The 288,358-nt window shown below is 36.5% G+C and overlaps 2 pseudogenes; both read left to right on the plus strand.

Moving 5' to 3' along the window:
• The first annotated feature begins 33,993 nt into the window (after positions 1 to 33,993).
• LOC132491002 (calcium-binding mitochondrial carrier protein SCaMC-2-like) lies at positions 33,994 to 35,499 on the plus strand (annotated as a pseudogene).
• A 116,242-nt stretch (positions 35,500 to 151,741) lies between these two features.
• Positions 151,742 to 153,819, plus strand: LOC132490445 (large ribosomal subunit protein eL18-like; annotated as a pseudogene).
• The last annotated feature ends 134,539 nt before the right edge of the window (positions 153,820 to 288,358 follow it).

Genomic DNA, 288,358 nt, shown 5'->3' on the forward strand with positions numbered 1-288,358 from the left:
ATGGAAATGTTGTTCAGACTAGATTTAACCCATTTTCAACTAATACTATTTTGTGCTTACTCTCAGCATTGTACAATCAGATTTTCATGGAGGTGAATAAACTTATTCAATAAACTTCTCTCAAAAGTTTATAATCTAATAAGGGAAGAGAATATATAAACAAATATATGTAATAGAAAGAGAAGAAATTGAGCGCAACAGACATGAAAACAAAGTTCAATGAAAGAGAAAAAAAGAGAAGCAATGAATTTTGATGAGGAAAATCTAGGAACTTCAAGCAGATGAGGTAGCCAGGTTCAGACTCCTAGAGTTGATTTTTGAGACTATCTAGATAGATGACCTATAACTTGACAAACAATATTTTTTATATTCTACCACTGTGCTCAAGACACATCTGGAAATTATAATTTTTAAGATTTTGAATTTATACATAATCCATAATATATAGCACATTTCCTGCAGGGGTGTTGCTTTTGCATTATCTTTCTTTGGTTAAATTTTATATTTCATAATGCATCATCAGTTTTGATATTTTAGCATGAGCACAGATAAGTAGATAGAATAAATATTTCCTCCAACATAACTTGGCAAAATAAATAATTTTAACATAGTATTATTTGGAGAAATGAAGCAGAGTGTACATTATTCCCAAAGCAGTGAAAATAAAACCTCTGTGTACTTCTGTGTTCTCAGAAGGTATTAAGGATATCAAGGCTATCTTTAAGGACATGTATAACTAACTGCTGATGAATACAGTTCAGAAGCTCTAAAGATTTTAGTATACTCAGCAATAATATTCTCAGTCACAAAAACTGGAGAATTTTTATTGGTGAGGAATGTTAAAATGTTAAAAATGTGACCTCAATATGGTGCCATTTTTCACCTTTAAAATTACATTCCGAAGAGTGACAGTTTTCAGAAGTTACCTCTACCCCACTGTCAAAGGTCAAATTTTCTTAGAATAAGTAACATATTCCAGTAGATAAATCTGAGTTTACAAAACACATAAATTAGGAGGTGATCTTTTACACTGTAAATGATTCACTGCAGGGTTCCTTTAAAACCTTACTGGTGATTTTAAGTAATTGTTTATAATTCATTAACTACTTCATAGAAAGACTAAAGGAAATGGAGAGGCTTAATGCTAAAAAATTCTGAAGATAAACCAGAAATAAAAAAACAAAATATTCTTGGAATTGGAAGGGACCTAACGAATAAGGAAAAAACATTTTATTTTTGGAGATAAGATGCTAAGAGAAGGTAGAATTGCCCTATGTTATCTAGCTAGTTATCTGAATGAGCAAAGCAAAAACTCAGCCTTTCCAGCCCACAGTCTAAAAGTCCATCTATTACACCAAAACCAGACAGATATTGTTCATTTTGCAAATATGTTATCACCAAGAGACTTTTTTGTAAGATATCTATTTCAGAGTATAAAATTTATTTCACTTACTTTCAATCATAAATAAAAAATTGTCAATTTTGTTACTTGTTTTATCAGATCAAAATCTATAGAAAGGAAGTTGTCAGAAAGTATTTATAAATGTGAATTGCCAGTTTAGCATTAAAACATCTCTTCCAAAATAAAATAAAATAAAATTAGCTGGGATACTAAGAGTTAGCCCAAAGGATCCAATAGACCATTCTCTAACTGACCCTCTATGTTGCAGGTTGGATTCTCCAGGAAACAAACCTGAGATTGACTTAGTATTTAGGATATTTTAGGGAGTACTCTTGGAATCAACACTAGTGGAAGAAGGAGGAGGAATCAAGATCAGGCTGAGAAGAAATTCAGTTTATAATATGAGCAGGCTAAGAACCTCAACCAAGCACACAAGAAGCTTTGGGATTAAAATAGCCCATCAGAGTTGTCTCGAGTTGGGTCAAAATAGTGGAATTATCTTTGCCCCATCAGTCACTGAATGTGGGCCACCCTGGAAACTTCTATGCCTTGAGCAGAGTTCACCATCACTGAAGGATCCTTTAAGGAGCAATTGGTACAACATACTGTTCATCAGAAGAACTAAGGCAGTGCATCTCCATATCCATCACAGTCTCCAATTCAGAATTTTATGTATAATCTTTGAACATAGTTAAAACTAGATTGAAATATTTTTCTCATTATCAGCAATGTGACGTTTTACAATTCATCTAAGCACTCTTTTTTCATCTTTTCATTTCATCTTTTTTCATTTTTTCATCTTGTTTCATCTTTTTTAAAAATTAATTAATTTTATTTTTATTTATTTTTGGCTGTGTTGGGTCTTCATTGCTGTGTGCGGCCTTTCTCTAGTTGCAGCGAGCGGGGGCTACTCTTCATTGCAGTGCGCAGGCTTCTCATTGAGATGGCTTCTCTTGTTGCAGAGCACAGGCTCTAGCCGTGCGGGCTTCAGTAGTTGTGGCTTGCAGGATCTAGAGCGCAAGTTCAATAGTTATGACACGGGCTTAGTTGCTCCACAGCATGTGAGATCTTCCTGGACCAGGGCTCAAACCCGTGTCCCCTGCATTAGCAGGAGGATTCTTAACCGCTGCGCCACCAGGGAAACCCAGTTTCTTCATCTTTAAGCCAAGGTCAATAGTACTTACTTCATAGAATTACTTAAGTATGAATGTTTGGTTCATAAAAATGTTTAATTAATAATACCTATTAGTGATGTGATCTAATAATTATTCTTTTAGTGGATGAGATTCTGTTTTTCTTGCTTTGTATCTGACAAATAACAATTTCTTCCTAGCACTCATCTCTTGGAAAAAAATGGTAAAGACTCAAGTGACATAGAGTGGCTTTGATCAGCATTATAAAAATGATCCTAAGATCTTCAAATTACAAGACAGACATGTAAGATCTTAATAATATTAATAGGTATTTTATGTATAGATTAGAACTCATAGTATTTAATATGTAAAACTGACAAATGACATTTTCTCATTTAATATCCCCCAATGACTTTATATGGTAGGTATCCTTATTATACCCATTTTACAAATGAGAAAAATCAATTTTTGTTACATTAAATGATTTGCCAATATCAGTTTGAGTCTCAAATCTGATAAAATCTACTTCCTGGGTAAGGCAGCTGGACTCAGAGAATCTCTGAATGGATGTATGTTTTTTAAATGATCAAATTAAACATTCAAAAGCCAATGGCTTTATTTAAAGAAAATACTCTACTGTTTGTTTTATATCGATTTTGTTTCCTCTTATCTAAATTTAAGGTCTATTTAAGTTGAAAATCACACATAGTCAAAATATTTATAGTAGATAATTAAAATCTCAGATTTTAAAGTGCACCTGTCCTAGGACTGAATTTTATTTCTGCTGACCATACATGTAAATCCATATATTGCATTTATTAATTACACACTTGTGTTGATATTCACATAATTCATTTCTGAATAACCAGTTAAACTCTTTCTAAGGATATTATTATCTTCCATTCAGTATAATTCTATGGACTTTGTCTATTTTATTTACCATTATATCTTATATACTTGGAAAAGTGGCTGGAACATAGTAGATATTCAATAACTTAAGAATCATTTTTCACTTGTTTAAGTGTGTCTCCATACCTCTGCAACTAGACTTTCCATTCTCTAAAGGCTATTGTCATGTTTTATTGCTCTGGCACCTAGGCCAATGTCTTAAATACTCTAATAAATGTTCAGTAATACTTAGTTTTTGATAGAGAACTCTGAAGAGCTATGTTATAGTACATTCTAATACCAAGAATGTCTATTTAAATACAACCTTTCATAAAAGATCATTATTCACTAGAATAGCTGATGGCCCATAAACACACATCTCTGTAGATGCATGATGAGAGCTAGTCAGGAATATTGATCAATAGATTTAGACAAGACTCCTCATTGAATGATAGAAAATAGAGTATGGAAACACCATTTTGAAACCCTAATTCACATAAGATAGAAGTACAAAAGTCACATAAATGTAAGTCAAGTAAACATTCAACTTTATGTATTTTCAAGTTTGTACTGTTTCAGATTTTCAAATATGCATTGGCTTTGATTTGAGTATACACCAATTGACTCTTTACATTTCTTTCTGGTAGCCTTTAGACAGACAGCTCTCTTGTTCTTGCTCTAATTGCTGCTTTATTTATTTGGAGAGACTGGGTTAGACTAATAAAAATATATATCTTTTATTTTATGAACATGTAAATAATATATTACTCTATAGAATCTGAGTGAAGACAAAAAACATGGGAAACTACAGCAAACAATAGACGTTCAATATTATTTTTCAATGAAAATGCAGTTTCTCTTCAAACTACACTTCTTTAAATAAAGAACCAAAAAACAGTTAAATAAATAAAGGGGCTAAGCTTCATCACCACCTTTTTTTTTCAGTGTTACTCATCTTCTGATATAGAGGTAGACATAGAGGGAAATCATAATGGAATTTTTAAACTAGTATGTTTTTCTTAAATAAAATAAAATTACCAAAGGCTGTAACCCTATTTTAAAATAGCACTATGTATAGATACTCATATTTAGTAATTTGTTGTTTAAAATAAACCAAATAGCATTATTTCATTCTTTTTTATGGCTGAGCAGCAACATGAATGAACCTAGAGACTGTCATACTGAGTGAAGTAATTCAGACAGGGAAGGACATATATTGCATGATACCGCTTATATGTGGAATCTAAAAAAATGGAAAAAATGAACTTATTTACAAAACAGAAATAGAGTCACAGATGTAAAAAACAAACTTATGGTTACCAGGGGAGAAGGAGGGAGGGATAAATTGGGAGATTGGGATTGACATATACACACTACTGTATATAAAATAGATAACTAATAAGGACCCACTGTATAGCACAGAAAACTCTACTCAGTACTACATAATGACCTGTATGGAAAAGAATCTAAAAAAGAGTAGATATATGTATACGTATAACTGATTCACTTTGCTGTACAGCAGAAGATAACACAACATTGTAAATCAACTATGCTTCAATAAAAATTTTAAAATAAATAAATAAAATAAACCAAATAATTAAGTAAAATACTAAAATATGGAGACCAAATGGTAAGCAAATAAAAATCAGTAAAGTCCATGTTATTAAAAGTGATGCATGATGAGATACCTTTATTACTTACTAGGTCTCAACATAGCAGAGGTTGGCAAACTTAAACTTGAGTGGTAAGTGAAGAACTTTGTAAAATATACAATTTTAGGTAGTAGCTGAATAAAAGAAGAGATACATTTTGGTGAGTTGTGAGGAAACAGTGTCTGCTAGAGAAGTGAAATTCAAAGAGCCTTTGAAATAGGCATGCAATGAATAAATGAAGGCAATGCAGAGCAAATATTCTTGAGTGTGGTAGAATTTCTATGTAAGAAATAAAAAAGAAATAAGTGAGGAATATCAAGATCATGGTCTTGTTTTGCACTGTAGTCTCGACACTGCAGCAATACCTCAAATCTGTTGTAAGGAATTTGCATCTATATTTTTATATATCATAGAGTGACATTTTGGGAAAATTTATAATTTTTTCCTAAATAAGAGTGGCATAGGAGTAGAAAATAATAGTAGATACCACTTATTGAGCTTTATTTTATGTAACCTTCACCATAATCTTATGATCTCCATTTAACAGATAAGGAACATGAGGGGCATAATAATTAACAAAATCCTCACAGTCTGAGAATGGAAGAGCTAGAATTCTACACCAGGTACAACACCACAATCAGCATCCTGATGACTTTGTATTTCAGGTCAAGTTATGTTCATTGAAAATTCCAGTGGCACCCATGATATTAACTAAGTTCCCCCTTCATGTCCAATATCAATAGTGCAAAGTAATGTCACAATTTTATAAAGTCAACATCTCACTATGAAAATGTATAAATAAAATATTTAATAATAAATATATCAGTTATAAGTATCACCTAGCTACTCTCTTCAGCAAACAAAAGGAGGGCAGAATGTCAGATGAATATTTGGGAAGAAATATTTATTAAATCAACTTTGAATCTAGAGATTCGAAGTTAAGTGGGGAATACAGTCCCACAATTACAACTGAAGCCATACTCAACAGTTTTTAAAGCCTCCCATTTCCTGAGTTACACAACAGAAACCAATTCTACTTATGTAAAAATGTCATTTTTTGTGAGTCTATTGCAGATCATAGATAGGAAAAAAGGGCATCGATATATAACCTAGTCTCATCAAAGTTCCTTGATTTGGAGCTGTGTACTTGACTAAAACTAGATTACGACTTCTACTTCAGTCAAGAGAAAATAAAAGAGAACAGGTTCACGCTCCCACTTGAAACATCTAAAATACACAGACAAGATATATGAAAAAATAAAGGACAATCGAGACACTAGGCAACAGGCAGCAAGGACAACAATTCCTTAGAGACAAAACAATGAGGTGAGTCCTATCATTGCATCAGCTTACTGCCTGTTGAGAGATCCCATGAAGGTATAGGAAACTCAGATAGAACCAGGAAGTCTCTCTGAATTGAAGAGAGAGTTGAGAGTCTGGGGAAGCCAAGAAATCATCTGCCTACAGTACACCCCCCCCACTAGGGCTAGGTATTTCACTTTGCTGCCTCATAATCTCCACTGTGATTACAAATACCAATCTTTAACCCATTATGTGTTTTTGTGTAAATCCCAGGAGACAATGTTATAACTTCTGGAGGTGGGAAAAGCAATTATTTCCACTTTGTTTCCACTCTACTCCAAACTTTCTGGCCTCCACATAAGAAGAATATATGATTTCTGGGCAGCCAAAATAGCAAGTGTCCCCTAAAAGCACAAAATAAATATAACAAGCACTATTGAGTGCTTCCTATGTGGAAGCACTAAGTGTTTTACATAGATGACCTCATTAAAAACCTTCAACAATATCATGAGATAGGTATTATTATTATATTCAGTTTTACAGAGGATAAACAAAAGATTTAAACAAGTCAGACAAGTGGGGAATTCAGGATCTGAATAGGTATAGATCCTTAAATCTACATTTGTATAGATCCCAAGTACATTTGCATCCCTAGGAAAACAATTAATAAATGGAAAAACAGTTTTCTTACCAATAATTTTAATTCTTGCAGCACTTGACCCAAAGGCTTAGACACTATATCAACATAAATTGTTGCACAAATATGTATTAAATTCATAATGTATAACAATCTAAGAAAGAATTCAGAAAGAATAATTTATTATTATTTTTAAAAATCTTCCCCTTCAATTAATGTTTAATGAAACCTGCTGGCCTTCCAAACTCAGAACTGATAAAACCTAAGGAACAGGTTTAAAAGCATGAAATTACCTATATTCTCCTTCTCAGGTCAAATGGAATTTCAGCCTGAGGAAAAGATGTAATTCTGAGTAGCTTTGGAATGTGACTGTGAGCACTTAAACCAACTCCTGAGTATCACTAGCATTACAGAGAAAGAAAAACATGCAGCTGGTAGAGATACAATACAAGGGCTACGTGACAAAGTGGCTGTGTGACAGATGAATAGCAAGAGCCACCTAGTCCTAGTGTGACGATCAGAAGGGATATTGTGGTACAGACCAAACTCCTGCAGGTTAATGAAAGGGACAGAAAAACCTGGAGGGGAAAAGGTAGCAAAACTGACAAAAAGGTTGATTGATAAAAAGTAGAGAAATACTGAGGGGGCACCATATCCCTCTAGGAGGCCACACAAAAAATGACAAGTAGACACTTGATCACAGTCTATAACTTCAAGTTAAAAATATAAATGAAGTAAGGGAGTTATCCACAATCTCTGATTATAGTAGGGAAAAGATCAGTGCCCAAGAGCTAAAGAAAAGATACTTTGAACTTACATTTGGGGGAAAAAAAGATTTTTTTAATACTTTGAACAATTGGACAATAGGTTTAACTCCTAAAGGAAGTCCATGAATTGATCTTCCTACAGACACCTTATGAAAGGTCATAGACGACATCAGCCAAATTCAAGAACTAAGTTGCTATCAGAGTGGTAGGAGTGGTTAAGATCATCTTTTTTCAAATAAAGATTCTATGATTTTTAAAAAAGAATTCCAAATATTTACTTTGCTTGATCAAACACAGTAACTCCTTTGGTACCTTTTTTTTTTTTTAAGTATAGTTGCTTTACAATGTTGTGTTCGTTTCTGCTGTACAGCAAAGTGAGTCAGCTATACGTATACATATATCCTCTTTTTTTTTGGATTTCCTTCCCATTTAGGTCACCACAGAGCATTGAGTAGAGTTCCCTGTGCTAGGCAGTAGGTTCTCATTAGCTATCTATTTTATACAGAGTAGTGTATATATGTCAATACCAATCTCCCAATTCATCCCACACCCCTTCCCCCCTTGGTGTCCATATGTTTGTTCTCTACGTCTGTGTCTCTATTTCTGCATGGCAAATAAGTTCATCTGTATCATTTTCCTAGATTCCACATATAAGCTATTTTATACAATATTTGTTTTTTTCTTTCTGACTTACTTCACTCTATATAACAGTCTCTAGGTCCATCAACGTCTCTGCAAATGGCACAATTTCATTCCTTTCTGTGGCTGAGTAATATTCCACTGTTTATATGTACCACATCTTCTCTATCCATTCTTCTGTTGATGGACATTTAGTTTGCCTTTTGAAGAGCACTAGGTCACAATGCATGTTCGGCTTTAAATTAGTGTGAATATGTGATCATGCATTGGGTATTAAATACATATCTATAGGATTCTACAAAATGGATTGTCTTTAGTGAAGACAGTCTATAGATTCAGTAAGCATGTATTTGGTTGATCATAGCTGTTTTGAATACATGCTAATCAGCCACATCAATGTCATGATATGACTGGACTAATATACTCCCACCTACTCACTATTTATTCTTTTTTGAAATATTTAGTTCATTCTGTACTTTCCTGGACACAAAAAACTCTTCTGAATACTACTTGTCAACACAGTTGCTGGCAATTTTATTTAAATTCTATATGCATGGAAGATTACAAATATTTTACCTAGAAATGGGTGAACTGGAAGTGTCTTTTATTTGTTTTGTCATCCTCAAACTAAATGTATGCATATGAAGCTTGGTTATATGAAAAAGTCTTCAAATTCATTCTTATTTCTTTGACAGGGGACTTGGCTTTCAGGGAACTTATATAATTCCAATGTGTGTTATTTATCAGAAACCTGCTAATTTTAACTTGTTTTTTTAAAACTAAATAAAACCAAAACCACCTCCTTCCTTTCTCATAAGCTGTAGCTTTTGAACGTTCTTTCTTGTTTTGTCTACCTAGTAAGTGCCTACTTAACTTTGTTTACCTAGTATAGGCTGTACACAATAATAACTAATAATAATACGTGCTTTTTATGTGAAAAGACATACATTCAAATTAATCTTAAAAATAGTCATGAGTTATATGAAAATGTATATTATTTTCCTGATTTTACAACTGAAGAATTTGAGGCTAAGTGTTTTTAATTTGCCCAAGATCCTATAGTTTTTTGAATAACAGGGTCAGAACTTGAATCCAGGTTTGTCTCATGTCAACGTTCATGTTTTTAAATACTCTCTTATATTGTTTCATTTGCTGTCATAGGTACTTATAATCCCTATAACAAGAAATATATTTGACTAAACATCCATCTCCTTCCATTAAGGCAGTTAACTCCTTGTGAAATCAGGGACTATTTCTTATTAATTGCCATATCACAGGATAATATTTGACACATAGTAAACAATAAACAATCAATAAACAAATGGCCATTAAAGACCTGAAATAGAACATTCCTTTTCCTTCCATTAGATTATGAGTAAAACTTTACTTCCTTGTGACTATGATGTGCCCTGTCCTTTTAGAAAGTCTCTTGGCTCTGTTTTTAACTGTTTTACTCTCTCTTTTATTTATTTATTTATTTTTTATTAGTTTCTGCTTTATAACAAAGTGAATCAGTCATGCATATACATCTGTTCCCATATCCCTTCCCTCTTGCGTCTCCCTCCCTCCCACCCTCCCTATCCCACCCCTCCAGGCGGTCACAAAGCACCGAGCTGATCTCCCTGTGCTATGCGGCTGCTTCCCACTATCTATCTACCTTACGTTTGGTAGTGTATATATGTTCATGCCTCTCTCTTGCTTTCTCACAGCTTACCCTTCCCCCTCCCCATATCCTCAAGTCCATTCTCAATTAGGTCTGTGTCTTTATTCCTGTTTTACCCCTAGGTTCATGACTTTTTTTTCTTAAATTCCATATATATGTGTTAGCATACGGTATTTGTCTTTCTCTTTCTGACTTACTTCACTCTGTATGACAGACTCTAGGTTTATCCACCTCATTACAAATAGCTCAGTTTCGTTTCTTTTTATGGCTGAGTAATATTCCATTGTATATATGTGCCAAATCTTCTTTGTCCATTCATCCGATGATGGACACTTAGGTTGTTTCCATCTCTGGGCTATTGTGAATAGAGCTGCAATGAACATTTTGGTACATGTCTCTTTTTGAATTATGGTTTTCTCAAGGTATATGCCTAGTAGTGGGATTGCTGGGTCATATGGTAGTTCTATTTGTAGTTTTTTAAGGAACCTCCATACTGTTCTCCATAGAGGCTGCACCAATTCACATTCCCACCAGCAGTGCAAGAGTGTTCCCTTTTCTCCACACCCTCTCCAGCATTTATTGTTTCTAGATTTTTTGATGATGGCCATTCTGACTGGTGTGAGATGATATCTCATTGTAGTTTTGATTTGCACTTCTCTAATGATTAATGATGTTGAGCATTCTTTCATGTGTTTGCTGGCAGTCTGTATATCTTCTTTGGAGAAATGTCTATTTAGATCTTCTGCCCATTTGTAGATTGGGTTGTTTGTTTTTTTGCTATTGAGCTGCATGAGCTGCTTATAAATTTTGGAGATTAATCCTTTGTCATTTGCTTCATTTGCAAATATTTTCTCCCATTCTGAGGGTTGTCTTTTGGTCTTGTTTATGGTTTCCTTTGCTGTGCAAAAGCTTTGAAGTTTCATTAGGTCCCATTTGTTTATCTTTGTTTTTATTTCCATTTCTCTAGGAGGTGGGTCCAAAAGTTTTACTCCCTCTTGAACCTTGATCTGATGATCCTTTATGTCTGGCCAGAAGACTGGATAATAGCATAATGGTTCTGGAGGGCTAAAGTTATGCTTTCAAGCCCTAATTCCTTAGGACCTGATGAAACTGGGATGATTTCTAAACTGTACTGAGTAAAAACTTCCTAATATTAAAAATTAAGTTGCAGATGTTACCATTTTGCAGGTGTTAGTGTGACAACTAAATAAGATAGTCTACAAACAGTGCAAACAGTAGGCATTTAATAAATACTAATTCTCAACTTGCTATCTATCCTGACATATCCTATTACCATGAAAACCTTAACCAGATTCATGAGAAAGTCTAATATAGCAAACCTCTGGGAATATGTATTAGTACATGGTACTACCATATACCAAGTCTAGTCTGGATCTTCACCAAATTAGATTTTGGTCTATTAACAATAAAGGATGTTAGATCTCTGCTCTCAACTGGTTCCAAGTCTAGTGGGGAAGAGACATATTGTAAATAGATTATTATAAGACTGTGTTCTGTGCTACAATAATGGTGTGAATAGAGTGTTACAGTAACACAGAGAAAGGAACTATTAACTGTCCAAGGACAAAGTGACCTCAGATAGGCTAATTTAGAGGAACAATTAATAAAACACCCATAATTTTCCAAAGTACAGGTAATAACTCTTGTGAGCTCATTAGACAAAGAAAATATTAAAAGCCCAAAATTCCCCATAAGCTAGAATATAACTAACTTTCACTGTAGCACAAAGGCTCAGAAGCACAAGAGCAATTGTCTTCAGTATTAATGTAGTATTAATTTTATAATGTAATTTAGAGGCAAACAGTCCTCAGGTACACAAGCCAAAACTCATGAAAAAGATTATTGAACTTGCAGGATGAAAGGCCAACATTGCTGATGTAAAACACCCAATCCCTCATCAGAGAACAATGACTTTGACTAAACACATTGAGAATGCATTCTATGAGTCTTACTTTCATGAAATGTCTCACATTTTGGCTTGGTGCCACCATTGATTTTCATAGGAAATCTTGTGTAAAACAAGTAAAAGTAAGTATCTTCAAAGAGGGAAAGGGAAGGGTTTTCTTATGAACAAGAGGCCAAATTTCAAACATCTTAATAGCACAAGCAAGTGGTATGAGAACGTCGCTAGAATTCATAGTGTGTTTACATAGATTTACCTCAACTCTCCCTGGGTTTACCTTTTGTACATTTAAAGAGCATTGCATGAAATCAAATAAGGGTCTAAAAGATATTGAAAAAAATTATATTTTTCTTCCAAATTTTAAATTATAGAAAGATAATTGGGAAAAAAAACAATACATGTCTTAGTATCCTTCATTTCTTATCTCATTTGGAAAATAAGGTCTGTTTTCTCATCTGGAAAATAAGGTCTTTTGTCACCATTTTCATTCTAAAATTTATTTCTATTTATAGAAAATTGAGGCTTTTAATGTCACCAGTCACATTGTATGCTTTTAAAGAACTACAGTGGCAACTTCTACATTACAGATTAAGTGAACCATGATGGTAGGACTTCTTTTATAATTCTTGCAGTGGTTTGAGCTTTATCCACAAATTGGGTAATACATTTCTATTGAGTTGACGTAGATAATTTTTTTAAAAATGCAAGGATGAATCTGTATGTTACACTTGCTAGCTAGGTTACTAAGTTGATTCATCAACTGTTATATTATTAATAGCTACTAATTATTGAATGCTTACTATGTGCTAGGTATTGCTCATCCATACACACACACACACACACACACACACACACACACACACATATATATATATATATAATTTCATTTCTTCTCACAACAACCTTATTAGGTAGCTATTATAACTGTCTACATTATAAGATGATGAAACTAAGACTTAGAGAATGAATATGACTTACCCAAGGACACAGAACTAATACATGTTCAAGGCAGGATTTGTACCCAAGCCTTTTTGATTCTACACCTCAAATCCCTGCTTTTAGTCATGGCCTCCCAGTGTAGCCCTAATAGAAAACTTTCTTTCTTTATAGCTCTGTATTGTTTGGATGTTGCCCTAATAGCTTATTACATCTATGGACAGAAAAAATAATGGATAGTTCCAGCTTTAAGCCCTTTAAATTTGTGATAATACATGTCTAATAACTCCATGTAGGTAGACATTCAGTCTGGTTTTACCACCATAGAATCCACCAGTAGTAACAAGCACCTGGCACATAGCAAACTCCATAATTGGCACATAATATACACATTTGCCAAACCATGGGATTTTAATGCATTAACAAAAACAAAAAAGAAAAGTATGAGAAAAATTACACATTCTCTAGTCATGGTATTCATGTAAATGGACAAACAAGCATGAGTTTCTAAGCATAAACCAAATTCAATAACCCAGCAATAAAATCCAACCAAACTTGTCTCTTGAGGATGAGTGCTTCACTGACTAGTGACCAATACTGGCCTTCTGATCAAGCATATTAATTGCACACTCCATATCTACTGATGACTTAGATGTCTATGTTTCCCTAAATGAGTAGTTTTATTTTTTAAATAAAGACAATGGAATTAAAAAAATAATAATAATAATTCTCATGTAGAATACATGAATAAAAATGGCAGCAATACACCCAAAGTTCTTGGTTCTTAATGCTAATCTCTACCCTCCCTTAAACTCCATACTCTACCATGGTGATGTAGAACCTACTAGAAGCCTGAATTTGACTTTAAAAACCACTCTTCCTTAAATATTGAAATAGAGATAAGACCTCTTTCCACACAATGCTCATACAACTCGTGATTGGTTTTTATAAAGAATACAAAATTGTTATCAAAGAAACTTGCTTTGTTCTCAGATGTCCACAAGTTAGTTTATTCCCTCCAACAAAGTCCATACACCCAAATTGTCTGTTTTACATATTAGAGCTAGAAAATGTTCCCCATGAACTTTTATCTGATAGGAATTCTGGCCCTCTGGTACTGTGAGACACCCCTTTCTCCCCAGGATGCTAAGGGAGGAGGTGGTGTTTGTATGATATTCCCAGACCTGCCTGCCCAGGATTGAAGTGGCTTATTAAAAATTCCTTACTGACTTGTATTAATATAAATTAGTAGGTAGAGAACATAATCCAGCACAAAGTACAAAATTTTATTCAAATAACTGTATTAGCATAATTATCCTTTTTGAGGAAAATAAATGTACATTATTATACTTAATATGCCACAAATTATGGAAGCAAAAATTTCACTTACAAGGTTCTGCAGTTCTCAAATAATTAGCCATATTGTGCCCTGGAAACTAAAATTAAATACATAAATTAAACCAGTAGTAGAGACAAAAGCATTGTAAAAGGGGTCTGGATATAGTACAGTATGTCATACCTGAGGCCCAGCCTTAAAGAGTCACTCTAGGCTTGGTCAGACAAGAACCAAATCAGATTTCCTGAAGATCTGAGCATGTGACTGAAGTGATCACTTGGAAAGTCTACCTCTGATGAAATATTATTTATGAAATATGTCTCTTTTGCCTACTTTCTGAACATTATTCAGTCCTTAATCTCTGGAATAATCAGAGTGTGAATTCAGGAGCCAGGTGTTACATAAATTGAAAGTTATAGTTAATAGCCCCTCCAATTTATACAAATGAAATTTTCTGCTCTTAGTTCTCTGAAGACACATACATGGAGACATAACAAGGACATCCCCTATTCCTCTTACTGGAACTAGTCTTGGGTTGAATTTATAATATTTATATTGGCTACATTTAATGATAATTGCTCCCCAGTTCACAAGCTGAGGGACTACTTTTTCTACTAGCTAATGATACTTAGTTGCATGGAAAGATCAGTCTGACACTTAGCTTAAAAGCAAAAAGCATAAAACAAAACTTGAAATCCTTGTAACTTTTTAATCCCCTCCATGTATAGCTATTATTTCCTATAAAATGGGAAAACAAAATACCACTACAAACTAGGTTCTTCCTGTTTGTGTCCCAGGCAGAAAATGAGACTCATCTTAAACATAAATTGTTCTCTCTCCAAAAGATAAAGTTGATGATGGGGTGGTGGTTATCTCACTAGTAATGCTGGTACCACAGCCACATCCAGTATTCCTCATTTATACCTGAAAACCCAACCCATGGGTGCTCTTTTCAACCATATGCTCTTTTAATATAAAATCTACATTCTTGGGCTTCCCTGGTGGCACAGTGGTTGAGAGTCCGCCTGCCGATGCAGGGGACACAGGTTCGTGCCCCAGTCTGGGAAGATCCCACGTGCCACGGAGTGGCTGGACCCGTGAGCCATGGCCGCTGAACCTGTGCGTCTGGAGCCTGTGCTCCACAACGGGAGAGGCTACAACAGTGAGAGGCCCGCGTACCAAAAAAAAAAAAAAAAAAATCTACATTCTTAGAGCATAAGAGATTTTAGGCTACTTACCATCAAATAGATCATCTTTTACCATAGATTAATGTAAAACCCACAGGAATAGGCAGAAAGCGTGAAGATCTTTGTATGCCATTTTAATTACCACCAAAGAACATCCTTCACTGAGGAGTCAAACACAACAAAATGGTTTTCCATGGTCAGTTAACATCAATTAGCCTTTGTCATTGGCTAGTGCTAGCACAATGAGCACTAGGTTGCAGGTATGGAAGCTATATATGGGCCCAACATTGTGAACTCACACTCACCAAGTCTGAGCTACATACCATTACTGCTTAATGTTCAATCTGACAGCAACAGAGACCATTGATGAGTCGTTGATACACCACTATCCCTCAAAATAACCCAACTAAAGCCAATTCATAGTAAGTTGGCTTTCTCAGACACCTTCAATACTGGAAGGGTCAGAGATTTCTTTTTACTAGAATCAATATATATTCTGCATATGGATTTGCCTAACCAGCTCACAGAACCACTGTATGAGACCTTTCAGAGTATTTGATCCAACAACATGGGATCCCACACAATATAACATTGCATCAATAATAGAGACACTTTACAGCAAAGGAGGTTTGGAAGTTGGTATATGATCATGGTGTCCACTCCTTCTATCATGTATTGTAACACCCAAAGCTACTGGCCTATTAAGCTAGGGAACAGAATCTAAAGGCACAGCTGGGGTATAAGCTTGAAGATGATATATTGTAAGGATGGGTACTATACTCCAGGATGTAGTATGTACTCTTAAATCAATGATCCTTTTTATGGTGTGGTATCCCCAATAGATAAGGGACAGAGAACAAAGTGTGGAATCAGAAATGGTCCCACCTACCATCACTCTCAGTGACTCTTTGCACTTCCATCCTACAGTTCTAGGTTTTGTGAGTTTAGAGGTCTTGATATCCAGAAGAATGGTTTCACCATGAAAACATAATAATAGTTTCAACAAATTTCAAGCTATGACTATCACCTGAGCACTTTAGGCTCTGTGCTGAGATACCAGCATGCAAGAAAAGAAGTTGCTACATGGCAAGTGTAATTGACCCTGTCCATCAGGAGAAGGAAGGGCTGTGGATACACAATGGGTGATGGGAAGGGTATATTTTATAGCTAAGTGATCCATCTAAGTGTCTTTTTTATTTCTTTGCCCCACTTAAATGATATGTGGACAAACACAATAGCCATAATCTGAGAAGAAAACAGTGACCAGGGGCTAAAATCTCTCAAGGACTATGGTCTGAATAATCAAACCATGAATGAGGGAAATTTAGGATGGAGAGTAAATAAATCATGAAATATGAATATCAACTTTAGTCTCATACTACCTGCAGCTGCAGAGGCTTTAATTTATGCCACTAACAATCCTCTTCCCAGGAAAAGAGGCCCACCAGAATTCTGAAGGAGCTGCTCCCAGAAATAATACAAAAGAGATAGTTCCAAATAGTGCAAGGAGTAGACTATAGTACATGTCGTGGTACTGTTCAGATTCCCCAACCTCCTCTGGATTGAAGCATTCATTCCCCTGAAGTGTTGGAAGTGAGTGATTGATGCAGGATTATAAAATCCCAGGCTCCTTTCCCTAATTTGGGACAATTCTAAAGGTCATTCTACTCCAGAAGTACATGTGGGTTCAGGTGAGGCTTTTGTTGTGATTGCATCAAAGTCCAACTTCTTCCTCTGATCAATCCTGCCTCCTTTAGTGTCCCTCAAGAGTTGATCCAGAAAAAAAAAAATTCCTGTGCACAAATATCCATCTCACAGTCTGCTTTCCAGGGAATGGGAAATGACATTGTGGGAAACTAATACCAAAATCTGTATTAGTTTCCTAGGGTTGTTGTAACAATGTGCTGCAAACTGAGTGACTTAAAACAACAGAAATTTAATCTCTTACAGTTCTTCTAGAGGTTATAAGTCCCAAATCAAGAGGTCTGTAGGGTCGGTCACTATTGAAAATTCTAAGGGAGAATCTGTCCCATACTTCTCTCCTAACCTCTGGTGGTTGTTGGCAATTCTTGACATCCCTCGGCTTGAACATACATTACTCTAACCTCTGCCTTCATGTTCACATGGAACTCTCTTTTCTGTGTTTTTGTGTTTAAATTTCCCCCTTCTTATAAGGATGCCAGTCTTTGGATTAAGGCATACCTAATCCAGTATAATCTCATTTTAATCCCATTGTATCTATGAAGACCCCATCTCCAAATAAGGTCACATCCTGAAGTTCCAAATAGGCATGAATTGGAGGTGGGAGAGAGCACACTATTCAACCTAGTATACTGCAACAGAATAAAGGAGAAAAATTGTATGATAATCCCAGTCAATGCAGAAAAATTATTTAATAAATTCAACATTCATTAATGAAAAGAAAAAAGGTTCTTAGCTAACTAGAAATAGAAGTGAACTACTTTGATCCGATAAATGACATCTATATAAAACTTATGGCAAACATCATATTCAATAATGACATATTGCATACTTTTTCTCTAAAATAGGGAATGAGACAAAAATATTAACTTATTATTAGCATTGTTTAATAAGAAGAAGTTTAAATTCCCTTTACTAACCTCACTGTTCTACAGAAAATTATGAGCAATCTACAAAATACTAGTAGAATTAATGAGTGAATATAGTAAATGAAAATTAAAACAAAGGGAGATCCATCCACTAGAATGGAAAAATAAATAAGACTGACAATAGCAAATTTTGAAGATAAACAGTGAAAAATTATACAATCACTTTGAAATATTGTTTGGCATTTTCTTATAAAGTTAAACATAAACCTACCTTATGACACAGGAATTCCACTATTTACCAAACAGAAACTAAAAATATATCCATAAAAAGACTTATACAAGAATATTTATAGCAGCTCTATTTATAATCTACAGCAGCGGTCCCCAACCTTTTTGGTACCAGGGACCGGTTTCGTGGAGGACAATTTTTCCACAGATCAGGTCTGGGGGGGGGATGGTTTTGGGATGATTCAAGCACATTACATTTATTGTGCACTTTATTTCTATTATTATTACATTGTAACATGTAAAGAAATAATTATACAGCTCACTATAATGCAGAATCAGTGGGAGCCCTGAACTTGTTTTCCTGCAACTAGATGATCCCATGTGAGGGTGATGGGAGACAGTGACACCCGAGGTGTGTTGCTTATGTCCAGTTTGCTCCATAATCTCGTTTTGGTTGCTGTCACTGAAGAAAACCCTGCTTCACAAAGATAGGATGTTGGAAACAGAAGCAGGCTTTTCAGTGCTTTTGTGACAATCTCAGGAAACTCTGCCTTGACTTTAATCCAGAACATATGGAGATTTGAAGTTGTCTCAAACATACTTTTAAGGCCACCGTCATTTGTGATCTCAAGCAGTTGATCCTCTTCTAGCATGGATAAAGTCGATTCAACTGGCTTATTCACAAATGGATTGTGGATCCATTCCTTCCTAGTTCAAGGGTCTTTTGCGGTTGGGAAGTAATGCTCAAACTCTTTTGAAAGCTGAGATAGGTGATCATGCACCAGCCGGGAGAAAGAAGGCCCTGGCTCAGTCTCTTTCAAAATTTCTGCTAATGTTTGAAACATGTCAAAAATCCCAATGTTCACTTGTCACCCCATAATTCCAGTATGGCTTTGAATGCAGCCGCTTTATCTGCTGACTTGAACACAGCTGTCATTCTTCCCTGAAATGACAGATTGAGTTTGTTGAGCAGGTTGAATATGTCACACAAGTAGGCAAGTTTTACTACCCATCTGTGACACTGAAATGTGCTGCCAGTGGAGACTGTTTTTCTAAAAGAAATCTCTGGAGCACTCTCATTAACTCAAGAACCCTAGCCAGAAATCTACCTTTAGAAAGTTATCTCACTTCTGTGTATAAGAGAAGATCTGGGTGCTCTGTGTCCATCCCCTCACAGAGCTGTGTGAACGGACGTGAGTTAAGGGCATGTACTTTAATGTGGTTGATAATTTTAATCACATCCTGCAAAACGTTGTTAAAGTTCAGGTGACATTTTTCGGCTAGCCAGCATTTCTCTATGGACGACACAATGCATAGACTCACATTCAGAAGTGACCTCTTTTACCCAAGTAGTGAAACCATAAAGTCATCCAGTCATGGCAGCCACCCCATCCATGCATATACCAACACTAAATGACCAATTCAGTTTTCCTGATAAGTAGTCATTCAAAGACTTGAATAGTTCTGCAGCTATGGTATTGGTTGGCAACAAAAGTACACATAACATATCCTCATGCACATCCTCCTGAAAAATATATCACACGAAAACAAGCATTGTTGCCTTTTTGTCAACATCAGTAGACTTGTCAACTTGGATTGTGTACCACAGTGACTCATTAATCCTCTCTAACAATTGTGCCTCAATATCCTCTGCTATTTCATCAATTCATCTACTTATGGTGCTAGCTGAAAGAGGAACATGTGCCACCTTTTGAACTGCAGCCTCTCCTAAAAGTTCACAACAAATTTCCTCAGAAGCAGGCAGGATCAACTCTTCACCAGTAGACAAGGACTTCTTAGATTTAGCAATGCAATTAGCCACTAAGAATTATGCTCTCAGCACAGACACATTTGAAAAAGTGGTGGCCTTCGATAATTGCTTCTGTTTTTCATGTTCACATTTTTTTCTTTTGAAAAACTCCAAAGGCATGTCTTTTAATGCAGGGTGCTTGGTCTCCATGTGGCGAAGAAGTTTTGAAGGTTTCATGGCTTCATTGGATAGCCGGTTGCCACATATTATACAAAGTGGGCTTGGAGAATGTGAATCACCTGTTGCAATGAACCAGTAATTTAAGTAGCACTCTTGGTATTTTCTTTTAAATGCAGCTTTCTTTTTGTTGGCAGTCTTAGAGTCTTCTGCTGTCTCATCATTGGGTCTTTCCCCCTTTTCAAAGAAGCTCTCCAGTGACGTTTGTTTTTTACTCATTTTGGCTAGAGTTAGCTTGTGGGCTTACCAAAACTGTGACTGAGACAAGTGCGCAGTGCAGGAAAGAGGTGCAGGTGGAAGTGGCAAATAAAATAATGGGCTGGCCACGCACGGACTAAAATAAGTGTCAGATACTGACTTAAAGCCTGTCACCAGATGCAGCTGTACAACGGAAGTACATCAACTCACTTGCCACTATAAAGCCTGCCACCAGATGCAGTTTAATTGTCACTTGCCACTCACTGATAGGGTTTTGATATGAGTCTGCAGGCAGTTAATTTATTACGGTCTCTGTGCAGTCAAACCTCTCTGCTGATGATAATCTGTGTTTGCAGCCGCTCCCCAGAACTAGCATCACCGCTTCAGCTCCACCTCAGATCATCAGGCATTAGATTCTCATAAGGAGCGTGCAACCTAGGTCCCTCGCATGCGCAGTTCACAGTAGGGTTCGCGATCCTATGAGAATCTAATGCCGCCACTGATCTGACAGGAGGGGGAGCTCAGGTGGTAAAGCGAGCGACGGGGAGGGCTGTAAATACAGATGAAGTTTTACTGACTCGTCCGCTGCTCACCCCCTGCTGTGTGGCCCGGTTCCTAACAGGCCACTGACTGGTACCAGTTGACCAGGGGGTGGGGACCCAGATCTACAGTAATCAAGACTGTGTGAAATTAGTGTAAGCATAGACAAATAATTCAATAAATAGTCAATTGATTATCTAAAAGATAAATTCATTCAATGAGGAAAGACTTCTCAACAAATAGTGTTGAAACAACTTGATAAATATATTCATAATAGCTTGTACCTGAAAACAACTCAAATTCCTACCAAAAGAAGACAGATAAATAGTCATATACATTGGAATCCTACTTATCAATTAAAAAAAAAGAATGTGGCTTCCCTGGTGGCGCAGCGGTTGAGAGTCCCCCTGCCGACACAGGGGACATGGGTTCGTGCCACAGTCCGGGAAGATCCCACATGCCGCAGAGTGGCTGTGCCTGTGAGCTATGGCCGCTGAGCCTGTGCGTCCAAAGCCTATGCTCCGAAACGGGAGAGGCCACAACAGTGAGAGGCCCGTGTACCGCACACACACACACAAAAAGAATGAATTGTTGTTACATCTAAGAGCATGAATGATTCTTTTTTTTTTTTTTTTGCTATATGTGGGCCTCTCACTGTTGTGGCCTCTCCCGTTGAGGAGCACAGGCTCCAGACGCGCAGGCTCAGCGGCCATGGCTCACGGGCCCAACCACTCCACGGCATGTGGGATCTTCCCAGACCGGGGCATGAACCAGTGTCCCCTGCATCGGCAGGCGGACTCTCAATCACTGCGCCACCAGGGAAGCCCCATGAATGATTCTTAAAAAATTATTTTGAGTAAAAGAATCCATGAACAAAAGAGAAAATATTTTATGACATTATTTATATGAAATACAAAAATAGACAAAACTAACCTATCATGTTAGAAATGAGAATAGTTGCCTACAAGGGTGTAAGGGTGAGGATTGACAGAAAAGGCACAAAAGTAAAATCCCTGGACTCATGGAAATGATCTATGTCTCAGTTAAGATGTTGGTTACATGGATATATGTCTGTCAAAACTCTGATTGTCCATTTAAGATCTTTGCATTTTACTGTATGTAGATATTCTTTCTTAGTGAAATGAAAAAATAAATAAATAAAATTATTTGAACTCTGGGAAGTGAATTATAATAATAGAAAATCTTCAGATTATACCAAAGTTGTCATTAAGTGAAAGAGAGGCATCTCAAATAGAAATAAGTAGATGTGAGGATTTTAACAAATAATCTGAGAATAAATCATTGGAAAATGATTTGAATTTCTTGCTGACTTGACATTAAAACTTATTTCAATGAAGGTAACATAATATGCCCTAACAAGGGCATCAGTGACACTGATAGCAGAGTGGTTTATGAATGTCGTGAATTCAGGAAGTATTTAAGATTAGCCATTGCACAAAAGAAACTTTAAGTTCCCTGTTCACACTTGATAAACTCAGAGAGGCTTTCTCAAACTTGACACCAATCCTGAAATACAGCATGACATTATCAGTAATGAATTATGAAGCAGAAAGAAACTTTTCTAAACTATCAATAATAAAGAACGATTTCATATCAGCCTTGCTAGAGTAAAGATTTTATTATATTTCTATTCTCCACAGAAGATGATATTACAAAATATTTATCATATGAAAAAGCAATCAAAGAGTATGCTGCCAGCAATGTAGTAAAAATGATTATAAATGTCTGTCAGAAATTTCATTAATGAATATATTAAGATATTATTCTGGGTTTTGTGATCACTGTGGTATATTTTAGCATTTTATAATTTGTAACTTGTTATGATTTCTCATTCTAAATACTCCCTTTACCTTCCCACCCAAATTTATAGTCATAATTTTGTAATCTTTTTTCTCAAGGAGGACAAGCAAAATGATATGAGATTCAATCTTCATGAAACCTGGATCTGGCCCTCCTTCAATTCCTTTCAAGGGTCATATCTTACAGGTGGTAACAATGTCCCATCTTTACATTCCTAGGATACTGCACCACCCTTGTGTTTTTCCCACCCTCAGCCTCATCCCTATAGGCTACTCTTCTCTACTACTTCCCTATTGCATTAATAGGTTAATTCCATTTGAAACACTTGAACTTAAAGTTCAAATAAGGACTTATGGTTTCATGATCAGCTCTTTTTCTTCCAAACACATAATCCATATTTTATCTTCTTAACAATTTGTCAATCGACTCTAATGTTCTTTATATTATTGTCTCTAAATCTCCGTAAAAAGGACTTTTTTTTGATAGGGAAAGAAATAAGATTATAACACAGAATAGATATCACCAGCTAATCCCTAATTGATTTAATACACTTATGGCTGAATAAATATTGTAATACAAATAACAACAATAAGATTTTATAACATTCAACTCCAAAGAGAGAAGGGGAAATATCCAAAGATCTATTCCAATTTCTTTTCTCCTTTTTCTTCTGGACCTTACAAAATTCACAATGGCCAGAAAATAGTTAAGATTTACAAGATGATATCTTTGCCAGTGGGTGAATAGAAGATTTAATCACTGTTGCCCTGACTTAGCTGGCAAAACAGTTCAAACATGAAGAATTAGATTATTATGCAGTTATTTTAAATTATGTTTACATTAAAAATTATGACAGAAAAATATTCAAAATAAATTTAAAAGATGGTTACAAAATGGGGTGTACCATATAATACTAGTGTTTATTTTTAAAACATTCTGTATATGTATGTAAAAGTCTAGAAGGAAATAGAAGAAAATGTTAACAGTGAAAGACATCTCTGGGTGGTATGACTGCTGAGTTTCTTTCTTTAAGTTCGACCATAGTTACCATGCTTCTATGACTATATGTTTCATTTTATAGTAAAGAAGTTTTAAAAATAAAGTTTCTATAGAAGGCTTAATGACATGAGAATTATTCACAATACAATAGAGAAGAAATAAGCTAAAAATATTTTATATACACTATGATTCCAGGATACAAGATATGTGTGTGTATACATAAGTACATGTATATACAAATGCATTTTATTTAAATTTTTAAAAATATATACAAACCAGATCTATGTCATATTTACTGGGAAAAGATCAGAAGGCAGTATAACATATAGTTAATAGGGGTTCTTTCAAGGATTTGAGTATATGAGTGATTTTCACTTTCTCTTTTATACTTTTTATGTTCAAATTTTTCTGCAATTAATATATACTGCTTTTTAAATGAAGGAGCAAGAACAAGACAGAGGGCAAGAAAACGTTCAGAAAACAGTTTCTCTTTTGCTTTATAACAATAACTGCTCCTAGTAATACTGCATAAAGCCAAACATTTCTTACCTCAAATCTGGGATGAATATCCTCACCACATTCAGAGAGTGGAAAAGAACAAACCTCAAGCATAAAGATTTTTCAGCCCAAATATGGGTATGAACACTGGAGAAAAATTAGGGGAGTACAAGGAAGAGAAAAATGCAGCAGAACAAAGCAAATGACCAAACAGATAAGCAAAGATATTTGTAAAGATCTGTAATTAGGTCAGCAAGCTCAGGAGTGATTATAGTTTGACTTTGAGACATTGTTGAGGGTGCCTGCAGGACTCCAATACATACACAATCTGAACAAAGACATTGCAAGAAGCCATTATCAACACAGCCAATAAGATCAAGAAAAATCGAAGCACACACACACACACACACACACACACAGGGCCAAGTCATGAATGCAGCCCCTGAAGCATGGATGGGCTGGAACACAGATCTGACAAATGATTACCAACTATTTAAAGGGGCAAAGCGGTGGGAAGGTGAGGGTGGTGTCAGGTATTCCTGGTAAATTAAACTCACACAGAGAACATTTAGTAATAACAATACCCATTCTTAAATAAAGAAGTTAACTCTTTCAGTTATGTTTGACTTCTAATTTCCCCTGCATTGTGCTTTTAGTGAACAAATATCTTCATTCAAATTTGATAAATATCAATACAATGTGGTACGGTTTGCCAAAGAAATACTTACCCTGACAGATTTTAAGAACCTTCATTAACAAACCAGTGTCCAAGTAAAAGTCAATTCTGCCCGATTAAATTTGACATCAGCTCAACCTACCCTGTGTGTAGAGAAATTGGGGTAGAGGTGGTTTTGTGTATATATATATAAACCACTATCAGTTGAAAATTACAGCATCCTAAAAACAAAACCAAAAAACTGAGGTGAGTCTGATTGTCAATGTCCTCTGAATAGTACTCTTTTTTTTTTTTTTTTTTTTTTTTTTTTTGCGGTACGCGGGCCTCACTGTTGTGGCCTCTCCCGTTGCGGAGCACAGGCTCCGGACGTGCAGGCTCAGCGGCCATGGCTCAGGGGCCTAGCCACTCCACGGCATGTGGGATCTTCCCGGACCGGGGCACGAACCTGTGTCCCCTGCATCGGCAGGTTGACTCTCAACCACTGCACCACCAGGGAAGCCCTGAATAGTACCTCTTAACATTTACTAATCTCTTTGTAGTTTGCATGTTATTGGTATAGAAGTATTCATTTCATCTAACTGGTTTGAATTGAGTAGGTTAGGTATTATGGAATGACCAAAAGTTACAAGAAAAGTTTTCAGCTGCATTTCATCCCTAAGTTAGGATGGCTCTCTAGTACCAGACCCCAGGGACAAATCACACATCCCCTCTCAGGGGAAGCTCCCATCAGCAGTGCTGAAGTACATGTAAGAGTTGAGGCTAGGCACCAGTCCATGGGAAACCTATAAACTGAACCAAAATCACCAGTGAACTTTCAGAGGGTAATAACTTCTGTTCACTTCTACCTTACCTATGTTTAAACCAGTGATTCACCTCTGAAAAGCCATTTTTAAAAATCACGATACCTTTTAACCATCCACAAAACAAGAGCCTAATCTCTTTTAAAATCTACTGTTTATACTAATAGATATGATTATTTCAAGTAAGTATGGAAGACCTAATTCCAGGGGGAAAATGATATGTATATGGTTTGAGTGCAAGGGCTTTTTGTTTTTTTTCAAAACAGATTACCTCATGTAGCATAATCTCTGTCTTCAAATTGAGGAGATGGAAGAAATGAGATGAGATTAGAAAGAGATATGTAATCAGTATGGTAGATAATATTTACTACAAGGATATAGTCAAGAGGCAGGCAGGTGTTAAAATGAGCCATTGTCAGGCTTCCCTGGTGGCGCAGTGGTTGAGAGTCCACCTGCCGATGCAGGGCACACGGGTTCGTGCCCCGGTCTGGGAGGGTCCCACATGTCGTGGAGCTGCTGGGCCCGTGAGCCATGGCCGCTGAGCCTGCGCGTCCGGAGCCTGTGCTCCGCAATGGGAGAGGCCACAAAAGTGAGAGGCCCGCGTACTACAAAAAAAAAAAAAAAAGCCATTGTCTAGAACAGTAAGTTACTTAAACACCTTTGTGAGTTTTAGAAGGAGAAACACCAACTTTATTCTGTTTTCAAAGGTGAGATATCAACTACTTTGGAAACTAAAAATTCTAACTTCAGGTCCTTGGAACTTAAACTTAGAAGTCTGATATAAAAAAAAGAAATAACTCTCTTACAAAATATGCATTTGTGTATTTGAATATGCAAATGATTGGTAATTAATAATTTATTGGAAGTGGTCTAAAAATCATTGCTTTATTCTATATATTGATCTAAAAATCATTGTTTTATCTTATGCATGAATTAAGTCCTGGAAAAAGGAGGAAAAAAGTCTCAATATTTAATATTGTTGTAAAATTTTACAAATTGCCATCCAAGGAGTACAAGCAAATAATGATAATTCTACCATTAATATAGTGGCTAATATTTTTCTAATTTTACTAACACCATACCTAGGTATTTTTCAAGACAGGTATTATTTTCAAGACACGTATTATTTTCAAGACACGTATTATTTTCTTAATTTTATAAACCATAACCAATAAACCTACAGTAAGAAAGAGTCAGAATTGCATCATGAGGTTTCTTTTTTCCTTTCTCTCTTTCTTTTTTTATTATTGTCAAACCCAGCAAACAGCCTCATACAGGGTGTAAATAATCCACAAATACCATTCCAGGTTTTTTTTTTAATTCCCTTTACCTGATTCAAATAAAAGAGATCAAACATGAAAGAAGATCTCTCATAGGCTCCTGTATACCTTCACACTGTTCTTTCAGGTGATCATGAACTATTGCCTTAACACTCCATTCATTTATTATTCGATTCCATCTGTCCATTCACTCATTCATTCAATTCAGTAGGGAAATCGCCATAGTCAGGGCATTTATAGTTCTTGTCCTCACAGAGTTTATAACTTAATGGAGGATATTGAGGAATGAAAAGCTGGTGCAGCACAATAAGCCCTGTGATAAGAGAATTTGAGACTTGAGCAGTATGAAAGGCTTCCCAGAGGAAACAGACTTGAAGAGGAGTGCATTTAGTCTTGGCAGAAAAAAAAGAAAAAGAGTCCTGCCCCTTGTGCCCCACTCTCGAGCATAACTTAGCTCAGTCAGTAGTATCCCAAAACTCTACTGCCCTCTACCCGTTCATTTGGTGGTCCTAATCAATAGACAATCAATAGACCATTTGATAATCTTATTACTGTAACTGAATGGTCCTCTAGAGAGCATACAAATTTACACAGAGAAAATGTTTTAACATCAGAATCTCCAAAATGTAAAAATCAGATGAAAATGTGAGTGCTCTGGGGCTTCCAGCCTATTCATATTTGCTTATTCACCCTCATTTTACCAGAAGTAGGATAGAGTTACATAATACTCTTCTTTGTAAAGTTGCTCATCCTGATATAGATATTATACTAATACTATTCTCTAGATAAGGATGTGCACAGGGTGAAGAATAATAAAGGCATAAAGTCAGGATGGATTTTAATTCCTGGTCCTTGAGAATTCCATTAAGCTATATGATTTCCCACAACCATGATTCTACCAATCAATTACACTAATAGTGTAAAGGGAACAACCGAACCACAACATTAAAGTGACAAATAAGTGTTTCTGTTTAAGAGAATGAAATGAACTTTAAAAACAGAAACTATTATATATGAAAGTATGTGTTTCATAGAGATTTTTGTGGTATTTTCTAAACATGAAAGTATTAAATTTATCCTCAAATAATAACATAGGGGGTACTTAATAAATCCATATTAGAAAAAGATGGATAAATGGAAAGATAAATAATGTATTTATTTATTTAACATCTATTGGATACTATATTCCTAGTACTATTTCAGATATGAGTCAGTCCTCTAAGGTGTCTGCTCTCGAGAAAATGAGCTCTGTGGACCTGGGAGAGGAATGAGGGGGCCAGTATGTCTGGAATATGCTGGGAAAAATAATACAGGATGAGCTTGGAAACATAGGCAGGTACCAAGTAGTGCGTGATCTTATAAAGCCAAGGTACTCATTTTAAGAGCTAAATACTAAAATAATATAATTTATGATTTTAAAAAATCACTCAGCTTATTGTCAGGTTTACAGTGAGAAAGTGTAGAAATGAGACTAGTAAAGCATCTTGCTGGTAGGAGGTATCAGTAGCTCAGGTTACAGTGGTATCTGAGCAGACAAAAAGAGTATAGATTCCAACTAGGCTTATATGTTTGAAAATGGTACTAGCTGATGGACAACGTGTGAAAGTCAAAGGGAAGATAAATCAAGGGGTTGAGTAACTGATTAGATGATATCATTTACTGAGCTCAAAAAGACAGAGCACAGCATACTTGGGGAAAATCAAGGGTTCCATTTTGGCCATATTAACTTTGAAATGCCTGTTAGACATTTGAGATGAGGCCATTGGATATATAATCTGGAGATGCAAACTGGAGAATATATATATATATGTGTGTGTGTGTGTGTGTGTGTGTGTGTGTGTGTGTGTATAGTGAGAGAGAGAGAGAGAGAGAATAGACAAGATTAGAGAGACATGTAGCATGTAGTTTTGGATGCCTTCCAACATTTAAAGTTTTGGTAGAGAAGGAGTCAGCAGAAAACTGTTAAATAGCCAACAAGGTGGATGAATAGTGAGGTGGGAGAGAAGTCACAGAAACCAAGAATTCCAAGAAGGAAGGAGTCATCAGCTATGCTGAATGCTGCTGAAAAGTCAAGTATGATGGGGACTAGATAAGTGAGCACTGAATTTGACATTAAGGGATCATTTGGTAATTTAATAAGCAAATTCAGTGGTGTACAGACAGTAGCAGGAGTGGCGTGGGAGGATGAGTGAATTTGAAGTGAAGACAGGGAGGTAGTGAGTGTGCACAACTATTGAGAATTTTTGCTGCCAAAGAGAGCAGAGAAATGAAAAGGTAGCTAAAAGCAGGGTGGTGGGATTAAGAGATTTTCCTGTTTTGTATGTGATGTTATATGTACATGTTAAAGTTACCAGTGCATATTTATATGAATCGTACACGAGAGGTGGAAAACGTGAAGATTTCATGATTCAGATGAGAGGATAAATCCAAGTGGGAAGTCCCTGATAAGAACAAGAGTAAAGGGTGCAGGATGCAAAGGGATAAATTGCAGGACTATCTCCTTGATAGAATAGAAGCAGGGACTCCTTGTCCCTTGTAAAAAGTAGAAAAAAGAGAGTATGGTACGCATACAGAGTATGGACACCTCCTCTAACTGTTTTCAAATCCAATGAGTTCTCAGGTGAAGGGTGAGGTGAAGCAGAGATATCTTGAGTGAGCAGGGTTTGATGCATATATTGCAGTGGCCAAGTGCAAAATGAAAATGCAAGGACCTTTGTTGCAAAAGCAGGAAAAAAAGCACTAAAAGTACTCGATATAATCTTTTCCTTTCTTCTGCTGTCTTTCTCTTAACTTGCCATTATGTATTTTCTTTGTCATATAATGCCACTGTAAGTAAAGAAAAATTAAAATATTAAATTACTAGCACTTAATTTAAGCATTTCTTTTTATATTGTACAATGCCAGTTTTAACTGGAAATATAAAGGCACTAACTCATTTAAAGAATTACTGAAATTATACAATTTGTATTCCAGAGTTAATCCCTGGAGGGTGCCTCAAAATGACTAGAAAAGACAATGAAAACTAGATTCAGGAAGGTTGGAAGGCAGAAAAGATGCCCTGCCAGGCATGGAGTCAGCAGCGGGGAGTGCTCCCTTGGGAACTGGTATACACATGGGACCAGTTCAAACACTTATTTGTGCCTAGGGGTCCCTGCTTGTGGCTCAGGACATAGGTGCTGGGCAACTTTTCCTGCCTGCTGCTAGACTGATGTATTGCAACCTGAAGGGGCGGGGGTGGGGAAGGGGTGGTGGTGATCTGGAAAAGTCGAGCCGGGCACCACCTCTTCCCATAGGCCTGCCGCCCCAACCATGGTGAACAGGCAGTATCCAGGGTCTTTAAACCCCTGTGCATGCATGGATGCATCCTCAGTACTCAGGATGCACTGGATCAAGGGTGGGCTAGGGGCTTTCTCCCACCCATACCTAGTCTGAGCCTGCCCACCCCCTGGATGCATGTGTAACTGTCAGCCTAGGGTGAGATGGCTGCCACCACAACCCATCCAAGGCCTTTGTGTGGGGGAGAAGGACAACAGCAAACAAAGGCCTCTCCCAACTAACACAACCTAGTCACTGCCCCAGGGAGAGAGTAACATCCTTCCTGGATGGGGAGGCTGGGCAAGGGTATGGGGTGTCAGGGAGAGTAGATGGCATAGAACCCATTCCCAGGAGGCAAGGAGGTAGCAAGAGACAGGATTATGCATAAACCAAGACTCCAAGGGCCTGCCAACTGCTCCATTGTCTGATAGGACATCATTTACCAAACATAAGATCTAAGATAACATTATTAAGAGTTTCAAGACAATAATGAGAAGCAATCACAGGCCATTAAGCCAGAGTTCTGTGTGTGGTTTCTGAGCATGGGGCTTTGTGTGTTTGCACTGGTTGTGTATCCATGAAGATGATCCTGTGTGGAAGGACTTGAAAGAGATCATTGGCTAGGTGCAGGTATGTTGGCTTTGTAAAGCCAAATCCATTAGCACAGCGTAATTGGGAGACATTTCTCCGTGAATTTTGCATGTTTCTGCATATCTTGCAAGCAGAGGCACTGATTGCCTTTAATTCAAGACCGTTTTTTCAAGGATGTCTGGATAGTGAACAGCCTTGAAAGACAGAGATATTGTATTTATCCAAAGCAAAGTGGAAGCAGGTTTTTGCCCATTATGAAAGATCCAGACTACCGAATCTCAGGATTCCCCTCCTGAAAGCAGCTCATGATGTGTGCAGCTGTTATCTAGCCTTCCTCGTGTCTACCTGTGGGACCTGGATCTTAGAGAACTGCCCCTACCCCTACTCCAAAATGCTGACACTCTGGCTACCAGTCAGGCCATCATTCATCTCTGACCCAGGAATTGCATATCTTTTAACAGCATCCATTAATATGTGGTAGACTAACTTGTTAGCTTGCAAGTAAGGTAAAAATTCTGCTTCTTTTCTTTTTTTAAATTTATTTATTTTAGGCTGCATTGGGTCTCCGTTGCTGTGTGCAGTCTCTCTCTAGTTGTGGCGAGTGGGGGCTACTCTTCGCTGTGGTGTGTGAGCTTCTCACTGTGGTGGCTTCTCCTGTTGTGGAGCACAGGCTCTAGGCACATGGGCTTCAGTAGTTGTGGCACACAGGCTCAGTAGTTGTGGCTCATGGGCTCTAGAGCGCAGGCTCAGTAGTTGTGGCACACGGGCTTAGTTGCTCCATGGCATGTGGGATCTTCCTGGACCAGGGATCGAACCTGTGTCCCCTGCATTGGCAGGTGGATTCTTAACCACTGTGCCACCAGGGAAGCCCCAAAATTCTATTTCTTGATATTTTTCCTTTAGTTATGTCCTCTCTGATAAAGACTTTCCAAGAATAACTGAATTTGCAAAACACACTCTAAAATCCAGGGCATTGTCATTCCCCTGTTAGCAGATATAGTAAATGGAAGCATCCTGTCTGGAAAAAATAAAGCTTCTGGCTACTAAAACCGTGATTCACAAAGTGTGTTTCATTGGATCATAATCAGTGATACATACATACACATAAAGTCGCCTATATGATATAAATTCAAAGTAATGTTTTACTACAGAAGTTCTAAGATTAATGAAGTGTGCAAATTTTTTCTTCATACGTCAGTAACAATTGAGCATTATTCTCAATAGAAGTGTATGTATTCACATGTAAATTGAATAATTCACTGTTGTGATAATGTTATGTACATTATAAAACACACAAAAATAAAATGAAATAGAAATATTATAAAAATAAATATTAAAAAAATGTTCTCAAGTTTCCTTCCTACCTCCTATTGAATTATCTTGTGCACCCTATGATATTGATGTACCCCATTTGGAGACTGGTGTTTTAATGTGTTTGATATACATTACAAATCAGCAAAAGAAGATGTATTATGTGCAGAGTTTCTCCAACATTTGTAACCATGGAAGTTTCCCCCTATACTCCAGGAATCTTTTAAGATGAGTGTTTCTTAAAAGGTGCCTTAAAAATATTGATCTGTTTTCCAAAGGTTGCAAACTGGTGACCTAGAGCACTCTCTTTATTTCAATTGAGTTTATATGACTTTATTAGCAATGTAGCTAGTCTCCAGCTTACCTACTCATAGTACTTCTGTTTGCATTAGAAATCTCCTTTACTAGTTCATCTATCTAACATGTAAAGTTCTTTTAGTTTTTTACCACCACTTGTACTGGTTTTAAACATCACATGAAGTTCAGTGGGAAGCTTCACAGTCTTTGAGGAGCATAATTTCTTCAGAGTGAACAGATAATTTTGGCCAGGGAGAGTAGGTGATAGCTTGCTTGAGTTGGACCTACACCAAATTGTTGTGCAGGGTAAAAGAACAGTTAATGCCCCTCCCCACTACTGTTTTAGGATTTTTTTGTGCCCCAAACAGCATATTTATGATTTTAACATTACAGCTTTAGCCTATGGCCGAGCTTGAGGAAGACAGTTGCTGGCTGATACAATATTTAAAGAATAAGAGACATTAGTTTGTCATTTCTCTTTTGTCACCAACCCCATCAGCAAGAGACAAATTTTTCACACAAATTAAAAATGTTAAGTTTACTTCAGAGTTATCTTAGTGGATTTCAAATCAGCTTAGAAAAGAAAAGAAAATTTAAATATTTCTCAAATTCTTACAATGAGGGTAAATTAAACATTTCAGAGTATAATCACTGAATCATATTAATCCAGTGAAATTTGCATTGCTTCTGTGATCCAGTGAACGAAAGGCAAGAAGAAAGAAATTACACAAACATCAGGGTTAGTGCCTTCTTTTACTTGAAACGTTTTCAAATGTTAGCAAGAAAAGGGAAACATTTTGCAAGGTTCTGTGCCAACTGGAATTGTACTGACATTCATTGAATTCCCACAGGGAAAGAGTGGATGAGACAGTAATTGATTTCTTCCAAGGGGATCCATCACCCATGACTCTCACTGTTCTTCTACATCATTAGTCAGACAAAAGAAAGTTTCCTAATGGGGTTTTAGATTCTCTTGAATCAAAAAAAAAAAAAAAACAACAAAAAGCATTTCCAGATGTTTTAAGTATTAACTTTCAAAATTGTATATGATACATCATGTTTTTGTTATTCTCAACTAACTGATAAAGAGAGTCATTTAGCATGAACTTTAATTAAAAAGTGGAACTAATATTGGACAGAATCAAAAGAGAAAGTCTAATGAATAAGGTATCTAGAATGAAGTTTTTGCCATAGGTACAGCACAGTTATGGAGTGGTCAAAATAGTGTGATTTAATTACCCTACATAGGGGAATGTATTGGAGACAGATGAAAGATAAGACATTTAAATGACTGAGCACCCGGAAGCTGTCCATCCCGCCGGCTTGCCGGCACCTGGAGTCCGCGCTACTGGACTGAGGACACCTGCGTGTCTTCCGCGCTCTCCCCGCCGGCCCGTCACCCCTGCCTCGCGCACGATGGTGAGCAGTGTGTTGTGCCGCTGCGTGGCATCCCCGCCGCCGGACGCTGCAGGCACCACCTAGCCGTCCGCCTCATCGCCGGTGTCCGTGGACCCTTGCGGCGGCGCCGTCTGCGGGGGCTCGGACCACCGGCTGCGCCTTTGGAGCCTTTTCCAGACTCTCAAGTCAACCGCGAAGGCCGCCTGTGTGTCAACGACCTGGCCGTGGGACTTCGGCTCCTGGGACTGCACCGCACAGAGGGCGAGCTCCGGAAAATTGTACAAGCTGGCGACAAAGACCTCAATGGGCAGCTAGACTTTGAAGAGTTTGCCCATTATTTCCAAGATCACGAGAAGAAACTGAGGCTGGTATTCAGGAGTTTGGACAAGAAGAATGTTGGACGGATCGACGCGCAGGAGATCATGCAGTCCCTGCGGGACCTGGGAGTCAAGATATCTGAACAGCAGGCAGAAAAAATCCTCAAGAGCGTGGACAAGAGTGGTACAAGGAACTTGACTGGAACGAGTGGCGAGACTATCGTGTCCTACATCCCGTGGAAAACATCCCTGAGATCATTCTGTACTGGAAGCATTCCACGATCTTTGATATGGGTAAGAATCTGACGGTCCCCGATGAGTTCACAGTGGAGGAGAGGCAGACAGGGATGTGGTGGAGACACCTGGTGGCTGGCGGTGAGGCGGGGGCCGTATTGAGAACCTGCACGGCCCCGCTGGACAGACTCAAGGTGCTCATGCAGGTCCACGCCTCCCGCAGGAACAACATGTGCGTCATGGGTGGCTTCACCCAGATGATTCGAGCAGGAGGGGGCCAAATCACTCTGGCGCAGCAACGGCATCAATGTCCTCAAAATTGCCCCCGAGTCGGCCCTCAAGTTCATGGCCTATGACGCAGATCAAGCCTCTCATTGGGAGTGACCAAGAGACTCTGAAGATTCGCGAGAGGCTTGTGGCAGGGTCCTTGGCAGGGGTCATCGCCCAGAGCAGCAGCTACCTGATGGGGGTCTTGAAGACCCACATGGCCCTGCATAAGACAGGCCAGTACTTGGGCATGCTGGACTGTGCCAGGAAGATCCTAGCCAGAGAGGGCATGGCCGCCTTCTACAAAGGCTATGTTCCCAACATGCTGGGGATCATCCCCTATGCTGGGATAGACCTGGCCGTCTACGACATGCTCAAGAATGCCTGGCTGCAGAGCTATGCAGTGAACAGCGCACACCCCAGTGTGTTTGTGCTCCTGGCCTGTGGCACCGTGTCCAGCGCCTGTGGACAGCTGGCCAGCTACCCACTGGCTCTAGTCAGGACCCGGATGCAGGCCCAAGCCTCCATTGAGGGCTCTCCAGAGGTGACCATGTGCAGCCTCTTCAAACAGATCCTGCGGACCGAGGGGGCCTTTGACCTGTACTGGGGGCTGGCCCCCAACTTCAGGAAGGTGATTCCGGCCGTGAGCATCAACTACATGGTGTACGAGAACCTGAAGATCACCCTAGGCGTGCAGTCGCAGTGACGGGAGGGAGGCCAGCCTGCCCGTGGACTCGCTGATCCTGGGCCTGCAGCCCCGGGGTGTGTAGCCATCTCATTCTGTGAATGTGCCAACACTGAGCTGACTTAAGCCAAGCTGTGAAAACCCTATAGGATGCACCTTCAAGGGTTGGGGGCAGAGCCAGCAGGCCCACAGTGTTTGTCCTGCTGACGCTGGCTGACCCTCGTGTCCGTCCCAGGGAAGATGGTGTTCCTCAGGGTCTAGGGCTCAGCAGAACACAGGCTCGCACGTGTGGGGACAGGACGTTTCCTGCGGTGCCTGCCAAATAGCTGGGCTGGAAGCTGGCTTAGTTCTTCCATCACGACCTCGCAGCCAGACCATTGGTGCAGGGCGCTTTCGGGCCCACCTTGCTTCCTTCCTTGCTGCTGTTTTAAATGGTAGGAGGAGGGCCTGCAGCCCACTCCCCACACTGCTCCTCTCTGCTCAGTCCATGGGGAAGGGTAATTCTACCCTACCTAAGCCTGACTTCCCAACTGGCAGTGCAGCCACTGGCAGGGAAGAGGGAGGAGTCTGGCTTCTGAGCTGCCCTGCAGATGGGCACCTGGATCCCCATGTGCATGACGAGGGCAAGGCTGCCTGGCGTCCTGGCACGTCGCTTCATGGGTCCTGGGACCCAGGGGGCCTCTGCTGCCTGCTGCTGGGGGCTCTTGGGGCTCTGAGCTGGCCCTGGCCTCTGTCAGGACTGGCACCAGCCCAGAACTAACTCCCTCTCCCTCCCCGCTGGCATGAGGGCAGTGGGCACTGTGTTGAAGCAAGACGGGCAGTTTCTGCCCTGAGTCTGCAAGCCTGGTGAGAGAAGGAAAAGGTGTTCAAGGCCTTAATTATGTATTGTTGGAAAAGACAAGCTGGACAAAGGTACAAGTTCTGTTCTTCCAGAGGGAAGACAAAGAGAGCCAATGGCTTGGCTGACTGCATTAAAGTCTCTTTCTGACACACTGGGGATTCGTGTCCAATCCCAACTGGGGCAAAGTGGGACTGGCCTCACATTCCACTGATGCAACGTATCACACTGCTTGGAGCCTATTTATTTTGTATTTATTTGAACAGAATTATGTCCTAACTATTTTTATAGATTTGTTTAATTAATAGCCTGTCATTTTCAAGTTCATTTTTTATTCATATTTATGTTCCTGGTTGACTGCACCTTCCCAACACCTGTGAGGTGGGGTGGGAAGAGGAAGGAGGGGGCCATGGGAGTGACCCTTCTTGATACTGCATCATGTCTGTCCAAAGAAATTCCTCTCGGAACTGGTGACAGAAGAAAGGCAAGAAGGCAGAAGGACCCTGATCATGGAGAGACAGTCCTTTGGCGGGTCAGGGCAGGACCAGCACCTAGGAGGCCTTAGGATCTGAGCGTTTGATCAGGGGCCAGGAAGAGTGGGGGAAATCTCAACCCTGCTGAAGATAGAAGTCCAAATCATTTCTTGGACTGGGAGGGATTTCTTTATCCACCCTTTTTGAAGGGCAAGGAAGTGAGGTGCCTATCACTGTGAGTTTGGGGTGGGGGCCAGAGGAGAGGGAGGCCGTCTCCCCACCTGCACCTGTGAAGTGGGCTCCCTCTGTCCTGGCCCCGCCTCCACCCCTGCTCAATAACGCTGGCGTGGAACAGCACAGTCACACTTCCATTCACTGGAACGGCCTGATGAGAACAATTTAAATAGGATGCAAAGATCAATGCAAGATTTATTGTTATATGTAAATAGAGTTATAACAGGAATTGGTGACAAAGCAAATTAAGAAAGAATTGGCAGTTGTCATTTAAAACAGCCTTCTAATAAAGTTGTTTCAGAGATGAAAGAAATAAAGGATTGAGCAGTAAACAGGGTAAGGTAGACATAGAAATTGTCCAACATAAGTGTTTTTAGTTCATATCCAGATTTCTCTCTTAAACCTTCAAGACTTTAAGAGGGCCTGTTTGGTACTCCCTAAATTACTGTAGCACTTAAACTGGAAAACTATAGTAAACCACTGAAAGGAATTAGAGCCAGAGATGATGATAAGCATGCAGTCTCATATTCAACCAAAAAAATCAATGAACTTGCATTAGGTTTTAAATGGTTCCTGTTTATACCCAGTAGAACATCCGAAAGGAGAGTGCAAAATCTTATCATCTTACCAGCGTGCATTCTCTCTGCTGTTTTCTCTCCCTCTCTCTCTCTCCATATATATATATATATTTGTTTCTTTTATATTATGTCTCAGTGGGAGCAAGATACAATCCTCTTTGAAGTTGCCATCACAGTGTATTTTTGTGGGCTTCTACTTACATGGCCTAGGATGAAGAATCATATACGGTAGAGCCACTTGTCTATAACAAAGTACAAAGGCAGGGGGTAGAAGCAAGATATCAGTTGAATAGTAGGACTTTCATTTCAAGATCTATTTCTTGAAGTATAGAACACTGGCTCTCTCTTTTTTTGCTCATGCTGCTAAGATGGTAACTAAATTAATAATTTGATTGCAAGGTATGAAGTTTATTAATAAGGAGCGTGGGAGAGGCAAATAAGAATGAGATTACAGAGCAGTGCTGATAGTAGTTAGTATCAAGCATTAAAGCCACTCCCTCTGCACAATTAAATTCAGTACTGAACATTTGGAAACAATAGAAACTAATAAAAAATTGGCTGGGCCTTCCCAAAGTGAGGGAAATGCAAAGCTATGTAGATACTTTCAAAGCTACATAAATACTTGGAAGTGATGATAGCAGAAGTTAGGGCAATGGGCTCATGATTAAACTGGCATGAAGAATCTCCAGCTGGAATAATGCAATTCCAAAAAAGCAATGTTAGTAGCACTGACTGGTCATCCAAGGACTGATCTATTCTGGTTCAAATACTGAACACCCTGATTTGAGTTTCTAACTTTGTTCCTCAAAGAGGTGTCAAAATTATTGTAACAATGTTGATTTTCTTCTTTTCCCTACCCTGTAGCCACAAGCATAAGTTCCATCCACAGTATAAGAATGTATGTTTACAATTATAATTCCTGAGTTTGGGAACATTGTTCCTATGTTTCCTTACTTAAGAGAGTATCTGAGTAACCCAAACTCTGATCACTATCCATACCGACTGTCCATGTTAACTCAGGCAATCCTAACTTTATTTCATCTCAGCATAGCTATTTTCTGCTGATGAATTAAATAGGAAAATGTTGTTTCAGGTTGTGTTTTAAGGTTGTGCCCTAGAGAGAAATTCAAGAATCATTTTAGTCAACAGAGCTGCATTTCCTAGCCTACATTTGATTGAATGTGTTCTGTCCACAAAGTGCTTTGGAGCAAAGATGGTAGGTGATATATAATAACTAAATAGACAGAACTATATTGGGGCATTTAGGGTGGGAAACAGAAGAAACATGCCCATTTATAGATGTTGCCATCAGGCTGTTCGAAGGGAAACTGGTACAAAACGTGTTGTCAATAAGAGCAGATTCAATAAATCATTGTTATTAATATAAGCCAAAATCAATCACTTGGGGAAATATCATTTTTAAATGTTTATTTGATCATCAGGTTTCGTACCCAAAGTAGCCATATTTATTAATTTCTTTTCTCCACATCAGTTTTTATCCCATTTTAGACTTCTACATTAATAATATGTAGAAGCACACATTACTACACATTAATATGTAGAAGTACACACTACCTCCTTCCAACAAATTTAAATTGCTGATAATCTCTAAAAATGCCAGGAATAGAACTATCCTGTTGATACCCATCAGCCCAGAATTAGTGGAAATAATATTATTATTTTAAGTCACTAAGTTTTGGGGGTGATTTTTATGTTGCAACATATATCTAAAAACTTAACATAGAAATAAATAAAACATTTTGAAATTTGTTCAGATTTTTTCAAATGTTTCACATTGATAAAATGTGATCTCCAAAATTAATATTACAGCTCAGTCTCTCACGATATATGGATGGAAAAAATCATACACACACACACAATGCCCACACATACACTCACACACACACTATATTATTAAACAGAACTAACTCAAACATTAAAAGAATAATAAATACTACAAATAAGAGTGGTTCATCCTAGCAAAGCAAGTGCAATGCTAGGAGTATGATGGAGATCTGAATAATGAGGCATTCTCACATATAATCAGAGGGGGAATAAACTGAAACAGCCTTTGGGAAGGCAATATATCAATATCGAAATTTAACATACATATGCTTTTTTATCTAGTAATTCCATTATTAGGTACTTATCTGATGGGAAGGCTGAAATAAAACTATGGCCTAGGACTTCCCTGGTGGCACAGTGGTTAAGAATCCACCTGCCAGTGCGAGGGACACGGGTTCAATCCCTGGTCCAGGAAGATCCCACATGCCGTGAAGCAACAAAGCCTGTGTGTCACAACTACGGAGCCTGCGCTCTGGAGCCCACGAGCCACACTACTGAAGCCCATGTGCCACAACTACTGAAGCCCGTGTGCCCAGAGCCCATGCTCCACAACAAGAGAAACCACCGCAATGAAAAATCCATGCACCACAACGAAGAGTAGCCCCCGCTCACCGCAACTAGAGAAAGCCTGCGCACAGCAATGAAGACCCAACGCAGCCAAAAATAAATAAATATGGCCTAATATATACAAGATAGATTATTGATTGTGGCATTGTGTGTAAGAGTTAAAAACTGAAAAATAAAATCTAAATATCCATAAATAAGAAAATGATTGATTTATTTTTAAAATCCTTATTAGGCAGAAGTTTACAATAAATTAAATAAGTGCTTAATATATCTAAGATGGATGAACTGAGGGAAAAACGTATGTTATAAAATGATATAGAATACAGTGAGTTGTTGATACCATCTGTATAAAAGGTGTATATGCCTTTTCTTGAAATTGCATACAAAATTTTAAGAAAGAAACACAAGAAAACATTAAAGATATTACAGTAATTAATTTGGTTAGTGGGATGGGGAAAGAGGAGAGAGAAGAGAAAAGTTTACTATTTATATTAAACATTTCTATTTGTCTTTAATTGTTATATTCATGAATAGATAGATAGATAGATAGATAGTTAGACAGACATTCCATGTTTATGCATTGATCTCAGCACTTTCTGATGTATTTACTTATTTTCTTCAAGTACCTCCTGTCACCATTTTTGTTAGGTAGGCAAGGGTTTTTCACAGTATCTCTCTTTTAATAAAATTTAACAGATTTTATTAAATTTCTTTATCTATTAAAAGAGAGACAATACAAATGTGTACTTTTTTTATGTTTTTTTGCAGTACGTGGGCCTCTCACTGTTGTGGCCTCTCCCATTGCAGAGCACAGGCTCCAGACGCACAGGGCCAGTGGCCATGGCTCACGGGCCCAGCCGCTCCGCGGCATGTGGGATCTTCCCGGACCGGGGCACGAACCCGTGTCCCCTGCATTGGCAGGCGGACTCTCAACCACTGCGCCACCAGGGAAGCCCCAAATGTGTACTTTTGAAACAATTATTTCACTTCTAGAAATATACTTTAAGACAATGTTTTGTAAACTATAATTTTATTAATTAGTGGGTGGGGAAAGCAATTTATCAAGTAAAAATCAACATTTCATGTAGAATAGAATAGAATAGAATAGAATAGAATAGAATAGAACCAAACAAGAAAATACAAAGTTCATGAGATGTAGAAAGGTTGAGAACTGTGTTGGAAAACGTTTGATGTATACGAGCATATGTTTGCACATGCATGGATTGTGATGATTACTCACAACTTAAGGTTTTACCTTTAAATAATGAACCAGCAGCCAGCCACAAGCATGCTGCTACTTTGCCATAGATTGTGATTATTGGCTGAGTAGACTGTACTATCCTGTGCCCTGTTTGCTTTATGTATTTCAGTGCTATGTTACTTGGTGCTAAGTGAGAACTTAAAACTCTAACAACAAGAAAAAGCTTAATAACTTACCAAAGCATAATTTTTGGAGCCCTTTACAGAGTTGAAGCTACAAGGAAACTTTATAACCTATATTTCAAAAGTAAAATGCCCCTTTGAGAAGTAAAGCACATGGCTTCATTTTGTGTAGTACAAGATAGGAAGAGAGGAAGAAGGTAGTCTCCATAAAAGCAAGTAAGAAGGAAACAACTGAAATTTAACAAATTAATAATGACTCACTGTGAGCTAGTTTAACAGTTTAGAATACTTGTCAGCCTCACATGTAAGGGGAATTTTCATCCATTCTCCAGGTCTTTTTCACAGGCCTCCATGGGGTCCTCACAGAAAATTAGTGACAAAGCAGAAGACCTGTGAATGCCATCTGGGTGGTGTGGACATCAAGGGTTGGAGTAGGTTTGAGAGTTGAGTAGCAACACATAGAGGCACCGTTCGTGCTTCAGGACTCTCATAAGTATGAGATGGTGATTAGCGGCCACTGTAGGACAGACACAGAATCTGCCCTTGTCTTGGAACCTTCTCTCATATGAGATAAGTCTGCTGTTAGGGAAGCTGCAGAAGACCTCCTATTCACCAAGACTTGCCATGACACTTGGCAAGATCAACTACCACTGGGTTAGGCCTGTACTAACAGGCCAAAGCCATCTGCCAGTGGGAGAGAGGCAGGATACCTAAACATGCTCAGGAGCCTGCACTGATACAAGCAGAATTCATTGCAATGGGGGAGGAGAGAAGGGTTCAGGAAACATTTTTAAGGAGGGAGAATTGGTTGTTTGCCTCTAGGGGAGGAGCAGAAATACTGAGAAAGTCTCACCATTACACTTTACTTGAAATGTTATAATAATATTTGAAAGTAGACTCTTATGAATCCAAGATCTATATTATAAAAGTGTAGAGGTTCCTTAAAAAACTAAAAATAGAGTTACCATATGATCCAGCAATCCCACTCCTGAGCATATACCTGGAAAAGATGAAAACTCTAATTCAAAAAGATACATGCACCCCAATGTTCATGGCAGCACTATTTACAATAGCCAAGACATGGAAGCAACCAAAATGTCCATCAACAGATTAATGGATGTAGAAGATGTGGTATATATATACACAATGGAATATTATTCATCCATAAAAAAGAATGAAATAATGCCATTTGCAGCAACATGGATGGACCTAGAGATTATCATACTAAATAAGTCAGACAGAGAAAGACAAATCATATGATGCCACTTATATACGGAATCTAAAAGAAAGTGATACAAATGAACTTCTTTACAAAACAGAAATAGACTCAGAGACATAGAAAACAAACGTATGGTTACCAAAGGGGAAAGCTGGGGGGGGATAAATTAAAAGGTTGGGATTAACATATATACATCACTATGTATAAAATAGATGAACAACATGGACATACTGTATAGCTCAGGGAACTATATTCAATATCTTTTAATAACCTATAAGGGAAAAGAATCTGAAAAAGAATATATATAATTGAATCACTTTGCTCTATACCTAAAACGTTGTAAATCAACTCTACTTCAATTTAAAAATAAATAATTTTTAAAAAACTATTTAAAAAAAAAGGTCTTTATTGTAAACACTAGAGCATACTTTCTCAACCTTGGCACTATTGACATTTTGAGCCAGATAATTTTTTGAGCCAGATACTGCCCTTGCATTACAGTATGTTTAGTAGGATTCCTGACCTCTGCTGTCTAGATGCCAGTAGCATGTGCCAGTTGTGACAGCCAAAAAGGTCTCCAGTATTGTCAAATAGTCACAGATGTAGAGACCCACTCGCCTAGATCAATTAGATAGATAGAAGGATAGATAGATAGATAGATAGATAGATGATAGATAGATAGATAGATAGATAGATAGATAGAGTTTAACCATAAGCTAATAAAGAAGATAAAATTGAATCATAAAAATAGTCAATTTTTAAAGAGGCAGAAAAGAGAAAAAAGGAACATAGATGGGTCAAAGAGAAAATAAATAACAATATAGTATTATTTAATGATTTAAGCACTCCCAAATAAAAGTTAAGAATTGTATTCCCATTCAATCTCAAAGCAACTCTCCAAAGTTGGCATTCTGGGTATCTCACATGTCAGTGAAGGTGTGGTGATACCTAACCCTCATCCCTGAACTCCTTGTTTTCCCCTCTGTATAGGTCCCCACCTAGAGTAATGACCTCACATTTTTAAATAGATCACTTAACTCTTCACCAAAAATTCAGGGCTTAGTACCATCCATCAAAAAAAAAAGGTAATTTTTTGTTTTGCTAATAGGTGTTTTATTTATTCCAGGTTCACTTCTTAAGAAGAATTTTGACATTACATCATCTGCTTTTCCCATAGGATCCATACAGAGCTTAATGAGGACAGGGAACTTAGTCTGTTTTGTTCAATAATCATGTTCAAGTATTTAGAATAGTGCCTGGGACAGTGCCTGGAACATAGAACTCAAGGAAAAATATTTGTTGAATGAATGATTGAAATTATACAGTAATAGGTATTTAATTTCCCCTTGAATTTTATATGCCACTTCCTTATAAAGAAAACACTTCACCTCTCATTTTATGGTTTTTGTTATAATTTTTATCCCCATTACAGATAAAATAAAGATTAACTTATTGACGTATATTTTTGAGTAGAAATTATTACCCAAAACATAGTTACCATTGCCTAGAAAGAATGTACTTTTAAAAAAATTCAGAATACAATATTCCAGCCCTCTAAGAAACTAAAACTTATTTATGGGATACAAAAAACTGAATATATCTAGAGAATATCTACAATTTATCAGTCAGTAGAGAACAATCTGCTATAAAAATGAAAGATGTGATGTGAGTGTTATAGAGAGCAAATCCAGGGAGAATTCCTAGAAAGTTATTTTTTGAATAAAATGTTGAGTAAGGTGTTGGAACATGGGTTATCAGCTCAGAAAACAAAGGGTATTCTCTAAAGATTAAAAAGCTGACACTAGGGCCTCCCTGGTGGCGCAAGTGGTTGAGAGTCCGCCTGCCGATGCAGGGGATACGGGTTCGTGCCCCGGTCTGGGAGGATCCCATATGCCGCGGAGCGGCTGGGCCCGAGAGCCATGGCCGCTGGGCCTGCGCGTCCGGAGCCTGCGCGTCCGGAGCCTGTGCTCCGCAACGGGGGAGGCCACAACAGTGAGAGGCCCGCATACCGCAAAAAAAAAAAAAAAAAAAAAAAAAGCTGACACTAAACCTAAGACAACTTAAGCAAATTTTGTTAGAGTGGAGGAAAATATTAGGAATGAAAAACAAAAAGAAAATATGGAGGCATAAGAAAAATTATAGAAATTCAATGCTAAGGTGAGAATATGAGGGAGTTTGCCAATAAATTCAAATACATGGAATAAGAATTTAGAATTGAATTAACAATATCTTCTAAATTGTTTAGTAAATGTCATTAAGATTCTTCTTAAATATATAGCTTTGGGGCGCAGTAAATCAATTCATTTATACATCCTTCTACACCAAACAATGATGAATATATATAAAAAGTGAAATCCTAAAAGAAAAACACGCCTTAAAACTATCTTAACTCTCTCTGTAAGCAAGAAATGTAACAAAAGTATGCATTACTGAGTCGAAATGAACCGTGTATAGGCATGCTAGGCTCCAGTTCAGAAAAATACAGTGGCAGATGGGAATTCAGCTCCTGCAGGGTCACAGGGGTTAAAGTCCTGAATACAGGACAGGAAATCAGATGTCAGTGTTTAACAGCTCAAGATCTGAAGGAAATCTGCTTGGGTTCAACTCCACCACTAACTAACTAGCTATGACCCTGGGTAAAATGGGGAAGTTAATAACTATCCCATAGGAGTTGCATGAGGATAAATTGAGCTGACACATGTAGGTCACTCAGAAAAGTACCTGGACATCCAGGTACTAGAATCCACCCCTTCTCATTCATTTAAAGATACAGCTCCAGCATTACTCCACTCCCTTTACTTTGAGTTTGTGCTTTCTGCTTTCTGCTGGATCATTCCTAACAGCATACAAACATGTTGACCTCACTATCCCTCCAATCTGCTCTCCCATTTCTTTCTCCCCTTTGCAGCAAAACTCTTTGAAAGCGTTGCCATATTAAGGTCTCCAGTTCATCTCCTTTTATTATCTTTTAAGCCCACTTCGAGCACTTTTTCACCTCCATCGCCACAGTGAAATTGCATGTTAAGGTCACTAATGACTTCCTCATGGCTACATCTTAAAGTAAATTCTCAGTCCCAGTCTTATCTGACCAATGCAACATTTCATACAGCTGATGTTTCCTAATCCTGATAATCTTCCACCCCTTGGCTTCCAAGGCTTTAACCTCTTTTGCTTTTTGCTTCATGGGTTACTCCTTTTCTTTATCCTTTTTAGGTTCTCCTTTGTCTCCCAGATTACTTAATGTTGTAGTGAGGATGCAGGACTCACTTCTAGGCTGTCTTCTCTTCTGTATCATGCTCACTCCTTTGATGATCTCATCTAGTCTGTGGCTTTAAATTCTATCTGTAAGCTGAAAACTCCCTAATTTATATATTTTATCCAGATCTCATTCCCATTTCTAATTCTTAAATCCAGTTGCTTACTAGACAACTCCACTTTAAAATCTAAAAGAACTTAAACCCAGCAGAACAAAAATTGAACTCCTAATCTCCCCAGCTCCACGCCAGAGACTTACTCTATTGTAGACTTTACCATTACAGTTGATGTCAATTCCAATTTTTCAGCTACTCAAGCAAAAACAAAAAAACAAAAAAACAACAACAAAAAAACGTGGGGGAGGGAGAGAAAGAGAGAGAAGAAAACTACTTTGGTTCATTCTTTTCTAACAAAGCAATAAAATCCATCAGCAAATTCTGTTAGCTATTCCTTCAAAATACATCTGAAATATGACTACTTCCAACCATATTCACTGCTACCAACCTAATATGAATCACTTTTTTTGGCTACTCTAAAGCTTCCCTACTACTCCTGCCTTTACACTCTTATAATCTCTTCTCAACACAGCAGCAAGAATGCTTCTTTTAATGCTCACAGCAAATTATCTTATTTCTCACCACGCTTTTTTCCATCTCACTTAGAGAAAAATTAAGTTCTTACAATGTCCTGCAATGCCCTCAAAATCTACCCCACTTCTTCCCTGTAGAGCCTAAAATCCTACTGCATTTCTCCTGAAAGCAAAATGGGCCATCTTACTAATCCTCACATGTTCTAGGCACACTCCTGCCTAAGAGTGGTTCCCTGAATATGCTTCTCCCGACTCTCCACTGAACTACCTACCTCATCTGCTTCAAGTGTTTGCTCAGATCTCAAATTCTTAATGAGGCCTATCCTACCACTTTATTTAATACTGCCACTTGCAGTGGAATTAAAACTTTATAATTTATTATATATCCCTGTACCCCTGTCACATAGAAATTCATCATAAATTGAGCAAAAAGTGAGCCACTGGTAAAATTAGAATGATAAATTAGAAAAACTAAACCTTCAGTACATAGGATGCATTAAAGCAGGGTGATGAGACATAAGTGAACTAGGTGAGAGGTTCTTGGAAAATCACAGTAAAGTACTGAATTAGTGTGGAAATGGTGAAGCAACTGTCAGAGCAGAAATGCAATAGATATTGGGGAAGTAGATATGGCAACTGATTGGATGTTTTCAAAATACAGATATTAAAATTTTGGATAAATATGGAAAGGAAGTAGTCATTAGCTATTCATTTAACCTTGACATCTAATAATTCATCCTAACTAGTATGATTTTACTAGAAATGTATGCATATATACATGGAATTATTTTGTCAGTGCTCTATAATATTGACTACTTGAAATTCTCAAAATGCTTTCTTCCCTCAATAGAGATATTCTTCTGGTATTCTTCCTAGCTTTGGTTTCCCAGTGTCCTGTGCTAGATTTTCTTTCCCAGGTGACCCAAAAATTAGGGTACCTAAGATTCACTCCTAGACATTCTTATCTGATCACGCTATCCATTTTTCCTTAACAAACTAATTTAATAAGTTAATAACCTATAGATCTGTATCTGAAGCTCATTTCCCTCTACTCTATTCCAGAGCTATATGTACAAACTCTAAACTATTACCACGACATGCATAACTAAAAGGCCCTTCAAACACAACATGATCAGAACTAAACTTATCTTCTCAAAAATAATTTTTAAAAAAATCTCACAACTACAAAATCTGATCCCATGTCAGTGTTTTCTACATTAGTAATTAACACCACTATCTGCCACCTTATACAAACAATAAATCTAGGAGTCCTCACAGAATCTCCCTTTTCCCACACTTGCCATCTAATCAATCACCAAGTCCTTTCAATTCTACCTGCCAATTATTTCTCAAAATATTCCACTCCTCTCCTTTCCCATTCCCTCGTATTAGTCTGAGTCACCATCATGTCTCCTAATGTCTTCACTTCTCCTAGCCCAATCTTCTTTTTACATTGTATCCAGAAAGATATTTTGAAATTAAAATTGGATCAGTTACTCACATTTTAAAAATCTTTCAATGTCTCCCTATGAATAAAGACCAAAACCATTCTATCCTCATATACATGATTCTGCATTTATAAATCCTGTGTTTCTCCGTTATCTTTATATATATATGTTATATATAAATCCACATTTTTATTAAAATGCAATATATATGTTGTATTTATAGTAACAGTAGCATATATCATATGTTACTCTTTCTATAAATACAAGTTTGTTTTTATTTCAGTTTCTTGAAATTACTCCTCTCCCCACCCCTCTCATCCTAAGGGTTTTATCCATAATGTTTTCTCTGCCTGCAAATATTCTACATTTTTGCCTGAGGAGCTGTAAATGGGCTCTCATACTAGGTTCACCCTATTGTTTTAAGTTTCTATTTTATCCTTTACTTCAACTTTTTAAGCACATTACACTTCCAATTTCTAGTTCAATGTTTGTCTTTTCCATTAAACTGTAAGATCAGTCACCATTTGTTCACCTTTATATACCCAAGGCTCAACCCAGCACTTGGAGAATAGTAGCCTCAATGTTACTTACTTACTTAATTACTTACTGACTAGTTAATTAATAAATTAATACTGTGTTTGGTTTTTAAACATTTAACTTATATACATTTCTGCACATCTGCTAATGTTAATAAGTAATAAAAATACTAGTTTAACATTGCTTTTGATTTTATGTTTGTTTCCATATAGTTTGAGTCATTGATGTAAAAGAGAAATAAGTTATGGGTAACTTTATACTCAAGAATTTCCCTGCTGTTTAAGCAAGTCCATGGCATAGAAAGAGCACCTACTTCATTATTTCTTAAGACCATGATAAAGCAGTATTTACACCATTTTGAATCAGGAAAACTGAGTTACAAAGAGGTTGCTTAACCAACAAGATCTCTAGGTTAGACATTGGCAAATAGTAGGCTGTAAGTCAGGATGAATACAAAAGGGTTTGAATAATACATATCAAAACATTGTAGCCTCAAGTATCACTAAACAGGAAGGCTGAGAAGAACATTTTTCAAGGACCACTAATAATCCTATCATATACTTGTGTGGTTTAGAGGATTAGAGCAATTCAGTGATTCACCACACCCACCACTAATCTTTCATTTCCAATGCTATTTATTCTGATGTAGAATATTAATTAAATCAGTTCTATACAGATATAGTCTCTTGAAGTGCTAAAGCGAACATCTGAAGTAGTCTCACTGAGACTGATATTAATATCAGGTTCATCTACAAAATCCCCTGAGTACCTGAAGAATACATATTTTAGGTTATGAAAAATACTGGGTTCTGACACTTCAATTTATTCAAGTATTTTGTTTCATTTCCATAATGTTTTTATGTGCTGTTTTTTCATTTTTAAAAATGGGAGTGAGTTGAAATTAATTTCTTGGTTGCATGAACCTTAATGATTACAAAAATCTCATATGGTTTATTTAACACATTCTATTTAAAGAGATGCTTATAAGAAAAACTGACTGTAATATGATTTTATGTATGAATCCCCCTTTAGTGGAAAAGGAGTTTCCTGAACTTTTGGTCAACTGTAATAAAGCTTTATATTTTTCTATTAACCATACCCTAGATGTTATTGACTTTCAATTTTCTTTCAATGCTCAGTCATAGAGACCACATCGCATTTCAGGACATCCATTTTCTACTAAGTTCTCCACTCCACTTCTGAGACCCTTAAAATTTCTGAGACTAATAAAGCATGCACATATGCTCCTCAGATCCCTCCTTCTCATCACTTTCATTTTGGACCACAGATGCCCCCAAACCTGCTACTCAAAAGTGGCTTCCTAAGTAAAGCTCCTGTCACTAACACAATGCAAGCATTGTTAACAAGCTGCTTTTTTCATTCCTCAAAGCATACCCTGGATCAAGCCATAATATTTTTTAAATATTCACTAAAGGGATAAGAAAAGTAAGCTGAGAGAATAGCTTATGTCCCAGCCTAGTTCTCAGCAAACTGACACAAGGAAAGCCAACTCAGACTCCACCAAAGTTTAGTGTCACAGTACAGCTCTGCTTCCATCCTGGAACAAAAAGAAATTCTGCTCCAATCCAAGACTTCAACATTTCTTACTCCAGAATATAACTCTTCTCAGGAGAGGGAGTTTTTCATTATTTTATAGGGAAATTCCCATTTCCACCTATAAAATAGGATGTGGGAATCAAGATAATCATATGTATCTGGTTTTTAAAATATTACATAACATTCCATGTGGGATACTAATAATGCAGCACAAGTTGGACTGTGACAGCCTCAATCTGGCTCACAGCTTTTCTTCTATTATGGGATGAAGACACTATCAGATTTACATATCTTTCCTGGAGTGATCTGTTCTTCCAATAACTGTAAGTAAATGTTTGGATGTAAAAGAACACTACCTCCCAAGGACAAATAATACTTTTCAGTCATGGGATAGCATATATCCAGGTTCAAGGAAAAAAAGTTCATTTCTCTATCTCAGCAGGGATACAGTTTTGCATAAGATAAACCTAACTTCTATCATTAAACAGAATACATTTGGTTGGAAGCAGCTGCATTTTGATTATTTCTCTCCTCAAGGTTACACTATAAGAGGAGTGTAGCTATTTGCTTTATATATGCATGAGTAAAAGAGCAAACCAGAGTAACAAGTTCCCTATTCAATGTAAAGAAATATAAAGTCCAGTTTCTAGCCCCAATCACTGGAACTTCCAGCAAAACCAAAAGTGGCAGTTTTAGGGGCTTCCCTGGTGGCGCAGTGGTTGAGAGTCCGCCTGCCAATGCAGGGGACACGGGTTCATGCCCCGATCCCGGAAGATCCCACATGCCGCGGAGTGGCTGGGCCCGCGAGCCATGGCCGCGGAGCCTGTGTGTCCGGAGCCTGTGCTCCGCAACGGGAGAGGCCACAGCAGTGAGAGGACCGCGTACAGCAAAAAAAAAAAAAAAAAAAAGTGGCAGTTTTAAACTTTCAGCATTCTAAAATTCAGTCTTCATTATAAAATCTCACACAGACACACACACACACACACACACACACAAAATCCAAAAAAACCAATAGTCAGTGACTCTATTTGCTTTTCCCCTGAGGAAAGCTGACATACTGTGTATTTCCTCTAACTTCTATTACTTATCTTCCTGGCCACTGCTAATTAAGCTTTCTCCTTTTAAATCTTGTAAATCATTAAGCAATTCATATTCACCACGTTGGAAAATCATCTCTATTGTTTCCCGGTATTGCTTTTAATCACACATTACTGTCAACCTCCAACTCAACTGTATACTTGAAGGGTACAGCTGTGGAGTGGGGACAGATTTGTGTCTTTCAAACTACTTTGAACTGTTTCTCTGCACTCAATAGGTGGTCAATAAATATTGATCCTAATCTATTAATATATTCAGAATAATACAGTCTCCACTGTCTTTTATTAACCCCATTGTGCCATCTACAAGTTATCTTCATTTTAGTACCACTGAATATTAAATACACTATCTCAGTTAATGCTGTGACACATCTCCTAAGTCATAAATGACCCTAAGTTTTAATAACTCCCTCTTTTATTGTCTCAGTGAATTATCCAACAATTTGTTTAAAGTTTTTCCTGAGAAAAGCCTGTGTAACTTTATTCCTCTGTATTTCCCTTAGCTTGGGACTCACCTGGAATATTCTAAGGACTGCTAGTAATTCCCTATACCTCCAGTCAATTAACATGACTGTTCATCATTTCTACTAATCCCATCAACAAACTGCTAAACATGAAATTGATTTTGTCACACTTTGGCTTGAAATATTCCAATATTTTCCTATTATAACCTTTGTTTGGCATCAAAGCTCTTCACAATATGGTCCCATTCTTTATCTCCAGTCTTATATCCACCAAATTATATTACACACACTGCATCCTGCCACACTGAAATTTCCACTTCCTCTTGGATACAGCATTTATTTTGCACATGTATATGTTTTGGCATAAACAAAAGCATGTCAGCACATTTTATCTCTGTAAAATCTTATTAGTCCTTCAAAACACAGGTTAAATATATTACCTTCACTGTAAATTCATCCATGTCTCTTCCAAGTAGAATTATTAACAGCAAGTTAAATTGTATCTCCATAGCACTTTATTCATATCACTAATATAGTACTCATGATGTTTATTGTTTACTATTTGCTTATATGTTTTTTCTCCTTGTTCTTTAATGAAAATGACATATTTATATCCCACAGACTTAGTTCCATTTCTGGAAACTTATTGGTCTATGGCAAGAAAAAAGCATATAATTCCAAGTCATAAAGATATAAGTTGAAATTTCAACTCTGCTGATGGATTCAAATTTAAGATACAACATTGACCAGCAATAAAGAATAATTTAACCTCCTTGTAAATGCAATTTTCTATAATGTAGAGTTGTAACTCTCTGACAAGGATTCTAAAATAACTATGGTTAATTTTTTTTAATCTAGTGGGATAAACAAAAGACAACATGCATTCACAGATGGAGAATTTCAACAGAGAGTAGAAACTATATGAAAGAGTCAAGTGCAAATGCTGATTTTTTTAAAAAAAGATACCCAGAAAAAGAATTCATTTGGCAAGTTCATAAGTAAATTCAAAACAGTTAATGAAGGAAATAGTGAACTGAGAGACAGATCAATAGAAATTATCCAAACTGAAACACAAAGAGGAAAAAGAAGGAGAAATAAGGACAAAGAGTTTATCTAGGGACTGTGGAAATTTTCATATGGTCTACCATATGTGTAATTTGAGTTTCAGAAGGAGAAGAATGGAGCAGAGGAAATATCTGAAGTGATAATCGTAAAGAATTTTCCAAAATAATGAAAGGCATAAATGACATATTGGAGAACCTTACTCAGGGTAATCTCCCTCTCTCTCTCTCTCTCTCTCTCTCTCTCTCTCACACACACACACACACACACACACACACACACCACACCACACACAGCATGCAAAAGTCTTAAAGGCAAGTAGAGAGGGGAGGAAATGCACATTACATACAGAGGACCAAAGACTTGTAAAACAGCAAACTTCTTGCCAGGAGCTATGTAAGTTACAAGACATTTGAGTGACACCTCCAAAGTACTGCCTACAATAAATTCATTTTAAATATGAAAATATAAATACATGAAAAATAAGGTGATAAAAATTAAAATATTGAAAAATATACTGTGCAATCAATGAAAGAAAGCAAAGGGGCTATATTAATGTCAAACAAAATTGACTTAGAACAAGGAAGAGGAAGAACATTATGTAACAATCATTCACTAAGAAGATATAACAATCTTATATATAAGTGAATGAATCAAATAAGAGAGCTTCGAAATGCATAAAGTAAAACAGATAGAACTGAAATAAGAAAAAGAGAAATCAACAGTCATAATTAGACAGCAATAGCTCTCTTCCACTAATTGATAGAATAAATAAACTGAAAATCAGTAAGGACCTAGAAGACTTAACACCATAAGTAGGAAAATTTACAAAAGAGGTACAATAAATAAATCAACAGTGGGGATAAAATGGAATAACCAAAAACACTCACTAGAAAAGAACAGAGAAAAAATTACAAAGAATAGGTAGATAGATGGGGAATGAATAAAAAAATGTTATACTTAAATACAACTAAATCAATAATTTCACTAATTGTATAAATGCTCAAGGTAAAAAACAAAACAAACAAACAAAAACAGAGTTTATCAGATTAGATTACCCTAATACTGAAACCAAACAAAGATATTATAAAGAAAGAAAACTACAGACCAATATCTTTTATAAGCAGAGACACAAAATCCTTAACAAAACAGCAAATTAAATCTAGCAACATATAAAATATCAAGGCCAGATTGGATTTATCACAGAAGTGCAAGTTTGAATCAACATTAAATATTAAACTAAACATTCACCATGTCAATAGACTGAGAGAAAAAATTATAGGATGACCTTAAAAAATACAGAAAAAGTATTTGACAAAAGTTAACATCTATGTATGTTTAAAACTCTCAGCAAACTGAAAATAGGAGACTAAATGTTTTTCCCTTAGTTAACTTGGTACAAAGTGAAGCTATTCATTGTCATTATTCCTATTTATCATTGTATTGGAAATCCTAGCCAGTCCAACAGACAAGAAAAGGAAATAAGTGGTATAGAGATTGAAAAGGAAGAAAGAAATAAACAGTGTATGTAAAGATACATGTTTTTCTGTATAGAACATTTCAAAGTCTCTAGAGAAAAAAAAGCTACTAGAATCAAGAAGTGAAGTCAACTGTATCCTTAAACTAGCAATGAAAAAACTGAAATTAATATCATTATTACTGTCTGAAATAACACTATATGAAATGCTTAGAAATGTCTATCAAATTATTTGAAATATATGTATACTGAAAAACATTGATGAGATAAATCAAAGAATTGAAATAAATGAAGAGATATACCATGTTCATGGATATGAAAAGTCAATATTGTTAACAGGACTTTTGTCCCCAGATAGATCTAGAGAGTAAATATAATCCCAGTAGAAATTTCAGAAGTCTGTTTTATTTGTGTTCTATTTTTTTTTCTTTAATAAACAAGATGATTCTAAAATTTATATAGAAAAATAAATGACCTAACATGGAAAAACACTTTGGAAAACTCAGAACTAAATTGAAGGACTCATATCTCCTAATTTAAAGCATACTATATTTCTGGGGGGAGGGAAACATTACTTTTATTTTTTAATTAACTTTTATTGGAGTATAGTTGATTTACAATGTTGTATTATTTTCTGCTGTACAGCAAAGTGAATCAGTTATACATATACATATATCCACTCTTTTTTAGATTCTTTTCCCATACAGGTTATTACAGAGTATTGAGTAGGGTTCCCTGTGCATTACAGTAGGTTTTTATCTATTTATATATAGGAGTGTGCATATGTCAATCTCAATCTCCCAATTTTTCCCTCCCCCAATTTCCCCCTTGGTAACCATAAGTTTGTTTTCTACATCTGTGACTCTATTTCTGTTTTGTAAATAAGTTCATGTGTACCATTTTTTTAGATTCCATGTATAAGCGATATCATGTGATATTTGTCCTTTTCTGCCTGACTTACTTCACTCAGTATAGCAATCTCTAGGTCCATCCATGTCACTGCAAATGGCATTATTTCATTCCTTTTTATGGCTGAGTAATATTCCATTGTCATTGTACATATGTACCACATCTTCTTTATCCATTAATCCATCAATGGACATCTAGGTTGCTTCCATGTTCTGGCTATTGTAAATAGTACTGCAACGAACACTGGGGTGCATGTATCTTTTTGAATTATGGTTTCCTCTGGATGTATGCCAGGAGTGGGATTGCTAGATCATATGGTAGCTCTATTTTTAGTTGTTTAAGGAACCTCCATATTGTTCTCCATAGTGGCTGTAACATTCACATACCCACCAACAGGAATGGGTTCTCTTTTCCCCACACCCTCTCCAGCATTTATTTTTTGTAGATTTTTTGGTGATGGCCATTCTGATCAGTGTGCAGTGATACTGCAATGTAGTTTTGATTTGTATTTCTCTAATAGTGATGTTGAGCATCTTTCCATGTGCCTCTTGGCCATCTGTATGTCTTCTTTGGAGAAATGTCAATTTAGATCTTTCACCCATTTTTTGAGTGGCTTGTTTATTTTTTTGATATTGAGCTGCACAAGATCTTTGTATATTTTGGAGATTAATCCTCTGTCCATTGCTTTGTTTGCAAATGTTTTCTCCCATTCTGTGTGTTGTCTTTTCATTTTGTTTATGGTTTCATTTGTTGTGCAAAAGCTTTTAAGTTTAATTAGGTCCCATTTGTTTATCTTTGTTTTTATTTTCATTACTCTAGGATGTGGGTCAAAAAAGATCTTGTTGTGATTTGTGTCAGAGCTTTCTGTCTATGTTTCCCTCTAAGGGTTTTATGGTATCTGGTCTTACATTTAGGCCTTTAATCCATTTTGAATTTATTTTTTGTGTATGGTGTTAGTGAATATTCTAATTTCATTCTTTTATATGTGCTGTCTAGTTTTTGCAGCACCACTTATTGAAGAGACTGTCTTTTCTTCATTGTATATTCTTTTCTCCTTTTTCATAGTTTAGATGACCATAGGTGTATGGGTTTATCGCTGGACTTTCTAGTTTGTTCCATTGATCTATATTTCTGGTTTTGTCCCAGTATCATACTGTTTTGATTATTGTAGCTTTGTAGTATAGTCTGAAGTCAGGGAGCCTGATTACTTCAGCTTCGTTTTTCTTTCTCAAGATTGTTTTGGCTATTTCTGGTCTTTTGTGTCTCCATACACACTGTAAAATATTTTGTTCTAATTCTGTGAAAAATGCTGTTGGTAATTTGATAGGGATTGCATCAAATCTTTAGATTACTTGTGTAGTATAGTCATTTTGACAGTTTGATTCTTTCAATCCAAGAACATGAAAAATAAATAAATAAAGCATACTATAGAGCTAAAGAAATCAATAAGTGTAGTATTGACAAATGAACATCTATAAAAGTCAATAAAATAGTATAAGGAGTCAAGAAATAGAGGCACATATAAGAGAAAAATTGATTTCCAACAAAGATACAAAGATAATTCAGTGCAGGAAGTTAGTAATTTCAACAATAATGCATGAAATACTGAACATCCATATGCTAACTAAACTAACCTTTATTTTCTAGCTTGTGAAATATACAAAAATTAACTTGAAATGGATCATTGATCTAAATGTAAAATTTAAAATTAACAAGCTTCTCCAAAAAAAAAAAAACACACAGAAAAAAACATTTATGATCTTATGTTAGGCAAAATTTTCTTATGTATGATACCAAAATAAGATCTTTTATTGACTGAATGTTTATGTCCTCCCAAAGTTTATATGTTGAAATCCTATTCCCCAGTGCGATAATATCAGGAAATTGGGCTTTTGGAAGGCAGAGCCCTCAAGAATGGAATAAGTACCATTATAAAAGAGGTAGACTTCACTTGTTCTGCCATGGGAGGACACAGTGAGAAGATGGCCATCTATGAACCAGGAAGTAGGCTCTCACCTGACACGGAATCTGCCAGCACTTTGATTTTAGACTTCTCATCCTCTAGAACTGTGAGAAATGAACACTGTTTAGGTTTTTAAGTCTATGGAGGCTAGAGGTCTAAGATCAAGGTTCCAGCAAATTCAGTTTCTGGTGAGAGTCTATTTCCTGGCTTGCAGATGGCTGCCTGCTACCTATGTCCTTATATGCCCTTTCGTCAGTGCATATTTATTGTTAGGGTTGGGGATTGGAGAACGGTGGAGAAAAAGAGAAAGAGATTAATCTCTTCTTATAAGAACACTAATCCTATTGGACCAGGGCCCCACCCTTATGACCTCCTTTAACATTAGTCCTTGCTTAAAGGCTTTATCTCCAAATACAACCACACTGAGGGTTAAGGCTTCAACACACAAATTTTAGGGGAAAACAAACATTCAGTTCATAACATCCCACCCTAGGTGCCCCACAAATTCATGTTCTTCTTGAAAATATATTAATTCCATCATAACATCCCTAATGTCTTAACTCATTTCACCATCAGCTCTAAAGATTAAAGTCCATAGTCTCATCTAAATCAGATATGGATGAAAAGAGAGGTACAATTCATCCTGAGTCAAAATTACACTCTAGTTGTAAACCTGTAAATTCAGACAAGCTATGTGCTTCCAAACTACAGTGTGGTTAGACAGGCATAAGATAGACATTTAAATTCCAGAAGAAATAAATCAGAAGAAGAAGGGGTAGTGGTTTCCAAGCAAGTTCAAACCTAGCAAGTCAAATTCCATTGGATCTTAAGGCTTGAGAATAATCCTTTTTGGTTTGATGCTCTGCCCTCCAGGGGCACTGGAGTAACAGTGTCATCCCCACCACTCCTTTGGTTCACTAGAGCATCCCCACCCCCGTGGCTCTCTATGGTAAACCCACTCATGCAGCCCTCTGTGATAGCTTCCCAGTCAGCTGAAACAGAGGTGGGGCTCCACCTTCTGGAACCAAAGAGGAATCAACCTTACTTCCTGTATCTGTGATGAGAGTGGCAGCCCTAATGATCTATGAATTAACTTTGGGGTCATTATTCGCTTGTCTTGAAGGATAAAGTGTATTTGCAGCTGAATAAATACTTCCACTGACCTGTCCTGAAGAATCCAAAAAGTCTGACAGCTGACAGACTTTATTTTATTTCCTTTTCTCTTTTCCCTTTAGTTCAAACTGACAGTGTCTCTGTTGATATAATCCCATCTCCATTCCTGACTTTGGTTGAGATAGCTGATTAAATCTATGAGTCACACTCATGACTTCCTAATCAATAGCTATTCAGTCAGATTCTTAGTCTTCTATTCAGAACATCCTATCTCATTTTTTTTGTAATGTGGATAGGCTGAGAATATCCCAAAATTTCAAGTTCTGGTTTGTTTGTTTTTTTAAAAAATTCTTTCAAGTTATTTCTCTCTTCTCACATTTCATCACATTTTACAAAAGTATTAAGGAGAAACAAAGCCACTTCTTCAACACATTGCTTAGAAATCTCAGCTAAATATTCAATTTCACTGTATGCAATTTCTATCTTTCCAAAACACTAGAACACAATTCAGCCAAGTTCCTTGCCACTTTTTCACAAAGAATGCCTTTCCTCCAGTTTTCAATAATATGTTTCCATTTCTCGCTGAGACCTCACCAGAATAGCCTTTTAATATTTCTACCCATATTTCTACCAAAATTCTGCTGATGATGATATAAGTATTCTCTAAGACAATAAAGGTTTTCTCTGTAGCTCACCTGTTTCCTTTTTAATCTCTCAAAGAATCAACTTTAACATCCATATTTCTACCAGCATTCCTTTCAAGGCAATCTTGGCTATTTCTACCACCTTCAAACTTTTCCAGTCTCTACCCATCACCCAGTTCCAAAGCAACTTCCATATTTTTAGATATTTGTCAAAGCAATACTCTTTCAGCAACTTTTTTCACAATCACCAATATCTGGAAAATATCCAAATGTTCTTGTTCTTCAACAGGTGGACGAATGAAAAAATTGTATCCAAGGATGGAATCAAGATAGTAGAGTAGGAAGATCCTGAGCTCACTATTCCCATGGACAAACCCAAAATACAACTACATATAGAAAAAGTCTGTCTGAGAAAAACCCAAAGACTAGCAGAACAGCTTTTCCACAATTAAGAATATAAATTAAAAAACAGGGCGTCCCTGGTGGGGCAGTGGTTGAGAGTCCGCCTGCTGATGCAGGGGACATGGGTTTGTGCCCCAGTCCGGGAGGATCTCGCCTGCCGCGGAGCAGCTGGGCCCATGAGCCATGGCCACTGGACCTGTGCATCCGGAGCCTGTGCTCCACAGTGGGAGAGGCCATAGCAGTGAGAGGCCCGCGTACTGCAAAAAAAAAAAAAAAAAAAAAAAAAAAGACATAGGGTGACTGCATGGATAAAAATACAAGACCCACCTATAGGTAACCTACAAGAGATTCATTTCAGCTCTAAAGACAGACAGACTGAAAGTGAAAAGATAGAAAAAGATATTCCATGAAATTGAAAGGAAAGCTGAGGTACTAATACTCATATCAAACAAAGTATATTTAAAAGTATATTTATATTTAAAGTATATAAATATATTTATTTATATTTATAATTTATTTATATTTAAAGTATATAAAAAACTCTATAAAAATAGACAAAGGGGCTTCCCTCGTGGCGCAGCGGTTGAGAGTCTGCCTGCTGATGCAGGGGACACGGGTTCGTGCCCCGGTCCGGGAGGATCCCACGTGCCGTGGAGCGGCTGGACCCGTGAGCCATGGCTGCTGAGTCTGTGTGTCCAGAGCCTGTGCTCTGCAACGGAAGAGGCCACAACGGTGAGAGGCCCATGTACCACAAAAATAAATAAATAAATAAATAAATAGACAAAGAAGGGCATTATAAAATGGCAAAGGGATCCTCCAAGAAAAGGATATAACTCCTAATTATTTATACACCCAACATAGGAGCACCTAGATATATAAAGCAAATATTAGCAGACATAAAGGGAGAAACTGACATTAATACAATAATATCAGGGGACTTTAATATGCCACTTACATCAATGGATAGATCACCCAAACAGAAAATCAATAAGGAAACTTTGCCCTCAAATAACACATTACAGCAGATTAAATTAATAGATATGTACAGAACATTCCTTCCAAAAACTACAAACACACATTCTTTTCAAGTGCACAAGGAACATTCTCTAGGATAGAGCACATGCTAGGCCACAAAACAAATATAAATAAACTTAAGACTGAAATCATATCAAGCATTTTTGTGGGACCACAGTGATGTGAAACCAGAAATCTTTTAGAGGAAGAAAACTGGAAAAAACACAAATACATGGAAATTAAACAACATGGGTCAATGAAGAAATCAAAGAGGAAATCAAAAAATACCTTGAAACAAATGAAATGGAAACATTACTTTCCAAAATCTATGGGACACAGCAAAAGCAGTTCTACACAGGAAGTTCATAGCGATACAGGCCAACTTCAAGAAACAAACAAACAAGAAAAAAACCCTCAAAGAATCTAACTTTACAACTAAAGGAACTAGAAAAATAGAAACAAAGCACAAAGTTAGGAGAAAGAAGGAAATCATAAAGATCAGAGTGGAAATAAATGAAATAGACACTAAAAAAGAAAAATAGAAAAGATCAATGAAACTAAGAGCTGGTTCTTTGAAAAGATAAACAAAATTCATAAACCTTTATCCAGACTCATCAAGAAAAAAATTAAGAGCTCAAAAAAATAGAATCAGATATGAGAGAGAAGTTACAACCTAAACCACAGAAATACACATAATCATAAGAGACTATTACAAATAATTTTATGCCAACAAATTGGACAACCCAGATGAAGTGGATAAATTCATAAAAATATACAGTCTTCCAAGAGTGAATTAGGAAGAAACAGAAAACCTGAACAGACCAATTACTAGTAATGAATATGATTCAGTAATCAAAAAACTTCCCTCCCAAAAAAGTCCAGGACTATACAGATTCACAGGGGAATTCTACCAAACATTTAAAGAAGAGGTAATACCTATCCTTCTCAAAATATTCCAAAAAATTAAAGAGGAAGAAATGCTTCCAAACTCATTCTATGAGGCCAGCAATACCCTAATATGAATATCAGACAGACCGTGAAACAAGAAAGTTACAAGCCAATAATTTCTAATGAAGAGAGATGCAAAAATTCTCCATAAATTATTAACAAACTGAATTCAATAATATTTTAAAGGGATCATACACCATGACCAAGTGAGATTTATTCCAGGGATGCAAGAATTGTTCAGTATCTGCAAATCAAGTGATGTGATACACCACATTAACAAAATGGAGGATAAAAATCATCATAAAGTTCCTTGTCTCCTCAAGCCAGGGCAGCAAAGGCAAAAATAAACAAATGGGACTACATCAAACTAAAAAGCCTGTGCACATCAAAGGAAATGATCGACAAAATAAACAGGTAACCTACTAAATGGGAGAATATATTTGCAAATGACACGTCCAATAAGAAGTTAATATCTAAAATATATAAAGAACTCATATAATTCAATGTCAAAAAAAATCCAGTTAAAAAATGTGAAGACCTGATAGACATTTTTCCAAAGAAGACATACCAATGCCCAACAGGCACATGAACAGATGCTCAACATCATTCATCATTAGAGAAATGTAAATCAAAATCACAGTGAGATATCTCCTTGCACCTGTCAGAATGGTTATTATGAAAAAGACAAAAGATAATGCATGTTGGTGAATCCTTGTGCACTGTTGAAAGATTTACTGGGAATGTAAATTGGTAGAGCCACTATGGAAAACAATATGGAGGTTCCTCAAAAAATTAAAAATAGAACTATCATACGATCCAGCAATTCCACTCCTGGGTTATTTACCTAAAGAAAAGACAAATTTGGAAAGATATATGCACTCCAATGTTCACTGCAGCATTATTTACAATAGCCAAGATATGGAAGCAACCTGTCTAATAGATGAATGGATAAAGAACATGTGCTGTATATATGTATTTGTGATATACATGCATACATATATATATATGTATATATAGTTGTGATATACACACAGGAATATTACTCAGCCATAAAAAAATCAAATCTTGCCATTTGGGACAAGATGAATAGACCTAGAATATATTGTTCTAAGTAAAATAAGTCAGACTGAAAATATAAATATGGTATGATTTTAATTAGACATGGAACTAAAAAAACCAAAACAAATGAACAAACATAACAAAACAGAAGCAAACTCTTAGATACAGAGAACAAATTACTGGTTGTCAGAGGGATTGGGGGTGGGGGGATTGGTGAAATAGGTGAAGAGGATTAAGAGGTATAAACTTCCAGTTTTAAAATCAGTCAGTCACAGAGATGTAAAGTACAGCATAGAAATATAGTCAATAATATTGTAATACTTCCTATGGTGACAGAGGGCAACTAGACTTATAGTGATGATCATTTTGTAATATATATAAATGTGAAATCACTACATTGTACCCCTGAAACTGATGTAATATTGTAAGTCAACTATACTTCAATAAAAAATTATATCCATATGATTGAATACTACTCAACAATAAATAAGAACAAACTACTGAAACCTGCAACAACAGAGATGAATCTCAAATTATACTAAATGACATAAGCTAGTCTCAAATAGCTAGATACAGTATGATTCCTTTTCTATGACATTCTGGGGACAGAAAACAGATTCCTCAATTGTCAGGTGCTTGAAGTAGGGAGATGAGTTTGACTACAAAGAGACAGATAGCAATGTTTTGGGTGAGGAAACTATTCAATATCTTGATTTCAGTGGTGATTATATCACTATAAACATTTTTCAAAATTCTACTGTGTATAAATAATACTAAAGGGGAAAGAAAAGAGGATGAAGATAGGAGGAGAAAAGGGAAGAGGAGGAAGGGGAGGAGGGCTACAGAACTGTGTGAGCCTGGTTCCAAGATTATTTCCAAGTGATCTATGTCCCTGGTATTTTACCCTGTGCAGACCACTCCAATGAATTGGGGCTTACCATGTATGAACCAATAAAATATAGTAGAGGATATTACTTAGTTGCAAGATTTTTGAGGCCAAGTCGTAAAAGACCTTGCTTTCTAGGAACAGTCATTCAGAGAGCCCTGAACTGCAATGTAAGAAGTTTAATTATCTTGAAATTACCATGGTGGACAAAATACACAGGGAAATATATACTTTAGAAATTCAAACTAGAAAAGGAGAGAGGGCTGCCTGCTCGGCCACATCGTAGGTATTGTAGTCATCCTGGAAATTGTAGACCAGAGACCATTTGTCCTGCTGAAGCCTGAAAAATTGAAGATTTATGAGAAAAAGAAATGGTTGTTGTTTTAAGACACTAAGTTTTGGCATGATTTTTTATGAAATAATAGATAAATGGAAGAGAAAATTTTAAACTAAAATAATAATCATTAAAGGGGTGTAAGCAATCAGGATAAATGCTAATACCTCAGAAGCAAAGAAAATTTTATAGAACAGAATTAGCAAGAAGATAATTCCTCCCATTTGGGGAAATTTTCCCCCCACCTTTCTTTTTCTAAAACTCCTTGAAACACCTGTCAATGAGGATCACGAGATTTTAAAAAAAAAATTGCTTAAATTTAACCTTAATGGAATCAAGCCTACTTACATTCAAAGGGAGATCAACCAACAGTTTAGATATGGTATTCCTGAATTCTGATATATACATTATGATTCACAATACAAACACTCTTAAACATCATGCCAAATCCAGTCTTGAAGTCTATGAAATATAGTTAAGCATTTGTATTATAAACTGCGGGATAATCTGCAAATGGACGATATATTTGTAATCATCCTATTTTGCCCAACGAAGTTAAACCCATTTCTTTGCTGGGCCCAACTGTCAGGATTTGGTTATGAAAATACGATAGTCATTGAACAATTTTTAAAAACGGCTTTTAAGGAAAATGTAAAAACCTCTTAGAGAAGGTCTGTATATCTTTAGTCTTACTTTTTTTTTACATGGTGCACATACAAAATTAATTCTATCTGCAAAATAATAGGAATTTTTCTGGATGATAAATAGCAACATACAGAGGAGCACAGATAAAATTTGAGGGACAATAGATGCCAGCATTGAGATTTCTGATAATAGAGGCTAAGCTGACTTACTGTGGGCACTGCTAGGCCTAACTATTGGGGCCACACCAGAGTGTGAACTTATACAGCCAAATGACATTCCATAGTAGAATGTCAAGTCAAGATGGCCCCAGGTAGAACACTGAATCAGATATTAATATATTGAAAGTAACATCTTGACAATTTAGAAAACAAAATGACTTTAGTTCAAATAAAGACTGATTCTCTTCCACCTTAAATAAAACATCACATTCTTCCCTAATTTTCCAATCCATTTTATCTTACCATCTTTCCCCTTTAGCCATCATTTTGTGTTAGAATGCACTTTCTCAAATTTCTACATCTTCTTCAGCATAAAACCTTTAACAGTGAGTTAGAATAGAGATTCATAATAAATTTACTGCACTGACACTTACTAACCTCCTGGTAATTGCTGTCCCCTTAAGAAGACAAAAGTCTAACTCAGAATGTAAAAGAATAATTACAATAAGTTGCGGTATATGCAACAGAAGGCTGTACAAGGCACAGATGTAGCATCAATGCATAACTAATTCTTCCAGGCTCCGCAGGCTTGCTGGACATATCAGATGGACATTTATTAGACATTTATATGAGTTTGCCAAGAGGACAAGTGGTGAGCAGAATGTTCCAAGCAGAGGGGAATAGCAGGTGCAAAGCCAGGAGGCTAAAAACTGCATGATGCTTGGTATTTGATAAATCATAAATATGATTAGGGGAGTAGCAGGAGATAAGAAAGGGACCAGATCAAAAAGGGCCTTGTATTTTGTAGCAAGGCAAGAGGGAGAGACTGAAGTTCTTTAACTGGAAGAAAAATGTGATTAAATAAATATTTTTTAAAGATCACATTAGCAATGAAGTGAAGGATGGCTACAATGGAGGATATTTAAAAATGAAGAGACTATGTAGGTCACAATTTGTCTCATCATAAGATTGAAAAAAAGCCTGAAAGGTGGCAATAAAAGTGGCAAAGGCATAGAGGGGAGAGGCTAGTTTTGAGAATATTTAGAAAGAGTACAGTTTGATAACTAATTAGATGTAGACATTGTGCTCAGCTAGGATTCTGGAATAACTCTTAGATTTTACCTAAGGTAGTGAATAACTAGTGAGTCATCATCCAATACGGGTATAGAGAAGGAACACATTTGGGTGGAAATGTGAGTTGAACTTCTGAAGTTCTGAGGTTAAAATGACCATAGAAAATACAGGTAGAAATGAAGATAGGCAAAGAGTAGTTGGGATTCCCTCTAGCATTTGGGACTCCTACCTAACCAATGACATTTTCAGATTTCATTATCTATTAAGGCATATTTTCTATGAGCAGGTGCATGAAAATATCATAGGTTAAGAGCACAGACTCTGAAGCCAAACTGTCAGGATTCCTATACTTGCTCTGTTACTTTGGGGTGGCATGAACTCCAGCAATTGCTTAAGCTTTCTAGGCCTCAGTTTCTTAAACTGTAAAATGGAGATAATAATGATATTGTTTTCATAGGGATATTATGAGAATTCAATGAGATATTAGCACTGCACTAGTGCACTATGTGCCTGGCACACAGTGAGGACACTGTGGTTGCTAAATAAGATAAATAAGGCAAAGAGAAACCATTCATTTCAATATGATATTATTTTGATCTGGTATAGAGACATACCATGACTAAATTTTATATTGATTGCATACCATAAAGACAAAAAAGGTTTTTTTGTTTCTGTTTTTTTAAGTATTTTCTTAAGAGTTGATAAAGCATTGAATTATGTGCTTCTGAAAAACAAGGAACAGGGCTTAACATTTATTCATTTGTTTTTCTGTTGACTGTAGTGTGGTTTACAGGAGACACAAATCTCATTAAGGCTGTTCTGATTTGAAATTTAGCATTTAAACAGCTTACTATTTTTCACAGAGGTCTTCAAATATGAAAAATAATTTTTTCATAATTTAAACTTGGTCTAATTTAACATTGAGGCAGAGGAAAAGAATACCCTTGTTTTAGGCCAATAATATTCTGATGGGAAGAATATAATTTTTAATTCAGTGGAAAGGTACCAGAGTTTTTCCAGAAAAAAAAAAAAAAAAGAATGTTTCACAGTCTTACTCTATTGTATAACCCAGAAGAATGGTTCATGAACTTTTTTTTCTGTCAAGATGCCTTTTCATCATCTTATTAAAGTTCAGTGATTCCTTTCAGCATCCCTCTGAACTCCCACACTGCTCAGTCTTACCACCTCATTAACTAACTTCTGCACCTTGCCCACTAGTCTGTGGTTTTTGCCTTTTGCTGTTCTGTCTCCCAACGCCTTCAGGAGTTAAACATCTTACTCCTCTACAGACACTGCATAAGCAGGAAAATTATGAGAAAAATTCCCTTTTGGAACAACGTCACTGTACATACTACAGTTATAAAGATGACTCTGAACATAGGTCAGAATTACAAAATTGGAACTGATTTTGTCTGAATTAATGGCACTTTGTGGGAGAAGAATCATGGAACTGGTGAACTTTTCACCTCAACTCATTTCTAGAATATTATCTGAGTTTAGCTAGGAGTGATTAGGTTAGAGGAATCATTCTCTTGGTACTGGAGGTAAGGAGAAGCAGAGATCAGCAAATAAGGAGGAAAATTAGTCTTTTGGATACAGTCTCAACTGTTTAGTAATTTCACCTTTACATAAAATTCATTTTCTTAAATAACTTCATGTTTTCTTATGGAATAAGAAACTTGGCACTACAATCTTGACTAATTCTCAATGCAAGATAAAACAATGGATACAATGAACAAAATGTCAGTTCCAAACCTTCCTATTTTAAAATAATACAGCAGTGACATCCTTGCTAGATACTGGCTACAAAGAAAGCCCCAATGTTAAAGAATAGACAGGGTGATTAAAACCTCCATTCTCATATCATAACTTTAAAATAGAATTGTTGCTTATATTAAGAAAGACATTTGTTTCCATTATAAAAATTTAGCAGGCTTTTGGAGAATAATTTTCTTGGCCCAGGTCTCTTTTTTTTTTTTTTTTTTTTTTTTTCCTTTTGTGGTATGTGGGCCTCTCACTGTTGTGGCCTCTCCCATTGCGGAGCACAGGCTCCGGATGCGCAGGCCCAGCGGCCATGGCTCACGGGCCCAGCCGCTCCGCGGCATATGGGATCCTCCCAGACCGGGGCACGAACCCGTATCCCCTGCATCGGCAGGCGGACTCTTAACCACTGCGCCACCGGGGAGGCCCCCAGGTCTCTTTTAAAAAGCTATCCAAAGGAATATGAAATTATGCCATCATTTTATACATTTCCCCATAGCAAGCACAGCATTCAAAATAATTTCATTTGTTCAGACTGTGAGTACTCTAAAGGGACTTAGACCTTTACTGCAGTCACAGCACCTGCAGTATTTATTCTGGGGCTCAGCACACACCTGTGAGCCTTCATCCATCCACGTCAGAAAGACTGCTTAAAACCAGGGCAGGGGCCTCCCTGGTGGCGCAGTGGTTAAGAGTCCGCCTGCCGATGCAGGGGATACGGGTTCGTGCCCCGGTCTGGGAGGATCCCATATGCCGCGGAGCGGCTGGGCCCGTGAGCCATGGCCGCTGGGCCTGCGCATCCGGAGCCTGTGCTCCGCAACGGGAGAGGCCACAACAGTGAGAGGCCCACATACCGCAAAAAGAAAAAAAAAAAAAAAAAAAAAAAACAGGGCAGAGAGATTATCAACCTCATCATGGGATTTGCTGTCATATTTCCACTGCACACACGATTGAGATCCGCCCACACATTTAGGTTCTTATCTTCTAGTCCCAATACATTCGTCACCTTTTCCTTCATAATTGCTTAAGTCCCGAACTCTGTCCTTACACACTGTTGCAGCTTCAGCTCTCCCTCTGTCCTAGACTGCCTGACAAGGACCTCAGCCTTCACACTTAACATCATGGATTCTACCTGTGGTTGTTTAGTTTGAAAATTTGGCAAGTACATTTATTTTTCTTTAATTATTTGCCCTCGGAAATATGCTTGATGATAGTAATTTGAAAAGTTCTTTTATATACACTGTTTAATTTGAAAATCATAACCATCCAGTGTGATAGAATGTCAGCCTTTGTCACAGCCCTTGCATTTATCTTTCTCTTCCTGGCTTCCAGGGCTGAATACATTTCTGGTCCCCACTTACAGATCAAGACTTAGTTTACTTCCTGAGCCAACCAGCAGTGGTGGGAAGTAAAAGTCCATTTTAATGGAGGTTGTAATTAAGTTACGTATATTAGACTCAGTGATTCAGTCAAGATATCTGGGTTTCCTGGTGTTGCAAGACTCGTTCGTACATTGACGGAGCTTTTAGTCAAAGAAGAACCCAACATACCCTTGTCCTTACAAAGCTGCAGCCAAGAGTTGGCCCTGTTCACAAGTGTGTGCACATCATGGGGTTCCCCTCTATAATTTCTTTCTGTTTACTTGGTGCTCTACTTTATGACCCCGGAATCAGGGTCCTGCCTTACACCCCAGATGTTGATAGATCACTCACCTCCTGTCAGATCACCTCCCAAGAAGCCAGCTTCTTTTCACTGTGTGTCCCCTCATGTGGTCCCCGACTAAATCCCTGAAGAACATAGATTGACTTTTTGAAGCTAACGGATCCCTCCTGAATTCCCAGCTGTAGCTATGACTGAAATTCCTTGCCAACTTTACACCAGCCACCCCCAACAAGTGCACCTAGACTATTGCAATAACGATGATGTAATAATAATAAACAATTCTTGAAGTTTTTATGTTTGCCAGGCACTATTTTAAGCTGTTTATATGTAGTAATTATTCAATCTTCAAAATAACTCTATGAGATAGAAAATGTTATTCTCTTCATTTTATAGATGAGGAAATTGAGGCACAGATGAGCTTAATCAAGTAGTCAGGAAATCGTGAGCTAGATTTTAACCCCAAAGTTGTTTTGCTTCTAGAATCCATGCTCCTAACCATGATTCAGTAAATTCTGCATGGGCATGGACTTTGGATGTTGCAACTTGAATCACCAGGTTTCCTTTGCAGGGGAGGTTACTATCACCTCAGCACCATCCTATGTCCAAGTCCCAGCTTTAGCACTCTCCTGCTTTGGTAGACTATTTTCAAATATGATCATAATAATATCTTCCATATTATATACCTTCTGCAACAAGACTTCACCACTCCTCTTATCCAGTGGTGGTGCTGACTTTTTCTCCCCTTGAATGTGGGCTGGCCTTGTGACTTGCTTTGCCTATAAAACATGGTGGAAGGGACCCTGTAGGACTTCCAACATTATCCTTTAGAAGCTTCGTAGCATCTATTCTTGCATTCTTAATATCCTCCCTATTGGAACACTGCTTGAGATCAGGAGGCAGTGAGAATGCCCAATGTAGCTCCATGGAAAGGCCCTATGGAGGAAAACAGTCTCCCTGGCTAACAGCCCAGCTGAGCCCTGCCCCTAGTCAATCCCAGAGCTAGAGGCAACATGAATGATCTACGTCAGATCAGCAATAAACTCACTCAGTCAACCCACACAATCATGAAAAATAAATTGTATTGTTAGAGGACAGTAAGTTTTGGGCTGATTTGTTATGCAGAAATAAATAACTGAAACATATTCCCTGTCCTGGGGTGCCTGAATTCCAACATATCTCATACCTGAATTGCCTGAAATAGCACAGGCATGAATTTTAGAAAAGATGAAACTGAAGCTCAGAGGGTTCTAGGTTATATTTGTGAGATACAAAGCCTAGACTTCAACCCTAGCCTTCTAGATTTTAAGTGCCATAGATTCTTAAACCCACTGACTTCCCTATAACAATATACCATCTTTACCACTCCATCCTTAAAAACAACAGGAAACCACATTCTAGTAGCCATGAAACATCTTTAACCAGCTTATGTTTAGGCCTTTGAATTTTACCTGATATGTTTCCCAGACATAGTCCCTCCTGGAATGCCCAGTGAGATGACTGATACCCCTAATCTTATAATTCTTCTCTAAGAGCTAAAGTGAATGCTTTTTGCTGAAAAACAGGAAAATGCTTCTCCCATGGACAACCACTGGTAAAGTAAGAGATTAATACAACATTTTTCACTTTTACATTCTCCTAAGTCCTCACTTTATTCAAAAGAACAAGTGAAGGGCCTCCCTGGTGGCGCAAGTGGTTGAGAGTCCGCCTGCCGATGCAGGGGATACGGGTTCGTGCCCCGGTCTGGGAGGATCCCATATGCCGCGGAGCGGCTGGGCCCGTGAGCCATGGCCGCTGAGCCTGCGCGTCCGGAGCCTGCGCGTCCGGAGCCTGTGCTCCACGACGGGGGAGGCCACAACAGTGAGAGGCCCGCATACCGCAAAAAAAAAAAAAAAAAAAAAAGAACAAGTGAAACTATTTAGCACCAATTCATGAAAAGTTAAGACTTACTAATTGATTATTATTGCCTTTGTAGAAATCCTATTTTATCACTTGTTCACAGATATCAGAGTCCTTCAAATGTCTTTGAGAGGTCACAGAAAAATAAAAGTTTAGTCTTTCGCATAGAATTTTAAGTCAACTTCTGAGAAGAATTTTGTGTTCTGGCCATTCAAGAGTTGTTGGTTTGGAATAGTCAAAATCCTGTGAGGAATGGGTTCTAATTAATTAAGCATCATAAGATAAATAACACTGGTAAAACTAGAAGACTCACTATGTAACCATGCAAACCTGAAAGGAATAATTATATTTTATTGAGTGCTTTTGGTGGGAGTTTGGATTCTGTGCTACAAGATTACATTCTAAAATATTTTGATTTTCTAAGAAAACAATTTGGAAGAAAGTAATATTAGATTGTCCTCATTATTTTTCTAAATTAACTTTCTTCTTTCTGTCGCAATTAAAAAACTTTATTACAATTGACAGCAGTCACTTGTCCTATATATTCTTTTTTCATGTGATTCTTTTGTAAATGAGATTCATTAAAATAAAGCTAAATGTGATATAGGTTTTCTAACTTTGCAGTAAGTTTCATATTTTTTTTTAAATAATAAAAATTTAGTGTAGGCCAGGTCACACAATGACATTTTTTATTGAGAAAATGTTGGAATCATACATATATCATTCTCTCCTCATGTTCCAACAAAAACAAATTTAGGAAAAATAGATGTACCCTATACTCCTAAGTCTTAAGTAAGATTAAGATTATTCTTCTGTCCAGGATATATTCTTGGAAGCAACAGTATAAGGGAAGCATGAAGAATTCTCTGCTATAAAGAAACACCATATGTGTTATTTCCCTATTTGAACAATAATATATTGCCATGGTTCCTTCTCCCTTATTGACTTATAATAGAAAAGCCATCTCAGCAAATGACTTTAAATATTATCAGAAAATTTTTAAATTGCATGCTCAACTACAAACATAGTGATGGAATTGCCATAAATGACTCATACATTTTAAGCCATGTAAATTAAAGCTAATAAAGATAAAAATGTACCTTTCACACAGACATCTCTGATGTAACTATGGATAAATTACTTTATCTATTTGTAGCTCAGTTCTCAAACTTAAGTTTTCTTCTCCAGGGTGCTTGCTTATAAAGTACTGTACACTCATGCATACTTGCTATGTGCAATAATAATGATTCCTCTGTAGATGATAATGAAAGTAACAGGTGTTCTCCATGTATACAGGCTGAAAATAAAAATAAAAATTGTAATTGTGAAAGGGCTGTGTAAACTGTAGAGAGCTCTGAGAACACTTTAATTATTTAATTTAGTTAGGACAAAGTAATAGCAGCATCAGTCAGACAGTCAAGCATTTATCAGTAATTTAAAGGCAAAGACAGCTGTTGGTCAGTTCTGTACATCTCATCACCCTTTCTGACTGAAGTACCACAGTTAAAAGTAGAGTCTAATTTTAACAAATCGGGAAGCAGATGATTTTTCTTTCTGCACCTTCAGCTTTTCAGGACTACTTTGCCCTCCAACCTCCACTTTCTGATACCCATGCCATGTCCTGTTCCTACAGGATTGAATTTCTACTGGCTTTCCACCATGGGATTAACCGATATTGCCTAAGGTTTTCTAAGATAACTTGCAATTTAATAGCTGCACTTTTGAAAACTAAAAACTTTTCACACCAAAGGAGTGAATCTGGAACTTCAAGGACAAGGTGTTGGGACTTATATTAGTACAATGATTTCTACCTGCAACTCCGTCAACTCCTAAAACATAGTTCAGACCCCGCTCTGCTTTCTCTTGAGGTCAGCTCTGACAAGTCTTCCGTAATGCCTCTTCCTACTGATCACATTTCTCACAGGAGAAGCAGTTCTCCTTTTTTATTACTAAAAGGAGAAGCAATTAAAAATTTTAGCAAGCTCACATACAACTTTTAAAAATAAATATGGATAAATTATACCAACATGCTAAGTAATGAAAAGCTGAGCAACTCTGTCAAAGTTCTATCACCCTGAAAAAGTATGCACTTAACTTGAAGTTTCTTTCTATCAGTATGGCATTTCTTACCTGTCATGTGGCAATTAATTTCCTATTAAACAAAACCTGTGTGGGCAGAAGGCAAAATGTGATGACTCTGGGTGAAAGTTAATGATTAAGGAGTCAAATAAGGCTTAACTTCAAAAAGGTCTTTGAGGTTCATATCAGATCACATCCAATATGAACAAGAGCAGATGGCACGTCAGCAGCAGACAGGGCACCAGCACTGTGGGATTAGCTTGGCAAGTCTGTAAGTGTTCAGAAATGGGAATTAAAAACTTCCAGGTTGGCAGATAACACTTTAAATGTCATACAACTTCATCCTGGCTAAACATGACAGATGATGTTTCAATTCCCCTTGGATTTTGCCTTGCATTATCATTGCAAGAAATGTGGAAACAATCAAGGTATCCTACCTTTCAATATCAGCTTGATCTAGAGCTGGAAGAAATATAAAAATGACTTGGAGCCAAAATATCCATAAAGAGAAATTTGACAGCCCTCTTTGGGCTTACCCTTTGGAAGTTACTCTTTGCATACTCTCTACATGCATCTCTCAGCCGTGAACATAAACCCTGGAATGTGTGCGTAGGAATGAGAAGGAACCTGTGCGGGTCAAATGAAAACCAGACAAAGATCAAAATGAAAACCAGACTATGAGCCTAAGTGACAGAGGAACTCTGTCTTCCTAGTCTCTTTTCATTTTACTTTCATGGTCTCTTTGGAAAGTATCAGTGCATCTGCTGCTGCCAGAAATTTGTTGTGTGATAAAAGATGGAAGTAGCCAAGGAGGAGGAAAGTATCTGGGAATAACTGCCAGACAGTCAAATGCAAATGTTGAGAATCAGGTGGAAACTAGTCACTCAGATTACTTTTTTAAATGTTTTGCAAACTAGGCCCAAAGCTTAATGTGAGAGGAGGAAAAGGTAAGGAAGAAATAAATAAATAAAGATAAATAGAATTAATTAACCAAAAAAGGAAAAATAAAACAGGGATTAATGTGACAACCCCTCGGTCATATTAAAAAGCCCACATAGCTCTGTTACTTTTCAAAACCTGAGCTGCTATTCTACTCCATTGCCCAAGTATAAAACCGCTAGTGTTGTGAGCAGCGACACATTAGATGTAGCCACTTAAAAGAGAGAACTTCACAGCACAGAGGGTCTCTCAGAAGACAGAGATATTCAAAAGGAAAGTTATTGTAGCGATTTTCCTTGAAATAAAACGTGGCATCATTATTTGATGTTCTCATTCATTTCTAGGCTGTGCTCAGCATTTCTGTGGCAAAGAAAAAAAAGAAAAAAGACCCATGTTCAGGAAAGAGGGTTGCTTTCAGTAATGGAAGCTCGATATTTAGAGGGCAATCCCACCACTGTTTTGTGCATAGGAAACTAAGTATAAGGCTTGATACACTCCTTTAAAACTGCATTCAAAGGTTTCAACTTTGAGCTTCAAGGTGGTGAAAGAATCCCCTGAAACAGAATGCTGAATGCACATGTAACTTTTGGGGAGAAAGAGGGTCCACTGCCTTATATCAGAATACAAAGGGATCTATGATCCCAAAAAATTTAAGAGCTACTAAGCCAGAAAATCTATGAAGTTCTCCCTAATTCTATGATTGTGAATTTTAAACTCTTTATGTCAAAATAAAATAAGTTGACATTTTCTGCAAAGTATGATTAGAAATTATAATAGTACAAAAATGAATGTTACTTTTTTAGTATTTACAATAAGCTGGGCAGTTGGCTTTCTAAACACTATCTCATTTAATATGCAAAACAGGCCAATGAAGTAGACATTTTTATTGTCATTTACAATAGGAAATAGAGACTCAGGAAAGATAGATGATTTGCCAAAGATCAAACAACTGGGAAGTATAAGAACCTGTCATAAAACCTACCCAAGTCTGACTCCAAAGATGGTGCTTTCATGATTACACTTTACAACATTTCATAAAGACATGATCATGTAGCCTCTTTCAAGAAACAAACAAAAATGAGAATTTTCCTTGAAGGTCCAGAGCCATACATGGGATGTAGAATAGGGAAAGGGAAAAAACTCATTTTTGCCTGCCAGTGTTTTAATTCATGTATAGTAGGATGAAAATAAGTATCAAATGGTAAAAGAAAGAAAGAAGAAAACACAGAACAGTATATGTGGATTTGGTGTATGGGCTAGACAGCCAGAGCCAACACAAGATCATCATGTGTTTGGGGAACCAGCTCACAGACAACATCAACAGTGCATTCTCCAAGCTTCCCAGGATCCCATCTTTCCTCTAAAATGCAATGGAGGTACATGCTTATTCTACCTTAGGGACAACACTGCTACTGATCTTTGGGAGACTGCAGAGTCAAAGGGGGTGACCTCTGCAGGACCAGCTTTATTAGTGTGAGACCTGAGACCATGCTCAGAAGGATTCTGCAATTTTAACACTCTGTTGTGCCATCTTGAAAAATTTAATAATTTTTGGAAAAGGGGCTCTACATTTTTACTTTACAATGTGCACTGAAAATTCTGTACCAGTCTTGGGTCTTGGTTTGAAGTTCATGTATTAACTTTTTTCTTTTTTTGCTTCATTTAAATTGAATTATTGTTTTATTTACATTACATATTCCAGCTTAGTGATGGGGGTAGCGATAGAGAGTAAGAAGAGGGACCCTTAGCTGTCCATACGGTACCATTCACTCTCCAGCCATCCATACTGCTCACTACAACCCATTTCATCCCTTTAATCCAATGCATGCTAAAGGTGAGAAAATGCCTTAATCTTCTTCAAACTGATACTTCCATTTTTACAGAAAATTGATTCACTTCAGTGATGATGATTCAAGCCATGAAAAAAAAGATTCAACTAAGCTGTTTCCCTTCTGGTCCTGAAGACTGCCTGTCACACACAGAAACACAATCTGATGAGAGAGGTTTCATGCTTGATAGGTTATCTTCTGCAGGTAGCCAAGGCCTACTAATTGTATCTGAACATGTCAAAGCTGCTTAATCCTCCTACTTGTGTTTCACAGTCCCTGAAGTGCTGAAATAAAACACTATATGCCCAATTAAACATCTATTTCCTGGATATTTTTAATTTAGGGGGCATTGGAAACTTTATTCTAATTCAGTTTTTCTTAAACTTTCCAATACAACAACCACTTCAGTAAACGAAACAAAGTCTACATTTTCTTGCATACACCACCTAAATAGTCATGGAGCATTTATTCTCACAACACTTGTAATTTAATTTAACTACAGATTAAAATATATTTAACTCATTTTTGCTGGAAAATACACATTAAGGAAATCTATTTTTATTTGTATTTTTGTACATGCCATCTGACAATCTTAAGAATCTTAAGAGAAATTCACAGAACCCTCATAGACAACGACTAATTAAACATTTTTCATATATGATATCTGGATGGAAAGAATACATTTTGAATGCCTTGAAAGTTGTGGAGAGTAATAAAACATTAATTACTCTTCTAAGAGTAATGATTTTTATTTCCTTTCCCAGAAAAATGCATTTGTAAGAAAGGTCACATTAGACACTGAACAGCTTATTTAAAGTCATGTAATTATTTTGTATGTTGTAACATAAGCTCTGCGTTGAACAATAAAAAGGATGAAGCTGGAGACCTTCAAGATGGCAGAGGAGTAAGACGTGGAGATCAACTTCCTCCCCACAAATACATCAGAAATACATCTACATGTGGAACAACAACAGAACACCTATTGAACACTGGCAGAAGACCTCAGACTTCCCAAAAGAGCTCTGTGGCTGACAGGGTCTTGGTGCTCTGGCCGGGTGTCAAGCCTGTGCCTCTGAGGTGGGAGAGCCGAGTTCAGGACATTGGTCCACCAGAGACCTCCCAGCTCCACATAATATCAAACGGCGAAACCTGTCCCAGAGAGCTCTATCTCAATACTAAGACCCAACTCCACTCAACAACCAGCAAGCTACAGTGCTGGACACCCTATGCCAAACAATTAGTGAGACAGGAGCACAACACCACCCATTAGCAGAGAGGCTGGCTAAAATAAAAATAAGGCCACAGAAATCCCAAAACACACCACCAGATGCGGTCCTTCACACAAGAAAGATAAGACCCAGCCCCACCCACCACAACACAGGCACCAGTCCCCTATACAAGGAAGCCTACACAAGCCACTGAACCAACCTTAGCCACTGGGGGCAGACACCAAAAACAACAGGAACTAGAAACATGCATCCTGTGAAAAGGACACCCCAAACACAGTAAGTTAAGCAAAATGAGAAGACAGAGAAACACACAGAAGATGAAGGAGCAAGGTAAAAACTCACTAGACCAAAAAAATGAAGAGGAAACAGGCAGTCTACCTGAAAAAGAATTCAGTAAAGATATCCAAAATCTTGGGAATAGAATGGAGAAAATACAAGAAAGATTTACCAAGGAACTAGAAGAACTAAAGAGCAAAAAAACAATGATGAACAATAAAATAAATGAAATTAAAAATCCTCTAGAAGGAATCAATAGCAGAATAACTGAGGCAGAAGAATGCATAAGTGACCTGGAAGATAAAATTGTGGAAATAACTACTGTAGAGCAGAATAAAGAAAAAAGAATTAAAAGAATTGAGGACAGTCTCAGTGACCTCTGGGAAACATTAAATGCACCAACATTCAAATTATAGGGGTCCAAGAAGAAGAAGAGAAAAAGAAAGGGACTGAGAAAATATTTGAAGAAATTATAATTGAAAATTTCCCTAATATGGTAAACGAAATAGTCAATCAACTACAGGAAGGGCAGAGAGTCCCATACAGGATAAATCTAGGGAGAAACAAGCCAAGACACATATTAATCAAACAATCAAAAATTAAATACATGGCTTCCCTGGTGGTGCAGTGGTTAAGAGGTTGCCTGCCGATGCAGGGGACACAGGTTCATGCCCCGGTCCAAGAAGATCCCACATGCCGTGGAGCGGCTAGGCCCGTGAGCCATGGCCGCTGAGCCTGTGCATCCGGAGCCTGTGCTCCACAACGGGAGAGGTCACAACAGTGAGAGGCCTGCATACCGCAAGAAAAAAAATATTAAATACAAAAAAAATATTAAAAGCAGTAAGGGAAAAACAACAAATAACATACAAGGGAATCACCATAAGTTTAACAGCTGATCATTCAACAGAAACTCTGCAAGCCAAAAGGGAGTAGCAAGACATATTTAAAGTGATGAAAGGGAAAAACCTACAACCAAGATTACTCTAACCAGCAAGGATCTCATTCAGATTCGATGGAGAAATTAAAAACTTCACAGACAAGGAGAAGCTAAGAGAATTCAGCGACACCAAACCAGCTTGAAAACAAATGCTAAAGGAACTTTTCTAGGCATGAAACACAAGAGAAGTTAAAGACCTACAAAAACAAACCCAAAATATTTAAGAAAATGGTAATATGAACATATATATAAATAATTACCTTAAATGTAAATGGATTAAATGCTCCAACCAAAAGACATAGACTGGCTGAATGGATACAAAAACAAGACCCATATATATGCTGTCTACAAGAGACCCACTTCAGACCTAGGGACACATACAGATTGAAAGTGAGGGGATGGAAAAAGATATTTCATGCAAATGCAAATTAAAAGAAAGATGGAGTAGCAATTATCTTATCAGACAGAATAAACTTTAAAATAAAGACTATTACAACAGATAAAGAAGGACACCACATAATGATCAAGGGTTCAATCCAAGAAGAAGACATAACAATTGTAAATATTTATGCACCCAACATAGGAGCACCTCAGTATATAAGGCAAATGCTAACAGCCATAAAAGGGGAAATTGACAGTAACACAACAATAGTAGAGGACTTTAACACCCCACTTTCACGAATGGACAGATCATCAAAATGAAAATAAATAAGGAAACATAAGCTTTAAATAATACATTAAACAACATGGACTTAATTGATATTTATAGGACATTCCATCAAAAAACAACAGAATACTCTTTCTTCTCAAGTATTCATGGAACATTCTCCAGGATAGATCATATCTTGGGTCACAAATCAAGCCCTGGAAAATTTAAGAAAGCTGAAATCATACGAAGTATCTTTTCTGACAACAATGCTATGAGACTTGATATAAATTAAAGGAAAAATATCTGTAAAACACAAACACATGGAGGCTAAACAATATACTATTTAATAACCAAGAGATCAGTGAAGAAATCAAAGAGGAATTCAAAAAATACCTAGAAACAAATGACAAAGAAAACACGATGACCCAAAACCTATGGGATGCAGCAAAAGCAGTTCTAAAAGGGAAATTTATAGCAATACAGTCCTATCTCAAGAAACAAGAAACATCTCAAATAAACAACCTAAACTTACACTGAAAGCCATTAGAGAAAGAAGAACAAAAAACCTTCAAAATTAGTAGAATGAAAGAAATCATAAATATCAGATCTGAAATAAATGAAAAAGAAATGAAGGAAACGATAGCAAAGATCAGTAAAACTAAAAGCTTGTTCTTTGTGAAGATAAACAAAATTGATAAACCATTAGCCAGACTCATCAAGAAAAAAAGGAAGAAAACTCAAGTCAACAGAATTAGAAATGACAAAGAAGAAGTGACAACTGACACTGCAGAAATACAAAGGATCATAAGAGATTACTACAAGCAAATACATGCTAATAAAATTGACAAACTGGAAGAAATGGACAAATTCTTAGAAAGGCACAACCTTCAAAGACTGAACCAGGAAGAAATAGAAAATATAAACAGACCAATCACAAGCACTGAAATTGAGACTGTAATTAAAAATCTTCCAACAAACAAAAGCCCAGGACCAGATGGCTTCACAGGTGAATTCTATCAAACAATTAGAGAAGAGCTAACACCTGTCCTTCTCAAACTCTTCCAAAATATAACAGAGGGAGGAACACTCCCAAACTCATTCTATGAGGCCACCATCACCCTAATACCAAAACCAAAGATGTCACAAAGAAAGAAAACTACAGGTCAATATCACTGATGAACATAGATGCAAAAATCCTCAACAAAATACTAGCAAAGAGAATCCAACAGCACATTAAAAGGATCATACACCATGATCAACTGGGGTTTATCCCAGGAATGCAAGGATTCTTCAATATACATATGTATAATATGTATATTGATATAATATATCAATCAGTGTGATAAACCATATTAACAAATTGAAGGAGAAAAACCATATGATCATTTCAATAGATGCAGAAAAAGCTTTCAACAAAATTCAACACCAATTTATGATAAAAACCCTCCACATAGTAGGCATAGAGGGAAGTTTCCTCAACATAATAAAGGCCATATATGACAAACCCACAACCAACATCATTCTCAATGGTGAAAAACTGAAACCATTTCATCTGAGATCAGGAACAAGACAAGGTTGTCCATTCTCACCACTACTATTCAACATAGTTTTGGAAGTTTTAGCCACAGCGATAAGAGAAGAAAAAGAAATAAAAAGAATCCAATTCGGAAAAGAAAAAGTAAAGCTGTCACTCTTTGCAGATGACATGATACTATCCATAGAGAATCCTAAAGAGGTTACCAGAAAACTACTAGAGCTAATCAATGAATTTGGTAAAGTAGCAGGATACAAAATTAATGCACAGAAATATCTTGCATTCCTATACACTAATGATGAAAATCTGAAAGAGAAATTAAGGAAACACTCCCATTTACCATTGTAACAAAAAGCATAAAATACCTAGGAATAAACCTACCTAAGGAGACAAAAGACCTGCATGCAGAAAACTATAAGACACTGTGAAAGAAATTAAAGATGATACAAAGAGATGGAGAGATATACCATGTTCTTGGATTGGAAGAATCAACATTGTGAAAATGACTGTACTACCCAAAGCAGTCTACATATTAAATGCAATCCCTATCAAACTACCACTGGCATTTTTCACAGAACTAGAACAAAAATTTCACAATTTGTATGGAAACACAAAAGACCCCGAATAACCAAAGCAATCTTGAGAAAGAAAAACAGAGCTGGAAGAATCAGGCTCCAGGACTTCAGACTGCACTACAAAGTTATAGTAATCAGACAGTATGGTACTGGCACAAAAACAGAAATATACATCAGTGGGATAGGATAGAAAGCCCAGAGATAAACTCATGCACATATGGTCACCTTATTTTTGATAAAGGAGGCAAGAAAATACATTGGAGAAAAGACAGTGTCTTCAATAAGTGGTGCTGGGAAAACTGGACAGCTACATGTAAAAGAATGAAATTAGATCACTCCCTAACACCATACAGAAAAATAAACTCAAAATGGTTTAAAGACCTAAATGTAAGGCCATACACTATAAAACTCTTAGAGGAAAACATAGGCACAACACTCTATGACATAAATCACAGCAAGATCCTTTTGGACCCACCTCCTAGAGAAATGGAAATAAAAACAAAAACTAACAAATGGGACCTAATGAAATTTGAAAGCTTTTACACAGCAAAGAAACCATCAACAAGACAAAAAGACAACCCTCAGAATAGGAGAAAATATTTGCAAATGAAGCAACTGACAAAGGATTAACATCCAAAATTCACAAGCAGCTCATGGAGCTCAATATCAAAAAAACAAACAACCCAAACCAAAAATGGGCAGAAGACCTAAATAGACATTTCTCCAAAGAAGATATACAGATAGCCAACAAACACATGAAACAATGTTCAACATCACTAATCATTAGAGAAATGCAAATCAAAATTACAGTGAGGTATCACCTCACACTGATCAGAATGGGCATCATCAGAAAACCTACAAATTCTGGAGAAGGTGTGGAGAAAAGGGAACCCTCTTGCACTGTTGGTAGGAATGTAAATTGATACAGCGACTATGGATAACAGTATGGAGGTTCCTTAAAAAACTAAAAATAGAACTACCATATGACCCACCAATCCCACTGCTGGGCATTTACCCTGAGAAAACCATAATTCAAAAAAGTCATGTATTACAATGTTCACTGCAGCTCTATTTACAATAGCCCGGACATGCAATCTAAATGTCCATCGACAGATGAATGGATAAAGAAGATGTGGCACATATATAAATGGAATATTACTCAGCCATAAAAAGAAATGAAATTGAGTTATTTGTAGTCAGGTGGATGGACATAGAGACTGTCATACAGAGTGAAGTAAGTCAGAAAGAGAAAATTAAATACCGTAAGCTAACACATATATATGGAATCTACAAAAAAAAAAATGCTCCTGATGAACCTAGGGGCAGGTTGGGAATAAAGACATGGACGTAGAGAATGGACTTGAGGACATGGGGAGGGCGCAGGGTAAGCTGGGACGAAGTGAGTGAGTGGCATGGGCTTATATATACTACCCAAAGTAAAATAGATAGCTAGTGGGAAGCAGCCACATAGAACAGGGAGATCATCTCGGTGCTTTGTGTCCACTCAGAGGGGTGTGATAGGGAGGTTGGTAGGGAGACACAAAAGGGAGGAGATATGGGGGTATATGTATATGTGTAGCTGATTCACTTTGTTATAAAGCAGAAACTAACACAGCATTGTAAAGCAATTATACTCCAATAAAGATGTTTTTTAAAAAAGCAAAAAAGGATGAAGTTTCCTATTGTTTGAGAGTTGTGGTAAGGTCTCCTTGTGATGAAGATTCTGTCCCACAGGTTATGTACCATACCCATAACACTATCACAAGGAACACAACTTCTATAGCTCAGAAGTCCAGAAATGACTTACCTGAATCCCCAACACAGATTCTCACAAGGCTGCAATCCAGTGAGACTGAGCTGCATTCTCATCTGAGGGCTCAACTAGGAAAAAATATGTTTCAAAGCTTGCTCAGTCTCTCCTTGCTTGCTTTTATCTGTGTACAAACACTGAATCTATTATTGTCTACTAGGAGAAGTAACACATTAAGGAATATGTTGAATTAGTTTAAGCTTTTCAATAGGTAGGTAAGTGCAAAGCCCAGGAGTAGGGAGTGGCATAGGGATGAAACAAAGTTTATTGTTAGTTTGATATACTAGACTATTTTTCTAAGGGGAATGGACACAAGGAAAATGTTTAAGAGGGTCCCAGAGTATAAAGAGAATGGCATAATGCCCCTAAATACTGACGAGAGATATATAGATATATTATCAAGGTATGTGCTAAGGGAGGAGGTCAGGAGCAGAAAGGGGAAGTACTTTGCCATTATTCCCTCTTCATAGTTTTTTAAAATTTTTTTAGTGAGTCACTCCAGGCTGAGATATTAACATAAATTCATCATAAGGAACACATGTGACATCTGTCAAGATAGGTGCGGTATATTTGCTGGTTGCTCTGGGTTGAGTCTAGGAGACGAGACAGGGTCAGAAGATCTGTTATTGCCTCCGAAGAACCTTTCTTTACTAGACATGTCATGGTAATGGTTCCTATATAAGCAGAACATGTATGGACCAAGATCTTCATGTCTATAATCTCTTTTAGTCCTCAAAGAGCTGTGTGGATATTACCATCTGTGGCAGACACACTCAAAAGTGACACCCAATGAGTCATGCACTTGCATAATCCCCTTCCACTAAGTACAGCTGAAATCTATGACTGGCTTCTCACCAATAAAATGCAGCAAAAGTGATGGCTGTCACTCTCTTGATTAGGTTACGTTAGATGTCACTTCTATAATTATGTTATATACGATTCTGTTTCAGTAGAATAGACCTAGAGTATTCCTTGCTTACTTGATGAAGGAAACAGCCATGTTGAGGAGGTCCCTGTGGTAAGAACTCATGGGCAGCCCCTAGGAACTACAGGACCTGAGGACAGTTAACAGCCAATAGTCAATAGAAATCCATAGTCTTCATTCAAACAACCTGAAGAAAATCAATTCTGCTACCAACCCCAGTGAGCTTAGAATCATATCTGTCCCCAGTCAGCCTCTAGATGAGAATGCAGCCCAGCCAGCACTTTAATTTCAGACTTGTATGACCCTGAGCAAGGGACCCTGCTAAGTTGGGCCCAGACTCCTGATTTACAGAAATTGTGAGATCATAAACGGGTGCTTTTGTAAGTCACTAAGTTGTGATATTTTTTATGCATTAATAAAAAGATAATACAACATACTATTTTGTAATGGGACTTAAATATCAGATAAGTTATGAATCCTCATCCATCTAGAAACAGGGATCAAATCTACATCTGTCCAGTATCCAAGTCTGTGTTTCAATTCTTATCTACACAAACATCGGCAGTAAACACTTGCACTTTTCCCTGAAACCCCAATTTCAGTTTCCTACATCTATATTACTTTTTCTCCAGCTTCTCAAATTTCAGTTGTACTTTACAAGACGTTACCCTCCACCTCTACTCTCCATAACTGTCTGTTGAGCCCAGGCCTGGGATTAAGCTTTGGGTGCTTTTGGTTTGGCTAAAATCTGAAACTGTTACAGATGGTTTTTTATGGCTTACCCTTTGTTCTTAGAACAATCACAGAATATAAATTTGAAAGATTATTAACAAAGATGCAAAATGTACCATAACTATTTATAAAGTTTTTGTCCTGTTCAAAGCTAGAGTTTCTTTCAAGTTTTAGACAGAATTAATGCCTTTTACTGTTATATTTTTCCACTTTTAAGGAAAGAACTGACTTTTTTTTACTTTTAATTTTATATTAGAGTATAGTTAATTAACAATGTTGTGTTAGTTTCAGTTGTACAGTAAAGTGATTTAGTTATACATATACATGTGTCTATTCTTTTTCAAATTCTTTTCCCATTTAGGTTGTTACATAATATCGAGCAGAGTTACTTGTGCTATACAGTAGGTCCTTGTTGGTTATCCATTTTAAATATAGCAGTGTGTACATGTCAATCACTAACTCCCAATCTATCCCTTCCCCCCACCCTTCTCCCCCTGGTAACCATAAGTTCAAGGAACTGAATATTTGACAAAATATATTGTACATTGTTATTGACTTAATGTTTGGTGCTCCCCATAAGTCATATGTTGAAGCCCCACATCCAGTGTAGCTGTATTTGTAGATGGTGCCTCTAAGTAATTAAGGTCGAATGAGATCATGAATAGGGCTCTGATTTAATAGGATTAGTGTCCATATAAGAAGAGACACAAGGGAACTCACTCAATCTCTCCTTGCATGTGCAAGAAGGAAAGGCCATGTGAGGACATAATGAGAAGGTGGCTGTCTGCAAGCCATAAAGAGAGTCTTCACAAGAAACCAAACCCTACTGCTATCTTGCTCTTGGACTTTCTAGCCTCTAGAACTGTGAGAAAATAAATTTTCATGTTTAAGACACCCAGTTTGTGGTATTTTGTTATGGCAGCCTGAGAAGACTAATACATATACCTTTCATGAAAAAAAAAACTTCAGAATTAGGGTACAAGAAATTATTTCTGCTTCAACATTAAGGCAGATATAGTTAAAGTTTATCATGTCAAACTAACAGAAAATCTTCTGTAAAATAAAGTTCCCATAGCACTACGCCATTTATTCTAATTTAATAAATCTTGGGTGAGATTCAGGTATCTATATGTTAAGAAATATGAAGACCAAAGTATACTGGGTGATTCATTGCTGAGATGCTTGAATCATACATTAAGAAGTATTACTCTAAGTATTCTGAGAACACTAAGAATATCTAAGGATATATCTCTAATGGACTGTGATAATGAAATAGGGAAATGCTCCATGTAATTCAAATGCATACTTATTTTTCAGGATGAAAAAAGATATTTATTTAGAGCTAATAACTTTCTGAATATATGTATATATAGGCATCTATGTTCAAATTTAATAACTGAAATTCGTTCTCATACAATAAAACAAAAATGTTGTTTAAATTAATTTTTCTATTCCATTTGCCATATTTATTTTTATTCCCACATAAAATACACATGAGAATATTATTTTTCATGATTATCTTACAAAGTTAATATACATTTAGCATTACAGAAAAGAATCCCAGATCTAGGAAACTGAATAAGAAACAGATGTTGGGAAATTAGTGAGATATAAAATGCAGCCTACCTTCATTTCTATTATAAAGAGACCCACATCAGGACCCCTGTTGTGGCTATATGCTCTTAACAGAAGTTTCATTTGGATTTTTTTCCAGTAATGAAACACAAGTCAAGAAGTTTGCAAACTGCTGATACTCTTACAAAGACTATAGATTCTTTTATGCAAGTGTTATTTTGAAAATACCTGCCCCATTCGAAAGATTGCTTCAGGGCACCAAATCAATAGAAAATTTTCAAGCCCTGCTGCCCCTATCACACCCCTTCTGGTGCCCAGCATGATACTCTGTAAGCAAATACATGAGCTATTTGCTAAAGAAGTGCTCCTTTTAAAAATTTATTATTTACTAAATCTGGGGGTTTCTCAGAACATTACCTACACATGCCTTTCAAATCTTCAGCCTGTAGATTCTTATCTGAGATGACAACTATGGGTATATTAAGAAAGACCTACTTTACTAAGACTCCACTGAGTTGATCCTTGTTCTGAAAGAGGTAGCTACCTGATCAAAATGAAACCACAGGTCATAATTTTTATGCATTAATTTCCAACTGGGGTTAAGAACCATACTATCCTGGGGTCTTGATTTTCTAAAAGAAATTTCTAGTTTAAGGCATTTAATGATATAATCAGTCAGGAACCCAGGCAAGGTGAAAGAATACAGCAGACATACCAAACATTAAAGACTTATTTCCCCACATTCCGAAAAAAAATTGTTTTTAAAAATAGTTTTTAAAAATGCAGGCCTAGACAAAATTAAGTTGAGGATTAAAACAGTTAACATTCTCTTACTATTCTGTATATTTCTTTACAACGTCAGGAACTAGTTTTTTCCTTTACCTTTTTTTTTTGATGTATTTTTCCTCCTCTCTTTTAATTGTGATTGGTACTTTTCTTAGATTGCAGACTTTTATGATTTAAATGTAGTTCTGGCTTTCTTTCTTTCTTTTCTTTTTTTAATCAGTTTGAACTCCCCTTTTTTCCACTGGTCCAATCTCCTATACACAACCACCCCTACACATTTTACTACTGTTCTACTATGCTACATCAATACTCCAATGTCAATTCGATAGATCAGTTAACAAAAGTCACCTACTCACCTTCTGTAAAAATAATGTCCTCTCAAATTTGCATGCTGCTTATTTTAAATATAATTTTTATTAACTTACTTGTGAATTTAAGAAATTTCTCCCCGCAATAAGAATGACAATAAAACGATAAAGAAGAACAAACAAACTGGGCCCTAACTGTGAGAAACTGATTTAGATGTTCTCTCTATAGTCCATAATGTGTGGTTAATGCTTCTAAATAACTATATATCATCTCTCCAGAGCTATAGCTCCACATCATTTTTCTCAAAAACTTGTTTGATGAAACAATATTTTCACAATATGCTAATTGGTATTAAGGAAAGAAATAAATGTGAGAACTATTGTTACAGTGAAACAAAATTTATCAGATTTATATATTTTAAAATTTACCTTGGAATAGGTAAGACATATAGAAATATGCAGTGTTTCAATGTCAGTGCTTCAAAATTATGTCATGCCTATACAAGGACTATGCTATTATTCTGTTCCTCTGCACATTTTAGGTATATGTGCTAACTGAGTAAGCACAACTGATATACTTTTTGTAAGACATTGTAGATCACTGAATACACTAATATATTTTCTAATTTCCAGTGGGAGGAAGAGAATGCAGCCAAATATATTTGCCAACAAACTCCCCCCCCCCATTCTCCCATGTGTTGCCCTTACCCCCTTCCCCCTAGAAAGCTTTCTTAGAAAAAAACTCTTTTGTACACAGCTAAGAAAATCTACTCTAGACTGAACATTCAGAGTGTGATATGCCAAAGAAAACACCATAAGCACAAGGCAGCACAGTGGAATTTCGGAGTCAAACAGAATTGGTTTTGAATTCATTTCTCAATTATACAACTTACTTGCTGAATTACCTGAGGATGTTTTTTAAAGCTCTCAAAGAGATTTAACTTCCAAATCTATGAAATGGAGGAGACAATGATATGCATCTCGTTGAGTTGACACAACTTTCATAAGGTAACTTGTGTAAAAAAATCCTTGCACATAATCATGGCATTCATAGAACACCTACTAAGTGCTGTAGTCAGCTTAGAGCATATTAGTAAGCATAACAGTAAGTCAGAAAATTAGATTACAGGTTATTGGTTGTGAAATTTTGCTGGATTTCAGCAAATGCTCACTTCTTTATAGTAAATTTGTGATCATTTTTAATCAAGGTTTTTTTTTTTTCTGAGTTTCATGCTCCTTTAAAACAGAGGTCACATTTCATTTATCTTTTCATGTACTTGAAAACTAGTAGCTAATCAATTCTGGTAAAATTAATTGAAAAATGTTATGTCACCATGTCAAAATGTCATCAAATTTTCAGAAAAGAACAATTGTCACAAACGATCACTAACTGTAAGTCCCTGAAAGTGTCACCATTTACAAATCAACAAGCATGGTTTTCACATGATCGATGATGTTTGTGTATTCAGTGTCTACAAACCATATCTAAGTGAACTACCGACAGGAGGGTAAAATGATGCCCAGGAAGACAGTGAAAAATAGAATTTAAGTGCTTATAGAGAGAAATTTGAATATTACAGTCTATTTTTCAACTCTGAGGGCTAGGCATTCTCAGAGGCTTCAGATTAAGGTTCAAAGATTTCAGTACACTGGGACCTAAGATTACAGGGTGATAACATGAATTCCATACAAAGAGATAGAGCTGGCAACAGAACTTGTAATTTGTGCAGTCGTTCAAGGGTCCTGCATTTGGTTCAATGTTCTGTTCTTACTGTATTAAAATTCATAATTTTAACCTTAAACTTGTGCTGTAAGTCAAGTCCGATGGGACCATGGAGCATGCACGTGAGCAGAGGAGATACACTAAGTGTAAACTCAGGCTCAGGTCAGAGAGTCTGGTGGGCAGCATGCACACCAAGCAGGTGACCTGGCCACATGGTGCTCCTGTCTCGGCCAGTCCATGGCACCACAGAGCTCCAAGGGAGCCGCTTGGACTGGGTCCTGGATCCAGACTGGTGGCAACAATAGCAGCAATGGTGGCTGAAGCAGCAACAGTGGCAGCAGTGATGGAACACCAGCTTTTCCATGCATTCCCACAGCCCGTCCCTGCCACATCTTCACAAATCACAAATATTAACTTTCTAGCCTAGGTCCTGAGACAAGAACTGCCAGTGCTCATGCTGTAAACTTTGTCAGTAAATTGTAACAATTTACAACTGTACACATGAACATTGCAATAAAGCATATCAGAAAACTATTAGAATTCTTCAAAGGGTTTAGACTCAGGCTGTGAAAACTGCTATAACATTGCAAAGCAAATATCCATAGGCATAGAAATTGTATTTAAAGATTGTCACATTTGATGAAAAAGAACACTATTTTCATGTGAAGCTTCAAATGAGCCAATTATTTACAAGGAAGACAATTTTAAATTAATTTTTCTTATAATTGAAGACAGTAATAGAAAGCATAAACAGGCATTTTGAATTGTAAACAAAGCATGAAGTTGCTTTTGTTTTTTTGGGTAACTTCCACAGGTTACAGGAAATGTCAAAGATACATTAAACAGCCATTTTACAAATTGTAACTAAAATTAAAATTAGACTTACATGAAATCGATTCTCATGAGGAGTTAAATATTTTTAGGAAAATTATTTTTCAGGAATCATCAGCTCTAGATATAGTAAAGTTTTTATTTTAAAATAATTATTGGAAAGTTATTCCAGCTCTAGTAACAGTTGTATCAGCAAAAAGATTCTTCTCAAAAATAAAAATTATCAAAAATTACTTGATGATTATTTACAACTGATATTACTTTCATTTATATAGATTAAAAATGAAGTCGCTAAAAGTACAAATTTAATGACCTAATAAAGTTTAGAAAAGCAGGTCAGAAAAATTAAGCTATAACATTAATAAAATATTATCAATATTTATCACATATAATAAAGTCTCATTATATATATCTCATTATCATAAGCTGTAAGACAACTTATTTTTTCTGTAATTTTTAAGTTTGTTATTACTTATGTATCTCTACTACATTTTACCTATTACATTTTATAAGCAATAAAAATATTTTTAAAACAAAAAAGGTTTATATTTTAGCATTTTACTGAACTTTTCCTTTCCTGCTTTTTGAATAAGGGCCTCTGAATTTCCTTTTGTATGGGGCCTATAAATTGTGTATTCAACCCTGTATACAGATATTTTAATTCATTTCCACCTATTCTTGCTATCTCATTTATTTCACTAACTTCTAAATTCTCCTCACCAAAAATTGTGGAGTTTTTTACCTGGAATGGTTACCCCTAAGATAAAATAATGATAGATATTATAAACTAACTTCAAGCAAGGCACATGATATTTTCAAAACCTTAATTTCTTCACCTATAAAGTTGGTGGGTGAATTATACATTGTAACCTTTGTGTTCCACAAAATACAGGTACCTTGAATGGTAAAATATATTTTGTATCTTTTTAAATACCCTCAGTATATTGTTTTGGAAAGTTGTTATGCACATCAGCACATGTAAACCTCTGTGGAGTCCTGCAGAAACTTTAACCCAGGATCTGCACAGGTATCTGTCCATGGGCTCTTTTTCATATAACACTGTCAACTCTCTATGGGCTGGTGTTTCCCGAACATTCTCTGAGAAACATGTATAAACACTAGGGTTCCTTCAGTTTTAAATTTAGCTTTAAAAAAAAGTCAAAGTGCTTCAGAATGTAGGCTAATTTTTATATTGTTCAGGTAGGATGGGAGTTTGTTTTTGGTAATTTCTAATAAATCAAACTTGAAAGACATTTATGCATATATGAATTTCCAACCACTAAACTATACCGAAAATAATTTTTTTTCCTGTCATGAACACTTAAACTTTTAGGGAAGAAACACAAGAAAGAAAACCTTACCAGTCACTCAGTTATTTTTCCTTATAGGATATATACTAAAAACATAACCTTTTAACCAAAGGTTACAATACATAAATTGTCCATCTACTATAAATAATGAGCATGTAAATATGTATAAGAATAACTGTATCTTTTTAAACATTTATAAACATCTTGAGAACTTACATAATTTTTAAAATATGATCAATGAATCATATTTACAGTTCTCTCTGATTATGCACAAGGGTTATTCTTTCATAAATAGTTTTTCTAAAATAATCAATCCTCCAGTACTGATGTGGAAAAGGTAGGGTTAATGTAGCTTAGGAGTGCTAAGGGTGAAGTCGTGTTTTAGCTTGGCTAGATCACTTTGCTGCCAAGTTATGTGGGGAAATTTATTTTAAGGTATTTTATTTATATATAATGTGAAGCTTAAAATAGTCCCTATCTCTTAAAATTGCTTTAAAATTAAGCTGAAACATAAAAACACAAATGAGATCAAAATAAAAAGAATAAAAGCAGGAAGAAATTGAGATAAAACAAGGGATAGATTAAAACCTAATGTAGTCTAAAAACCTATCAGATTAAAAATCTTTTAACTATGGACAAAGAGGTAAAAGAAAATAAAATATCCATGAAACATTTATGGAATGCTATGTTTTTTAAATATATGTAATGTATATATTTTATTCTTCTATTGTATATACAAATACAATACATACATGTACAATGAAAATAAAATATCTTGTAAGAATTTCAAATGAAAGCAGAAATAAAAAGAAAATGAATAAAAGAGTTTTAAGATAAACCTGACACCACCACTGAAAAAGTAAAGAAGAAAAAGAAAAGAGGAAAAAAGAAAATAGAAAGGATAATTAAAATCAAGAACAATCTGGGAGGTGCAACATATAAATAATTTGATTTTCAGAAGAAGCAAGTAGCGACAATGGAGTAAAGAAGTAAAGAAAGACATAATTCAAGAAAATTCCCCAGAATTCTCAAGAAGGAGATAATCTTTTAGATTTAAAGTGCATGTTAGAACAATAAATGAAAAGAGACTCACTGTTTCAGAAATGGTGGTTGAGTGAAGAACCAAAAACTTTGAAGTAGAAAAGCATATAATCTATACAGGATACGGAATAAATTGCAGCAATATAGCATGAGGGAAGAAAGAAGCATTTTTGTCTATCCAAGTTTTCAAAAAATGTACTTCTACTGCCTGCAGCTACTAGATTCACCCATCTGGAAGTTATAAGATGATTCAAGGAACAAAAAAGTGAAACAAACAAACAAAGTCATCTTGAAAACAGAGGACCCAAAGAAAGAAGGAGGGGAATAGAATTCCCAGGATGGTGGTGAAATGAAGTCCTCAGAAAATATCTGTGCATCTATCCAAGAGAATAGAAAGTCCAGATCTAGGCAGACAGAGGCTTCAGGAGGAATCTCTTTAATAGAATATATATGGAACTGATAGAATCCTCATGATGTTGGACTATTAAGTTGTGTTTCAGGTTTTTTTCTGGGGAATTTGGGATAAATGAGTAATAGGCATAAAAGAACAACAAGAAACGATGAAAAAAGAGGGGATTACTATCCCCCTAGAAATGATGCACAATAACATAATGTAATTATTGAAAATTCCATGGATAAGAAAGGAACAATATTCTTATAGTTATAGATGTAAACCCTGAATGTTAATTTAACAAAAATTGTGATATGTTTTGGGAGTATGGGGTAAGGGGACAGCAGGAGGTGGTCAGGAGGGTGATACAAGCAAAGTAAAATCTCAGGGTCAATTTAAAGTCAAAAGATAATATCAAAGTTTGAAAAAGCAAGATATATATGTATGTGTGTGTGTGTATATATATATATACACATACATACATACTACAGAACAAAAATGATTTAAAATGGTACCCTCTGAAAAGTAGAATTTGAGAGTAGGGAGAGATAGGGTAAAGGAGTCCTGTTTATCTTTATAGGACTACTAGGACTACCTGACTTTGTTTAAACTGTGGACATATATTATCTGGATAAAATTAAATTAGAAAAAAACCCCAGCAATGTCATGCAAAACCTTTAGTACAGCTGTGCCCAACTGAGGTTACTTTTTTTCCTTACTCTATTTTGAACATCCCTCTGTAAGAAAATCTTAAACCTAGGGGATTTTTTTCATGCCATTCATAATATGAGACACATTTCTTTTAATCCATCAGTATTTAATCAAGGAATACAGATCATTTAACTAACACAAAAGAGCATTTTATACACTGCAGAGTCAATAAAATGAATATTATAATATCTTCTCTTTTACATTACCTATATGAATGTTCTTTAAATTCATTGTGTATATAAATTACCAGGGGATCTTGTTAAAATGCAGATTCTGATTCTGAAGTTCTGAGGTAGAGCCTAAGTTCCTATACTATAAACAAATGCTCAGATGATATCGATTCTAATGGTCCCAGGACTATACTTAAACTACCAATACCACTCTACACCATTTTGCCTCTCCACACTGAAAATAAAAGTTGAATGTGTTTATTCCATTTCCAAAGGACTTAATAATCAAATTTTAGAAATTTTAGGTTAAACATTAACTTCAGGATTTCTCAGGATTTTCAAAGATGCTAATGGAGATTATGAATCTCCAAGTTAGGGATAGAGGAGAAGACAGTTTCTATATTTTTTTGGCCACTGTTAAAGAAAAAAATTATTCATGACACTTGTTAAAGAATACTAAGGCAGACTTATTCACTGGTACTACTACAGCAGGATTTTACAGTTGGGGAGAGAGATTGAGCTCAATTCCAAATAATAAGAAGTAGGGATTTAGAGCCAAGGAGCAGAGTAAAGGGTCAGTGGATGGAAAACTTACTAAGAGGTAGGGTAATTTTCTGCTAAACAACCTAATAGGATTCTTGCTGAAGTCAGGCCAGGGCTACTATACACCGAAGGTGGAGGATTTTCCCTAAACTGGCTCATCATGATTCTCCAAAAATCTAGAAAAACTGGGTCAGCGACAGAGCCCAAGGTTGAGGCCTAGTCAGAAAGAGGACTCAGAGGAATCTGACTAGAATTAGGTCAAGGAAAGAGTCTTTGTCATAACATATTCCAGTTTTTGTAAAAAATTTCTTAGTTTTTTGGCCGCACCGTGCAGCTTGCGGGATCTTAGTTCCTCGACCAGGGATTGAACATGGGCACTCGGCAGTAAAAGCATGGAGTACTAACCACTGGACCACCAGGGAATTCCCATAACCCATTTTTTAAAAAAAATGATGTATTAGCTTTTGATATTACTTATATTCCCAAGAAACTTAAAGAGTGTTAAATATCTTTATTTTACTTGAAGAATATACAGAATAAAAGTAAAAATCTTTTAGATACAATATATTAGATAAAGAAACAAAAGCATAAAAAATTAACTCTTTCTATAATTTAAGCCTTCAATTAACAAATACTAATGAATACTTCCTGTTTTTCAAGTGAGTTATACCTAAATATTACAGAAAAGAAATTAAACCCAGTCTTAGTAACAAGAATCGTAAACTGTTTTGGAGAAATCTTGGAAACTTGGCAGACCATGATTTTCAGTTTCAGTTTTCACTATAGCAGGAAATATGAAAAGATTTCCTCCCTTCCACAAGCTCTGCCTTTCAGGAAACTATTGTCTCAGGTGGACTGCTTACAAGCTCTCTGACCCTAAATTGAGCCACTTGTTCCTGTACATACTTATGCATCTGAATCACTTGGAAGAGATTTAATAAAGTATAAATTGCTGGGCTCCAATTTACCTCAGAATCACAAGCTACTACTTATTTTTAGCATACATACTGGTTACCACTGAAGTAGCCAGAATGGGAGTACTCCTTGGGCCAGCATTTGATTAGCAGTAATTAAACTTACTGAATAGCTAGAGGTATAGTGTCACAGTGCCTGAAACTCACCCTGAAATGGTTTAAAAGTGTGGGTATGTGGAGAGAGAGTGTGTGAGAGAGACATAGAACACTAGATAGAGAGAAAAATTTAACAATTGGTGACTCTATGTGAAGGATATATATACTTTCCATACAACTATTTTTGAAGTTTTAAAATCCTTTAAAACAAAATGTTGAGAAAAATTCACAACTTCCCTCTCCACCACCACCAGCATCACCAGCAGTCCCCGCTACTCTCCATCCCCTTTATCCTACTCTATTTCTTTCTTCCACAGCATTTATCATCTTCTAATAAACTATTTTACTAAGTAATTTACTTATTCATGATTTTTTGGCCTGTTGTCTGTCTTATCCCACTAAGAGATAGACTCCATGAGGGCAAAGATTTTCTTCTCTTTTGTTTACTGATATTTTCCCAAAGTCTTGATCAGAGCCTGGCACATGGTAGCCACTGAGCACAAATTTTCTCATCTCCAATATTAAAAAATATATCTTATTGCAAAGATATAATATGCCTATCAGTATTTACTTTCAAGATTTTTATGTATTGTCATAACTCCTTTACAAGTTATTTAATATTTTAATCAATTTTAGATTAACTCATTTTTGTTTGCTTGGCCTCATTATAAGCACAAATATACGTGAAATGATTTTTATGTTCTAGCTATGCTTCTAACAAATATTAAAACTTAAAATATTAAAATAGTAACTACCAGAATAGTTTCTAAAATTACCTCACATTTTACCAGTGGTGTTGGAAATGCAGAGCTTTGTGAGAGCACTGAACACAGTGACTAGTTCATGATAAACTCTCAATAAACATTTAAATCTAATTGAAATCCTTCTTAATAAATACATTTTCATCACAAATAAATATATAACAGGACAATCACCAGAAAAATTAAAAATGTGCAAAACTCAATGTGAAAAATGGAGCAAAGAAAACTTGCTCAATCAAAGAGAGAGAAGGAAAAAAGGAGAAATAATAGAAAATAGAAAATCATTAAAATACAGTAAGCATAAATGAAGTGTATTCATCATAATAAAAATGAGTGAAATATATTTTATATTAAAAGACTCTCAAATTAAGTGTTTTGTTTTACTTCCTTTTAAAAAAAATCATCAGTATACTGTTTATAGGGGAAAAACATGACACAGAATGGTTTAAAATAAAGAGGTGGTACAAAAGATTTAACAGACCAATGCCAGCCAGTAGAAATTAAGTGCAACACAGCTAATATCAGATGAAGTGGAACAAAAACAGAAAATCTTAAATAGGATAAGAGGTCAAGCAAAATTAAAAATAAAAACTGTCATGGTCCAATATTCATCAAACAATATAACTTACAGTAATATATGCAAGACTGGTAAAACAAATTAAAAATTGACACACACCATGAGATTTTAATACACATCTCTGAAAATCCAGAGCTCAATGAAACAAACAGGATAAAAATAACTAATACTATAGACAATTTGGGTAACACCATTAAATGTATTTGCACACAGGTAACTTTTACAGTCCTATGGAACAACCAAAATCTCAATAAATTCCACATGGCAGAAAATAATTATGTCACTTTTATTTAACACAATGCAATAACATTAGAATTCTATTTACAACTAACATTTAGTCAAAAAAATCAACTTTCAAATCAGAAATTTATAACATTTCTAGATAACTCTGGAAAAAAGTAATTAGTGCAAATGACAGATTATATATAAGTGAAGATTAGTGAGTTTTACATAAAAATCCTACAGGATATAGACAAAGAGCTATTTGGAAAAATAATAAAGCTATATATAAACTATACACACATCCATATACCAAGAGGGGGCAATTTGAATGTAAATTAATAATGCCTTTAAAATTCATTAATCCAGAGAGAAAAAGGTATTTTTAAAAAATGGTTTTGCATCCTTGGCTCTTCTGAAAGGTTTAGCCGTAGATATCTTCTCCAAACCTCCTTCTAACCCACCTTTCAGTCTTTCTCCTTTCAAATCCCAAGCCTTCTAGAATATTATTATCCACCTCTCATGAATAAGGTGGTTCCTGTGTCCCAGATGAGTGATCACTGAGAGGCCACCAGTAATGAGTGAAGCTTTTAATAACCAAATCAACAAGGTGAATAAGCCAACTCTTTCCCCTTGCCACATCAGTACGTGCTCAGTTAACTAATGGTGAAAGTAGCCCTGTGGCAGAAAAGAAGCCTATGCAAAAACTTAAAACAGAGAATCTCCCTCCATAAAGATGACTTGGCTATCACCTCTCCAGAGAACCAAATAGTTCAGCATTCACAACCAACCTCAAGGTTCTATCTCAGTACCAATTATTAGGCTTTTGGGAGCAGATAGAGTTGATCCGACAGGGTGGCATATTGAATACCTTGAATCTAGGAGAAAGAACGAACTAAACTCATTGAAGTACACAATATTCCAAAATGTCATGGCTGAGGATCTATTCCAGGAATTCAAGAGTGTTTTATTATTAATCTATTAAAAATTAATTACATACATAGGTCAAAGGACCCACATACTTCATTTTCCCAATATATGCCCCAAATTTATCAAACAAATTCATCAGATATTTCCACTAAATGTAATAGGTGAAAATGTAATCAGAGAAGACTATCTAAAATAAAATATAATTTCCCCAAAATTTCTGTCAAGATTTAAAAAATGGCACAAGAGTCCACAATATCTCCACTCATTTAAAGTATTTCTGTAAATGCTAACCTATGTAATTAAAAATAGTAAAATAAAATAGGATGAGTAAATACTATGTGGGTTATTTAAACAAAAAGAAAATATGTATGGAAAACAGGAAAATTAACTGAAAAAAATAGAACAATTCGAGAGGTTAGAATGGAAGCAAGTGAAAAAATTAACATAGAAAAATGTCACAGCTGAACAGATAAATTCAAGAGTAAAGAATAATCTTCAAGTTATAAGAATAAATATTTCTATAATGGTATCAATCTGTTTGAAATGTACAAAGACATGACAAGGGAATCCTTCATAAACATATACAAACACATAAACATAGAGATTCCTGGACAGGAATCAAAGGAGCTTCAGCATAAGCTCCAAGAAAGAGCACTTTATACTTAAGAGCACTTTATACTTAACTGTAGAACTTCAACAAAAAGATGAATAAGGGCAATCGAATAGGACATACACTGACTGTATTTTCTTAAACATATAAAAATATCATTACTAACAAGAACTGGAAGAAGAAAGGGAAGAAAAAGTGACAAATAAACTAAACTTTCTGACTTCCTGCTAAGTCATAGCCGAGAAAGTAAGGAAAGTTTTTGAAGTTGATAAATTAACTGGCGAGGGCTTCCCTGGTGGCGCAGTGGTTAAGAGTCCGCCTGCCGATGCAGGGGACGTGGGTTTGTGACCCGGTCCGGGAAGATCCCACATGCCGTGGAGCGGCTGGGCCCGTGAGCCATGGCTTCTGAGCCTGCGCGTCTGGAGCCTGTGCTCCACAACAGGAGAGGCCACAACAGTGAGAGGCCTGCGTACCACACACACACAAAAAAAAATTAACTGGCGAGAGTTTAAAAGGAATCACTTTTACTAGAACTGTTTCAAAATTCACTGCAAAATGCACCTCCCATATCCATAAATGAGTTTTGTAAACAGGGTAGTACATTCCTGATATTGACCATTCTGGGTACTAGAGTTGTCAATGTGATTTACAGACTCTTATTGCTGTTACTGGCAATACCAGAGAGAAAATGTATCTGCAGACTTTATGGAGACAACCGAAAATTCATTATGGATGCACTTTTAATAATTATAATCAAACTCTAAGTCATAATTTTTTTGTTATTGTTATCATTAATTTCTAATTCCTCCTCCTTAGAATTAGTGAAAATCCACTAGAAGATTTGGAGAACTCCCCATGTCTAAAACAGCCTGACTTTCTTAGTCATCTGTGATCTGCTGTTTCACTTGAAAATGCCCCATGAAGTTCTTCCTGGAATTATTTAAAGCTTGTATCAAGACTCTTATTACCAACCACAGAAAATTCTTGGTCCTATTCTTGTCAGTAGCATAAACTTTGTTGCCTTGGAAGGCTCCTTAATAAATGCCGGCCACCTCTTACCAATGACCTTGAGGATGACCTCTCTGTGGGTCAAGCTGTCCTCACCAGCCTGAAGCAATGTGAGGGTGTGTGTGTCTACACTGATCAGTTTTTTGATGGGAAGAATAACAAGTTCTCCCACTGGGCAGGAATATAGGCATTGGGAGACAGAGTGATGAACATTTATCCCTCTACTTAACTTACCCTGCAGTGTAAGAGATTAAGAACTTGCTTTTTAACTATTTTATGTCCTCTTCTGTGTGAGCTTGAGGATAACTTGTGACATTCACCCAATGTTATATAATTTTAATATAGCTAGGTAACATTAATTCCTTGAGAAAAGAAAGGGTGTTCTCTTTAATGCTTCCTATTATAGCATCACAAACCATTCATTGCTTTTAATAGAAGAAGTATATATCAGAGGAAGGAAAGGAAATTAATTCACACCATCACAGACATTATTAAATCAGTGATTTTCCAATTATAAAGTGTGTAAGAGGGCCTCCCTGGTGGCGCAGTGGTTAAGAGTCCACCTGCCGATGCAGGGGATACGGGTTCGTGCCCCGGTCTGGGAGGATCCCATATGCCGCGGAGCGGCTGGGCCCGTGAGCCATGGCCGCTGGGCCTGCGCATCCGGAGCCTGTGCTCCGCAATGGGAGAGGCCACAACAGTGAGAGGCCCGCATACCGCAAAAAAAAAAAAAAAGTGTGTAAGAATCACCTAGGGATCTTGTTAAAATTCAAATTATAATTCAGTGTGTCTGGAGTAGGGTCTAAGAGTCTGCATTTCTAACAATTTCACCAGTGATGCTAACGCTTTCTATCTTTGGCCCATACATTGATTTACAAGGATTAAGCAGACTTTCAAAAAACTTTCTGCTGACCCAACACCAGTCCCTCCCATCAGGAAACTTGCACAAGCCTCTTAGATATCCTCATCCACCAGAGGGAAGGCAGCAGAAGCAAGAAGAACTACAATCCTGAAGGCTGCAGAACAAAAATCACATTGACAGAAAGATAGACAAGATGAAAAGGCAGAGGGCTATGTACCAGATGTAAGAACAAGATAAAACCCCAGAAAAACAACTAAATGAAGTGGAGATAGGCAACCTTTCAGAAAAAGAATTCAGAATAATCATAGTGAAGATGATCCAGGACCTCAGAAAAAGAATGGAGGCAAAGATCGAGACGATGCAAGAAATGTTTAACAAAGAACTAGAAGACGGGCTTCCCTGGTGGCGCAGTGGTCGGGAGTCTGCCTGCCGATGCAGGGGACACAGGTTCGTGCCCTGGTCCGGGAAGATCCCACATGCTGCGGAGCGGCTGGGCCCGTGAGCCATGGCTGCTGAGCCTGCGCGTCCGGAGCATGTGCTCTGCAATGGGAGAGGCCAACAACAGTGAGAGGCCCGTGTACTGCAAAAAAAAAAAAAAAAAAGAACTAGAAGAATTAAAGAACAAACAAACAGAGATGAACAAAACAATAACTGAAATGAAAAATACACTAGAAGGAATCAATAGCAGAATAACTGAGGCAGCAAAACGGATAAGTGACCTGGAAGACAGAATGCTGGAATTCATTGCTATGGAAGAGAATAAAGAAAAAAAATGAAAAGAAATGAAGACAGACTAAGAGACCTCTGGGACAAGAGCAAATGCAATAAAATTCGTGTTATAGGGGTCCCAGAAGGAGAAAAGAGAGAGAAAGGACCCGAGAAAATATTTGAAGAGATTATAGTCGAAAACGTCCCTAACATGGGAAAGGAAATAGCCACCCAAGTCCAGGAAGTGCAGAGTCCCGTACAGGATAAACCCAAGGAGAAACACGGTGAAACACATACTAATCAAATTGGCAAAAATTAAAGACAAAGAAACATTATTGAAAGCAGCAAGGGTAAAATGACAAATAACATACAAGGGAACTCCCATAAGGTTAACAGCTGATTTCTCAGCAGAAACTCTACAAGCCAGAAGGGAGTGGCATGATATACTTATGTGATGAAAGGGAAGAAACTACAACCAAGATTACTCTACCAGGGAAGGATCTCATTTAGATTCGATGGAGAATTCAAAAGCTTTACAGACAAGCAAAAGCTAAGAGAATTCAGCAGCACCAAACCAGCTTTAAAACAAATGCTAAAGGAACTTCTCTAAGTAGGAAACACAAGAGAAGTAAAGGACCTACAAAAACAAACCCAAAACAATTAAGAAAATGGTCATAGGAACATACATATCGATAATTACCTTAAACGTGAATGGATTAAATGAATGCTCCAGCAAAAAGACACAGGCTTGCTGAATGGATACAAAAACAAGACTCATATATATGCTATCTACAAGAGACCCACTTCAGACCTAGGAACACATACAGACTGAGAGTGAGGGAATGGAAGAAGATATTCCATGCAAATGGAAATCAAAAGAAAGCTGGAGTAGCAATACTCATAGAAGATAAAATAGACTTTAAAATAAAGAATGTTACAAGAGACAAGGAAGGACACTACATAATGATCAAGGGATCAATCCAAGAACAAGGTATAACAATTATAAATACATATGCGCCCAACATAGGAGAACCTCAATACATAAGGCAATGGCTAACAGCTATAAACGAGGAAATCAACAGTAACAAAATAATACTGGGGGACTTTAACACCTCACTTAAACCAATGGACAGATCATCCATACAGCAAATTAATAAGGAAACAGAAGCTTTAAATGACACAATAGACCAGATAGATTTAACTGCTATTTATGGGACATTCCATCCAAAAACAGCAGATTACACTTCCTTCTCAACTGCACACAGAACATTCTCCAGGAGAGATCACATCTTGGGTCACAAATCAAGCCTCAGTAAATTTCAGAAAACGGAAATCATATCAAGCACCTTTTCTGACCACAATGCTATGAGATTAGAAATGAATTACAGGGAAAAATCGTAAAAAACACAAACACATGGAGGCTAAACAATACGTTATTAAATAACCAAGAGATCACTGAAGAAATCGAAGAAGAAATCAAAAATTACCTAGAAACAAATGACAATGAAAACATGATGATCCAAAACCTATGGGATGCAGCAAAAGCAGTTCTAGGAGGGAGTTTATAGCTATACAAGCCTACCTCAAGAAGCAAGAAAAATCTCAAATAAATAATCTAACTTTATACCTAAAGGAACTAGAGAAATAAGAACAAACAAAACACAAAGTTAGCAGAAGGAAAGAAATCATAAAGATCAAGAGCAGAAATAAATGAAATAGAAACAAAGAAAACAATAGCAAAGATCAATAAAACTAAAAGCTGGTTCTTTGAGAAGATAAACAAAATTGATAAACCATTAGCCAAATTCATCAAGAAAAAGAGGGAGAGGATGCAAATCAATAAAATTAGAAATGAAACAGGAGAAGTTACAACAGATACCACAGAAATACAAATCATCCTAAGAGACTATTACAAGCAACTCTATGCCAATAAACTGGACAACCTGGAAGAAATGGAAAAACTCTTAAAAAGGCACAACCTTCTAAGACTGAATCAGGAAGAAATAGAAAATATGAACAGACAAATCAAAAGTAAGGAAATTAAAACTGTAATTAAAAATCTTCCAACAAACAAAAATCCAGAACCAGATGGGTTCACAGGTGAATTCTATCAAACATTTAGAGAGCTAACACCCATCCTTCTCAAACTCTTCCAGAAAATGGCAGAGGAAGGAACACTCCCAAACTCATTCTATGAGGCCACCATCACCCTGATACCAAAACCAGACAAAGATACTAAAAAAAAAAGAAAATTACAGACCAATATCACTCATGACTATAGATGCAAAAATCCTCAACAAAATACTAGCAAACAGAATCCAACAGCACATTAAAAGGATCATACACCATGATCAAGAGGGATTTATCCCAGGGATGCAAGGATTCTTCAGTATATGCAAATAAATCAATGTGATACACCATATTAACAAATTGAAGAAGAAAAACCACATGATCACCTCAAAAGATGCAGAAAAATCTTTTGACAAAATTCAACACCCATTTATGATAAAAACTCTCCAGAAAGTAGGCATAGAGGGAACGTACCTCAACACAATAAAGGCCATGTATGACAAACCCACAGCAAACATCATTCTCAATGGTGAAAAACTGAAAGCATTTCCTCTAAGATCAGGAACAAGACAAGGACGTCCACTCTTACTGCTATTATTCACAGTTTTGGAAGTCCTAGCCAGGGCACTCAGAGAAGAAAAAGAAATAAAAGGAATACAAATTGGAAAGGAAGAAGTAAAACAGTCACTCTTTGCAGATGACATGATATTATACATAGAAAATCCTAAAGATGACACCAGAAAACTACTGGAGCCAATCAATGAATTTGGTAAAGTTTCAGGATATAAAATTAATGCACAGAAATCTCTTGCATTCTTATATACTAGTGTGAAAAATCTGAAAGAGAAATTAAGGAAACAGTCTCATTTACTATTGCAACAAAAAGAATAAAATACCTAGGAATAAACCTACCTAGGGAGACAAAAGACCTGTATGCAGAAAACTATAAGACACTGATGAAAGAAATTAAACATGATACCAACAGATGGAGAGATATACCATGTTCTTGGATTGGAAAAATCAACATTGTGAAAATGACTATGCTACCCAAAGCAATCTACAGATTCAATGCAATCCCTATCAAATTACCAATGGCATTTTTTACAGAACTAGAACAAAGCATCTTAAAATTTGTATGGAAACACAAAAGACTCCAAATAGCCAAAGCAGTCTTGAGGGAAAAAAGCGGAACTGGAGGAATCAGACTCCCTGATTTCAGACTATACTACAAAGCTACAGTAATCAAGACAATATGGTACTGGCATAAAAACAGAAATATAAACCAATGGAACAAGATAGTAAGTCCAGAGATAAACCCACGCACCTATGGTCAGCTTATTTATGACAAAGGAGGCAAGGATATACAATGAAAAAAAGACAGTGTCTTCACTAAGTGGTGCTGGGAAAACTGGACAGCTACATGTAAAAGAGTAAAATTAGAACACTCCCTAAAACCATACAGAAAAATAAAGTCAAAATGGATTAGAGACCTAAATGTAAGACCAGACAGTATAAAACTCTTAGAGGAAAACATAGGAAGAACACTCTTTTACATAATAACAGCAAGATCTTTTTTGATCCACCTCCTAGAGTAATGGAAATAAAAACAAAAATAAACAAATGAGACCTAATGAAACTTCAATGCTTTTGCACAGCAAAGGAATCCATAAACAAGACGAAAAGACAACCCTCAGAATGGGAGAAAATATTTGCAAACGAATCAATGGACAAAGGGTTAATCTCCAAAATATATAAACAGCTCATGCAGCTCAATATAAAAAAAAAAACCAACAACCCCATCCGAAAATGGGCAGAAGATCTAAATAGACATTTCTCCAAAGAAGACATACAGATGGCCAAGAAGCACATGAAAAGCTGTTCAACATCACTACTTATTAGAGAAATGCAAATCAAAACTACAATGAAGTATCACCTCACACCAGTTAGAATGGGCCTCATCAGAAAATCTACAAACAACAAATGCTGGAGAGGGTGTGGAGAAAAGGGAACACTCTTGCACTGTTGGTAGGAATGTAACTTGATACAGCCACTATGGAGAACAGTATGGTGGTTCCTTAAAATCTAAAAATTGAATTACCATATGATCCAGCAATCCCACTACTGGGCATATACCCAGAGAAAACCATAATTCAAAAAGTCACATGCACCCCAATGTTCATTGCAGCACTATTTACAATAGCCAGGTCATGGAAGCAAACTAAATGCCCATTGACAGATGAATGGATAAAGATGTGGCACATATATACAATAGAATATTACTCAGCCATAAAGAGAAACAAAATTGAGTTATTTGTAGTGAGGTGGATGGACTCAGAATCTGTCGTAGCAAGTGAAGTAAGTTAGAAAGAAAAAAACAAATACCATATGCTAACACATATATATATGGAATCTAAAAAACAAACAAACAAAATATGGTCATGAAAAACCTAAGGGCAAGACGGGAATAAAGACACAGACGTACTAGAGAATGCAGTTGAGGATACGAGGAGGGGGAAGGGTAAGCTGGGACAAAGTGAGAGAGTGGCATGGACATATATACACTACCAAATGTAAAATCGATTGCTAGTGGGAAGCAGCCACATTGCACAGGGAGATCATCTTGGTGCTTTGTGACCACCTAGAGGGGTGGGAGGGAGGGAGGAACAAGAGGGAAGAGATATGGGGATATATGTAAATGTATAACTGATTCACTTTGTTATAAAGCAGTAAATAACACACCATTGTAAAGGAATTATACTCCAATAAAGATGTTTAAAAAATTAAAATAAAAAGATATTACCATAAAAAAATGATGTGGTACATATATACAATGGAATATTACTCAGCCATAAAAAGGAACGAAATTGGGTCATTTGTTGAGACGTGGATGAATCTAGAGACTGTCATACAGAGTGAAGTAAGTCAGAAAGAGAAAAACTAATATTGTATATTAACGCATACATGTGGAACCTAGAAAAATGGTACAGATGATCCAGTTTGCATGGCAGAAATTGAGACACAGATGTAGAGGACAAACCAAGGGGGGAAAGCAGCGGGGTGTGTGTGTGTGTGTGTGATGAATTGGGCGACTGGGATTTACATGTATACACTGATGTGTATATAAAAAAAAAACCTTTGTGCTTTATTACTAACTGTGACTGGTGAATTATGCATGTGTACACATGCACACATTCATACATACAAATACTGAAAAAGGCATTTTGAAAATGAGCCTCTCTATAAACAGGAACATGGTATTTCTTATGGATTACCTTTTTCTGATACCTAAAAAAAGAGTATTTCCTTTCATTTAATAAAGGACAAAAAATCCTCATAAAACATTATCAAATTGGAAGTTGACCGTTTTCTCATAACTCCTCACAGATTTTCTCAGTTTATGGCAATATCTAAAAAATCAAAACAATCTGCTACAATAGATATCATGAGGTAATGTCCAGTTTCAAGTGAAAAAAACTGCAACAAGAAGGTATGCACATGATACCATTCACAGGAATATATGCAGGCCTCAAAAATAAAAAGAAGACTGATATACAGAAAAGAGACATTTTAATGAAGCCTGGAAAAATTTGTCCAAGTAAATGACATGCTTCAGGGATCACATGCTGATTTAATGAAAATACTTTTAACTAGTTCCATGATACTTAAAATAGATTTGTATCTTTTTTATAACATAGATATAAGATATTACCATCCTAACTATATTTTTAAAAAACTGGAAGAGGATTTAAAATTTAAAGAGTTCTTTTGTAAATCTTTATTGTGAAAAAAAGATAGTTTAGACTATAGTAATATAATGATAATTTACCATTTGTTGAGTACCTACTAAGTGCCATACACTATGCAAAGCACTTTATTTATTTTTTATTGAAGTAGAGTTAATTTACAATGTTGCATTAGTTTCTGGTGTACAGCAAAGTGACTCAGTTTTATATATATATATTTTTTCTTTTTCATATTCCTTTCCATTATAGTTTATTTCAAGATATTGAATATAGTTCCTAGTGTTATACAGTAGGACTTTTTATCTATTTTATTATTTCCTTTTTCCTTTTTATTTTTTGGCCACACCATGTGGCTTGTGGGATCTTAGTTCCCCAGCCAGGAATTGAACCTGGGCCCTCTTCAGTGAAAGTACAGGGTCCTAACCACTGGATCACCAGGGAATTCCTTATCTATTTTATGTATAGTAATTTGTATCTGCTAATCCCAAACTCCTAATTTATCTGTCCCCCTACCATCTTTCCTCTTTGATAACCATAAATTTGTTTTCTATGTCTGTGAGTCTGTTTCTGTTTTATAAATGAGTTCATTTGTATCATATTTTAGATTCCACACACAAGTGATATCAGATGATGTTTGTCTGACTTACTTCACTTAGTATGGTAATCTCTAGGTTCATCCATATTGCTGCAAATGGTATTATTTCATTCTTTTTTATGGCTGAGCAATATTCCATTGTGTATCTATACCACATCTTCTTTATCCATTCATCTGTTGATGGATATTTAGATTGCTTCCATGTCTTGGCTATTGTTAAATAATGCTGCTATGAATATTAGGATGTATGTATCTTTTTGAATTATAGTTTTCTCCAGATATATGCCCAGGAGTGGGATTGCAGGATCATATAGCTCTATTTTTAGTTTTTTAAGAACCTCCATATTGTTCTCCATAGTGGCTGTACCAATTTACATTACCACAAGAGCATAGGAGAGTTCCCTTTTCTCCACACCCTCTCCAGCATTATTTGTAGACTTTTTGATGATGGCCATTCTGACCAGTGTAAGGTAATATCTCATTGTAGTTTGGATTTGCATTTCTCTAATAATTAGTGATGTTGAGCATCTTTTCATGTGCTTCTTGGCCATCTGTATGTGTTCTTTGGAGAAATGTCTATTTAGGTCTTGTGCCCATTTTTTGATTAGGTTGTTTGTTTTTTTGTTATTGAGTAGTATGAGCAGGTTGTGTATTTTGGAAATTAATTCCTCGGTCTCATCATTTGCAAATATTTTCTCCCAGTCTGTAGGTTCTCTTTTCATTCTGTTTATAGTTTCCTTTGCTGTGCAAAAGCTTATAAGTATGATTAGGTCCCATTTGTTTATTTTTTATTTTATTTCTATTGTCTTGGGAGACTGACCTAAGAAAACATTGGTAAGATTTATGTCAGAGGATGTTTTTTCTATGTTCTCTTCTAGGAGTTTTATGGTGTCATGTCTTATATTTAAGTCTTTAAGCCATTTTGAGTTTATTTTTGTGTATGGTGTGAGGAAGTTTTCTAACTTCATTGATTTATATGTGGCTGTCCAACTTTCCCAACACCACTTGCTGAAGAGACTATCTTTTCTCCATTGTATATTCTTGCTTCCTCTGTTGAAGATTAGTTGGTATAGGTGTGTCGGTTTATTTCTGGGCTCTCTATTCTGTTCCACTGATCCATATGTCTGTTGTTTTGCCAATACCATGCTATTTTTATTTATTTATTTATTTTTTTTGCGGTATGCAGGCCTCTCACTGTTGTGGCCTCTCCCGTTGTGGAGCACAAGCTCCGGATGTGCAGGCCTAGTGGCCATGGCTCATGGGCCCAGCCACTCCGTGGCATATGGAATCTTCCCAGACCGGGGAACGAACCTGTGTCCCCTGCATCGGCAGGTGGACTCTCAACCACTGCGCCACCAGGGAAGTCCTACCATGCTATTTTGATGGCTGTAGCTTTTTAGTCTGAAATCTGGGAGGGCTATGCCTCCAGTATGCAAAGCACTTTAAATAAATTATTTAATACTTAAAACCTCCCTTTGAGATAAGTATTAGTAGTAGTAGTCCCATCAGTAGTCCTCATCCCTCAGATGAGAATACTGAGTCTCAGAGAAATTATACGTTTTCCAAGGTTATACAGCTAGTAAGTGGTGAAGCCAGGATTCTAACCTGGGTCAGTATGATTCTAAATGATGAACTCTTTAAATATGTTGTACCATTTCCAAAAGTCATTCTATATTAATGATTCTCAAAGTTTGTTCCCCATAATGAAAAACATCAGCATTACCTGGGAACTTGTTAAAATGCAAACTCTTGGGCCTGTCTCTGACTTTTTGGAACAGAAAATCTAGGAAGTCTCCAGCAATCTGTGTTTTAACATCCTCCAGGTCATTTTGATGCATATTATAAAATGACAACCAGTGGTATTAAGGGGTTTTGCACCCAATTTCACTATGAGGGCAGTGGGAGAGAGAGAGTTTCCCCATGCCACCAAACAATTCTCCTACAATCCAACTTAATTCTGACACTATTTAACTGGAGATAGCATCAGATTCCACAGGCTAAGGGCTCAGTCCCACAAGACTGCCCCCTCCCCTTCAGATGTCAATCGCAAGTCCAGCTTTGTTACCTGTGCTTCTGACTGACTGGCTATAAATCTGAAGTTCTCAGGACTCTTTTCTTGGGTTCAATTAGTTTGCTAAACCAGTTCATAGAACTCAGGAAACCCGTGTACCAACTAGATTACTAATTTATTACAAAGGATACTAAAGGATATAAATCAACAGATAGATGAAGAGATACAGAGAGCAAGGTATGGGGAAAGGATGTGGAGATTCCACGCCCTCTAGGAGCCACTCTCCCCCAATCTCCATGTGTTCACTTACTTACTTGGAAGCTCTCCGCACCCATCTTTTGGGTTTTTATGGAGGCTTCATTATATAGGCATGGTTGATCAAATCATTGGCAATTGGATATTGAACTCAGTCTCCAGCCCCTTTTCCCTTTGGCGGGGGAGAAGGGGTTGGGGAAGGTGGTGGTGAAAGTTCCAACCCTCCAATCACAGGATTGGTTCCCCTGGCAAATAGCTCCCTTTCATATTTTTTAGGTGAGCATTCCAAAAGTCACCTCATTAATGTAACAAAAGACACATTTGTTGCTCTCCTCACTTAGGAAATGCCAAGTGTTTTAGGAGCTCTCTGCCAGAAATTGGGATGAAAACCAAATATATATTTATTATAAATCACAATACAATAGCACATATTAACATTAAGATCAGATTTAGTAATTTGATTTTCCTTAAGTGTGGCATGATTAGAGATATATATTTGGACAAAGCAGAAAAATGCCTAAATGGAATGATATTAAAAATTCTGGGGAGCTGTGCCTACACAAAAGAATTTCTTCTGGATCAAGGTTAAACTTCTTTTAAAAAGAAAAATTTATTTCATACAATTAAAATTAACACACAAATTTTACATTCTTACATTGCCTAGAACTCGCATTCCATGCTGCTACTTATAATTGATATTTTTTGTACTTTTTGTTTCTTACTTTTTAAGAATTGAAGTCTCCTAAAGTTTCATTTAGTTAGATACACTTATTGTAACATTAACTGTCAATGAAAGTGTGTCTTCTGTCAAGAACCATGAAGGGTCTGAGAATATACCCTACTTTTAGACTAACAAACTAGTCTGCAACTCTGTGAGAGGAGTCACAAGACAAAGGACCTTACTACTCACAGCAATAACAATAGCCAGAGAATTAGCTTTTTCTTTTGCAGGTTCCTCAAACCCCAGTTCCCACAGGGTGATGCAGAGAGCCAGGTGATACCTGCACACACAGTGAATTGCATTACCTGAGGGGAGCACTGAGCTTAGAGAAAATGTGAACCTTTCATTATGGGCAGTAAACATGCTTGCTCTTCACTCCAGAAGGAGCCACTATTTCTACCTTTCAAAGGTGTAAGCCAATCTGCTTTATTTTTTTCTCTCTGGAGGGAGACATTTCTCTACCTTCCAAAATTATTTGTTATACAAGCATCCTTGAAAAGAGAGCCTGGGTAAAATGCTTTCAGTGCTTCTATACTCGCTTTGAGAACCCAGGTCCTGATAGAACTCCTGGAGATAAGAGTCATGAAAATGGCAGGGGCCATGGCATTTGACTGGGTCTCTTGAAATTTTTTTTTTTTTTTTTTTTTTTTTTTGTATTTTGGTGGCATGCCGGATGGTTCCCCAACCAGGGATTGAACCCAGGCCTCTGCAGTGAAATTGCTAAATCTTAACCACTAGGCCACCAGAAACTCCCCCACTGAACTTTTTTTTTTTCACGGTACACGGGCCTCTCACTGTTGTGGCCTCTCCCGTTGCAGAGCACAGGCTCCGGACGCACAGGCTCAGCGGCCATGGCTCACGGGCCCAGCCGCTCTGCGGCATGTGGGATCTTCCCGGACCAGAGCACGAACCCGTGTCCCCTGCATCGGCAGGCGGACTCTCAGCCACTGCGCCACCAGGGAAGCCCCCCATTGAACTTTTTAATTCTCAGAGTTGTCCACACCGAGCCTCCAGCAATTCATCAATTACAGTTCAGGTTTTCCTCTCCCTGTACTGGTTCCCACTGTTTCTACTTGTGGGTTTCTGCTCCAGTAAGTACTGACTTACTATATTTGCCTGCCAGTCTCTCCAATTTTGAAGGCAGTGATTTGTCCTGTGACCTCATTTCTCTTACAGATCTAAGAAGAGTTGTTGATTTTCCAATTTGTTCAGCTTTTAACTTGTTAGGACAGAGTGGCAACTTCCAGGCTTCTTACATAGCAGACTAGTCTACTACTCTCTATTAAGCAATTCATATACTTTATCTCATAAAACCCTCACAACAATCTGTTAAGAAGTATCATTAGTTCCATATCAAAGATAAGGAGTCAAAGCTTTCAACAGTTAATTATCTTGACCAAATATCCCAGGTAGTTCCTGACAGAGCTATCATCAAACCCAGGAATGTCTAATACCCAAGCTGCTACACTATATCTCTGCACCCTGTTCTATCCTGCATTATCTTCTGATTTCTTTCTGAAAGTAGTCCATGACTCAAGCCTTATAGTCAGAAAACCTTAATAGAGTGTAGAGCAATAAACAACTTTAGGACTCATTTAAGTTACTTAAGCCCCAGTTTTCTTATATATAAAATGAGAAAAATAATCATCATGGAGAGGCATTATAAAGATTAGAGGGAACATGCAGAGATAGAGGTAACAGTATATCCATTAGATGGATACATATATTTATTTATCTATATATTTATATTCATATGTATGTGTATTAGGCACTTAACACATATGTTAGCCAGTATACCTTAAACACTGCCTACTTACCCTAAATCCATATTGTTTCAAACCAGATCAGTCACCTCTGTCCTTCAAGCTTTTCATCAATGCAAAGTAGTTCTGCTATCATCCACCTCAGTAAGTCCCTATCTTGCTGAGTTCCATAGCTTTAAGTGAAAAAAGTATCTTCTAGACTGAATGCTAACTAGAAGACCATTCTTTATTTAATAAAAATAAAGTTGCTGATTGTCTTTAAAAACTCAAAAAAAGTATCTCACTGCCCAACCCATAGCTGCAGAGAATCATTTTATTATTAATAATAATACTATGCTTAGGTAACTGCTGCCACTTACTGTTGACAAATAGAATACTCCACACTGAGCAAATATTATCTTGCATAATTTATCCAGGTTGCTTCTTGACTGATGGAGATGTTGCTCTATAATCATTTCATGCTCACTTATGTTTGAGTTGTAGTAGAAAATTAAAGATGAGGAATAAAAGTAAAGAGTGAACATTTTAACTCTCATTAAAGAATCTTGGATCTGAAGTTTTGAGCAAGGGACTTCTGCATCTACCCACTGGTAAATGAGATTCTCCATAGGGCCCTCCTTTTCCAAAATACCAGATCCCAACTACATTAGAATAAGTACATGTGGATTTTGGTTCCTGAAAAGACACCTAATTGGGAAACATGAAACTGTTCTCGGACAACCACACATGAGAGCTGTTTACAACTGGCCTTCACGATTGCATCCTGCAATTGGCATTGGGCTTATTTGTTTTCTTTTTGGCTCACTGATATTCGAAAAAGGGACTTGGGTTTTATTTTCCTTACCACCTTGCCACCAGGTCTGGGATTACACTTCACAAGTCTGAAGTGACAAACTTGATTATGTGTCATCATGATGTGTCTCTTGCCCTTTTGGAGGCTGCCTATTTCAAAAATTGTCAGAGCTTTTATTAAAGGCATTTGCCAAATTGTAATCTTCTTTTCCACAGCACTGTGTGATTGTTGGACTTAGCATCCCTAATATAGCTTTGTTAATTCAAGCTGAACTGTGCTGTTCATACTTGATTACCAAAAAATAACCTGTAAATCCTTAAACAGGAAGAGAATTAAAGTCACATTTTTGAGTGAAAGGATAGCCCCTGGCTTAAACAGAAATAAATCTCCTGAAAGGGTGATACATTAAATAATTAGCTCTTCCTAACTAGTTTGAATTTGTGAATCAGATTCAACAGAGCCATTGATGGGGGAAAGGAGGGAAAAGGAAGAAGAAGTTACAGAACATGCCAAGGAAAGATAAAAATAAGGAGTTAAAATGTTGGACCTCTGAATACAGTGGACTGGCTATGTCAAACTAAAGGGACGCGCTAATACAACATCCACAAGAATAATTCTAAATATTTCAAAATTTTGCCTAAGGTTAACCCTGAAAGACCAGAACGTATCTCAAAAAGGCTGTCAACAGTATAGGAGAATTTCTACCTAATGGAAGAAAGTAAAAGGAGGCGTGCTGAACTGCATTTGAGGTATATTTTCTTCCTCTAGTGTTTGTGAAAGTATCAAACACATGCTAAATTTTTTCTAACTTCTTTCTAAATATGTCTCTACCTCCTGTTTAGGAGTCTTAAAGATTTCAGTCTTTAATTCATTCACGAGCTATCTTGCTCTTAAGTTAGTACCTTCAGAAAACTAGAAAAAAAAAGGAAAAAGAAAGTGTTCATCCACACCTTAAAGGTGAAGAGGCTGAAATAATTGAAACAATTAAGTTCAACTTTTGACAATGTTATAGTATTTGTGGCTGTACATCTTGTTGCTTTCAAATCCAAATACTGGAACAGTATAGAAGGGAGGTATATTTTAAGATCAGAGGATTGTTAGGGGATCCTTTGGCTCCTCTGTGTTTATACTAACCTCAAATTAAATATCTGTACATTCTGCCACATTAATTTAAATCTAAACTCAACTTACTTTATTAAAAGGAATAGACAACTTGTTCTCAAGGTAAACCAGTGATGAAGAAAACAGAAAAAATCATAGACCTACTGATTCTCTAGACTATTCCTTACTGATTTGGAGACAAACTTCAAATTATAAAAAGTTATTTTGAGCCATGTTAGAAATCATAATCACTCTCACATTTGGTAATCTGAAGCAGTTCTAATTTTTTAAACCAATGGCATTGCTGGAAATTACCTGACCCATAAATTTTAAAATGTGTTCATTTATTCAAAAATTATCTATTTGTGACTACAATGTACCTGGAACTCTTTTAAGTTCTGGGTGTACAGCAATAAAGAAGAAAGTCTACATGTAAGGAATTTTCTAGTGGGGTGAGGCGTGTGTGTGTGCATGTGTATAGGAGTTATAGAACATGTACTATAAATAAACAAGTAGGAAAAACACTAATTTGTGAAAAGTACTGAGAGAATGATTGAATCAGCAGTTAAGATTTGACAGACAGGAAACTTGGGTGATATTTAAACCAAGATCTAAATGACAAATGGAGCCAATGAAGCAAAGAATAAGAGGAATAGTTGGCACATGGGTTTTTGGGTGGGAATGAGGAAGGAGTATCCAGTTTAGCTTGATGGTAGTGGATGAGAGAAAGAGTTGTACAAGAAATATCATGAGTTGGCCAGAGGGTAAGTCATATAGGATTTTCTAGCCAAGATAAGAAATTTGGATTCATCCTCACTGTGATGGAAGTCATGAAGGGTTTTAAGAGTTAATATGACTTTAAATTATATATATTTTTAATATTTATTTATTTATTTCGTTGCACTGGGTCTTAGTTGCAGCAGGTGGGCTCCTTAGTTGTGGCATGCAAACTGTTAGTTGCAGCATGCATGTGGGATCTAGTTCCCTGACCAAGGATCGAACCCGGGCCCCCTGCATTGGGAGCATGGAATCCTAACCACTGTGCTACCCATTTAAAACATCCCATTGGTTTCTGTATGAATTGTTAGTTTAAGGATAAGGAAAAGTGCATTGTTGCTTCTTCAAAGTGGTCATTCTCTTTTGTTCATTTTCAAAATATGAGTGCCAATTTGGGGACAAACACTGTACTCCTTGCTAGAGATACAATGTGAGTTAATATGGGTCCTTATTCTCATGGGTCTTACTGACTGAGAAGGGACGTAGTTATTAATTAAATAATCACACTAAGGATATATAAATACCATCTGCAAAAGTGCTCTGAAGAAAGGGAATAGGGCTATATCTGAGCATGTAACAAAGGATACAAATCTGACTGGGAAGTCATAGAAACCTTTCCATGAGCTGTGATCAAAAGAGTGAGTAGAAGTAAATTGATTTTTACCTTAAGTAAAATGAAGATTTTAAGCAGGAGGATGTGATTCAGTGTGAGTTTTAAAGTGATTATTCACTCTGACTTCTGTTGAAGGATAGATTGGAGGGAGAACAAAATGAATGTAGAGGGACGTGTTAAGGAGGATCTCCTAAGAGATAATCATAGCTAAGAACAGAGTGAAGGTAACAATGAAGAGAAAAACAGATTCCACAGACACTGAGATGACAAAGACAACTGGTTTTGGTGACAGATTAGATAGGAGGAGTGAGGGATACAGAAGGGAATGGCCTGAGCTAGTGAATAAATGATGATGCCATTTACTGTGAGAAGGAATAGTGAAAGAGGACAAGGTTTGAAGAGAAAGACCATGAATCTGGTCATGTACATCATAAATTTATGATATCTTCAAACTATCTAAGTGATATGTCAAGTCAGTAGTTGGATATACTGATATACCAGAGAAGAGTTCTGGGCTACAGAAATATATCTGGGCATCCCCACGATAACTAGAACTGTGGATTTGTTGAAATTTCCTGGTGAGAGACTATTAAAAAGGACTATTTCTGACCTTTAAGAAACTCCAGAATTTGATGACCCAGTAGAAAAGGAACTGCTTGCAAAGGAAATCTGAAAGGCATGGCCACAGATGTAACACTTGAAGAAACTCCAATAATGTCAAATGATTATGAAGAGCTATGAAGAGTCTGGGAGTTTTCTCTATGTGCAAGCTAATAAGCTAGTCTGTTTCTGCTTTATGAATGCTGGCAGAAGACATTTATTATTCACAGCAAAAATAGTAGCATGATGCCTCTGCTGGTTCCCCATGTGTCCTAAGTCCCATGGAGTGATGTGAAGTACCCACAATGGATACCTGCACATGTAGTGGGTTGCATTATAGAAGAGGAACACTGAGCAGGGAAGATTAACCATTTTTATATAAGGTGGAAGCAAGCATGCTCTTTATCTGGAAAAAAGTGTTACCTTATTCCTCAGGGTTGCTTGCTGGAAACACAATCCTGAGAAATGGCCCAAGTAAAGAATAGTCAGAAACTTAGTTGCTTAGCACAACCAGGAAGAACATACAGGCATGTCTAGGGTCTGTTGGAGATTGCATCTTCCAACAATGGTCCTGAAAAGACAAACAACTAGAGGGCAGAAAAAAAATTCTCAAATGGATTTAGCAAAATGGAGATCATCTTCAACCTTATTAGGAGCTATTTCATCAGTATGGTATATTGTAAAAACATATTGTGGGGTGACTGTGGGGTATGGAAATGAAGATCACAAACAGAATAGTTTTTTTTTTAAAGAGGTTCAAATATAAGAAGAGAAAAAGAAAAATTGTAGCTAGAGGTGGTATATTAAAATGTGGAAAGACGTTTTTTGGTTTTTTTTTAATAGGTCTGGTCTTGAGTATGTTTAAATACTGACAGAAATAAACAAATGAAATGTTCTACAAATATGAGAATATAAGATACCATTAAGTTTACATTAATCCTGTTTAGGACATTGTTATGGGTTTAATTGTGTCCTCCCCTAAAATATATTGAAATCCTAGCCATCAGTATTTCTGAATGTGACCTTATTTGGACATAAGGTTTTTGTAGATGATCAAGTTAAGATGAGATCATTAGGGTGGGCCTGATCCAATATGACTGCATCTTTTTGAAAAGGGGAACTTTGGGCAACATTCATAAAGGGAAGCTGGTGTGAACACATAGGGAGAATATCATCTTCAAGCCAAAGAACCTCTGAGGTTACCAGAAGTTAGGAGAGAGGCATGGAACAAATTCTCCTCACAGCCCGCAGAAGGAACTAATTCCACCTATAGCTTGATTTCAGAATTCTAGCCTCCAGAACTATGAAAATAAATATCTGTTGGTTAAGCTACCCAGTTTTTGGTACTTTGTTACAGCAGCCCTAGGAAACTAATACAAGCATCATTTTCAGAAAGACTGAATTATGATGATAAGAAATGAAAAGCAAAAATTAAAACCTTATGAACATTTTATTTCACTGAATTTAAGCATAAAAATGCTCAGAGCATATGTCTTTTTTCAGGAGCATATCATGTTAAGAGCACTACTAAAATGTTCATTCTTGGAGAAATCTCAAAAACAGGAAGTAAAAGAAGAGGGAACAAAAACTCTTGTGAAAATTTTCCCTTAGCAAAATGAGAATTAAATGAAAATTCAATGTAAGTTAGCTTATTTAATGGATATTCAATTATCAAATTCTTTGTATTTAATATAATTTTTTAAAGACAATAGGGAATACAATTTCTTTTAAGTATACATTAAAAATAACTGTGATCATTGAGGAAGTGGTTTTCTGAAATGGTCTAAGCCCATCTATAGGAACAGGAAGTTTAAGCAATGACTCCTCCAGACTTAAAAATAAAATCACTTAACCACTATGGTTTTATGTTTCTTTGTCTGTACATAAAGAATTATATTAGATCAACCCCCAGAATGATTATGGGAATTACTTCAAAAACATATGTTTTTAGTATAAGTGCCTTTTCTTGCACAGATTAAACACAGAACTAAGGCTGAAACCATTCCTGATTATCTACTAGTAACCTTTGTTCTTGTATGCAATTCATTTGTTTGTTATCTATGTTTTTTTTCTTATTCCAGTTTCCCTTAGAATGCCTTTCTGGGGTTTGCTTTGGACTCCATCTGGGGCTTTCTTTAATCCTTTCAGAGAGAATGCTCATCCATTCTTATGGGTCCAGCTACTCCTAGTTAAAGGAAGCACACATCTGCACCTACAGCTGGACAAGGACTCTCCAGTGGGCCAACTATGGTCGATCTTCTACAAGTTTAATATAGATCAGTTTCTACAGTCCCCAGCTCTAAAAAGTTTTTTTTTCCTATTTTATAATTATTATTATTTCTTTGAAGAAGGTAAAATATCTCATACTTCCTCTAGCTCAACAGTCTTTGAGATATTTCCATTGCCTCCAGATGTCACATGGGTTTCTCTTTACAGCAGAACTGAAATGTAAGTTAATGACTCTGACCACATGATCAGAGAAATACTCCAACAAAATCAAATGTAAAGATAATGTTCGTGGACAACCCAGAGGGACACATATCCATTTGAGCAAGTGGAGAAGAAAAATTGGTCCAAGTTGTTGAAGTCATTTCAGATTATTGCCAGCTCCTCAGCATGTATACTTCTGTGATGAAAACAAAACCAAATACACATAGGAAATTTACAATTAGCTATCTTGTTTCCCTAGCTCTTTAAAAAAACATTCCAGGGTGGGCAAGGAAAGCTACACCCTCATTATTCAGGTCAGTGTTTATCAAATCAAAAATGGTTCAATCATCTGAAAAAAATCTTCACACAAAAAGCAAATAGCAGGCATACCAGCCTATCCTTGCACACAGGCTATGTGCACAGCATAACTTCAAAACAGCCTCTGGTCATAATAGTGCTGGAAATATGTTGTGGTGTTTTCAAGACAAATAAAACATGAAAAGTCCGTTTATTTATAAAAATAAACCCATCTTAACTTTTCATTTATACAAGTATGCTTTTGTACAATGGCTTGCTCTTCAAATAAATATAGCTTACTTTTAAGAACTCTGTAATATCAAGGTCTAAGTTCCTAAGAGTTAGTTTTATCTTTATTATTATTATCATTATTATTATTATTATTTAAAAGCCATTTGGTTTATTAGGCACTAGAGATGTAATTACACACATACACACACTTCAGTATAATTTTAAACGCCATATTAAATTGTTTTAATTACATGCATTTGGGTGTAACTAAGATCCTAGAAATTAATCTAATATTTTTCTCCATATAGCAGTAGGTAGGCTTTGTGGGCAGAGAGAGAGGAGAGTGATATACTATATAAAAATAATTTAAATATTTTGGGAACAAGTCCTCTCAATTCAGTACCCTAGAGTTCACATTCAATGTTCTTTCTTAAATTTAATTCTCTGTATATTAAATTCAGACAATAAAGTACTATGTCCATTATCAGTTATTTTCCAGTAGCTCAGCACATTCTCAAGAGAAAAACATACTATTAAAATTATACAGGATATTTGTTATATTTATTAAAAGAAATAGTTAATTTTTTAAATGCATGGGTTTTATTATTTAATTGTAGTTACTTGTACTTGAACATACAATTCTAAGTATATTGAAAGAATATAATACAATTCTGTCTTAAATATTTTGAAATATAACTGAGGAATATCCCAGGGCTTCTTTGGTATAATTAAGAATAATATATCATCCTGGCTATTACTTTTTTTACTGAATTGTGATCTCACATTGTTCTTATTGACAAATAGATTGAAAATAAGGAATGGGGGCCATTAAAATCAATATGAATTTTCTTAAGCTTCCCATATGAAAAGGAATCAGAGATGACTGCCCTCATATAGCATCATGAATACATTTCCTTTGGAGGGATTCAACAATTAGTTGAAAATGTAAAACCATTTAAGAGGATAAAGGGGCTGTGACAGATTTGAATGTTATCCAAATAGCAGGAAAATTAAAACTGTGGAAGAGGAAGAAAAATTCTAAGGAAGACATCATAGAAGAAAATCATTGGGTCAATGTGCAAAGCTTGGGAAATGTCACCTGAGTCATGCATATGTCAGAATATGTATGAAATTTTTGATATTTCACATAAATTTCCAGGGACCAGGCTTCCATGAGAAGTTACAGTATAATGAGCCTATGAAGAAGATTAAGGAAAATTGTCACTTTTACCTTTTTAAAAAAGTACAGATGTATCATTGATTCTATTATAGATTTTTACATATAAATGCTACTTTGGGTTTTTTGGACAATGTCTAGTAACCATATAAGAACTGAAATTACTAAGATTATAGTATTGCTCTTTTTAACTTGCCAGAAGTGTGGATTCCAGCTCTACAGTTCTCCTTCAATATAATTATATTCATAGACATCACATACATTTCAGCCACACTGCTAGGACTCAAAATACCCTTAAAATATCTTCCAAGCCTATATAACATAATCGTCCAAATACTTTGAGTAGTGATAAACTTCCTTTTGAAGGTATGCTTTATCTTTTGAGACAATGATGTAAACACAGTTTGTAGTTTAAAACTATATACACGAAATAATTTTAAAATATTAATTAGTAGTTCCTCACCATTTCTTCTTCATTTCCTCTCTCATCTTTGCCTTTCCCCATTCAAATACCTAACCAGATGTTCAAAGCTGACTACACTAGAGTGCTTTTAAACAATAGTTTTGCCTGCAATACACCTCTGGGGGTGGGGTTCACACACTGGTATTTTTCAAAAGTTCCCAGAGATGATGCTTTTGTGCAGTCTATGTTGAAAAAAACTGATTTGGGTGATTTTATACTTATTATCTCAAGAAGGTGATATGGCAGAACTGAAAAAAAAATCTTGAGTCTCTTTCTAATCTTTGCATTTCCGTAGTCTACATCCTTAAGGAAAAGTTTGAAGGTTTAAAAAGGGCAACTCCTGCCCTTGCACTGGGAAATGATAAGAGAGATGAAAGGGTTCCTGGAAGAGAAGGTTAAGAAAAAAGAGGACAAGGCACAGCCAAAGGACAATGTAAGGAGTATTGACCCAGCATTAGGGGACTGTACAGTCACTTAAGGCAGACTAGATAAAGGGTTGCAGCTCCACATAAGTGAACCCCTTAATCACTCACACCAGGGCTTACATTAGCTGTTTTGTCCTATCACATCCATTGGCAACTTCCCTTCTGTAGCACCTCACACTTTTCCTGGATAAAGCCTGTCTAGACCTTGAGAGTTTGGGTCTGCCCTTTCTCTTTCAAACTAAACCTGCAACTTCTACTTGTAAACCCTAGAGAATGAATGTGATAGTCTTTTCCTACAGAATGACTTATGTCAAATTTTCAGAAGGAGGAGACTGGAAAAAAAAGAAAATTTCAATTTGAGAACATATTGGCTTTTTCTGTTGATTTCCTCTGTCGTTAAAATGTATGGGCAATGAAATGTTTTCCAATTATTTAGTGCTTATATTACAATAGGTTTACCTCATTTTATAGATGAGAAATATAGAGAGAATAATCAGGAATCATCCTTAGTCACAAAATAAAACAAGCCCTGAACCTATTCTTTAGCCTATGAAATCTCTCTCATTTGGGAACTGAATTTTATGCCATCTGGCTCCAAAACCAGAGTTTGCAATGTCAGGCAGTACTTGGAGGAAACAGCTGCATACAGATCACTCTGAAACCCTCATAAAAATATATGGTACTATCATTTTTTTCTTTTAAAACATGTTTTATGGGATCCCCCATAGTATCTTTTGCTATTCTTGCTGTAAAAATAATGTTTATGGTGATTGAATATACTTTCAGTAAATAGCTTCCATGGCTATCAAATGACTGTTTTTCTTCTGCATTTAATCACCTAGGAGGAATAAAATGACGGCAAACAGATTTCACTGCCTTAAACAATATTTGTTAAAGAAAGACTTTTGCCCTGGAGCATCTTACTCAGAAAGTAATTTCCTGGTCACTGCTTTGAAGCCATTGCCTTATTATTTAGGATTTTCTTTCTTCAGCATGAATCAGCTCTTTTTTTTTTTTTTTTTTTTTTTGTCCTTGTCTGGCCACTATCTACATAGCCCTAAAATGACATCACGGGCTTTAAACATCACAGTGAGTGAATAACATTCCCAATTTGTCTGAGGCTCACCAGACTCAGATATTCCTGTGCTAATGATGCTGTATCTTATTTTGTATTCTTAAGAGTCCAGTGACCTTTGAGTAAACTGTAGATTCACATGGATCTATGTGGATCAACTTAATTATGAGGCTTTCAAAATAAGATCCATCCTGAGCAGTTTTAGAAATGTGTCACCCAGAATTAAAATGTGACCTTCCTCTGAAATTAATTTATTAAGTGAATTAACACTAAAAGTTAAATAATCCATTTTTCAGTAGTTTTAATATATAAGATTTCATGTAGATTTCAGATCTTCTCACAAGGTCTGGTAATAATATTAATGATGACAGTAATAAAACTACAACAAGTATTTTGTGATTTTATACAAAGTAGATTAAATATCATCATTGAATGGCAAAAACTGAGTTATACCAAAATATTTCCAAGGGGAAACCAAACATTAGCTAAATAAAATATAAAATAAATTATAGTTTTCTGAGAACTAACCCAGCCTCGTAAAATATGCTGCTAATATGCAATGGTATTTAAATGAAAAAAAGAGTATCACTAGTAAATCCAATACTTACAATGCTAATATTTTGATTATTTTGGATATACCATTATTCTTCTGTACCAACTGCTCTGTAAATACATTCTCAGGATGAGTTAAAGTTCTGCCTTTAAAAAAAGCAAGAAAATTATTTTTGTAGTAATTTTTGTGTAACACCTGGTTGAGGAGAAACTTCATCATGATTTTAGAGACTGGATGATTCTGATCTTGGCTTCTCCTATCTGCTACCCAGCTACAAAATTACGTCCTTATCTTTGACTGATTTCTTTCTCACCAAAAAATATGGGTTCACTTTTACTCTTTATAAGTTTGCTCAAATTAATAGTAAAATTCTACCAATTGCTTCAACTTGAGAACATTTATTACTTTTTTTAACATTTTTATTGGAGTATAATTGTTTACAATGGTGTGTTAGTTTCTGCTGTATAACGAAGTGAATCAGCTATATGTATACATATATCTCCATATCCCCTCCCTCTTTCGTCTCCCCCCCACCCTCCCTATCACACCCCTCTAGGTGGTTACAAAGCACCAAGTTGATCTCCCTGTGCTATGCAGCTGCTTCCCACTAGCTTTGAGAACATTTATTACTTTTAAGAACACCTGTAATAATGCAGTAATATGTAAGGCAGAGTTGGATCCATGGCTATTATGACCTCTGAAGAATGCAAAGATTTTACCCAACATCTCACATTTTTGCCATTGCTGCACCATTTCAGTCTGAACATTTTGCCTTCAGGATATAGCAAAGAGCTGGTTCTCTGTAGTGGTGACCCTAGCAGCTCTTGCCAGTCATATGGCTTCTGCACAACAACTAGTCTGTACTAAATAGAGTCTCCTGTCACATATTCACTGGTGTGGTATATTTGCTCCTCTAATCTGCAGCAAGCAAAGAAAGGTATCAAGGTCACCTCTGCAAGGGAGTAAGGAAAGTCAAGGATTTGCTAATTAAAATATTGATTGGGTCACAAACAGACCTGGAAAGTGAGGAGTTAGAATTAACAGGAAACAGAATTTAAGGGAAAATAGATCCTTGTTCTTTATATTTTCTGATAAAAATAAAGAAGGTGGTCTGAGAACCAGGTCGATTTCCAAGTTCCAAAAGCATAATCTTTAATGACACGAAGGACACAGTATTTGTGTCTTTGTCGTTTTCTTTCTTTTTTTTTTTAACATTTATATCATAGCATTTTACAATAAGTGGCCAGCATATATGGGCACGTGTGTATGTGTATGTATGTCTGCATTGAAAATAGATAGGCTTGATAAACCCACGCACCTATGGCCACCTAATTTATGACAAAGGTGGCAAAAATATACAATGGAGAAAAGAAAGTCTCTTCAATAAGCAGTGCTGGGAAAACTAGACAGCTTAATACAATGGAATATTACTCAGCCATAAAAAGGAATGAAATTAGGTGATTTGTAAAGATGTGGAGGGACATAGAGAGTGTCATACAGAGTGAAGTAAGTCAGAAAGAGAAAAGCAAATATCGTATAATAACACATATATGTGGAATCTAGAAAAATGGTATCGATGATCTTATTTGCAAGGCAGAAATAGAGACATAGATGTAGAGAACAAATGTATGGATACCAAGGGGGAAAGGGGTGGGGTGGGAGGAATTGGAAGACTGGGATTTACACATATATATTATTCATACTATGTATAAAATAGACAACTGATGGGAACATACTGTATAGCACAGGAAACTCTACTAAAGCACTGTGGTAACCTATATGGGAGGGAACTCCAAAAGGGATGGGATATCTGTATGTGTATGGCTGATTCATTTTGTTGTGCAGTGGAGGCTAACACAACATTGTAAAGCACCCATACTCCAATAAAAATTAATTAAAATAAATACATAAATAAAATAGATATGCTTGACAGATTATTATACTGACCAAGTATTACCACTTTAAAAAATTTATTTATTAGTCAAGTTACTGACAAATATTTTGATACAAAATAAAACTAAGACTTTAGGATCCTGCTGTGTTTATACAACACAGTCAACATTATCTTATTTAGTTCCAAAATAATCATTTGTGAGGGCAAAACAATGCCAATTATCAATCTGTTCCCAAGTCAATGTTTCAGTGTCCAAAGTATACTTTGGGGGAGAGTGAGTACTTTCATAAGAATGTGTTTTCAAGCTGTACTTAATGATGACTGTGTTATGGTTTTTTACACTTCAAGATTAAACAATATCTACTAAAAATAGAGGTGTGAATAAAGCTAGCCGTTGAAAGAACACACAGCTCATGTTGAAAGCAGTCAGCGTTGATACACTGACACTTAACATCACCAATATGGATAATGACAAGTATGCTATGAAACACACAAATGAGCTATGTTTTCCATTTCCACCCCAACATCTAACTTTTCATATAGAATTCTATCCTCTAAGGTTATCAAATAATGATATATAACCAGTAAAGAATTCATACTAAGATTAATGCTTGTAAAGCTCAGAATATTTTTCTGTAGTTTAAAAACAGAAAATGTAAACTACTAAAAATAAACTCCAGGGCTTCCCTGGTGGCGCAGTGGTTGAGAGTCCGCCTGCCGATGCAGGGGACACGGGTTCGTGCCCCAGTCCGGGAAGATCCCACATGCCGCAGAGCGGCTGGGCCCGTGAGCCATGGCTGCTGGGCCTGTGCGTCTGGAGCCTGTGCTCCACAACGGGAGAGGCCACAACAGTGAGAGGCCCGCATACCGCAAAAAAAAAAATAAAAAAAAATAAAAAAAAAATAAACTCCAGTTTTGTAATACTTCTGCATATGTTAAAAGTTAAGGACAACTGGCCCCTAATAAGCATGCATTTTTCTTTAATATTTTATGTTTGCCAAGATCACAGACAATGGTGTATCCAAATTATCATCAGCCAGTGTTGCTAGAGGGCCCACTGGCTGTGTGTTTAGATGGTTTTGAGGTGAATACAGAATGGAGTTTAATAAATTTTCTACAGGAAAGGGCATTTTAAATTAAGGATTAGGTAATGAAGTATCTTAGAGCTCACTTTAATTGTCTCAGAGATGTTATTAAAAGTTATGTATATTTGTAAAGCACTTTCTAGCTTTCTATTGTTGTATTTTATCCTCATAAAATTCTGTAAGGTAGGCAAGGCAGAAAGTGTTATCCCTAATGCACAGGTGAACAGATTGAGGTTAGAGAGGTCTGATGATTTGCTTCAGGTCTCCAGATTTTTCAGTGTTGTACTCAGCATTTGAATCCAGGTCATAATAACATAACAGCATCAACTTGCAAAAATGATAACAGGATAACAGTTATTATCCTTGCCCTGCCTATCATCCCAAGACTACTGGGGATTGCAAATATACATTCTATTAGGTACAATCATTAATAGACTGACCCAGATTTCCTGCCCCAAGAAAATATCTCAGTGTATAAAAAAGAGCCTATCATAAGTCAGAAATTCTACCAGGTGCCCTCAAAACACTGATGGTTTAATAAACAATTATAATACAAAAAAGTACATGGGAAGCATAAAAAGACAAGGAGAATTATTGAAATAATTTTGCTGTGAGCTTACATGACTTATTCGCCCCCTTCCCAAACTTATATTTCTACTTTCAAAAACCCACTGGACACTTGAACACCTCACAAAGAGAAACTGCTATGCAGAAAAAAATGTGTCTGGAACATCCAGAACAAGCTTCATCAGCCAAAGGAAAAAGGTCGTGATGGAAACAGCCTCTTCTTCCTGGCAAAACTAGAAGTGTCCAATTGCTGGTGTTCTCCAAGATGTAAAAGAAAGAATGAGAACAAAGAATAAGAAAGGGTGTGAAGGAGAAGAAAATTATAAAAACTTATAACTAAGTGTACTCTAGCATCCCCCAGTACTGGCCTCATAATCAAGGCAAAATAGTTACTATTTTATCTGGGTCAAATCACCTATTTCTGCCTCCATGCCTTTCTCTATCACCATTATCTCTGATTAAATGTCTTCATGGTCATCTTTAGGGATGAAAATGTGCAGCAGATATGCCACCGATCCTTCACCCCACACCTACAGCAGACACAATGGAACTCATTCCTCTTTCTGCATTCTTACCTAGGCTGATAAAATAGCACAAGAAGTGCTGGAAATTTTCCATCTTTATATACACCATCTTGAGAATAATAGGAAAAATTTGGTCGTTTTTTCCAATCCCCTTGTTTACTCCTTCCCATAACAGAGGAATAACTTAGTGAGATTGAGGTACAGGGCACTACTCATGCATGGTCAAGCATACTGACTCTTGCTCTCCCTCCGGAATTCACCTGCCTATAAAGAGAGTATGCTCCTTTCCTATTCTTGCCCTCTCTGCCCACATGAAAGTAGAACATGTTCTTTGTCCACATTTGCTCTCTTTTTATTTCTTTTTTTAATTAATTAATTTTTTAAATTGAACTATATTTGATTTACAATGTCATGTTAGTTTCAGGTGTATAGCACAGTGATTCAGTTATATGTATATATATATATATATATATATATATATATATATATATATCTTTTTCAGATTCTTTTTACTTATAGGTTATTATTAAAGACTGAATATATTTCCCCATGCTATACAGTAGTTCCCTGTTGGTTATCTATTTTATATATAGTAGTGTGTATATGTTGTTTATTTATCCCACATCAACTGGTTGTGAAGTATCCTGAGGTTTTCCAAGCAACTGGTTAGAAAAGGATCTGTTCTGTTCACTCACATATCTCCATAGGCAAATCCCAAGGCTTAATTTTTAAGAGGTAAGTCATAGGAAGTCAAATTTTGGCCTTGAATAAGAGATATACTCTGCAAACCAATTTTCTGATCAATAAAGGTGATATTTTGATACATTGAATTGGTCTCATAATCTTTAACATTGATCTGGGAAGCCATTACCTATTAATTGGAATTCTCACTTAAATAGAAATCTATTTGTCAATTTTGCTCTGAATCATACTTTTCCTTTGAAAACCAGCTTATTTCTAAATTTTTAATGAAACTTCCCCCCAATTACTTCAACTTATTTTAACCTCCCACTACTAAATTCCAGTGTCCTTCACTGACTTTACCACTTATTTAGTACTTAGCACATCCTACCTCATTATGTGAGCTATATTTTCAAATATATCTTCTCATTCGCTAAATGAATCATAAGCTCAACCAAGGGAAACCCTGCTTCTCATGCTCTTTATACCTCTGGAGTCTGTCATTCAATGTTCAATTAATACTCCCTGACATTAATGATGAGATTCTAAGGAAATTACCATGACAGACAATGGTAATAAATGATTTGTATATTAAATTGCCCTTGATTCATTTTATACATATCAGCCTGAACTTCCAACCTTCTAGACAGATAAAGTAAAGCAACATAAGGAAAACTTTAGAGAAGTCTCCATTGTAAGGATGGTTAGAAGTTGATTCTGTTTAAAATAGAAGAGGCAAATATAACTTGCTTAAATATTCAGAGGCTACATATTGGTTCCTTTGAAATTAATGAATTAGAATTTGACTTTCATTCTGGAATCTCTGGAAAATGCTAAGGAATATGTTTTCCTGGGTGTATGGAGATTAAAATGGATAAAATATTGTTAAACATAGCTATATAGTTCTAAAATCTCTAGATAATATTTTTCCATGTTTGGGAAAATTATAAAGAAATAAAAGTAAAATTTGGTACGAGCTACACTAAGTATATCTGAATGAACCCTTTTCTCTCAGTGATCTTCTCAAACAAAATGTCTTTTCAACTCTGGTGGTCACTGACTTTGCCAACCCAATTCACCAATTCTCCCACCAATTCACTATATATGTATAACCTTGAGCAAGTCACTCTACTTCAAGTTCATTCCTGTTCTCTAGCTGTAACATGAAAATATTAATGCTTCCCATTTTCTGGATTTCATGGAAATGATATGGAGCTCAGGTTACTTTCAGAAATACTTTGTGTTCTTCAAAAGAAAAATGTTTAAATAGTCACAAATCTTTGCTTTCAACTAAAAGATTTAGAGAATAACACTACCAACGAGATACTAATATGTGAGCTAACTGATCAGTGGATTTATCATGTTTTAGAAATTTTAAAATTTAATAAATGTAAGTTTATCATTGTTATAACTTATTCCTCAGTGGTTGTCTTTGTAAATAGACCTGTTGAATTCATTTGAACACCTTTATAAGTTTTCTGTGGAAGAGAGAATTTATTCTGTAATTTGCATTAGAACAGGATAGAAATTTGTGTAATAAAAGCAAAGTGGAGAGCATTTTTACATGTTGACAGAACATGCTTCTGCATCTAGAATCTAGATAATATTTAATATGTCAAGTTAGCAGCAAACATAAGTAAAGATAGCTATCTACCATGTGTCACCCTTGGTATATTTAACTTGTGTATTTACCATCCTCTTAGTAACATAAATTCTTCTTGTGCAAACATTCAATAAATACTGCCCAAGGTTAACTCTAAAGCTCACAAGCCAGCAGAATAAACTCACAGTATCTTAATCCTAAAATAAGCTAAATTTTAATGTGATATCAGAAGGAAACAATAACAACAGCAACAACAATAAAAACACTCTAAAGCACTGCTGAAAAATTTCAGAAACTTTTCCCTAGGTCCATATAACCTAATTGCTTTGGGGACATGAGCATATGTACCCATAGAAACATATAAGCAGAATGGAGAAAAACTCTACCATTTAAAATTACATTAGAAAGGTCAGAGTAGAGAACCTAGAATCAAATCAAGGAAATTTTATAGAGAGATATAATTTTTTCACGTATTGATTTATGAACTGCTTTCATTTGAGACTAGCATCCACTTCCCTCTGAGGTGTTACCTTGTGCCCCTTTGTCTTCTTTTCACTAGCTATTAAATTAATCCCTCACCATTAATCTTCCTAACTAGACTTCATCCTTCTGAACACGAACAAAAGGATGCTAATTTCATTCAAAATGTCGATAGTTAAAATGTTTTCAACCTGTCCCCGTCCTTCTTTCTTTTCTTCCCCCACTTTCAATGCAATTATCATTTATAGCTTTAATTTACTTCCATGGAGGACCAACTATGTGTCAAATACTCAGAGAACTTCACACATACTTGCATACTCCAATCACACATGCAATTATATATGAACACAATCACATACATGTGCAACCACATATATACACATACATGTACACATAACTATACGCACACCATCACATACACAATTACATACAGTCCACAATCACATATGCAAGCACTTATACATAATCACATACACAATTATGCACATCACAATTACACCATCATACAATAACATTCATATACAACTACACACATATATACAATTTAATCCCCTTAAAATATGAGTTTGGGTTCTATTATTATCATCCTCATTTTTCAGATAAGGAAGTGAGATACAGAGAGTTGTGCAACATTACACAGCTTGCAAGTGATGCCTGTGTTTGAAACATAAGCAATTTGACTCAGAGTCCACATTATTAATCAAAATTCTTTATGGTTTTGTACCAACAAAATGTCTGTAGCTGTTAATTCTAATAACTGATTTCCCTGTCACTACTTTGTGTTTAGTCTGTAATTATTCATTTTCTAACCACATTGCTAGTCCCAAATCATGACCTCTCAGATGGCTGTACCAGTTTTTATAAAACTCCTTTTATAAAACACATTTCCCTGCATTGGTAAATATTTAATAAAGTATATTTTGACCATTATTATAAATTTAGGTAAGTGAATCATCATCTCTGAATGTTAAATATTTTCAAAATAATATTTTACTAAATTTGAAATATTTAATGATACCTATGTGTACCCATGTATTGTTTCTTCCATAATATTCCAACTTTATCTATTTTCTTTACTCATGTGTAGTATTCTCCGCCCTTTTTTGGTTCTCTCTTTTCTATATTCTCTCTCATTCATTTTATTTAAGCACAGGAACATGGGAAACAAATAACACTGTCTCACCAGGGCCATGTCCACCCTGAATCTTTGGACTCTGTGTCTGGACAGTATTAGAAAAGCAGTGTTAGAAAAACCAACCAAAGCAGTCACTGGAATATATGATCCATTTATTAGATTAAAGTTTTAATTTACTAAATTGATTCTAGTAATTTTGGCTTCTTTTATTTATTTTTAAAACAGTTGAAGATTTTTAATTGTTTCATCTATTGACGCAGATTTTCTTTTGAACAATAAATACCCCCTCCAAAAAATTTAGGGATATAATACATTTATCAAGTCGTTTTGCAAAAAGAAAACAAAGACAAAAAGAAAATACAAAACTTTTTTAGAACATTTTACCTCTTTAACAATATTGTAAAAGTGGTTGTTAAAACGATCATGTTTATCAATTAATTTCCTTGTCTAAATTTTACTTATTTATAAATTTACCAATTATTAGAACATTACATAGGCAATGCTTTAAAATTTTGTTTTCTAGCAATAACAATCTTAATTATATCAATAAAAAAGCTCTCTGCCTTTCCATTTGGGAAGTAAAATGTGTATTTCATGAGAGCAGGAAGCTGTCAGACAACCAATTTGTAAACCTAGAGAACTATGAAAAAAGGATAAATTCATGCTCAGTTTAAACTATCCCTCAGAAATTTATAATCCTGTAAAAATAGACAATAAGCTCAAGTAATATTATTCAGTTCCCTCTCCAGCCCTCCTCCTTGTCAAGCCTCATTTTTTAGACCAAGAAATCAATGTGCAGATTACTGTATACCACTTATTAATTTAAAAAAATAGTGCATCTATCCCAAATTTCCATGTCTTTATAGACTAAATTTCTTACATGTTTCTTACAAAGCAAATTTTGTCTTAAAATAATTCTCAAGACTCCCTTTCTCAAAAAAAGGGTCCCTATATATCTTATTGCAAAAAAAAAAAATACATATATACACATATGTATAATCAATATTATATTCAAACGACAAAATCTGTATGGAAGTCCATATACTCATAGAAATATCAGCAATGATCTCAATACAAATTTTAATATAAATTACTAATTCATGACATTAAATTATCAACAATAGGGGCTTCCCTGGTGGCGCAGTGGTTGAGAGTCCGCCTGCCGATGCAGGGGACACGGATTCGTGTCCCGGTCTGGGAAGATCCCACATGCCGCGGAGCGGCTGGGCCCGTGAGCCATGGACAATGAGCCTGAGCGTCCGGAACCTGTGCTCCGCAACGGGAGAGGCCACAGCAGTGGGAGGCCCGCGTACCGCAAAAAAAAAAAAAAAAAATTACCAACAATAAATGCACCTTACCAAGGACACACTACAATTTTAACTGCTTCATTTATTGATAGACATTTCCTTTTAAAGAATAAATGCACAAAACTCCAGGATTTTAATATATTTTTCAAATTATTTTACAAAAAAGTAAATAGAAAAAAATCAAAAATCTTCAGAGAAATTTACCTCTTTAGCTAAGTAGCAGTGTGTTTCATGTAAAAATGTCAGCAGTGGGTTGTTTAATGAAAATAAAGAAGATCTTGTTTAGGATCTTCTTGTGTCATGGAAAACACTCAGGTTTCTAAGCTTGATGGAAATTCTGATCTATTCATGTGCAAATGATATTCTTTACCACCTACTCTTATCTGGTATTCTGGGTGTTTTCTCCCAGTCATTCCATCTGACAACTGGTTAGGAAATATTTTCTTCACAAGCTTACGTCTAGTTTAGGAAATGTCATTTCCTCTGTAGTTGAGGTCATGAACTTTCATGAAGGAAAAACCATTCTCAGGTCACTTAAGTGTGAGTGCATAAATATTAACACTACTGAGCATCAAAACAGTGGTTAATTCAGTGATATAATAACTAAACTGGTATTTTGATACTGTTTTTAAAATATTGAATATTGCCTGAAGTTTATGTTTATTGCCCAGATGGGTTTAGCAGAGAATTAAAGAGGTATACATTAATTCTTTCTTTCCAAGACTTATTTTAAAAATTTAAACATATAATTTTTGTTAATCAAATTAATACTATTCTAATTGGTTAAAAACATTGAAATTACTGAAAAGGAAATGTAATAGAATAAAGTCATCCATGTTCCCCCACTAAGAAGGTTTGTACTACCCTGTAAGCAGATTTCCTTTGTAATATGCACATGACATGATAAACCTTCTAAAGTAGAAACAACAATGCAAAAGCTAGGAGACTGAGTAAAAGAGCAAAACAACAACAACAAAAATCTATGCAACGACAGCAAGTTTCCATATATATATTATATATATATAAAATTTGGGTACTTGGAACACAACATCAACAAAATACCTCATTTAATCATTAATTTCAACTGTCAACTGTCTTCTTCATCAAATTTTTGAAGAACTTTCTGAGGAAAAAGTGGTAAGAAATAGAGAAACTTTTGTAAGTCAAGCAAAGGGAAATTAAAGAAAATGACTTTGATGAAGCCAGAATAGTCCACAAACTAAGTAATCAACCTCTAAATGTTAAAAAAGAGACACTATTTATCTTCTAGTAATGAATATGACTTAAGTTTAAAGAACTCCTTGATATTTAAATCTTACATCCAGTTTTCTCTTAATGGCAATAATTTCTAAAATGTTCATTGCACAGTAGCTAATGGTAAAATCTAGAATAAAATTTCATTAGACTGAAACTTCTAAGTGCTACAATATTCAAGTTACATGAGTATATTTCAAATATAGTTCATTGTTGACCTTTCAACAAGAGGCTCTTACTTTACATTCATTTCTCAATCCCTTCAACTCTTTTAAACTAGAAAGACACTCAATTATTGGTTGCACTACAGCTGCATGGCCCTGTGGTAAGCAATGGGACAGGAGAGCCGTGAGTAGGTAAAATATACATCACGGGCCTGGTCCAAAGTGACTGGCACTTTGTACGTGCTCAGTAAAGTTAGTTCTCTTCCTTTCATTCATAAAATAGATTTGCTCTCTGTTGACAAGGCCTGTCTTTCTTGTCTGCTGCTTTTTTCTCTCCACCTAGCCCAATGCTTGGCACAAAGTAAGAAATCAAACTACATAAGTAAACAAATCAATGAAATAAGAGGGTCATCTATGGATTTAGCTTTACAAAGCTTCATTATGTAGTCTTTTTCATGGATCTTCAAGATCATGATAATTAGCATTTTGTCACTTAACAAATTGGTAGTTATTTTGAACAGAAAAGTATTTTTAATTTATTGCCATGATACAAATTGACTGTCTAGGTATTCCCAGAATACCACCACACATATCTCAGGGTGCAGATGTTACCCTGAGTTGGAAGATATCTGGCAGGCTATTAATAGAGTTAATGAAAGATTATTACTTGCTAACCTTTAAATAATGCCAAAATAATCCCAATTTTTAAAATCTATCTTTGTTACTTAATAAGAAATGATTATCTAAGGGACATATATTTACCAACCCAAAATGAATATAGGGCCTTCAATGATAAAATACAACTTTTATGATATTTTGAAGGCCACGCTTCACTCTGACTGTTGTCTACATGGAGACATTGACAGGGTATCTCCAAAATTCATGATGGGAACCTAAAGTCTACTGTTCTAAATCTGAAGAATTACAGAAATTTATTCACAGTCATCTTTAACACCACTGCATTCACCTAATAATTTCACAACAGATAAAAAACAGCCTGTTAACACCATATTTCAATGAGTTTTTACTGAAAAACTCCCCTTCCTGCCACAAGCATCAGTAGATTCTATACGATGATTTGACTCTAAGCCAAACCAGTGTTATCAAGGAATGGAGGTAATGCATACTTTGGGAAAATCCAACTGCCATAACAGAGTGATTGTCTAAATCTCAGTAACAGTCATGTCCTATCCTTCAAAAATTTCAGTGACTTCCTTCATCTAACAAATAAGGTGAAGCTTATAGTATATGTTAGGATAGAGTTCAGGAGCATATATTCAGAGACCAAACTACCATGGATTAACCAAACAGACATTTTATTTTTCTAATATACCATGAGGTCTAGAAGTAAGTAAAGGAAATGTAGAATGTCTCCAAAATGACAGAACAGATTAAAGGTTCTTTCCATTTACTCACGTGAAACTTTTGTCCTCACAATTCTTGTGCCATGATTGCAAGATTGCTACTGTGCCTTCATCACTGCATCCTTAATCCATGTAGGAAAGATTCGAAGGGAGCCTTCCTGCTTCCCAGCAATCTTTCCTAGTTCATTCATTTCCCCACTGTCCAACAAGACCTAGTTCATACTTTCTCCTCTACTTAAGCCTCTATATCTCCATAGCACAGCTTCATGTTCAGCTCATGACCTTCCTGCATATTTCCCTGAGAAACTTGAAACAAGCAATAGAAAATTTCCATAAGCTTCCATCACCACATTTTCTTATCTACCAGCTTCAAGACTAGATATTTTTCCAAAACTTTCTCTTGTGTACAGGATTTCCGTTTATTTCATCCACCAGAGAATATTGCTCTCTGTCACTTATTATTTCCAGTAAGCAAATAAACATGCTTATTTCTCATTTCTCCATCTTAGTTTCAAAAAAATCTCAGGTTTACAGCCCCCTTGACTTTTATAGCACAGTTCCTTGAAGAAATGACTTATGCATCACAACTGTTTCCAATATTTCTCTTCCAATTTTCTCTTGCCCTCAATTAAACCAGATCTTAACTTCCAGCACTCTACTCAAATGTCTTGCTAAGCTCACCAACAATCTCCACATTGCCAAATTCAATGGCCATTTTCCATTCTCTTCTAGCTTATACTGTAGCATGCATTTGAAATAGTTAATCTCTCTATCCACTCTGAGACTTTCTTGACATACAGAATACCCCACTCTCTTGGTTTTCTTCCTACTTCACTGGCTGCTCCTTCTACATCTCCTTTGCTAATGCCCCTCCCCACTCAAACTCTTTGCAAGGGAAAGCCCCAGGACTCAGCTCTTCCCTTCACCTCTCTCTATACATTCAGTCCTTTGATGACCTTTTGTAGACTCAATGCTTTAACACTGCCTTTATGCTGACAGGATCCAAATAAGAATCTCGCAACAAGATTTCTCCCCTGCCTAAATCCAAGTGTCACTTTGACAGCTCTATGCAAATGTTAATAGGCCTTCCAAATTTTTATAAGTCCCAAACCAAATCCCTGATGTCTACACCTTAGAAAAATAAATAACAAAAACAAACAACAATAACAACAGCAACAAAAAATCTGTTTCTCCCATATTTTTCCCATCTGGGTTTCTCAATTAATAGTCATAACATCCTACCATTAGTTTAGGATAAACTCTCATAATTTTCTTCAACTCCTAGGTTATTCTCACACTCATATGCTCTCAGCAAACTCCCTACCTTCAAAATACAAAGTACGCAGACTCTGACCACTTCTCTTCATCTTCCCTACTACCATCCTGGACTGAGCCAATAATATGTCTCATTGATGATTCTAATAACCTCGTAACTTTCCTCTCTGCCTTTAACCTTGATCTCTTACAGTCTACTATCAACACAAGAGCCAGACAGATCCTGTTAAAAGCCAAGTCAGAGACTGGCATTTCTCTGCTCAAAATTTCCAACGGCTTCCAATCTCATACAGAGTGAAATGTCTACAGAATTCTAGAGTATCTACCCTCTGAATTCTTCTCTGACCATCTTTCCCACTGTTCTTTATTTTCCTTGAACCCACTAGGCACATTGCTGACTCAGGGAATCAGTACTTCCTGTTCCTTCTGCCTTGAATTTTCTCTCCCCAGAAATCAACAAGGAGTGCTTCCTTACCTCTAAATTTTTGCTTCAATAATGGGGCTCTCTATGACCATCTTATTTGAAAATAAAACATTTTATTTGTTTTTTTCCCCATAGTATTTGTGTAGCATACTATATTTTACATTTTGGAGGAGGTTGTGTTGAATGTCCTCCCTTTCCCCCATTAGAATTAAGCTCATCCAGATTACAGATTGTCTGTTTTATTTGTTTGTTTTTTTAATTACTGTATTTCCAGTGCCTAGAACAGTACCTGGCTTAGAGCAGACACCAATAAATAACTGTTCAAATAAATAAAACACATGAAAAATTATGTAATCTAACCTTGCCCAGAAGCCTTGGAAATGTACATTTTCTTGGGTATATCATTGCTGTGAAAAAATTAGGGTTCCATTTGTAAGGAAAACAGGTTGCAATGAATATTGTGTACATAGCCAACAGTTTTTCACACAAAGTCTTCTAAGATAAGGCCCAAGCCAATATTTTTTAGTCTCCTCTACTCGCACTTACACAACAGGACTATTTAGATGCATCAGGCAACTAGCCCTTCTTCAAGCACAAGTGATTTTATTTTTCTGAACTTTTGCTCAAGTTCTTTTCTTTCCTGAAATTCATTCTCTATATGTCAATTTAGAGAAATCTTTGAACTTGCATGACATTCTCTACTTCCACTTCTGAAGTACTCATATTCAAATCTGAAGACACAGTTCAAGTTCACTTGTCCTCATCTGGAAAGCCTGTCCATTCTCTATTTGGGCGTTGATGAAACTCCTTTTTGCACACTTCTATTACCACATCCACAGTGCTATATCTGTTATTTCTGACCTCTTAACTGACAAATTAGTAAGTTCCATAAATACAGGAACTTCTCTCTTATTAATTTCTTAATTTTTATTATACTAAAAGTTGTTCTATATGTGCCCTCATTTTTTCCCCAAATAAGTGAATGAATGTGAGTTTTGAAAGAGTAAATTTTAAAAAAAAATATTTCACTTAGGGTAATTCTATCTCTAACACAGAGTTTGAATATAGATTTTTCTTTTCAGGGTGATTTAAGGCTTTAAAGTCAGAGACAATTTTTTTTTGCACCTTTGCACCATGTCAAAATTTTCACTTTTCCCTTCTTAGGTCTTCTGCATGTTTCCCTTGTTCTTTCCCCTTGGTTTTCATTATCACACTCACCTCCACTTCTGCACTGCTTAAATCTTCAACTCATAGGCAAGAACTTGAAAAGAATCTGATTCACTAGACTAAGCTAGACTGGACTATGTAGAGTTTTAAAAAGAACCCTGAGTTAATAGGGGATGAAACTCATTGTCCCAATACCATTCAACTAGTACAGTGCCTGGTACATAGTAATAGCTAGTAAGTATTTGTTGCATGAATGACACAATGAATGATTAAATGAAATTAATATAAAACAAGAAACACAGCTAAGTACCTTGGGAAATACAGGATATGGTAACAGTGGCATTTCAAGACAACAGTCATTGAATGGTGTTAGGGCAACTGAGGAAGAATGTTAAAAAGAAATATTGAAGCCAATCTCATAATTTATTTCAAATTTCATTTAACCCATACATGGAGTTAAAAATTAAGGTAAACAACAAAATCTTGAAATTAGGAGGAAAAAAATAGGTGGATTTATATTGTTTTGATACATTCTAAAAGAGGAGAAAGAATAAACAAAAAAATTAAGAATTTTTATTAGATGGTGGTAAGTACTGCAAAGAAAAATGAAAGAAGGAAAGGAAATTGGAATTCCTGGATTATCCTTGGAAGAATAATAAAAAAAAAAATGTTTAACAATGGCTATCTATCTATATGGTATGGGTGGTTTCTCTTTTATACCTTTATACAGTACCAATTTTTATAATGCATTATTCATACAAGAAATTGTTTCATTTCCTTTTTCATAAGGAAAATACAGATATAGAATATAAAATCAAATAAAATTTAAAAATTTCAGTGTCACAATTTTCTAGGATTGATGTTATCCTAAAACAAGATAATTTTCTGAGAATGGGAGGAGTTTCACTGACCTGAAGAAAGTTGAGGAAAGAAAGCAAGGCAACAGATTAGTGTGAAAGAGTGGCAGAAAAAGCAGATCTTCCCAAACCATCAATTTTGTCATGTTATTTTCTAACTGAAATTACTAGCTCCAGTATTTTTAGTTTCTATTCATTACAATAGTTCCACACTATGATGGTGCTAAGTAGCAGCTTTTAATCTTACAAATATTTCAGCTTCATCTTGCTATCTCTTACCTGAACCTAGAAACAAGCATCACCTTTGAAGCTGAACATCTAACGTAGTGATTTGCTTATAAATGTTTAGTAACTGGTTCTGTGTCGGTGCTTACTGGAAGAGGGAGAGCCCTAATTTGTACCACTTTCCTATTTCTACAGTGTAAATACTCTCATCATAGTTGATTTCCCAAAGGTGGGAAGACATAAGTCTAATAGGCTCCCAGCAACCATTTCAAACCAGTTCTAACGAACATTAAGCCAAGTCTTCCGTCATCCATCCACTTCACACGTTTAACTTCCTCTTCTGCTATTCCACGTAGGAACTCTCTGTTCAAGCTAAATCAGAACATCTATAACATGCTGACCTTGTTCCCTGTGTCCATGCTGCTTCCCTCACTGGGATCACAGGACAACCAGCTCTCTATCTAGATACTCCCCACAGTTCCATATGTTACCGATAGTTATATGCTGTATTCAGATTCACGTGATAAAGTTTTCTTTGCTCCCCTATTTCTCAGTGATGTTTCCTTCTTCAGAACTCCTCCAATTCATATTTCTTAAGCACTTTTGAGTTAGGCACTAAGATCAGAGTCCACATATAGCACACCAAACATCTACAGACCATGCCCTTATAAAGCATACTTTTGAGACATTAACCAAGTACTCACTCACAGCAATGGATATGAGAAAATGACACATTGAGTGCTAAGAGAACACTCCATAACAGATGACTTGATTTCTTCAGAGGGATCTTATGTTCTGCCACTGTGTGATATGTATCTTATTTCTGAAAGTGTATTGTGTTCCTCACGTTCAAGGTATATGTCTATTACATCTGGCCAGAGCAGTAATTTGGGCTGAAGCAGAGAAGACAGGGTAGAACTGCCCATGGATCTGACAGCCAGGAAGCAGTTAATCAAGATTGAAGAACACTGACAGCAGCTCACCTAAGATCAGATTAAGAAGGCTCTCCACCTCTGGTATAACCAGCTTTCCAAATTCAAAAGTCTAAGGTAGGGCTTCCCTAGTGGTACAGTGGTTAAGAATTTGCCTGCCAATGCAGGAGACATGGGTTCGCCCTGGTCCAGGAAGATTCCAGAGCAACTAAACCCGTGCACCACAACTACTGAGCCCACATGCCATAACTACTGAAGCCCTCATACCTAGAGCTGGTGCTCTGCAACAAGAGAAGCCACCACAGCGAGAAGCCCGAGCACCACAATGAAGAGTAGCCCGTGCTCGCCGCGATTAGAGAAAAGCCCGTGCACAGCAACGAAGACCCAATGCAGCCAAAAATAAATTAATTAATTTTTTTAAAGTCTAAAGTGATGACTTTCATTTCTTTTCACAAAATCAGCATCCTCGAAAAACTGGATATTAACAAACTTACATCATTCCATTAATGATAATAAATCAAAAGGATTAGGGGTAATAGTAGGGTTTTAAACAATCAATAGGTGACTTCATATTTGTAGGCATCCTCCTCACAGAGATCTATTCATTGGCCAAGGTAAGCCTTCCAACCTCCCCAGCACTCACAGTCTCACTTTTAATATCTTGTATGGCTTTGTATAGAAGAACATAAAGGTTGCAGTATTTGGGGAAAAAAATGGATCTAATTATCCATTGTAGGTAGAAAAATCCTGATAGCTTACAAAAGAGAGAAAAAGAAATCAGTTTGAAACTATTAAGCTTCCCTTCTTCCTCCATTTGCACAGAAACACATGATACTAAAGTTAGGCTGATAGGTAATATTTTCCACCTATGTTGGATAGAAATATGAATATTATAGATGAAATAACAACACAAATAACTAAGACTTATTCTTAAAGACCAATCATATTAGATTAAACATAATCTAAGAATTATGTTTTTTATGGATATCCTGTTAAATGGATGTTGGGAGAATGTGAGATGTCAAGGAACATAAACAGCTCAATATAAGACATTCAGGTAATTCTGACAAACTCACCACTTTACCCTTGATTACTTCAAAACAACTACTTTGAGAACCACTGGTATACAGCCATAAATGTTCAAACCAAGCCTTGGACACATTTGCCAGTATCATTCTTCTTCCATGTTAGTATCAGAAAAACTGTTCAAACTACCACAACTATAAAAATAATTGTATCCAGCACTAAATTAGCTTTATTTTATAATTCCTTTTCCCTGAAAGAAAAGTTATTTCCACTACAAAAAAATGTACTTCCAGTATAAAGTATATAAAATTTTAATATCTTTGTAATGAAACAAATTCTTCTAGCTTCTTTAATTTCCTTAATCTCAAAGAACTAAATAAACCTGAAGACCATCATTATTTTAATACCAAATCAAACTGTTATTTATAAAAACAAATGCTGAACATAAGTAGCACTCTCAGATGACCATACTCTTTTAACACATGATAAATCTTTTAGAGTGCCCCCTTTCTTCGCTTTTATTTCTACACAGAACAAATTATTAGATTCCTCATACCAACATTTCAGCAGCAACCATATTTTCCTTAATGACATAATGCTTGGCTATGAAAACTTTAAACTTCTGACTTCTTTCAACATTTTCAGTGATAAACTAAAGTTAGAATAAGAAGTCCAAGTGGGCTTAACACAAAGTCTCTTGTCCCCTTGAGGAAATATCAAAAACTGTACATCCAACACAGCATAAATTCTGTTGTCAAGTCTGAGGTGGTTTGACTTTCATGAGTTTATCTTATTTATTTATTTTTCTTTTAGTTTAGACCAGTGGTTCTCAAATTTTAGCATACATCAAAATTATGTGTAGAGCTTATTAAGACACAGACGGCTGGGCCTCAACCTGAGTTTCTGATTGGGTACACCTGGATGTAGGACCCAGGCATTGGCTTTCTAATAAATTTCCAGGTGACGGTGCTTCAGGTCAAGGACCACAGTTTGAAAGCCACTGACTTAGATAATCACAGAATTCTACTTTAGGGTAACCTTTGCCTTCAGCTAGCTGCAGTTGATCAAATGATTCTTAGGAAGAGTTCACAGCAATAATCAAAATTCCAATTTGAGAAGAAACTTTCATCTATTTTTCAGTCTTCTTTCAACAGTACTGCTGGGAGGATATTAAAAAGATTCAGCCCAGTCATAAACACAAACACATCAAGGAACTTAATACTTCAATAAACGAGGAATCAGTATGTGCACAACATATTGGTTAAAGGTTAAAGCCAGAGGACAGCTATTACCACCTTTCTGCAATAAAGAAATACAAGTACTAATAGCTTAAGGGACCTACCCAAGTCATTTAAAAAATTTCAGGTGGTGTTTAGAAGAGGACCTGATCAGCATTCCTAACTATTTATTTGCTATAATCACAGGGTAATGCTGCCTACTCTTGGATGACAACAAAATCTTCCTATTTCTTCATGTTGATACTTAAAAGACACTGTTTTAGAAAAATTCTATTTTTAAATTACAATGCAAAAGAGAAATTTACTTAACAGAAAATAAAAATATTTATAAATGTTGGTAATGCATATTATTATAAAAAGATAATAAATGAAATTGTTGAGATAAAGCACTTGCTTGTGTGGGACCTACAAATACACGAGGACTTAAAATAAGCAAAAGAATGAGAACAAATTCATCTTTACAGGGTGTTAGCCAAGGAACTGCCCAAGACTACAAAGGCCTCACACCTCACTCCCAACCATGTCTCCAAGAAGCTTTTATGAAAGTCAGACCACCTCTCTGGACATAAGAATCCTCGTCTGTAAAAAGAAGAATATTGGACTAGATGAGCACTAAATTCATTCAGGCTCTAAAGCTTATAGTTCATATAACAGTTTAGCAAAAACTTATTTCTTTTGCTTTTTATTTTTCTCTTTTAATTGAAGATTGCAATTAGTCTCAGATGAAAAGCAAATTTTTTTAAATGTTTTACTCTGACCACATACCTTAAAAACAGAGATTCACTGCTGCAGTGAAATGATTGGTGTCAAATTGAATCTTGCATAAAACCAACAAACACGTACATCTGTTAAAGTTATTGCAAACTATACGAATGATAAGAATAAATGTATAATAATTTTTAAAACCCTGCATGAGTTGTTTATTGCTGTTTGTTAACATTAATGGGCAAGTTTATTTTTTTGCCTAGTAAACCATCAAACGCTATTTTAAAATATGGCCTTGCTTTTCCTCTCTCTGTCTCTCTCCCACACACATGTGCTCTTTGTTTTCCTCCATTACATCAACTTCAAAATAATTATGCAAAAAGATTTAAACCGAAATTACAGTCAAGGTCTGATTGCAACTCCAGAAAAAAAACTCCAATTGCTAAATTTAGACATCTGAGTAAACTTCAATAAAAGATGCTCACCAGGAGTCAAATAGCTCAAGTATTTATTAAGGATGTAATATCATCATTATATAAATATAGAGCATTGTCTCAAAACAATAATTTCAAATATGTTTCATGAAAACCATTAAATTGTTCCATCATCTAAACAGACACGTGAACATTTCATTTAACTTTTACTTTCAAAGTAGCTTATCTATTGTTCACTCTAAGGCCAGAAATAATCACTAATCTTCTCACATAAAAAGACTTTTCAAATCTAAAAATTAGTCTCAGACCTTTTTATTATGAGATATTAAAATATGCAAAATAGATGACTTCAAAATAGTCACCAGCCTCCATTGATTTGTACCATGTCGATGCCTGTTGGCCAACACGATTACACTACTGGAAATAATAAACCCAGCTAGAGAATTCAGCCTACCATTATTACTAGGGAAAAAATAAAACCATTTTACCCATAGTACTTTTTTTAAAAATTAAATTTATTTATTTTTGGCTGTGTTGGGTCTTTGTTGCTGCACATGGGCTTTCTCTAGTTGCGGCAAGTGGTGCTCAGGCTTCTCATTGCAGTGGCTTCTCTTGTTGTGGAGCACCAGCTCTAGGCATGTGGGCTTCAGTAGTTGCGGCATGCGGGCTCAGTAGCTGTGGCTCACAGGCTCTAGAGCGCAGGCTCAGTCGTTGTGGCGCATGGGCTTAGTGGCTCCGTGGCATGTAGGATCTTCCCGGACCAGGGCTCGAACCCATGTCCCCTGCATTGGCAGGCGGATTCTTAACCACTGTGCCACCAGGGAAGTCCCTACCCATAGTACTTTTAAATCATGTTTTTTTTTTTAAAGAAGTAGTGAGAAAAAAAAATACAATCATAAAAGAAATGGCCTCTGGAGGGACCAGTAGAAGCAAAGGGCCAAATCCTTAGTCTCATATTCATGTAGAATTTGTATGCCATGACTTTTAGAGGTCAACAGAAGGTCTGAACAAGCAAGGAATAAGTATGTGTGAGGGGAACTGAGTTTAAGAACTGAGAATCATCAAGATGGACACAGAAATATGAGGCAGAAGAGAAAGGGAAAGCAGAAAAGGTGATATCTTCCAAAATATTCGTGATGTCCTAGATATTAAATTTATATCACCAATTTAAGTATTAATGTAAATAAAAATATGATACTGGACACAAAGTGGATGATTATAATTATGATTTCATAGGAAGCTATTACTGGAAATAAGAGATATTAAAACTGCTATTTGATAAAGATATTGCTTGTTCACTTTTCTTAGCTCTTCAGTTTATTTTAAAATAATGAAATGGAATTACAAGAGCCACTTACTGATCTCCTTCAGTTTGCCTATTCACTAATGAATTTTACATAAGAATAAAACCCTTTTACCAGACAAATCTTCTATCTAAAATATATCAATTATTAGAAATTCTATTTTTTTAAAAGGTACGAGTTATTCCAAGTTTTCTGAAATGTTCTGATACTCAATCCCCACCCCCACATCCAGTGATTAGAGGCAAGATATCTACATGAAATACAGGATAGCACAACCACTTATGAAGATGATGAAATTATAATGCCCCTATCTCTATGCCCAGGAGTTTCAAAATATATGTTTGAATAAAATGCAACAGAAATTTGTTTGAAATAAACTTAATGGATTTAAATATGTCCTAATCTCTCTTGCAAATGGGGGAGAGTGGTGAATTAACATTAAAAAAATAAATGGTCTAGATTATCACAAACTGTTATCAAAGAAATATACCCATGAAGATATGCCAAAGATAGGCATCTATTAAACTTCTAATGGTTATCAGAATTCATAAACCAATTCATCCAAGATTTATTAAAATCCCATATGCTAAATAATCAAGGTATTTCACAATCTTACCCCACTAGACTATGGCCTTACTTTCTGTCACCCATCATTCTAGGAAGTGGAATAGAATGTTTCTGACAAATTAAAATCTAAAACAAGTTTGGGATTCTTGTATAAAAATAATATTCCCATAAGTGAAAAAATAAAACCATAAATGTGTGTTTTGGAAATTGACCTTTTACAGGTAACTATACAAAGCTTATTCTAGAAGATAGCAGGTTTAGTAACTATGTCATAGTTAAATTAACTTTAAAGTTTAAACATGTTCACATGATCCTGTTTCCTATGAAAATTTAGACACAAGTACAAAGAGTGTACAGAGAAAACCAGCTTCTGATTTCAACCCATTCCGCTTGGTGATAATAACCACAATGATAAGGGCTTAGGTTTAGCCAAAGTTATAATTCTGATTTCAAATTTTCTACTTGCCTGAACATCCCTGGAGAGGAAGAACTATGTCTGTCTAAATCATCACTCCATCTGTAGATATAAGCACAGTGCTCAATAAATATTTTCTAAGTTAATTCACTTATTTCCATTCAATTCACACTCACGGAACATTGACTCTGTGATAGAAAATGGTGATACAAAAACAGACAAAACATGGATCTCCACATTCTTAAAGTTGTTTTGACCTCAGTTTCCATAACTCAATAAAAGAATAATGTACTGAATCATTTTTGGTTTTTTTAATTTAATTTAATTTATTTTTTATACAGCAGGTTCTTATTAGTTATCTATTTTATACATATTAGTGTATATATGTCAATCCCAATCTCCTAATTCATCCCACCACCCCACCTCACCCCCAGTTTCTCCCCTTGGTGTCCATATGTTTGTTCTCTGCATCTGTGTCTCTGTTTCTGCCTTACAAACCAGTTCATCTGTACCATTTTTCTAGATTCCACATATATGCATTAATATACGATATTTGTTTTTCTCTTTCTGACTTACTTCACTCTGTATGACAGTCTAGGTCCAGCCATGTCTCTACAAATGACCCAATTTCGTTCCTTTCTTTGGCTGAGTAATATTCCATTGTATATATGTAGCACACCTTCTTTATCCACTCGTCTGTCGATGGGCATTTAGGTTGCTTCCATGATATTGCATCATTTCTAATGTTCTTTCCCACCCTCAAATTCTATGATTCTACTACCTGAAGTATTCATTATTTATCTTTAGAATTATGCCAAGCCACATTATTTTCAATTTTAATTTATCCCTGTTAATGGTAAGGAGCAGTGGTAGTACAGGGTAGTGGTCTAAAAGCATGGAAATTGAGATCAGACAGTCTTGAGTTTAATCAGGAGAAACCACACAATAATTTGAAAAGGGAAAATTTAATATAGTGAATTATTAGCTATAATGAGGGATTGGAATAAGGAGGTATTGGCTAGTAAACAGTAAAGAGAACTCTAAAAATTATAGGAATAGCAGATATAAGAAGCAGTCACTACCCTTAGAACTGAGAGAGAACACCCTAAAGAATGCCTGCCCCTGCCAAGACTAAGAAATAGACATTGAAGGAGAGGGCACAGCCATGACTGGCTGAATGGCAGAGACTCTGCTGTGGTGCCTAGCTGGCAGAACTTGCTGGAAGTATGAGCTCTAATGTGCTTGTGAAAGCTGTTCACAGGGAGTTGCCTGTCACTGCAAAGCCACCCACGTGGAAGCTGCTGATCACTAGATGCTGCTGGGATGCACTGCAGAAGCTGGGACTAATGAAGCAGTTGCCCACTTCAGGGCCTGCAGAAGCCAAGCAATGAAGAAGGCATCCATGTTATTGGAGCCTGCTGATCAAGCACTCCAAAACCAGAAAACAAAGCCCTTCCTCTGCATTATTTCTCCATCCCTCTGTACTGACAAAGCTTAACATTGTGCCAGTTGTCAAAGGGCCAAGATCCCTTTTCACAGAGCAGGCAAAAGGTGTTCATTTGGAGCCCATAGGCAATAAATAGATAAGGAGTACAGTCCACTCCTTTGTCTCTCAACTTCCACATGGTCCCTGCTGCTCACATTTTAACTCCCACACAGCAAAACAACTGTATATCACTACATAACAATGTATAGTATGTTTCTTAAAAGAGATTTTATTCCTTCCCCGAAATGAGAAACAGTCCAAAAAGTCACTGTATCCATCACTGGCTATATTAATTGCTCCTCAAATTCAGTAAGAGGCCCACTGAATATTCTGTCACCTAAAGACTAAATTATAAATTTAACTACCAATAGCATGTATGTGACACAAAGAGAAGGCAAGATATGAAGAAAATTGTTGCATACAAATAAGTGCACACACACACACACAAACACACACACACACTCACACACACACATATATGTATATATGGTATATCTCTGGAAGGTAGAATATGTCCAAAATGGGATAGAGTGAATTATTTTTTCATCATACACTTCTGTAGTAGTGCAATTTGTTACTACAAGTGTGCATAATTTTGTCCTAGTCCTATGTCTGCAAATTTCTAGATTTATTACCCAGAGCACTTAACCTACCTAGAGTTCTTTTCTTATCTACAAAATAAGGGAATTAGAATAGATGCTCTAAATTTTCTTCCAACTCTAGCATATATGATTCTATTTTTACAACTTAAGAGCTCTGTCCAAGTATACTCCACATATGCTGAATAGATGTATCTTTAAGTTATATAAAAAACACAATCTTTGGACAAGAAAAATATCAGCTCAGATGCCACCATTTACTAGATACGTAACTTTGAGTGAGTTACTTAACTTTTAGATCTAAATTTCCTCATTTGTAAAATAGAAAATAAAATAAGACCTCATGTGCGTCAACATACAATAGTTCAACTAATTGTAGTTATGCTCTTTAATCAAATAAAAGTTTACCTTGATTCTAAGATATATCATCACTATGTTATGATCCATGAAGAAGGAAGGAATGGAGGTAGGAAGGAAGGAAGAAGAGTCTATAATTAAATCATGGTATGCCATTATTGTAGATGCTTTCCAATAATAGAGATGTAAAAATGTGGGTGGGGGAGATGGTGAAGTACTTTTTAAATCTGTGAAATAAGACATTACTGTTATTGTTATTCACTGAACATATACCACTCTGGTTGAAAAGGCAACACAGCAATCATTTTTCATCTCCAATTCCAGTAATTAAAAAATATTAAATCAATATTACACGATGTGGAAAGTAAAAAGCAAGTACTATGTGCCCTTTATGAAAGGGCAGAATGCATGCATTTTATAATGGATTGATTATCGACTGTCCGCTATGTGACAGGATGTTAGATGCTTGAGATAAAACAGTGAGGTAAAAGAGAATCCCTGTTCATAGTGGAGCAGACAGCCTAGAAGGGAAGAAAAGCACTGATAGAATTTAGTGAAGATAAAGAGTAAAGGAAGTATTTGATAAAACAAAATGGAGAAAAAACTATGCTATTTTTTTCTTAAAATAGAATATTAAACCCTAAAAAATGTGAACACTTTTCAGTACCTATTCTCGAAATTTTTATATGTATAGAATGAAAACATAGTATCTTAGGTTGAAGCAATATGAAGCAAATGATTCAGTGACCAGGGCAAGGTGCCACGAGGATTAGAATAAGAGGCTATAAAGAAAAGAAGTAGGAAGTTAAAATATCCATTTCCCAAGCCTTATTGTCGTCAAGAATCTAGGGTTTTGATTCCTGACATACACAAACAAAAATGTAGGAAAGAAAATAGACGTGTTTGTCCAAAAACAAAAGGGGGTGGAAGGTGAAGTCATAGAACAAGTTTCCAATCTGGAAACAAAAATGACATGCTTTAATGTTTTACTGTCATCTCAGTCAAGAACAAGCAGGTATTCTCTAACTAGCTGACAGTGCTTATGGTAATACTGGACTAGCAACAGAGCGAGAAGGCATTTAGTAATCTTTTATTTACTTAAATGCATATCCTGAATATATTTGTTTTTTCTTCTACCTGTGTGACTTGTTTTTATTTTAAAGCTATCATAGGATAGATTGGCATTTTACTTAGTGTTTTTCATAACAAAGCAAGTCATTGAAAAATTTAAATGACAAATATATATATATATTTTTTTTTTGAGGTTTCTGGGGATTTGTTTTCTGTAGTTTTCTAGTATTTCTTTCAGTTCACACTTTAGGGAAACAGTTTATGTGCCAGAGAAGTAGATATCTATCCCTTTAGAAAGTTCTACAGTTTAACCCATCACTATGGCTGCAAGATGTATTTCTATCAAACCAGACTAACTTCATTCTATTTACCACAGTGTATTCTGTTTGTAATCTTTGTTTGTATTCTGTTTGCACCACAGAGAAAGGAAAGTTGAAATGACAAATACATTAAAGAGACTTCTATAGGTAATTTTGTGAACTCTTTTTCCCTCCAGAGAACTTCACAAGAAGAGGGATGTCAGCACAAAATTGTATAAACATCTACAGGAAGGAATTCTTCATTACAAGTAATCCACTTGGTATTTCTACATTTGGCAAATGCCTTTACTTGTGTTCCATGGACATTAGAAACAGAATATGCAATATACTCTGTCTACTGGTCTCATTTAGATTAACTTCTTAAGGAAGCACTCTGTTAGGTATGAAGTTCTGGATTTCACTGGTGACTTTGTACCAACATATATCATTTAACAATAATTTTCCTGTAGCTTATTTTGAAAGAAAAAAAAGAGTCAGGTTTTATATGCTATATGATAGAATTAAATAAATACAAACCTCCAGTAATTTTATATCAGAGGATAATTTCACTACCCTGTTATTTTTCTTCTGTTTTTCTTTCTGTGTATCTCTATGCCTGATAAATCCTTACTCCTTAATCTTTCCACATTCTTGTTTTCCTTCTATCTTCAATGTTTAATACATGCTAAACACTTACAATTTGTTTTTAGGTAGAAAGGAAAATATGGGGATAGAATGCCTTATGTGCTTATGTGTATAACTAATAAAACACTAGTTACATAAATATTATTTAACACATATTTGTAATTTTAAAATAAATTATATTAGAAAGGAAATAAAATTTCTAAGGTAGAAAAAAGAGATATTTTTGAACATAGATATTGTGGTAGAGTAGCTTCAGGAGCACAGATTCAATAAATGTACTCAGCCAAGTTACAGAATACAGAACTAGACTTTGGAATGTAAGCAACAAAATGTATAACCTTTTGATTATATTGATCTTGCCCATGGAAAGTGAGTTAAAGGTGAGGTATATAAGATAAAACAATATCAGCACATTTTCAATACTGAGTACAGTAAGAGAGGGAAAGCAGAAAAATATACAATCCTAGAATAAACCAGTTCTAGTAAGTGCCAATCTATGAAGAGCAGATATATGAAAAAGCCCAGGGAGAGTTAATAAAATGCAGAATTTCCATTCCACTATAGGCTTTATTATCCAAACTATCCATGGAAGGATTATTTAGCACCTGATTTTTGCCTCTGAAAGAAATGTACCTAGAATCTTCTGGTTAAGCATTGTGAATGTAATACATGCATTTATTTCTATTCCATCTAAAACACCCAAAATAGGGGGAGACAGAGGCACCTGCCTCCTTAGCGCAGTAGGCAGCGCATCAGTCTCACAAAAGAGGATAGACTCACAGCGCCAAAGAAAAATAGAACAACATAGAGATGTTAACTAAATTTTAGAAACCAGAAGCCAAAAAGGCAGTTATTACTGATTTAGGAGACCTGAATGGAAGATGCTTCCGTGTGAGGAGAAGGAGGGATTAACAACAAGACTCTAGCAGCTTCACACTGCAGGAGCCTGAGGAACTGGAGGGCTCAGTTACTTCAGTGAAGATGCAAGGCAGAGCAGAAAGCTGGATAAGTAGCTGAGTCTTTAAAAGGAGCTGCTATATCCTCTTCTCTCATCCCTAACAGTTCAGTAATTATCTCTCTCCTACATGTGCTAAAGATGAAGTGTTTATCCTCTGGAAAGTTGAATAATAGAGCATCTCATCTAAGAATATAAGGCACAGGTGAGGGGAACAGGTAAGTAAGGTACTAAAAATGAAATTTAAGTGATAACTAGATTACTAAACATTGAGTTCACCAGCCTCTTCCCCCTCCTGCTGCCTAGACTACTAACACCCAGGTTTAAATCTCCAGGCAGGAAATGAAAGGAAAATAACAGATCAAAAGAAAAAAATCCCACCAATCTGACAATAGGGGATCCCCTGAAGCATAATGAAAAAACTGAGTTCTCCCATGGGTAAAACTCACCAATAAAGCAGCCTCACCTGAGAAAACAGAGCTCCTTACTCTTAATATAAATGGGAGGTCAAGGACCAGCAACCAATTATGGAAAGTCCCTAATACAAATAAAGATGAAAACATACAGGAGAAAAAGCAACCAAGGCAATTTAAGAGGCAAAATTTAAAATTTTTAAATATTATATTGTCCTTAAAGACATAAGTGAATTATTATACCTATGAATCCAAATCAGAATGCTACCAAAAAAGACTATTTCAGACCAATGGCAATTTTTGCAGATCTAGAACAAAAAAATCTTAAAATCTGTATGGAAACACAAAAAAAACCCCAAATAGCCAAACAATCTTGAGAAAGAAGAATGGAGCTGGAGTAATTAGACTTCCTGACTTCAGGCTACACTATAAAGCTACAGTAATCAAAACAGTATGGTACTGGCACAAAGACAGACCTATAGATCAATGGAACAGTATAGAAAGCCCAGAAATAAACCTACAGTCCTATGGTCAGTTAATCTACAACAAAGGAGGCAAGAATATACAATGGAGAAAAGACAGTCTCTTCAATAAGTGGTGCTGGGAAAACTGGACAGCTACATGTAAAAGAATGAAATTAGAACATTTTCTAACACCATACACAAAAATAAACTCAAAATGGATTAAAGACCTAAATGTAAGACCAGATACTATAAAACTCCAAGAGGAAAACATAGACAGAACACTCTTTGACATAAATTGAAGCAATTTTTTTGGATATGTCTCCTAAAGCAAAGGAAATACAAGCAAAAATAAACAAATGGGACCTTATTAAACTTAAATGCTTTTGCACAGCAAAGTAAGCCATCAACAAAATGAAAAAAACTACTGAATGGGAGAATATATTTGCAAATGATACAACCAATAAGGGATTAATATCTAACATATATAAACAGCTCATACAACTCAACATCAAAAAAAAAAATCAGATTAAAAATGGGCAGAAGAACTAAAAAGACATTTTTCCAAAGAGGACATGTAGATGGCCAACAGGCACATGAAAAGATGCTCAACATCGTTAACCATCAGGGAAATGCAAATCAAAAGCACAATGAGATATCACCTCCCACCTATCAGAATGGCTGTCATCAAAAGGAACACAAATAACAAATGTTGACAAGGATGTGGAGAAAAGGGAACCCTAATACACTGTTGGTGGGAATATAAATTGGTGCAGCCACTGTGGAAAACAGTATGGAGGTTTCACAAAAAACTAAAAATAGAACTACCATATGACCCAGGAATTTCACTCCTGGGTATTTATCCAAAACAAACAAACAAAAACAAAAACACTAATTTGAAAAGATACATGCACCCCAATGTTGATAGCAGCATTAGTTACAATTGTCAAGGTATGAAAACAACCTAAGTGTCCATCAACAGATGAATGGATAAAGAAGGTGTTTTATATATATATATATATATATATATATATATATATATATATATGTGTGTGTGTGTGTGTGTGTATAATATGTATATATATACACACACACACAATAGAATACTATTGAGCCATAAAAAAGAATGAAAATTTGCCATTTGCAACAACACAGATGGACTTGGAGGGTGTTATGCTAAGTGAAAGAAGTCAGACAGAGAAACACAAATACTATATAATATCACTTATATGTGGAACCTAAAAAATACAATAAACTAGTGAATTTAACAAAAAAGCAGCAGACTCATAGATTTAGAGAACAAACTAGTGGTTACCAGTGGGGAGAGGGAAGTGGGGAGGAGCAAGATAGCGGTAGTGGAGTAAGAGATACAAACTATTAGGTGTAAAATAAGTTACAAGGATATATTGTATGACATGGGCAATATAGCCAATATTTTATAATAACTATAATGGAGCACAATCTTTAAAGACTGTGAATCACTATATTGTACACCTGTAACATATACTATTGTATAACAACTATACTTCAATAAAAAATAATAAAATTAAAATATATGTATATAATAGCAAAAATGTAAAAATAAGAGAAAGATTGGAAAATAAAGTTGAGAATATCTCCCAGAAAATTTAAAAAGCAAATACAAATAGGGCAGAAAATATAAGAAACAAAGAAACACGATTGATTCAGGAAGCCCAACATTTATATAATAGAAATTCCAAATAAGGCAGAGAAAATGGGAGGGGAAAAAATTATCAAAGAAATAAACCAAGAAAAATTCCCCAAATTCAACTGATAGACATGGATCTCCACAGTGAAAAAAGTGTACAGTATACAACAGAAATATATAAACAAAAAAAGCAAAATAAACTCACATCAAAATCCATCAATCCATCACTGCAAATGTCACCCAAAGAATGAAGGAGGATCCTGAAAATTTACAGAGAGAAAGAGATTAAATTAACATGCTAAGGACTGTGTGAAAAAGTACCATCAGCCTTCTCAACAGCAATGCTGAAACCATAAAACAAGGTAAACATGCTTTTAAAATTATGAAGCATGATTTGCTACATAAAAATTTAAGTCCAAACTATATATCGACTGTGAGAATAGAAAAACATTTTCTAATATACATGCTCTCAAACAATTACTCCCTCCACATAGTCACCTGAAACTGCTGGAGAATGTTCTCCAGCAAAACAAGGGAGTAAATAAGAAAGGAAGGCGTGATATGTCTTTGAGCTCTCTTATCAATCAGAGTTCCTAGTTTCAAACAACTAAAGAGAACTCCAGGTGATTACATAGATGCAGAGCATATCTGGAAGATATGGGTCATTTGTAGAATCATTGGAAGGGCTAGAAAAACAAGCCATGCCGCTGCACTGTCCCCAAAGAAATGTGACTTTTTACATCCCTCAAGGAGTGGTGGGGATGGGGGTGGGGCAGGGGCTGGTAGGAACCATCACGGGTCCCCACAAGCACTGAAAGGTTCAGTGCAAGAAACCCAAGATCCAGGACATCTACTGAAGGCTGTTGGTCAAACTGTACAGATTTCCGGCCAGAGCATCACCACCACCTTCAACCAAGTTGTGCTGAAGAGATCGTCCAAGAGTCATACCAACTGGCCCGCCCTCTGTCCCTTTCCCTGATGATCCGTAAAATGAAGCATCCTGGCCTGGAAGACAAAACAGCTGTGGTTGTAGGGACTAGAGCCGATGACAACGTGCATGTCCAGGAAGTGCCCAGTGTGCTGCACATGAGCATCCGCATGTAGAACCACATCCTCAAGGCCAGGGGGCAAGATGGTCACCTTCAACCAGCAGACCCTGGACTCCCCCAAGGGCTGTAACACCGTCCTGCTCTCCAGTCTTCACAAGGGCAGAGAGGTGTGTGGGCGTTTCTGCCTGGGGAACAGCACAGCCACACTAAACCCTTCGTGGGACCAGAGGTTCGAGCATGCCAAAAGCCAACGGGCCAGACACAGCTACAAAAACTAACCCCAGATCCTGCCTTGTTATTAAAGATTTTGGATGTAATAATTAAGAAAGTAAAATGAAATGAAGTGAAATGAAATGATTTTAAAAAGGGATCATTGAGGGCTTTCTATTTTGTACACAAAACCACTGGGCATCATGCCTGTGGACACCTCGGAGATCGCAACGTAGATACACATGGCTCCAGCCACTTGGTGGGCAGTGAGGTGAGAAAAACAATGGTTTGGGTGAATCACGTGATTACAGAGCTAGGGTTCCAGATGGTCATGATTGGCCTCCGTAACAGCTCTAAGGAAGTAGTGAGAACAGGGATGGGAGAGGGCAGTTAACTACCAGAGGCCCCTCCAAGTATTGGCTGAGGGCCTTAAGCTGCCTCTGCCTATATGAAGAACTCCACCTTACAAACAGTGTTACTTCTGTGACCACCAGAGGAGAGCACTCCCTGTCCCTTCCTTTATCCATCATGAGCCAAGTTAAAGTCAGCCATGGACATATTTGACTGAGACGTCCTAGCTCACGTTTGTGTCCTGGATGAAAGGGTATCAGGGAAAATGAGAATCTAGCATTTTCAGCTACTATACCGTAAGTCACTCTTTACTTCCCTACAGTGTCCATAAACGTGAGGATTTTCCCAATCACAAAAAGGTTTCAGATGCTGGGCATACAAAACAAACAACAAATGTTTTTTTTTTTTTTTTTTTTTTTTTTCTGTACGCGGGCCTCTCACTGTTGTGGCCTCTCCCGTTGCGGAGCACAGGCTCCGGACGCGCAGGCCCAGCGGCCATGGCTCACGGGCCCAGCCGCTCCGCGGCATATGGGATCCTCCCAGACCGGGGCACGAACCCATATCCCCTGCATCGGCAGGCGGACTCTCAACCACTGCGCCACCAGGGAGGCCCCAAATGTTTGTTTTTGTTTTTGTATTTTTTTTTCTTTTTTTATAATATCCATGAAATAGTGGCTCCAGAACTAGAAAGAGGTGAAGGGCATTTCCTAGAGGACAACATGGAGTGTGAGGATGGTGGTTATTCATTGAGCCTAGAGAACAACCAGACAGACGGAAGCTGAAAACTTAAGAATTAAAGTTCTGGGAGAGATTTCCTACAATTAAATTAAAAGTATTCCAGGGCTTCCCTGGTGGCACAGTGGTTGAGAGTCTGCCTGCCGATGAAGGGGACACGGGTTCATGCCCTGGTCCGGGAAGATTCCCACATGCCGCGGAGCGGCTGGGCCTGTGAGCCATGGCCACTGAGCCTGTGCTCTGCAACGGGAGAGGCCACGATGGTGAGAGGCCCGCGTACCGCAAAAAAAAAAAAAAAAAAAAAATATATATATATATATATATATATATATATATATATATTTCAAGAAATAGAATAGATTATTTGACAACTTTGACTTAGTGGAAAAATGGGACTGAGAAGTGTTAAAGAGCATGGAAAATTTAGCCGGAGATTATAAGAAAACTAACAGCAATAATAATAAAGGGCAATTAACTCCACAAATGAAAACAAGTTGTGCAAGAAAAGAATTTTAATAATAGAGCTCAATTTGGCTCTGAATTAAACAATATACCCAAAGCCATAATAACTAAAATCTCTGAACCAAGATTCCATTTAAATGCTAAAAACTGGGTTTGTTAGACGGGAAGAGGAGATATACATACCCATGAGAGGAACATCAGGGTGTGAGAGGAGTTTAACAGAGCTAAATCTTCAGTTTCCATAGTAGAACTCAATACACAATATCTGAAATTTAGGAAGATATTCAAAATGAGTTATTTTGAACCTAGCTAAATACCAAAGAAAATGACTAAAAAAACTTAAAGGTGGTATCCACTGGGGAATGGAGAACTGTTGTTGGAAGAGATGGACAGGAGACTGCAGTTTATATCTTATTACATTTTGATTTTTAAACCATTTCCAAGAATTACTTTGAGATAATGGCACACTTAATCTGTAAATTTAAAATCTGTAACTAGGAAGAATTAAGTACTTACTGATGGTGGCATTAAAGTTGCATTATTTGAAAAAGTGTATGTCAAAATATAGCAAAAACTATAAAGATTTTTCTATGTTATGACTCAGTAATTCCAATGATGACAATTTATCATGAAGAAACAATTCAATAAAGCAAAATGCTATTTATTGTAGCACTATAGATTTGTGTATCAAAAAAATTAAAACTGTAATGGATTGATGACAAGCAAGTATGTTAAAATCCACAAGTTCAAAACTATATTTAAAAATATATTAATCACTTTAGATGATGACAGATAACTAATTCATTATTTAGAAAGTAGTAAATAAAGGGAAACAACCAAGCATTTAACGTCTCTCCCACATAAAACAAATGCACAAGTTAACAAAATACTTGACTGATAACCTCAAAAGAGAGACAACCAGATATTATGTGCCTGCTGATGAAAGATACACCACCACATATAAAGTGTTTTTGCCAAAAGTAACAAGCCTGAATCAGATCAAGCCATACAAATAATGTTTTTTAACAGATAAACTGCAGGAACAAAAATTAGTAGGAAGGGTAATCTATAGGTTAAAAGATACTAAGGAGATACATCAAAATAAACACAAAGTTTTGACCTTATTTGTATACTGATCTAAACAAACCCATTGTAAACAAGCTATTATATAACTGGGAAAATTTGCACATGGACTTGATATCTGATAATATTAATGGGTTACTTCTAATTTTTTTTAGATATGATAATATTGTAGCTATGTTTAAAATGGAATCCTTACCTTTTAGCAATATATACTGATATATTTACAGCATATTCTTGGAATATATTTATAATATTCTTGGAATATTTTCTATGTAAAAATAATTGAAATGAAATGTAGGATTTGTCTTTCATTTATAATATTAAAAATTAATTGTACAATCCAAGGAGAATTTCAGATATTTTATCAAATATCATCTAATTAACAGTTCAGACTAAGTGAAATTTTATCTCTCTCATTCCTTCCTCTCTTATTCACTTTTCTCCCTCTATTTTTTTATACTTATTCTCTATGTTCATATTTTATCTTCTATTCTTTTTTCTTATTATTTACCTTATTGCTTCCCATTTCTTTCTCAAATAAATTTACTTATAAAGGAACTTTATTGTGGAAGTGCATTATGGATGTCCAAGTTGAGTATCAAACTTCAGAAAATTGGATCTGTTAGCAAATTTCAACTGTAACAGTAAGTCTGCAGTATAGTTTTTTCCATAGTTATCTACTGGTATATGTATAAAGACTTAGTCACAACAGTAACACCAGAGTTCTCACATGGTCCAACTGTTAAAAACTCAGCATAATAAATTTAGCTGTTTTCACATGAACCACTGATGCACGAAAATAATTTCCTGCTAATCAGTAATAATGGCTATATACCCAGTGAGTCACCGTTACACTTTAAGAAGAAGACTGTGCTAATGCGTGAATAATTATTGACCTGATTAAGTGTCCAATCTTGCTCTTCGAAAAAAAAAGTGCACATCATTTAACAATTCAGCTGTATATTGTCTGTGAGATAAAAGCAAGAGGTAATTTGGATAACTAATGCACCAGCTAAATTCTGTTAGGCAGTTCCCAAAGTAGATGATTTTCATCCCCCTTAAACATTCAGGAACCTACATTTTTCTCTGCTTTGTGTCCTTAATGTGCTGCCAACTATTTTCTAAATTTTTTTCCTTAGAGGCAAAGGGAAAAAAGAATTAGAGAAAATGAAGTAAATGATAGGGTTTTATCTGTCTCTCAGCTAAGAGGGCTTGGAGTTCAGAGAAAAAGCTATTACTAGTTAGTGCCACAGAACATTCCTCTGCAAGGCCACTTTTCAATGCTCTTAGAAAGGTAAGCCTTTTTGAGAAAAGAGAAATGCACAGGATTCTAGATATTTAGCAAAGACCAAGTTGGAGTGTGATAAAGGGCTAGGACCTATTAGCTGCCGTGTTATAGTTGTCTCTGATCAAATTGTTACTTCTGTTTGTTTCCCTAAGATTATCTCCCATTAAGTACAAAGAGAGAGCAGTTTTGCTCTCCAGAAATGTCTTGACATTGTAAATCAGATCAGAGGTGTAAAGAGGGAAAGAGGATTGCAATCTGGAAAGGATACAATGCTTCTTCATTTGTGAATGAGTGTGTGAGATCTGAATGCTATGTTATTAACCACTGAATAAATATATTGTGTTAGAAAAACTGTGGAAAATTAAAATTAGAAATAGTTTGGATTCTGCAGCAAATCTGTTGGGAAAGCATCATAACAAGTTTCACTAGTGTATACTACTATTTAAATTTTTCAGTTCTACTGGGAGGAGAGAAATTCATCTAGCAAAGCAGTGTCCTTTCCTTCAAAGGACCCATTTATTTATTACCCATTATGAAACTGTCTGTTTATCACCCAAACTACACTGGGGCTAAATAACATAGGAAGTATTCCCACAACTAACATTTAACCAAAACAACTTTAGTGATCCTGATGAGCAATACAGGGACCTTCCAAGAATAACTGAAACATAACTGCAACTCTGAAAAGGGCAGAATATTTTCACTGAATGCCACATTTGGACATAATCAAAGATGGAAAATAATAGAAAAGCTAAAGCTATCTTTTGGGGAGGGAATGTTGGTTGTGTAGCAGTTATGCCCATTTCAAACCATTCACTTTCATTTTAAGGGGAAGTGTGAAGCTACCTCAGAGGCACTTTGAATCAACAGAGTAACACCGAGTTTTGGTTTCATAAGGCAACTATTTCTAAAAGTTGTTTGCACCTCAATATTAACTCCAGGCTTTAATGATGTAACCTTTCAACTTCTTCCTTACAGAATGGTATTCTCTCACTTTATGCCATGAGAATACCGAGTTCCCCTTTGTATGATATTAATGAGACACTGAGAAGATTCTGCTCACTTCAGACTGTAAATAATACTTTATATTATAACACCAAATAATAATTATTCTTCATTCTGATGACTCTTGGTCATTAATAAAAGGAGTACACAATGATCATTATGCTCTGTTTAGAGAGGCAATCATTATATAATACACTTTAGAATAACTTCCACCCCAAATGTTTAAAATATAAAGCTGCAATGAATAAGAATAATTTGGGTTATCAAGAAAAGTTACTGGCCTGAAATCATTTGTATTCCATTATATTGTATAAATTACTGCTGTAACAGCATAGTAACGCTTATCATAATGTTCATTCCAATATAGGTTTTTCCATCTCTAAAGAGGCTCAATATGGTATTTCTTCTTCTGAAATAGATTCATCCATATTTGATTGGTTTGGATCAGGCAAAAGGGATTCTGAATGGTGCACACATAATGTTAGATGAAGATACTATAATGTTTCTGCTCCCAGAGGTGAAGTTCATGTTTCTCCAGGATTGATTCAATACTGCAGAATGGGAGTTACTCATGAGCTGTGAGGATTTCACCAGTCTTCCCCTGTCGCCCCTTCTCTGAACCCCTCTCTTCAAGGTTGCATGTCAAGAGAATTGAAGTACGTATCCTGCTCTCCTGCCCAGTTGAGTCTCTGGATTCAGACAGTTCATAAAATGCATATTTTTTTATCTCATCTCTGAAATAAAACTATATCTCCCTTAATGGTATTGCATTAATGTTTTCATTGCTCCCCTTCAGCTGGAATCACTAACTTGATGAAGTTTGTCCTCATGGGGCTACACAGAAAGAGGAGGTTACTTCCTACCTCTCCTTCTGAAGAGCAGAGTAACTATGAGACTCCAGTACAGTTACACATTCTCAGGGGATAGCAACGTTTAGTGCATGGCCTAGAGCAGGAATGTATGTTAATTTTAAAAAAAGAAAAAACCTTCCATTATACTTTTATTTAGAATGGGGTATTTGTTTGTAATGATAGGTCAAGATCTTTAAAAAATTAATACCATTTGTTCCACCTACTTTGAAAAAAGTTTTATGAAATTTAAAATTAGAGAAATAGTGAAATTAAAAATATGTTTTAAAAAAACTGACCAGAAAAACTGACTTGGGTAAATGAGAAATGGAGAAATAAAAATATTATGCCATAAAACCTAAGCTCAGTACAAGTCCTGTGGCAGTTTGAAACTTCCTATTTACCAAGAGAAAGGATGGAAAATATAATTCTCATCATCAAAATTTGGTATGCTTATCTGACAAGAGACTACATTTCCCTATACAGGAGAACTGAAAGGAACCAGTAGTTGAATAATTCATTCTCTGGATAAACACAGGGTTTTTCTGAGAATCCAGAACAGGCGCAGAGAGAAGCACAGGAGTGTGGGTTTCTCAACTATACACACTAACTAAGACAGAGACTTTTTTTTTTTGTGGTACGTGGGCCTCTCACTGTTGTGGCCTCTCCCGTTGTGCAGCACAGGCTCCGGACACGCAGGCTCAGCGGCCATGGCTCACGGGCCCAGCCGCTTCGCTGCATGTGGGATCTTCCCGGACCTTGGCACGAACCCGTGTCTCCTGCATCGGCAGGCGGACTGTCAACCACTGCGCCACCAGGGAAGCCCCAGACAGAGACATCTTACGGTCTTTGCTGTAATCCAAATGACCACGTTTCTTTAATATGAGCTATTGCCAAATATCTCTTTAGCTTCTGCTGTTGTCTCCTGGGCTGTGTGTAATATATTTCTCCATGGAAAGCAAATTTAGCACAATGAGAAATTCAAATTAATGAGAATAATTTCACTGATCTAATATCTAAAATTTTCCCTTCTTCTATTACACACTGTTGTCCTTTGGTCATTCTTATTGACACTTTGATTTTATAAGAAGTTAAAAAATGTTAGTTTTTATAACTTCATTGAAACTCTCCTCAAAGATTTAGTGGGCAAGAAGAAACACAGGCCTAATTGAGCTTTACTATACACTGTATAGATTTCTGTTTTCCATTGTCTCCATGGTCTCTTACAAGCCAATTCAATTCAGCAAATATTTATTGAGCACCAACACATGATGGATTCAGACAGTGCTAGGAAGGAGTTATAGGGGTTGAAAAAGATATGTATGGAATAGTTTCTTCCCTAGAGAACTTTTAAATCCTTATTAGAGGAGGAACACATAAAGACTTTCCTTTTTTAAGTGGGAAACTTTTAACAGTAAATGATTAAGAGCACAAGCAAAAAATACAAAAGATAAGATTAGAAGAGAATAATTCAGAGAAGACGAAGGACTTGGACCGGACCTTGAAATAAAATTGGTGAATTCAGGCCAGGGAAGTAACGTCAGCCAAGACATGGAGAAAAGAATAAATATCAGACTTTTATTGGAGATTGAGAACTGTATGCTGGGAGAACTGGAGAGCTGACAGCAGAAGATAAACATGGATAGTTAGGAGGGCAAAGAAGGAAGTATATACGTTTCCCTAGATTAGTAAGAGTACATAATTTATATATTAAATGTCATCACGTAAAGTCTTACACTGTAAACTAAGTCATTGTTTTGTTTCCACGTCTATGAGAGTCTGCAGAAATTGCAGAGGTAAATTTTATTTCCTCTCTACACTAACTGGCAGAGTGAGTCAGAAACACTGGCAAGCTCTGAGGGCAAGACATGTTTTACTTTTGCTTGAAAACATTAGCAGCTATTAAGATAATTCTCTTCATTTCATCTGTTATACAATAGACAGGAAACGCATGGGAGAAAAACACATATACCAGGATCCATTAGTCCTTTCACAGCTGAGGAGAAATGAAACCTTGCTTTGTCAAAGTAACTGGGTTATTATATGAGACTAACTTCACTCCAGACCCCTTTTCTCTCTGTGGAGAATATGTAAGCAGTCAGCGTTTTGTATCCCCACCTCACTACAGCCCTTTTAAGGACATTTATTTTATACCTCAATAGATAAAACATATATTTTGCAGCTTAAACTTATTATTGTAAGTTCATTATTCATTCAATTATTATATGAGTGCCCACTGTATGTCAGGTATTCTTATAAAGTGCAAGAAACACAATGATAAACATGGAGACTAAGGTCCCAGCTGTTGTGGTACATATACACTTCAGTAAAGGAAGACAGCAACAAGAAGGAAAAAGTGGACATGATGAGTTCACTCTGTGGTCAGTGCTATAATGGAAATAAACAGGGTCATATGACAGAGGATGATGGGGAAAGAATAAGACCTTCCCTTGAATAGGCCAGTCATGGAGATGATTCCTGAAAAGGTACCCTTGAGTTTACCTGGAAGAATGTAAGGAAGAACTAGATAGAAAAGTCAGAGGAAGAGCATTCTAGGCAAACAGAACTGTAAATGCAAAAGTCCTAAAGTCTCTGCAAAGAACCTGGTGTGTTTAGGGAATACAAAGGATATGATGTATACTAGCTTGGCTGCAGGAAAAGGGAGAATGGGTGGAATGAGCTTGGAAGTTGGGAAGGAACCCCATTGAAGGGTTTGCTTAGATGGGGAATTGGGGAGAAAAGAGTGGATCAGGCAAGTGGTTGAGAACTATAAGGGGAAAAAGGAAAATGGTCCTTTCACAAGGTTAAAAAAACTTCTAAAATCTTTTCAGACACCATTCTCTTTAGTTTACCAGTTTCTGGTAATTTTATTTTTAATTAGCTATTTTAAGCTGTAAAAAGTCAAAGACAAAGTGAATTGAAGTTTTATTTTCCCTTTGTCTTGGACTTTTTCCAAGAATGTGTATACAAAGGAATCTAGATAGAAAACTTCCAAACTGTCAACTAAATTAAGACAAGTGTTTATTAATCACTCACTGTCTGCTTTACTACTACAGGCACCGTAAAATTACAAAAGAAGGCAGAAGGCATGGTTCCTACCCTCAGGGAACTTATAACCTATTTGAGAAGACCTGTATAAATGCAAAAACTAGCGAGCAATGCTATCACAAATCTCTAAATCAGCAGAAGGAATGGGAGCACAAGTTGTATGTTTAATTTTTTTTTTTTTTTAAGTTGTGGAATGATATAGGAACCACTGTGGGGTGGATTCCTCCAAGAATGTTGTGTGAAGTAGCTGAGGCAAAGCCCAGTTATAAAAGAAGGGAGCTAGATTTCTAAACAAGGGGTAACATTCACAAGGTTGGGGTTGGGTATTGGGTTTTTTAGGCAAGAACAGACACTGCAGCTGAGTGTTTACCTGGAGCTGAGGAAAAAGATTAAGAATAATTAGACAAGGAAAGATGATATAATAGCAGGTCTATACAACCAGACTAAAAAATTTGTATCCAATAGTTGGCAGAAAACTACTAGACTTTTAATCAGTCAGTATAAAAGTAGGATTTTTTTTTGGATAACACACAACAAAACAGCAAACACATGTAATTCTTCTCATGTGAGAAATACTTTAAAGAAGTTTCCTTAAAATCCTTATAGAAACTCTCTGAGATAGATCATTAACTTCAGGTGACAGGTTAAGAAACTGGGGCACATAGGGTTACTTAATTTGATCATTGTCACCATATAATCTCTCACAAAAACAGATTAATAAAACCCACAGGATGTCTCTTGCTGCCCAAACTTTTAACATCATCAAATATTAGATGTGCCTATTCTACGAGCAAATGTGATACAACAAAAAGGGACTAGAGATGAACACCAGACAGAAGGGTTTGGTACGTGTGAGTCAGAAGCCTACATCTCAGTGCCAACAGTGAGACTGGGGAGGAATAAGTCTAAAAGTTCTTATAAAGGATGATTATCCGGGCTTTGGAAAATATGCATGTAATGAGTGAAAGAAGGAATAACGTCAAAATAGTTGACTTAGGAAATGGGGAGGATAATAGTGTAGTTGGCACAAGTGTAGAACTTGGAGAGAAGGGTTAATTAGTGGTGAAAAATGATAGTTGTCTGGACACAGAGTTTAAGAAGATGTAAGAACTTTGCCAGGAAGGTATTCATAGGCAGCTGTAAAGCAGATAGAGAATCAATTTAGAGCTTCATGCCAAGTAGACTTTAAGTCAGAGTAATTTTTCTATCCCTTGTCTTTGCTTTAAATTTGACTGAAAAAAAATGAGATCCAGAAGAGATTCTGGTTTAACTTCAGATGAATAACTCTAGCAGCTGTGTCTAAGACAAGTCATTCTCGGAGGTGATGGGGTCAAGCTCCACAGCTAGCTTGACATTTTGTTCAAACTGAGCTGTCCATCTGCTCTTCTGGACTGACAGTGTTGCTGCTCACACACACAAAAAAGATATCTTGGTCACCTATAACTAGATTTGGGAAGCAGACCTTCAAGAAATGATGGATGGCTTTACTTTAGCCAAGTGTGGAGTAGGAGTAGGGGAGGGCAAAGGTGGGAGAGCAAAGAAAGTTTACCGGAGACTGAGAAAAAGGCCAGATTTCCCTTAATTAATCTTTCGGTCCTTAACTACTTCACCTTCTTGTCTTGTGGCTTAACCCCACTGAGACCCTCCATCTCACGCTGATTTTAATTCTGATATACCACCGTAATGATGCATAAGGTAACCACATACTAAATTCTGCTATTCTTCTCTCTCAGAAGACCCATGGCAGTAGTTGCCAATTGGTACTAATATGGCCTACCCCCAAATCACAGGAATGGTCATTCATTTTTCAAGGTAACTAATTTGCTTATAATCCTCTTCTCACCATCTTTATTCTGCTTCTCACAGGGAGAAAAAAATGGGGTATTACAGAAACTTAGTTGGACACTAGCCCTGAAAATAAATCATTTTAAACCTCCTTGATCTGGCAAGATTTCCATAGAAAAGATATTACAATATGAAGTCAGAGGAAAGTATCCTTCCCTCTCAAGCCACAGAGGCCATATTTTCCACAGTTCATGAAGAAAACCAAGTAAAATAAATCTTGAACACCCATTCTACTTTCATTTAGCAATCATCAATTTACAAACAATCATCTGAATAAAGATTCACGGTACAAACCTAGAAAGATTTCATTTTATTGATGTAGCCTGCAGTAATGCAGATACTTTGGGGCCTACATTGAACTTGTTAACTGATTTTTTTCAAGATACGCAACGCATTATATGAGAGAAAAAGTGAATCTTTTCCTACCTGGGATGTATGTAACAATTTACTTGTTTGCCTAGTAATAATATATCACTTTGTATAATGCAAATGAAATCCATAAAACTGTGGATTTGTAGGTTGTTTTTTAAACCCTATTGCAAGAAGGAAAATAACTTGCATTAACTACTATCTGCAATTCTCAAATCACTTCATTTTTAAATTTATTTGTGTGTTTATTTGTTTGCTTATTTGTTTGTTTTCAGTCATCCAATAGAAGAATGTTTGATAACCTGTGGTTTCACAAAGCCTTATTTGATTTTCTATTGGCTCCATAGATAACCAGCCATCAAGATAAAGTGTACAAAAACATCAAGCTATTATTTTATACCTGAAAAGACTACTAACTATTCAGTTCTGTGAAACATATTCAAAAGACAAGTGTTTCCTTTTGTACTGACTTGCAATACATTTGGCATTTCCTTTCTGAAAGAGCTTTCAGGTTTTTCAAAATGGTTGTAATTTGAAGTCACAAACGGCTTATTTATGTCTTTAGAAAATGTTTACAAAGACCCAGTCATGTGACTGTGCTATTCATAAAGGCAGAACATAGTATTTCTAAAATATAATATTCTCAGGTATCAGTCTTTGACAAATTCATGCACTTAGCACCTGGTTTAAGCTAAATAATACTATAAAAACAATACCAGAGTCCTTTCCACTTTAAGTAGGCTGAAAGAAACTTGGTCTTCAGGATGCCTGATAGTTGTACAGTCACCCAGTCAGTATTAAGGATGCTGAGCCACTTTATTATCGTGTCCTTCTATATTATTTTCTAAGTCCATGTGAAAATAACACATTCAGGTCAGCTGAGTCTCTAAGTCTCGTACAGAAAATTTACTTTCCTGCAATAGTGTGCATGTGTGTATGTGGAGAGTGTATTAATAATACCCTTTGAGCAATTTCCAGTCACTTTTTGTTGTTGTTTTGCTGTCAAATGATGCTAACAGATCCACTCAGATATATTAACTTTCTTAACTAGATTGCTTCACTTGTTGGGAACAGCATAAAAAAATTACTGCAATAAACCTCCCATCAAATATATAAATGATTATTATTTTATAATTTTGTTCTCATATTAACGAGCATTAAACAATGGTCAGGTTTATTTTTTCTTTCTTTTCACAAAAATATTCATTATCCTGCCTTCTAGTATACACTGGTGCATAAAAGGGTAAAAAGTCTTGTGGTTTTATCCCAGGTCATATATGGATATAAAAATTGGCTGGTGATTTGTGATGTTGTTTTAAGGATAATATTGAGAAGACTTGAATAAAGTTAGATGTGTTGATAAAATGGTTTTTTTTCTTTTTTAATCTTTTAAAATTCAGGGGAAACTGGCCCTGTCCCCAACTCCAGGGATAAATCTTGATTGGACTAAGCCAATCATGAAATCCCCATTCCCCTTTCAATAGCTGGTTTAAGTAAGGGCATTTGACACAATTCTGGCCAATAAAATATGAAGGAAAGTCTGCTGGGGACTTCTGAGGTAAGTTTCTTTACTGATATAAGTGAGGACATATATGTTGACATTGTAATATCTGTATCTAAGGCCTGGAATCACAGCAGTCATCATGTAATCATAAAAGAGACCAGGTGAGGAAAAGCCAAATACAGTCCCCAGCCCTTCCCAAAGGGTCCTCCTACTTTTTATTCAGTAAACATAACTGGATAAAGAAGAATACCCAGTTTCCTATGGAAGATTGTTGGATTTTCAAAGATCCAAAGCTCCATCATGACCCATCTGTTATGGTGAGGGTATATAGGGTTATATAATAAAAGGCCAAGACTATTTTACACAGACTTATAATTGCTTTCCAATTTCTGACTGGGAAGTGAGAATGGGCATGCCATTAGTTGATGAAACTTACAGTGGAATCCAGGATAACTGAGTGCTCCCAAATTGTACAAAGTCAGAAATTGGCATAAGCCAAAAAGCAATACATCCTAAAACAGAAATAGTACATCAAGGACTGCGCTTAAGCAGGTCTAAAGAGCTTAAGTTAGTTGCACAAATAAGTGGTCCAGATCTCCATGTCTCCTACTAATTTTACCTCTGTGTCTCTTCCTTAGCTCATACCTATCGCTTCATAGAGAGTTCCCTATGATCACCTATCAGAGGAAGAAAAAACACAAGCATGTGTTTGTTTATAGACTGAGTCTTCTTGACGTACAAGTCCAAGCTGAATGATGACTGCTACTGTACTGTAGCCCCAGTGAGGAGTAACCCTAAAAGACAAATCAAGGCACAGAGCTTCCATCTGTGTACCTGATCAGCTACTTTTTGTAAAAATAAAACTGTCCCATGGTAAGGATTTGCACAGATTCATGGGCAGTGCCTCATTACTTGACTGGTTGGCCTGGGATCTGAAGGAGAAAGATGGGAATACTGGATATAAATGGATTAGGGGAAATGGCATCTGGAGGGATTACACACCAAATACCATTCCTAAGTGGCTGGTCAGAAAGAGTGATGAAGTGGACTCTTAGAGTTGTAGGTGATATATTAGCTTAGAAATAACACCCTGCAAGGATAGAGAAATATCCTTCAGGATGCATAACCCAATGGTCACTGTATGGTACAGTACCCCATTAGATAGAATGCATGGATTCATGAACCAAGATGGGGAATTAGGAGTGACATCACTCATCTTACACATATTTAGCCTCAACAACCAATTTGGAATTGATGCTTTCCACATCAAATTTGGGTTCTTTAAAGCTAGAAGCCCTGGTTTCTAGAGGAATGATCTTCCACCAGAGCATACAGTAGGAATCCAGCTTTAAAAAAGCCATGTCTGGGCTTCCCTGGTGGCGCAGTGGTTGAGAGTCCGCCTGCCAATGCAGGGGACACGCGTTCGTGCCCCGGTCTGGGAAGATCCCACATGCCGCGGAGCGGCTGGGCCCGTGAGCCATGGCCGCTGAGCCTGCGCATCGGAGCCTGTGCTCCGCGACGGAAGAGGCCACAACAGCGAGAGGCCCGCTTACCGCCAAAAAAAAAAAAAAAAAAAAGCCATGTCTGCTACCAGGCTTAGGACACTTATTCTAGTAGATGAGTAGTCAAAGAAAGGATTTATCATTCCAGAAGCAAGTGACTCTGGTCATAACTAGGAGATAATATTGCTGCTATATAATGAGGTCTGGGAGGAATATGTTGGCATTAGGGTGTCTACACTAAGTTGAACAGCTTTGTGAGCTGGGAATAGAAAGTAACTACCTGAGCTTGGGCAAGTGGGAGCAGAATTGCTTCCCCAGAGTGGACCACACTGGTATGGGCAATGAAGAGCACAGTGACAATCAAAATATATAGAAAACTAGAAGTCTTTTCCCAAGTTTTTTGGACTAGGTAAATCTCTCAGAGCTCATGAATAATCCTGGAAAAGGAATAGTAGCCACCAACAGACATGACTGAGATTTTATTTCCTATAAAAACTGAAAAAATGGGGAATCTAGTCAGATTATTTTTAATTTAGAAAACCATCAAGATATAAGATATTTATTCTTTCTACATATTATCATGTTACAGAACATATTCCTACCAGGTATCTGTCTAAATATGATATATAGTGTTATTTTCCCTGGTACTAATGGTATTAGACTACTAGATCTACAAAACAAGAGTCTCACTTGCTAAAATGCATGTAAAATATTAAAATACTTCTACTTCTTTAGATTTCTTTAAGTGATTTGTATTCATACACATTATACACATTTAATATAAAGTGATATGTTAAATCATTTTTCAATCAGGTATTCAAAATTCAATGATTTAGAATTTTGTTAGTATTTTCCTTTAATAATTTCTAACATGTTGAAAGTAATTTTGGTTTTTGTGTTTTCACATTTTTAACTATAGTAGATGCTTAGAAAGAGGTGGACCTGTGTTTGAAAGCTAGCTTGCTTATGATTTTTCTAGCTATGTGACCTTGGGCAAGTTACTTAAACTCTTTAACCCTCAGTTTTCTTTCTTTTTCTTTTCTTTTTCTTTTTTTTCTTTTTTTTTTTTTTTGGCTGCTCCATGCATCATGCAGGATCTTAGCTCCATGTCCCCTGCAGTGGAAGCATGGAGTCCCAACCACTGGACCGCCAGTGAAGTTCTAACCCTCAGTTTTCTTTACTAATACTAATTCCTATCTTATAGGGATTATAAATATTAGATGAAATAGTTTATGCAAAACACCTAGCAGGTGGTAGCACTAGGTTGATGTTATTCTGTTAAAAGAGAAAAGAATTACCAAACACTATCAGTTGAATACAAAAGTCTTTGACTAACTGTTCCCAGAATTACATCATATAGAACGCATACATATTTTATAGTGTTTCTCTGTTCTTTGTCAAGCACAAGCATCTATTGTGAGGCTGCCCAGGTTCCACCCTCATAGGTATAGCATGCAGTCATTCATTGCTGCCTTAGAAAGAATGCAGGTTCCATCTGCTCCCCCTTGAGTTCCTAGCTGTAGAAAATATCTCTGGGGTCTGTGTGAGAAGTGCCTGCTCTTCCTGCTTGTTTCTCATTACCCTCCTCCACCCACATACCCCTGTATCAGTTAGGAATAGGCTAAGCTGTGGATAACAGAAACCCAAAATGACAGTGGTTAAGTAAAAGTACAATCTCTCTCATGCAAAAGTCAGAAGTGGGCTGTCCAGGAGTGATAAAGGTGCATCTGCTACACCGAATCTTTCTATCATGTTGTCCCATCGTCCATAGCCACCATCACCATTGCCGTAGTCTGAGATGGCTGCACGGGCTTCAGCCTTCAGGGCCACATTCCAAGTGTCGGGAAGACAGAAGAGACAAGACAAATGAGGCAATACACAGACCTACTTTGAAGGAAAGAGGACCAAATCTGGGGTATGACACTCTAGCTTAGACAAAATTTCTTTGCATGTCCACACTTGGTTTGCAAATAAGGCTAGGGAATAGTTATTTTGGAGGGCAGAAATATCTAGAACTAAAAGTGGAACTCTTGCTGTGGAAGAAGGAAAAAAGAGATATTGGGGAGAATTAATAGTATCTGATATGATGCAAGACCTAGTCTGAAAAGTATCTAAGTATTCCTCAAGGCTTTGACTTAATGGAACATAAAAATCAGAAAGGGATGTAGACGACTTCTACCTCCTGCCCTTCTTCCTATCTCCTCTAAGGCACTAAACAGGAACAAAGCCTCCTCCACTAATAGATATAGAAGAAAATTCAGGAAGAAATGAAGCTTAAGTTAGCATCTGAAGAATTATGGAATTATATATGTCAAGTAGCTGACTTAATAAGTACTCAATAATAAGTATTCATTATAAATTATTATACTGATTAGTCTAGGGTATTATACAAAGGGACAGAATGTTTTTTGGAATCCATATAATGATATCACATTACCCTCCTCAGATTCTCCTTGGTATACTGTTACTATTATTCTATATATAACTTTAAAGGGGAGAAAATAAATGGATGAATATATAACTGAACTTAAAATTCATAAAATTCCCTTTTAGAGGCATATCTACACATCACCTATGGAACATTAGAACATAACATTATTTTTTGTTCATTGTATTTAGATACCAATACAATCCACACATGTATTAATGACAACATGATGCAGTAAAAAGAATCCTAGATTAGGAATAATAAATTAGTGACTAAAAGAAAATAGTCATATTGCTTTGAGTTATCAGTTTTCTGACCTTGGGCAAGTAATTTTATTAAATTCCCTCTATTTTATAGTAAAAGTAATATGTGATAAGAAAATTTACAGAAATGTATATGGGGTTTCTTTTGTTTTTTGTTTTTGTTTTTTTGCGGTACGCAGGCCTCTCACTGTTGTGGCCTCTCCCGTTGCGGAGCACAGGCTCCAGACGCGCAGGCTCAGCGGCCATGGCTCATGGGCCCAGCCTCTCTGCGGCATGGGGGATCTTCCCAGACTGGGGCACGAACCCGTGTCCCCTGCATCGGCAGGCGGACTCTCAAACACTGCGCCACCAGGGAAGCCCGAAATGTATATGTTTTTTAAACTTAATAATCTTTCCTCACCTATGCCATTCTCACTGTTCAGAGGCAAATGATAATATCTTCATGCACATCTGTCCATGCTTTTCTTCATAGTTATACAAATATGTACTAATATATAAACAACATTGGCATAAATTGTTATTTCTACTTAAAATAAAAGAAAGAATTGATTGTATTTGCTTTTCTCACAAATACACTTTAGTCAACCTTCCAGAAATATATACAGTAGATTCTCATTATTCACGGTAGTTACATTCTATAAAGTCGCTCTGAATGTTGCTTTAGCTAATACTGAATCATTGTCCTAGGTGAAATACAAGTTAGGTTACTGAAAGCCTCTAATCTCAAAATTTTCATCAACAATCAATATATAACCTTGCTTTATGTGTGTTTCTGTTTAAAGACCACTTATTTAATATGCATATATTAGTGACTCATTAGCACTGAACTCACAGACTACAGCACTGTAACTCATGCCTGAAAGAAGACTATCTAACACAGGTACTTTCTCCATAAGGTACATTTCAAACTTCTTGCACCTGGGAACACTACCCAGCACTTCTGCACTACACTTGGGGGCCATTTAAAGATCAAAACCAATATACAGCACAAATACACGACTGTCAAAAACACATCTCTAAATAGACCACAAAAAAGACACTTGTTTACAGTATGAGCTTAAACAATAAGGCAGAACTATCCTCTTATTCAGTCTCCACTAGAAACATGGGCTTTGGGCAATTCAAATTTTTTACTGCTCTTCACATGCATGTGTCCACAAATGACTATGAAAGTGCCATGAGTTTGATTTGAGTGTTATAAATACATTTTAACAAGGAGGAGAATTCACAAATACTGAGTTGATTATATATAGTCGATCCTCATTATTCACGGATTTTACATTTTCTATACACACAGGCGGAGCTAACTAACTCACATTTTAACAAGAGTTTAATATTCCATAGTATGAATACACCACATTCAAGTGTAGTTGAATACATATTTGCACTATGTCGATACTCCCTTTTAAACATTCAGGTTATTCCAATTATTTTACCACTATAATCAATACTGCAATAAATATTCATGTACATTTATCCTCAAAATATTCATATTTATAGATTCATGGAAAGTGGCATTGCTTGATAAAAGATTTGATGTATTATTTTATTTGAATAGATAGTTCTTTAAAAAGAACTTTCCAAAAAGACTGTAGCAATTGAGTCTCCAACTGAAAATATATAAAAGCATCAATTCAGAGAAAAGTTACTAACTCTAATTTTTCATGTTTCATCTGTAAAAATAAAAGGACATCAATTTTGTGGAATTGTAATAAATATAGAAAACAATATATGTAAAAATATCATATATGTTTAAGACCTACCTGTTTACTCACTTGAAATTGCACCATGAGTATTCCATTAAAATGATTAACCAGTACTTGACCATTTTTTAATAGGCCATCAGATTATCTACATTTATTAGTATATCCTTCTGGATTTTTCTATAAGAGGAGATTAGTAACTTTTCCTTTATATGTTTAAAATTTTATTTTATAAAAGAATAAAGTTTCCCTAGAAACACCTCTAATAGTAAAATAATGATCAAACACATATTTGAACATACCACAATATATTTATATTCCTCTATTATTAGACATTTGTTCCCAAAGATTATTTTCAATTAAACTATTGCTGTACAATTTTTATACATTAACCTGAATTCATTTAAAGAGTACCATTCAGTGAATTTTGAAAGTTATATACACTTATAAAACCATTACCACAATCAAAATACAGAACATTTCCTGGGGGCTATTTTGAATAAGGCTGCTGCAGACATTGATATACAAGTCTTTGTGTGGTCATATCATATGCTTTCACTGTGGAACTGCAGGATGGTATGATATGCATATGTTTAACTTTATAAGGAAACTATAAAATAGTTTTCCAAAGTGCTTGTGCCATTTCCCATTCTCACAAGAAGTATATGAGAGTTCCAGTTTGTCTATATCTTCACCAACCTTACTATTGTTAGGGTTTCTAATTACAGCTCTATTAATGTGTACATAATAGTATTTCATTATGGTTTTAATTTGTATTTTCCAAATGACTAAAGATGATGAGCATATTTTCATGTGCTTTTTGGCCATTTCTATATCTTCTTTTGTGAAATGTTCACTTAAATATCTTGGCTACTTTTTATTAGGTTGCTTTCTTAGGTTTGAGCTTTGAGAATTCTTTACATATTCTTTACACAAGTTCTTTGTAAGATAAATATAACAGGAATATTTTCTCTCCTTCTGTGGCTAGTCTTTTCACTTTCATTATTATGTCTTTTGAAAGCCAATTTTCTTTTATTTTTTATAAAAAAAAATTTTCAATTCAAAATTTCAATTTTCTTCAATTTACCAAGGCTTGATTTGTGACCCAAGATATGATCTATCCTGGAAAATGTTCCATGAGCACTTGAGAAGAAAGTGTGTTCTGTTGTTTTTGGATGCAATGTCCTATAAATATCAAGTCCATCCTGTTTAATGTGTCATTTAAACCTTGTGTTTCCTTGTTTATTATCACTTTGGATGATCTGTCCCTTGATGAAAGTGGGGTGTCCAGGCCCCTACTATGATTGTGTTACTGTCGATTTTCCCCCTTTTATGACTGTTAGCATTTGTCTTAGGTATTGAGATACTCTTATATTGGGAGCATGAATATTTACAAGTGTTATATCTTCTTCTTGGATTGATCCCTTGATCATTATGTAGTGTCCTTCTTGTCTCTTATAATGGTCTTAACTTTAAAGTCTATTTTGTCTGATATCAGTATTGCTACTCCAGCTTTCTTTTGATTTCCATTTGCATGGAGTATCTTTTTCCATCCCCTCACTTTCAGTCTGTATGTGTCCCTAGGTCTGAAGTGGGTCTCTTGTAGACAGCATATATACAGGTCTTGTTTTTGTATCCATTCAGCCAGTCTGTGTCCTTTGGTTGGAGCATTTAGTGCATTTACATTTAAGGTAATTATCAATATGTATGTTCCTATTACCATTTTCTTAATTGTTTTGAGTTTGTTTTTGTAGGTCTTTTCCTTCTCTTGTGTTTCCCACCTAGAGAAGTTCCTTTAGCATTTGTTGTAAAGCTGGTTTGGTGGTGCCGAATTCTTTTAGCTTTTACTTGTATGTAAAGGTTTTAATTTCTCCATCGAATCTGAATGAGATCCATGCTGGGTAAAGTAATCTTGGTTGAAGATTTTTCCCTTTCATCTCTTTAAATATGTCCTGCCAGTCCCTTCTGGCTTGCAGAGGTTCTGCTCAAAAATCAGCTGTTAAACTTATGGGGATTCCCTGGTATGTTATTTATTGCTTTTCCCTTGCTGCTTTTAATATTTTTTCTTCGTATTTAATTTTTGATAGTTTGATTAATATGTGTCTTGGAGTGTTTCTCCTTGGATTTATCCTATATGGGGCTCTCTGTGCTTTCTGGACTTGAATGGCTATTTCCTTTCCCATGTTAGGGAAGTTTTCAACTATAATCTCTTCAAATATTTTCTCAGACCCTTACTTTTTCTCTTCTTCTTCTGGGTCCCTTTACTTAGAATATTTGTGTGTTTACTGTTGTCCCACAGGTCTCTGATACTGTCCTTTTTTTGGGGGGGTACGCGGGCCTCTCACTGTTGTGGCCTCTCCCATTGTGGAGCACAGCTCCGGACACACAGGCCCAGCGGCCATGGCTCACAGGACCAGCCGCTCTGCGGCATGTGGGATCCTCCTGGACCGGGGCATGAACCCGTGTCCCCTGAATTGGCAGGCGGACTCTCAACCACTGCACCACCAGGGAAGCCCCTGTCCTCAATTCTTTTCATTCTTTTTTCTTTATTCTGCTCTGTGGCAGTTATTTCCACTATTTTATCTTCCAGGTCACTTATCCGTTCTTCTGCCTCAGTTATTCTGCTACTGATTCCTTCTAGACTATTTTTAATTCCATTTATTGTGTTGTTCATCATTGTTTGTTTGCTCTTTAGTTCCTCTAGGTCCTTGTTAAAACATTTCTTGTATTTTCTCCATTCTGTTTCCTAGATTTTGGATCATCTTTGCTATCATTACTCTGAATTCTTTTTCAGGTAGACTGTCTATTTCCTCTTCATTTGTTTGATCTGGTGGGTTTTTACCTTGCTTTTTCACCTGCTGCATATTTCTCTGTCTTCTCATTTTGTTTAGTTTACTGTGTTTGGGGTCTCCTTTTCGCAGGCTGCAGGTTCATAGTTCCCACTGTTTTTGGTGTTTGCCCCCAGTGGGTGAGGTTGGTTCAGTGGCTTATGTAGGCTTCTTGGTGGAGGGGACTGGTGCCTGTGTCCTAGTGGGTGGGGCGGGATCTTGTCCTTCTGTTGGGGAGGGCCATGTCCAGTGGTGTGTTTGGGGTGTCTGTGAACTTAGTATGATTTTAGGCAGCCTCTCTTGTAATGGTGTGGTTTTTTTCCTGTCTTGCTAGTTGTTTGGCATGGGGCATCCAGCACTGGAGCTTGCTGGCCGTTGGGTGGAGCTGGGTCTTGTTGCTGAGTTGGAAATCTTCTGGGAGAGCTCTTCTGATTGATATTACTTGGGGCCAGGAGGTCTCTGGTGGTCCAATGTCCTTGACTTGGCTCACCCATCTCAGAGGCTCAGGCTTGACACTCAGACAGAGCACCAAGACCTTGAAAGCACATGCTCAGAGAAGAAAAAAGAGAAAAACAAAAAACAGAAAAAAACCCGAACAGATAGAATCCCAAACCAAATGGTAAAAGCAAAACTAAACAGAAAAAAATCACAGAAAGAAACATACACATACACTTATAAAAAGAAAATAAACAACAACAAAATGGTCAGAACCCTAGGACAAATGGTAAAAGCAAACCTAAACAGACAAAACCACACCAAAAAGCATACACATACACACTCACAAAAAGAGAAAAAGGAAAAAAAAATTTTTTAATTAAAAAATAAATGGGATTTCCTGGTGGCGCAGTGGTTGACAGTCCACCTGCCGATGCAGGGGACATGGTTTCGTGCCCCGGTCCAGGAAGATCCCACATGCTGCGGAGCGGCTGGGCCCGTGAGCCATGGCCGCCGAGCCTGTGCATCTGGAGCCTGTGCTCCGCAATGGGAGAGGCCACAACAGTGAGAGGCCCGCGTACCACAAAAAAAAAAAAAAAAATTAAAAAATAAATAAATAATTTAATTTTTTTTTTTAATTTTAAAAAAGGAAGAGAGCAACCAAACCAATATAAATCCACCAATAATAACAAGCACTAAAAACTAAACTAAGAAAAACATAAAAACCAGAAACAAATCAGATGTAGAAAGCAAACCCCAAGTGTACAGTTGCTCCCAAAGTCCACCACCTCAATTTTGGGAACATTTGTTGTCTATTCAGGTATTCCACAGATGTAGGGTTCATCAAGTTGATTGTGGGGATTTAATCCACTTTCCTGAGGCTGCTGGGAGAAATTTCCCTTTCTCTTCTTTGTTCACACAGTTCCCGGCATTCACCATTGGTTTTGGCCCTTCCTCTGCATGTAGGCCACCCTCAGGCATCTGTTCCCTGCCCAGACAGGAGGGAGTTAAAGCAGCAGCTGATTACTGCTCTCTTGCTCACTCAGGCCGAGGAGAGGGAGGAGTACAGTAGTCATAACTGGAATGCCGGGCAAGCCTGTGGAGGCAGAGGCCAGCATGACACCGCAACAGTGTGAGGCGCACCGCGTGTTCTCCCAGGGAAGTTGTCCCTGGATCACGGGACCGTGGCAGTGGGGGGCTGCAGAGGCTCCAGGGAGTGGGGTGGGGGGCTAGTGACCCGTGCTTGCACACAGGATTCTTGGTGGCAGCAGCGGCAGTGTTAGTAGTTCATGCCCGTCTCTGGGGTCTGAGCTGATAGCCGTGGTTCACGCCTGTCTCAGGAGCTTGTTTAGGCAGTTGCTCTGCCTTCTGTGGGTACACAGAGCAGGAATCCCCTCTCCTCATGCACCCCAAAACAATGGTCTCTTGCCTCTTCGGCAGGTCCACACTTTTCCCCGGACCCCCTCCCAGCTAGCTGTGGTACACTAGCCCCCTTCAGGCTGTGTTCACGCAGCCAACCCCAGTCCTCTCCCTGGGATCTGACCTCCAGAGCCAGAGCCTTAGCTCCCAGCCCCCACCTGCCCCGGTGGGTGAGCAGACAAGCCTTTCGGGCTGGTGGGTGCTGGTCGGCACCAATCCTCTGTGCGAGAATCTCTCTGCTTTGCCCTCTGCACCGCTGTGGCTGCGCTCTCCTCCATGGCTCCGAAGTTCCCCCCTGCCCACCCCCCCATCTCTGCCAATGAAGGGGCTTCCTAGTGTGTGGAAACCTTTCCTCCTTCACAGCTCCCTCCCACTGGTGCAGGTCCCGTCCCTATTCTTTTGTCTCTGCTTTTTATTTTTTCTTTTGCCCTACCCAGGTACGTGGGGAGTTTCTTGCCTTTTGGGAGGTCTGAGGTCTTCTGCCAGCATTCAATAGGTGTTCTGTAGGAGTTGTTCCACATGTAGATGTATTTTTGATGTATTTGTGGGGAGGAAGGTGATCTCCACATCTTATTCCTCTGCTATCTTGAAGGCCTCCTCTGTATGAGCTCTTTATTTGGGGTATTATCCCTTTATCAGATTTATGTTTTGCAAATATTTTCTTTCATTCCAAAAATGCCAGGATATTGGGTGTAAGTTACACCTCTTTCCTTCCTCTTTAAGGAGAAGATGCTGGGTTATATGCTTTTCCATACACTGCAGAGCTGTGCTGGCTGCTCAGAGCCACCCAGGCTTTTTCCCTACAGCAATACACTAAAATGCCATTATATTGGCAGCTAGCTTCACTTCTCTCTCTGCCTCCTGAAAGAGACATCTCAGGATTGTGCATCTTCTCTTAACCCCACAGAATCATGCTGGTTGCTGAAAGTTAATCACTCTCTTTCCCTAGGGGAGTGCATTAAAATTGTAGGGAGCTGGGTGTGAGCTCCATCTTTCTTCCTTCTTCCTGAAGGAGAAGTCTCAGGATGGCACTCCTATTCTAAGTCCTGCAAAGCTGTGCTGTCTGCTGAGATCCACCCACTCCTCTTCTCTAGGGGAGTGGACTGGAATGCTGGAGGCTGGGAGCAAGTTCCACTCTCTGTCTCCTTCCTAATGGAGAAGTCTCAAGATTGCACACCTTCTCTCAATCCTGCAGCACCATGCTGGCTGCTGAGAACCACTCACCATTTTTCACTAAGGCACTGGGCTGGAATGCCAGCAGGCTGGGTGTCAATTCCACTTTTCTCCTAGTCTCATGAAAGAGAAATCTCATAATTGTGCACCTTCTCTCAATCCTGCAGGGCCTTGCAGGCTACCAGGGAGCCGCCCACCCCTGTTCTTTGTTCTCAGCTGCCTTCAGGCATTCTAACTGCTGGTTGCCTCAGCAGCAGTCTGTATGAGAGGTCATACAGAAGTAGATTTCTTGGGCAGCATCCCAAAAGGCAGGGGATATCAAATGCACGCCTAACTCACTCTTCTCCCCAAGGGAGAAATCTCAGGCCAAGTGGATCTCTCTTGGCACTGAACTCTGCATACTCGGGGGAGAGACTGACATGGGTAAAGTGAAACTGCTCTCCTTACCTGTTTCAAAGTGGTTTTTCTGGTTTTTTGTGCAGTCTAGGGTGTTGCAAATTCTTAACTGGTCTCTGGAGTTCTCAGAAAAGTATTTTGGCTCAAATAGCATTGTTCTATGTGTGTTTATGAGGGGGAACAATGCCTGGGACATCTTATTCTGCCATCTTACTGATGTCACTCTTCAATATCTTTTAATATACAGGCACACCATGGAGATATTGCAGGTTTGGTTCCAGACCATCACAATAAAGCAAATACCACAATAAAAGTGAGTCATATGAATATTTTGGTTTCCCAGTACAGGTAAAAGTTATTTTTGTACTATACTGCAGTCTATTAAGTGTGCAATAGCATTATGTCTAAAAAAAAACAATGTACATACTTTAATTAAAAAATACCTTATTGGGGCTTCCCTGGTGGCGCAGTGGTTGAGGGTCCGCCTGCCAATGCAGGGGACACAGATTCGTGCCCCGTTCCGGGAAGATCCCACATGCCGTGGAGCAGCTGGGCCCGTGAGCCATGGCCGCTGAGCCTGCGCGTCCAGAGTCTGTGCTCCGCAACGGGAGAGGCCACAACAGTGAGAGGCCCGCATACTGCAAAAACAAAACAAAACAAAACCTTATTGCTAAAAAATGCTAGCCATCATCTGAGCCTTCAGTGAGTCCTACTCTTTTTGCTAGTGGAAGGTCTTGCCTCAGTGCTGATGGCTGCTGACTGATCAGTGTGGTGTTTGCTGAAGGTTAGGGTAGCTGTGGTAACTTCTTAAAATAAGACAACAATGAAGTTCATCAAATCAATTCACTTCCATTCACAAAAAATCTCTCTGTACCATGAAATGTTTTTTGATAGCATTTTACCTGAGAGCATTTAGAACATTAGAGCATCTAGCATTTTAGAACTTCTTTCAAAATTGGAGTCAATCCTCTCAAACCCTGCTGCTGCTTTATTTACTAAGTTTATGTAATATTCTAAATCCTTTAGTGTCATTTCAACAATCTTCACAGCATCTTCACCAGGAGTAGATTCCATCTCAAGAAACCACTTTCTATACTCATGCACAAAAAGCAACTCCTCATTCATTAAAGTTTATCATGAGATTGCAGCATTTCCACCACAACTGTAGTTATTTCCTCTACTGAAGTTTTGAAACCCTCAAAGTCATCCATGAGGGTAGGAATCAACTTCTTCCAAACTCCTGATATTTTGACCTTTTCCATGAATTACAAATGTTCTTAATGACATCTAGAATGGTGAATCCTTTCCAGAAGATATTCAATTTACTTTACCTAGATCCATCAGAGGAATCACTACCTGTGGCAGCTATAGGCTTAAAAAATATATTTCTTATATAATAAGACTTGAAAGTTGACATCCACGGGCAGCAGAATGGACGTGTTAATAGGAATGAAAGCAACATGAATCTCCCTGCACATCTCCGTCAGAGCTCTTGGGCGACCAGATGCGTTGTCAATGAGCAGTAATATTTTGAAATGAATCTTTTTTCCTGAGTAGTAGTTCTCAACAATGGGCTCAAAATATTCAGTAAACCACGTTGTAAGCAGATATGCCATCATCCAGGCTTTGTTTTTCCATTTATAAAGCAGAGGAAGAGTTGATTTTGGATAATTCTTTTTTTTGTAATTAATTTTTTTAATTTAATTTTACTTATATTTTTATACAGCAGGTTCTTATTAAGTCATCAATTTTATACACATCAGTGTATACATGTCAATCCCAATCTCCAAATCAGCACACCACCACCCACACCCACACCGCTTTCCCCGGTTGGTATCCATACGTTTGTTCTCTACATCTCTGTCTCTATTTCTGCCCTGCAAACCAGCTCATCTGTACCATTTTCTAGGTTCCACATATATGTGTTAATATACAACACTTGTTGCTCTCTTTCTGACTAACTTCACTCTGTATGACAGTCTCTAGATGCATCCACATCTCTACAAATAACCCAATTTCATTCCTTTTTATGCTGAGTAATATTCCATTGTATACATGTACCACATCTTATTTATCCATTCGTCTGTTGATGGGCATTTAGGTTGATTCCATGACTTGGCTATTGTAAAGAGTGCTGCAATGAACATTGGGGCTCATGTGTCTTTTTGAATTATGGTTTTCTCAGGGTATATGCCCAGTAATGAGATTGTTGGGTTATACGGTAATTCAATTTTTAGTATTTTAAGGAACCTCCATGCTGTTCTCCATAGTGGCTGTATCAATTTACATTCCTACCAACAGTGCGAGAGGGTCCCCTTTTCTCCACACCCTCTCCAGCATTTGTTGTTTGTAGATTTTCTGATAATGCCCATTCTAAGTGGTATGAGGTGATACCTCATTGTAGTTTTGATTTGCATTTCTCTAATAATTAGTGATGTTGAGCAGCTTTTCATAAGCTTCCTCACCCTTGGTATGTCTTCTTTGGAGAAGTGTCTATTTAGGTCTTCTGCCCATTTTTGGATTGGGTTGTTTGCTTTTTTAATATTGAGCTGCATGAGCTGTTTATATATTTTGGAGATGAATCCTTTGTCTAACGATTCATTTGTAAATATTTTCTCCCATTCTCAGGGTGGTCTTTTCATCTTGTCTATGGTTTCCTTTGCTGTGCAAAAGCTTTGAAGTTTCATTAGGTCCCATTTGTTTATTTTTGTTTTTATTTCCATTACTCTAGGAGGGGGATCAAAAAAGATCTTGCTATGAGTTATGTCAAAGAGTGTTCTTCCTATGTTTTCCTCTAAGAATTTTATGGTGTCTGGTCTTATATTTAGGTCTCTAATCCATTTTGAGTTTATTTTTGTGTATGGTGTTAAGGGATGTTCTAATTTATTTTTTTACATGTAGCTGTTCCCTTTTCCCAGCACCACTTATTGAAGAGACTGTCTTTTCTCCATTGTATATCCTTGCCTCCTTTGTCATAGATTAGTTGACATAGGTGCGTGGGTTTATCTCTGGGCTTTCTATCCTGTTCCATTGACCTATATTCTGCTTTTGTGCCAGTACCATATTGACTTCATTACTGTAGCTTTGTAGTATAGTCTGAAGTCAGGGAGTCTGACTCCACCAACTCTGTTTTCTTCCCTCAAGACTGCTTTGGCTATTTGGGGTCTTTTGTATCTCCATACAAATTTTAAGATTTTTTGTTCTAGTTCTGTAAAAAAAAAAAAAATGCCACTGGTAATTTGATAGGGATTGCATTGAATAGTAGATTGCCTTGGGTAGTACAGTCATTCACAATATTGATTCTTCTAATCCAAGAACATGGTATATCTCTCCATCTGTTGGTATCATCTTTAATATCTTTCATCAGTGTCATAGTTGTCTGCATACAGGTCTTTTGTCTCCCTAGGTAGGTTTATTCCTAGGTATTTTATTATTGTTGCTACAATAGTAAATGGGACTGTTTCCTTAGTTTCTTTTTCAGATTGTTCATCATTAGTTTATAGGAATGCAAGAGAAATCTGTGCATTAATTATGTATCCTGCAAACTCATTGATTAGCTCTAGTAGTCTTCTGGTGCCATTTTAGGATTATCTATGTATAGTATCATGTCATCTGCAAACAGTGACAGTTTAACTTCTTCTTTTCCAATTTGGATTCCTTTTATTTCTTTTTCTTCTCTGATTGCTATGGTTAGGACTTCTGAAGCTATGTTGAATAATAGTGGTGAGAGTGGTCATCCTTGTCTCATTCCTGATCTTAGAGGAAATGTTTTCAGTTTTTCACAATTGAGAATGATGTTTCATGTGAGTTTGTTGTATATGGGCTTTATTATGTTGAGGTAGGTTACCTCTATGCCCACACTCTGGAGAGTTTTTATCATAAGTGAGTGTTGAATTTTGTCAGAAGCTTTTTCTGCATCTATTGAGATGATCATATGGTTTTTATTCTTCAGTTTGTTAATATAGTGTATCACATAGATTGATTTGCATATATTGAAGAATCCTGCATCTCTGGGATAAATCCCACTTGATCATGCTGTATGATCCTTTTAATGTGTTGTTGGAGTCTGTTTCCTAGTATTTTGTTGAGGATTTTTGCATCTATATTCATCAGTGATATTGGTCTGTAATTTTCTTTTTTTGTAGTAACTTTGTCTGGGTTTGGTATCAGGGTGATGGTAGCCTCACAGAATGAGTTTGGGAGTGTTCCTTCCTCTGCAAGTTTTTGGAAGAGCTTGAGAAGGAGGCATGTTAGCCCTTCTCTATATATTTGACAGAATTCACCTGTGAAGCCATCTGATCCTGGACTTGTGTTTGTTGGAAGATTTTTAATCACAGTTTCAATTTCATTACTTATGATTGGTCTGTTCATATTTTCTATTTCTTCCTTGTTCAGTCTTGGAAGGTTATACCTTTCTAATAATTTGTCCATTTCTTCCAGGTTTTCCATTTTATTGGCATAGAGTAGCTTGTAGTAGTCTGGTAGGATGCTTTGTATTTCTGTGGTTTCTATTGTAACTTCTCCTTTTTCATTTGTAATTTTATTGATTGAGTCCTCTCCCTCTTTTTCTGGATGAGTATGGCTAATGGCTTATCAATTTTGTTTATCTTCTCAAAGAACCAGCTTTTGGTTTTATTGATCTTTATTATTGTTTTCTTTGTTTCTATTTAATTTATTTCTGCTCTGATCTTGATGATTTCTTTCCTTCTGCTAACTTTGGGTTTTGTTTGTTCTTCTTTCTCTAGTTCCTTTAGATGTAAGGTTAGATTGTTCATTGGATATTTTTCTTGCTTCTTGAGGTAGGTTTGTATAGCTATAAATTTTCCTCTTAGAACTACTTTTGCTGCATCCCATAGGTTTTGGATCATCGTGTTTTCATTGTCTCTAGGTATTTTTTGATTTCCTCTTTGATTTCTTCAGTGATCTCTTGGTTATTTAGTAAAGTATTGTTTAGCCTCCAAGTGTTTGTGTTTTTTATGTTTTTTTTCCCTGTAACTGATTTCTAATCTCATAGCATTGTGGTCAGAAAAGATGCTTGATATGATTTCAATTTTCTTAAATTTACTGAGGCTTGATTTGTGACCCAAGATGTGGTCTATCCTGGAGAATGTTCCATTCACACTTGAGGAGAAAGTGTAATCTGCTGTTTTTGGATGGAATGTCTTATAAATATCAGTTAAATCTATCTGGTCTATTGTGTCATTTAAAGCATGTGTTTCCTTATTAATTTTGTTTGGATGATCTGCCCATTGGTGTAAGTGAGGTGTTAAAGTTCTCCACTATTATTTTGTTACTGTCAATTTCCTCTTTTCTAGCTGTTAGCAGTTGCCTTATGTATTGAGGTGCTCCTACGTTGGGTGCATATATATTTATAATTGTTATATCTTCTTCTTGGATTGATCCCTTCATCATTATGTAGTGTCCTTCCTTGTCTCTTGTAACATTATTTATTTTAAAGTCTATTTTATCTGATATGAGTATTGCTACTCCAGCTTTCTTTTGATTTCCATTTGCATGGAATATCTGTTTCCATCCCCTCACTTTCAGTCTGTATGTGTCCCTAGGTCTGAAGTGGGTCTCTTGTGGGCAGTGTATATATGGGTCTTGTTTTTGTATCCATTCAGCAAGCCTGTGTCTTTTGGTTGGAGCACTTATTCCATTCATGTTTAAGGTAATTATCGATATGTATGTTCCTATTACCATTTTCTTAATTGTTTTGGGTTTGTTTTTGTAGGCCCTTTTCTTCTCTTGTGTTTCCCACTTAGAGAAGTTCCTATAGCATTTGCTGTATAGCTGGTTTGGTGGTGCTGAATTCTCTTAGCTTTTGCATATCTGTAAAGCTTTTGATTTCTCCATTGAATCTGAATGAGATCCTTGCTGGGTAATCTTGGTTGTAGGTTCTTCCCTTTCATCACTTTTAAGTATATCATGCCACTCCGTTCTGGCTTGTTAGTTTCTGCTGAGAAATCAGCTGTTAACCTTATGGGCATTCCCTTGTATATTATTTGTCATTTTTCCCTTGCTGCTTTCAATTATTTTTCTTTGTCTTTAATTTTAGCCTATTTGATTACTAGGTGTCTCAGCGTGTTTCTCTTTTGGTTTATCCTGTATGGGACTCTCTGCACTTCCTGGACTTGGGTGGCTATTTCCTTTCCTATGTTACGGAAGTTTTCAACTATAATATCTTCAAATATTTTCTCGGGTCCTTTCTCTCTCTCTTCTCCTTCTGGGACCCCTATATTGCAAATGTTGTTGTGTTTAATGGTGTCCCAGAAGTCTCTTAGGCTGTCTCCATTTCTTTTCATTCTTTTTTTCTTTATTCTGTTCCACAGCAGTGAATTCCACCATTCTGTCTTCCAGGTCACTTATCCGTTCTTCTGCCTCAGTTATTCTGCTATTGATTCCTTCTAGTGTAGTTTTCATTTCAGTTATTGTATTGTTCATCTCTGTTTGTTCTTTATTTCTTCTAGATCTTTTTAAAACATTTCTTGCGTCATCTCGATCTTTGCCTCTGTTCTTTATCCGAGGTCCTGGATCATCTTCACTATCATTATTCTGAATTCTTTTTCTGGAAGATTGCCTATCTCCACTTCATTTAATTGTTTTTCTAGGGTTTTATCTTGTTCCTTCATCTGGTACATAGCCCTCTGCCTTTTCACCTTGTCTATCTTTCTGTGAATGTTGTTTTTGTTCCACAGGCTGCAGGATTGTAGTTCTTCTTGCTTCTGCTGTCTTCCCTCTGTTGGATGAGGCTATCTAAGAGGGTTGTGCAAGTTTCCTGATGGGCAGGACTGGTAGTGGGTAGAGCTGGCTGTTGCTCTGGTGGTCAGAGCTCAGTAGAACTTTAATCAGCTTGTCCAGTGATAGGTGGTGCTGGGTTCCCTCCCTTTTGGCTGTTTGGCCTGAGGCGACCCAACACTGGAGCCTACCTGGGCTCTTTGATGGGGCTAATGGTGCACCCTGAGAGGGCTCACATCAAGGAGTACTTCCCTGAACTTCTGCTGCCAGTGTCCTTGTCCTCATGGTGAGGCACAGTCACTCCCCACCTCTGCAGGAGAACCTCCAACACTAGCAGGTAGGTCTGGTTCAGTCTCCTATGGGGTCACTGCTCCTTCCCCTGGGTCCCAATGCACACACTACTTTGTGTGTGCTCTCCAAGAGTGGAGTCTCTTTTTCCCCCAGTCCTGTCGAAGTCCTGCAATCAAATCCCAGTAGCCTTCAAAGTCTCATTCTCAATGAATTTCTCCTCCCATTGCCAGACCCCCAGGCTGGGAAGCCTGATGTGGGGCTCAGAACCTTCACTCGCATAGGTGGACTTCTGTGGTATAACTTTTCTCCAGTTTTTGAGTCCCACACCCAACAGTTATGGGATCTGATTTAATTGTAATTGTGTCCCTCCTACCGTCTCATTGTGGTTTCTCCTTTGTCTTTGGATGTGGGATATCTTTTTTGATGATTTCCAGTGTCTTCCTGTCAATGATTGTTCAGCAGTTAGTTGTGATTCTGGTGTTCTTGAAAGGAGTTAGAGCACATCCTTCTACTCTGCCGTCTTGAACCAATCTCCCCTGATTGTGCATAATTCTTAAAGGCCGTAAGATTTCCAGAATGGTGCACAGCCCATATCAAGAGAGTCAGGCTGTCATTTTAAGTTTTGAAGTCAGGCTTTGATTTCTCCTCTCTAGCTATGAAAGTTCTAGATGGAATCTTCTTCCCATATAAGGCTATTTCATCCACACTGAAAAGCTGTTGTTTAATGTAGCCACCTTCATTAAGTAGGTTAACTAGATCTTCTTGATAACTTGCTGCAGTTTCTACATCAGCACATGCTGTTTCACAGTGTACTTTGTTGTATGGAGATGGCTTGTTTCCTTAAACCTCATGAACCAACTTCTGCTAGCTTCAAACTTTTCTTCTGCAGCTTCCTCAGCTCTTTCAGCCTTCATAGACTTGAAGAGAGTTAGAGTCTTGTTCTGGATTAGGCTTTGTCTTAAGGGAATGTTGTGACTGCTTTGATCTATTCAGAACAATATAACTTTCTCCATATCTTCAATAAGGTTGTTTTGCTTTCTTATCATTCATGTGTTCACAGGTGTAGCACTAGTAATTTTCTTCAAGAACTTTTCCTTTGCATTCACAACTTGACTAACTGTTTGGCACAAAAGCCCTGGTTTTCAGCCTATCACAGCTTTTGACATGCCTTTCTCACTAAGCTTGATCATTTCTGTTTTGATTTAAAGTGAGAAGCTTGCAACTCTTCCTTTCACTTGAACTCTTAGAGGCCATTGTAGCAGGATTATTAATTGGCCTAATTTCAATATTTCTGTGTCTCAGGGAACAGGGAAGCTCAATTTTAAAATTGTTGTGTCTTCCCAATAGGGAAGCCAAGAGAGGGAAAGAGATGGGAACGGCTGGTCAGTACAGCAGTCTGAACAAACAAAATATTTTATTGTTTGCCATCTTCTTTACACATGGTTCATGGTGCTTCAAAATAATTACAATAGGAACAACAAAGGTCACTGATCACAGATCACCATAACAAATACAATGATGAGAATGTTTGAAATATTTTGAGAATTATCAAAATGTGCCACAGAGACATGAAGTTAGCAAATGCTGTTGGAAAAATGGCTCTGATAGGCTTGCTTAACATAGGGTTGTTGCAAACCTTCAATTTGTAAACAAAAACAAAAAAAACCCAATATCTGCAAAGCACAAGAAAATGAGGTATGCCTGTATTAAAAATTGATGCACACAAAAAGCATATGTTTGGAAGAACACTTACAAACACAAATATACAAATTAAACAAACTAGAACAACTGCCTAGGGGAAGAGATATAAAAGAAAATGTAAAATAATACATGGTAATGACCCTACAAACACCAATTTCTTATCCAACCTTAAGGTAGTTGGGTATTGAAGAAAATGAGCAGCCTATAAGAGGCTAGTAGTGATTTCCTCAGAGGACATAAAGATTTAACAAGGAAAAATGTTTGTAGATATAGGTAAACCTGTTTGTATACAGGGAAAATTTCACAGGGCACTGTGAGAAAGTTTGGGAGGATACAGAGAGAAAGTTAAGAGAAAGGCTTCTCTAGGCATTTGAGAAATACATGTAGGAATCAGCTAGATGCCTGCAAGAATTCATATTTTGGGTGATGACCAAGGATAAAAAGAAGTTAAGCATGATGAATTTGGCCTTAACAGTACCCTGCAGATAGAAAGCAATCCACATTTATAGAATTCATCTCTAGGCTGGAATAAAAGGACAGTTGGCTCTAATGTAGGGTCAGATTTTTTCCCTTTGTCTATGGGGAGGAGTGCAGCAAGGATCAGCTAGGGAGCAAGGTTTAACAGTATATTATGGGAGATGGTTGTAGCATTCTACACTTCAGAAGGTAGAATAATGCAACAGTAGGATGTAATCCTCATGTTGGCATGCCTTATCAAGTTGGAGCCCAAAGAGAACAGCATGATCAACACATCAATCCAAAATACAAGCCCCATGGGAAAAGGCACCACATCTACTATGCTCATCAACCTGTCCACAGAACCTAAGACATCAATTAATACAATAATTATTTACTGAATGAATGAATTAGATAATAGTGAAAAACTAGAAACAGAAAGCCAAAACAAGGAGATTAGTCAAATACAGTATGGTATATCTCTACAATGGGATTTGAAATAAATGAAAATTATAATTTGAAAGTATACTATTAATATGGAAAATATGTATAGCATATACTTAAATACTAAGAGATTACAAATATTGTATAATCTTATTTTGGTAAATAAATAAGTATGAATAGAAAAAATGTTGAGAAGAATGTACCTTAAAATATCAACTATAGCTATTTCTGGATGTTATAAGTGATGTTTGCACCAATATTAGTTTCTGAATATTTCAAAAGTTAACATGAATTATGATAAAATTTTTAAAGTACAAAATGTACATGGATTTTGAGAATTGATACATACAATTTGAATGAATTACTTTTTAAAAAATCGTCTATACTAAGGATTTATATTTAGCTTTAATTATACCAGTTAAGTAGGTATAAAATGGTTTAATAGTCTTCTAATTTGCATTTCTTTACCATATGTTTATATGGTTAGCAGCTGCAAGCTCCTTGAGGGCAGTGATAATATTTTTATAAGTATCCTGAGAAGCTAGGAGCTCAAAAAATATCTGTTGACCTAAGTAACTATTTTTAAATATCCTCTAATTATTTGCTCTGTTGTTGAAAATTTTCTTAAAATGCTAAATGAAGATTTTATATAGGACTTATTTAAAATGTTTTCACGTTCTCTGAAACTGCTTCTGCATTTGTTCTTTTAATTTAGTTGCAATGTTTCCTTTGTACAGAAGCTAAAAATTATAGTGTAATCTGTGGCTCTTTTCCATTTTGATATTTCCTATCACCTCTGTTTACAAAGTGACCACTCCAAAGTTCTAGTCACTAGTCATTTTTTCTTATTTTCTGTAACATCAATTTTTACATTTAAATTTCTAATATATTTGAAGTTTATTCATTTTATTTCCACAAAAAGTAAACATTGTTTCTATTTTTATCATTTTACTCTGGACTTTAATACATGTGAGTTAATAACACTCAATTCTCTTTTTCAGAAAAATCTTTGCTATTCTGACCTATTAATTCTCTCAGATGCATTCTTAGAAATTTTTTTTGTTCAACTTATAAGAATATCATGTTGATATTTTAACTGAGACTATATCAAAGCTGTAAGGGAAGTTGGGAACATGTGACATTTTGGAATATTATTGTCTTCATATTCAGAAATACAGTTTGCTTCTTCCTTTATTTCAGTATTTTCCCAATAAACGTTGGTAGTTTATGCATCCTTTTTGGCTCTTGAAGTTATTCCTATTTAATGTTTGCTTTATTGTGAATTGTATTCCTTTTCTTTTATTGTTCCCACATATTTCTACTTATCATTTCCTTTTTTCCTATTTTCTTTTGGCATGATGTTTATTCTTTTCCTAAGCACTTTAGGTAGAGAGTTAGTTCATTGTATTTCCCTTTTCCTCCATACAAAAAGAGGTATTTTAAGTGATAAATTTTCTCCTAAGTGCTGTTTTGGCAACATTCCACACTTTTTTATATATTGTATGTATATTTTCATTGCATTTTTTTGCTATTACATTCTGGATTCCTTCCCTGACCTAGGCACTTTTAAAAACCACTTTTTTTGAAGTTTATATGCATTTGGCACATTTTAATTCCCTTCTCATTATTTGTTTCTATTTTTCATGTATTGTAGCCTAAAATGTAATCTGTAGGAGATTGGCTTTTTAAAATTTCTTGCATACATTTTTTTTTGTTCCAGCAAGTGATCCTTTTGAAAACAATCCTAGTACACTTGAAAAGGAAGAGCATTTCCATATTCTGCCTCTATGTTCTCTCCAAATAATGGTTAATTCTATTCTACTTATCATGTTATTCAGGCAGAATTTTTTAAATTATTTGCTTTTCTTGTTATCAGTCTAATTAGGAGAATCTTATTATGGCAGTTTCGCTTATTTTTCTATCTCTGAGAACTATTACTGACTAACTTGACAGTCCTCTACTGGCTTGCCAGTGGCCTCGAACAAGATAATCATATGATTTATCATCCAAACTGGGAAAATTTTAATAGTGAGAAAAGATGCTGCTAATAATTATGCTGGATCAATAAGCTTGAACAAAGACTATTTGAACAAATCTGAGATAAATTCACCCTACCTGAAGGTAACCTGACAGGAGAGCTCTATCCACTATAGGTGTTCTACACACATTCATGAAACATCATCAATTGAATTAGCCTGAATGTATATCTGTAACTTGAAATTTGAAAGAATCTAACAACATTCTCTATCTGTAAGACTTACCATATAAGAGAGGCCCAGTGGATGTCAGCTACATGCATTCATAATATTCATAAAATAAAGTTATCAACAGGCAACCCACTAGAGTCAGACTGCCACTTCGTTTACCAGACTTGCAACAGTTAGACTTACATTCACTTACTTTCTCCTTTGATAAAATGAAGATAACGGTGATGCCTGCCCCATAAGGTTGTTCTGAGTATTACACGAGATAATGCTAAGTAAAGCACTTAGACCAGTATCAGGTATGGCATAAGGGCACAGAGCACTAGCTATTAGCTGAGTGCAAGCAAGAGAGCAATAAAGGAAAGAGTAGCACTAAGAAAAAAATTAAGATGTGACATAAACACAGAAAAGCAATCCTCAAACTGTGCCTGCCTTCCTTCACTCCATTAAACCTTAGTCTTCAGCAGGATTCTGATTATTCTGCCAACCCAAAGGACATGTTTAAGTTCAGAGAGAAGCCTTCCTTAAGTGTCCCACCTCCCTGTCCCCCATTTCCCAGGCTACAGAGATCCTGTGGCCTGCTCTACTCCAAACTGCCAGCCAGATGTTTTGCCCCTTGAGATTTATCATTTACCACAGAAAGGAAAGCAATATCCTGCTAATTGTAGAGTTGTAACATTTTATCCAAATGATATAGAAAGGGTTGCTGCATGTAGCATGCATTAGTTTCCTTCTTTTTTAGCAACAAGCCAAATGGAAAAATGTATGAGAAAATATGCTGGAAAATAATTCAAAGGGAAAAAATATCTGATGTACGTGAATGTACAGAGTTTGGGAGCAAGGAATGCAAAAATGAAGAGGACATTTAGGTCAATATTAGCATCAATTTGCAGTATTCTACTTATATTTTCTTTGCAAGTATTATGTTGTTAATGCTACACCTTAGATATTACACATTAAAGCATGTTATAAAGATACTTTGTTTTCCTTAAATTCTCTAGACTGAACTCCACAAAGATACAGCCCCTGCAGGGTTTGGTTCCCAAGCCAGAGCTCAGGCCTGAGCTCCTGTGGTGGAGGCAATGAGTCCAAACCACTGAACTAACAGAGAACCTCAGACACCAGGGAATATTAATCAGAGTGAGGCCTCCCAGAGATACTCATCTCAGCACCAAGATCCAGCTCTACCCAACTGCCTGAAAACTCCAGTGCCTGACGCATCAGGCCAAACACCCGCTAAGACAGGAATATGACCCCACCCATCAAAAAAAAAAAAAAAAGAAATGACAAAAAATTATGTTACAGATGAAGGAGCAAGGTAAAAACCTACAAGACCAAATAAATAAATATGAAATAGGCAACCTACCTGAAAAAGAATTCAGAGTAATGAGAGTAAAGATGATCTAAAATCTCAGAAACAGAATGGAGAAAATACAAGAAACGTTTAACAAGGACTTAGAAGAACTAAAGAGCAAACAAACAGTGATGAACAGCACAATAACTGAAATTAAAAATACTCTAGAAGGAATCAATAGCAGAAAAACTGAGGCAGAAGAACAGATAAGTGACCTGGAAGATAAAATAGTGGAAATAAACTCCACAGAGCAGTATAAAGAAAAAAGAATGAAAAGAATTGAGGACAGTCTCAGAGACCTCTGGGACAACAGTAAACGCAAAAATATTCAAATTATAGGGGTCCCAGAAGAAGCAGTGGAAAAGAAAGGGTCTGAGAAAACATTTGAAGAGATTATACTTGAAAAATTCCCTAACATGGGAAAGGAAATAGCCACTCAACCCCAGGAAGTGCAGAGAGTCCCATACAGGATAAACCCTAGGAGAAACACTCCAAGACACATTAATCAAACTAACAAAAATTAAATTCAAAGAAAAAATATTAAAAGCAGCAAGGGAAAAACAACAAATAACATACCAGGGAATCCCCATAAGGTAATCAGCTGATTCTCAGCAGAAGTTCTACAGGCTAGAAGGGAGTGGAAGGATATATTTAAAGTGATGAAAAGGAAAAACCTACAACCAATATTACTCTACCCAGCAAGGATCTCATTCAGATTCACAAAGAAATCAAAACCTTCTACAGCAAAAGCTATGAGAATTCAGCACCACCAAACCAGCTTTACAACAAAAACTAAAGGAACTTCTCTAAGCGGGAACCACAAGAAAAAGACCCACAAAAACAAACCAAAATTAATTAAGAATATGGTAATAGGAACATACATGTCGATAATCACCTTGAATGTAAATGGATGAAATGCTCCAACCAAAGGACACAGACTGGCTGAATGGATACAAAAACAAGACCCTTATATATGCTGTCTACACAAAAAACACTTAAAACCTAGGACACATACAGACTGAAAGTGAGGGGATGGAAAAAGGTATGGCATGCAAATGCAAATCAAAAGAAAGCTGGAGTAGCAATATTCATATCAGATATGAGTCTTAAAATAAAGTCTTAAAACAGCCTTAAAATAAAGGCTTATTTATTGTTACAAGAGATAAGGAAGGACACTGCATAATGATCAAGGGATCAATCCAAGAAGAAAACATAACAATTCTAAATACTAATGCACCCAACATAAGAGCACCTCAATACATAAGGCAAATGCTAACAGCCATAAAAGAAGAAATCAACAGTAACACAATAATGGGGTGGGGACTTTAACATCCCATTTACACCAATAGACAGATCATCCAGACAGAAAATAAATAAGGAAACACAAGCTTTAAATGACACAATAGACCAGATAGATTTAATTGATATTTTTAGGACATTCCACCAAAAAAACAGAAGAATACACTTTCTTCTCAAGTTCACATGGCACACACGTTCTCCAGAATAGATCACATCTTGGGTCAAAAGTGAAGCCTTGAAAAATTTTTTAAATTTGAAATTGTAACAAGTATCTTTTCTGAACACAATTATATGAGATTAGAAATCAATTACAGGAAAAAAAACATAGAAAACACAAATACATGGAGGCTAAACACTGCACTGCTAAATAACCAAGAGATCACTGAAGAAATCAAAAAAGAAATTTAGAAACACCTAGATAGAAATGACAATGAAAACACGACAATCCAAAACCTATGGAATGCAGCAAAAGCAGTTCTAAGAGGGAGGTTTATGGCAATTCAAGCTCACTTCAAGAAACAAGAAAAATCTCAAATAAACAATCTAACCTTACACCTAAAGCAGCTAGATAGAGAAGAACAAAGAAAACCCAAAGTTAGTAGAAGGAAAGAAATCATAAAAATGAAAGCAGAAATAAATGATATAGAAATGAAGAAAACAATAACAAAGATCAATAAAACTAAAAGTCGGTTCTTTGAACAGATAAATAAAATTGATAAACCTTTAGCCAGACTCACAAAGAAAAAAAGGGAGAAGACTCAAATCAACAGAATTAGAAATGAAAAATGAGAAGTTACAACTGACACCACAGAAATATGAAAGATCATAAGAGACTACTACAAGCAACTATATGCCAATAAAATGGACAATGTGAAAGAAATGGACAAATTCTTGAAAAGGTACAATTTTCCAAGACTGAACCAGGAAGAATTAGAAAATATAGACAGACCAATCACAGGTAATGAAATTGAGACTGTGATTAAAAATCTTCCAACAGGGCTTCCCTGGTGGCACAGTGATTGAGAGTATGCCTGCCAATGCAGGGGACACGGGTTCGTGCCCCTGTCTGGGAGGATCCCGCATGCCGTGGAGTGGCTGGGCCCGTGAGCCATGGCCACTGGGCCTGTGCGTCCGGAGCCTGTGCTCCACAGTGGGAGAGGCCACAAGAGTGAGAGGCCCGCGTACTGAAAAAAAAAAAAATCTTCAAACAAACAAAAGCCCAGGACCAGATGGCTTCACAGGCAAATTCTATCAAACATTTAGAGAAGAGCTAACACCTATCCTTCTCAAACTCTTCCAAAATATAGTAGAGGGAGGAACACTCCCAAACTCATTCTACAAAGCCACCATCACCCTGATACCAAAACCAGACAAAGATGTCACAAAAAAAGAAAACTACAGGACAATATCACTAATGAACATAGACGCAAACATCATCAACAAAATACTAGCAAACAGAATCCAACAACACCTTAGAAAGATCATACACCATGATTGAGTGGGATTTATCCCAGGGATGCAAGGATTTTTCAATATAGGCAAAATAATCAATGTGATACACATATTAACAAATTAAAGAATAAAAACCATATGATCATATCAATAGATGCAGAAAAAGCTTTTGACAAAATTCAACACCCATTTATGATAAAAACTCCAAAAAGTGGGCATAAAGGGAACCTACCTCAACACAATAAAGCCATATATGACAAACCTACAGCAAACATCATTCTCAATGGTAAAAAACTGAAAGCATTTCCTCTAAGATCAGGAACAAGACAAGGATGTCCATTCTTGCCACTCTTATTCAACACAGTATTGGAAGTCCTAGCCACAGCAATCAGAGAAGAAAAAGAAATAAAAGGAATACAAATTGGAAAAGAAGAAGTAAAACTGTCACTGTTTGCTGATGACATGATACTATACATAGAAAATCCTAAAGATGCCACCAGAAGACTACTAGAGCTAATCAATGAGTTTGGTGAAGTTGCAGGATACAAAATTAATGACGAGAAATCTCTTGAATTCCTATACACTAACAACAAAAGATCAGAAAGAGAAATTAAGGGAAAAATCCCATTTACCATCACAACAAAAAGAATAAAATACCTAGGAATAAACCTACCTAAGGAGACAAGAGACCTGTACTAAGAAAACTATAAAACACTGATGAAAGAAATCAAAGATGATGTGAACAGATGGAGAGATATATCTTGCTCCTGAATTGGAAGAATCAATATTGTGAAAATGACTATAGTACCCAAAGCAATCTACAGATTCAGTGCAATCCTGGTCAAACTACTGACGGCATTTTTTACAGAACTAGAAAATTTTACGATTTGTATAGAAACACAGAAGACCCCATAGAGCCAAAGCAATCATAAGAAAGAAAAATGGAGCTGCAGGAGTCAGGCTCCCTGACTTCAGACTATACTACAAAGCTACAGTAATCAAGGCAGTATGGTACTGGCACAAGAACAGAAAGATAGATCAATGGATCAGGATAGAAAGCCCAGAGATAAACCCACACACATATAGTCAACTTATGTATGACAAAGGAGGCAAGTATATACAGTGGAGAAAAGACAGCATCTTCAATAAGTGGTGCTAGGAAAGATGGACAGATACATGTAAAAGAATGAAATTAGAACACTTCCTAACACCATATACAAAAATAAACTCAAAATGTATTAAAGACCTAAATGTAAGGCCAGATACTATAAAACTCTTAGAGGAAAACATAGGAAGAACACTCTTTGACATAAATCACAGCAAGATCCTTTTTGACCCACCTCCTAGAGTAAGGGAAATAAAAACAAAAATAAACAAATGGGACCTAATGAAACCTAAAAGCTTTTACACAGCAAAAGGAAACCATAAACAGGATGAAAAGACCACCCTGAGAATGGGAGAAAATATTTGCAAACGAATCAACAGACAAAGAATTAATCTCCAAAATATACATGAAGCTCATGCAGCTCAATATCAAAAAAACAAACAACCCAATCCAAAAATGGGCAGAAGACCTAAATAGACATTTCTCCAAAGAAGACGTATAGATGGGCAACAAATACATTCAAAGATGTTCAACATCACTAATCATTAGAGAAATGCAAATCAAAACCACAATGAGGTATCACCTCATACCAGTCAGAAGGGCCATCATCAAAAAATCTAGAAACAATAAATTCTGGAGAGGGTGTGGAGAAAAGGGAACCCTCTTGAACTGTTGGTGGGAATGTAAATTGATATAGCCACTATGGAGAACAGTATGGAGATTCCTTAAAATACTAAAAATAGAACCACCATTTGACCCAGCAATCCCACTACTGGGCATATACCCTGAGAAAACCATAATTCTAAAAGAGACATGTATGACAATGTTCACTGTAGCACTATTTACAATAGCCAGGACATGGAAACAACCTAAATGTACATCAACAGATGAATGGATAAAGAAGATGTGGCACATATATACAATGGAATATTACTTAGCCATAAAAAGGAATGAAATTGAGTTATTGTAGTGAGGTGGATGGACCTAGAATCTGTCATACAGAGTGAAGTAACATAGAAAGAGAAAAACAAATGCATATATATGGAATCTAAAAAAAACGGTACTGATGAACCTAGTGGCAGGGCAGGAATGAAGATGCAGATGCAGAGAACGGACTTGAGGACACAGGGGGGAAGTGGAAGCTGGGATGAAGTGAGAGAGTAGTATTGTCATATATACACTACAAAATGTAAAATGGATGGCCTGTGGGAAGCTGCTGCATAGCACAGGGAGATAAATTTGATGCTTTGTGATGACCTAGAGAGATGGGATAGGGAGGGTTGGGGGGAGGCTCAAGTGGGAGTGGATAGAGGATACATGTATACATATGGCTGGTTCAGTTTGTTGTACAGCAGAAGCTGGCACAGCATGGTGAAGCAATTATACTCCAATAAAGATGTGGGGAAAAAAAAGAAATTTAGCTTGGATTTAATAAACAATGCCCTCTTGATCTGGGATTTAAAAAAAAAAACCTACGTACATCAGCTCCCTTATTTTCTGACTAATCTGGGTCAGCATCTACCATTTAACCAAAAATACAAAGAACCCAGCTCGTAACAAGAACTGTGCTAAGCATCTTGTTTAAAGAATAATTAAGTTATGGTCTTGCATTTCTGATTTGCCTTTGCATTGTTAGAGCTTAATTGTTTGGTTCAGGACAACTACTTCAGATATCTGGCTCTTGGAGTAGTTACAGTAGTGCTAGCTTCTAGAGTCAATGATTGCCACATCCTTGGAGGCTTAATTCAGTAGAAGTTTATTTCTCACATAATGTTCAAAATGAAGATTCTTTATCAGTGGGTGGCTCCCTTCAGTTATGTGTTCAGATACCATATTTCCTTTCATCTTGAGATCTGTCATATTCAACATGGGCCTTACAAAGTCACCGTTGAGTTTGTTCCCATCCTATACAGCCTGAAGTGGAGAAGGAGGTGGAGGATTATGCATGGAGTCTTTTGTGTCCCACCTGGATGTGATTCACATAACTTCTATTTGCATTACTTTGTCTAGAACTCAGTCGCACGTCCACACCTACTTGCAAAGAATGTTTGCAAATATGGTCTAGCTGTGTGCCCAGAGAAAATGAGTTTGATAAATATACAGTTGGAAATATCTGTCAACTCCTTATATTGCAACTGCAGAAAAGAGGCAGTACTTCCCACATTCCCCTAGACATCTGAGATACAACACACCAGCTGGGCCCATAGAGCTAGGCCTGCCCCTTAACCTCATCTATCCCTGGGCTAAAATAAGGCAACTTTCTTTCAGTGTTTCTCAGTATTTTCTCATAAAAATTATGCTGTATAATAGACCATAAAATGACTCCAAAAGTTCCCCACCTCCAGCTATGTATGCCCTGTGTAATTCCTTCCCTTTGAGTGTGTATTGGACCTAGTGACTAACTTCTATAAAAAGAAAATGGCAGAGTGATGGAATGTCACTTCCAGAAATAAGTTATAAAAAGACTGATTTCCCCAGGCCCTCACTTGCTCTCATGCTCTGAGGGAAGTCAACTGCCATGTTGTGCACTGCCCTATGAAAAGACCCACAGATCAAGGAACCAAGGGAGGTCTCTGGACAACTGCTGGGAAGATCTAAGGTTTTCATCCAACAACCAGTGAGGAATTGATTTTTTCCAACAACTCTGTGAGTCATCTTGGACGCAAATCCTCCATGAGTTGAGCTTTCAGGAGAGACCACAGTCTCAGCCAGCACCTTTACTGAAATCTCCCGAAAAGTCTTGAGCCAGAAGTCCCCAGATTCCTTATCCCCAGAAACTGTGATATATGTATTGTTTTAAGTCATTAAGTTTGGGGACAGTTTGTTATACAATAATAAATAATAAACTTGTGACTTATTGCCAGCTTGGGCTTCTATCATCCCTTTATCCCTCCTTGCAAAATATCCATACTCACATGCCTGCAGGATTATGTTTCTACATACATGTATATTTTTATTGAATTTGTACATGTATGCTAACATATATAATTCCATAAAATCGAAATTTATGCAACTTAATTTTATTTTTAATAATACTAATTTGTTCACTTTTTAAATTGGATGTGTCTTTTGTAAAACACAAGAAAAATTCGTGGTTATCTTTTGTCTAATTAGCTGTAAAATGTGATCATGCTATGACATATTAATTTTTAAGCATGAAATGCCTGTATGAGGAATATATTGCCTAATTTAGGTTTAAATGAAAAGAAGGTATAGACAATAGATAGCCAAATCCTTGAGGGCAATAATCCTAATGTATTCATCACTGTATTGCCCACAACATCTAGCACAGACCATCACACTGGAGCAAAAAATAAAAGTTAGGTTGATTTAATGTGGATCTTCTCCCAGAATCTAACAAATACCTGATGTGAAAAGAAGAAAATTCCTAGGGCCTTGCCTTTTCCTCTGCAAAATATAGAATTCAGTGTTTATTCTTCTAGCTCCTTAAGGATACTGTGAGAAATAATGTAATAAAATGCTGAGAATAAAACTTTAGAGCAATATCTTCAGGACCTTTTTTTTAAATCTAAAATTTCTGGAGGGTTTGCAAATAGAAAGTGCCTAAGAGGCAGCTTTATACTGTTGAAATAACACAGGCTTTGAAATTAGAATATGTTATATCCCAGTTCTGGCATTTATCTATGAACTCCAAGTTCAATTTTTTTGAACTGGTTTCCCCATCTGTAAAATGGGGATCATAATATATCAAAATAGCTCATAGTGATGTTGTGAGGCTCCAATGAATTTATGTACATGTGATAGCTTTATAAACTGTAAAACACTATACAAATGTTAGTTATAACAGTTATCATTAAACACAAGTATACCTGCATAGGCTAATATGTGAGATCATGTTTCTACATCATTTCGTTTTTCCGATTAATAATAATTATGTATCTGTGGGTCAGATACTGTCCTAAGGGCTTTACATGTATTGATTTTAGAGTTAAGGAAAATGAGGATCAGAGATGTTAAATAACTACTGAAAGCTACACAGCTTCTAATTATTGGCGGAGCCTGGATTTGAACACTGGAAATAAGCTCTAGAATCTGCTCTTAATGACTGTTCAATATTACATTCCTCCAAAATTTCATTACAATTGCAAGGATGTGTTCACACACATGTACAAACAATCCATAATATACATATATTTTTTTTTTGTTTGTTTGTTTTTTCTTTTTGCGGTATGCGGGCCTCTCACTGTTGTGGCCTCTCCCGTCGCGGAGCACAGGCTCCGGACGCGCAGGCCCAGCGGCCATGGCCCACGGGCCCAGCCGCTCCGCGGCACATGGGATCCTCCCAGACCGGGGCACGAACCCGCATCCCCTGCATCGGCAGGCGGACTCCCAACCACTGCGCCACCAGGGAGGCCCTACATATATTTTTAAACTAAAGTCCATACTTTATTCAGATTATCTGAGTTTTTCATAGTGTCCTTCCTCTCTTCCAGGACACAATATACATTTAGTAGTCATGTCTCCTTACACTTCTCTTGGTTGTGACAGTTTCTCAGACTTTCCATATTTTTTATGATCCTGACAGTTTTGAAGATTACTAGCCCAGTGTTTTGGAAAATGTCCCTCAATTGGGATTTTTCTGATGTTTTCTCATAGTTAGGGAAAATGTGTTTTGGGGAGGAAGATCATGAAGGTAAATTGCCATTCTCACCACATGATATCAAGGGTCCAAACTATCAATATGATTTATCACTGTTGATATTAACCTTGATTATCTGACTTGAAAGAGTATTTGTCAGGTTTCTCTACTGTAAAGTCACTATTTTTTCCCAACCTTGCCAAAGTTACTGCACTCTGGAAGGAAGTCACTATGCATAGTCCACACTTAAGGAGTAGCAAGATATTGTCTATCTCAAGAGCAGAGCATGTACATAAATTATTTGGACTTCTTTTGTATGGAATATTTGTCTATTCTTCCCAATTTATTTATTTATTCAATCATTTATTTAGTCTATATGGGACTTGTGGATATTTATTTTATACTTTGGGTTATAATCCAATACTCGTTTATTTTGTTGCTAAAATGGTTTCATTTTGGTCATTGGAAGCTATTTCACTTGGCTTCTGTGTCCCTTTGACACATAGCCATCATTATGAGATTTGTTTTATTTTTGTTTGTTTTTTTTGAACACTTTCTTACTTCTGGCACAATGTTTTAAAATTTCTATTAAAGTAATGATATGTCCCGTTAAGTCATTATTTTAAATGTATTTATTTATTTATCTATTTTTGGCTGCATTGGGTCTTCGTTGCTGCACACGGGCTTTCTCTACTTGCGGCGAGTGGGGGCCACTCTTTGTTGTGGTGCGCAGGCTTCTCATTGTGATGGCTTATCTTGCTGCAAAGCATGGGCTCTAGGTGCGCAGGCTTCAGTAGTTGTGGCACGCGGGCTTCAGTAGTTATGGCACATAGGTTTCAGTAGTTGTGGCATGCAGTCTCAGTAGTTGTAGCTAACAGGCTGTAGAACGCAGGCTTGGTAGTTGTGGCACACAGGCTTAGTTGCTCCGCAGCATGTGGGATCTTCCCGGAGCAGAGCTCGAACCAGTGTCTCCTGTGTTAGCAGGCAGATTCTTAACCACTGTGCCACCAGGGAAGTCCCAAATCATTATTTTAAATACTTGCATATCCCGGAAAGGAGGCAGGAAGGGTAAGCTGCCTACAGCTCCCTCCAACCTTTTCTGCAAGTTTCTCTCAGGACTTGCACAAGTATAGTTTCTCTTACACTTTCCTTCCTTAGGGCAATTGTTTGGGGTCATAAACTCCTTTGAGAATCTGATTAAAAAAAAAGAAACACCAAAGCCCTGTGATCTCCAGAAAATATATACAAGAACTCATCCATTAAATTTGCACAAAATCTCCTGGATTCACAAATGACCTGAAGCTTAGCATGTACTCTGTGTTAGGGCTGGCCCCTCAGAGGAAACATGTAAACAAGCACCTATCCTGGAAAAACATTTACCAACTCCAGAAGCAGAAGAAATATAATCAGCCCTTACTTAAAATCTTAGAATTTTAAGCCTAAGAACGCTGAAAGATCGTGCTAGTACATTCCTATAGATAAGAAAGGGAGCTTGCATAAATAAGTTGACCTGCCCCACTCTGTTCCCATAAAGCCAGCCTTGGCCTCACTTCCAATTCCAAGTTCATTGCTAATTCCATTGCATTATAGGACAAGTTGATCTTACTTATGTTATGTAGGGTAACACAGCTTTTAATCTCTTTGCTTTTCCCAAGCTGCTAAATGAAAAACCCCTTTCGAAGAATGTTATTATTTACCAAAACCTTTCTCCCAAATCACTTCAAGCAGGAAACTATGGGAGGAAATAAACCACCATCCTTAAAAAGGCAGAGAGGGCTTCCCTGGTGGCGCAGTGGTTGAGAGTCCGCCTGCCGATGCAGCGGACACAGGTTCATGCCCCGGTCCGGGAAGATCCCACATGCCGTGGAGCGGCTGGGCCCGTGAGCCATGGCCGCTGAGCCTGCGCGTCCGGAGCCTGTGCTCCGCAACGGGAGAGGCCACAACAGTGAGAGGCCCGCGTACCGCAAAAAAAAAAAAAAAAAAAAAAAGGCAGAGAGCCCTATTCTGAGAGTCTTCTAATCTCTCTGATGTTTACATTTTCTTTCTCTCTTAGTCTCCCTCTCCTCCAACAATATATATAGTTTCCTTTCTCGAGGAAGCTCAAAGAGTTGGAACAGCTCAAAAGGAAATGAAGGTTTGAGCATACCTTCTCTTGGGAAGCATTTAAATGAATAAGCTTCATATTCCTTTTCAAATTCATGCGTCGCCCCCTTTCCACTGTGAAGAAAAACTCCAGCCTGGGATTTGAAGATTCATGTTGCTATGCCTGGGGCTAGAATTAGAAAAATCATGTTGGCTGTCCTAGGATTGGGAGAACAGGGGTACATAATGGATTTATCATCAAACTCTCCCTTGAAGTGTCCTGCCATCACAGATCTAAAAATCTCCCTAGAAGAACATAATTAACCAGAAATACTATTATGAAGAAAAAGTTCTTCCAAAGGTAGTCTCATCCTAAAAAGTACTGTAGGGAAGCTCCCATGTGCACTCTTCAGCTAACAGATAAGGACTATAAATTGCCATGTACTTGAATGCACAGAACAATTTGGACCTACGTTAATAGACTTTTCTATAAGGTTGACCTGTATACAGCAGTAAAGAAACAGAATGATAACATGAATGCATTGCACTATCAGAGTCAGGACTTTTATCAGGAATAAGAATCCGGAATTTTCCACCTACTACTAAATGCAACTCTGTATTATCTGGACACAAATCGGGGCCATCTTTCAACCACCACTCTCATTTCTACCCTCCAGTTAATCAACTTGGGCTTCCAATGATCCAGTGTTACCCATGGACACTGAAGGAGGTAGCATTTGCTACCTCCCCAACTGACAATGAAATACCAAATACAAGAACCCAGCAGATTTAACACAACTGATCTCCAGTTTTGTCACTTCAGTTTAAATTGAAACACATAAGGAAAAGAGGCTGCCTTAGTGGAATAGAAACAAAGTTACAGCTAACATTAAATAAGTCTTAGAAGTGTTATTTGTTCCTTTGATGAGATTAAATGATGAAAAATTCAGTAGTTTTACTCCGAGGTATAATATTTTTTTATCTAATGAGGATCACTGCAAGAAATCACCTCAACCCAGAAAACAGATTATTTAGCCCCCCAAAACAGATTCACTTAAGTTAAAATTAGCTGTCAAGACATTTTTCAAATAAATATATGCAGGTTAGGCTGCCTTTCCAGATTTTTATTAACAAATACTAAATGGAACTATGATGAAAAGGAGAGAGAACGTTCTGCAGGTTTTGGCCATGCAGTCCAAAAATAACTAAAATGTCTGAGGTTCTGACACCTTCTAGCCAACAGGTAAAGTTCAAGGTCTTCATAAGAAGCTGAAGTATTGACCTGTTAAAACCATGTTCCTTGGGAGGGAGACGCAAGAGGGAAGAGATATGGGAACATATGTATATGTATAGCTGATACACTTTGTTATAAAGCAGAAACTAACACACCATTGTGAAGCAATTATACTCCAATAAAGATGTTTAAAAAAAAGGTGGGGGGGAAGGAAAAAAACTAGAATAATTCTAAGCCATGCACTTTATCCACCTTTCCTGGTTATTATAAACATTTAATCCTAATATTACAAATGGCAAACAAATCACAATGGTAGATGTAGTAGTCATAATGATAAAAAAAATGTTCTTCACAGTGTGTTCTAAGGATCTTTTTAAAAAGTAGTGGCTTTAGAATGACATGGGGGAGGGGGGAATGACTAATGCAGATTCCTGAATCTACTGCAGATCAACTGAATCTGAATCTGTGGGGTTGTAGTCTCCCCAAGTGATTGTCCTACACCCTCAATGTGGGAAGCCCCTGCCTTAAAAACAAGGGAAAATGCCATTTAACTCATAGTGTGCATTCTTAGACAAAATTGGTTTTGAATTTATGATATGGCATAGTTCAATTTGATCAGCCACAACACATCATAAATTTTTAAAACAAAATGATTTTTGTTAAGACAAGAAACCTTTGGGACAGTTGAAGAGTTTTATATCTGGAGACTCTAGAATATTCATGTAAAACTGGCAGTTATACTATTGGCAAAATGTTCACTTAAGGTTTTTTAATTTTCTAAGGGCTTATCTACCTAAAATATAGGGAAGATTCAGAAAAGGTTGAACAACATCTTCCTTAATTACATTTCTATGCCCCTTTCAGAAAATATCCTTAAATGCACATTGGCTTGGGATTGGGTTTTGTGGATTCAGCAAACTCAAATGTGTTTAAAAATTATTTCACACGTTGGAGTTCTTAGTTTTTCAACTTGCAAGGCGGGTGATATCCCATGCACCCAAACACACTCTAAAAATTGTTCTGTGGCATTCTGAACCATGTAAGAAGTTACATCTTTTTCAAGCAGTGAATGGAAATAAAGAAGCTCTGAAAGTATAAACAAATCTTGTTAAGGTTACTACTAGGTCCTGAATCTTTAAAACATATTTGTAGGAGCAAAATATTTTGTGCTCCAGAAACCACTGCTTGTAGGATGGAACAGCAAGGCTTTGAGAGAGTGCCAAGAGCCACTGACCCAATCTAAGCCTGAGTTCTGCTCTTAAGATGCAGGTAACCAAGATGAGAAAGTATACCTGCTCTTTGCATCTTAAGAAGGCAAAAGAAATACATTTTATGGGCTTTCGCACCTTATTTAAAGATTACCATAAAGTGAGAATTTCATATTGCAAAACCTCTAAACACTAAACCTTTAATACAGCCTGTCATGCTTTGCAAAGGCTTCTAGGAAACAGTGTTGTCTGAATTTCTCCCACAGCATTGAAAATATCAAAGTTAAAATTCCACATTTTGAAATTAAGAATTATTTTGCAATGAGCAAAGCCCTCCTAGACAAAGCATATTTACATTGATCCCATAAACATATTTTCCTGTTTTTTTGTTAAACATATTGATTTTAATAACTATTAAATTTTATTACACCATTGGTTAGTGAATTTCAAGGCAGATTTGATTTACTGCAGCTTTGGGGATGACACTTTGCTTATCAAGTATAAAAAGGAGGAATCAGTGTAGCCTGAGAGATTCAGTGTTACATATATTTGTTGTGTTAGCACCTTAATTGATCTGTAGAAACAATAAATGGGTTTGGTAATCAAGTAGTGTTACAGCTCATTAGAAAGACCTCACAGAGAAGTGCCCCACATAAAAGACAGTGTCACCTGCTGGCCATTTATTAATACAGTCATTTTTTAGCTTCTGCTTAAGAGACTATACTTCCAATTTGCTTAATTGTCACTGAACGAGACAGATGAAAAGGTACAAAGGTTTGTTTGTTTTTTTAATCCCTGATAACACACAAAGTAAAGGAGTCCCCTCTTGAACAATAAACCAAAATTTTAAAGATTCCGAATCTAGTCGACAAACCCAGTCCAAGGACAAATTTACCTGTGAGAAATGGGGTGAAGTCAGAGAGAAAAAGAGAACCACGTTTCCTCAATGGAAAAAACTCCATCCTGGGCAGATAAAAGGGGCAGATAGCAGGGCTTTGAGCAGGTCAGATCTCATGAAATCATCTAATGGAATAAAGACCTTAACAAAGAATTAAAACAAAGATGGAAGACTTTAACTGAAAACTTGATCAATTAGCAGAGAGGCCATAAGACAGTGGCAGTAGAGCATGAAATTTGATTAAATGGAACCATATGTCCCACTTCATTTCCAGTGATGGAGTGAAACAGATAACCTTGGAAAGAGAGATGTTTGGCAAATATGAAATAGCCTGGGATGATGGTTAAAACATAGTTCTGATGGGAAGTTTCATGCATAAGAAAGCTTTAAATTAAAATTCACATTCATATTCAAAGGAGAAAGTACAGAGAAGTAAATTTGGGTAATTGACATATAATCCAAATTTATGACACTATATCAGGGCAGACAGGATGCAGAAAATGGTTTCATTTCATAAATGTGAAGATGTGAGCTTATCATGGTTTGCTGACTAGTCAAATTCTCTCTCAGTTTGGCCCTATTTTTGCGCATCCTTAATGGCAGCATGAAACAAGTCCAAATTACAGGCCTGAGCCCAGTTAGAACAAAAGTGTTTGATAAACCCCTCCCCAAAACCGCCTTTGTAGTGATGCTCAGCTTATTCTTTAGAAAGAAGGTTGTTAGGAAGGAGAACTAGCCCTAGAATATTCTTTTATCTCTGCTACAATGTAAGAGCACTCTATGTTCTGTCCATTGTCAAGAATGGAAGCAGAAGTAGGCATGCAAATCTTTACACATTCAGATATGAAAGAGTTAATGTTGGGAACACATACCAATTTTTGTAGCCTTTTTTTCCCTCAGCTAAGATGGCAAATATCCTTGCCCCTTTTCATTGCCTGTCTCTTCATCTCATTTCATTTCTAATTTCATTTTGTCTTCCTTCCTTCCATACAATGCTCTCCTACCACCTCCCTCAGTGCTTGTACCTGAAGATAAGAGTGAGATTTTGTTACTGCCTTCTGCATATATATGTAAATGGTCTCATTATTGGGAAAGAAATGACCCAAGAGACTTTGGAAATGTGAACAAAACATTAAATCTGTAGAAACAGAATATCTTCGAGGAGGTAGCAGGGAATTTTCCTTCTCTTTTTCTTCAAAAACTACTAAGCACTGTAAGAAATCTGTTTCTTGCAAATCTAAAGGTGTTCAACTTGGATGGAGAATAGATATACTCAACCATCCTGGTCTGCAGGGGAGACAGAGATTAAACAAACAAACAAAATCACTCAGGTTGTTTTCTCTGTAAGAGCACCTCCTCCCTCCCACCTACCATTTCACACTCACTAGGTGCTATAGAAGTAGCAGTGACTCACGCTGTCACTAAGGGGAATAATGGCTTTGCCAGCTGGTATTAAAATATATCTGCAGTCTCAGGTGTACATACTCTGCTCTTAAACCCATTACTGTCTCCAAAACAAAATAATGTATCTTCTCCGTTCCCTCTCACTTCAGCTGCCTTCCCTTCAATCTCTCCTTCTGGGATTCTATCCACAGTTCATTGTTTTCCCATAAGTTTGCCTGTACAAAAATATTAAAGCACAGGGATCGAGCAGCCTATACTACCCAGCCTATACCCTACCTCTGAATATTACACTAAGTACTGGATCAGAATACTGATCAAGCATACTCAAATTTTAACAGCTCATGCTTTTCTGAGTAATGAGGATACAGACCAAAATCTCCAAGTCTCACAAGTGAATTCAATTTTACTTTGGAATCTCTTAGAGACTTACCTGTTTAGTCTTCATTCTAGGGATAAATGTGGGCTCTTAATTTGGGTAGTAAATCTTAAGATGAATTTTATAGTCTCTCCCGCAGTGATTCTTAAGTTTTAATGTGCAGATGCATTACCTGAGGATCTTGGTAAAAGGCTGAATCTGAAGCAGTAAATCTGAGGTGGGGCCTTAGATTCTGCATTTCTAGCAAGCTTCCAGATGAGACTGATACTACTGATCTAAGTACCCAAGTCCTAATATCTCCTATATTTTTGCATGTGGTAGATATTTGGAAAAACAAAAAACTAGTCTGGAGTGTTTTCCAACACCAACAACACATTATCTGATCCTCTGGATGTCAACTGTCCTACAATTCAATTCTAACACTGAGCACAAGGAGTTAGTGCAGACCCCATAGGTTAAGGGCTCAGTCCCACAAGACTGCCCCCCTTCAGACGCCAGTTGCAAGTCCCAGGTTGTCACCTGTATCTCTAATCAACCAGCTGTAAGTTGAGGGCCACCATGACTTCTTCCCAAGGTTTGATAATTGACTAGAATGGCTCACTGAACTGAGGAAGTCACTCTACTTACTTTTATCAGTTTATTGTAAAGGACAGAACTCAGGAGCAGCCAAATGGAAGAGATGCATAGGGAAAGGCATGGGGATGGGGGAAGTGGTGTGTGGAGCTCCCATGCCCTTTCCAGCTGTATCACCATCCAGCACCTCAATGTGTTCACCAACCTAGAAGCTCATCAAGTTGTGTTGTTCAAAGGTTTTTATAGAGTTTAATCTCCAGTTGTCTCTTCCCATTCCCAGAGGTCAGTGAGTGAGGCAACTAGCCCTGTTTTGAGGCTATCAAGGGAACCTACTCTAAGCTAACTCATTAGCATAAACTCAGGAATAATCAAAAAGGGACTCCTTGTGTATAACAAAGGGCACTCCTATCACTCAAGGAATTCCAAGGGTTTTAGAAGGCTTGTTCCAAGAACAGGGGAAAGACCAACTATATTTCTTATTATGCCATACTACAACTGGTTACTAACATGTTGCTATAGATATTTTTATAACTTCTACTATGAAGTTTTCTCTAAGCTCAAGTGAGCTCCTAGGATCAATTCCTACTACCTGTGCCTTGACCCCTAGCCTCAAGCATGTCATTTCCCCCTGGAGACTGGCCCAATGAATGCTAAAGACTGCCAACACGATGAACAGAGTTCACCAGAATAAAAGTTGCAAGCCTGATGGGAAACAGGCAGCTTTTTTTTGCATAATGAAAGCTGTCTCCCTTCAGATGCTGCCAAGATACCACACATTCTCATTCCCAAGTGGTACCACTGACAATTTCCATTAAACAACATCTAGATCAAATTGAAAACCTTTTCTCACTTCCTAGAAGTCTTGTGCTATTCCACATCCTTTCCTTGCGTATAGAGAGCAATGTAAGTAAGGTACAGCCAGATGAATTACTTTCCATTTTTTTTCTTCAGAATTTTGCTTGCCTTTTGATCCTATGTGGTAAATATTCAGCCTACCTAAGAGCTTCTTTGCTGTCTCTCTCAGGAATCTGTTGTCGCCCACCCCTCACCTTGTATATTTAAAAGTTCTCTACCACGGTGATTTTGTAACATACAGAAATATAGAATCACTATGTTGTGTAACAGAAACTAACATAGTGTTGTAGGTCAACTAGACTTCAAAAAACAAACAAACAAACATGGGAAAAGAGATCAGATCTGTGGTTACTGGAGGTATTGGGGGGGGAAGGGTGTTGGATGAATGTGGTCAAAATGTACACACTTCCAGTTACAAGATAAATAAGTACTAGGGGTGCCATGTACAACATGATAAAGATAATTAACACTGCTGTATGTTATACAAGAAAGTTGATGAGAGAGTAAATCCTAGGGATTCTCATCACAAGGAAAATATATTTTTTTCTTTTACTTTTACTTTGTATTTAATATATGAGGTGACGGATGTTCACTAAACTTATTGCTGTAACATTTCATGATGTATGTAAATTAAATCATTATGCTACACACCTTAAACAGTGCTATATGTCAATTATATCTCAATAAAACTGGAAGAAAAAAATGTTCCCTATCTGCTATGCACGAATAGCGCTTGAAATACATCACACCAAGAGAAGTGTGCACCTTCCAAAACTAACAGCATCCACACTGTCACAAAAACCCATTAATAAAATTAATAAATGTGGTATACTCAATGGTAGAGCAGTTTGTGAGTGCCATCAGCGTAAACAAAGGAAAATCAGTGTCTTGGAAAAAAGTAAAACAAAATAAGCAAAAGATAGGGGTAATTTTCATGCGTATTAAATTGCTGGGCTCACAGGATGAGGAAGTTTTTAATGCATGTGGGGTTTTTTAGACAACTTATAAGCTAACCGAATTAAAAGATTCAGAGTGCAAGCAAGCGAGAAAGCGACTTTGTGAAGGTACCAATCTAATTACAGTTCAGCATGTCCCTCCCGGCTCACTGGGAGCTGCATCATCCCTTATGTATGTCACCTTAAACAATTTAATTGTGATTTTGCCACTGTCTTTAAGGGAAAATAAGGTTGCTTTAAAATGTTTGCTCCTTTGGTGATAGTTACTTTTTAAAGTTTACGGGATCCCTTTTCTTCAGTTTTCACATTGATCGTAACAAAACATAATTAAAATTAAAGGTCTCTATAATGTCCAATATAGTTTTCTTTTTCTCTACCCTCTTGTCCTTATTTCTCTCTAGTCTTCATTCTTATTTTCAACTGAGATTTGGTTCTAGAAGTTATCTCTCTCCTTACAATTTTTTCCACTCTTCACCTTCTCTCCACTATCGCTTTCACATTGACGCCTTTCTCTATCTTGGAAAATTCAAAAACATTTCCAGTAAAAATTGTCTTTCATTTCAAGCTGATTGCATGCAGTATCTTTTATATCTGCTTACTGATACATACACTATGCTTCCTGCCTTCACTTTCCTCTCAGAATTTGACTTCCATGCCTGTTGCTTTGACATTAAGACCCTCTCTTGGCATTGCAGCATTCTGCGTCTTCCTTAGAAAGTACCAAAACAAACATGCCCTAGTCCAACAGCCATTCTATGTAACCACAGGCATTAATATCTTCAAAGGTATAGAGTTTCATTTAAAATCCTGTAACATTCTAGAAGTTGGTTTCTAAATTCGCTTTTTTAAAATATACATTTTATTTTGTGGGGAGTTGGATTTCAACGAATGATAGCAAATGCAAGAATACTCCTCTAGGTCATGGTTCTAAAGGGAGATGAACCAATACAGATTTGAAATCCATTTTTTCTCAATTTATTATAATAAAACAACAAAAACTCTGTGTTAAACAACACTTTGCCAGGCCACTATGAAATAGCCTGAGCTAAGTTCAACACAGTTCCAAAAATTTCCTTTTGATAATTGTATCATTTTGGCAGGAAATAATCAGATAAAATAAAACAATGACGGGAGGATAGGAAAGGAAAACTGGAAAAGGAAAAAAACTGATGCAATCAGAGGATGGGAAAGTTGGAGCAAAATGAACACACATGTTTGCACAAGGGGAGGGGGAGAGAGAGAGAGAGAAGAGCAAAAATGAAGAGGAATGAAATACAACATGGTATCCTGTGCTGGATCTTGGAAGAGAAAAAGGATATTACTGGGAAAATGGTAAAATCCAAATAAAGTCTGTGGTTTAGTTAATAATAATATAACAATGATTATTTCTTGCTTTTGCCTAAAGTACCATGGTTTTCTTTTCTGCTTTTAGGAAAATCAGAAGAACACAGCAGTAAGAGCTCAGGTTACCACCACTTCCTAGTGACCTGACACAAGAGCTTTCCAAACCTCCGTTCCTCTGTCTATAAAATAATAATAATAATACCTCAAAGATTCTGATGAGTTTTAAATGAAATACAGTGTGTAAAGTGCTTAAAGCAGTAACTGCTAAGTGTTAGTCTTGTATTCATTTGTAATGTTGCAGTTTATCTTTAAAATAAGATTATCTTGCCAGTTAGTCCAATCCAGTGAAGTCTGTCATTTTATTTTCTCTACGACTTTAAAGCTTTGCCTCAATAGTCATTCTTTTCTCCTTCCTTCCTATTTCAGCGTATAAGATGACAAAATTTACTTCTAAGACTATCCTCTCGGGCTTCCCTGGTGGCGCAATGGTTGAGAGTCCGCCTGCCGATGCAGGGGACACGGGTTCATGCCCCGGTCTGGGAAGATCCCACATGCCGCGGAGCGGCTGGGCCCGTGAGCCATGGCCGCTGAGCCCGCGTGTCCGGAGCCTGTGCCCCGCAACGGGAGAGGCCACAACAGTGAGAGGCCCACATACGGAAAAAAAAAAAGACTATCCTCTCATAAAGAGAGGTAATACTTAAAGTATTTAACTCACAGTTTCAACCAGTTATGACAGATGCCACAACCAATTAGTATGAACATCAGCCCCTATCAATCAGTCCAGCCAAACAGGTACATACTAGTGACTAGCAGCCTTGATTGTAGAGTCACAGATCACAGTGGCTGCCAGTTCATAACAATTCCCTCAACGGACCAGACTGTGTTATCCACATGGTTCTAAGAAGGATTTTGAATTGCAGCTCTGCCATTGTACTGGACACAATGATACACCTAAGGAGGACTCCTGATCCAAGATGAGCCAATCATTTGCCTCACTATCCTAGCAACAGTGATTAGTTTGGGGGCCAGAGGTGGTGGGGAGGCGAACACGTGATTGAAGATGGGACAAAGAAGGTATCATATCCTTACTAGTTAGGGGATAGGTCTAGGTGTTTATTCTAAGATACTCACATGTGAATCAAGTTTAGCCAAACAGAATTTGCCTGTAATCTTCCCAAATAGAGTCTTTCCTCTTAGGATGAGACTTTGCAAATATCTGGACCCCAAAGTAGCTGGCAGTTCCTGGTTTGCTACATTTTTAAAATAGAATTAGTCTCCAAGATTAAAACTGACACATAGACGGTAGAGTAGAGGAGAGTTTGGTTACAGGAGTCATGGCTAGTTCAAATTGGGTTTCAGTCACCTGTAACCAAGAGAGTTCTAATACACCCCTCCATCTGTGTTCCTAAATACTATCTACTACCAATTCCTTTGGGATCTCCCACACACATGTACACACACTCAATTATCCTTTCCTCTCACCAAAATATTTCATCGTTTTTACTTCAGTGACTTCTTCTGTCTGCCTTGAAATATTCATTTGTCTGGATCCCTTAACTTGAAATAAACCTTTATGAAACTCTCCTCAAATTACCCTCATATTTCTTTCTATCCATTTACAACCAAATTTCCTGAACATGTTTTTCTCAACTCTCATTCCTTAACCTCCTATAATCTAAGCTGTTTTCATCATTCTGAAATATACTTTAAAGAATATTTCAACAGTCCTTAGATGTCTGTCTTTCTTTTCTCTTTTTTATCATTACAAAATCAGAATATATATATTATTTGACAAAACATCAACTACAGCACTTCTACTGGAAGTGACTTAACCTGGAACATTTTTATTAATTCTACAGCCTCATCAACTACCAATTATATGTTACCTGGATGTCCCACAATTACTTCAAAGCTATTATGTCAAGAAATGAACCCATCTTTAACCTAAACTTATGCTTCCTGACTAATCAGATTTTTATTTTAATATTTTAATCCCCTAGGAAAGGGATCAGTCATTTTTTTTCTGAAAAGGGCTGTATGGTAAATATTATAGGCTTTGCAGACCAAAGGGTATTTGATACAAGGATTCAACTCTGCTGTTGTATCATGAAAGCAGCCATAGACAAACATAAATGAATGAGTGTGGTTTTGATCCAATAAAACTATTTACAAAAATAGAGAGTGAGCCAATTTTGGCCCATAGACTAGAGTTTGTCAAGCCCTGCCCTTGGAAAACCAGCAAATGACACTTAGTTGGGCCAATTCCCAACTATACCTCCATGATGTCTTCTGTTATCATTTGAACCCACTGCTCTCATGAATTCCTATGGAATATTTTGACAGGATTACTCATTTAGACTATACAATTTTTTGGTTTGCTGCCTATATATTGCTACCCAAATAAAGTTGCTCATACAAGTAGGATTACTCTACAAAATGAATGGATTGTAAGTTTCTTTAAAAAAGAACTATCACCTATTCTTTTTGCATATTACAGTTCATTATACCCTGACTAGCACAGAATGGATGGGCACTCAACAAGGATTTCCCAGAGTAACCTGTCACCAGATTCTTTCCTCGCCTTTTCTTCAGATGGTTCACAGGGTTATACAGAGTGGGTACTATGAAAAGAATTGTTTTAGACCTAGAACTTTTATGAAAATAATAATCCCTTATCTGCTCAGTTTTGCTTAGAGAGTGGAGAAAACAATAATCTCTTAACTGCAAATTTTGGCTTGAAGGGAGGAATGATGGGAAGAGTGCTTGGTGAAGAAAAACTTAATTTGTAAGGAGGCTAAGAGGAACATCAGGAACATGAGCTTCTCTACAGGTTTCATGCTCCTCAACAATCTTAAATACACTGATTCTGCCTGATGATGTCATCTGATTTTTTTGTATTTAGTTAGTATACTCATTGGCAATATAACCACATGGTATACATTTTAAGAACTATTCTTTCTATAATAGAAGGTCATCATGCCGTTGTTTTAACCTATTCAGGGCTATATAATGAATCCTCTAATCTTTGAAGCCTCGACTTCTACAATTGCTTATAAATTCATTTTTATTGTGGGTGAAATCATAGCCACATAATACAACAAGGAAGCTGAATTGTAATCCATCTGAACCGGAAGTTAATGTAGTGGAAATGAAAAGAAATCTTCATCTTTTAAATACTTTCTAGATCAAACCAATCTGAATGAACACACTACAAACTACAAAAGACAGGTTTCTTTCCCAGTGAGTATTAATTTTGGATTTCTTTTAGTTTATACACACACACACACACACACACACACACACACACACACACACACATATATATATATATATATATCCAGCACTCTTTAAGCACCTTATCTACAGCACTTTCAAGTACATTAACAAATAAGTACCTCTGCAAAATAGATCATGCAAATAATGATCTAGAAGCAGGAAAGTAAGAGGTTAAACCATTATATTAGTAGCAATTTGTTGCTTTTAGACTAACTACTTAGTTATCATTGAATAAGCTTTAAGATGTAATTTACTAATTGTTACCAAATAGTTTACAATTTAACTTTTCTCCACAAATTGACCAAAAGGTTACAATTCTTTAAAATATTAAATTATTTATTTGGCATCTGCTGACCTTGTCATATTTAAAATGAACTTCTTTAGATCTTCAAGTTGCCCCAAAGCATTTATGTTTTGATAGACTGCAGATGAACTATCTGGTATTTTCCAGTCATTTAATTAGCCTCTTACTCAAAACGTGTCTCTAAATCTTTCACTTAATACAATGTACATGCAAAGCTTTTACATATATATAGCAATTTTAAAATTCTGAATTTCTAAACATACTTAATTAAATAGTAATTGGCTCAAATGAGATTGTATATGGGAACGAGAATTTTATAATGTAGTATTATGCCTAACAGCACAGCCTTTATCTAATAATCTCTTTCTCTTTTTATCAATAGATTTGTGTGGTCTGCTAAAAGTCAGTGCAAGTACCAAAGCTGTAGACTCATGTCCTTAGGTGTATATGTAATAAGCACACTTTGATGCTCTTATTGCTTAAGAAGAATATTTTCCAGTTGTGTTTTTGCATTAAAGAAAATGATTCCAGTCATATAAAACTCTCTGCTATCAACCCCCTTGAGGATTTGGTGGCATATGGCACATCTTCAGCAGAAGATAGAATGGCAGGTGTGACATCATGGTTAGGTGAGGAGCTGCTTCACTTCCACTCCAGGAGTCACAGTAAAAAGTGTAAATTTGCTTCATACGTTAAGAACATAAATGCCTTTGCCAACCTTTTGGCAATATCTTTTCCTCAAGCTGGCAAACAAAATTCAGCAGATGCTTCCCCAGATGACTCCACACTGATGAGCATTACATACGCAATCGATCTCATATGATTGTACAACACAGATCATCATAAACATTGCATGTTTCACAGTCTGTCTGCCAACTGATCTATGATTCTGGAGGCTTCCTGGGCATGAAAGCACTGTGTATTTGATGGCCTGCCCACTAATCCAGGTGGGACAAATAAAATGTGTGACCACAACAAGCCTTGGCTTCCCTGATTTATCAATATGGATGAAGATGAAAGGGATGCATTTTGATTTTTGGTTTTTTTCCGGTATGCGGGCCTCTCACTGTTGTGGCCTCTCCCGTTGCGGAGCACAGGCTCCGCACGCACAGGCCTAGTGGCCACGGCTCACGGGCCCAGCCGCTCTGCGGCATGTGGGATCTTCCCGGACCGGGGCACGAACCCGTGTCCCCTGCATCGGCGGTGGACTCTCAACCACTGCACCACCAGGGAAGCCCAAAAGGGATGCATTTTGAACAAGCTTTCTTACAGTGGATAGCACAGAAGCAGAAGACAAAGTGTAAATCAAAAACTCAGATGTCTCGACCAGAAAAAGCTCAGAAGTTCAGTGACAGAGTCCTCCTATGGCTTGTGACAAAGGGAAAAGCCCTGTGTACCCAATCCAGAAGTACACTGACCCATTGCTGGATAGGCACTTGTCTGTCCTCTAGTCTGCTGCCCCCTCCAGTCTACCTCTGGAACAGTGTGGCATGATAAAAAAAAAAAAAAGCTTAATGTTGGAACTCAGGTGGCCTGGTTTCAAATTCCATATCTGCCACTTCTGAGCTATGCAACTTTTTGGTGTATTAATCCACATAAAATATATAATAACAACAACTATCCTTTATGAAGCACTTTACGAAGTCTTGGTCTCTACAAAAAGGGCACTATGAAAAGCCCAGAGTTATCATCTAATTTAAACTTCACCATAATATGATATGTGGATTAACAGTACCTCTTATTTTTAAATGAGGAAAATAAAGCTTAGTGTATTTAAATTAACTGACTGGGCTTCCCTGGTGGCGCAGTGGTTGAGAATCTGCCTACTAATGCAGGGGACACGGGTTCGAGCCCTGGTCTGGGAGGATCCCACATGCCGCGGAGCAACTAGGCCCGTGAGCCATGACTACTGAGCCTGCGCGTCTGGAGCCTGTGCTTAAATTAACTGACCAAGGTCATGCAACAAATAAGTCACAAATCCTTCCTGAACTTATATTTCTTGTACATTCAGACTATTGTTACCTAAGATCAGACCCCAACATCTCTTGCCCAAATGACAGCAAAAGTGTCTTGGAGATACAGAAGAGGGAACATTCATGAACGACTCCTAGGCTTCTGCATTGGGAAAGTAGATAAATGGCAGTGCTCTTAATAAAGATATGCTGTATAGAAAGAAAATAGGTATTGGCCATTGCGGCATGGAGGAAGATGATGCAGGTATATGTGGTCTCTGGATTCTAGAAAGCACAATATACTATAAAAGTACATCATATTTAAAAAAAGAGAGAAAAAAATGTACCAAGCAATAGACATAGAACCTAAACTAGAACAAAGTAAATCTTACAGGAAAGATGGGAATTCCTCATAATTGCTCCATGTTATATAAAAAGTTAATAAACCCATTGATTCAGTAAAACAAAAAATCAAAGATGGATAATAAAACAAAAGAATAAGATAGAAAGGGTGACTTAAGCCCCAAGAAAAAAAATTGAAGACTAAAACCATCTCTACACAAATGCAAAATAAATTAGATTAGAACAAAGAAAGCAGCAGAATAAAGAGCCTTAGAATTTGAAGAACTGAGACAGAGAAAATACTGTTATCATCAAACTGAAAGAAAATGAGTGTCAAGAGAATAGAGAAAAGAAGATGATTTAAAAAAAGATGCTCCATTATAATAATAATTGCTGTTTCTGTAGTAAGAAACCCACTCATAAAAAGAACAAATAAGTAACAGACTTTATTAAATGAGTTAGTTCAAGAAAATTTCCTTGGGAAAAAAAAATAGGAAAGAGTACAGACTACAGGAGCAAACAGGAAAATTAGAAATAGAATGATCACACCAAGACATATACTATATTGAGCATCTGAACTTCAAGAACAGAAAAAATATATATTTTTTACATATCAAGATGGGTTTCCAGTTTCTTCTGGGACAGGTAGGGAAGGATGATGCATAGCTGCAAAGAGACAGGAGCCTGCAGGAACAGACAGCCTGTGAACATTTGCTTGTCTGAAGCAGACATTTCAACACTAGTTAGAATTCAGTTAGAATAGTTTTAAAAAACTGGGGGAGTGAATGTGGGCTGCTAAGAGAGTTTGGGAGCCTATCAGGCTGCAGACACAGGAGTATGCATTCTCTTGCTGACTTTTGCTCCATTGACCTCATTTGCTGAGAGTCCTAAGAAGATGTCCTTCATGAAGTGGGAGTGGGGTTGGTACAGATCTCTACTGGGATCCTTCCACCCATCATCCCTATGGAAAAAAAGCTTTAATTTGTAGGGAAAGGGGAACAAAATCTGTCACTTTTAGTGGACTGGCAGAGACCCACTGCAGCTAAGGGAAGGAAGGTGGGAAAAAATCTTGACGTCTGGAGGAGGAGCAGAAATGCATCCTATACCAAGAACTACAGCTGGGGTAGAGACAAGAGCACTAAGGAGGCCATAACACTGATACCCAGGACACAGCGCCTGCCTAAGATTGAGGTTTATTCAGAATAATAAAGAATGCATCTTTTCACCACCACCACCACCAGATCCCACCACCACTAGACTAATAATGATGGAATACTGCACCAAGAGCATGGAGATGACCCTCCCAGAGGTGCTGTGCAAAGGAATGACCTAAAGCTGAGGGAGGAACAAGCCCTGAGAGAAACTCTCTGGCATATCAGCCCTCATCCTAGACACAAGGTATCACTAGAGTTATTTGATAGTTATGGTACATTAAGGATAACCAAGGAAACAATAAACTTCCAGGCCAGCCCGTCTCCAGACCAGATTAAGTCAAACACCCACTCTAAAGCCCTCATAGAAAGAGAGGTATATCTATTTCCGGAGATAAAACTATGTAGCTCAATCTCTACTGTCCTACATAGATGGTTGCCATCAACAAATAATAACTAGGCCTATGAAAAGGCATGACAAAACAACATAACTTAAGATTCAAAAGAATCAACACAACTAGATTTAGGTATAACACCAGTGTTGGAATTATCAAATAAAGAATTTAAAATAATTATGATTAATATTTTAAAAGCCCTAATAGACGAAAAATACAGCAAGTAAGATGAAGAATTCTTTTAAATAAATACCAAGGCAGGAAAAAAAGAACATCACAAAGAAGGAGGAAGAGAAGAAGAAGAGGAAAAGAAAAAGAAGGTGGGGGGGGAGAAGGAAAAGAAAGAGAAGAAGAAAGGAACAAAAGAAAAAGAAGTCAGGCTGCTGACCTTAAACTTCACATCACCGTTCAAAACCATTCAGCAAAATGGCCTGATATCTGTGAAGTCCTAAGGGCAGAAACTATAACCCACTATACCCACATAAGGTACCACTCAGTTATAAATGCCAAGAAGTCATTATTAAACATGAAAAACATTCCAGGAATATGCCACTCACAGTCCTTGTTGGGAGAAAAAGAAAAACTTAGACAATTTGGATTTGAATTAATATGCACACCTGGTAAAAAGAGATACTATATGAAAAGATTTAGAAGTGAACACTGAATTCATTCTCAAAAAAATAGAGCCATGTATTCACTCAACTCAATAAATACTATTGAGAAAAATAAAATCCAATTGAATAAATACTGACTGCCTACTATGTTCCTGGCACTACTCTAGGTGAAGGAGATATAATGCTGAAAATAATCAAATAATATCTTTGCATGCATGAAGCTCACCCATTTAGACATAAAATGACCAAACAACCAAGAGGAATATGGTTACAAAACTAAATGTGAATTTTATAAGTCTAGAAAATCCAAAACCAATTTCATAAGCAACAAGAACCAGGATAACTGAGATGTGCTGAAAGTTCTAAATTCTTCTCTTTCACAGCAGAACTTCAATTGTCTAAAATTGTAAACATATTGTTTTAAAAAACATAATGACATCAAAAGTCTTTACTATTTTTATGTTTTTACTTAGAAGAAAGTTTTTAAGAAAATCTTTTGTTAAAGATAAATTTATTTGAGATTCAACAGATCCTTTAATTTCATTTCAGTCACTTTTTCTCCATGATTTCAAGTAAAAGTAAAATTAACGTTCTTTTACTTTTGAAGATATCTATAGCACAATCCAATATCTGTAAAATTATTTTTCCGCTATTTCTTTGGACTATGTCTGTAATAATGTTTGCCTACAGTACTGAGGACTACTCCTAAAGAGTAGGCTTTTTTTTTTCTTAATGTTATTTTGTACTTTTCCGTATTGCTTAAATTCTCTACAGTGAGCATAAATTATTTTTACAAAAAAAACAATATATCAATTTCTCTTTCAAAATGGCAAATTTTTACTGGGTGATGGGAATATCAGTAATGGTCTTTTTGTTGTTGTTGTAATTTTAATTTCAAAAAAATTTAAATAAAACATGAACAGTGTAAAATGCTGAGTAATGTTAAATGTGACAATTATTTTTTTTAAAAAGGGAGTAAATGGCAGTCTGGTAGAGAAATAAGTACCTGGGAGGATAGCAAGATACCTACCATGAGCATCCCCTGAAGGATCACGTAAGAGCATTCTCTCCATCCCTTTGCAACACTGAGTGAGGCTGCAGCCTGAGACATTTGAATGATACTTTTGCTCATTTTGGAGTGGTGATGGACAGAAAATCTCCATGAGGAACAAGGGCTGCTGGGTCTGTCTGTCTGGCCTGCTCCAAGAGGTAGGTGTGCAGTATTAGTGCCTGCCCCACAAATGGTCTATATTGTCTCTATTTGGGTGATAGGATCCAATAATCTGGCAAACCAGACTGATATTCAAGCTGCTTTTTAAAAAAATCCCTATAAAGGGAAACAAATCACTTGCTTTGGAATATATTTATTTAATATATCTAAAATATACCGAGCAGGCATTTCTGTTCATATCTCTCTGAGATATGTTAATGCCTACATGGCACCCCTCCCAGGAAATGGTTAAAAGGAAATAGGGAATGAGTCCAGGTTCCCTTTCATTGTTTATGTCAACTGATAGCACAAATCTTCTTGAAAGCTGCGGCTCATCCTGCTCATTATCTAAAGTGGAACAAAAACTGCCATTAGCGTTCCAAAGTGGGGCTACGGTGGGAGGGTAGACAGAAGAGAAGCTTTATAATGTGGAACATTTAGTGTAGGCTGGGAAGTGCCTGAAGTAAAGTTTTAAAAGAGAATTGTGCCAAAAATAGATTGCATATTTTCATAACATAAACATGAGATATAGATTTAAAAGAAAGCAGTTCTTGTTACCTTCACGATACACCTCATGTTCTGAATATATCAGCTGTCAGATTCTGTCTATACATGAATAGCAGCCCTTCAGATTCTCTCTGGCCATAAGAAAATTTCTTTTAAAACAATAGTAAAAGTCATCAATTAGCAATGAAAAAAAAAATGAAAGCCATTCCTCATCCAGCAGGGATGCCATTTAATGCTTTCTTGTCAGACCCCTATGGCTCATGTGCTCTGTCAGTTACTTTAGGTCTCAGACATCGAACATTTCTTTCAAAAGGTCTGCTCTACGTGGCATTTCTCCCCATTTATTTTTAGGTGTTCTAACCCTAGTAAGTTTAACCACCTAAAAGCCTGAGATCGACAACATATTTTAGTGCTGCTGAAAGTAGAGCTGGATTAAGCACACACCTTCATGGATATTTTTCACATGCCATCGTTGCAGCTTCAACAGCCATCTCAAAAAATCACCTGCTTTCTAGACACTGAGGTCTGCATGACATTATGAAAATCAAAGAGTACCATGTGGTTTGATTTATAAACTGATGGCCAAGGCATAAGCTACTATAAATATAATGCATTTCAACCAATAAGGTGTCAACAATAGCTCTTGAGGCATGAATACATGTGTAGCCCCAGAGCACTGCATAGTCCATTCCAGACAATTTGCCCACTTTGGAGTAATCACAGTCTGAGAGACACAAACCTGCCAGAAAGTCACCTTTCAAGTCATTGTTTACCCCTCCCCCTATGGAAGGGTGAAATATACCTCAAACCTTTAAATACATTCTAAGGATGTGGGAACTTTTAACCACTCAGAATCTGTCTGATGACAATGAGGGTTGGGAGGCTTAAGCCTGTAAATTCACCCAAGATTTGAGATCAGAGCTGAGGCAAAGCTAAGAAATCTGCAGCCAATGTAAGAGTACGTAAGAGAAATGGTCAGCTATCCTCTCTGTTATAACTTGAGGCAGTAAAAGGATTCCCTCCCTGCAGTGATTTCATCAAGTCTGAATAGGGTCAAACAGCCCATTATTAATTCACCTCTTTAGCATCTCAGGGTGTGTGCACATGGGGTGTGTGTTTAAATTAAGAGGTAAAAGTTGGGCGGGGGCTGGAAATCAGTGCATGAAGAACCACATGGTAATACGTCCTTTGTCCACACGTGCATCCCAAACGAGGCACCATGTGTCATGCTGGAGGGAGTGAGGCACAGTGATACCTACAATAGACTTTACAGATCATATAAAATGTAAAGAAATGCAAATTAATTATGGTTTTCTTTTAGAAGAATACAAGATCTTAAATTTGTATTCAATAAGCACAACTCCTTGGTTTATACCTTAGCTCTTTCTGTATGTGAAGGCAAAAGTGAAAAAGAAAAGGAGGGACAGAAAGAGAAAGAACAAGAAAGGGAAGGAGAAAGCTGAGGAAAATACACATGAAGAGAGATTAACACAAGAGACACAAGAGAGAAGACACAAGAAGACATCTAAGAAGGGAGAAGTAACATATGAGAAAGTCACAGGGAGAGAAGTCAGAAATGGAAAAGACAAAAGAGGCAGATAAAGGAGAAGTCAAATGATGGGAAAGACAAAGAAGTAGAAGAAAGAGAGTCCACAATAAAGAAAAAAAGTATGTTTCAAATACCTTCAAAAAAAGAAGAAAAGATAGATTGAAATCTAGAGACTGACTGGGATAGAAGAATCTGTAGAAAATCACAGGAAGTTATGAAGCATTAGGTAAAGATAGACTGCTCTCATCCTCCCCTGCTGCTCTTGCATGGTGAATGTAGAACATATGGTCATTTCCCTTGCAAGCCCTGACTGAGCATTGCTCAGAGTACACAAGATCCCCTCAGAGTTGATAGCCATACCAGCCCAGTAAAAAGAAGCCTTCTCTGAATTACCAAAGGTATGGCCAGTGAGATTACACTTTAGAGAATACCCTCCGCTAAAAAAAAAAAAAAAAAAGTGGGATTTAAATTCAGCTGATATTTCCTACCTCTAATTCAGGTAAGATCTTCAGAAGATTCTTTGAATATGCCCCTCTAATTCTGGGTTTCTCAGCTGTGGCACTATTAACATTTCAAACAGGATAATTCTTTGTTGTGGTGAGGCTCTCTGTGCATTGTAGGATTTTAGCAGAATCCAGGCCTCTACGTACTAGATGCCAGTAAAGTCCCTCAGTAGTTACAATCCGAACTGTCTCCAGACACTGGCAGTCGTCCCAGTGGAGCACCAATTGCCCTAATGCATTAACATCGGTGAGGTTACAAGATAGCAAAGAGTAAGAAATAGGTGCTTCTGGAATAAGGTACAAAGCTGCACAGAAATTTGGTCCCAATTTCTCCTCGTTTATCTCCATAAATCCATGATGTTAGCTTAGCCATATATACTCCTTCTAGGATACCCTAAGAATTTCTGATCTAGCTAGAGTTTAGGCAGAGTCCCCAGAGCACCCAATTCCATCAGGACAGTTGATTGGCTCGACTCTGGATTGAGGATGTTGACCACAGAGTCAGACAGGCCAACTGGAATACTAAGTGACAAATGCTTTAGAGTCAGATTAACTCCGGGACAGCAGGGGAGCAGGATTTTCTGGCACAGAACCCTCCATTAGAGTGCCATTTTCCTCTCACGTCCTGTATTCGAAAACCCTCAGGGAACATTAAAAACCTTGTTTTAGCAGGCGCCTGGCTTTGCCCGACTGCAATTAGGACACACGATTTCTAAATCACCCCTGGATATCAGCCACAAGCTATTGAAACACAAGCCAGGCAGGAGGCAGGCTAGGTTCTGAGGATTCAAGCTGACTCCAATAAGGAGCTGCAACTCCCAGCAACCCCTGAACTTTACCAGTGTCATTGCCAAGTTGTTTAATTCTGCTATTTTAATTAGATAGTGCTATGATGAAGCATATCTAGCAGGGCATTGCTACATTTGCTTTTCATAAGTAACTGCTGTGCTTATGCCAGTTTTATGTCAGCTTTTATCCCATCCTTTTTTGGTACATAAATCTTTCTTTTTAATATAACACTTTTTAGTATGGAGAAAACAAATCTAACAGTCCATATAACCTTGTTGATATTTGTTGTGGGAAACAAATAAAACTTATAACATGTATACAGATTAGAAAGTTCAAACTGTATCCAAAAATTTCAAAAGAAAAAAGGAAAACCTCTTTCTTCTCATACTTCCTCCTCCTTCTCCTCAAGGGCAATTGTTCTTTACAGTTTCTAATGATTCTGGACATTGAGAATTTCTATACCTAAATACATGTATATATTCAATTACAGTTTTACATATAAAGATTTCATATTAAGAATCCACTTTTCTACATTTATTAAAATCTGTTCTAGAGGTTCTTCCATCTATTTATATAATGACCTAACTCATACTTTTTGAGTACTGTTTGCGTGAGGTTGTGTGGATATATAACTTCCTCAACTTCTTTCCTATTGAAAGAAACTACGTTTGTTTTTTATTGCTGCTGTTGGTGTTGATATTACACACAAAGCAAAAATGAATATCTGTGGACATAAATCTCAGTGAACTTTTGCAAGTATATTCATAGTAAACTTATTTTCTAATGACTTCAAAAGTATATCATCTCTAGACTTTCTCCTGGAATCACTCATTCTGAGAAAAGTTCCCCAAAGGTCTCCCACTTCCTAGTCAACATATACCTATTGAATAGGATTATATGCATCAAGTTAGATGAGCAGAGATTTATACTCTGGAAATTTCATATCATTGTTTTTGAATTTATATGCCTATGTCGTTGCTATAATCTGAACATGTGGGGTAAAAGTTTGTTTTTCAGTAGACTGTAACAATTTGAAAATGCTTTTCTAAGAAACATACTACACTAATAATTGAAAGTATCATTCATATCAAAAATCAAAATATGTTTATTATTTATATGGGTGTTTTCCCTTTAATATTTTAACAGAATTTTAGAATATAATATTAAATATACATAAGTATATTATTAAATATACTTAACTCCTCAGACATTGCTAGTGAGAATGTAAAGCGCTGCAGCAGCTTTGGAAAACAATTTGGCAGTTCTTCAAAAGCTTAAACATAGAATTAGCAATTCCACTCCTCGGTGTATACCCAAGAGAACTGAAAACATGTCCATGCAAAAGCATATACACAAATGCTCATAGCAGCATTATTTATAATAGACAAAAAGTGAAAACAACCCAAATGTCCATCAACTTGAACTGATAAACAAAACTCAGTATATTTATATACTGGGATATTATTCAGCCATATAAAGGAATAAAATGCTGATATATGCTACAACATGGATGAATTTTAAAAACATTATGGTAAGCAAAAGAAGTCAGAGACAAAAGGCCACATATTTTGTGTTTCTATTTATATGAAATGTCCAGAATAGGCACACCCATAGAGAGAAAAAAATAGATTAGTAGTTGCCAGGGTCTAAATACAAGCAAAAATGGAGAACGACTGCTAATGTGTACAGGGCTTTTTTGGGGGAGGGGTTGAAAACAATGTTCTGGAATTGGATAGTGATGATTGCACAACTTTGCAAATATATTAAAAACCACTTCATATACACTTTAAAAGAATAAAATGTATGGTATATAAAATATACTTTAATTAGCTATTATTAAAAATATATATAAACTTACATATAATTTCCACATAAATAAGCATATATTTTTGCATATAAATGTGAATAAGAACAAGCTTTGAACTCTCTACATACTTGGGCCTAGACTGATCCAGAAAGAAAAGTGATATAGGCCTTGGTTACAGCAGAGGTTAGCCTACATTCCAGGCTCCAGACATTTTTTTCAGTATGTGAAGGGTATCCTAAGCTACGTATCTATGGTAATCATATTTTCTGAAAATGTAAGTATTTTCATTTACTTGTACACATTTACTTATAATCAGACTTAAAATCATAACACTTGAGATCAGGTCTTTTCTGGGAAGCTAAGAAGCAAAGTTTTGACATAGTCATGGAGATATTTCTGAAAACATCTTATACTGTAAGTCAGTAATAACAAGTAACACTTCAAACCAATACCAAATTATTTCTTATTAAATGTCTATTTGGAAATTCTAATTCTCTTAGAAGGGTCAATTGAGATAGAAACTATGTTAAAAGCTGCCCAAGTCACAGTAATCAACCAAAAAGAAGAGGTTAAAATTCAGAGTTAAAGTATATATATATTCTTGGTATGTTATTTGAGAAGGAACACGAAAGAAGATTCCTTAAGTTTTATCGTGAGAGTCTTTGTTTAGCAATCATCTGATTTACATAGAATCAAATTTGGAAACTAAAAAGAAAGGGATAATTATATGCAATTACTTTGCCTTAGAATGTGGTTCCAATTACTAAATAGACTTATGTTTCTTTTTTCTTCCCCAATTATCACCACCTGATAAGAGAAAGAAAAGTCCTTATAATAACATTCTTGAGTGACCACATTTATCACTTGGGGATAAAGGAAGACTCCTCTTTCATGATTTACTCTCGGCTGATAATGAGGCTTTGGTATATTGCACATTGATAGAAAATAAAAATCAATTCATTTACTATTCCAGGTATATGTGCTGATTTGGACCAGAGTGTGTCTTTGTCAGATAGAGTACCTGTTTTTAAAGGTTTTTTTTTCTTTCTGGCTAGTGGGTTCCTGCCTTATACTTCAATGGTCTTGCATTTTTCCAGACCAGGAATAATTCTCTGAATGATAGGAAAAAAAAAAGAAATCTACCATATTCTGTATGGAAATCTGAAGAACAAAAGAAAAAAAGAAAACAATGACAATAGCCTGAAAAGGCAAGTTGGGTAATATTACAATTATAAAAGGAACTTTAAAAATACACTGGAATGTAAGATATTATCAACTAAAGACTACATATACATAAATATAATTTTAGATTTTTTTCCCTTGCTCATTGGAACAAGTTCAAAAGGCTTTTACTTATTTTAATTGGATTAACTGTAAACTATAACTACTACCTATTCTCTAGAATACCAGATTTATAAATACAGTACATATATGTATGTATACATACACACATAGACACACACACACATAATACATATATAGCTGTGAGTTGACTTATATAGCTGTGAGTTTATTCACCAGGGGAAATAAAATGCAGAGCATGCCCAATATTCTAGATTATGTTATCAAAAGGTTATCTCACTACTTATAAACCAATATAACTTACCTATCATGCCCTATAATTTATATGAAAATTAAAATTATACCTTTCATCTACATTTCACAATGGGTTGAGTCAATAACCTATTCTTTACTTTTTTAGAAAATGAGAAACTATACTTGCACAGGGTTTGCCAAATTCAAAAATCCACTATCACATTTTAAGCTTCAAAAATTGTAATCTTTGAAATTTGAAGGGTTAACATAAAGTCCATAATAAAGCCAGGAGAGAAACATTCATTTAAATCTCTTAATCTGCTCATAGAAAAATTCACTACTTATAATTAAGAGAGTCAGATTGAATTTAACAGCTTGATTTTCCCAATAATGAGGAAGTAATTAAAGAGGATAGAAAGAGTAATTATAAAAAACAATATTAGACTTGTGAGACAAAAGAATAGTTTTCCTAATCCTGGACCTTGTGCATTTGTAAGGATGAAATAGTTCCCTGGAATCCTGGTCATGGAGCCAGATCCAGAGAAAGAAGAAGAAAAGTGAATTCTACAGACTCTACTTTCCAGCCACCTTGACTATGAGATGGACTTTCTTTTCTAAGAAAAGCCTGAAGCGTTTCATCCTGCAAGCTGTTCTACAGTTGAAGATGGACTTCCTATTTGGCTGAATTACAGCCACTACCAAAATACTTACAAGGAAGTATTTTTTTTCCTATTTGCACTAGTCTCAAATTTATAAGTCTATAAATATTCACATCTATATATAAACCTATGTGTGTGTATAAAATAAGTAAAGCCAAAATGATTATACTGAAGAAACACATGCCTAAGAAATCAGAAGGGATCTTTCTATTTGCTATTATTATTACCAGTATAAAATTTTGCTACCAAATTATTTTGTTACATAAGATCACAGTCAGAAGAAAGCAATACTGATGCTGACATATAAAGACAAATTAACATCACTTTGAAAGTTAGCACAAGCCTATTGTTGCAAGAACACTAGAAAACAAGTGACAGTAGAATTTTCATAAATTGAAAAATGCAGAAATACTCTGTCCTCTAAGCTTCTTTACTAATACTAGTTTCATCATTCTTAAGACTTCAGGCAGTATGGGAAATATCTGCTGAGGACAATCAGTTAAGGTCTATCAGTACCTATAAAAAAAGTGTATCTTGTGAGAAAAGTAATAATGACTAATAAAACTTGTAAAGCATTTCATTTTGCAAAGCAATTCCATCCTGCATTCTTTCTTTTCATTTTCACACAGGGCAGGTTATTATTCCTAACCATGGATAAAGAAATGGTGAGGTAAAGTGATTTACTTGAGGTCACACAGCTATACTGATAGTTCTAGTCATGATTTCCACCCAGGACTTCTCACTCTAAATGATTTGTTGCTAAGAGCATAGGGAAATTACACTGTGTTTTAAAATTTATTTTTTTTCTTACATAATTATAAGCATAGTACCATGTTGATTATCTTATACAACAGACACCACTAATTCGTTAGATATGGTTAATAAGCAATTATTTGAACTGACTTTTAAATTCAGCTCCAAATTGAAAATTCCTTTATGTCTATGGATTTAGTCTGAATAACCATTCCTGAATTACCAGTAAGTGTAATGTAATCATAATCTCACAAACTTAAGCTAACAAAGATGGTTTTCTTTTTTGTTGGGTGGAGAGTAGTTATTTGTTGCTTTTTAAAGAAGTCAAATTTCAGATAATCTTCAATACAAGAGAATACTATCTACAAGAATAAAGAAGGTAGAGAATTTGGAGTCATCTGGGATCTAAGGAAAAGTCTACACTCTAATTCCAATTTGGCTATTGAGTTCATTTATTCTGGACCCCTGGTTTCATTTTTCTATGGGACCATTTCCCAAGGTGAAATCATACCCCTAAGCATATCATACCCCTTAACAACTGGGAACATTATGAATAATGAATGAGTGTAGCGAATCACTTAACTGTGTGTTATGTTAAGTAATGTTTTTTTAAGAGAACAAAATGGTCTTATGGGAATCGAATATGATTTCTTTTTAGCATCACATGGTGATTCCCATGTTAGTGAAAAGAATAACCTAACTTTTTAAAAAAATGAAATAAGATTTTGTTTTAGTTCAAAACAGGTTCACACTACAGGAAAAGCTCTAGAATATCACAACACAGTCAAAAATAACTAAAAATCACAAAATCATCTGCATTTAAATCTGTGAGGTCAAAAAATAAGAACTTAACAACATGAAGATAGAAATGTGATAAGATACATCTCCAACATAATGAAATTATTTTTTAAGACACAGAAAGAGAAACTGTCATTCATATGATATATACTGAGAAATTCTTGGCTAGAAAGAAGGAAAATCATAATTATTCTTAGTACATAAAGCATTAAACTAAAGAATGAGTTCAGGAAATTGATTTCTTAGTGCGCTTAGTTCACAGCACTTTCTAGTTAACCAATATACGACTTATTCAAAGTATTAAACTTTAGGAATAAAGACTTATTTTTAAGGAGCATCTACTATTTTACATGTCAAATGACCATTTGAGATTCTGTGAATTGATTCTTAATGTACATAATTATTAACTTTTGTACAATATTTTAAGAGACTCATGATAGCTGGTGAAGTCTATTGGAGAAACCACTAGAAACCCAGATATTTATTCTAATGCTTGTGTTTAACCTCCACATAATTAGGGAAGAATGTCTTGAAAGGGCCAAGGGGAGAAGGGCAATGTCAGGGCAGAAAGATTAATAAGGCATAAAGTATTACCAGCACATGAGGATTTGGAATAATAAACAATTAAATAGTAGTGTTCCAAGTCACTGTTTCCTGGGGGATATTTAATGGTGTTACACGGAAGTATCAAGGTGCTATGCAAATGGAGAAACTGCTTTCATGCCATACTCACTGCTACCAAAGGGACTTTTAATCATCCCTCTTCATAGCACATATACATGTCCACAAACCAGCTGCTAGCAGAAATTTTTCAATTCTAGAAACTGAAAGAAACCATCTGAAAGTACTTAGATACAGACTACTCAGCTCTGAGTAATAGAGCTTTAATGTCACACAGTTATTACTGAAGTTAATTAAAGAATAAAAGCACTGGTTTCAGGGGACCTTCAAGATGGTGGAGGAGTAAGACATGGAGATCACCTTCTTCCCCACAACTACATCAAAAATACACCTATATGTGGAACAGCTCCAACAGAACACCTACTGAAAGCTGGCAGAAGACCTCAGACGTCCTGAAAGCCTCAAGAGCAGCGGATTAAATCCCAACAATCAACCTGAGGTACGCTGCATCTGTGGAATACCTGAACACACAACAAATCAACCCAAAATTGTGGTGGTGGATTTGGGGAGCAACTGTAGACTTGGGGTTTGCTATCTGTGACTGACTTCTTTTGATTTTTATGTTTATCTAAGTATAGTTTTTAGTGTTCATTATCATTGGTGGATTTCTTCATTGGTTTTGTTGCTCACTTCTTTTTTATTATTACTTTTTAATTTTTTATTTTAATATATTTTTTATTTTAACTATTTTATTTTATTATTTAAAAAACAATTTTTTCTTTCGTGTTTTCTCCTTTTTCTTCTGAGCCCTGTGGCTGACAGGATCTTGGTGCTCCAGACTGGTGTCAGGCCTGAGCCTCTGAGGTGCAAGAGCCGAGTTCAGTACATTGGACCACCAGAGACGACCCGGCTCCACATAATATCAATCAGTGACAGCTCTCCCAGAGACCTAGGTCTCAATGCTAAAACCCAGCTCAACCCAAAGGCCAACAAACTCCAGTGCTGGATGCCAAACAACTAGCAAGACAGGAACACACCCACCCATTAGCAGAGAGGTGGCCTAAAATCATACTGAGTTCACAGACACCCCAAAACACACCACTGGACATGGTCCTGCCCACCAGAAAGACAAGATCCAGACTCATCCACCAGAACACAGGCACTAGTCCCCTCCACCAAGAAGCTTACACAACTCACTGAACCAACATTAGCCACTGGGGGCAAACACCAAAAACAAATGGTAACTACGAACCTGCAGACTGCAAAAAGGAGACCCCAAACACAGTAAGGTAAGTAAAATGAGAAGACAGAGAAATATGCAGCAGATGAAGGAGCAAGGTAAAAACCCACCAGACCAAACAAATGAAGAGGAAATAGGCAGTCTACCTGAAAAAGAATTCAGAGTAATGATAGTAAAGATGATCCAAAATCTTGGAAATAGAATGGAGAAAATACAAGAAATGTTTAACAAGGACATAGAAGAACTAAAGAGCAAACAAACAATGATGAAAAACACAATAAATGAAATTAAAAATTCTCTAGAAGGAATCAATAGCAGAATAACTGAGTCAGAAGAACAGATAAGTGACCTGGAAGATAAAAGAGTGGAAATAACTACTGCAGAGCATAATAAAGAAAAAAGAATGAAAAGAATTAAAAGGAGTCTTAGAGACCTGTGAGACAACATTAAACACACCAACATTCAAATTATAGGGGTCCCAGAAGAAGAAGAGAAAACAGAAAGGGATTGAGAAAATATTTGAAGAGATTAAAGCTGAAAACTTCCTTAACATGGGAAAGGAAATAGTCAATCAACTCCAGGAAGCACGGAGAGTCCCATAAAGAGTAAACCCAAGGAGAAACACGCCAAAACATATTTAATCAAACTATCAAAAATTAAACACAATGAAAAAAATATTAAAAGCAGCAGGGGAAAAGCAACAAATAACATACAAGGAAATCGCCATAAGGTTAACAGCTGATCTTTCAGCAGAAACTCTGCAAGCCAGAAGGGAGTGGCAGGACATATTTGAAGTGATGAAAGGGAAAAATCTTCAACCAAGATTACTCTACCCAGCAAGGATCTCATTCAGACTCAATAGAGAAATTAAAACCTTTACAGACAAGCAAAAGCTAAGAGAATTCAGCACCACCAAACTAGCTTTACAACAATGCTAAAGGAACTTCTCTAGGCAGGAAAGACAAGAAAAGGAAAAGATCTACAATAACAAACACAAAACAATTAACAAAATGGTAATAGGAACATACATATCGATAATTACCTTAAATGTAAATGGATTAAATGCTCCCACCAAAAGACATAGACTGGCTGAATGGATACAAAAGCAAGACCCATATATATGCTGTCTACAAGAGACCCATTTCAGACCTAGGGACACATACAGACTGAAAGTGGGGGGATGGAAAAAGATATTCCATGCAAATGGAAAGCAAAAGAAAGCTGGAGTAGCAATTCTCATATCAGACAAAATAGACCATAAAATAAAGACTATTACAACAGACAAATAAGGGCACTACAGGGCTTCCCTGGTGGCGCAGTGGTTGAGGGTCTGCCTGACGATGCAGGGGACACAGGTTCATGCCCCGGTCTGGGAGGATCCCACATGCCGCAGAGCAGCTAAGCCCGTGAGCCATGGTTGCTGAGCCTGCGTGTCTGGAGCCTGTGCTCCACAACAGGAGAGGCCACAGCAGTGAGAGGCCCACGTACTGCAAAAAAAAAAAGAAGGGCACTACATAATGATCGAGGGATCAATCCAAGAAAAAGATATAACAACTGTAAATATTTATGCACACAACATAGGAGCACCTCAATACATAAGGCAAATGCGAACAGTCATAAAAGGGGAAATTGACAGTAACACAAGCATAGTAGGTGACTTTAACACCCCATTTTCACCAACGAACAGATCATCCAAAGTGAAAATAAATAAGGAAACACAAACTTTAAATGATACATTAAACAACATGGACTTAACTGATATTTAAAGGACATTCCATCCAAAAACAACAGAATACACATTGTTCTAAAGTGCTCATGGAATGTTCTCCAGGATAGATCATATTTTGGGTCATAACTCAAGCCTTGGTAAATTTAAGAAAATAGAAATCATATCAAGTATCTTTTCCGACACAATGCTATGAGACTAGATATAAATACAGGAAAAAATCTTTAAAAAATACGAACACAGAGAGGCTAAACAGTACCCTACTAAATAATCAAGAGATCACTGAAGAAATCTAAGAGGAAATCAAAAAATACCTAGAAACAAATGACAATGTAAACACAGTGACCCAAAACGTTTGGGATACAGCAAAAGCAGATCTAAGAGGGAAGGGTTTTTTTTCTTTTTTCTTTTTTTTTTTTTTTTGCGGTACACGAGCCTCTCACTGCTGTGGCCTCTCCCGTTGCAGAGCACAGGCTCCGGACGTGCAGGCTCAGCGGCCATGGCTCACAGGCCCAGCTACCCCGCGGCATGTGGGATCCTCCCAGACCGGTGCACAAACCCGTGTCCCCTGCATCGGCAGGCAGACTCTCAACCACTGCGCCACCAGGGAAGCCTCTAAGAGGGAAGTTTACAGCAAAACAACCCTATCTCAAGAAATAAGAAACATCTCAAATATATAACCTAACCTTACACCTAAAGCAATTAGAGAAAGAAGAACAAAAAAAACCCCCAAAGTTAGCAGAAGGAAAGAAACCATAAAGATCAGATCAGAAATAAATGAAAAAGAAGGAAGGAAACAGTAGCAAAGATCAATAAAACTAACAGTTGGTTCTTTGAGAAGATAAACAAAATTGATAAACCATTAGCCAGACTCATCAAGAAAAAAGGGAGAAGACTCAAATCAATAGAATTAGTAATGAAAAAGGAGAAGTAACAACTGACACTGCAGAAATACAAAAGATCATGAGAGATTACTACAAGCAACTATATACCAATAAAGTGGACAACTTGGAAGAAATGGACAAATTCTTAGAAAAGCACAACCTTCTGAGACTGAACTAGGAAGAAATAGTAAATATAAACAGACCAATCACAAGCACTGAAATTGAGACTGTAATTTAAAATCTTCCAACAAACAAAAGCCCAGGAACAGATGGCTTCATATGTTGAATTCTATCAAACATTTAGAGAAGAGCTAACACCTATCCTTCTCAAACTCTTCCAAAATATAGCAGAGGGAGGAATACTCCCAAACTCATTCTATGAGGTCACCATCACCCTGATACCAAAACCAGACAAAGATGTCACAAAGAAAGAAAACTACAGGCCAATATCACTGATGAACATAGATGCAAAAATCCTCAACAAAATACTAGCAAACAGAATCCAAAGCACATTAGAAGGATCATACACCATGATGAAGTGGGGTTTACCCCATAAATGCAAGGGTTCTTCAATATACACAAATCAACACCCATTAATGATAAAAACCATCCAGAAAGTAGGCAGAGAGGGAACTTACCTCAACATAATAAAGCCCACATATGACAAACCCACAGCCAACATAGTTCTCAATGGTGAAAAACTGAAATCATTTCCTCTAAGATCAGGAACAAGACAAGCATGCCCACTCTCACCAGTATTATTCAACATAGTTTTGGAAGTTTTAGCCACAGCAATCAGAGAAGAAAAAGCAATAAAAGAAATCCATATCGGAAAGAAGAAGTAAAGCTGTCACTGTTTGGAGGTGACATGATACTATCCATAGAGAATCCTTAAGAGGGTAACAGAAAACTAATAGAGCTAATCAGCGAATTTGGTAAAGTAGCAGGATACAAAATTAATGCACAGAAATCTCTTGCATTCCTATACACTTATGACAAAACAGCTGAAAGAGAAATTAAGGAAACACTCCCACTTACCATTGCAATAAAAAGAATAAAATACCTAGGAATAAACCTACCTAAGGAGCCAAAAGACCTGTATGCAGAAAACTATAAGACACTGAGGAAAGAAATTAAAGATGATACCAACAGATGGAGAGATAGACCATGTTCTTGGATTGGAAGAATCAACATTGTGAAAATGACTATACTACCCAAAGCAATCTACAGATTCAATGCAATCCCTATCAAACTACCAATGGCATTCTTCACAGAACTAGAACAAAAAAATTCACAATTTGTATGGAAACACAAAAGATCCCGAATAGCCAAAGCAAGCTTTAGAAAGAAAGGTAGAGCTGGAAGAATCAGGCTCCCTGACTTCAGACTATACCTCAAAGCTACAGTAATCAAGACAGTATGGTACTGGCACAAAAACAGAAATATAGATCAATGGAACAGGAAAGAAAGCCCAGGATAAACCCACAGACATATGGTCACCTTATCTATGAAGAAAAGACAGTCTCTTCAATAAGTGATGCTGGGAAAACTGGACAGCTACATGTAAATGAATGAAATTAGAACACCCCCAACACCATAAACAAAAATACACTCAAAATGGATTAAGGACTTAAATGTAAGGCCAGACACTATAAAACTCTTAGAGGGAAACATAGGCAGAACACTCTATGACATAAATCAGCAAGATCCTTTTTGACCCACCTCCTAGAGAAATGGAAATAAAAACAAAAATAAACAAATGGCACCTAATGAAACTTAAAACCTTTTGCACAGTAAAGGAAACCATAAAAAAGACAACCCTCAGAATGGGAGAAAATATTTGCAAATTAAGCAACTGACAAAGGATTAATCTCCAAAATTTACAAGCAGCTCATGCAAGTCAATATCAAAAAACAAAGAACCCAATCAAAAATGGGCAGACTACCTAAATAGACATTTCTCCAAAGATATACAGATTGCCATATATATATATACACTATGTATATACATGTATATACTAATTTATACAGAATTCTTGTATAATATTTTAATAGAGAAAATGATGTTAAAATGAACGATGATCCCAGGAAATTTCATTGTTAAGCTACAATATTGCCTTGGTACTTTTTCTCTGTCTCTTAGATAGATGACAGGGCATTTCACTTTGTTTTTCAGTCACCAAATATGATCTCATAGCTTATGTTGTGTTGTACATTGCAAGTCACCAAAAGTTGCCCTGATTGGCTACCTCTATCCATCTTACCTTTCCTTTGGAAACTTGGGATTATTTTTTATATTTTCTGTCAACTGAATGTACAGAAACTGCCCAGTATTATGAAACCAATTCAGCCCCTCAAAATTGCAGCCATTTCAAAAATGTTAAAAAGATAACACAACACATCCAGCTGTAAATCAATGCCAGGCTCATGTGTTTCTATAGTCACTAAATCTCCATATAGAAATGTATGTATGTGCATATACTATATATAATACAGGTAGATTATACAATATGTAATACATATCATTTTAGTTTTAGAACTTTGAGGAACAGTTGCAAGAATTATATAAACTAGAACAAATGTTCCTACTTATGAAATAAAATACATGAGATTCTAGATGCTACCAGATGATGTATTTGTGGGATTATTTACTTTCCTTCATTGATAAACTCTCTACATTTCTCTTTTCAAGGAAGTCCTACAAATATAACTAGGGAGAAAAAGGTAAGATTTAAATTCCAAAAATAAAACTTTAAATCTTCCTATAATTCTCTGCTAATGTGAAATTATCTCCAATGATAACTTATATGTAAACCTCCTGGAGTACATTTCTTTTGTATGAAAATTATGCCAGCCATATTATAAAGCAAATAAGCCCTTCATATAATGCATAAAAGTAGACTTCTCTCTATTTGAATTTATTTGAAGATATATTATGTGTGTGTATTCAAACTTTTATCATCCTAGTCCAGAGAAATGTAAACAGGGCTCACCCAAATCAAATTTATGAAATCTTTAAGGTTTTTCTTATTTTCCTCAATATGTACCAAGTGTGAACGTTCTTTTACAAGATAAAGCTCCATGTGCCTTGTCTTTTTACCCTCTTACCTTTATTGAAGAAATGAAAGATTCAGCAACCAATCAGCTTTGGCTATTTTTACATCCTTTATATCTTTAATATCCTGTGAATTTTAAAAAAATGTTTTCAAGTTTTAAAAGATAAGCTAGTGGGAAAATATGTTGGGGAACAAGAGGACTCTGGAATACTACAAGATAAATATTTCTGAGCATTGGCATCGGATGTTAACTAGACCACTTGTGGTAACCATTCCAATATATGTAAATATTGAATCATTATATTGTACACCTGAAACTAATATTTTATTTTTCAGTTATATCTCAATAAAATAATTAAATAAAATTAAGTTAAAATTTAAAAGTTCCTGAGCATGAATAGAAGCCTGATTAATGTTATTATATGGGCAAGAGTTCTCATCTGTGGTCCATGGACCATTGAGTTGTACAAAAATAAACCATAGGACATCGGGGAACCTCATGAACTTAGAACATTCAGTGTGTTTGTATACATGTGTGTACTAAAATGTCTAACAGGGTAAAGTCAAGACAAGTTTCCATAGTTTTCAAGATATTCTCAAAAGGGTCTTTGATAGATGACTAATGATTACCTACTGTACAGCACAGAGAAGTCTACTAAGTGCTCTGTGGGACCTAAATGAGAAGGAAATCCAAAACAGAGAGGACATATGTATATGTACAGCTGATTCACTTTGCTATACAGTATAAACTGACACAATATTGTAAAGCAACTATACTCCAATTAAAAAAAAAAAGGGACTTTGGCTCCCCAAGTCAAATTACTGCTACATTTTTTCCTTACAGAATCACATGTAATCTGTGTCAAACTTTGTTTATAACTTATTCATAGTTAAGGCTCTTTTAAAACTATTTTTGTTTTGTTTAAATTTTTTCCTAATTTACATATAAGAAAGTTCACTTTTTTGCTATACAGTTTTAGGCGTTTTTAAAAAATATATACAGTTTTTAGCAACAATCATGATACAAAACAGTTTCCTCACTCCCTAAAATGCCTTCATTCTGTCCCTTTGTATTCAAACCTTTCTTCTATGTCTAATTCCTGGTAAAAATGGATCTGTTCTCTTTTACTATCGTATGGTCTTTTTGTAGAATGTTATAAAAATGTAATAATATAGTATGTAATCTTTGGTGGCTGGCTTATTTCACTTAGTGTAATGTATTTGAGATTCAATAGCTTATTCTTTTTGCTTGATGTATAGTATTCCATTGCATGGAGGTACTGTAGTTTGTTTATTCATTCACTCATTAAAGACTATTTCAATTCTTCCCAGGTTTTGTAAAGTATGGCTATTGCTGCCATAAATATTCATTTACTGGCTTTTATATATATGTCTTCATTTATCTGGATAAATACCCAGGAGTGAGATTACTAGGTCATATGGTAAGTGTAGGTTTAATTTTTTAAGAAATTGCCAAACTGTTTTCCACATTGTATATATAATTTTTCATTCACACCAGCAACGTTGTAGAGTCTGAGTTTCTCCACCTACTTTTCAGCACTCGATACTGAAGTTTTACATTTTAGACATTCTGGTAGCTCTGTATCTCACTCTGCTCTTAACTGGCATTTCCCTAATATCTAATTTTCTTGAGTATATTTCATCAGCTCATTTGTCTTTTCTTTGTTGAAGCTTCTCTTCAAATCTATTTTTCCTTTCTAGTGAGTTTTTTGTTTACTTATTTTTTTACTTTTAAATGCTGTTTATGTACTCTAAATACAAGCCCTTTATTAGACATGTGATTTGCAAATATGTTCTCCAGTCTTCTCAATATCTTGACAATGTCTTTTGCAAAGAAAAAGTTTTAAATTTTGGTAAATATCATTTATCTTTTTTATCCTGTATGTATTTTATCTTTGAGATATCTAAAGACACTTTGCCTAACATAAAGTCCCCAAAATTTTCTATTCTTTTTCCAAAATTTTTTATACTTTCACATCTTACATTTAGGTATATAATTTAAGTTCATTTCTGTATAAGGCATGATATACATATTTAAATTCAGATTTTTAAACACAGGTTTCCAAATGCACTATCACCATTTTTTAAAAACACTATGCTTTCTTTTTAAATTGTTTTTACATCTTTGTCAGAAATCATCATCTTCATTTGTATAGGTCTATTTTTGTATTCTATTCTGTTCCATTAATCTGTGTCTATGCTTTTGCCAATACTGCACTGAGTACTATAATGGTAGGGTAAGTCTTAAAATCAGATAATATGAATTCCCAAACTCTGTTATTTTTCAAACTTGTTTGACATTTCCAGTTTCTCTTCCTGTCCAAATATATGTTATATTCACTTTTCAATAACTACAAGATACCCTGCTGGCATTTTGGTTGAGACTGTTTCAACCTGTAGATCAATTTAGGAAAAATTACATCCAAACAATACTGAGCCCTTCAATCCATAAACTTTGTCTATCTCTCTACTTATCTGGTATCCTTTAATTTTTTTTAACAAGCATTTGTAGTTTTCCCACATACAGATATTACATATATTTTTGTTAGATTTATACCCACGTTCTTCATAATTTGGAAATAATGTAAGTTGAACTGTTTTTTGTTGTTGTTGTTGTTTTGTTTTTGCTTTTTTTACATCTTCATTTTCAATTGTTCTTAGCTGGTATGTAGAAACACAAATGATTTTTAAAATCTTAATGTCATGTACTGCAACACTGATAAACATACTAATTATTTCTAGTAATTTTTTGGAGATTCCTTCGGATTTTCATTAGAGAAAGAAATACTGAATTTTCCAAATATACTTGTGGATTTCTCTATTTCTCCTTCAACCCTATCAGACTTTGTTTCATGTAGTTTGAAGTTCTATTATTAAGTGAATACACATTTAGATTTATTATATCTTCTTGGTGTACTGACACACAGGTTTATTACATCTTCTCACAGTACTTAATTAGGCAACATTCCTCTTTATCCCTAATAATTCCTTGTTCTAAAGTTTACTTTGTCTAATATTAATATCATCAATTCTTTATTTTGGTTAGTGTCTGTATGCAATAAATTTTTCAAAATTTTTACTTATCCTATGCATACTAATATTGATGAACTAGATTTCCTGTAGATAGCATAAAACAAATTGGATGCTGTTTGCTTGTTGTTCTGTTTTTTATCCAATATGGCAATCTCTGTCTTTGAGTTGGTGTGTTCAGAATAACTTATTTAATATAATTACTGACATGGTTGGATTTACGTCTATGTTTTTAAATTTATTTTCTTGCTCTTAAGTTCTCTGCTTTACTTCTCCTAGCTTCTTTTGTATTATTTGAAAACTTTTGGTATTCAGTGCTAGGCAACTCTTTACTTGGTTGCCAGTGCTCACTGACTCCTGGTGTTGATTCCTGAATGGCCCTCGAGATTCAACACTCTAATAACCAGCACCTGTGGATATGATGAGTTGTAAACTACATAATTGTTATGGTATAGAGCACAGTTGATCTTAAAATAGGGAACTTATCTGGTTGTGCTTAATCTAATCACAAGAGCCCCATTAAAAGCAGAGAGTTTTCTCCAACTGGTATCTGAAGAGAAAATCAGAGATTTAAAACACAAGCAGGGCCACACTCCCGGATTGTTATCAGGCTGTTCGCCCCTCTACCTGGCTTCAGCCACTACTCGAAGGGCTCGAGCGGGCCTGAGGCCCAGAAACCCAGTGAGCATCACGAGAGCTCAGGAGCAGCGGACAGTGAGAAGAAAGCTAGCTGAGCAGAGGAAGCAAGCGATGCAGCCACAATTTTGGATCAGTACACCCAGTTGGAATATTTCAACATATCCACTACAAAAAGAAAACAAACCCACTAGAGCCAAGCAGGAAAGCAGTACCTCCTCCGTCTCTATCCTGGTTTCAGTGATAGTCTCTCACAGCTCAGCCATGTGGAAGAAAGGCTCTTGGTGCTACAGCCAGGACTCAATGCTGTGCCTCTGAGGTGGGAGAGCCAACTTCAAGACACTGGTCCACAAGACACGTCCCAGCTCCACGTAATATCAAATGGCGAAAATCTCCCAGAGATCTCCATCTCAACACCAACATCCAGCTTCACGAAACAACCAGAAAACTACAGTGCTGGACACCCTATGCCAAACAACTAGCAAGACAGGAAAACAAGCCCACCCATTAGGAGAGAGGCTGCCTAAAATCATAAGTCCACAGAAACCCCAAAACACACCACCAGACGTGGACCTTCCCAGCAGAAATACAAGATCCAGCCTCATCCACCAAAATACAGGCACTAGTCCCCTTCACCAGGAAGCCTACACAACCCACTGAAACAAGTTTAGCCACTGGGGAGAGACAACAAAAACAACGGGAACTATGAACCTGCAGCCTACAAAAAGGAGACCCTAAACACAGTAAGATAAGCAAAATGAGAAGACAGAAAAACACAGCAGATGAAGGAGCAAGATAAAAACCCACCAGACCCAACAAATGAAGAGGAAATAGGCAGTCTACCTGAAAAAGAATTCAGAATGATTATAGTAAAGATGATCCAAAATCTTGGAAGGAGAATAGATAAAATGCAAGAAACATTTAACAAGGACCTAGAAGAACTAAAGATGAAAAAAGCAATGATAAACAACACAATAAATGAAATTAAAAATACTCTAGAAGGGATCAATAGCAGAATAACTGAGCCAAAAGAACAGATAAGTGACGTGGAAGAAAAAAGACTGGAAATAACTACTGCAAAGCAGAATAAAGAAAAAAGAATGAAAAGAACTGAGGACAGTCTCAGAGACCTCTGGGACAAAATTAAATGGACCAACAATCGAATTATAGGGGTTCCAAAAGAAGAAGAGAAAAAGAAAGGGACTGAGTAAATATTTGAAGAGATTATAGTTGAAAACTTCCTTACTATGGGAAAGGAAATAGTTAATCAAGTCCAGGAAGCACAGAGTCCCATACAGGATAAATCCAAGGAGAAACACGCCAAGACACATATTAATCAAACTGTCAAAAATTAAACACAAAGAAAACATATTAAAATCAGCAAGGGAAAAAATAACACACAAGGGAATCCCCATAAGGTTAACAGCTGATCTTTCAACAGAACCTCTGCAAGCAAGAAGGGACTGGCAGGACATATTTAAAGTGATGAAGGACAAAAACCTACAACCAAGATTACTCTACCCAGCAAGGATCTCATTCAGATTTGATGAAGAAATTAAAACGTTTACAGACAAGCAAAAGCTGAGAGAGTTCAGCACCACCAAACCAGCTTTACAACAAATGATAAAGGAACTTCCATAGGCAAGAAACACAAGAGAAGGAAAAGACCTACAAAAACAAACCCAAAACAATTAAGAAAATGGGAATAGGGACATACATATCGATAATTACCTTAAATGTATATGGATTAAATGCTCCCACCAAAAGACATAGACTGGCTGAATGGATACAAAAACAAGACCCACATATATGCTGTCTACAAGAGACCCACTTCAGACCTAGAGACACATACAGACTGAAAGTGAGGGGATGGAAAAAGATATTACATGCAAATGGAAAACAAAAGAAAGCTGGAGTGGCAATTCTCATATCAGACAAAATAGACTTTAAAATAAAGACTATTAGAAGAGACAAAGAAGGACATTACCTAACGATCAAGGGATCGATCCAAGAAGAAGATATAACAATTGTAAATATTTATGCACCCAACATAGGAGCACCTCAATACATAAGGCAAATACTAAGAGCCATAAAATGGGAAATCGACAGTAACACATTCATAGTAGGGGACTTTAACACCCCACTTTCACCAATAGACAGATCATCCAGAATGAAAATAAATAAGGAAACACAAGCTTTAAATGATACATTAAACAAGATGGACTTAATTGATATTTATAGGACATTCCATCCAAAAACAACAGAATACACATTTTTCTCAAGTGCTCATGTAACATTCTCCAGGATAGATCATATCGTGGGTCACAAATCGAGCCCTGGTAAATTTAAGAAAATTGAAATTGTATCAAGTATCTTTTCCGACCAAAATGCTATGAGACTACATATCAATTACAGGAAAAGAGCTGTAAAAAATACAAACACATGGAGGCTAAACAATACACTACTTAATAACAAAGTGATCACTGAAGAAATCAAAGGGGAAATTAAAAAATACCTAGAAACAAATGACAATGGAGACACGACGACCCAAAACCTATGGGATGCAGCAAAAGCAGTTCTAAGAGGGAAGTTTATAGCAATACAATCCTACCTTAAGAAACAGGAAACAATTCGAATAAACAACTGAACCTTGCACCTAAAGCAATTAGAGAAAGAAGAACAAAAAAAACCCAAAGTTAACAGAAGGAAAGAAATCATAAAGATCAGATCAGAAATAAATGAAAAAGAAATGAAGGAAATGATAGCAAAGATCAATAAAACTAAAAGCTGGTTCTCTGAGAAGATAAACAAAACTGATAAAGCATTAGCCAGACTCATCAAGAAAAAAAGGGAGAAGACTAAAATCAATAGAATTAGAAATGAAAAAGGAGCAGTTACAACTGACACTGCAGAAATACAAAAGATCATGAGAGATAACTACAAGCCACTCTCTGCCAATAAAATGGACAACCTGGAAGAAATGGACAAATACTTAGACATACACAACCTGCCAAGACTGAATCAGGAAGAAATAGAAAATATGAACAGGCTAAGCACAAGCACTGAAATTAAAACTGTGATTAAAAATCTTCCAACAAACAAAAGCCCAGGAACAGATGGCCTCACAGGTGAATTCTATCAAACATTTAGAGAGGAGATAACACCTATCCTTCTCAAACTCTTCCAAAATATAGCTGAGGGAAGAATACTTCCAAACTCATTCTACGAGGCCACCATCACCATGATACCAAAACCAGACAAGGATGTCACAAAGAAAGAAAACTCCAGGCCAATATCACTGATGAACATAGATGCAAAAATTCTCAACAAAATACTAGCAAACAGAATCCAACAGCATATTAAAAGGATCATACACCATGATCAAGTGGGGTTTATTCCAGGAATGCAAGGATTCTTCAATATACACAAATCAATCAATGTGATGAGCCATATTAACTAACTGAAGGAGAAAAACTATATGGTCATCTCAAGAGAAGCAGAGGAAGCTTTCAACAAAATTCAAGACCCATTTATGATAAAAACCCTGCAGAAAGTAGGCATAGAGGGAACTTTCCTTGACATAATAAAGGCCATATATGACAAACACACAGCCAACATCGTCCTCAATGGTGAAAAACTGAAAGCATTTCCACTGAGGTCAGGAACAAGACAAGGTTACCCATTCTCACCACTCTTATTCAACATAGTTTTGGAAGTTTTAGCCACAGCAATCAGAGAAGAAAAGGAAATAAAAGGAATCCAAATCAGAAAAGAAAAAAACCTGTCACTGTTTGCAAATGACATGATACTCTACACAGAGAATCCTAAAGATGCTACCAGAAAACTACTAGAGCTAATCAACGAATTTCTTAAAGTAGCAGGATACAAAATTAATGCACAGAAATCTCTGGCATCCCTATACACTAATGATGAAAAATCTGAAAGTGAAATCAAGAAAACACTCCCATTTACCATTCCAACAAAAAGAATAAAATATCTAGGAAGAAACCTACCTAAGGAGACAAAAGACCTGTATGCAGAAAATTATAAGACACTGATGAAAGGAATTAAAGATGATACAAATAGATGGAGAGATAAATCATGTTCTTGGATTGGAAGAATCAACATTGTGAAAATGACTCTATTACCCAAAGCAATCTACAGATTCAATGCAATCCCTATCAAACTACCACTGGCATTTTTCACAGAACTAGAGCAAAAAATTTCACAACTTGTATGGAAACACAAAAGACCCCAAATAGCCAAAGCAATCTTGAGAAAGAAAAACAGAGCTGGAGGAATCAGGTTCCCTGATTTCAGACTATACTACAAAGCTACGGTAATCAAGAAAGTATGGTACTGGCACAAAAACAGAAATATAGATCAATGCCACAGGATACAAAGCCCAGAGATAAACCCATGCACATATGGTAACCTTATCTTTGATAAAGGAGGCAGGAATGTACAGTGGAGAAAGGACAGCCTTTTCAATAAGTGGTGCTGGGAAAACTGGACAGGTACATGTAAATGTATGAGATTAGAGCACTCCCTAACACCATACAGAAAAATAAGCTTAAAATGGATTGAAGACCTAAATATAAGGCCAGAAACTATCAAACTCTTAGAGGAAAACATAGGCAGAACACTCTATGACATAAATCACAGCAAGATCCTTTTTGACCCACCTCCTAGAGAAATGGAAATAAAAACAAAAATAAACAAATGGGACCTAATGAAACTTAAAAGCTTTTGCACAGCAAAGGAAACCATAAAGACCAAAAGACAACCCTCAGAATGGGAGAAAATATTTGCAAATGAAGCAACTGACAAAGGATTAATCTCCAAAATTTACAAGCAGCTCATGCAGCTCAATAACAAAAAAACAAACAACCCAATCCAAAAATGGGCAGAAGACCTAAATAGACATTTCTCCAAGGAAGATATACAGATTGCCAACAAACACATGAAAGAATGCTCAACATCATTAATCACTAGAGAAATGCAAATCAAAACTACAATGAGATATCATCTCACACCAGTCAGAATGGCCATCATCAAAAAATCTAGAAACAATAAATGTTGGAGAGGTTGTGGAGAAAAGGGAACACCCTTGCACTGCTGGTGGGAATGTGAATTGGTACAGCCACTATGGAGAACAGTATGGAGGTTCCTTAAAAAACTACAAATAGAACAACCGTATGACCCAGCAATCCCACTACTGGGCATATACCCTGAGCAAACCATAATTCAAAAATTGTCATGTACCAAAATGTTCATTGTAGCTCTATTTACAATAGCCAGGACATGGAAACAACCTAAGTGTCCATCATCGGATGAATGGATAAAGAAGATGTGGCACATATATACAATGGAATATTACTCAGCCATAAAAAGAAACAAAATTGAGCTATTTGTAATGAGGTGGATGGACCTAGAGTCGGTCATACAGAGTGAAGTAAGTCAGAAAGAGAAAAACAAGTACTGTATGCTAACACATATATGTGGAATTTAAGAAAAAAAAGGTCATGAAGAACCTAGGGGTAAGATAGGAATAAAGACACAGACCTAGTAGAGAATGGACTTGAGGATATGGGGAGGTGAAGGGTAAGCTGTGACAAAGCGAGAGAGTGGCATGGACATATATACACTACCAAACGTAAAATAGATAGCTAGTGGGAAGCAGCCACATAGCACAAGGAGATCAGCTCGGTGCTTTGTGACCACCTAAAGGGGTGGGATAGGGAGGGTGGGAGGGAGGGAGACACAAGCGGGAAGAGATATGGGAATATATGTATATGTATAACTGGTTCACTTTGTTATAAAGCAGAAACTAACACACCATTGTAAAGCAATTATACTCCAATAAAGATTTTTTTTTAATAAAAATTAAAAATGTAAATAAATAAAACACAAGCAGAATAAGATAAAAAATAAAATATTGTGTTATGAAACAGCATATACAGCAATGGATCCAATATTTTAACACAAAAAGATTTTTACCCCCAAACAGTATTTGAGGTATGAAGCCACATGATAAAATAACCCAAAATGCTCTTTTTCTTTTAAGAGTTTATTTTGTGTCACATGTAATAACAAAATATAAAATGAAAATATTTTACTTTATTTCAGTATACTTGGTTCACTATTATTCAATATAGTTTTGGAAGTCCAAGCAGGGCAATCAGAGAAGAAAAAGAAAGAAATGCCAGAAATCAATGGCAGGACATATTTAATGTGATGAAAGGGGAAAATCTACAACAAAGATAACTCTCCCTAACAAGGATCTCATTCAGATTTGATAGAGATATCAAAAGCTTTACAGCAAAGCAAAAGCTAAGAGAATTCAGCACCACCAAACCAGCTATACAGCAAATGCTAAAGGAACTTCTCTGAGTGGGAAACAGAAGAGAAGAAAAGGACCTACAAAAACAAACACAAAACAATTAAGAAAATGGGAATAGGAACATACATATCAATAATTACCTTAAATGTAAATGGATTAAATGCTCCAACAAAAAGACACAGGTTCACTAAATGGATACAAAAACAAGACCCATATATATGCTGCCTACAAGAGACTCACTTCAGACCTACGGACACATACAGACTGAAAGTGAGGGGATGGAAAAAGATATTCCATGCAAATGGAAATCAAAAGAAAACTGGAATAGCAATACTCATATCAGATAAAATAGACTTTAAAATAAAGAATGTTACAAGAGACAAGGAAGGACACTACATAGTGATCGAGGTATCCACCAAGAAGAAGATATAACAATTATAAATATATACACACCCCACATAGGAGCACATCAATACATATGACAAATGCTAACAGCTATAAAAGAGAAAATCGTCACTAATACAATAATACTGGGGGACTTTAACACCTCACTTACACCAATGGACAGATCATCCAGAGAGAAAATTAAAAGAAAACACAAGCTTTAAATGACATAATAGACCAAATAGATTTAACTGATATTTATAGGACATTCCATCTGAAAACAGCAGATTCCACTTTCTTCCCAAGTACGCACGGAACATTCTCCAGGTTAGATCACATCACATACTAAAGCTTCAGTAAATTTAAGAAAATTGAAATCATATCATGCATCTTTTCCAACCACAACACTATGAGATTAGAAATAAATTACAGGGAAAAAAACATAAAAAACACAAAAACATGGAGATAAAACAATACATTACTAAATAACCAAGAGATCACTGAAGAAATCAAAGAGGAAATCAAAAAATACCTAGAGACATATGACAACAAAAACATGATGATCCAAAACCTATGGGATGCAGCAACAGCAGTTCTAAGAGGGAAGTTTATAGTAATACAATCCTACCTGAAGAAACAAGAAAAATCTCAAATAAACAATCCAATCTTACACTTAAAGGAGCTAGACAAAGAAGAACAAACAAAACCCAAATTTAGTACAAGGGAAGAAATCATAAAGATCAGAGCAGAAATAAATGAAATAGAAACAATAGCAAAGTTCAATAAAACTAAAAGCTGGTTCTTTGAGAAGGTAAACAAAACTGATAAACCTTTAGACAGACTCATCAAGAAAAAAAGAAGATTCAAATCAATAAAATTAGAAGTGAAAAAGGAGAAGTTACAACAGACACTGCAGAAATACAAAGCATCATAAGAGACTACTACAAGCAACTCTATGCCAATAAAATGGACAACCTGGAAGAAATGGGCAAATACTTAGAAACGTATAACCTTCCAATACTGAACCAAGAAGAAATACAAAATATGAGCAGACAAATCACAAGTTATGAAATTGAAACTGTGATTAAAAACCTTCCAACCAAGAAGTCTAGGACCAGATGGCTTCACAGGTGAATTCTGTCAAACATTTAGAGAAGAGCTAACACCCATCTTTCTCAAACTGTTCCAAAAAAAATTGCAGAAAAAGAAACACTCCCAAACTCATTCTATAAGACTACCATCACCCTGATACCAAAATCAGACAAAGATACTACCAAAAATGAAAATTACAGACTAATATCACTGATGAATATAATTGCAAAGATCGTCAACAAATACCAGCAAACAGAATCCACCAACACATTAAAAGGATCATACACCATGATCAAGTGGGATTTATCCCAGGAATACAAGGATTCTTCAACATACACAAATCAATCAATGTGATACACCGTATTAACAAACTGAAAATAGAAACCATAATGACTATCTCAATAGATGCAGAAAAATCATTTGAAAAAATTCAACACCCATTTATGAAAAATACTCTCCAGAAAGTGAGCATAGAGGGAACCTACCTAACAAAATAAAGGCCATATGCAACAAATCCACAGCAAACATCATTCTCAATGGTGAAAAGTTGAAAGCATTTCCTCTAAGATCAGGAACAAGACAAGGATGTCCACTCTTACCACTATAATTCATTATAGTTTTGGAATTCCTAGCCACAGCAATCAGAGAAGAAAAAGAAATAAAAGGAATACAAATTCGAAAAGAAGAAGTAAAAAAACAAAAAAAGAAAAGAAGTAAAACTGTCACTGTTTGCAGATGACACTATACTATACATAGAGAATTCTAAACATGACAACAGAAAACTACTAGTGCTAATCAATGAATTTTGTAAAGTTGTAGGATCCAAAATTAATGCACAGAAATCTCTTGCATTTCTATACACTAACAATGAAAGATCAGAGAGAGAAATTAAGGAAATAATCTCATTCACCATTGCAACAAGAAGAATAAAATACCTAGGAACAAACCTGCTTAAGGAGGTAAAAGAACTGTACTCAGACAACTATAAAACACTGATGAAAGAAATCAAAGATGACACGGACAGATGGAGAGATATACAATGCTTATGGATTGGAAGAATCAATATTGTGAAAATGATTATATTACCCAAAGCAGTCTAGAGATTCAATGCAATCCCTATCAAATTACCAATGGCATTTTTCACAGAACTAGAACATAAAATCTTAAAAGTTGTATGGAGACACCAAAGACCCCGAATAGCCAAGGCAATCTTGAGGGAAAAAAAACGGAGCTGGAAGAATCAGACTCCCTGACTTCAGACTATACTACAAAGCTTCAGTAAGCAAGACAATATGGTACTGGCACAAAAAAAGAAATATAGATCAATGGAACAGGATAGACAGCCCAGAGATAAACCCATGCACCTATGGTCAACTAATCTGTGACAAAGGAGGCAAGGATATACAATGGAGAAAAGACAGTCTCTTCAATATGTGGTGCTGGGAAAATTGGAAAGCTACATGTAAAATAATGAAATTAGAACACTCCCTAACACCATACACAAAAATAAACTCAAAATGGATTAAAGACCTAAATGTAAGACCAGACACTATAAAACTCTTAGAGGAAAACATAGGAAGAACACTCTATGACTAAATCACAGCAAGATCTTTTTTTGACCCACCTCCTAGAGTAATGGATATAAAAACAAAAATAAACAAATGGGACCTAACAAAACTTAAAAGCTTTTGCACAGCAAAGGAATCTATAAACAAGATGAAAAGACAACCCTCAGAATGGGAGAATATATTTGCAAATGGATCAACAGACAAAGGATTAATCTCCAAAATATATAAACAGCTCATACAGCTCAATACTAAAAAACAAACAACCCAATCAAAAAATGGGTAGAAGATCTAAATAGAGATTTTTCCAAAGAATACATAGAGATTGCCAACCATCACATGAAAATATGCTCAGTAATCATTAGAGAAATGCAAATCAAAACTACAGTGAGGTATCACCTCACACCAGTTAGAATGGGCATCATCAGAAAATCTACAAACGACAAATGCTGGAGAGGGTGTGGAGAAAAGGGAACCCTCTTGCACTGTCAGTCGGAATGTAAATTGATATAGCCAGTATGGAGAACAGTATGGAGGTTCCTTAAAAAACTAAAAATAGAACTACCATATGACCCAGCAATCCCACTACTGGGCATATACCCTGAGAAAACCATAATTCAAAAGGACACATGCACCCCAATATTCATTGCAGCACTATTTACAATAGCCAGGTCATGGAAACAACCTAAATGCCCATCGACAGACGACTGGATAAATAAGATGTGGTACATATATACAATGGAATATTACTCAGCCATAAAAAGGAAAGAAATTGGGTCATTTGTAGAGATGTGAATGGACCTAGAGACTGTCATACAGAGTGAAGTCAGAAAGAGAAAAACAAATATCATATATTAATGTATATATGTGGAGTCTAGAAAAATGGTACAGATGAACCAGTTTGCAAGGCAGAACTAGAGACACAGATGTAGAGAACCAACATATGGACACAAAGGGGGAAATGGCGGGGTGGGGGTGGTGAGATGAATTGGGAGATTGAGATTGACATATATACACTAATAAGTATAAAATAGATAACTAATAAGAACGTGCTGTATAAAATAAATAAAATTTTTTTAAAAGAAAATGAATTCTGCCAACACCCTGAATGAGTAAGGTCCTCTACAGCTTCCAGAAAAGAACACAGCAAACACTACGATTTTAGCCCAGTGAGACTCATGTCAGACTTCTGATGTACAGAATATAAGATAAAAAATTTGTATTGTTTAAATTGCTAAAGTTGTTATTTTTATGGCAGCGATAATCGAGTACATATGAATACAAATGAATCAGATCTATGTACATTTTAATCCCAACATACAATCTTATATTTTTGCTTTCAGGAATCATACAGGAATACCTCATTTTATTGTGATTCACTTTATTGTACTTTGCAGGTATTGCATTTTTACAAATTGAAGGTTTCTGGCAACCCTGCATTGTCAGACAACAGTTGGAATTTTTTAGTAATAAAGTATTTTTTAACTGAGGTATGTACATTTTTTTAGACTTAGTGCTATTGCACACTTAATAGACTGCAGTATAATGAAAGATAAATTTTATGTGCACTGGGAAACCGAAAAATTCATGTGACTTGCTTTATTGCAATGGTCTGGAATTGAACCTGCAGTATCTCTGAGGTATGCCTGTATACAGTTTAAGAAACTTAAGAGTATAAAAGTAGGCTATTATATTTACCCATATATTTATTAGTTGTATTGCTCTTCCTCCATTCTTAAATTTCTATTATTTCCTCTGTAATCACTTTTCTTTAGCTAAAGGCTATTCTTTAACATTGTTTTAGAGGAAGCCTATTGGCAATGAATTCCCTGTTTTCCTTCATCTGAGACTGTCTTCATTTCACTTTCATTCTTGAAGGATATATTTGCATGTTGTAGAATTCTGGGTTGACAGTTATTCTCATTCATCCCATTAAAAAATATTGTTCTACTCTCTTCTGTGCTCCATGGCTTCTAATATTTTTCTTTATCATTGGCTTTCATTAGTTTGATTACAATATATATAGGTGACACTTTCTTTGAGTTCATCTTGTTTGATTTTCACTGAGCTCCTTGACTCTGTAAATTCATGTTCTTCAATAATTTGGGATGTTTTAAATCATTTTTTTAAATTGTTTGCATCAGTCTCTTTCTCCTTTCCTTAGTCTTCAATGATATGAATGTTTGATAATTTCCCACAAGCTTCCAACACTCACTTCACTTCTATATTGGTTTTTCCTCTGTTGTACACTTTGAATAATTTCTATTAATTTATATTCAAATTCACAATCCCACTCTCATCCACACTGAGTACATCCAGTGAACTTTTTTCTGTTATTGCATTATTCCATTCTAAAATTTCAATTTAATTTTTTTGTAGCCTTTATCTCTTTTCTATGAACCTCTAGCTGTCCATTAATTTCAAGAGTGTTTGCCCTTATTTCAGGAGCAAAGTTATGGTACTTGCTTTATTATATTGTCTAATTCCAGCATTGGGATCATCTCAGGGTTGCTATTTGTTAATTATCTCTTCCTCTGAGCAAATTAAAGTTTTCCTGGTTCTTCATACGTCAAGTAATTTTGGATGTATCCTGGATATTTTAAATATTATGAGACTGTGAGTAGTATTAAAAACTCTACAGAATTTTAATTTTTTTTGTTTGTTTGTTTTAGCATGCAGTCAACCCAGTTAGGTTCGGATCACAAGTTCCAAACTGTATTCTGTGGATTGTGGTTCCAATATCAGTTTAGCTTTCAAAGCTTTTGTGAGTTACTTTGGTGCACTTTGCATGTGTACTATCCAAAGACAAGTCTGGAACCTGGACAGTGGTCTTCACCATAATTGAGTTCTCAAAGTTTTACTGTGGTGCTTTGTTTCAGTTCCACAGTACTGCCCACGGACTTCAGACTCAGATTTAAACATTTAATCCTCTCTCTTCCATTGTTTCCCTCATAATTCCTGGTTTCCAAGGGCTCCTTTCCTGGAGTCCTAGCTACATAGCAAGAGTTTTAGCTTCCTTATGTTTATACACTTCCCATAAGTGGATCTTCCTCTGGACAAAGTAATGAGTGAAAAGAGAGTAAAAATAATTTACTCTGGGATCCCCTCTACATACTTCAGATTGCATACATCTCTCTGTTAATTCCTCTGGTCAGAGAGAAGGGTTTTCTCTCCGTGTTTTAAATGATGAAGCTGCTGCTGCCACTACTACTGCTAACACAGGAGTGTGGTTCAATGAATAGGTCTTGCCTCACATCAGAGCCAACAGTGCAAAAAAAAAAAAAGAGTAAAAAAAAACCATACAGAGATTTGCATGCATGTACATGCACATAAACCCACGCATGTGCACACACACACACACACACACAAATACTTTCCATCTGACAGAGGCCCACTTCCTGGTTCTCCAGCTGAAAATAGATTTTTCCTGGAATTTTTCCTGTCCATGCCCACTGTGAAATTCCATGATTCAGACTGCCTAGAATCTAAGCCAGCAGATAAGAAAAAGAAAAAACCTCAAACAGGAAACTTACTACTCTTATTAGTATTTTGGGGTTTGATTTTTCTCCTGAATCTGCCTGCTATTATTTACTTTTCAGAGTCATCAGATAGTTTCTTAATAAACTCTGCCCTGGGCTTTTAGTCATTATCACTGGGAAAAATAAGCTGAAATGGGTTTACTCCTTCTTAGCTGAAATTGAAAATTGTCATTTTAAAAAGGCATTAGTATGGCTTATATTCTTCTTCATTTTTCACTACTTTAAGGCTTCAAACAACTAATTTCTTGTTTTGTAGCTCATTTTTATTAGCAATAAACCATACTTCATCATTTGACTCCCTAGTACACATGGCACTATTATTTCCTTTTTTTTTTTTTTTTTTTTGCGGTACGCGGGCCTCTCACTGTTGTGGCCTCTCCCATTGCGGAGCACAGGTTCCAGACACGCAGGCTCAGCGGCCACGGCTCACGGGCCTAGCCGCTCCGCGGCATGTGGGATCTTCCCAGACCGGGGCACGAACCTGTGTCCCCTGCATCGGCAGGCGGACTCTCAACCACTGTGCCACCAGGGAAGCCCTATTATTCCCACTTTTAATGATGAATATCTCTTAAAAATAAGCGGCCTATCTTTGTTGTCTAAACCTGTTTAGGAAAAGCTGGGTTAGCAAAATTAAACAGTCCCTTTACTATAAAGCTTTTTAGGTCTCTTAATAACTTAAACTGCATCCTGAGTTTCCAAAAGGTCAAGATAGTGCATTACATTTTCCAAACATATTTAACATCTAAAAACTTTTTTTCCCCAAAATGACATTCTCCAGAAAAGAATTTGGGAAATATTCTAACCACTAACACTAACTTGTTATATCTTACATCATGTATGAACTCCAACTTCTCTTCCTTCTATACTTATTAATTGCTATTCTAGGACCTCTGAGGGGTGTACTTCTGTAGACTTAAAGTGCTATTCCAGACTTTTGCTAAAATGACTCTGCTCTTAACAACATTAAACATATGCTGTCTCCTAACATTGCCAAGTATTCTGGAGACAATTTCAAGAAAGAATGTGTAGAATGGCTTAATTTTAAACACAGCCTGTGAATGCTGTAGCTAACTCATATAGGGATATACACATTTACAAAGCTTTATAGAAATAGTTAACCTTGAAATTAAAGGGGAAAATATTGGAGCATAATGGCATTGTTTGTATCTCCTTGAGTGAGACAGTAATGAAAAGATTGGGTGACTGATGAATTCTAATGTAATACATGTGAAAGTATTTGACCCTAAGGATAAACTAAGTAATAATCATAACTATCATGTATAAAGAACTTGTATATCAAACATTATGCCATGCGTTTATAGTGGAAGTCTGTGGTTGCTTCGAGAGTATCTACTGTTTTCCTGAGAACCCCTGATATAGAGAATTTCTGTGATTCCAAGGATGGGAAAAATTTCTGTGAGAATTTCTGTGATTCCAAGGATGGGAAAAATATAGCAAGGTAAGCCAATAATTAAATTCCATATGCCTAGACCCCTGATTATTTTAGAGGTGGCCAGGCGACTTAAGATAGCTCAGTCACACTGAATTTCATGATTTCTTCTGGGAATGCTTGAACAAAAGTTATCTCTTTGCTCTGGACCATATATTCTATAGATCTGAGGCAATGGAACCAATATAGCTATTTTCCTTCCATTAAGTAGATAAAGCCAACACACAAAGGAAACAAGAACTTAGAAAAAAATCACAGAGAAACATAGACAATCTATGATCAAATCATGCCTAAAAATTATACCACCTTTAGATTTTTCTTCAATAAAGCAAGTTGTATTCATTATATATTACCACATGACAAATTACCCTAAAATTTATTGGCTTAAAATAACAATAATACTTATTTTCTCTTATGTTTCTATAGGTCAGGAATTCAGACAGAACACTGTAGGATATCTTATCTCTGCTCCACAATTAGAGGTCATCAAGTAAAATACTTGAAGGGTTGAAGGCTGCGGGCTGGAGTCATTTGCAGCTTGTTCACTCACACATTTGGAACTGATGTTGGCTGACAGCTGGAGAACTAGTTGGGGTTGTTGGCTGAAACACCTAGATATGGCCTCCTTATGTGGGATGAGCTTCCTCTCACCATGGAAGCTAGGTTACAAAGTAAAGGAAAGCACACAGACAAAGGAGAAAGAGACACGCATGCATGTATGCACAAACACACACACACAAGCAATGTTGTCTTTGATGATTTAACTACAAAATTCAGGCAGGATTGCCTCTGTGTCATTCTATTGATTGAGAAACACGAACCTGAACCTCACTACGGAAGTCAATAAATATCACATTTTTAAAAAGGGAACTTGGTATAGTGCATGTATTGGTTGTACCAAGTGTGGAAAAACTAACCTAGCACATAAGCCATGAATATACATTTATTGTGTAAGCCAATCTGAGTTAACTTATTTGTTCCTTGCAACTAAAGCACCCAACTCACATCACACTTACATATGTTATTTCATTTAATGTGAACAACATCTATAGAAAGGTAGTAGTTTTAGCACCTGTATCAGTCAGGATTCTGCAGAGAAACAGAACAAATAAGATAGGTGATAGAAGGATGGATGGATGGATAGACAGACAGACAGATAGATTTTAAGAAATTGGCTTATGGTTATAGGGGTGGCAAGTCCAAAACTGATAGATTATTGTAACAGGCTTGAAACTCAGGCAAGAGTGAAGTTGTAGTCTTTAGTTTGAAATATATAAGGCAGGCCAGCAAGCTGGAAACTCAGACAGGAGTTGGTGTTGCCATCATTTGTCTGAAACCTTTGGGGCAAGCCAGGAGGCTGGAGACTCAGGCAGGATTTCCGTTTTGCAGGCTTAATGCAGAATTCCTTCTTTTCAGGTAACTTTGGTTTTTGCTCTATGGTCTTCAACTGATTGACTGGATGAGGCCCCCGCACATTATCAAGGGTAATCTTCTTTCCTTAAAGTCAACTGATTATATACATTAATCACATCTACAAAATATTTTCACAGAAATATCCAGACTAGTACTTGGCCAAACAACTCGGTACCACACCCCTGCCAAATTGACACATAAAACTTAACCATTGCAGTCAACTTGGCACCAAGACACATCTCCTTATATCATGCTTAATCTCCAAATAAAGACAAGAGCAAAGTCACACTTCTCACATGATACAGCTATCCTATATACAACTGAAAAAGCACTAACGCTTTCCCCAAAGGGGATGCAAAGTCCTTGGGTGATATTCAACCTTCTCCTTGATAGTCTATAACTTAATTACTACAATGTAAAGTTAACAATACTTAAATACTATAATGTAAAGTTATGTTATAAGACAATAAAAAGGGGAAGAAAAAATATATTTGCTTAATAGCATACACACAAACATATTCATAACAAAATAAGGAAGAAATTCTCATAACAATTATAGTTCTCATTTCTACAACTGGCTATGTAGTCATAAGTGTTATTTATAACTACTTTCTTCTACTGTCCATTTCATAATCCCCTCGCCTTTAGCAAGTACCTCAGCTGGTTGTGATTCTTTGCCTGGTGGGATAACCCAAACCTTCATTCTTGAAGAGTCAGGCCATTAGTATCCCTACCTGAATTGGGTTGTTTTAGTTTTCTGTTAACTTTAATCTTAAGGCATGGTAGTACTAAGAAAAGCCCTAAGGGATTTTCTATATTTGAGATATACTCATCCTTCCCTATATTGGGTAGCAACAGTCTGATTTGCCTTTGGTAATCAGGATCAATTTTCCCAGCCAGTACACTAAGTCTTTTCTTTATCTGTTGATTCAGAAGCATGAGGAGCCCAAAGTGACTAGGTGACAGCCTCAATCTCCAGTTCACTGGGATCGTTGTTTTGTCTCCCAGTAGAAGCACTCCTCTCTTTGGAACTAACACCTCTAGGCCAGCAGAGCATAAGGGTATGGGCCTGGAAGCAAAAATTTTGCTGATGGATCACTAGGGCTGAGTGGTGCCTCTCCAATTTCCACCCCTTGATTCCTGGACCTGTGAATCCTGGCTATGGGAAAAACAATACCACATATTGAAGGCTGATTTAGAGCATGTATGGCACCCATTTTTAAAAATATCTTGGTATGGGAATCAGATTGCTTAAGAAACTTGTCCAGGGCTACTGAACTAATAAACAGGATTTGAAGTCAAGCTGTCTGACCATCAAGATATGTTTGACAATAATTCAGTGTGGTTTATTGAGTTTGAGAGTCTTTAAAGGGCTTTCAGCATTATGGCTACATCAGATTTGATTCTGCTTACTCAATGGACTGTTTGACAGTTTGGAAAGGTCTCCATTTACCTTTTTGAGATCCACTCTCCACCCTTCTCTACCCAACCCCCATACTCTGTATTCTGGAAACTGACTTTATGGACTTCATCAAACAGTCTTGCCCTCTGGCTTTTGGTTGTATAAGACCAGAAGGAGATGTAAAGGTGGAAGAAAAGATAAGCCAGGGTACTTTTTCTTCAGCTCTTTTTTTGATGATCGGCAATGTGTGAGTAGCTATTTTTCATCTACATTTCCTGTGCTATACCTGTCCTATGCTTGAGCTCCCATTGAGTCCTGGTAATTCTTTCCTTTTCCCTTTACCACCACTGCTGAGGCAAACTCTGAGCTCCTAATATGGCATCATTTACTGGGGATCCAGCCAGCCAATGGACATCTTCTGTCATTGGCTTTCATTCTCTTTGACGATTTTGCCAGCTCCACCATCGGTGGACTTATGCAATGCCTTCTCCTGCACCATGACATCTCGCACCACATCACCTCTGACAGACCAACTTACTTTATGGTGCAAGAATTGTAAAACGGGGCCCATACCCACATTACCATGTGCCTTATCAATACAAAACAACTTGCTTAGACACTATAAAACTCTTAGAGGAAAACATAGGCAGAACACTCTTTGACATAAATCACAACAAGATCCTTTTTGACCCACCTCCTAGAGAAATGGAAATAAAAACAAAAATAAACAAATGGGACCTAATGAAACTTAAAAGCTTTTGTACAGCAAGGGAAACCATAAACAAGATGAAAAGACAACCTTCAAAATGGGAGAAAATATTTGCAAACAAAGCAACTGACAAAGGATTAATCTCCAAATATGCAAGCAGCTCATGCAGCTCAATATCAAAAAACAAAAAACCCAATCCAAAAATGGGCAGAAGACTTAAATAGATATTTCTCCAAAGAAGACATACAGATTGCCAACAAACACATGAAAATATGCCCAACATCACTAATCATTAGAGAAATGCAAATCAAAACCATAATGAGGTATCACCTCACACCAGTCAGAATGGCCATCATCAAAAAGCGGCTGGGCCCGTGAGCCATGGCCGCTGAGCCTGTGCGTCCGGAGCCTGCGCGTCCAGAGCCTGTGCTCCGCAACGGGGGAGGCCACAACAGTGAGAGGCCCGCATACCGCAAAAAAAAAAAAAAAAAAAAAAATCTAGAAACAATAAATGCTGGAGAGGGTGTGGAGAAAACAGAACCCTCCTGCACTGTTGGTGGGAATGTAAATTGATATAGCCACTATGGAGAACAGTATGGAGGTTCGTTAAAAAAAACTAAAAATAGAATTACCATAGGACACAGCAATCCCACTACTGGGCATATACCTTGAGAAAACCATAATTCAAAAAGAGTCATGTACCACAATGTTCTTTGCAGCACTATTTACAATAGCCAGGACATGGAAACAACCTAAGTGTCCATCGACAGACAAATGGAAGATGTGGCACATATATACAATGGAATATTACTCAGCCATAAAAAGGAACGAAACTGAGTTATTTGTAGTGAGGTGGTGGACCTAGAGTCTGTCATACAGAGTGAAGTAAGTCAGAAAGAGAAAAACAAATACCGTATGCTAATGCATATATATAGAATCTAAAAAAAATGGTACTGATGAACCTAGTGGCAGGGCAGAAATAAAGATGCAGATAGAGAACGGACTTGAGGACATGGTGGGGGAGGAGAAGCTGGGACAATGTGAGAGAGTAACATTGACACATATACACTATCAAATGTCAAATAGATAGCTAGTAGGAAGCAGCCCCAAAGCACAGGGAGATCAACTCGATGCTTTGTGATGACCTAAAGGGGTGGGGTAGGGAGGGTGGGGTAGGGAGGGTGGGAGGGAGGCTCAAGAGGGAGGGGATGTAGGGTTATATGTATACATATAGCTGATTCCCTTTGTTGTACAGCAGAAACTAACACAACATTGTAAAAAAATTATACTCCAATAAAGATGTGGAAAAAAATTTTTATTAAGTCTATAGATAGTTCATTAGGAAATTTCGAAATGTCAAGGACAAAAAGAATGTTTTTTGACCATCTAAAGCAGAAATTGGCAAACTACAGCTCATGTACCAAATCTGACCCACCATTTGCTTTTGTAAATAAAGTTTTGTTGGAACATTAAAAAAAAAAAAAAGAAAAACTGGCTTGAAAAAATAATGGAATGGCCATAAGAAGGCTCATTTGATATACATCTGAGATACCATCCTGTGAGGTTTCTGAGATTTACACTCCTTTAGAATTGAGTATAATGTTTAATCAGTAGCCAGCATAGCACACTGCCATAACTACAGTCAAAATTTAATAACCTATAACTAAAAGATGGAGAAAGGATGGTCCCTTCTTATCATTACGTCAAATAATTGACTTAAGAAATTTATGCTCTGGTACCTGAAACATGGAGCTTGGTGAATTTGGTGGTTTTTATGCTTAGGAGAGGCATTGTTCCACTAAAGAACACAGTTATCTTTAAAGGAGCTGAGCCTGGGAGAGAAGAACAGGGAGAGAAGTATATCATCCTGCTGACTGAGTGACTGATGTGAATTAGCAACTAGAAATTGGTTTGCTGCCTCACAATGAAGGCAAGGAAGACTCTGGCTGGAACTTAGAGATTCACTGGGCACCTCTTAGTAGTCCCTTACCCAATAGCACTAGTCAATAGAAAACAATCTAATAAAGATAGAACCAGTAAGAATTCATATTTTGGGATTTGTGTCACCCAGAATGGTAAAAAGCTCAGTCAAGGTGCAGATAGATAGTAAGCGGGGTTGTGCAACTTTGTAGGAATCACAGTAGTGATGTTTAATGATTTCTATTTATGGGGGAAAGTGTGACTGAATGAACATCACCCATCCCTTAATAGGGACATAAGATTTCCACTGAGACAAAGCATCAAGAATGGATGCTGAGGGACAAAAGAGGTAGTCTATGATGGAAATTCTGCCCTGCCAGATTCAGCCTCTATCCTTCCTCACCTTTCTCTCTGCTCTGGGAATCTCCCTTGAATGTAGCTTCTGGTTGGGTTTAGTTGATAAGAAGGCACTAGAAGAAGATAAGAGGGCAGGAAGAGAGACATCAGCAGAGACTATTTCCTCTTCCATAGGCCACGGCTCTTGTCAAGCTGCCCCCTCTCCCAGCTCTGATAATCACTTGTCTTTCAGTCCCAGGGATGGTAATACCTTTCTGCCATTGCTAGCCACAATGTGCTTCACTATCCTCGTTAGTTTCTCTTAAGTCTGTCTACAAATATAAATGGTACCTTCCTTAATCCCTCTTCAACCACCCTTTTGAGGATGCCATCTGTTTCCAACAGGAACATCATTCTAGGAAGTGACCTGTTATATTCAAAGGAGGCGTACCCTCATATTTAAACTACCAACTTGTTATCTCCTATACCCACATCTGAAGGGGCTATAGTTATATGAACATGGTTAGACAATTTCTACCCCAATATTCTGAAGTCTGGCTAGTTCTGCAAGTGGTGAAAATTAGATACAGGGAGTATTGTAACTACTTCACAGATTAAAGAGCTCATAATCCCTCTCAAATTAGCCATGATCTCAAAGATCAGCAAGCAAAGTCCAAAGAACTGCAGTAAAACATGAAAGGAGTTCAATCTAAAGTGGACCTTAGGTCATCATGAGTATAAATTAGAAGGATAATAAGTTTGAATCTCTAATTCAGAAACAAGCACAGGCTCAAAATTTGTAAATTTTAATCTACAATAAAACAACACATTTCTAAAATAAGTAGCAACTTAAATCAACCATATGGCTAGAGGAAGTTGAAAAATTGCCAGTAGTTTAAAGCTAACAAAAAAAAAACTTTTAGAGAAAACTGATACCAGAACTGTAGCTCAATATTCTAAGAAACAGCCATGTAGAACATACATGCTGTGATGCAATGCAGCACGTGGGGCCTCCCATGCTCTTGCCTACTCTCCAACTGCCAACAGAGAGCTCTCAGCACAGAGGACACAGATGGAACTAAATCAAAGGGTTTCTCTGAAAATATGCTAAATGTTTAAATAATGTATATTCTTTCTGAACATAGGAGTGCCTTGATCTTAGTGAATGTGAAGCTTTGCCCTATCTCCCATCAAAGCTATAACAGTAGGGAAAATATGAAGATTCTCACTAACTGCCTCAAATCATATATTTCTTTGTATCCAATTCTACAGAAGATATGATTTGAGCACTTATGTTCTCTTGAAGAATTTCTGAGACAAATTGAATGAACACATAGGATACACATTCCTCTATCAGCTCATCAAATGGAAAATAGAATGTATATTTTAGTCTTTTTTTTTAAATCAAACACTGTCTAGCAGAACCTAAACCTTATTGACAGCTTATATCTATTAAGATATGGTGAAATGAGAATTCCTCTACATGAGTTCTTTAAAAAAAAAAAAGAGTCAAGGGAAGACCACACATGGAATCAAGTATATTCACATATGATGGAGTAAATCTGAACTTCCTCAAGTTTATGCCATGTTGAATTCTTAAGCATCATAAGTAATATGTTTCCAACGAGAAGGTGTAAGATTTACACCTGCTAATTTTCACTTCTCTTCTTTACAGCAGACTCATATATGTATAATATGGAGGATAATCCAGAGCAGAAGGTCCATTCCCAGGCCCTCTTCCTCTCTACCTTCTATAACTTTATTTTCTTAGCAAATATACCTAAGAGGACCATTGATGGCAGCGTTTAATGAGGAAACTTTGACACAAAGGGACAAGGGTGGAGACTACAGAATGAGAGTTTGGTAGTCTTCCCCCTTTTATTCGATGATGGAATGAGTGTTGGTCTTATGAACACTATGCTGTAATTGTAGAAACAATATATGAGTTCCAGGGAAATCATATTTAGTCATATATTGCTACTATATGTGGATTTTCTCATAAATTTTTCTTTTTTTTAAATTTATTATTATTTTTTTTTGCGGTACGTGGGCCTCTCACTGTTGTGGCCTCTCCTGTTGTGGAGCACAGGCTCCGGACACGCAGGCTCAGCGGCCATGGCTCACGAGCCTAGCCGCTCTGCAGCATGTGGGATCTTCCCGGACCGGGACACGAACCCACGTCCCCTGCACTGGCAGGTGGACTCTCAACCACTGCGCCACCAGGGAAGCCCTCTTTTAAGAGTTTCTTTTTTGGGGGGTGGGAGGGCTGTGTTCTCTAGTTGCAGCGAGCGGGGGCTATTCTTCATTGCAGTGCAGGAGCTTCTCATTGCAGTGGCTCCTCTTGTTGCAGAGCATGGCCTCTAGGCGCACGGGTTCAGTAGTTGCGGTGCATGAGCTCAGTAGTTGTGTCTCATGGGCTCTAAAGTGCAGGCTCAGTAGTTGTGGCTCATGGGCTTAGTTGCTCCACAGCATGTGGTATCTTCCCAGACCAGGGATCGAACCCATGTCCCCTGCACTGGCAGGTGGATTCTTAACCACTGTGCCGCCAGGAAAAGCCTCTCATAACTTTTTTCTTTTCTGATTTTTTTTACTACAGAGGGAAAACCTCATAAGTTGCTTAAGGGAATTTTCTGGAATATATTCCTGCTAGTGACCAAAAAAAAAAAAAGAAGATTCCAACTTCTGGCACATACCTGTTTTATGAAAATAAAATTTCTAGAATTAAGATGTCCTGATTGATTCATTTTGGTAATTTTCATGGAATGGAGTTTTTTCTCTGCTATATTTGTATGTATTTTCTCATATTCAGCCACGTACTCTTGTGAAAATTTGAAGAATTTTTCTACTAAATTTTTTCTGCTTGTAGAGCCTGGAAACTAACATGACTGAAGTCACTGAAATTAGAGATATATTTTAGAGGGAGTCAATGAAATATATTGCTTGTGGGGAGAAAATTTACTAGTGTTTCTCCTTAACTCTTTCCAAAGAACCCATAAAAATTTGCAAGAAACAAATAAAAAGAGCAGTAAAAGGATGAAACTAAGAAATAAGTTAAGTTAACTTATTAAGTAAGTTAGTAAGTTATCTTGACTTCATAGCATACTTTATTTAGTCCCACGGCCATTTCAAAATGGGATATAAGATGCATATGATAGCATTGAGACTAAATCACAATGATGTGATTGTGAATAAACATCAAGAATGGCTGAGCACTTCCTAAAAACATTGTTAATGACATTATACACACTTAGCCTTTCAGTCTCTAAGCATATAACAGAAAATGGAAAGTAAATGAGGAAATGTCTACACAGTGCCAAATATAATAACTAAAAAATTAATATCTGGATACTCTGAAATAACCAAACAGTAGCCAACATAGAGACAGAGACAAAATTCTGCATGCTTGACTTAATAAATGTTTATCAAATTATAAAATTGAGGAACATCTTGTTTATTTGTTTTATTGGAAATGACCTTATATTTACACAGAAATTCTGCATTTAAAGATGAGAAACGTGAGAGTCAGAGATGTTAGGTTAGTAATATATCTAGCTTTTGTCTATCTACCTAGCCAGCTCCCTAAACTGGTTACAGTACTCACCATGTGCATGGGATCAAAACAAACCAATTACTCAGAAAAATAAGGGTTTTTTTTGGTATTTGGACCAGTCAGGAAAATCTCCTAGGCATCTTCATCAAGTAAGAGGTAATATCAAGAAGCTTAGAGAGGGTAAGTGATTTGCCTAAAGTCACATAGCTAGTAAAAATGCTATGCCCAATGTTGTTCACTGTTGATAAAAAGTATGTGTAGAGCCTTCAAGAGTTTAACAAGATTAGAATATGAAATCTTTGGACTGTGTCAGTTAATAGGTGAAAATTACAAGAGGTGAATCAAAGATTACTCTTTTTGTGAACTCTGAAGATAATTACAGATAACTACAAATAAAGCCTATATATTTAATGTGGTCCAGTGGCTTAAAAATTATTTTAAATAGTTTGAAGGGAAGTCTTATTTTATTCAGCTAAAAAGTGTCCATAGACAAATATTAAAGAATAAGAAAAAACCTGAGAATTGAAACGTTTCCTCACTTTATCCCATGGTGCTTCATACCTGCACCACAAAGGGATAACATTTTTCAACTAAACAATCAAACTCTTAACACATAACTTGGCTTTTGTGTTAAACTTCAATTGTGTATATCATAGAATTCTATGAATTCTATATAATTCCTCAAGGGTATTATGAATAACTTCTATGTGCCAAGTTTTGTTCTAGGGACTATCATATTGGGAAAAAATGTAAGCTATGATGGTACTGCTGTATGTTTACCTGCTCTGTACCATTTTGAATGAATTTATCAGAATTCTGTGGCAAGAAATGAAAAAAACAAATCATAGCTGACAGGAGTAAAACATCCCTGAACTTTGATTGATTAGACTCACAGTTGTACACAAGAGAGGCTTTCCTTCAATGTTCACTATGAGAACATTAAAAAAAAAACCATAACACAAGAATGGGCAGCTCTACACTGCTGCTAAAATATAAAGAGAACATAGGAAATTCGTCTATAGGTATTGCCAACCATCATTACTCATCTTTTTCTTCTAGAGCAAGCATTACATTTACATCCACTTCTTGGTATTTGGCAATATTCTTTGTAGTTCATATGTATTCTTTGAAAGACCTGGATTCATATTTGCTGGGCCAAATCTTGCATGTACTATCTAAGTCAGGTGATTTAGACTTCTTGTGATTCTCTTCCTCTTCCACTGCACATCTTCATTTTCTACCCAGTGCCTTCTAGGACAGTGCTTATCAAACTTTAGTGTACATCAGAATCCCCAGGAAAGTTTGTTGAGACAAAGACTTCAGAACAGTACTCAGAAATTCTGATTCATTAGGTCTGGGTGAAGGGTTAAGAATTTGCATTTTCTACAGGTAAAATTGATGCTGTCCATCCACCAACGATCCCTTGAGTGGTACAGACCAACAGCACCACCATCACCTCAAAGTTTGTTAGAAATGCAGAATCTTGGGCCCCACCACAGATCTATGGAATGCTTTCCTCAAGCAACACCACGAGGTGAAGTTACACACCCATGTGGTGAATTCTCATTATTAGAGAGAGTCTTGGGTCCTTGTGGTAGTTCTCAAAATTAGTCATAATACTTATAGTTCCTCCTCTAAGAAGTAGAGTTTATTTCCTCACTTCTTGATCTGAGCTGGACACATGATTGGCTTGAATCCACAGAATGTGCTAGAACTGGCACTGTGAAAATTACAAACCAAGGCCTCAAGAAGCCTTGCAACTTCCCTTGCTGTTCTAGGGACTTCTTCCATTGGTACCATGCAAAGAAGCTGAAGTCAAAGTCTGCAGGATGTTGTGGAACTTGTGGCCCACTCTTGTCTCAATCAACTAAGAGTCAACTTGCAGAAGCAGAGCTAGTTGACTGGCAGCTGACTTCAGATACATGAGTGAATCCAGCCAAAAGCAACAGAAGAACCACCCAGCTGAATCTAACCTATAAAGCTAAGCCACAAAATATGAGCTAAATAAAGGGCTGTTGATTTTTCTAGTAAAATTTTAAGTGGTTTGTACTGGAAAAAAAGATACTGATATATGCTTCTTTTTAGCAATGCCCATTGAGACCTATAAAAACTAATTAAAAGAGAATTATGATAGAGGAAGATCTGAGATTTCTTCTATTTTTTAACTGCTTGGCTCTATCTTTTTCCACTAGACCAGAAATAATCATTGATAGTAGATCAAAGACCAAATAGTAATTCTTCTAACAAATAAAACAAATAAATAACAACCAAAAGAAACCTACTTCCTACTTCTATAGATCACATAAAGGAAAAATACTGATCTTTGAATATGTTCCTGAAGGATATAGAAGAATTAGTTTGGTTATTTCCAGAAATCCAAGTCAGTGACCCAGAGAGAACCTCAGGAATAGCTTACATACAAGCATTTACAGCCTCTATTTCCCTGGTTCTCTTCAGTACCAAAAGCTTGTGAGGTCTCATTCATATATTCAGATTGGTTTGGGAAATTTAGCTTCAGGGCTGGACATGTTTCTCCTATAAGATATTACTAAGTTTAAAAGATACCAATTTTTCTCAAATTCCTTATATTATCAAAATTATTACCACCATTCTAATGAATTTTTTAAATTAGAAAAGCTAATGTTTGAGTTAATTTAATAATATAAACAGGTGGAAATAAATTAAAAATTTTAAAACAATATTAATGATCAAAAGTTAACCAAAGAAAATTTTACAAATGATCTAAAGCTACTAAAATTAAATCAATGTAAAACTTGCATAAGAATACACAGATTGATGATTAAAAAATAAGACTGAAACTAGACCTTATTTTATGAGAACTGAACATATGAGAAAGGCTACATCATAAAACAGTAAATTCTATAATGTTACAAATATTGTAAAGCTATACTTATAAGATGATGTAGTACTGATGCTTGAGAAGACAGAACAATGGAAAAATATAGTTCAGAACAAGACCCAATTTAGTATATGTTAAATGAAGCTGATATTTTACATAGGTGAATAAAAGATGACTTGGTCATTAAGCAGTGTTTGGACAACTGGGTAGACATCTGAAAAAATTTAAGTTATTGTCTGTCATGTCTTACACATAAAATATATTCAGATGACCAAAGTTTAAATCTTAAAAGAAAAAGGTTAAGTATATAAGGAAAAACTGGAATAATCCTTTTTTTATTGTTTAATTGGAAAAGACATTATAAAGTATGACAATAAAATCAGAAACCATTTAATAAAAAATATATAACAAGCTGCACAAAAAAACACAAGATATCTGCTTGGCAAAACACAGCATAAATAAAATTCAAAGGGAAAAAGAATAACCCTTGAAATATATTAAAAAGAAATTTTCTTACAGAAAAAGAAATAAAATGGCTCTTAAATATATGTAAAGATGTTAAAATCTCATTCATAATAAAATAAATGAAAAATGAAACAAGATATTCATTTTGTCTTTTCAGGTAAGCAAAGATCTAAAAGTATTATTACTTAGTGGATATAAGGAAACATGAGAAGGTAAACTGGTATAACCTCACAGATGGCAATTTGAAAATATCAAAGCTACAATCCATACACTCTTTTACTCAAAGTTTCAATTTGTGTCCTGATTTTTTTTTCCTGAGGACACAAATTGATTAATAGAAAATGAATACAAGTGGGCAATTCATTGAAAAAGGAAATCCAGTGAGTAAATAATGTGTGAAAAATTCACCTGCATTTAAAACAAAAAAATGAAAATTAAGGCAGTAATATAATAGTTTATCCTATCAAATTAGCAAAGATTTTTTAAATGTGAGTTATCAATGCCAGTGAATTTGAAATCAAATTAACCCTAAAACACTGTTGTTACATGTATTTTTAAAGAAAATGGTTAGGCAATGTATAATAACTTTTGAAAAATAAATTTCCCTTCTCGACATCTCTACTCAGCAAATAAACTAATAGTTCCAAAAGGATTTTTACAAACAGATATTCACAGTAATTTTATTTATATTACCAAACAACTAGAAACAACCAAAAAACTGTTAGATAAAACACATGCCTTTTCAAGTAGAGTTAGGATTTGAGGTTCATTAGGGAAGAATTAACTTAATTGTTCTCTATCAAATTGCTTTATTCCAAAAGCAGAGGATATGAAACTCAGAAACCCAAGTCCATTAGCATGTAACCTTGGGTCACAAAAATTTTAAAGAAGACTGGATGTAGCCCAACCGATTACCTCAATATTAAACAACTCCTAATTTTCAACAGTTTTTGTTGATAACTTTTTACCACTTCCTGACCTGGCCAAGAGTTCCTGACCTGTTTAAGAAGTTAGGAGTTAATATCTCAATTATGAGATGTATGTTCACTGGAATATTGTGCAGACACTACGCATTATGTTTTCAAAGAGTTAACAATATGGGGAAATGTGCCATCAATAAAAGCAATTTCTAAAAAAAGAAAAACACAAAAAAAGAGATTAACAATGGCTACCTGTGGATGGCAAGGATTATAATTTACCATATAGACAACTTTTCAAAATGTATACATTATTTTTACAGTGAAACCTGTTTTATTTTCAAAGTTTACTGTGAAAGTTTTGAATAACAACAAAGGATTAGCCAATTAAGACAATGTCGGCAAGACTGTAAAAGAAGTAAGGAAAGTTGTTGATAATGGTTCTGCATTACAATCCTAGCTTTTCCTCTTGACTTTACACCATTTTCCTTGTGCTTTAAAAGGACGCATTCTTCCACTCCTTTACTCCTTCCTCTCTTTGGCTTGCACATCATTCCCTCCACAACCCTCTACCATTGCCAATTAGTTTCCATTGTTGATAAGCTAATTCTGTGGTTTTAGTTTCCCTTACTTTTTCCAAGTCATAACCAGTTATTAGTTTCTTGATTCTAATGTCAGTCGATCTTGCGTTCATTTTCAAGAATATATTCTCAAGAAATATTTTCATGGATAGTAAACATTATGACTAATGGGACGTATTTTATTTATAAAAGTTTTATCCTTCCATACATTGTGTCTGATTGTGGAAGTCTTATAAGGAGGATATTGGCCCTATAGTGTCACCCTCAATAGTATTTCACTTTTTTCTCATAGGCTCCATCTCTTAGGCATTTTCACCAGTGGTATCAGAGATTTCTGGAGTTTAACTTTCAGATCATCAGTTTGGCCATTAGCCCTAACCAGTCTATTGTTTCATCTGTTCATTAATTTATTTTTAATTTTAATGCTCAGATTTTTTAAATTTTAAAGACCTTCCTCTAAACTTATACAACTCATTAGTATTACTGCTATAAAAATTTTTTCTTTATTCTTTAAATGTATATGTCTTATAGCTACTCCCAGAAAACACGCTTCTTATAAACAAAATCTGAGTCTGAGTCATTATTTGACCTATCATATCAACTAACACAAGAACTTGTATGGTTAAAAAATAATTTTTCATAAAAAATAACTATAAAATATCAATTTCCCACATTAATAAAAGGAATAGCTCAGCTACAAATTATTAAAATTCAGGTAATCCAAACTTTATTAATCACTGGCCTCCAAATCATTCACTATTCACCTTTAATAAACTATGCATATTAGGAGTAAAACCCTAGAAGGGAAATTAGAGAGGCTAATTTATGAAGTGATCTTCTTTTGAATAACAAAATAAAAAGCACTTCTATTTATACATAGTAGACCCCTAGATGACACAGTCTCTCATTATTCACACCAGATATATCTCTGGTTATTTGTATGTGGGTTTTTTTCTCCTCACAAATACAAGCGATCAAAATATACAATATAAAATGAAATTTCAGTCATTGAAATTATCAAAGAAATATACTATGAAAGCTTCAGCAAAATCCCTAACACATACAACTCAATAATTGTTGACTATGAATAGAAATTCTTGGGTGGTTTTCTTCACTTTGAAAGAAAACAACATATTTTTAAAAACCCACGTTTGCACCAATGATAAAGATTGATTTTATTAGATTCCACTAGCAATGGGTTCTTGTTGCCATCTGTCCAGGTCAGTATGGGGACACAGGAGCCTTCTGAACTCACCTCCTCCTATGGATAAACTGAATCTACAGCTAGCCATGGGACAATTCCCTCAGAAAACAAATCTAGACACTAGCTGAGTGACTCCTCATTGTGTGAACAAGAAAATATCCACATCACTCACATCAAAATGGGTAGGAAAGGCTGAGATACACTATTACCATAAATCCACCCCTGGCACAGCACCAACTCCCAGCTTCTCCCTGAGGAGAAAAGAGTTTGAATCCTATATCCAGTGCCCTAACTTGTAAGACTCCTTCCTGAGGGACAGGCCCCCAAAACAACTTGCTCTAAAAGCCAGTGGTGCTTGCATCCATGAGAACCACAAGATTACACAGCAAACAAATAAACAGTTCTTAAAAGGCTCACAGGGACTTGCAGGGGCTAGTACCCCACCCTCTTCCCCAGGGCTCAGTGCAGAGGAAGCAGACAGAAATACCCATCTCCCAGGCTTTCCCTAAAAAATGTTTATTTTCATACTTAAAGTATGAAAGCTGCTGCCTGAGCATCAAGCTTCTAATATAGCACACATCTAGGGATAGACTGTGATCCAATCCAGAAAACAGGGAAGCCTCTTGACACCTCCTCTGCCCTCTCACTCTATCCTGCTCCAAGTCACCAGTACACCCTCCATGAAACAAGTTTTACGTATGTCTAGCACCCCAGATTTTGTGATTGCTACCCAAGGGACAGACCCCTGGATCACCTGGCCTGATAGTCAAAAAGGCTTGCATGCACAATTTCCACAGGTCTGTAACAAAAAAGAAGCTATTATTAATGGGTACAGAAGAATCCCTCCCTGCCCATGGCTATATAGTAGGCCCAGTACAGAGAGCCAGGAAAAAAATCTCACCTCCCAGTTTCTCCACTTACTTTAAATGTAAATGGACTGAATTCTCTAATCAAAAGACATACAGTGGCTGCATGGTTAATAAAACAAAAAGGTAAGTATGTGATGTGATGAATGTGTTAATCTTATTGTGATAATTATTTCACAATTATCAAATCATAACTTGTACATCTTAAAATTACACGATGTTATATGTCAATTACATCTTAATAAAGCTGAAGAAAAAAGAATTTTAAGATAAAACACAGACTGAGAGAAAATGTAAGCAAAACCCATATCTAAAAAAAAATTCTTTATATATCCTTCATACAAATCCTTTATCAGAAGAAAAATAACAGTTAACAATGGGCAAAATACTTGAAAAGACATCGTATCAAAGAACATATAGGTAGATGGCAAGTGGGTACATATAAAGAAGCCCAAAACCTTCAGTCACTAGGAAAAGAAATATTAAAACTCCAGTGAGATAACCCACCTACCAGGATGGATAAAATTTAAAGACTGAAAATGCTAAGTGCTGGTGAAGATGTAAAGCAACAGGAACTCTCACATATTGTTGCCAGAATGCAACATGGTGCAGTCATTTTGGAAAAGTTTAACAGTTTCTTATGAAACTGTAAATACACTTAGCACATGACCCAGCAATCAAACTGCTGGGTGTTCACCAAGATAAATAAAAACAGAGGTCCACACAAAGACCGTATGAGAATGTTTGTAGCACTATTTATAATAGCCAAAAGAAGAAACAACCCAACTGCTGAATGGATAAGCAAATTGCATTACATCTGAACAATGGAATACTACTTAGCAATAAAAAGTTAACAAACTAGTGATACATGAAATAACATGAATGAATATCTAAAGCTTTATCTAAGTTAAATAAGCCAAACTCTGAAGGCTGCATACCATATGATTGCTTTTAAATGGCATTCTAGCCTGGAAAAGGCAAAACTGTGGAGAGAGTTATCAGACTAGAGATTACTAGCGGCTGAGAGTGGAGGGAAGGAGTGGGTACGAAGGGACAGGAGAAGCTTTTGAGAGATTAATGAAAAGTTTCTATATCCTGACTGGCTAGGGTTGCCATAACAAATACCACAGACTGGGTAGCTTAAACAGCAGAAATTTCTTTTCTCACAGATCTGGAGGCGGGAAGTCCAAAATCCAGATGCTGGCAGCGGTGGTGTCCCCTGAGGCCACTTTCCTTAGTTTACAAATGGCTACTCTCTTGCTGCCTCTTCACATGGTCTTTTCTCTGTGCAAGGACATCTTTGGTCTTCCTTTGTGTATCTAAATTTTGTCTTCTTATAAAAATACTAGTCATACTGGATTAGGGCCCACCCATATGACTTCATTTAACCTTAATTACCTCGTTAAAGGCCCAATCTCCAAATACAGTCACCATTCTGAGGTCCTGGGGAATAGGGCTTCAACATATGAATTGTGGAGACACATTTCACCCATAACAACTGTGGTGGAAGTTATACAACTATACATTTGTTACAACTCATCAAATGTATATAATTGTGTAACTACTATAACTATACAATACAGTTGTGCAAAATGATGTAATTTTTTTGTCTTTTATAGTTTATGCTATTTGACATGTTTTTATTTTCATTTAGTTCAAAATATCTCCTAATCAACTGCATATCATTGTGTACACTTAAAGGGTGAATTTTATTGTATATAAATATGATACTAATAACTCAATACTTAGCTTTTTAAAAAGAAGAGAAAATGGGTACTATATTTCTTGTAGTTTTTGTATTTATACACATTTAAAAATAGCACATTGATGCAAATTTCTAAGGAAGTTATAAAATGTAGTATTAACAATTTAAGATTTTTCTTTAGAAAATCTTGAGGAGGACTTTAGTAACTTTACATAATTAATGGCATTTTCCAAAGGTCATTTTATTTTATGAAAAGAAAATAGATAATGAATTGTAACCTATTGCCATGTGTTTACATTTATCTTTTAGCAGTACAGCTATTGAAAATGCAACTGTTGAAAAACCACTGGAAGCCTGTACAACTACATTATATATTCCAAGGTCAGCTCATTCACCCAGAAGGTTGTTAAATATGAAAAATGCCAGTGATCATTAACTGATACCAGCTGTAATTTCTCAAATGCCTAATGATTATATCATCTTAGAAATGACCATGTTGAAAATATAAAAGTAACCTTCTACTAAAGTTTCTAGGAAAGAAATTCAATGCCTCTATTATTCTCCCATTTGTATTTGGGAAAGTTTTGGCAAATCTCTGCTAGGAACATCTGGGAGGACACAAAAGATGATATGGGTTTCTAAGAACAAGCTAGACCACCTGGCTTGTCAAATGTCAGCATATGAGGGTGGGGAGGACTGTTATTTTGATTTTTTGGAGGTCATGCTATGTGGGATTAGCAGTAGACACCTCTATCATACAACATCGCTGTATGTCTAAGTTTAAACGCATCCTCACAGTTGTACAAACAATTTAAAAGTGCAAATAAATGATGTAACTCCCCCATGTGGAAACTGTTGCTAAAAACTAGTATTGTCATTAAAGTACTAAACAACATAGAGCAGGACTAAACATCAGTTACAACATTTGCCAATAGCCATTATTTTAGGATCTACAAATAAAATGATACCACTGGCAACTTCTTCAGAATGGATTTTCAATCATAGCATTTTATGATGATGAAAAAAACTTTTTTTTTCTATTTGACAGGTTGATGGTGATGTTACCATCAGAAAACTGCTTTCACTGAGTAAATATATGTCCGGATTGAACACTACTACTGACAGGAGAGATTTGCAACAGATGCTCATAGTTTCACAGTATATTTCCTGGGAAAATACATTCAAATTCTGGTCTACAAAAGGTACAGGAGAAATATCTAAGACATCCAGCTGTTTACCACTTTATAGTGAACCGCTGGACTCCAGCCTATACTCAACAAACTAACTTGTGAAGTAGTTCATGATAGCCACACAATTTAGTAATGATCTAAGAAGGAAATATGTACTCTGAACACATTGTATATATACAGGATTTGGGGATGTCCTCACTGAATACTTAAAAAAGGACAGCCATTAGAAAAGAGAAAAACTTAATTGTTGAAAATACACATAAGAGATTCTCTCTTTTTTGTTTTGGCAACTGTAGTAATAAATGCTTTTTCCCCAGGAAGTATTGACACTGAAAGAGAAATGTCACTGCTTCCTGCAGGACCACCTCGTGTCCTGGAATTTCTTAGAAGAGAGCAGTCATATGTCAAGCAAAATATACTGTCACCCTAGTGATTGAAATATTGTAAAAATGATTTCAAAACCAAGTGTACTGTATGTGGCCTAGAAAACTCCCACACACTGTACATTCTTTCAGGAAATTCCAAGCCTTGTCCTTCTATAGGATATTTGAATCCAATAAAAGAAAATGATATTTTTCTAGACATATTCCTTTAGTGCAGTGTATCTCAAACTTTACTGTGCATAGGAATCATATGGGAGTATTTCTAAAATGTGGATGCTAACTCAGTAGGTTTAGGGTGGGGCCCAAGACTCTGCATTTCTAACAAACTCTCAGATGATATTGATGCTGCTGGTCTGCAGATGCACTCTGAAGAGCAAAGACTTTATAATATACTACACCCATAACTGAACACTGTAAAATCTATAATCTGTTTGGGCAGTAGATTCTATTGGTGAGGTATCTGTTTTTAAGAAAAATAATATTTGAAAATACAGCCTATTTAGTTGAAGAGTATGTGCTTGGAAACTGAAAGTTGGGATAAGGAACATGAGTGCTAAGGTTAAATCCCAGAGCCTAAATAGAACTGGTGGTAGAAGTTTTAGCTATGAATACTAAATAGTTACAGTTAGTATCCCATCCTTTTTCTTCCCAAACTGATTGAATATAATTTAATCTTGATCTCCAGTACTTATGTACTGATGCTTGAAATTATTTTAATAGTCCATGTATTAGTTTTCTAGGGCTGCCATAACAAAGTACCACAGATTGGGTGGCTTAAACAAAAATGTATTTTCTCACAGTTCTGGAGGCTAGCAGTTTGAAATCAAGTTGTTGGCAAGGTTGGTTTCTTCTGAGACCACTCTCCTGGACTTGTAGATGGCTATCTTCTCCCTATGTCTTCACGTGGGCTTCCCTCCATATGTGTATGTGTCCTAATCTTCTCTTCTTAAGAGGACACCAGTCATATTGGATTAGTGCTCAATCTAATGACCTCATTTTAACTTAATTACCTCTTAAGGACCCTATTTCCAAAACCAACCACATTCTAGGTACTAGGGGTTAAGACTTAAACATATAATATGAATTTTTTAGGGAACACAATTTACCCCGCTACACTCCATATAACCATAGATAGCTGTAAAGTTATATAATTGGTATGTAAGTATACACACACATTTCTTTAAATGGGTACACTGAGTTATACTGATCAAAACTAATTAAATTAACACTAAAATAAACTAAAAAAAATGACATCAGACTCTTCATGTTTCTCTTGGTCTTAGTGCCTAAAATGAGGAACTAGTAGGGTTTATCTCTGATATACAAATAAGTAGAAAATTGGAGGCTTCAGGTGAAATAGACAATTTCATCCATGTTCTCATGACTCTCCATCCCAAATCTCTGAGTCCCAATTCCACATAATAGCTTATCAGCTCACTTAGGTTTCCAGCAATAAACATAGCAGTTAATAATAATACTAAGATATTATTTGCCTATTTCACTGTCTTAATATTTGCTCTGATTCTACAAAAGCAAAAGTGGGTGAAACTGCTGATGTCTAAGCAGAAAATAAAGCAATAACACCAAATAAAATTAATAGTCACTACATTCTCAACTGCTACACACTTGCAGTAAAAATGACAGTTTTACTTAGGAATGTCATTAATGAAGCAGTAAAGATTATTCATTTTATTTCATCCCAACCCTTGAGTGTATGATTTTTTAAATATCAGTCACTCTTGATGTACACTGATCTATGATGTTTGGATCAAGAAAAAGCTCTTGTGCCATTTTTGGAGTTGCAAGCTGAACTAGCTGCTTTTCTCATGGAGCACTAAGTTTACTTGAAAGAACTGTGGACAGATATACTATGGTTATTCAGACTTGGGCACTTGGCAGATATTTTCTCAAAAATGAACATAGGGAGCCAGACATTTCAAGGAAATAGCTGACAGTATTTGTTGGCAAGGATAAAATTTGAGCTTCCAAGCAAAAACCAGAATTGGGGGAAATTTATATGTCTTTATGAGCTTGACACCTCCATACAGAAAGACTTTTCTAATGAGATTAACAAATGTTACTATTTAATAATATATAATAAAATGTTTCAACATTTGGAAATCTACATAATTCAATGGACCAACATTTTCCAAATGACAAAGGCATGATGTTACAAGGTCAAGCATGGTAGAACATACAAAGATTATCTAATGATGTTAATGTCGTGGAGTTAAAAAGTTCATTGGTATGGTTTCAGTTTCCACATTGCAACTAACCTTTAAGAAATGACCACTTGTAAGTGGGATAGAGTGAAAAAGAATATCCAAAATTGTTTCAAAAAGCCATTAAAATACTCCTTTCCAACTTCCTATCTTTGTAAATTTGGATTTACTTTGTTTACTGCAGCCAAAATAACACATCAAAACTGACTAATTGCAGACGCAGATATGTGAATTCAGCTGTCTTCTATTAAATCAAATATTAGGTAAATTTGAAAAAAATGTAAAATAATGCCACCGTACTTCTTTTTGCTTTGGAAAAATATGCTTTTTTCATAAAAAATAGTTTTATACTAACACATAATGGGTTAAGTATTGCTGTTTATAAATGAGTTAATATTTAAATATTTTCAATATTAATTTCTAGTGTAGTAAATATCAATAACTATAATCCACATAAACAAAACTCTTTATCACCTTCAGTAATTTTTAAGTATAAGGGTCCTAAGGCCAAAAAGTTTTCAAACTACTGCTCCATGAAATATACACTTTTTTATTCTGGCTGGGGATTCTGCACAAATTCCTATGTAGTCACCCATCCTTACGATGTGAGCTAGACCAAGCATGAACTTCAAAGAGCCCCTTTTATATTTCTTTCTCCCAACACAAAATAGAGCTTGATTAACCCAACCATGCTTGTCTTTGCAGAGCTGGCAAGAGGCTTTAAAAAAAAGAAAGCTATTCAATCTAAATCTTATACTTCCAATTAGAGAAGGAAAACCACCAACACCTTTTATACTTCTTCGTGAAAAGATCGTGCAGATTTCTTCCTGAGGAAGCTTCCATTCTCCCTACCTAGGTGTATTCAGCTTGAGGGCAGGTGTTTCCTCAGCAGAAAGCTAATAATGAAGCACCATGATATGATGCAAAAAAATATTGTGAAGAAAGAGAGAACTGTCCTCAACTAGGTCTACCTTCACTGATGTTATCATCACTGTCATAATTATCAGCAACCTACTACCTACCACATCCATATATACAACACCCATAGCTACTGAGTCTTGTACCTTATATGCCAGGCACTGCGCTAAGTACTTCAAATGAATTACCCCATTTAATCCTCACCACAATCCTAGAAGGCAGATATTATACTATTTCCATACTATAGATGGGAAATTGAAAATGAAGGTTAAATAAATAGCCCAAGGTTTCAGCTAATAAGTGGGGTGATCTGGGATTTAATTAAACCAGGGTCTTAACCACTCAACAGAGAAGCTCCACTGCTTCCTATCCAGTTTATGTGCAGGGGGATTAATGAACATCATTCTGAGAGGCCTCACTTCCCATTTTGTTTTTGTCAAAGTCACATTTCCCTCAAGGATGGGGTAGGAAAAGGGGTTGTGGTTAAAATCAATGTTTATAACATAGAGAAATTCTGAGACAATTTTTGTTAAGCTATAATAGGAGCTTTATTTTGAATGATTTCATGAAGTTTTATTCGTTTGTTTACATACCATAATTATAAATGAAATTTGTCTTATATAACTTTTACTTATTGATTAAAAGAAACATAAAAGTTTGTCTGGTAAGACATTTCTCCCCCAACACAAAATTTAAGGAGGTCCTTATCATGTGGAGTCTTATATGAGATATTCTAGGCTACATAATAGACAATGTCTTCAACTACCATTTCCCAAGCAAATAAAGTGTTCAAATGGCCATTTCTTACATCAACCCTCTATAAAAGCTTAGAGCACAGCATTAAATCATATATCTATGCAAGTATTTCTGAAAGGAACCAAGCTAATCTCACTCAGGTTTGTTATCCTGGCTGATCTAACTTGATACAGAGACTCAATTTAGAAAACCTAGAGAAACGAATAGTTAATATAGTCTTAGCCTCCGTTGTTATGTCTCAACAGAGAAGATGGAAAGTGTTGGCTCACAGTCAACTCTTTAAAAAAAATCATTTTTTAAAATGAATTAATTACTTTATTTAATTTTGGCTGTGTTGGGTCTTCGTTGCTGCGGGTGGGCTTTCTCTAGTTGCAGTGAGTGGGGGCTACTCTTCATTGCAGTGCACTGCTTCTCATTGCCCGTGCTCTAGGCGCACGGACTTCAGTAGTTACGGCACACAGGCTTAGTTGCTCCACAGCATGTGGGATCTTCCTGGACCAGGGCTTGAACCCATGTCCCCTGCATTGGTAGGTGGATTCTTAACCACTGAGCTAGCAGGGAAGTCCCACAGTCAACTCTTGATTAGACTTCCTGATATTGCCTGAAGAAATGAGGTTATGTTTGGTTTATTAGAAAGAAATCCTATGCCTTAGATGCCAATGTTCAGGCAGCCGGCAAATCGGTGTTAATAATTTAGAAGCCTGTAGTATTCTCAGAAAGAGAAACATCCTAAACTATACCTAGGTTAAGTCTCAGGCATGCCTTGGTGTTTAGCCACATTGTTTTTCTCTCAGAGGGACAGATATTGAATCTATCTAAATTTCCCTGTAGACAAGCAATAGCCCTGGATCTTGAGCCTAAATTTGGGTGAAACTGACCCCAAAGGGGCAGACTGTAGAACTAAAGATGGTATGACAGACAATGCCCTAGAGTAAAACACAATCAAAGAACCACTGAGGTTTCCATCAGAGGGGCTCAGCAGAGAAGCAGAATGCTAGGAAAAGTCAGCAAGACAGCAGGCAAAGTTGCCAGAGTGGATAAAGGGATTCCAAACTATAAGTAGGAGATGCTGGGGCCAAGGCTTATTTTCAAATCTCCCCAGGCCTAGTGTATTTGAAGAAATGGATTTGGAGCTATGGCAAGCCTGCTTAAACAAAAGCTGAAAGAAATATTTAGTTGAAACCACAGCCATCACCATCAACACCAAGTCCCCCACCGCCACATCCACCCCTGGGAAATATGGAAAAGTCATATTATTTCCAGAATAAAATCTTATTAGGACAGGTAAGAATTATAAGCTTCAAATATCTTTTGAACATACTTAAAATTAGCAGGAGAAAAATTTAAGGCTACTCAGAGTAATGCCTGCTATACTAGTTTCCTATTGCTGCTCTAACAAATTACCACAAATTTAGTGAACTAAAACAATACAAATTTATTACCTTACAGCTTTGGAGGTCAAAAGTTCAAAACGGGTCTTCCCTGGTGGCGCAGTGGTTGAGAGTCCGCCTGCCGATGCAGCGGACACAGGTTCATGCTCCTGTCCGGGAAGATCCCACATGCCGCGGAGCGGCTGGGCCCGTGAGCCATGGCCGCTGAGCCTGCGCAACCGGAGCCTGTGCTCCGCGACGGGAGAGGCCACGGCAGTGAGAGGCCCGCGTACCGCAAAAAAAAAAAAAAAGTTCAAAATGAGCATCGCTGGACTACAGTCAAGGTTTTAGCAGGGCTGCATTCCCTCCTGGAGGCTCTGGAGGATATTCTATTTTCTTGCATTTTTTAGCTTCTAGAAGCTGCCCGCTGACTTTCTTCTCCCTCATTTACTCATAAGGATGCTTGTGATTACACTGGGCCCACCTGGATAATCCAGGAAGCCCTCCCCATCTCCAGGTTAATTGATGAGCCATGTTTATTCCATCTGCTACCTTAATTCTCCCTTGCCAGCTAACAAAACGTATTCACAGGTTTCAGGGATTAGGATGTGGCCATTGTAGGGAAGCCATTATTCAACCTACCACACCTGCCAATAAAATTCACTTAATGCTACTTTTTTAAAAAGTACAATAAATTGAGACCACAGCCATAAGCCAATAGAGGGAATTAGAAGGTACACAAGGGCTTTTAACAATATATTTGTTTCTTGAATCTATTAAAACAAACCTTTCCATATGATAGGAAAGCTCTTTTCCCTTTGGCAAACAAACCAAAAAATCCAAATTTATTTTAAGAAGATACAAACTAAGTATAGAGTCAACTGAAATGTTATAATTAACTCATGTCAAGATCACACATATTAATCAATAGATATTTCCTGGCTACATATTAATAAACTTATTAAAAAAAACCTCTAAGCTGCTCTTACATTTCTGTTAACATAGTTCTATACATTTTCTTGTATTATAAAAAATTTCTGTATTTATTTATTCAGTGTGTCAGTAGCCTATGGATTGTACGTACATTGTCATTGTGAAAGTTAATATATTAAAATTCAATCTTAAAATTTGTTGAGAAAGATTAGCATTGAATTCTGTGAGAGTATTTGGAATAAAACAGCTTTCTAATTTGGGGTGGTGAAAGGACTTTTCATTAATATAAAGTATATTACAATTTGAGTCCATCCAGAGGAAATATGTCTAAATTTTATTAGTAACATCAATATGATCCAATCACTCAGTGTTGAAGCTGAGAAATTCTTTTGAAAAAAATTTTAAGTCCTTTTTGGCTTTAAATTTTTTAAATTAATGAGGTTGCTGGATCAAGCTTTAAGAAAATCCTGGAAGTTAGAAAATGCAAATGAGTATGTCATAAAACTGTAAAACCTAGAGAAGTAATATGCCTGGTCTTCTTCATTAGATGATTTCAGTCAGTCATTTTTTTTTTTTCAGTCAGTCATTTATGTTACAGAAGTAATTACATGAGAAACAGCATTCCCTACTCTACCTATATTATTGGATTGGAACTGATGTTTGTGCCCAGAACTCCCATTGATTTAATTCAGTATTTTAAAGAATAAGTTACTTATAAAAGGATTTGAACCTAATACACTTATGTGTGACTTCATCTAAATTCCACTTGAGTTGTTGTCTCTCTAACTTTGCCAATTATTATTATTTATTTATTTATTTATTTTTAACTTCTTAGACGTCTAGATGAAGAAATGGGGGTTGGGAGGCACAGTTTAAGCTCAGAGCAGTCAAAATTAATTTATCAACAGTTCTTTCTAAAAAACAACCTAAAAGGATTTGTCATAATTCCTTGGACTCAGAATATTATTTGCAAAACTAAAGCAACCATTTCTTTATTCTAACCTTCTCATGTCTTTTGGTCAGATTCAGGGACCACAATATGGAGAATGAATTAAGAGTATGGGAACTGTAGTCATTTTCAATCTTGACTAAAATATCCATTTCTTGAATTGAACTAAATGAAAAAAGAATGATTATTATTAAGAAATAATGCAAGACTTTTAGTTGGATATTGCCCTTTGATTTATCCTGTAGACCATGTGTTGGAGAGATACAATTTTCAGTACGTGCTGGTAACTCATCATCTAAGTCCCAACTCCTAACTCACCAACACCACCTTCCCCACTTCAGTGATCCAAATTCATTGAATTTCAACCTCCTACCATGCAGCCATGTGCTCAAGGAAGGTGACTTTATTGCTAGCCCCAATCCCTGCTTCCTTCATCGTGAGCAAACCAAAAGCTATAACATGTATTCCATTTTAATTTTTCTCCCTGTGGTTTACAAAACCCTCAAGAGGAATATAAACTGTGGAAGATCTAGAAAAGAATACAAGAACCGAGTCAGTATAATGAACAGTTTTCCACTTCTCTTTCACTGTCACTAATCCTTTAAACTACCTTCCTCCTTGTATATATCTGTGTGAATCATCGAGTCATAGACTCTTTTCTCAGCCTTGTAACAGGACTAGGGACACATAAGATGTTGAGCCACTTCCTGTATTTCTCAAACTTATTTTAGGTTCATTAACTTCTAGCTCTTTCATTTTGAACCAGTCTTTTTCACAGACACAACCTAAACACTGCTGAAGCCACTGGGGACTCTCTTTCTTTCCAGGGCAAGGCTATGCAGTTGTTCAGCTAGAAAACAAAGAGAAGTTGGCAACTTGGTTGACATACTGCTTTCACAGCATAGCAGAAAGGAAAAAAAAAAAATCCTACTTAAGTGAAAAGATGATGGCAGACACTTTTGTTGAGGAAAAACCCTTGATGAGCCATGGTGGGCCTTTCAAGATGAGAAACATGAAGGTGCCTAGGCAACAAGAGCTGTAGTTCCCTGTGTAATAAAAGAAGGACAATACAACAGAGGACATGTTCAGATGAGGGGATAAGAGAAAAAATGAAACAAAGAGAAAAAAAGAACCAAATCAGCAGTCTTCTTGCTACCTACTGAAGCCTTCCAGTGCAACCAGTGCTCAGTCCAGAAGAAAACTTTCAGGGATATGGAATATATATTCCTTCTCTTTGTTTACTGTGATTTAAGTAAAAACATAAGAAAAAGAAGGAAAAATAGCAATAGCACCATGCCCTCAATTGCTAAAGTCAAAAGTCTAATATTCTAGGAAATGAATTCTAAGCATTAGTAAATAGAGAAAATAAGTTTATTACAGGGAACGTATTGACTTGGATTAAACCAGAATAGAGAACATGAGATATAGCAGGAACAACATGGACTGAAGAAATAAAAGGACCAAAAAATATATGAGGTGACAGAGCTGGACAGAAACACTACTAGATTCACCAAGTAAGTGGGAATGATTTTTTACGCAAATCAGTAAAAAAAACTGAACATAAAGTTGCCTTAAACCTGAAACAGGCGTAGGATAAAAATTTGATTCAGGCCAATCAGTGGTATGATCTTTGGCAAAGTTCTCTTTGCCCTTGAACTTTAGTTACTCTATCTGTAAAAAGTAATACTTGGAAAGGTCCTGGCACATATTAAGAAGTTATTTCATCATTAAATAGTTGTACTAATAACCAGACATCTCTATATATACCTTTTTATAACAGTATTTATCATCTATTTCATATATTTTTGTTTATGGTAACAATCCAGTTTTAGATAATTGATAAAAACCTTTTGTTGCCATTATACAATCCTGGGATAAAGAACAGCTTGACCTCTTGCTAAAGAGAGATAGTTAATTGTGTTGGACTCAATCAACATCTCTTTACCCTGGCGCCCTAACTGGGTAGACATAACCCCCTTATATTTCATTTCACCACAGTGATCTGGACTTGCAGAAATGCACACTTGAAACATCTTGCATTTTCCTGACATGCAATAAGTCTTTAAAAGTATGTCATCTTTATGCCACAGAAGACCCCTGAACAACATTTGTGTTGAAATTGAACATAACGTATACCAAAATATTTCATCCATTTACAAATCTGTTATCATATAGATTTTCACTGTGTGTCTCTTTAACATAGCTTTTACTGGCATCAGTTATCTGAAAACAAGCTCTGGCATACTCCTTACAATGTAGACTCATGAAATGAAACACAGAACATTAACTGTAGAGGTAGAGTTGAAATAAACTGATAAGAAACCATACTATTTCAAAACAGTTGCATTTCTTAACCTACCATGCCCTCAAGTATCCTTCACAACTTCCCCGACCTGCCTGCCAATATTGTTTATTAAATTTGACTGAAACCCTTTGATTTGCATTAAACAGTTTTTGTTTGTTTCTTCTGGCTTGAGATTATGTGATCATTGAAAAATGCTAATGCCATGTAGACCAGCCAAACACTTTTGCTCATAAATACTGGATGTGCTACTATTTTGCATGTTTCATACTTCTTTTGAATTTTAACATTTAACTGAGCACAGTGTTATTTACTTTCATTACTCATTGAACTAGAAATAGAAATGTGAAAGTGATGATATAATAGTTGTGATCTTTTTAATATTAAATATCAGTAACTATGTGATAATAAAATATATATATATTCTTACTGTGCTTAAGGTAGGGAAAAATGTCTTGAATACAAAAGACGTGGGATCTTCCCAGACCAGGGCTCAAACCCATGTCCCCTGCACTGGCAGGCAGATTCTTCACCACCAGGGAAGCTTAAATGATATTTTTTTTCATGTTTAGAAAATCCTTATTTTTGGTCAATAACTTGGCCCCATTCATTATCTAAAATGTCCCTGAATCAGTAACAGAGTAGCAAGTTTCATCCCAGAACTTCGTAATGTTCTTAAGATTCTATATGAAGCTTTGTATATTCCAAATAATTTATAATATTTTCTATTTCTTCTCAACATCCTAATCTATCATGCACATTTTAAAACAAAAGCCAATGGAAGGCTATATTCTTTTCAAAAGAATACTAAATGGTAATAACTTACAAAGAAGTAAAAATTTCACAAATGTAGGTTATGTTTTCAATTTGATTGTAACAAGTATGATCTATATATATAAATATATAAATAGGTACTCATTTCATCCATTTATCCAAAATGTTCTCAGTCTTATTCTGCACATGTTTTCCTGTGATTATCAAATCACTCTAGACTCAGAGCACTGCAGAATAATAATGTCTTCAGATTTTTCCCAGAAGAAAACCTAGAAAGGTCTAATTGGCCACTCAGACAAACACACTTGGAAAAAGAGACCTTGGAGCACTACCTGGGGTACATCTCCGGATGCAAGATGGCACTGTCATAGCACTGGAGCCAGCAGCCTCAGTGTACATGGCAAAGAGTATGCCCAAGCTTGTTTTGACTCTGCTCTTTCAAGCCCCATGGAGAGCTCAGGAAGATACATGTGTTTTAATACCAAGTATTGACTGGGAGGCTGCATAGTGAAGTAAACAAGAATATGAAGTGAAGGTACCTGCATATTGTTCTTGGTTCTGGCACTTGCTGTGTGTCCTTGGCAACTTACTTAACTTGTCTGAACTTCTGTTTCTTCCAATGGGTAAGCTGGAAAAACTACTATCTAATTAGGTTTTTCGGATGATTAAATAAGAAAATGTATGTACAGTATGGCTGATGGTGAAGTTTTAACAAGCACTAGTATTTATAGAGTCTACAATTACAATGACATTAGGGACATTCACATTAGTGTAAGTCATGAACCCAGGCTTTAAGCTGCTTATCATCCATTTAGGAGTCTTAGATTTAAAACCTTAAACTTTCATCCATTCATTCATTGTATCCATGTTCTTGCTACCCCCACTTAGTTAAGGATTTTATTAAGTACTAATAAAATAATACAAGACAAAATACTTCAGTATTGTATAGTGGAAAATTATGCTTTTTTTTTTTTTTGCGGTACGCGGGCCTCTCACTGTCGCGGCCTCTCCCGTTACAGAGCACAGGCTCCAGACGTGCAGGCTCAGTGGCCATGGCTCATGAGCCCAGCCACTCCACAGCATGTGGGATCTTCCCGGACCGGTCACGAACCCGTGTCCCCTGCATCGGCAGGCAGACTCTCAACCACTGCGCCACGAGGGAAGCCCGAAAATTATACTTTTAAAGTCAAAGAGAGACTTCCGGGGAAGATGGCGGAAGAGTAAGACGTGGAGGTCACCTTCCTCCCCACAGTTACACCAGAAATATAGCTACACGTGGAACAACTCCTACAGAACACCTACTGAACACTGGCAGAAGACCTCAGACCTCCCAAAAGGCAAGAAACTCCCCCACGTACCTGGGTAGGGCAAAGCAGAGAGATTCACGCACAGAGGATCGGTGCCGACCAGCCCGATAGGCTTGTCTGCTCGCCCGCCGGGGCGGGCGGCGCTGGAAGCTGAGGCTCGGGCTTCGGTCAGAGCGCAGGGAGAGGACTGGGGCTGGCGGCAAGAACTCAGACTGAAGGGGGCTAGTGCGCCACAGCTGGCCGGGAGGGGGTCCGAGAGAATTCTGGAGCTGCCGAAGAGGCAAGAGACTATTTCTTTCCTCTGGCTTCCTGGTGCGTGAGGAGAGGGGATTAAGAGCGCTGCTTAAAGGAGCCCCACAGACGGGCGCGAGCTGCGGCTGAAAGCGCGGAGCCCAGAGACGGGCGTGGGACGCTGGGGCTGCTGCTGCCGCCGCCAAGAGGCCTGTGTGCGAGCGCAGGTCACTGTCCACGCCGCCCTTCCGGGAGCCTGTGCAGCCCGTCACTGCCGGGGTCCCATGATCCAGAGACGGCTTCCCTGGGAGAATGCATTGCGCGCCTCGGGCTGGTGCAACGTCACGCTGGCCTCTGCCGCTGCAGGCTCGACCCGCACTCCGTGCCCCTCCCTCCCCCCTGGCCTGAGTGAGCCAGAGTCCCCGAAGTGGCTGCTCCTTTAACCCTGTCCTGTCTGAGCGAAGAGCAGACGCCCTCCAGCGACGTACACACAGAGGCGGGGCCAAATCCAAAGCTGAGACCCAGGAGCTGTGGGAACAAAGAAGAGAAAGGGAAATCTCTCCCAGCAGCCTCAGAAACAGCGGATTAAAGCTCCACAATCAACTTGATGTACCCTGCATCTGTGGAATACATGAATAGACAACAAATCATCCCAAATTGAGGAGCCAGGAGTCAGTGCTGTGCCTCTGAGGTGGGAGAGCCAACTTCAGGACACTGGTCCACAAGAGACCTCCCAGCTCCACATAATATCAAGAGGCAAAAATCTTCCAGAGATCTCCACCTCAACACCAGCACCCAGCTTCACTCAATGACCAGCAAGCTACAGTGCTGGACACCCTATGCCAAACAACTAGCAAGACAGGAACACAACGCCACCCATTAGCAGAGAGGCTGCCTAAAATCATAAAAAGTCCGCAGACACCCCAAAACACACCACCAGACGTGGACCTGCCCACCAGAAAGACAAGATCCACCCTCATCCACCAGAACACAGGCACTAGTCCCCTCCACCAGGAAGCCTACACAACCCACTAAACCAAACTTAGCCACTGGGGACAGACACCAAAAACAACGGGAACTACGAACCTGCAGCCTGCAAAAAGGAGACCCCAAACACAGTAACATAAGCAAAATGAGAAGACAGAAAAACACACAGCAGATGAAGGAGCAAGATAAAAACCCACCAGAACTAACAAATGAAGAGGTAATAGGCAGTCTACCTGAAAAAGAATTCAGAATAATGATAGTAAAGATGATCCAAGATTCTATTTCCAGGATCCAAAATCTTGGAAATAGAATAGACAAAATGCAAGAAACAGTTAACAAGGACCTAGAAGAACTAAAGATGAATCAAGCATCCATTAAAAACACAATAAATGAAATAAAAAATACTCTAGATGGGATCAATAGCAGAATAACTGAGGCAGAAGAACGGATAAGTGAGGTGGAAGATAAAATAGTGGAAATAACTGCTGCAGAGCAAAATAAAGAGAAAAGAATGAAAAGAACAGAGGACAGTCTCAGAGACCTCTGGGACAACATTAAACGCACCAACATTCGAATTATAGGGGTTCCAGAAGAAGAAGAGAAAAAGAAAGGGACTGAGAAAATATTTGAAGAGATTATAGTTGAAAACTTCCCTAATATGGGAAAGGAAATAGTTAATCAAGTCCAGGAGGCACAGAGAGTCCCATACAGAATAAATCCAAGGAGAAATACACCAAGACACATATTAATCAAACTGTCAAAAATTAAACACAAAGAAATCATATTAAAAGTAGCAAAGCAAAAACAACAAATAACACACAAGGGAATCCCCAACAGGATAACAGCTGATCTCTCAGCAGAAACTCTACAAGCCAGAAGGGAGTGGCAGGACATAATTAAAGTGATGAAGGAGAAAAACCTGCAACCAAGATTACTCTACCCAGCAAGGATCTCATTCAGATTTGATGGAGAAATTAAAAAGTTTAGAGACAAGCAAAAGCTGAGAGAGTTCAGCACCACCAAACCAGCTCTACAACAAATGCTATGGAACTTCTCTAGGCAAGAAACACAACAGAAGGAAAAGACCTACAATAACGAACCCAAAACAATTAAGAAAATGGGAATAGGAACATACATATCGATAATTACCTTAAATGTAAATGGACTAAATGCTCCCACCAAAAGACACAGATTGGCTGAATGGATACAAAAACAAGACCCACATATATGCTGTCTACAAGAGGCCCACTTCAGACCTAGAGACACATACAGACTGAAAGTGAGGGGTTGGAAAAAGATATTCCATGCAAATGGAAACCAAAAGAAAGCTGGAGTAGCAATTCTCATATCAGACAAAATAGACTTTA

The sequence above is a fragment of the Mesoplodon densirostris genome, chromosome 5 (genome assembly GCF_025265405.1).
Source record: "Mesoplodon densirostris isolate mMesDen1 chromosome 5, mMesDen1 primary haplotype, whole genome shotgun sequence".
NCBI lineage: Eukaryota > Metazoa > Chordata > Mammalia > Artiodactyla > Ziphiidae > Mesoplodon > Mesoplodon densirostris.